General features: G+C 39.5%; 8 protein-coding genes and 1 long non-coding RNA gene across 59 annotated transcripts; 4 read left to right on the top strand and 5 right to left on the bottom strand.

The window, feature by feature from the left end:
* Positions 1-60,103: 60,103 nt before the first annotated feature.
* On the top strand, positions 60,104-62,310 carry LOC111946968 (uncharacterized). Its single transcript, XM_023952669.2, has 3 exons — positions 60,104-60,805; positions 60,994-61,111; positions 61,383-62,310. Exons 1-3 carry the CDS (start codon positions 60,216-60,218, stop codon positions 62,142-62,144), a joined length of 1,470 nt encoding a protein of 489 aa, XP_023808437.1. The 5' UTR covers positions 60,104-60,215; the 3' UTR covers positions 62,145-62,310.
* An 81-nt stretch (positions 62,311-62,391) lies between these two features.
* On the bottom strand, positions 62,392-63,868 carry LOC144991182 (uncharacterized). Its single transcript, XR_013655143.1, has 2 exons — positions 63,642-63,868; positions 62,392-62,918 (listed from the first exon to the last, which is right to left on the bottom strand). It is a non-coding gene; the product is annotated as an uncharacterized LOC144991182 (long non-coding RNA).
* A 13,134-nt stretch (positions 63,869-77,002) lies between these two features.
* kcna4 (potassium voltage-gated channel, shaker-related subfamily, member 4) lies at positions 77,003-80,903 on the bottom strand. Of its 2 annotated transcripts, XM_078945084.1 has the most exons (3): positions 80,350-80,877; positions 77,864-80,172; positions 77,519-77,763 (listed from the first exon to the last, which is right to left on the bottom strand). In XM_078945084.1, exons 2-3 carry the CDS (start codon positions 79,563-79,565, stop codon positions 77,684-77,686), a joined length of 1,782 nt encoding a protein of 593 aa, XP_078801210.1. In that variant the 5' UTR covers positions 79,566-80,172; positions 80,350-80,877; the 3' UTR covers positions 77,519-77,683. The 2 variants fall into 2 exon arrangements, with proteins under 2 accessions (XP_020567661.1, XP_078801210.1); XM_020712002.3 differs by having other exon boundaries at positions 77,003-80,172; positions 80,350-80,903.
* An 11,306-nt stretch (positions 80,904-92,209) lies between these two features.
* Positions 92,210-94,181, top strand: fshb (follicle stimulating hormone subunit beta). The gene is given in 3 exon segments (NM_001309017.1): positions 92,210-92,280; positions 92,732-92,915; positions 93,909-94,181. Coding segments are annotated over 2 exon segments (354 nt in total). The 5' UTR covers positions 92,210-92,280; positions 92,732-92,756; the 3' UTR covers positions 94,104-94,181.
* Positions 94,182-104,375: 10,194 nt separating this feature from the next.
* arl14ep (ADP-ribosylation factor-like 14 effector protein) lies at positions 104,376-109,362 on the bottom strand. Its single transcript, XM_023952643.2, has 5 exons — positions 109,131-109,362; positions 107,823-108,018; positions 107,613-107,738; positions 105,959-105,999; positions 104,376-105,091 (listed from the first exon to the last, which is right to left on the bottom strand). The coding sequence occupies exons 1-5, from the start codon at positions 109,199-109,201 to the stop codon at positions 104,863-104,865; spliced, it is 663 nt and encodes a 220-aa protein (XP_023808411.1). The 5' UTR covers positions 109,202-109,362; the 3' UTR covers positions 104,376-104,862.
* Positions 109,363-110,675: 1,313 nt separating this feature from the next.
* Positions 110,676-129,055, top strand: nr1h3 (nuclear receptor subfamily 1, group H, member 3). Its single transcript, XM_023952638.2, has 11 exons — positions 110,676-110,860; positions 114,972-115,160; positions 117,231-117,313; positions 117,592-117,828; positions 120,472-120,738; positions 120,816-121,021; positions 121,123-121,302; positions 122,399-122,498; positions 122,696-122,809; positions 122,920-123,014; positions 125,017-129,055. The coding sequence occupies exons 3-11, from the start codon at positions 117,271-117,273 to the stop codon at positions 125,161-125,163; spliced, it is 1,389 nt and encodes a 462-aa protein (XP_023808406.1). The 5' UTR covers positions 110,676-110,860; positions 114,972-115,160; positions 117,231-117,270; the 3' UTR covers positions 125,164-129,055.
* A 1,943-nt stretch (positions 129,056-130,998) lies between these two features.
* On the top strand, positions 130,999-196,688 carry madd (MAP-kinase activating death domain). Of its 50 annotated transcripts, none has more exons than XM_078945030.1 (38): positions 130,999-131,424; positions 140,230-140,421; positions 140,581-141,222; positions 144,020-144,323; positions 145,812-145,943; positions 146,065-146,178; positions 146,848-146,928; positions 149,692-149,748; positions 151,667-151,839; positions 151,944-152,179; positions 152,257-152,413; positions 152,502-152,605; positions 152,686-152,882; positions 153,244-153,497; positions 153,675-153,814; positions 154,970-155,071; positions 155,812-155,829; positions 156,809-156,868; positions 163,101-163,209; positions 165,398-165,584; positions 166,556-166,706; positions 167,025-167,228; positions 168,486-168,536; positions 170,105-170,208; positions 172,663-172,743; positions 172,866-173,024; positions 173,925-174,045; positions 174,827-174,889; positions 176,221-176,341; positions 176,419-176,524; positions 176,604-176,714; positions 176,788-176,895; positions 176,983-177,147; positions 177,230-177,302; positions 177,455-177,561; positions 189,789-189,858; positions 191,541-191,587; positions 194,788-196,688. In XM_078945030.1, exons 2-38 carry the CDS (start codon positions 140,363-140,365, stop codon positions 194,899-194,901), a joined length of 5,082 nt encoding a protein of 1,693 aa, XP_078801156.1. In that variant the 5' UTR covers positions 130,999-131,424; positions 140,230-140,362; the 3' UTR covers positions 194,902-196,688. The 50 variants fall into 50 exon arrangements, with proteins under 50 accessions (XP_078801156.1, XP_078801155.1, XP_078801157.1 ...); XM_078945029.1 differs by having other exon boundaries at positions 172,663-172,746; XM_078945031.1 differs by lacking the exon at positions 156,809-156,868 and having other exon boundaries at positions 172,663-172,746.
* A 200-nt stretch (positions 196,689-196,888) lies between these two features.
* Positions 196,889-226,787, bottom strand: bbox1 (butyrobetaine (gamma), 2-oxoglutarate dioxygenase (gamma-butyrobetaine hydroxylase) 1). Its single transcript, XM_004066938.5, has 8 exons — positions 226,590-226,787; positions 224,283-224,724; positions 220,901-221,015; positions 201,457-201,655; positions 200,864-200,969; positions 200,533-200,729; positions 200,099-200,265; positions 196,889-198,125 (listed from the first exon to the last, which is right to left on the bottom strand). Exons 2-8 carry the CDS (start codon positions 224,685-224,687, stop codon positions 197,965-197,967), a joined length of 1,350 nt encoding a protein of 449 aa, XP_004066986.1. The 5' UTR covers positions 224,688-224,724; positions 226,590-226,787; the 3' UTR covers positions 196,889-197,964.
* Positions 226,788-232,914: 6,127 nt separating this feature from the next.
* fibinb (fin bud initiation factor b) lies at positions 232,915-235,585 on the bottom strand. Its single transcript, XM_011487635.4, has one exon. The coding sequence runs from the start codon at positions 235,182-235,184 to the stop codon at positions 234,561-234,563; it is 624 nt and encodes a 207-aa protein (XP_011485937.1). The 5' UTR covers positions 235,185-235,585; the 3' UTR covers positions 232,915-234,560.
* Positions 235,586-288,358: the final 52,773 nt, after the last annotated feature.

The raw sequence follows: 288,358 nt of genomic DNA, 5'->3' as shown, positions 1-288,358 counted from the left end.
GCCAAAAGTGACAAGACACATTATGTCACCTATCAAGCCCCCCCAGAGCATTCAGAGCCGTGCATGATCCAAAAAGAATTCTGGTGTTTTCTTTTGGGATGGCAACTCCTGCTTGTTTCTGCTAACTTAGTAAATAAATTTATGATGATTTAGCCAGTTAGAAAAATAATGTTATGACCCACAACTAAATAGTGTTTTTAACATGTTCTTATTGCATTTTTCTGATGATGGAGGACATATATAAAGAAAATTTAATCTTAATTTCTGAGTATTTCTTTATTCAAATCGCGTTGACTCAGGAAAAAATGCAGTGACATAGGACCTACATTGGCAAGCCACAAGCTCCCCACTCCACAACATTCCGATGCATCCACCTGCAGACAAATACACCCATGTCTGTTTTAATTTTCCTTGCCTGAGCCTGCATCTGGATCAAAACAATTGCATCGGTAAGCATTTCTTTTTAGTTGTGAGGAGCTGTAAGCTAACGTGTTTCCTGATGGATGATGGGAAGTGGAGGCAGGAGTCCTTCCTAAAACACAGAGGGGATTTTCTAATGAACTACTGTCGCTCTGCAGAAACTATGTTCTAGACATAGGTTTTTTGATTGTGGCTAAAAACAGCATCATCACAATTGGAAAAAAACACAAACAAACATTGGGAATGCTTTTAAAATAGAGCAAAAGATGATCGGAGTGGGACTTTAAATATAGCTTCATCAGATTTAGTTTTCTCTTTGCGTGAAGTTCCTGGTATTTGACACTTTGATAAAGGAGGGTTGACATAACATTTTCAAAGAGGTGGAAAAAGTTGGCAGTCAGCACTTGTTCATCCAGTCTTGTGCAATGGAAGGTGCTGTGAACACAAAATGTTTCTTATGGGTGTGTTGTTCGTTGCTTTAATGTTGTTGTTTTTTTCTTTTACCAACCACTCCCTGCACTTTGCCAACATAGTTCCATACTGCTAGTGGAATCTCATCATTGACCTCTCCCTAAAACACTCCACTCCTCTGTAATTCTCAGAGTAGCCCAAACATATTACGATCTTCCAAATTAATGCATTTTTTTAATTTTGCTATTATTTGAAAGACTTTCAATTATGATTTAAAAATAATGAAATCCATTGTAAGAAAAATGAACAAATAATGTTTTAATAAAAGCAGACGTAGACAGGATTGGTAGGAATGGGGACTGAAATATCACTGACAAAGTAATATTCGCAGTGTTCAGCGTCAGAGTGAATGTGTAGATAAATATTCCTTTACACAAATTCTATGCAGGAAAAATATTTCTGCAAGTGTCATCCCAACTTCTGTACCTTTTAACCGCTATTTTGGTTCACTCCTCATTGGTAAAATGCTCCTACTGTCTTGTGTTAGAAGGGTTTGTTATCCAAGCGGCACAGTTTAGCTCAGGAATGGGAAACTCCAGGCCTTGAGGCCTGCATTCATGCGTGTTTTCCAACACACCCTGCTATGCCCTGATGTGATTGGCTGGACAGACCCGAACCAGGTAATCAGTTATGTGTAGGGCTTGGATTCCTGGAAATCATACAGACACACCGGTACAGGTACTTCGAGGTCCAGAGTTTTCCATCCAGTTTGCCAGCACCGCCCATAAAATAACACGCACACACCCACTTTCACCTACTTCAACTTTACAAACCCTTACATCTTGTTCACTACAACCTGTTGGCTGCAGCATGCCCGTAGAAAGAGATGTGAATGAACATTATTGGTTTATGGGCCCACCAAGCGGTCTAGGATCTTGAAAATTTTGTTCGGACCACCTTCGTATCCTGTACAGGTTTGCCTATTTTTCCCCTACAGACAGCCCGTATCCACTCATAAGGGCATTCGTGACTAAGGCGTCAGTTTAATATGTTTCTGTGGTCAAATTAGTTTTTAACCTTTTCTGATGACCATCAGTTCAAAACCAATATCTGATTTTCAACAATTGATTTGATTACTGGTACATTTGCGCGTTTCTCGTTCCAGTGACTAGTGCAGGTTTTTCTCTCATCAATACAGGGGCGCCAAGATATTTGTCCACGTCTGCTCAAGTTTTGACGTCAAGTATTCAGTTTCATGCACAAAATAATCTTTTATTCAAGTACTAATACTGTTGTGAGGGACACAGATGGTGAAAATCCCCACCAAATCCAGTCAGGCACATAATATCACTCGCAAATAATAAATCAAAAATGCAAACTGCGTCACTGTCCAAGGGTTTTGCAGCTTTTCTCACACTGTACAGCTTTATAACGAGATTAGGACGATCCAAATGTCCCTGCTGTTCTTCAACACTGAGAATTTCACAACAAATACAAGATTTTAGTTTGTAATTACATCAAGTTAAATGCAGTCTGGCAGAAATAATCTAGCATTTCTCTGATTCTTTGGTCACACATTTTATTACTTGAATAGATGCAGTTTGTTACAACTTCAGATTTCTTAAAACTCTTTGTTTATTTTAACACAAATCTGAAAAAATTGAATTTCTGGAAAAGAGAATAACGTATCTTATCTGGATCTTATTTGTACCAATTGGTACAATATATAAGTAAAAGTCTGAAGTATATTTATTATACTACTGTATTTTCTCAAGCTTAGGTTAAGTTCGTTTTGAAATCACTTTTTAAACTTTTCTCTTTTCATCATCATTAAAACACAAATCCAACGATAAAACAAAATAAAAATGAAATGTTTCAGAAAACAAATAGTAATTTCCAAAAAGGAAAAGGAAAAGGTAGGTACTATGTATGTAGGTACGTTGATTGGATGACGGTGTTTGTCCATCATTTCTACCGAAGGTTACTTGGCATGAAGCGTAAATGGATATTCTCTGTACTAATTCCAACATTTTGTTAGTATGCAGACAAAAAACTCAAACATCAAAAATCAAACATCATCATCCAATCAGCAATGTCCCATTGTATCTACCTTTTCCAGTTTCCAGAGTTGTTAATGGGATTGGCACTTCAGGGCTACCATACAACCCAAATGCCTAACTAAAACTGCTGCAGATGGACTCACTTATTGTTTTATACTTGACTGATGCCCAGACAAAACGACTGCTAAGTTGTGAGCTGTAGAAAGGGGCTGATTTCAGCTTTCAATGAATATCTGTAGCACATTTCACAGGTAAAAACCTAAAACTGTTCTGGTGTTTTATTTTGAGTTTGGCTCATGACACTCCTTAGATGCATCTCTGAAGGATTTTATTCCGTGTATTTATTTGACCCAGCTCACAGCGCTGTTTTCTGTCTTGTTCTTTTTCGTTCACCCTCAGCGTGTACAGCCTTGACCTTTTTTTAGCCTCGTTCTTCTTTACATGGCCTTTTAATTGGTTCCTCCTGCTCCAGTGATTACAGCTGTCTCAGTGTCCTCCTCATAAATTATTTTAATGCATAGACTAAAGAAACTGTCTGGAGGTGTCCTGAAGTGTTCTCCTTGACTGGTCACAGTTCCTTCCAGTATCAGTTCTTAGGCGGTTGTAGTATCTGCTAACCCAGTGGCATGTTATCCTTTTCCACTGCATCTTTGAGGCTGACTAATTTGTCCCTCATTAACGTACAGCCGTGGCAGACTTCCAACCACCATTTAATGTCTGTATGATTAGTTCTGCAGCTACATCTCAGGTCTGTAAACACCCTGTGAGCTCATGTTCAGATTAAAGTCCCTGGGTCAAACTCCCCCCTCCGACTCGACAGCCCCCAGACTGATGAGGCCTCTGCTGATGGAGCGCTGCGAGCGTGGCACAGCTTGTGCTTCAGGCACGTAATCTGACAAGATCAGTGTAACAAAATCATTCCAGGGGATGTATTTTTTTCACACTGACTATGTTTTCCTTTAATCCACCACTGGAAAATATTGCTTGACGTGAGTATAATAACTTTCCTTTTTTTTGTATTCAAACTGCTACGTCAGTGGTGTGAATATGCAGTAATACGCTCAATAACAAACCGGTTTTAGCTCAGGAGCTGTAAATGGGGAAGTATTTGGCCTGGCTCTGTCTCAGCCTGCCAGCACATCTAAAACTCATCCATTAAGGGTGTTATATCTTGTTTTTGCAATCTGTGCACATTCAGAGGTGTAACGACAGGAAGTGGTGGGAAAACATTTGAACCTATCCAGCTTTGGATATTTTTATGTCTGGATAAACACCTTAGTTTTTCATATGGCTGCAGCTTAAACCTCATATTTGTTGTTGTATGAGTTTTTAACCAAGTTATCAGTAAAATATATCGGAATAGCATGTATTTGGCATTGACTATCATTTTTTCAACTTCCAACAACCTTCCTCAAGAAGCTCCTGACATCTATCCATCCATCCATCCATCCATCCATCCATCCATCCATCCATCTCCAGATCCCGCTGAATGCCTTTCGGGGTCACGGGTTGCTGGAGCCAACCCAGCTACTGTTGGGGACCCTGAACAAGTCCTCCTGACATCTATGCAAAGCTAAATATTGATCAGTAAACGTTGGACACTAAGGAAAAATTTGGAACACTGAAACATTTTTTTAGAAGAATACCATTTATGAGGTATTAAGGGAAGCAAATCATTAAAGAATGCCAACTTTGGATTTTCTCCAACACACATAGAAAAGAAAACTCTAGATTCAAGCCTTTAGGTGCTATTATAGCAAACAATGTAAATAGTGTTCTGAAAGTAAAATATTTAGGAAAATAAAACACCGTCTTCATAAAAATATAAGAGATCACTTACTACTACTGGCATGTCAGTCGACATTTCAAACATTTCATTGAAAGGAAACATAGCTGTTCTAATATATGTAATGCTACGTTCACACCAAGAATGTGACACGCATTCTAGAAAAGCGGGTTCTTGTTATACTAAACCCGCATTTATCATATGGTGTTTACAATTGACTATCGCTACTAGCGCATGTACCAACATTATTGCGAAATGCTGAAGCGGCGCAGATCTCGTGAATGTTTTTCTTTAACAGCTCTATTCGGATTAATGAAAACCCTGGTGTCGTAGAATTCCGGCAGGACACAAACCGCAGTTATTGATTTCTCCTACTTGATCAATTTTCAAACAGTTGGCACCTTTCGCCAATTAAAAAGGACGGCATCCATACTTCACTATGTACAATTGCAGCGCCTTTTGTACATGGAGCCAAAAACGATCTTAAAAATTTGGTTGCGAACGCGTGAATGCGAAAGCTTTAAACTCAGAAGCTAAAAATGCTCATCTGCGTATTTACACCGGATGTTTATTTAAAGTGGTTGGTTCACCGCGTGTTGCCAAGGTCGGTGTGAATGTAGCATAAGAAAAGTCCACGTTTCTCCAACAAGGCTGCGCAAACAACAGCAGCATTTTAGTTTCTGACAGAGCACAACAAACCAGATGGTAAAATTTTAACGGGGATTTAGAAATATGTAAAAAACAAAAAACAAAAACAACCAAACAAAAACAGGTAAAAGAAAATGACATTTCCAAAAACATGATGATCATGAGGAACGTCGGAGCAGCAGTCATAACAATAAGAACATGATTGTATCTGCGTGGACAAACCAAATACAGATCCTTATGGTTGATGGTTCTAACAGTCAAAGAAAGTAAAAAGTCTCAAATTACTCTATCTGAAACACATCTTCGGACGCACAAGTATAAATGTCTGATATTTACATTTTTTTCTCCCTATTCGATGTGCATCTATGTCACAACATTTTCCAGAAGTCCACAACTTACAATAAACTCAGGGTTTCACCTTTGGTTATGTAATTATCAAGGCTAGGTTTAAAAAAATATAGAACACACGTCCATGTTACTTTTGCATACAGGTAAATTTAGAGTGAAAACATATCAACAAAGCAGCTGGTCGGCTCTAAATTTGCATCTGTGGAAAAAAAACAATAACATTAAAAGTTCTTTCGTCTTTATGTTCCATTTTTGTCTGCCAGTTGTTTATGGTAGAGAGTGAAGGTGGCAGGTCTGTGTGATGGATGTTTATGTTCCTGACATCTTTGCTTAAGTGTAAGTGGATCGTAATGTAGGAGGAAACTATGTTCTTCATCTGAGAGCTGCATTAAACCAGAAAGGGTCCCCCAATCATTCATGCATTGTCTGAATAAGGATTTTTAGGTGCTATGATGGAGAATCAATGTGTTTTTTTTTTGCCAGCATTTGATTAAACAACAGAGGCCAGCCTTGGTGAGGCTGGAAGTATGAAACAAGGTAAAAAGTGCTGCATAAAAGCAGAGCAGCCTCACCGTTTAAGAACCAATGACACAAAGCCGACCCAACTAAAACATGTTGACAATACAACCAAACGTTATCTCTATCTTATTAAAATATTCACATCTGTTCCATACATAACACTTTTTTTCACATATAAAGAAAACATCTTTAAGTTCTTATAAGTCTCTCGATATTGTCGCTTCTTACGTCTGTATTTGTAGCAATTAAGGCAATCATTTTGGGGTCACAACTTACTCTCTGCCACCTCCAGTCTCAACACTTGTAGGTTTGTCCACTGAGACAGAACAGCAGCTTTGATCTCCTCACAAAAGTTTCCAAAGTCCCGTCCAGCTGACGCTTTGCAGAGTCCGCTTGCGCCGAAGTCGACTGGTCGCAATGTTTTGCTTGTTCTCTTCGGTTTCCAGAGACGTTGGGGGATGGGGGGTGGGGGGCGGGGTTCTTGTTCACTTCTTGTTACTGGCAGCACTGGAAAAAAAAGAGAGAAACAGGAAATAAATGATAATCATTAAACAAGCACACAATGATGTCTGTAAATCTTTTGGTGTCGTTTCAACAATGTAAAACTTGAAAAAAAAATGTTGGGTATGGTTGTTTTCTTTTTTGATGAAGGAAATGGTGATGTGTTTCGAAAACAAAAAAGTCAAATTGAAATAGCCCGTTCAGGGTATAAATCTACCTCTCCATTAATTCACCATTAAATCCTTGAGCCTAACGTCTTTCAGCAGATCTTACACAGCAGTGCTTACATTAAAGCAAAAAATTATTACAGAATTTCTAACATTAAGTAGCACTGGATAGTAAGTAATGGATTCAAAATTCAATTCAAAGAGAAAAAACACCTTTAACATCTATTCACAACTTTTTTTGTCATATAACTAATTGTTTTCTGCAACAACAAAAAAACTGCATTTCCGGCACTAGCAGGTAGTCTGGATTATGAGGCGCACCAGCAAATGGTCTAATTTCAAACTGCCATTTGTAAGGTGCACCAAACTATAAGATGCACAATCGAGACTAAAGAGATAAATCAAGGTCCGTCAGTCAGACTTTATTATTTACATTAACTCTAGAACTTGTTTTTAATATGCTACATGTTAACCACCATAGCATTTTCATTATACCTTTAACTCACAAACTTGTTTGCAACACGTAAAAAAAAAACTACTTATACAGCCAAAAATATGTCATTTGTAACACATAAAAAAAAAGAAAGACAGAGTCCGACATTGCTACACAGTAGCTGTGTTGGCTTTTTGTTTCGTCTCTGCACCGATATGCCACATATTACTAAAGTAAAGTGTTGCAAAAAAGCTTTGTACAGATATGCAACAACTATGTTAGTAACAACGCAAAACACCTTTTCTCTGCAACAGAACCAACTGATGGATTGTGTAAAAAACCACTAATGTTCAGTGTTGCATGTCAGCACAAGGCTGCTATTCTGTGCTTCAGAATCTGCAGAAAAGATATTATTGGGTAAATGGTTGAAGAGTTATGGTAGCCAAAAGAATGTTAACACTTAGAGCTAAAGCTTAAAGAGTCAAGCAAGACATATGGACAGTTTACATCTAGCAAAGTCAACAAAGTTTATCCATTTAGCACTTTTCCCCAAAAATAATAAAACAACAACATCATAAAAAAGGCTAAAACAAGAAGTGAAATGCATTAAAGATAAAAACATTAAATTATTGAAAAGACCTCTACACTTAAGCATCTTCTTAGTCTATATTCACACTGCAGGGCTTAATGCTCCATTCCGATTTTTTGAAAAGATCAGATTTTTTTGAAAGGCTGTTCACATTTCCAATTAAATACAAACTTTTGTGATCTCCTGTGTGAACGTGAAATTACCCAGAAGTGACCCGCATGCGCAGAAGAGTACTAAACGGTGAACAACGTCACTCGTTGTTTGCGGTAGTAGCTAACATTAACAATGGATGTCAACAACAGTGTTTCAAAAGCGGAGCTTTTTTTGCATTATTGAATTCATTTTGACAAAGAAGCCAGTACAATTACAATCTTCTCATTATAAGAAGGCATTGGAGCCAGGATCGTCTGTACCCACTGTTGTGGAATGGGGATGTGAATGTGCTGTGGCCGCGCGTGTGTGTGTGTGTGTGTAAGAGAGAGGAGAGAGCGCATGCAGCGCAGGAGGGAGTGAGAGGGACAGAGGAAGTGTGTTGGGGGCGCGCATTCATGTTGTGTGTTACTGAGGAAGGAGAACGATAATAAAAGAAGGCTTCCCCCAGAATAACTGCTATTGACTCTTTATTAACCCACTCTGGAGAATCTGAGGGTCCGAACGGGAAGTGAACCCCGAAGGAGGATCCGCTTTCAGTCTCCCGCGCTTCTGACCACGGTCGGAAAGGAAAAAAAGTCATAGCGGGAAATGTTCAGCACCACGCTCGGCCATTTCGCCTGAAATTTTTTCAAAAATCGCCCAGTTGCAAAAAGAGCCCTTGAGTTTGGCCTGAGTAGAGCTGTCACCCCAAATATTAATCAAATCGGTGACCTCACTTCCCTTCCGCTGACTGGTCTCGGCAGCATCGTCTGCCATGGTTGATGTTTCTGTTCTGTTCCTGCCTACTTCAATGCAGAATTATGAGGTTTGTAGTGTATCGATGACGTACCGGTCGGATACATGTGGCTTGGCCGTTCAGACGGAGGTCGCATTTCAAATGATCGGATAAGTATCGGATTCAGTACCACATACCCAAGTGCCGTGGGTCGCATTTGAAAAGATTGTCTCTGTGTTATTCAGACTGTCATGGAAAGATCAGATACAGGTCAGATACTACCGTATTTTCCGGACTATAAGTCGCACCGGAGTATAAGTCGCACCAGCCCAAAAATGCATTATAAAGTAGAAAAAAACACAGATAAGTCGAACTGGACTATAAGTCGCATTTTAACTTTCACAACCTTATATGACACAATCATAGCAGACTGTTTATCTAATAATTTCACAGTAATTTTTCCTCAAACTTATTTATTTATTCCTTTCATGAAGCATCATTGGCTAACTAATACTCTGTTTTCATCCTGTATTTGTAGAAACAGTTTTCACTTTTATTGCATTTCTGAATCTATGAAATCATTGGAAAATAAAATATTATGTTGTTAGCCTTCAAGATCTTACTGTAAAAAAAGGTTTGCTGATTCTCTGAGTCACTTAACATACTCTTAACACTTAACATACCTCATACATCAAATTGACCCAGAAACATCATCTCTGTTCCTCACAAATGAACATAACAGGAGGGTTAACAATGTATTTATTTCAATTTATTTCTAATATAAGTCGCTGCGGAGTATAAGTCGCACCCCTTGCCAAACTATGAAAAAAAGTGCGACTTATTGTCCGGAAAATACGGTAATTGAAATTGGGTCTTTCTATGAAGGTAAAAAAGTGTCTAAAAGAACGCACTTGTAGATTTGATGTGAGAACTTGTAATATAGAATGTGAAAACTTGTGCATCAAAAATCTGCATCTGTGTCAAAATTCTGTCACATTTGAACATTTATCAGAAGAGTTATTCAAGCAGGAAGTCCGAATCTGTGAATACTTTACCAAGTTCTCCGAGTCCTGCACTCTGATTGGTTGACTCCGCCTCCTCTAACCCCCCCCCTGTTCCATTATCGGACACAGATCAGTTAAGACACAAGTTTCTCGCAAGGAATGTGTCAGAATTCAGAGCGCAGTTGTAGTGCACCTGTGATTTGCGGCAGCAGATTCGAGCACACGCAGAAGCAAATTTGAGCAGTTGTAATCACAGATTGGAAGTTGTAACTCTAAATGAACACATGCAAATGGAAATTTGTCAGTTCACAGCAGAAGATTTTTACACACAGATGCAGATTTTTGATGCACAAGTTTTCACATTCTATTTTACAAGTTCTCACATCAAATCTACAAGTGCGTTCTTTTAGACACATTTTTACCTTCATACGTTTCAGCCTGCAGTGTGAACGTAGCCTTAGAATCATGAAAACTACTGTGACTGCTAAAACAGGGTACACTCATGGAATGGGAGCATGTCTGTGCAGGGCTGAGAGGAAAAGAAAAGATGAACCAGGGAAGTGTAACTACTGCTATATGAGTGCAGGATATACATCAAGCTGCATTTCTGCTGTTAATGAATAAACATAACTTAAATCATGAAGATTTGTGTTGCAGTTTCATGAAAACAGGGAAACAGTTGTGTATGAATGCAAATGCCTGAATCAGAAAACTCTTAACAAAACATGTTTTTGTAGGAAATCAGTCACACTGCTTCCTCTTAATCTCTTCTTTGCAAATGTTCTGTTTTTTGCATCACATTTCTTTCTTTCTTATAAATATTCCTGTCAACGAAAAATATTAAATACCTGGTTATGATTTAAAGGGCTGATGGGGTTTTATAAACAGTTGGATCTCTTTTTTAACGTTCACACTGGGAATGTGTCGCACGTTTAAGAACATACTGAACGCGAGTTCTTGAATGCACCCATGGTTTTACCCATGGTGTTCACGCTGGACTGTTGCTACCCAATACTACAACATGTTACAGTTGGATAATCTTCCTGTATTTGTATTTGTATTTGTGAAAATCTTCCAGGATTTTTCTTTAACAGTTCTACCCGTCATATGAAAGATTTAGTGTGATACAATTATACCTGGGCACAAATCGTAATTACTTATTTCTCTTCCATGATCAATGCTCAAACGGTTGGCACTTGAAAAGGGATGCCATCCTTACGTACTACCATATTGGTTCAAAGTTCAAGTTTAAATGCAAAGGCAGCGCCTTTTGTATGTAGAGCCCAAAAACAAACTTAAAAACTTGGGTGGTGATGGGTGAATGCAAGCGTTTTCAATGCAGAAACCCAAAATGCACGTTTACGTACTTCATTGGAAGTGGCTATTTGAGGATGCGATACAGAGGGCAGTGTGATTGTAGCTTTACACAGATAAGCAATCTGTGTAACCCTTTTTCTCTTGTGAACAAGAAGCAAAGTCAGGTTCGCTTTAGTTTTCATGGATTCAGTCCATCCATCCATTTTCTTATCTTATCCAAATACTATTACTAAAATTGGTAAAATGTAAAATCTAATAGGAAACTCCTGTCTGACTGCATTTAAGCAAATAGAACTGAAAAAGAAGTGTTTGTATTATTTTGGAGACCTGCTTCAGGGCAAAAGATTTAGCAGAATAACTGTTCTGTGTCACAGCTTTTGTGCTTATTAAGATGCACACTATTAGAGACAAGCATCCTATTTAAACAGAGCAGCTGTTGTATAATTCTCTACCTCAATAATTTAAGGATTTCTACATCGTCTCCAAGGAAATAAAGACATTCTATGTCCAATCATTGCTGCAGCAGGAAAAAGGCAATTACGGCAAACGTAGTGTGTGTTTTTATTTAACTCCCTTATTAAGGCTCTGCAGCTGAATTTGCACTTGTTTTGCATTTGTTGACTCTTGAATAAACAGCATCTGAAATGCTAAGTGAACCAATGTAATATCCAATATTCAAGTAATTATCAACAATTTACCGAATACAAAATTTGCTGTGTTGAATAACAGAGGAGTACACATTTTCTCTTCTGACAAGAATATGTCAGTCAGAGAGTGATGCACAAAAGATCCACATTTGTTTAGATTGAAATTTAAATATTTTATGATTTGTACACAATTTGAAGAAGGCACATTGCACCGGAACAAGGTCATATTTAAAACAGAACTTAAAGGGCCTAAATCATGCTATTCCTAAGCCTTACATAATAAACTATCTATGATAATCAATTATTTTTTAATTAAATATTAGTTATTTTTGCTGCTTATTTTCCCACCCAGAAGAAAGATGAATTGATCTCTGAGGCTCCGCCTTTTGCTCTGTGTGGGTGCCTTCCATTCCATAACCTCAACATAGAGCCGGCCTCATTTATACATATATATCTGTATCTATCTCTCTCTCTCTTTCTCTCTCTCTCTCTCTATATATATATATGTGTATATATATATATATATATATATATATATATATATATATATATATATATATATATATATATATATATATATATATATATATATATATACATATATATAGAGAGAGAGACAGAGAGATAAGGATATGTATACATATATATATATATATATATATATATATATATATATATAGCACCCAGAGACTGTATGCTAGGAAGGAGGCCGAGGACTAGTGAGCGTAGAACCCACAATCCAGGATGAAACATCCAAGATCCATGAGTACATCAAGCTCAAGGCCCCAACTGACAGTGTGCTCAGTGAATGTCTCAGGCAATGGAGAACAGAGGATACAGTGCTGGAGGACAGATCCTCATGGGAGGACAAACCCCTGCATGGGATGTACAACCGGACCATAACTGAAGTGGCTGATATCAAGAAGTCCTTACAATGGCTAGAAAGGGCTGGCCTACAGGACAGCACTGAAGCACCAGAGCGGTAGAGGCTCAGATCTACCACACCAGACAAGACCCAAGGTGTGGGCTGTGTAAAGAGGCGCCTGAAACAATCCAGCACATAACTGCAGGGTGTAAGATGTTTGCAGGGAAAGCATACATGGAGCGCCACAATCAAGTGGCTGGGATAATATACAGGAACATGTGTGCAGAATATGAACTAGAAACCCCAAGGTCAAAATGGGAAACACCTCCGAAGGTGGTAGAGAATGAGAGGGCAAAGATCCTGTGGGACTTCCAGATCCAGACTGATAAGATGGTAATGGCGAACCAACCAGACATTGTAGTGATGGATAAAGAACAGAGGAAAGCCGTTGTGGTGGATGTGGCAGTGCCAAGTGATGGGAACATCAGGTAGAAGGAACATTAGAAACTGGAGAAATACCAGGGATTCAGAGAAGAACTAGCGAAAGCATGGAAAGTGAAGGTGACAGTGGTGCCTGTGGTAATTGGAGCACTCGGGGCAGTAACCCCCAAGCTGGAGGAGTGGCCACAACAGATACCTGGAAAGACCCCAGACCTCTCAGTCCAGAAGAGCGCAGTGCTAGCAACAGCTAAGATACTGCGCAGGACCCTCAAGCTCCCAGGCCTCTGGTGGAGAACCCGAGCTTGGAGGAGAAACCACCCGCGGAGGGTGAGAGGGGCGTTTTTTTTTGTTATATATATATATAAAATTTTAATTTAATTTAAATATCATTTTTACGATTAGGCTCAAATACAGGAATTCATAATTAGTCTCCAAAAACGTATTTTTAGTTAGATCATGTTGCAGTAGTAGGAAAAGAAGATGTCAACTCGACTTGGTTGACCTTTTTATTAGTAAAGAATTTCTTCGCCAAGAGGCTTTCTATGGTGGCCCTGAAGAGCCAATCACACCAACAAATCACTCCGAACCAAAACATGTTAAGGATCACAACAACAATTAAAAAAGTCACATTAACAATAAAAAACAGCGTTAAATTTTAGAAATTTACAAAAATTCAATAAACCAAAACACAATTCCTAAAACATGAAACTAAATTACAAAAAGGGTTAATTCAAATATAAACCTAATGTGTCAAAAGATTCATAACCCCTGTTGTAAAAGTAACAGGCTTTCAGCTCTCAACTGTTTGCTCAGCTGCTGGACAGGACAAGTAAAAATTAATAAATAATAAAATATGGAACTAAATAAAAATGAAAAGTTTCAGAAAACAAAGGTATTTTCTAGAAATCCAAATGAAGTGTTATGAACCCTATAAGAAACTGGAAAATGTAGGTACCATGGGACATCAATGATTGGATGATGATGTTTGTCCATCATTTCAAAACAGAAACTGGATATCATCATCCAATCAGCAATGTCCCTTAGTACCCACCTTTTTCCGTTTCTTATTTGGTTTAGCTGTTTAATATTTTATTATGATTTCTGGAAATTTTTTGAAAAATCTTGCAATCTTTATTATGTTTTTCCGTTAATCGATTTATTGATGAGATTTGCTCTACAAGGCCACCGTAGCTTTCATAACTCTTGCTTTTCTTAGTTGACCATCCTTTTTTTTTTTATTACTTTCATGGAATCTACCTGGATGAATGAGAATCTACACAAACATCCTGATGATACTTATTTACATCTGGTAGTACATGTATTGCCTGTGGGAACAAACTCGATGCCTGAAGGAAACAGATTCTGAATGCAGGGCATTTCTGCACATGAGCTGGAAAGAGTGACAAGGGAAGTAGGTGACGGCAGGTTTACACGTGTACTTCACAGTGGGAGATTCTCCACATGAGACGTGTTCTCACTACTGGAAATACTGTGCCATGACACTCTGGAGGAGTGCAAGACATGAAGTCAGATGTTGACAGACTTGAGCTATTTTTGTACAGCAAATATCTATTTGATCATTGGTAGGAATGATTTTGTGTTGCTGTCAACACCTTGTGATTATGAGAAGGGTCAACGGACACGTAAAATTTATGATAGAATTCAACAAAAAAGGCCGTTCCACACGTAACTTCTGACACACAAGATCAACAACCCTCTGCACATGCACCACTTGGTCTGAGAAAGCAGAGAAGTCTGTGGCTTCTTCATTAAAGGTCGTGTCACACAGCCACTGCATACATATTGAGCACATTGCACGGAGGAAAATTGGTCATACATGAATAAACGTGCAAAAAATGGGAAAGGTTGTAGTCTTTAAGTGAAATTTTCCTAGATATATCACGAATGAATCAAGCTAAACCACGGAAGAAGTACGAATAAACCAAGTAAAGAACACGTAGATCAACGTAGAACTAGATTATTGCACTGTTTATATGCAATTCATTGGTGATTTGTGCAACACTTATGTAGTTCTAATGTAATATGGGCGCCTTATACGCGACATAAAAGTTATACATCGGTGGAACGTGCGTGAAAAGTCCATTAGACATACATGGAACAGTCGTGGAAAGCCAGCTAACTATATAGCAATAGAAATAGGAAGTTTTCACAAACTACAAATGTTTGCTATAGCATAAGCCAAAAGCACCACATTAAACCCGTTCAGACCATCAGAACCACAGATCTGCCATAAACTCCCCTGCATTCAGAAACCCAGCAGCTACAGGTCCCACATCATGAGATGAGATTTGTAGAGGTCCGAAGCATGAAGTTAATTGAACGAAGAAACCTGCAGGCGGTTGATGAAATTAATGAACCCAAATTTCTCACCTTCTCTTGAGTTTGGAAAGTCCTGTCAAGTTTTTAAGATAAACAGCTCTCTGATTGTTTTAGCAGAGGATCCAAGAATTTATTTTTAAAAAGTTTAAAACATACATCAGATGTATATACAGTAAAACTCTTCTGGTCTGATTCACATCTCTTATTTCTGCTTTTGGTCAAAAGGTGACAGTTTTACATCAACAGGCCCTTAAAGTTCATGACCGTTTCCATTATTTTACAACCCAAACACACAGTGTAAAGCAGAAACACACAAAAGATATTAAAATGTTCCAGAAAAGCCAAAATGACTCATAGCTGACAGAAAAAACGATCACATGGTTCATATTTAAGAAGCATGCGCACATGAAGTCATGTCAAAGCTACAGCCTTTTCAAATCCTTCAATCCCTTGTGCATAATCCTCTTTCTTAAACAAGAATGTGGTTAACATCAGTTTGAAGTTGGCTCCAAAAAAAAAGCTTCATCTAGTTTTACTTCATATTCATCTGCATATTAAGTGTGAAGTTCAGGTTCTGCAAACTCTGGTATCCAGGGAAGCTGGAGGATTCCAGTGGATCCAAGCTAATGAGCTGCTTGAATGTCAGATACACAAGTAAATGTTGGCTGCTCAGCACCAGTGTTAATGCACTGAAGTCGGCCTGATTTTAACATTAAAAGTGTTACTTACTCATTGTGTTCTGAAGCAATTTCACAATTGAGTGCTTTCCTTCTTGGTTTTCTCTTTTTTTTCAACCATCCTCATCTGAATTCATCCAGTTTGAGTTCAAATTTTGTATTTGTGCATGTTCACAGTGGATGTTGTGTTCAGAAATTGAGGCAGGCAGGTTTTCCACACGGACGGAACGCTAATCTCTGTAGCTCAGACTGGGAAAAACTTTTTAGGAGGGCAACTGGGTGAGGAGGGCATTGGCAGCAAGAGCTATTACAGCTAAATCAAGCAGGGAAATGAGACATAACAGCTTCCTATTACTTGTTACCTTCCTTCCACATCAAGCCTACAGGGTCTTGTTAACCCTAACTAAGAGTTTTTTAAAGAGACAGGTAAAAAATGACTGCTTTTATGCATGAAGTTTTATTTTTGGGCCTTGTGTATTTTGTAAGCAGAGTGTAGAAGGTCCTCGATTGCTTTTAAAGCATTAAAGCTGTCAGCAGCCCCTGGGGCTACTAATGAATTAAATTCAGTACAAATAACAGATGTTTTATTAGTGGCCACTTTGAGAATAATTTATCATGATCATAGCTCCTGTGAAAAATAAAAGCAAAAGCAGTTCACAAAAATTACACTAAAAAAGTGAGGGAAAAACTTTAGGATGTCACCACAGTATGGAGCCCTGGACAACACATTCGAAAATAGCAATTGACTGTTACATCAAAATAATCATTTGTGGCCATGAACAAGTACCCACAAATTAGCATTTTGTGGGCAAAAATGACTACTTTATGCAAAAATGAAAGCTGGTTTGTACAACCTCCCCTTCCTCTTCTTTATCAGACATAACAGCTCCAGCAGCGTTCTGTTTGCAGGCTGTTTCTGTGCCCTTCAGTAAAAAACTTAAAATGCTCATTTGTGTAATGCCAATTTCTAAGCAAAAAATGCAAATTTGTGAGAACAAAATGCAAATTTATGATCATTAAATGTTAATATCTACGACCCAAATGCAAATGTGTGCAAACAAAATGCTAAATTCTGTGTACAAAATGCTAATTTGTGGCCACAAAATACAAATTTGTGCAAACAAAATGTTAAATACTGCACACAAAATGCTAATTTATTGTGCACAAAATGCATATTTGTGACCGCATATTGCTAATTTTTTGACCACACGATACGAGCTTCTGTGCACAAAATGCTCATTTGTGCTAACAAAATGTTAAATACTGCGCACAAATGCAAATTTTTGAGCACAAAATGCAAGTTTGTGACCACAAAATGCTTATTTGTCTAAACAAAATGTTAAATACTACGCAAATAATGCTAATTTTTGAGCACAAAATGCTAATTTGTGACCACATAATACTGATTTGTGTACACAAAATGCTCATTTGTGCAAACAAAATGGTAAATACTGTGCACAAAATACTAATTGTGTAGTAGTACAAAAAATGTTAATTTGTGCAAAACAAATGTTAGAGTTCACGCAAAAAATGTTAATTTGTTTATACAAAATTCTAATTTGTGCCTAAAAAATATTTAATTGTTGCACAGAGAATACTAATTTATGCCCACAAAATAGTCATTTTATTTGAGCATTTTTGTACTCAAATTTGTATTTTTTGGGCATAAATTAGTATTCTGTGTTCAAAATGTTTAACATTTTGTTTGCAGAAATTTGCATTATGTCACAAATTGTTTTTGTTCACACTCCAATATTCTGGCCTGTGTTAAAAGCCAGAATATTGTTAAAGACACACGTCTTTTCAGATTTTTTCAAAGCTACTCTTATGCACAATTGCAACTTTGACTGCATTTTCTGGAGGGTTTAATCTTCTTTTTGTAATCAGGGCGATGTTTGTTTTGCTTCCGGAACAGGAAAATGTCAAATGATGAACAGCTATGACCCACAAAACCTGCTGGAGCTGCTCCCGCATGGATAAAAATAGGACACCAATATTTACAGGTGTGAAAATGAAAATAAAAAAGGGAGTCCAAAACGAGCCTTACTAAATGTATGAAATACATAACAGCCTTAAAAATTGTGGAAGGGTATTTTCAAAACCAGATTAAAGAAGTTGGAATGTCACCATTTGTGACTAAAATAAAGATTCTGTGAATGTAATCATTTAGATCCAGTTTAATAAGAAAACTTTAGTGCAAAATGTCCTTTTGAGAAGAAAGACAAGTACATTCATTGAGGTATGTTTTTGTAATTTACACAAAAATGCCTGCCTCAGTTAAAAACAAAATGATCAATTATTGGTTTTGAGAAAAATGCCTGAACCCATGCAGCCATGTCACTTCAGATTCACTGTGTTATGAAAACAGGCCTGAAGGTCACAAGCATCCGCTTGCTGTTCTGTATTTAATGCCAACGGTTCCCATATTTTCTGTATTTTTATTACAAACACAGAGGATTTGAAACAGTTATTTTAAATGTGTCCAGGTTCACTGCAATTGCTCATTACACCATGTAGAGACATTTTAATAATATCTGAAAACATTGCAGCGATGTGGGAAGGACAAAGTTAGTTCAGGGGTAGCCCAGGAGAGGCTTGAGCGTTATGTCACAAAATGAATGAAACAAACAAACGAAAATCCAGCGGGGTTTGACTTCAGGAGGATGCACACATGTAGCACTGCGCCCGACTTCCTGTTTGCTGACATTAATCCAAAGACAGCGGGGATTTTCTGCTTCTTGCTGCTTCTTGCCTCACACTCCTGCAGGGCTCTAAGATTCACACTAGCTCTCACAGTCGCAGACACACAAACATACACATCTGAACGCACAATAGACTATAAATATTCAGGCCAAGATTGGCACAACGTGTGCCGGCGATACAGTCCACGTGGCGTTCGTCTCAGCGCCACCACCGAGCTCAGCGCCGTTCTGTGGGGAGCAAACATTAGCACACATGCTTATGTGATGCCGTCCATTTAGGCAGACGTGTCTGTGGATGCACCCAGACGCGATTGGTGCCCTTATTGTGCTCATCAGATCTGCTGGCTGGCAAGCCCAGCTTCAGGTGATGTGGGTTTGTTTTCGGTCTCGGTTTGAGGGTGAGGGCTGCTGTTGGGAAAGCACATGTGCAGCACAATGCGTCACATTACACCATGACACTCTGTCACAGCCAGTTAAAGTTAGAGAACGCAAAAGAAGGCCGGGGTTGGGAGGATTCAACCTTTGTTCCGGTAGGTGACCAAAACAGCAGAGTGACACTTTGACTGGACGTCACAAACAACAAAACCTTCACAAAGTTCAAAAAGCCCCAACAGTCCTACGTACATTAAGGTTGCATAACCAACGTACGATTCATGTCTCTTGACACGATTTGGCAGAAGCAGCTTAAAACTAGGTTAGGACCAATTACTTTAATGCCGGCAGCCTAAAAATCTATAAGTTTGGATGTTTCCTTTTTCAGTGACATTGACACAATCTGACAGCAGCTCCTATCTGCGCTTTTACCCTCTGACAACTTGCTGTTAGAATGAAAAGTTTAGAGTCCAAACTGTTTCAATCAAAAACGTGTTTGTTCTACGGTGGCCCTGAAGTGCAAATGTTACGGCTGAGGCCGTTGGGGTATTTAATTTGTTCCTTTTACCTCCATGTTACATCCTTTTACGCGCCCCTACACAGGAGTGAAACAGCTAGATAGATGAAAGATCACAATTAAAAATGCTAAATAAATCATATAAAAAACAACATTAGGTTTTAGAATTCAAAACCCAAATTCAGAAACTAAAATATAATTTAAAAAATGATAAAATAAATACATAAAACATTTGGGAAAACCTAAGAATTCAAGAAATCAAAGAAGAAACTGGAAAAAGATAAGTACTATTGGACATCATTGCCTGGATGATATTTTGAGGAAACAATCGAGTTATTTTATTACATTTTTTTAACATTTCATTTTGATGTCTGGAAATAACTTTTGTTTTTAAAAATTTCATTTTTCATTTGTCTCGTTTTTTCTTTAATTTTTAAAATTAATTGGTGTTGGTTTTTTTTTTTTACTATTTTTTTTTTTTATTGTTGTTGTAATCCTTAAATAAGTTTTTGCATTAAACGATATGTTAGTTGTATTTGCACTTCCGAGCCACTGTAGGGTGCAATCTAAAGAATGTACACAAATAAAAAGTTTAATTCCCCTTATTTTTAACTTTTCACTTTGAAAATTGTTTTACCTATTAATGAAAGATTAACCACATAAACAGATTCAATATTCATATGCAGTTAGTAATGTTCTTTGAGTTCATTTTGAATTATTTCAAAATTCGCAATGTCATTACTTGGTTTAAAAAAAACAAACAACATATGGACCAATAGGACCCTAAATTTTCCTAAATATATTTATATTTTATTTTAACATTGTTTAACGTTAACATTTCAAAACACAAAAGAAAGTTAAAGATTTTTTTTTTATCTCTTCTCCCAAATCTTTGTAGATTTGTTCAATATTATCCAAATTACAGTGTTTTTTTTTAACTATACTTTGCTGCAGAGTCAAAGTTGCAGCAGCCAACATTGCATTTAAAAAATTGTATATAACTCGCACAGGAAGTCTCACTTTTTGGAAATATTAATTTCAGAAAATATGGGAACAAGAACGGGCATTTTATCTTTAAGGTAAATCACAATAACGCGTCTTCCTCTGCGCTGCTGTCAGTAGCAAATACTGATGCACACACCAACAGTGTCCTCTAGTGTTTTTTGTTGTTTATTTAGAAAAAAATCACATAAGTCGCACCCCCCGCCAAAAACAGCAATTTATACTCAAAAAATGTTCCAACAGTGCTGCAGGGTGGAGCAGTGCAGAGCTTTCGCCCACAGCAAGAGGTACCTGGTTCAAATCAAAAACGTAATGCGTTTTAATATTTGTTTTGCTTTTATAACTGTCGTTGTGATCCTTAAAAGGTTTTTATGTCGCGTGATTTGCACTTCAGAGCCACCTTACAATTGTCCCCAGGTGTGCATGACAGCCTGACTCTGCAGCTGACTGGTGACCTGGTCATGGTGCCATCGCCCAAGAGTAGCTGGGTTGGCTCCAAGCAGCCCTTTGACCCCAAAAGACATTAAAATGATCGACTGCCATGATCATTCTTGTCGTTGTGAAATTCCAATAGACTGAGGGTTCAGGGGCTGCTGGGGTCCAACACCACAGCTGAGGAGTGGACCCAGTTGCTGTCCGGTGTGGGTTTGCACTGTGGTGAGGCTGTGATCCTCACAGCAGAGCCGAGGCATACATCTCTTTTAGTCATCTTTTTGTGCCTGGATGCATTGTTTGTGTGGGTCATGGGATGTATCTGTGAATGAAGGGGAGGGGGAGGGCAAAGGGGTGGGTTGGTTTAATTTTTTTTCTCTTTTTTGTATTTATTTGTCTGTTTTTATTTGTGAAGCGCTTTGAGCTGTGATGCATGATAAGCGTTTTGTGGTTTTTTAAAATAAAGCTTGATTGATGATTTTTAGGCATCTAAGGCCTCTGTGGGACCCACACTGTAAATATGTTGAGTTTTTAAAATGTACACATAGTATACAGGGATGAAGTTGATCATCTACTCATGTCTAATCTGGGAGACAAATATGATTAGATTAGAGACCTTTTTCATCTCTGCATTACCAGAAGCCTCTCTGATTCACAGTGGAGCTAATTCCAAATGAAGGTGCTAAGGTTTGTTTTTGTTTTTTAAACTTTACTGCATTACTGTGTCTATGTATGCATTTAGCTGCAAGCGGCGCTACCCTTACATCCAGCCTGTCATAGCTACATTAACAGCAGCAGATGCCTGCTCCTATTAAGAGCCAAACCTCACTCTAAAGCAGAAATACGAAGAGCCCTGTCAAATACATTAAATGATAGCTGAGCGGGATCTTACATAACACTAAATATTATGTAAAAGTGAATTTCACAATAACATTCCCACACATGAGAAGAAGTAATGCATCCAACTGTATGAGCACATTCCAAATTGTTTGACTCTTGCAAAAATTTCAGATCTCCTTTTTAGGCATGTTAGATAAACGGCCATAACTACCTCTGGAGAGGTGGAGGTTTTCTCTGGAAAAGAGAGGAATAGAAATCAGCCGCAACAGGGCAGAGACTGTGTGTGGACATGAGAGGGACTGAAGTGAGGCTACAGGGAGCAGAAGGGAGCAAAAGAGTGATGGAAGGAGGTGAAGAGGCGTGTGCAAGCAGGTTGGAGGGCGTGGATGAGGGTCTCAGATGTGATGTGCGACAAGAGTGTCAGCTAGAGTGAAAGGAAAGGTGAGAGCAGTTATGTTATTGGCTCACAGACAGTGACTCTGAGGAGGAAGAGGTGGAGGTAGCAGAGATGAAGAAGTTGAGGTTCTCTCTAGAAGTGACCAGGATAGAAAAAGGTCAGGAATGAATACACTGACATGACGGAATGTAAATATTCGTTCTATTTTTTTGTGTCAACGCTACAGAGACGCACCACAGATGGACCAGTATAAATCAGGTCGTTCGATGTTTTGGAGCTAAATGCACGGAAGAAGATTAAGACGGTTTAGACATTCTGAAAGGAGGAACAGTGATGTTGGTAAAAGGATTAGGTTGGAGCTACCAGGAAGAGATCTAGATAAAGTTGTGGGATGTAGTGAGAGAAGACTTGATTATTGTTGGTTGGTGGATGTAGAACAGAGCAAAACATGGAGGTGGATGATTTGCTGTAGTGACTTCTAAAAGAAGCAGAAAATAGGAAAAACAACATAACCCACAGTGGATAGCCTTAACCACCATGGATTAAGATTGTTTTACCATTTTATCTTGCATACCTTGAACATTTATACCAGCTCAATGCCTGAAATAAAGATGATAAAAACGTCTGAAGTGAATATCCGTTTTTGCCCAAAATTGTTTGAACGTGAGCAAGAAGAAGGAAGTGGACAGCCAGGTTGTGTTTAAATTCCTTCACTATTCACCACAAAGTGAACTATAAAGATTAAATGTCACTATGTAAGGTGTGTTTTTCATTTTGTTGACCTGTCTCAACCTATAATTCTAAAATCCAATGCCCAAGAAATTTCCCAGAAGTCTCTACGAAAAACCTGTGTTCATCAATGTTCATTAGATTGGCAAATATAGATCACAATGCATTGTCTTTGAACAATATTTGTGAAAAATAATGTATTTAATATATTTTTTTTATTGTTTTAATCTTCAGAACACCATGGATTCAAATGGTATGGAAAATGCTCATTTTTACTTTGTGAAATCGGGGACGTCGTATTTGCCATTTAAAAAAAAAAAAGAAGAAAAAGTAGTGAGCAAGGTGTCCAATTTGCTTTTAAAATCCAGGACACTAGAAGGTCCCGCACTATAGAGCTTTTTAGTAGAGTAAGGGGGGAATTCAGACGCAGCTTGAGAGAGCAAAAGATGACTAAGTCACAAGTTAAGTCACAATTAAGATCAAGACAGTTCCAATACTTCTACAAATGACTAAGCAATACTTGTATTTTAGTATTTTGTATTTTCAGCAAATGCCTGAATCAGAAAACTCGTTACAGTCCCAGTCTTTTGATCTACAGTAAAAGTGTTTCCAGTGGTCTATTAATTATGATTAAGCCGTTTTTAGCCAAAAGAAAAGAAAAAACCCTGTCCTTTTCTGACATAGTCTCTGCAAAGCGGCAGGATTTCTTTAGGAATTCACCTTTGAGTTGTGGGCGGGACTATTGGTGCAGAAGCAAGCCTCCGCTGATATCCCATCATCCCTTTGTTGTTTTTTTGTTGACTCTCAGCATCAAGGGGGCTAACAATTTTGAACCCTGCTTTGTATTTTTGTGAAATTATTAGTTTCTGCAAGCAAAGTAATATTAATGTCGGCATTCACAATAGCTGTGTTAAAAATTCTTTGCTCTGTTTAAGTCCTCCCTTCTCTGCTGCTGATTGCCTGGATCGGGTGTGCTTAGCCAATAAGAAGATGTTGGACATGGGCCCTCAAGGCCTGGATTCTGATACTCCTAAAATAGGGGAATGTAAAATAGGAAAACTTTACAGTTCACTAAACGAAAGCACTTAAAGACCCTATGAAAATGGTGTTTTTGGTGTTTTGAACATGTACTTGTGGTATTTTGTTTATAGTGGAGGACATATGTTAAGAAAATTATGCTCAAATTTGCATTTCTGATTTTTTTTTTAAATCATTGTGAATCATGAAAAGAGGAAAAAATGTCATTTAAATTTTTTTTTTTGGCAAGATAAACACGGCAGCTAAATTCATGATATTTTCAAAAAAACATCTAAAAATGTATAATTTTACATTCATGGGTAACTTATCCTATTAAGAGGGTGAGTCAAACAAAATGACTTTTTCTTTGGATACGTTCCATTTGGATTTCAAAGCTAAACATGCTCATAGTTTTATTTTAAAAAAAAATTTAAAACTCCCTGAATGTCTTTGAAGTACTTCGAAAAAACGATTTTTCCAATCATGAAATATTTTTTTGCAAAACTGTGCAAGTACCACAGCCCAACCCTCCATATTTTTGGGTTTGTGAGTTACTTCTGTGCAACATTAAAAAAAAACACCCCCCTGAAAGAGTTTCGTCATGCAGTCCTGTTCCTGATGTTGGTCTCTTGCTTCAGTCGGCAGGACTGGATTTTTTTCACACTCTCTACCTCATTTCTCTGACGTGTGTTAGAGCGTTTGCTGAATTTAATTACTGCAGTGGGAGTTCATGCCTGGCACCTGCTATCTTTTTTTCTTTTCAAACATGTCCAAGCTGCACCCCCCCTTTCACCCACAGACATCAAAAATCCTACAGCTTTAAAAAAAAAGGCACTCAAGTGTAAACCTATTATTTTTAAGACCTGTGTAAGAAAAAAAACAACTTGTGTCCTGCCCTAAATCTACCTCAGGTATTGATCACAAACAGGAACCTCACAAAATGCCAACATTTCTGTCTTAGCAGTGAATATTGGTGACTCCTGACAGTCGGCTGGCTCCTTTTTATGTGTTTTGCTGTCAACATTTACAGACTAAATCAATGATAAATGCATATTTTTAACCCACCGTATGTTTTAATATATTTTGAGTATCAATACTTGCATTTTTATCAATAGTTTCCTGCTTTGACAAAACTTTGATCTTTGCAAACAAAAGTTTAGAAATGTATTCTTTTTAGGTCTCTAAACAATGTAATAATAATTATTATGTAATAATTATTGTTTGCCCCACTCATATGCAAATAAATTAAGAGGCCTACAAATTACTGTTAGGACTTCTAAAGGGAACAGATGAAAGGCAAAGAAGTACTGTGTAGTATTACTACAGTAAATCACAAGAAACTGCTTTTTTAAAAACTATTTTCATGAGGCTTTACATGGCATGCCCACCCATTTTTAAAGCTAAAAACATAAAAAACTAAAGTTATTTTAGTACGTAGGTGTCTTCAAAAACCGTCCTGAGGCCTTAACAAGTTTATTTAGTAGGACCACTGTAAGTAGTCTTCAAGGAAATCTTGGCAACTGCACTTTTAATTGATTGTGTGGTAACAAGGTTCTGTGGTTTGACCAAAAAAAAAAAAAGGAACAAATAAGTATTTGCTTTAGCTAAAGGAATCAGCTAGTGAGCATTCCCACAAAACCTGCAGCAGCAACAAAAAAAAGCTTTTCTCTTCAGGAGAGAGACAGTGCACACTGAGGAACAAAAATGAAAACTGGCCCCAAAGAGAAAATAATATGTTTGATATGACTGCATATAAATGGAAAAATCATGTGAAACATTCAAAACTCTATGTTCATACATAGCTACATACATTTTTTAAGACCATTTTCAGGCTCTACAAACAAAACGTGCAGCCATTGAGCCCACATTGAAAGTCGAGCAATAATTACATATGGTAGTGAGATATGGATGTCGTCCCTTTTCCTTCACTAAAGTACCAACCGTTGGTGGAGAAATTAATAATTGCTATTTGTGCCCTGCTGGAATTTTATGACAGCAAGTCTTTCATATATCGGAAAAGAGCTGTGAAAAAAAAGCCTGGAGCAAGACTCACAAAATTTGCACGGATTCAACATTTTTTCACCAAATCTCTTCCAACTGTAGATGGCGAACATTGGCTAGTAAATAGTAGATGAAGAAGAAGCCCTCAGATCATTCACTGTAAACACCATATGCTAAACATGCCCGATGTGAACTTAGCAATAGACTTCTCCCTATTTCCTAATGTTTGTGTGTGTGGAAAAAGAGTTTCCTTTGACTTTCATATCTGGGTCAACAGGTTGTTTCTCTCCTGCCTTTCTAATGGTCAAAAAATATAGATATATTGACTTCAGGCTTGAAATTCTAGTGATTCAACTTCCAGTTAATCTGATACTTTGTTTTACCTTTTGGAGACTCCTTTCAGCGGTCGCTACGACAAATCGTATGTCATTTGATCTCAGCTTCACAGCAGATGCCCTTTCTGACCCCGCCCCCTGCATTTATCCAGATTTTGGACTGCTACATGAAAACACTGGAAAGTGAAGTTTCAGTATTTCAAAGTGTCTGATAGTACCTGATAGCTTCTAATCTAAGGACAAACCAAACCCAACCCTGCTTGGGATCTGAGATCAGACAAGATTGGATGTGTTTAGAGTGGTACGGCTGTGATGCTTCTTAATTAGAACCTAACTTCAATAATTAATTCATGAAGACGAGAATCAGATTCGCATTTAATCGTGTCTTGTCCCTGGTTGGTCAATGTCACAGTTTTAAGCAATTAGTCAGAAAACTCCCACTGAACAGCATGAGTTATAGCAGATAATCAGACTGATCTGATCTGATTTGTTGGATTTATGAGTAATCTACGGTGGCCCTGAAGTACAAATCACTTAACGCAAAAACATATTAAAGATCAATTAAAAAAGTAAAATAAATAGCTAAAACAACTTTAAATTGTTTTATTAAAACAAAATACTAATAAACAAAACACTATTACAAAAGATGAAACAAAATAAAAATGTTAAAAAAATGAAACACTGCAAGAAACCAGAAAAGGTAGGAGACATCACTAAAAGGATGATGACGTTTCACATGGTTATTTGATATGATACTTGATGCTCCATACTAATCATAAAGCTTTGCTTAGTAAGTAAACATTGAAGACATGTTTGAAAAAACTCAAAATCTGAAAAATCAAATGTCATCATCCAGTCAGCCATTTCCCATAATACTTGCCTTTTTTCGGTTTCTTGTTGTTTTTCGCTCTTTAACATTTTACTTTGATTTCATGAAATAAAATAAATGTTTTCCTTTTATGTCATTACTATTGATTTCTAAAATGTAATGTTTTTTAATTATTAGTTTTGTAAGGGATAATGCCAGATGAAGTGTCCATTTGGACGATGTAGAAGCCTGAACCGCGGTGGACAGTTCAGGCTTCTACGTCGTCCTGTAATTTCTGACATTGGATACGACATTGGCCATTATCCCTTACTTGATTTTCGTTGTGTTCTTTGATCTGCTTTTGCATTGAGCGATAGGTTGGTGTGATTTCACTTCAGGGCCACTGTAGTAATCGTCAGTGTTCTGGTTCAGTCTTATGCTGACACTCTGTTTTCAATGGGAGTGTGAAGTAGTTGTGGAAGTTGTGATTGGCAAAAAAAATAAAGTCAGAGGCAATCATACTAATTAGAGTGCATTGAGATTACAGGAATTTAGGAAATTGTCGGCTTTTTACTGTAATAAATGTCCACCAAGTCAAGAATAAGTGGACATTTGACTCAAAAGCTTTATCAAAATATGTGTTACTCGTAGCTGAGCTGTTGTAACCGTAATCTTTTTTTGTTCACCTCAGGAGGCCCTAGAATGATTTTCCCTCTGGGTTATGAATGGCAGTCAATACCTGCATAAATGTAACAGATGTAACGCCAACCTTTCATGTACAAATGCCTCCAAACTTGTTTGTTAGAGTGATAAAAAAAAAGTCCTGGCTGATTACAGCAGGCTCCGGACACTAATGTGTAACTAAATATAGTAGTGGGAAAAATGGTTACCCACGTCTGACCTCTTTCCCATGAATTGCATCGCAGCCTCATAAATCTGAATCGAAGCGTGCATGCATACTAACCACATCTCCTCCCACAGTGGTTTTCTGCAGCAATAGCAATGTTTCACCTTTGTGTGTGTAGAACCGTATTTTATGCACTATAGGGTGTACCGGATTATAGGCTGGACCTTCACTGAATGGGCTATATTCAAACTTATGTCACATACAAGGACCACCAAACTATAGCTGCATTAAACAAGACTAAAGAGTCAGAGACAAGTCAGTCAGTCAGACTTTATCAACTGTGTTCACAATAATTCTAGAACTTATTTGTAACATGCTACACGTTAGCGCAATCACAATACCTGTAACTCCCAACCTTATTTGAAACACATACAAAGCAAGACTGATAAAGTAACAGTTAATGTGACTACGCTAACTCCCAACCTAGTCAGTAACATATAATAAAAACACAGCCCGACAGCACTACATGCTAGCCACATTAGCGTCCAAACAATACCTGTAAGTCCGGATCTAGCTTGCAACAAGTAAAAAAGACAACAACACTGATACCGCTAAGGCAACAGTTACTGTGACTATGCTAACTCCCAAACTTGCAAGTAACATAAAAAAACAGTCTGACGACGCACACATTAGCTAAGTTAGCATATTTACAATACCTGTAACTCCTAACTTTGTTTACAACACATAAAAAAACAGACCAATACTGTGACTATGCCAACTTCAAACCTTGTTAGTAACGCGTAAAAAATAAAAACACACACATCGACATCACTGCAGGTTAGTCGCTTGTTTGGAACTAGTACAAAAAACATTAACATTTACAGAGTGCCATATACCGCTTAAAATCGAAGATCATCGAAAACAAATAGGCACAACCAGAAAAAATCCATTTATAAGCCATTAAAAAAGACAAGATTTTTAAGTGCGCTTTTATGGTGCAGAAAATACGGTAGTCTTTCACTGTTCTGTTTACAAACATTTCATACGTTAGTTTTAACCAGTTTATAGTTGGTCAGGAATTTTTATCTGAAATCCTGTTATTTTAAATGTAACATAGACAATAGCATTTGAGTGGATTCTTTTGACTCAGCAAAACTGAGGCTGAGTATAGTTTAAAAAAGAAATAAACGTTGCTGCATTTATAACCCAATGGTGCTTTGTCTAATCACTCAATCTAATCTCAGGTGACCTTGAATCAAGCCTTCCTTTACATTGCTGTAAATATAAATTTATGGGGGTCGTTCTTTGCGCAGACTCTTTGTTCTCATATAGGGCGTAGAGTGGCCTTCTTCCTCATCCATAAATGGATGTAATGTCCTTATTCAACTGCCTTTATTTTGTCACAACAGTTGTATTGTTTTTTTGTTTTTTTATCTTTCTGACCTCAGGAAAGTTGGCAGATACCTCTACAGATTTAGTTTCCTTTGGTTAGAACTATTTAACCCTTGTGCCCAGCATACGTCACAAATACGATATTTTTTAAACTAATTTTTTCATCTGCTCCTGATTCACAACAATTTGAAAAAAGAAATACTCAGAAATGCAATTGTAAGCAAAATGTTCTTCGTTCGTGTCCTCTATCGTCAGACAAATGCTATAAGATCTTGTTAAAACACAATTTTCATTGGAGTGGATCTTTAAGCACTCAGAGGACTTCCACAACCAATTGATACAATTCAAAGCAGATGAAGCTCTGACTGCTTTTTTAGAAAACAAAATAAAGGTTGAGTCTACCTGATTACATATTCTGTCACCTCTCCTAGAGATCTTTTTCAGAAATCTTTATTCACCCTGCTTAAACAAGGAAATTCTTGTAAAATCAACATTTCTACTTTTTTATGAGAAGCAACATGTAGAATTCTGAACAGTTCATCTGAACTTCATGAGAGTTTCAAACAGATCTCTAAGGAGAGCAGAAATTATGTTCGAATGAAGCCACTTTTCAGCATTGGCCAAGTGGGCCCTATATGGTTTAAAGTGGGCAGACAATGTGGGCCCCAGATGGGTTTGTCCGCAGTTTCCATGGTAGCCCCCACCTGTGTTTGCCCACATTGTGGACTAGCCTATCTGGGGCCCACATTTCTACCCACTTTTTAACCATTTGGGGCCAACTTGGCCTTGCTGGCTTTTCCCACACTTCTAACTTTCAACACGCGTGTACATTTATTATAATTCAGAGTCATAAGTGCAGTGACTAACACTGTTAGCCTGTTCAGACTGACTCAGCTCATCAGTTCACTTAGCATAAATAACACAGCAGTGAAGCTCAAGAAGCCACAGTTCAGGGATGGCTAATGTTGCGGGCTAATAAGCACTTAGAGCTTTTTTGATTTTTTCCAAATTAGATTTTTTTTTCTGTAAATGAACATTTCAAGGAGATTTTTTATGTATCAAAGCTTTAAAGAAGAAAAAGGATAATAGTAAAGCAGGCCTTAACCTCAACTATCCAGAAAGAAGCTTGATTTTGCAGGAGACACTTTTGAACGGCTGCCTTAGAAGATACACTGCTGTAAGGGTCTGCAGTATGCCAGAAATACAGTTTCAGTCTGACGCTGTTACTTAAAACTTCCAAATGAAAAATCATTCACAGGTTCAGTCTGCCAAAACTAAAAGCCAAAGCCTCTATGGATTACAGTGGTTTGAACTGTAACGAATCTGCAAATTCCCTGACAGATTTGGATGAACTCCAGTAAATATTGACTTCCAACTAATCAAAACCACTAATCATAGTTTAAATACCAGTAAACAAAAGACCGTAGATTACATAAGATCCATTTTGATTCCAAATACAAATACTGAAGGTCAAAATTTGATTAAATAAACTCAAGCTCACTGTTCAAAGAAAGTAAAAAAGTTGGATTTAGCAGAAAAGGTGTATAATGCCAATATTTTCATTCCAAAACAATAAATTCTTAATGATATTGTCAGAATGATCTTCAGCTACAGTTTTGAAAAAATCAAAAAAATATGAGAAAACTGGTAAAAATTAATATACTATATTTTCCATGGTATAGGGCTCACAGTCAATGAAATGTCTATTTTCAAAATCATGTCATAAATAAGGTGCACCGAACTACACATTAAAAGTGTTACTGGCGTACTCACAATACCTGTAACTCCCAACCTTGTTTGCAACACATAGAAAACAGTTTGATACTGCTAAAACAAATGTTACTATGCTAACTCCCACCCTTGATAGTAATATTAAAAAAACAGTCCAACAATGCTACACATTAGCCGTGTTAGCGTATTTACAAGATACATTTATTTTTCGAAAAAATATACTTTGCATAATACCCTCTGTTTTCTCCTTCTGCATTAAGAGAAAAGAAAAATCCTGTTAATTGATAAAAATGTCTTCACCACGCAATACTGTGCGTTTACACAACAGAATATAGGCTCTACAAACAAAAAGTTGCATTGGTGCTCCTATCCTTTTTTCATGCTTTATTTTTTTTCCCTATGAATTATTACTAATCCTTCATCCTCCTTAGCCAGAAACTATTATTATTTTGGAACAAAGACTCCTGTTCTATCAATCTTGGCATAAATAAAGTCCTCAGCTAGACATCCTGAAGGGTGATGCTACAGTTGCAGTCTAGAGTACAGGAGACAACCCCACCTGTAGCCTGTAGCAGTGTTTTTCAACCTTTTTTGAGCCAGGGCACACTTTATCCTTGACAAAAATCCTGCCGCACACCAGAATCCAACAACTGAAAAAGGGGAAACTTATAGTCTGCATTGATGGACAGTCCCTCTGCAATCTCACGTGCATTTTTGTGATAATTGTGGCAGAAAAAGCTGGAATTGCAGCTGTTTTTTCTAAAAGTTGTTATAAAAGTTAAGTTAATTTTCAGCAATAATTTTCAACTAAATTAATTGACATTTTACCCTGGTAGTTGTTTTTCCCTTCTGTTTATTAACCTGCAATTTTACGTAAACTCACAAAAAAGCAAATGTATTCTTTCTACACAGTGATTTTTTTTTAAATTTATTTCAATGTTGGTGCAAAGGGAACAATTATATGATCACAATATGTTCGATAAAATTTACACAAAAAGACTAACATTATATTTATGTTTTCTGTAGCTTCACAAAAAATTAGCATGTAGAAGTTTTATTATTTTTTTCTCTTGTCCTGATCAAAGTCTTTGAAAACTTTAACAAAAATGTTTAATTTCTTTTTAGATGATTAACTTGTTTCAATTTAGTTTAATAGTGTCTGTTAGCCACTTCACCTTAATCCTGTTTCTTAAATGTTGTTATTACTTCTTCCTAAATTTAACATATAAATTATTCCAGACCTTATTAGAAAAGTGTTTCAGTTAGAAAGGTTACTTAGACCAAACTCTGGGATGTTTGGCTGTTAATAAACACAAACCTTGAAGGAGAACTAAACTGTTGACCTTAATCAAGGAGATTTAAAAACTGTTTGATGCGTGTTCGTTGTGGTTTCAAGACGTTTAACAGTGAGATGCTGTCACTTTAACCCTATGCATCATGGGAGATGTAGTGCTAAAAACTGCTGCAGATGGCAGACAGACTCGCTTCTCTGAGCTTCATTGTTTCGTTCACTTGTTCCACGGTCTGACGCCGTATTCTGCGGAAAACTACACAGCTAAAGACGAGCTTTAGCTGTTATTTTTGTTGGAACTGAGAGACTTTATGAGCAGAATCGGAACAAGGAAGTGAAGACTTTAACCACTTCTGAGTGTCTTTAATAGAATTAAATAAACACAGAAAAAAGTATTTTACAATCTTTCATATTCTTAACTACTCAGTGTTTTATCAGGGTCTATTTGGATGAACAAAGAGTGGAAATCCTGGAGATGGAAAATGTTTTTAGATCAGTAATTTCCCACAGCACACCTGACCATATCTCACTTCAAACTAGATTTAAGTCTGACTGTAATAGTGAAAGGTCCAACAGTCCGCTGGAATGATTTATGACAAACTGAATTCCTTTATTTCCTGATTTTTTTGGCCAGTGAACAAACTTTTGATCACATTTGTCTGTGGGGAAGCTTTTTACCTGTCCCTTTTTCATCATCTAAACCTCAGATTAAGATATACTTGTATTTTTTTTCTAGTGATGGCTTTCCTACTGTGTAGCTCACTCTGCTAAGTCAGCGAGGGTTAGCATGCTTGGCAAAGAAAGGCCTGTTTTCTAGTGCTCACCCAGCGAGGAATCATTGGTCATTAGATTTAATGCATGACTACATGGACGGGAAAGATACCAAAATAAACACTGACAAAATCATCAGGGTATCCAGAAGGTACAAATACTGCCACACAGTACCCAAGTATTTTCTACAATACATCTCTAGTCTTGTTGTATGAGTAAAAAAACATTTTTAAATATTAACCTGAAATCACGTCTAGAAAATCTGCCTTTTTTTTTTACTTCTCTCTTCTTTGTGTGGCAAACATTTAGGTTGCTTCGGAAACGGCGAAGAGACAGGACAAGCGCTGCATTCAAACAGACATGGTGTAACATTCACAGTATGATGCATAATTCAGTCCCGCGCTGTGGCTTAAATCCTGCTCCCCAGCTGTTACACAGAGCCACTTAAAAACACTGTACAGCCCAACAGCCGAAACCCTCTGCTGCCACTGATATCATGAGGCCCCTTTTACACTGTGTAGGCTGCTGAATTCCCAGAATGCACAGCAATTTTAGTTGCACGAGAGAGGCACTCGTATATTTATGTGAAGGCCATGTGATCTGTCTGGAACGACACATTTTTCTGTCTTGTCTTTCTCTATGCACTTAAACAACCCAAACACATGGCACTCAAACACTCAGACAAAAAGCCTCTATAAAAGATTCCAGTCCTTGTTGTTATGACAATAATTACATTAATCCAAGCACAAGCTTTGTAGTTATGACTTATGATGCCCTCCTTTGGGATAACATTTTCAATGTTATGTATGGCAATGCGACAATGGAATATTACGTGGAGCTAATTGATCACATTTGAGGGTGAGTCCCTGGTGCGTGAATGAGGGATGATGGGACAAGAAGTTAGAAAGTGTCTGCTAACGATGTAGCCCAGTCACATACAGATGGACCCAAGCAGATGAAAATGGAGTTTTCTGTGTTTTTAACATGTTTTTGTGGCATTTTAATGATGATGGGGGACATATAAAGAAAATTTAGCTTAAAACTTTATTTCTGAGTATTTCTTTATTCAAATTGTTGTGAATTAGGAGCGGATGAAAAATTATGTTTGAAAAAGAGCCGATTTTTTTCATAGAAAATACACTGGGCGGCCCACAGGCTACCTTCTCAAACAGATCCATGTACATCTTTGTTTTCTTAATATCAGAGTTGCACTGGGTAATCTAAAAGAAAAATGGGAAAGGATTTAAAACCTTTAACATATTTTTGTGCTGCATTTGAAAGAAAAAAAACATCATACAACTAACTCTTTAACTTTTATTTGTTATAATCTAGAATTTAACTGGAATGTTTTATTTTTTTATTCAAGTGATAGAGTTTACTTTTTTACCACTGATTGATTAGACAAAAATTGTACAATGTACAGATAAAAAACAAAATATCCATGTTTTATATTCAGAAACTAACAGAGATAAAGAAAGTGTCTTTATGGTTTAAAAGGTATTTAAATATTTGAAAATGAGAAAAATAAAACCTGTCTAACTGATAACTGAAGGATATTTAAATTTTAGCATCAACTTTTTTGAAAAACAACACAAAATCAAATCACTTTTTACTCCAAAAAAAATCAATTAGAAATAAACAATTAAAATTTCAAAGAAAAGTCCCCCTGAATTCTGCGGTAGCTTGGAGTGGAGACTGTTTTTTTTATTGGAGGACCTGAAGAAAACCAGAGCGTGCACAAACAGTACGAGCTGAAGCTCGGGTCAGTAAGGACAGGTCGTCCTCATTGTATTTGGTCCATTTAAACCACTGACAGATTACAGCAAAGGGTTTTTCGGTGTAATCCCTGAACTGAGCAAGCAACTGAGCAACAGTGGAGAAGAAAACTTCCCATTAATGGAAGAAAAAGAAGAAACCTCCAGCAGAACCTGGTTTGGTAGTGACGACCATTTACAGTGATCGATTGGTGTCAGAGAGGACACTGAGGTAAACACAGAAAGAGTGGAATAACTGTTTCTAGGTAAAGAAAGGTAATGATGCAGAAATAAGAAAAGACGCAGAAACACACACAAAAAATGTGTTATTATGACCAAGAATTTACATTTGAAAGAAGAAAAAGTTGGTTGAAAAAATGAAGGAAACTGTAGAGCCCAAAACCTTAATGGAAAATTTCCAGTTAATCTTCACTTTTGGATTCTGGGGGGAAAGCAGAACACCTGAGGAAAAACCCACACAGGAAAAAACATGCAAACTCTACCATGCAGCCCTTTTTATTTATTTGTTTTTTACATGGTTTTGCCTCGTTCAAATGATTGTTTTTTTATCAACACATTTTTTATTCCTAGTTTTTTTGCCCCAGTCTTTCTTTCTGATCCGTTTTTGAGATAAGGCCCCTACTGGTGATGTCCAGTGTTGGGCAAATTACTTCTAAAAAGTAATTGATTACTTTACTTAGTTGCTGGATCAAAATTAATTAAATGAGTAAAGTAATTAAATCTTTTTACTCATTACCTCTTTGAAAAAGGAATTCACTGTTACTTTATTTTTTTTCTTCTCATGTACAGATTATCAAGGGAAAAACAGTTTGAACAAACTACATCTGTTTTTAGTAATGACTTTGTGCAAAGTATGATCCTAGTTTAAGACATAACCTGGCTTCATTAGAATTTAGACAACAGTTTGAAAAATGACACAAAGATAAGTTACAACACGTGTGGTCTATGCCATTGCTCAAAGTGAGATGAACCTGTAACCCCTACAGTATATTCATATCTATCAAATCTGAAATTAAGCCTCTCTCTTGAAAACACAAATAACTATTTAATGCCTCCATGTTCATTTTCGCTGACTCTAGGCTTTCCATTATAATGAATTGCACCTTTCTCTCTACGTCTGCCTTTTGTCCACAATTCTGCCCTGCTGCAAGTCTACCATACTACCCCCCACCCCCTCTGCGGAGCGCATTGAACGCTAACTCATACTGACCAGAGACACAGTCTGTTACGACCCCTCTGCTTGTTTTGGGTATGTGTGTGTGTGTATATGTGTTTAAGTTTCAGCTCCTGCAGAAGTCTAGCTCCTGCACAGCTGCTGACTCCGCCCCCTCTGCAGAGCTGATTGAGGCTGCTTCCAATCCCCTGGCTTGGAGGGAAGCTTTAAAAGCTCCCAGGATCTTCTGCTACAGTTGCGGCTGCATTGCAGAGTGGGAATTTCTTCTTCAGCCTGCCCCTGCTGTCTGCCTGGCCTTGGCTTGAGAAAGCCTGTGGTTTCCCCCTTTGTTTGATTCTGGTTTTGTCCTTTTGGTAAATTTGCTCTTGTGGTCTATTGTTGCATATTTTTGTGTTTTGCTATAAAGCCTGAGAATTTAAGTTTTACCATTATTTATCCCCCCTTTGAGGGATTATTTTCCTTTAGTTTCCTTTAAGTTTTTATGTGTTACCGAATAAACTGCTGTGTGGCCAACGTTAACCGGTTATTATAATTTTCTTTATGTTGCACATTTCTCCCTCCTCCCTGAAGAGGGACGTAACACAGTCACATGCAGCTAAGAGAGAAACTTAAAGTAAGAAAGGGTGAAATACTTTAGAAAAAATAAAAAAGAGTTGGCTCTTGTCCTCCACACCAAAGAGCCGACTTTAGAGTCATTTCATTTGCAACCGCCACATCACTCACTTGGGGCGGGTCTCTGCTCTGCTCCTCACCTGCTGCTCCTCAGGGAGGAGAGAACTCCTTTTTTGTCTCATCTTTGAGCAAGTTTGGAAAGCAACGTGACTGCAGTCATTTTTAAATCTCGTTCACGATTGGAACATATACCAACCTTAATTTTTTTATTGTTTTTGTAGTGATCAGCTTATTTATTATATTCTGTACAACTTTCTGTTTTTATATCCTCCTTTTGTTTTTGTTTTTTTCCTTTTTCATTTTCCTGGGAATTTTTTGCTGCAGTGTTTGCAGATCTTTCTCCATTTTGTCAGTCTTGGTCATACATTAAATCTCTCCCACATTCAGTTTCCCATCAGTTTCTTCTATGACCAGCTCATTTTTTTCTCCTTGTTTCCCTCTTTTCCTCTGTTAACATAATTTTCTCCACATCCAGACTTTCACTTTTTTCCTCTTTTGTTTTCCTTGTCAGCTGCTGCTAACTCCAATTCTTCATTCATGAACTTCTCTCTCATCTATTTATTCTTTAGTTTCTCCAATGATCTGCTCAGTTTCTTCTCCACCTTCTACTTTCCCTTGTTCTCATTTCTACAACACACCAACAGTTTGATCAATGTCCAGACATTTGTTACTTTCCACTCCGTTTTCCCTGCCTTACTGCTCTCATTCTGGAGATTTGTGTTTTCTGGCCCCTGAACCGTTTTCTCTTGCCCAGCTATGTCAGTCACCACAAAGTTTGATTTCCTGGCAATGTGCTGCTCCTTCAACGAGATCATGTAACCTTTAGTTTCTCTCTGAAGGATTGCGGTATTTCTTTCAGAATTTCTCTCCTCTTTCTCTAGACTCTAGATTTGTGTTCCCCAACCTTTATGTGACTGCGGTCCGGCGGAAGGGGGGGGGGTTGCAATGACAAACAAACAGTATACCGTAATTTCCGGACTACAAGCCGCTACTTTTTTCCTGCGCTCACAGCCCTGCGGCTTATTCTGTGACGCGGCTAATTTATGGATTTGATTGGCGGCCGCCATGTACGTACATTCGGGCTCGGTGAATGGTTTTGTATGCGCCATCCACCACCAAGCACAAGTCATTTTTTTTAACACACCTCTGAGCAGCCAAACAGCATGGACATCACTTCAGGTCTTAGACACTTCAGTCATGGTTCAACAAAAAGAAACACGCATGCCCGGCCGCATCCCAGAATCCTTTGGTGCCATTAGACCCAACGTGCACTTGATCGCCGCTACAATATGATAAAGCTTTCAAGTTAAAAGCAATCGTTAAAAGCAGCGTGAAAAAATCCCCCATCAGTAAATGGAAATGCCGGTCAGCTGCGTGACGGAGAGAACAGCGCATGCTCAGAAGTGTATTTACCTCTGAGTCATAGTGACTCGGCTGGCTGCACGTAAATATGTGTGAATAACATCAGCCTTTATTTTGTCGGGACACGACTGGAAACACAAATCCATTTGGTCGTTTTTACGGTTTCTGACTGAGCGGAATTTTGCATTGAAAAGCTCACAGCCACCATGTGAGCTTTTCGGATAGGAAGGGGGGACAAGGAGCCCGCTTGGCGAGCGCGGAGCGCAGAGGCGTCCGGGGAGCAACAAGTGTTTGTTGTGAAAGGAAGCTTCTGACGAACGCGCCGCGCTGAGGCGCGCGTATCGCGCTGAGGCGCGCGCTATTTTACTGATGTTTTTTAACCAGCCCCGTTAGTACCATAATGCTGCCGCGACACAAGTGGAAGGAGAGCTGTTCCTTTTCACCCCTCCATGCACTGCTGCTCCTTGCTCATTCTTAAACACGAACAACAGTGTGGCGAGCCGGGCGTTGGCCCCGCCTTTAGCCCCTAAGACTCATGGGAAATGGGGGATCGCGGATGTAAATTTCCTCATCATAACTGAGGGATGTAATGTTGATTATATGGTTACTGTTAGTAATTTTATGTATGATACCTAGTTTGTCAATAAGTTAAAAAAAATAAAAATAAAAATCAAATAAAAAAAACCCATAACTGAGGAACTTGTGAACAGAATAGAGGTCCATGCTGTTTCAGATGTGGGTGTAATCAGTTACATGAGCTTGAGACAAGGCCAGTACCTGCCCACAGTGTGGTGATGAGCCATGCACACTCTGGTAGTCAGGACGCGCTTTGTCGAGGCAGCGGCCTGTATACTGATGTGGCTTGTGTATGTACAAAAACATTTGAGCACGTTAAAATAGGTGGGTGCGGCTTGTAATCGGGTGCGCTTTATAACCCGGAATTTACGGTACTTGAATGCAAAAACCAAATGTTTGAATATTATTAATGAAAACAGATAATAACAGCAGTGGAACATAAATCTCAGGTAACATATTCCGCCAATGAATGTTATGAGTACTATGCAAATAGGCTCGTTGTGCAGGAATCACCTGTTGCAATAAAGCCAAATTTAAGTAGGAATCCTGGTAGCCTTTTTGTATTGAAGTCATGGCCTGTTCTTCCATCTGTTCTTCTGTTCCTCCACTTATCCCTTATCTATTTGCAAAGAAACGTTTCACATACGACTTTTCTCATGTTGCACGCCGTCGGATTATGCTGGACTATGTAACCGAGAGAATACTGTCGATTTTCAAATTAAAAGATTTTTCAAAATAATAGATTGTCGTGACTCAACAGAAAGAAAATAGGGGCATAATTGTTTCTTTTGCGAGTCCAGTGCCAATTGATCCGCAGACTGGTGGTTGGGGACCACTGATCTAGATCAGTCACCCGTTTCTCAGGCAGGTCTAGCAGAAATGTTTCTGGGAATTCTTTCACAACTTTGTTTTTTGAGAAAGAATATACTGTGGGCGGGGCTAAAGTTCCCTGCTTTGCTCCATTCCGACGCATTCACTTGCAGTTGACTAGATCCATGTAGATTTTTGTTTTCCACCCGGCACCTGGATCAAAGCTGTACAGCTGGATAACTCCAAAACTGCTTGCCATTTCTGTTGCACCGGTAATGTTAAGTTTGGTTGTGAGGGGCTGTAAGCTATTAGGAGAGAGTGTAAACAGATGAATGATGGGAACGGTCTCAGCCACAACTCAGATGGGAATTTTTATGAACTCCTGCCACTCTGCAGAAATAGACGCAATTTTTATTTTGGCAAGAAAAAGCATAATCATAATTAAAAGACCACTGGGAATGCTTTTAAAATAGATCATAAGACATTTAGAGCCAGACTTCAACTAGTTTGGAGATGATCTCTCTTTTATTTTCTTTCCTAATTTTTTTTTAATCTAACAATATTTTGCTCTAATATTACTAAGTCTAAAAACGAGACTTAAAATATTACTGTGAACAAATAGCACAAATCAACAAGAGTGAGTATTTATGTAAGCAGATAAACAAAGACTTCAATGTAATCCAATCATGGCTACAAATAGCATTATCAGTCTGTAAACTGTACGATCAGATCTGAAGTTACGTTCACGCTTCCAATATATAGTCTATGTAAACTAGTGTTTTGGGCTTCCGTGTTCAAAACTCTCACTTTTACGCGTAGCTATGAAAGCTACTACAACAACCATTTCTGGGCGTTTATTTACAAAAGGTGCAGCCATTGAACGTGTGTTGCAAGTTAAACTATGTTGAACTTTAAGCAATCGAGGCTCATATTTGGTAGTGATGTTTAGATGGCCTCTACCAACACTTTAGTAAACAATAGAAAAAGAAAGGCAAAAGAAGCCCCTCCCTGCTTGTCCAGTGTGAACTCCATGGGTTAAACGTTTAACACACGTCACACACTGCCCTTCGCTTGACAGTGGAAAGAAATGTGAAAATGTTCACTCTGTGCACCTTTTTCAAGAGTTTTTGCATGAATGCCGACTGCACATTTGTTATCAGCCTCGTGTCATCATAGTTTGAGAGATCTCCAGATTACTTTATTGAGTCTATTGACAGGTAATGATCTTTTGGCTGCACCCCTGTCTTTCAAAGGTTGTAGCAGCAAAGTGAATTGTACAGTTATTTGGCAAAGAATTTAAAAAGACCTGCAGGTTATGAACCGGGTACAGAGGCCTTTGCACATCACTTTTCTAAATCTGGAGTACACTGGAAAAAGTCCAAAAAAAAATAAAGACATGATGACAAATCCATTAGGATCCAGCTGTTTCCATCAAACATAGTAAATTCCACAACTGCTTTTTACTATAATGATTAATGATTCATGAAAAATAATAAAATATGTTTGTGTGTCTCAACAACTGTTAAAACAAGGGAAAAAATATTCTAAAGAAAGTATAAGGCCAAAATATGACATCAAGTGTGATGTCTGAGCTATGCTTTCATTTTTTAAGGATTGTTTGTGATCCTTCACCCCATTAAAATCAATCCAAAGAAGAACAATGAAGGAATGGAGGGCATCAGTTCAAAGGAGCAAATCAATCTGGGAGTAGGAATCAAATTTATACCTGCAGAGTATGAATGGGTCTTTCAGTGCTGGAAAAAAACCATTCAGTTCCTCTGAAGGTGCGTAGCTTTTTGTGTTTCTTTCTCACACATCTAAATGAATGCCCAGCGATGCCCCGCTTCACCAATCAAATTTATCCAATTACAACCTGTCAGTGAGAGAGGCCGGCTCTGTGTCTGTGCAGCAGAAACACAGGAGCCTGCAGCCGTTTAGCATCAGCATTCTAACTCCTTTTCTCTTCCTTGGTCTCTCATCACCCAGCTCCTTTCTCAATGACTGAAACCTAATGTATTCATCTTTGTCAGGTCGGTTTGCACTCACTGATAGATTTAGCGTGTTTTTTTTTAGCTTTCTCAAACTCCAAACATTTCTTTGTCTTTGGTTAATAGATGTCAAATATTATTCTAATTTTTTTTCCTAATAATATTTGATTGTTCCTACTTGTAACTGAGACTCCTATAACTGTGTTTTTCTTTCAACTACCACATTTTCAGCCCTATAAGGCGCACAGAAAAGGCTTCATTTCTTTTTCAAAAATATCAGTGCGCCGTATGATCTTGAGCAGCTCATTTATCGATTAATTTTGGTTACTGAAGTCTAATAAATTTTAAGCAGTTTATGATGCTCTGTCTAAATGTCGGTTGGATGTTATTGTAGATCTACTAACGCAGCTAACGTGTATAGCTGTGATGGACAATTAATGTAATTCCAGCGGATTCTGACACAAAGAGAAGCGTAAGACTCAGCTGATTTCTTCATGTCAGAATCAGCTGACTTACCTTGATTGCATAAGAACTTTATTGCAGTAAAGTGTTTCAGAATCTGCTGGCATGACATTAATTGCATGAATGGTTGAAGAGTTACGGTAATTCAAAGAATATCAACACAAGAGCTAAGGCTTCAGTGTAGTTCAGTAAATAATACAAGATTTGTTAAATTTTCTTCACATAAATACAGGAACCAATAAGGTACCAAGAACCATAAAAACTTCAAAGAAAAACTTTTGGTTTATACGTTATTTACTTCATTCTCTTCAAGAAACATCTTTTTGTTGCATTCACGCGCCACTGAGCACGCAGTAGTCAAATGTGAGGTTTGCAGTGTTGCCAAATGACTCTTCAGCAAATTTAGAAACTTCAGGTTTACTTAGCATCATTGTTCAGTAAGTCGCTCCTCGCCATTTTCATTGTCTTCTCCTTTCACACATCAACTTGTTTACCAGGCTGACTGCTGCTTTTCAGTCATGTTTTGTGGTGTTTTACACAACCTTTCTGTTTTGATGTCTTTCTATTTTCACTTTTTGATGCAGCAGCCGCCAAATGAAGGTGCATTTTCTGTGAGACAAAAACTGTCCCCGACAAGGCAGGAAATGCTCTTCCTATTTTTAACTGCAAACATACATTTTTTCAGCCGGGACACATGGGAGGGCTCCAATTAGCTCACAGGAAACCCACAGAGGCAAACACTGAGATAACTAATAATACCCTCCACCCCCTTACTCCATCCACCCCCTCCACCTCCTGCTGAGACACACTGAACCAAGAAAAAAAGAAAAGACAACACGCCTGGAAAGATTTCTGTTTAAGGAAAAATGTTTAGCTCTATCTACAAGATATTTAATGAGTGTTTAGCCAGCCACTGGCCAGGATTTAACAACAGAGATTTCTCAAGGAAAATACATTTATGTGTTTATTTTTGGAAACCCATATAGTATTTTTTGTGTAGTTTTATAAGTATCCTACATCAGAAACTTTAACCCTTGGATGCCAGAGATGTCACCGACAACACCTGAAGCTATGTTCACACTGCCACTGGCACCTGGCTGCTTTCATCTTTGCTGATCAGCTCTCTTTCAATTTATCTAAAATCTCAAAGGATTGTTAACATTCTTCGATCTAATTCATTTTATCTTGTAAGGCTTGATGTGACATCTAGTAGCTCTGTACTTATTGTGCAATCTGAAATATCTTGAAAGATTTTGTAGGAAAATTGAGGCCTAATGGAGGCCCATAATCATATTACACAAAAAATGGTTAAAAACTAGATAGATAGATAGATAGATAGATAGATAGATAGATAGATAGATAGATAGATAGATAGATAGATAGATAGATAGATAGATAGATAGATAGATAGATAGATAGATAGATAGATAGATAGATAGATAGATAGATAGATAGATAGATAGATAGATAGATAGATAGATAGATAGATAGATAGATAGATAGATAGATATCTTGTCTTCAGCAGCAAAAAGAAGACATCCACAAATACAAACAGCAAAAAAAGGTGGTATTTACAGAGGATAAAGTGATAAAGGGAATTTAAACAAATATAAATAAGTAAAAATACACAGTAAAAGCAACCGTTAAAGAACAACAAAACAACTGAGAAACAACAGCTGCAACAGTTTGTAAATAAATAAGTAAATAAATGAATGAATTGAGTGAGTGAATTAAAAACTTAGCAAAGTAAATGGAAGAACTAAGACAATTCCAAAACTTTATGTCAGGAGAAAAAAGGAAAGTGGTGGAGCAGCAGAATGAATGAAGTAAAACCACTGAGAAAGGTGACTGAAGAAGAAAATTAAAGACCTGGAAAACAAAGTGGAACAACTGCAGCAATACACCAGAATGGAGAATGTGGTGATATCTGGACTGGAGAGCAAACATTGTTCCTCCACCAGGGTCACTGGGGAGGACGCTTACAAACAACATTATCATAATTAAAAGACCACTAAGATTTAAAACAGATCAAAAGTGAGTGATACTTATTATACTTATTTTAAAGAGTGATAAACATTAATGCTGAATCTATTGTCCTAAAACTCCTTTAAATCTGTCTGTCAGTGATAATTGCCTCTTTTCAGATTACAGATTTGGGAGGTTTTTTCCCCCCCGGTTTTTATCTGGATTATAAGGCGCACCGTCAATGAATGGTCTACTTTTTATCTGGTGAAAATTGCACATCCAATATTCTCCACATTCCCCATTTTCCACATTTGCAAAAACATCCCTGACGTATGTTTGAAATTTCTGAAGGCCTTTTTACCAGGTACAAGAAAAAACAAAAAACAAAGAGACTTTGTGTCTTAAGGAAAACACAAACAGCCATAAATTATGAGGAAAAATTCATCAAATGGAATTTTCCATGACTGCTGCAGTGACCATTCAACTCTGCCAACTGCTGAATCTAATATCTTAGCACAGAGGCAGAAAAAATGCCTACATTAAACTAGAAGTTGGCTGGAGGCAAACAGGATTCACTGTTAGTGGCTGGAGAAGTAGAAACAAAACTCCTAAAAGAAGAAATTGTGGTCTCCCAGCATGAGCCAACAGACGTCAGTCAGCAAGAGCAATCCAAAATAGCAGCGTGGAGCTGGCCCAAGAAAAACCAAACTGCAAAGTTTCTTCAACATAAAAACATTTTTCAGCCTGAAAAAGTACGAGTGAAGCCAAAACTGGTGAAGTCTGCTGGGATTTGTTTTTTCCACATTATGTTATCATCAACATTTGACAGTATTCGTAAGACACAGAGCTTTTCTTGTGTGTTAACATTTTATAAAACTGTTGATATAAACTATATAGAAACTACTACCCTTTCCAGGGAAAAATGACCAAACAAACAGATTTTTATGTAAAGGTTTCTTTTGATTTTAGAACTAAATATTACCCATTAGCTTACAGGCCTTCATAGCCCCAAAATAACATTAGCGGTGCAACAACAATGGCGAGCTATAGTGGAGCTATCCAGCCATACAGTTTTGAGTCAGATGCCAGCTCGAACAACGAAAAGTTTTACATAGATCTATTTTTCTTCAAGTGAATGCTTCAGAATGGAGCAGAGCAGGGAGCTAGTGGCCTGCTGATTGTAATTTGTACATAACAACTACAAGCTTTTTTAAACAGCATTTTTTCTACTGCTCCTAAGTCACTACTATTTGAATAAATAAATACGAACTTATATATACTTACGTATAATTTTCTTTATATGTCCTCCATCATCAGAAAAATGTCACAAGAACATGTTAAAAGCACCAAAAACACAATTTTCATTTTCATTCAATAATTGTAAAACACAGCAATAAAGTGTCAGTTCAATATTCGCTTTTCTCCGGTGTCCCTGAAGTCAAAATCACACCAACGAATCACTCTACTCAAAAACATATAATGAGCGAAAAAAAAGTACATTTTCGAAATCAAAACTAAATTCCAGGAACCAAAACCCAAATCCAAAAAATTAAAACCAAATAAGAATAAAACGTTTCGGAAAACAAAAATAAATTTCCAAAAATTAAATTGAATGTTGAAATGTTTTTATTTATTTGATTTAACCTGTATTTAACCAGGAAGTCCCTTGAGATAAAATGTTTTTGCCATGCCAAGAGGCATTGGCACACACACGCACACAAATGAAAAGAAAAACATAAAAAATAAAACAAGTTTAAAATCAGTTCAAGAATAACATGTATGCTGTTCGGTTACAGACTCAAAAAGCCTTGTTTTAGACTACAGTCACATGTCCCAAAATGCCACCGCTCGGCTACCTAAATGCTTGTTTTTTAGCAAATCAGCAGGTAGCCCTTTGTAACAGGGAGACTGCAGTCGCATTTTTACAGGCCGCATGGTGGCTGCGAAGGTTTTGAGAAAAAGTTACAATTTTATGACGACAAGACGTTTTTCAACATTCAACACATAATTTAATCTGGAAATTACATTTGTTTTCCAAAATCTTTCATTTTTAATTCATTACTTTTTCTGGAATTGTGTTTTGGTTTCTGAACTGTAATGTTGTTTTTGTTTTGTTTTTTTTGCTTTTTTGATTGTTGTGATCATTACTATGTTTGTACCTTGAGTGATTTGTTGGCGGGATTTGCACTTCAGGGCCACCGTACTTTTCCCCTTCAAAAAGGCCACTGAGAACCCACACACAGAAACTGTTTGCATCATTAAAAGTACAGAGCGGCAAGGCAGGGTAACAAAGTTTCAGCGAAAAAGCTGAAACAGCATAAATAAATAAAAATTTCCTGCAGTAAGAAGAATCAAAAGAAGAAGAGAAACTGTGCGGCAGTGGGAGGATGTGTGTGCCGTGTGTACGAGTGTGTGTGATCAAAGAGGAGCATAGGGAGCGAGGCTGGGAGGCTCTGCAGCTCCACTGAGGAAAACAGTCAAGCAGCTTTTTTTTTAATCACAGTCTAGAGTTTACATTCAACAGATATCTGCAGAGGATGGAAGCAGTAATTATTTAAGCAGACGTGGCAGCTAATGTGAAATTTCCTCCTGCACCAAAGACGGTCACAAACACAAGTACCAGAGTTAGTCACATTACAGAAAACTGTACAATTAAGTACCAAGTCACACGTGAATGATTAAAACAATGACCAAGCGTGTTAAATCAGAGTACAACCAGAAAATGAGCAGTCAGCCAGCACAGTCAGCTCCACTTTGGTCTTCCTGTAGGCTTCTAGAGACCCCTTTACCAGAATAATTACTGTGTGCACTATCCCTGCTCATTTTCATCTCAGTCTGGCTTTTATGGCTTTATCCACAAATAATTCCTTCTGATTCACTCCTGGTTATCATTCCCAAAGTGAACTTTGACACCCTCATTTCTTTTTTCCTTTTTCCCTCTTGAATACTGCAGGTTTTTTGGCAAGGCCAGAGCATGGGCACAAATGCCATGACTGCCCCCGCCAAACGTGATGGCCCACAAAAATGCACAATTGACTGAAGGAATAAAAATGACAAAAAAAACACCCCCCATAAAAACCAAAAATAAATAAATAAAACCCTGTGCAGGTTCTGTGCCCCGGATAAAATACAGACTTGTGTCAGTAAGGACACAAGGGGTTGCCACAGGAAACAGCTCTTCACTGATTCGCAGGTGGATTTTTACACCCGATGTCCTTCTTGACACAACTCTTTATTTTATCTGGGCTGGGGAGACACAGTCTTGGGCCCCTTGTAGCTACATAGTTAGACAGTAGCATGAAAGTTCTTGCCACATTGGATGAAGTTCATCACTTCTCCTGGGAATCAAACCCTGATTTCCCATGTCCCAGTAGTCCACTTGACTGACTGAGCTATCATAGTGGGGATGGCTAAATCTGGGCCTGCTCTACGGGCTGGATTAAAACAAATCTGTGAACAGGGAATGCATTTTTTAAGGGCCACACATGCAAGAGGAGGCAGTCAAAAACACATTCTTCTTACATGATGTTAGGCTCCCCTTCAAACCTTTAAATTTATGTTAGGAAACATCCCACTCATCCATTTTCTGAACCTGCTGAATCCATTTCCGGGTCACAGGGCTACTGAAAGTAGTACACCCTGAGCAAATCGCCAGTCAGGACCACACATTCACACCTCGGGACAATTTAGATACACCAATCAACCACTGAAGCATGTTTTTGGACTGTGAGAGAAAGCCGTAGTTTCCAGAGAAAAACCAGGCGTACAGAAAGCTGTCAGCCAGGATTTGAACCAGAGCCTTCTCGCTCTGAGGCGAGAGCGCCAAGCCACCGTGCAGCCCCCATATTAAAACACATAAACAGATTTTAAAACAAGTATGACGATTTTTGAAGAACACAAAACACAAATTCCCATGGTGCATCTGGCCTTGCAGTTTATATATGAGGAGTAGGGTTGGAGGACTGTTGAGTCCTTGCAAAATGGCGAAATACATTTAATATAGCCACTACATTAAATGTAGTTAATGGCTCTGCATCCTGACTGTATTCCAACCAGGTCTGCTCTCCAGAGTCCTGTTCACAGACACAACGGTCTGTGACCACAACATGTAGGATGTGTCCCGGAACTTTATCAATGGCAACATAATTGTGCAGCAGCAGTCCCCAGAATCCATCTTAAAACGATGTCCAGTGTCTGTGGCCCTTGATACATCCTCCTGCCGAACAACCCAGGTACACATGTGGTAAATATGGTTCTGCCACACTATGTTTCCATACATTTCCTTTCCTTCTTCGTGACACTTTTTCATCACACATCCCATCAGACCCTAATCCCCAACCGTTGCTCATAACTGTATATGAGAACTGGACTGAGTGGCCCCTCCCCTGTCATGTTCCAAACAGGAAGTACCCACTAGCTCCAAGAATCCAAAATCCCACAGACTTTTTTTTTTTTGAGAAATAAGCAGCTATGGCTTAGTCATTATATTTGTCAGAGTAACAATTTTTAACAAGTTCTTGCTAATCCTAATTTTTTTCATGATATTGCTTCTGTATTGCAAGTTATAAACTAGCCAATCAGATGCCTCAGCAAAAGTGTGTGGTTTCATGTCAAACGTTTGAAACACTTGATTGAACACTTGACGAAGCCCATCGAGACGATTGCTGTTGTGAATTTGGGCTATACAAATTGAATTGAATTGACAAATCTTTTTCACTGTCTTCTTTTCTACATCTTACATCTTCCACTTGAGCCCCTCTCATTCATGAAATGAATAATGAAGGCAGATAATTTGGCCACTAAGTTGATGGACGCTGGGTTCGATGATTTTGTTCAGTTCAGAACACCGTTCCTTCCTAATGAGTGCTTTCCTATGACAGTCCTCTTCATTAGCACAGGATAAAAATAAATATTGCTAATGTGAAGTGGCGTGGTTCGTTCAACTTCATGGGCTTCTAAAAGATCTAATAATAGCATATCACTGTAAGGTCCAGGATCATCTTGAACTGACTCTACTGGATCATTGAGATCTGATTTTAAATTCCTCATAGATATCTTGAATTGAAAATCATTAAACTCGTCTAGGACTTGTCAATTGTGGTCTTTTTGCACAAAGATAAAAGATGTATAAGCTAACTTTCATTAAACCTAAACAGAGGAATAAGAGGCATGTTTTACACTTGACATTTTGCAATTTTTCATTCTAGTATTTAAATATTTTTAAAGCTTGAAATAAATAAATAAAAACTATTTGAAAAAATACTTCAAACACCATTATATTTTGAAAGCACAATTATCATTCAGTAGAAAAGTTAGTGCTTTTCAGCATTTATTATTTCAATATTTCTTTTGATCAAAGATTGACTACAGCAAATTTTCCTTTTAACCTTTTTGCTGTTAGATGACCCCACCCTTACATTGAGGTGTTCTCCCTCCCATGACAAAGATGGATAAAGGTGGAAAGATTTTATGAAATCCATGGACACCAGTGAAGATCACAAATCATTGAAGAAAAAAGGTTCAGCGCACTGTCTAGTGGGTCTAGATGACCCAACTCCCAATGTTAAAGTGCCTAGGATAGCACAAGGGGTTAAGTAATACACAAGGCTGCACTGACGAACATGTCCCACAAAACTACAGATATTAAAGTCCCACTCAGGTCGTCTCTTGATCTATTTTGAAATCAATCCCAGTACCAATCCCCTTTTAATCATGATTATGCCATTTTTAGCCATAATTAAAAAACCTGTGCCATTTTCTAGTTTTTGTATTTCATTAGAAAAGTTGCATCTGATTTGTGGATGGGACTGTTGGCGCAAAGTAACCCTGCCCCCACCTCCCGTCATCCATCTGTTCACGTGCTCTCCTGCTAGTTTAAAGCCCCTGGCAACCCCAGCCTAACATTGGTAAATGTTGTATACTTGTATAGGGCTTTCTACTTTCATCAAAGGCCCAAAGCGCTTTACAGTCACAAACCCATTCACCCATTCACACACACATTCACTGGTGGTGGGTCCGCTGCCGAATACTGACGGGCAAGGCGGGAATCAAACCTGCAATCCTCTGATCATAGGTCGACCGCTGCAACACGGCTGCTGTTAGCAGTAACAAAAACGGCGAGAAATATTGAACCTATGAAGCCATACAGTTTTGAGCCAGATGCAAGCTCAGATGAGAAAAATAAATATGCTGCAGCAAATCTACTTTTTGTTGGTGACTGCACAGAATATTTCTTGCATTTTAAGTTGTTGTCATTTGTTGTTGTCAAGTAGTCATTTTAAGTTGTTTTTAAGTTGTTTAAAATTAGTATATACTCTTGATTTGAGAAGAAATACAAGTAGTGATTAGAGAGTTTTTAAGGCCTCTTGTGTGTACTGAGGTTATACAGGAAAATGAAATCAGATTAATATTTTTTATTTTCTCTTATGAGATTTACACATTAGAGTGGAATTAAGATCATGGTAAATATGGGTACTATACCTATGCTATTAAACGGATAAAAAATGTAAATATGTACATTCACATGTACAGTACTATTGTGACTACCCTTCTTGGTTTGTGAATTGCTTCACTCATGATCCCGCTTAAATTTTACATATTAAAGCGATGAGAAAGAGATGACATAATAATATTTTCTGTCCTGTGCTGCCATATTCACACTCATCCAAATTCACCTTCATATCCAAATTCATGGAGTCTGACTGGGGTTTTGTCTTTCGTCTTGACAAGCTTCAGCGCCAGTGTTGACATTTTTTCGAGTATCGTAACTCTTGAACTGTTTACTCAAATAATGTTACTCTTGCAGATTCTGAAGCTGACAAAAGCGGCTTTTCACCGCTTAATGGTGGTCGGACATGGGAGAGGGGGGAAATGCCCCATAAAGGCCATGATTCCCCCCTAAATGTGTCGGCACGCGAATATCAACAATTAACGAAAGAATCAAAAATTACAACAACAAAAATAAGATGTAATGTAAAGATGGACTGACAGTCAGATGAACAAATAGACAGGAAAACATAGTAAGAAAAATAATGATAAAGGCAGCCTCAACAGGGTACAAACTAGTGTCCTGTTTGTGCTGGTTCCAAGCCCGGTAAACGCAGAGGGTAGTGTCAGGAACAGCATTCAAGATAAAACTTACAAGACATCAAATGGATTGTTTTCTAGACATTTTAGGTGCTCGGACGAATATGACACCCAGAATTCTTTGCACACCCAGACCTTTACCCTATAGTGGGGTTGGCTAATCCAGGCCTGAATCAGAATCGGCAGATTTTTGTTGATTGCTTAAATGGTCATAGATCTACGGTATGTCAAAGTTGGTGTGTTATACAGGTGTCGCCAATGGCGTTTCCAGGTTTAAAGGGTTAAGATATCAGAGCATGTGTCACAGCAACAACAGCCAAAATCAGTGTAGTTCACATAACTATATTGTACATTCTTACCGCTGTGTATGAGTTTATCAGAAAATGCTGTGTTCAAACCACTCAGTTGATGAGATTCTGCTGTGGACCAACATCCACATCGGAAGTTTTAGTTCTATCTCCTAAACTTTAAACCTTTGTTTGATTAAAAACTCAAACATGAGTCCCTTTAAGGTAAAAAGACTGATAAAAATATAACTGAAAGTAAACAAAGGAGAAACCACATAAGTAGTGTGCAGACAGGCTGAAAGAGAGGACTAAAGAAAGTTGACTGGAGATGAAGTCTGAAATAAACGTGAATGTGTGAATTTTTAAAATTGATTTGATCGATTTTTTTTTGGCCCAGATGGTGTTTGATATTAACTTTGGTCTAAAACGCTTTCAGCACTCAATTTGTATGTCTTCTTTAACCTAAGCGAAAAATTAATAAAAGGCAAAGCAAAATCTCTAATGCAGCATGGAAATCAGTGTAGAAGAGCCTGACATGCCCAATAATGTAATGTCAGGGGAACAAGGCGTTATCACACAAAGTTTCTAACTCTGAAGACGTCTCCTAGGCAAAACTCGTCTCTTATTTATTATGTATGGTCTGTGGAATAAAAGTGTGCTGTCCCAGCCCACAGCACTAACTCCGAGTAGGGTGACTAGTAGCACGACTGAGTCATCAACCACAGTGCATTTTGGGGCTGAAGGTTTCTATGTTCTATTGCTGTGGTGACACTGCAGCAGAGGTGACAGCATGCATCCAATCAGTCAAAACTGACTGACTAACATTTACAACGTTGTTTTACGCTCTCTGACTCATTGGAATCAAAACTGAAAGCACTTTAAAATAGTTTAGAAATGGCTTCTCTGATGCTGAGAGCCATGAAAGGATATTGAGAAGTAGAGCACATGCTCTAAGACACTTTGGAGATCACGCATGAATTTCCAATCCTAATTTGTCTCAAACTGCCCCCTGATATCAAAGAGGAAATAATTCAATTCATTAAAAAAAACATCCTTGATTTAAATGAAAAAAAGTTTGTTGTATTTTGAAAAATTCCACCCTGTACTGAAGCACATTACAAAAAGAGTAAAAGCCTTGAGCCGCATTGTATGCCCCACCTCCCCGGCCCATGCTACCCTCACTGTCCCTACCACCCTGGTCACAGCTGCATATTAATTTTAAAATATAAAAAACTTTTTTTTCATCATGGAAGCTTTTGTTCTGTTGGTTTTATTCTGTTTATTTTATTTTTTGCTCACATCGGGTCGGCAAACAGGTCTGTGTAATATTTAAAAGAATTGGCAAAAGTAAATGTTAGGATTTCTTTGGCAACTGGGGTTTTTGTTCCCCTGCCCATATTCCTAATTTGTTCATATCATATGTCATATCATGTTGTTTAATTTGAGCCAACGACTCATGTATTAAGTTTTCACAATGTCCCAGTCAAAAAATGTGCAAGCAACATGGAAACGGTACTTTTGCTATCACTACACTAATGCTGTTTTAAAATCTGCAAACTTTGTTTCCAACATTTTTTCACAAGTAGATTTCCAACAATGCTCGAGGAGTTAGGAGGCGAAATCCCCAGGTAGGTTTTTTAAATTTGTTTCTGGTATTTAGGGTGTTTTTTTTTCTGGAAAATTCTAGATGGCAGTTAAAGTTCAACAAAACTTTGTTGGTGATTTTTAACTAAAGCTGGCACCATGGTTGTGAAATTTTGTGAAGATCCCTCAAACGAAGGTTTTTGTTGTCCTGTATTGGGTTAAAATGTCAAAATCGAAGAATTTAACACTTTTTCACAAAATAACCGCCAAACCATAGGTCTGGTGGCCATCCCATAATAATTTCAGAGCTTCATTTGGCTTTCCTCATTTTTTGAACGCCATAAGAGATTTTGCCCTCATTCTTTTTTTTTTTTTTTTTTTTGACGGTTTCGCATGGTGTGATGTCATCATTTCTTTGGAGGGGGAGGGGTTTTTCACCTTACCCAAAACTCAATTTTACCCATACTATGTGTGCAAATTTTGGTGAGCTTTTGAGTGGGTCTATGTGGCAGGGGTGAAATTTTTGCTCAAATGCGCAGTAAGAATATGGTCAGATCGATGCTAATGCAAAAGAAAAAAGATAACATTTATGTATGACATGTAAATATGTTGTGCAGAAGCACTAAAGTTGACTCTTCAGATGGCAAAAAAAATTTGCTGTTTTGTGAATCATTGTAAAAATACGAGGAAATATATTTTTTAAATGTTTACATAAGATTTAGAGGTTTTTTTGGGTGAAGCCAAACTTAATTGTGTTGCATTTTTGGACCTTTCTAATACCTTTAACATTCATAAAGGAAGGAATAATGACAGTGTAAAAATAATAAAAAATGATAAAATAATAATAAAGTAAAATTATACAAAAGAATAACTGCAGTGTTTGCATTTTAAACAGTGACAATTATCAAGTTGTCAAGTCCCTGAATTTGTTCAAACCCAAAAGTGGTATATTAAGATTCCTTAACAAGCTTTGTTAACACATTAACAAGCTTTATAATAGAATTTTTATGGTGTTAGTAAGACATTTATTAGTACAATAAGTCTACTAAGGTTAATTAAATTACTTAGTTAACACATTTACAAGCATTACTATTAGGATCTTTTTAAGATGCTAATGATATGTTTATTGGCATTATAGATGCCTAACAAATTTGTTAGTGTAAATAAGCTTAATAAATTTTATTAAATAACTTAACAAATTAATAGGCTTTATTAATATATAAGATGCTAGTAAGATATTTATTAGCATTATAGATGTCTAGCAAACACCTGAAAGTGTTAATAAGATTCATTAACATCTAAAGTCAGACAATTGTCTTCAAAATCCATATTACTAAACTGCTTATAAACTTAACAAATGTATTAATAATCTACTTTTTAACAGTTTATTAAATGTTTTGCAGCACCATTTATCTAAAGTCTGGGATGTTTCACAACCAACAACCACAAAGCATAAAGCTTGTAGAAAGAACTTTATAACATTAAAACAGACTAAGCATACAAAAATGTGTTAACTAATTAATTTAATTAACCTTATTAGACTTATTGTACTAATACATTTCTTGCTAACACCCTAAAAATTCAATTATAATGTTTGTTAATGCGTTAACAAAGTTTGTGAAGGAATCTTAATATTAAGTTTTACCCAAAAAGTTTTATGTCTCTCTGCTTGGTGCTCTTTCTGCAGACTTTTTTTTACTCTCAATTTGTTTTAAAAATGATCAAACGTGTCGGAAATGATAGATGTTGTGATTACCCAGCATAAATAAACAGACGAAGGTCACAGGGAGACACTATAGCCATCTTGAAATGAAAAACGCCCCTTGAACATAAAGACATATTTTTCTATTTTTCTCCTCTAGGGCAGAAGATAAACCAAAACTGGCAACAGTCAGCTGCTGGGAAAAGCATTTCCCTAGCATGATATGAAAAACATGTCCCAGTGTTTGTGAAATTAAAAACCACACATGTACTTGGCAAAATTCAGACTTTTCAAATAGATTCCTTTTTTTGTGTTAAATACCCACATGAAAATTGTTTTTTGTGCTGTTACTGAATGAAAATTAATGTTTATTAGCTCTTTTAACTTTGTTTTTTTTGTTCCTCTCACATTTTGTTTTCTGTCCTCAATGTACAGTTCCGGAATTTTAGTTTTCATGGCTGATCCTGTGTCCCTATGTGGGGGAGTGGAGCTTTGGATATTCAACGAAAACCGCTGCGCAAAAAGTCAGCAATAAAAACGGAAATTCTGAATTGAAACTGTATATTGGGGACTGAAAGTTTGGAATGATTTTTGTGCCATAATTCCAAGCACATCCACTGTTAAAAATCATGTGTGCTCAAAAAATTATTTTTCATTTAAAACAGAATAATTGACTTGAAACTCAAACATTCATGCAAAACTATTTTACTCTTGAAACTGAAAAATATGCTGAGTCTTACTTTGTTTCAAGCGAAGATAGAATTGCTCTCGAGCTGAAATAGTTTAAATTACATGTATTTTTAAGTTTCAAGAGTTAAATTGTTTGGATTTCACATAATTTTCTGTTTTAAATATTTTTTGAGCACACAACTTTTTTTAAAGTTTACCCTCAAAACAGTGAGTCTTGGGCTTGAAATGTCGACACAAAAATTATTCCATATAAAAGCAAAGCGTGGGTGAAATGGAAAAACAAGTAAAAAACAAAACAAAACTGCAGCTATTACAAATAAACTTTTTATTTCCTCACAGTTTCAGTTTTATATATTTTTTAACTTTAAGAATTAAATTAGCTTTTTTCAATATTTTCTTTAAAAAAAATCTAAATATTTTTATAATTTACAATAATATATTTCCCATGTCAATATTTCTTTCAAGTTTTGGTTTTAAATCTGTTCTAAGAATTTACTTTTTTTTTTACCCAAGTATACAATGTCTATTTTTATATTCACTGTCTGATTTTAATTCAGTTCAAGCTATTCCTGATTTGACCCCATAGAGTCGAGTTGTGAAGTTGACATGATTATTCACTGCTAGATCGCCCAGAGAAGTTAGGACCAAGTTCATAAACTTTCAAAATGCAAACTGAAGAGATTCATTTTTTTTTCAACAAACCTTGAATAATAATAATAGTACTCCTGCATGTCTTCTGATGATTTCTGATATTGGGACTAATGTTTTCACATCCATAAATAATCTGTTTTATCTTTGAGGTGGCTTATCTGGTATTACTATAGCTCTAATTGAATAATCCTGTTTACACAACTGTGTCATATTGGAGATGTGAGTTTATTTGGAATAAGACTGTAATATGAGCCGGCAACTAAACATGATTCAATCTTTGGATTTAGCCAGAAACCTTCATTCACTTGTACATGGCATAACTGATTGATTTATTAGTAATACTGTACTCTGTACACGTTCAGTAACACTTTTATCTAAGCATACTTGTCAGTCTACATGTATTTGTTCAAAGCGCATATTAATCATCACAAAAAGCAGCAGGTAGGTTTTATTTTCTGACACAGGTTAGTCACTTTGAACTTTATTGAGTTTCCCTTCGATGACTGAACCCGTTTTTCATTCAGGCTAATACTCACTGGCCACTTTATTAGGCACACCGGTCCAACCACTCATTAATGCACATTTTCTAATCAGCCAATTGGCAGCAACTCAATGCATTTAGACAGCCAGACATGGTAAGGACGATCTGCTGCAGTTCAAACCGAGCTTTAGAACGAGGAAGAAAGATGATTGAAGTGACTTTGAACGTGGCATGGTTGTTGGTGCCAGACGGGTTGATCTAAGCATTTCGGAAACTGCTTATCTACTGGGATTTTCACCCACAACCATCTCTAGGGTTTACAGAGAATGGTCTGAAAGAGAGAAAACATCCAGTAATAAAAAAAACTACATAAAACCACTTTTTGTTGTATTTTGATCTTTTGCTACAATGTCAAATGAAAACAACACAAAATGAGGCTTTCACAGCAATTATTAGGTTTGATTAAAAACAGGTTATTAGATTATTAAAATAATTAATCGCTTAGAAAAAATAACTGCATGACAGCACTAAAACAAATACAAGTCAAAAAAGTCATTTACTTTTAAAATCAATACAACTTATACATAATAGAATAAAAAAAGGAAAGGTTTGGAACATATCAAATTCAATTTTCATGATGGTTGAGGCACAGATAATAGTAAACACAAAATGATTCATCACCTGGAATAACAAGTGGGAACAGAGTGAATTTGTGGTGCTCTGCATCTAAGAATATGCCAAAGCCCACAGTGAATGTTATAGTTTGTGGCACTCTGAACTCATCAGTCTCACCTCCAACCTCCTCCTCTTCCTTTCTGGAACTCTCATCCCACTGCCCTTACATGCACATGAATTGGTGCAATGGTACGCTCCAGCATTATGGACCCCAGTACTCATCCTGCAAATTTGCAAACCAAACCATTTTTATGGATGGAGATGAAGTGTAAGTGTGTGTGTGGTGTGTGCGGGTGGGGGAGATCTTCGTGGACCATGAAAGTGACTCATCTTCATGTAAGCAAGTCAAGCCCTGGTATGTTGATTGGCTTTGTACGGTATTCACGCACGCACACATAAATGCACAAACTTCCACACATGCACATCCAGTGAGATCTACCCCAGGCCCTTTAGAGCAAGCATTAGTCACTCCACATAAAAGCATCTAGTCACTCCATAGCAGAAGAGCAGAGAACGAGTGGGAGACGAGCTCTGCGGAGGTCCGGCCGAAGCAGCCATTTTCCATCACGCACAAATGATTTTTGGGGAGAATGAGAACTGAGAAGGCCATGATACTGAAGAGCCCGGCTCAAGGTTACGTAACAAAGATCAATGTGAGACACCCCCGATCCAGGCCCAAGCTAGACGGACCACAGGGTGAAACTTGAGGCTGTCTGAACATAATTGATGATGACTGCACATGTGACACTTACATAACTGCATATTACCTATTAGCGTTTCACATTAATGGGTTGTCAGGCGATCCAGAACTAGTGGGGAAGCCATGAGACGAAGAGATGTGCGCTCATCTGTACTTCAATTTGATCTCAATTCATGCCTCAGTTTCTTTGTTCAAAAGCACTACAAAAGCCTAATATGGCATGAACTTGAATGAACCACTCACTGACATTCTTTAATATGGAAATAATTAATCACTTGGAATGTCGTGTAGCATGTCGGGAAATGCACAGACACCCAGAAGGTTTTTGGGGATTAGGATCTTGTCAGTTTTTTTTTTTTTTTTTTTTTTTCTTTTGAGGACTGTGTTGTATTTTTAGAAAAGATCCATCAGTAAACAGGTCAGTTCAATGAGCTTTTTGTCCACTGATGGCTAGACAATAACCCAATCCTGTACAAGAAATTGGCATTTTTAACTGCTGGATTCAACCAGGCACCAGTTAAAAATGAATCTGAGTGAGGTGACTTTTTTCCAATAATAATAATAATTAATAAGCTGGCAGCTCGATAAGCCTGTCGATGACATTTCACAATGACGTTCCCCTCTTTGTTCTATGAAATGATTATAAATAATTTCATCTAATTAAGCCAAAAGGTACAAAAAAAAAGTTGTTTGTGGTCATTTCTCACAGTAACTGATACATTACCCCAGTTTTCACCTTCCCTCCTGAAAGCTCCCCTCATGTTATAACTCATAAACTTCGATCATGAAATCATCTTCAACCAAAAAATCTGTTTCTGGAGAAAAAAAAACGTACATTATGTGCCGCATAAATGAAAAACCCTGCTGTCCCTCAATATCAGCTGAGTGGGGCACAATAACGAAGTGCAGTTCTACATTACTACCTCTGGGGGTGGAAGTGTGCCAGTAAATTTGCTTCTTTGTTAAAAAGTCAAAGAAAGAAGCGAGAAGCTGTGCAGGTTATAAGTGGATAGTTTGAAAACATCGAAATATAGTCACTTTTCCTAAACTTTTTTCAATGAATTTGTATTGTTTTGTTGTTGATCACAATCAACAAGATCCTCTTTAACTTTATTTGTTAAGTGTTTCAAAGTAAATACAATTGTTCTTTAAATTTGGTTAAAGCACATACTCCACCTTATAGATAACTGTAAAACATCAGGTAAAAACTAAATGATAAGTTAAATTACTTTTTTTCCTAGTCCAATAGAAAAAAAGTCTAGTGTTGTTTTACTAATAAGCATTTTTACTTAAGAAGTACAATAGCTCTTTGTGTTATTTATTCATAATGTGAATTTTGCAAGGAGTACTGTATAACATTAGTACAGTTACAACAGGAGGAGCTAATATTTTATGTAAAAACTTCAATATAGCCGAAATGTTTGTTGTATTCTGTCAAAAGTTAACATTTAAACTTAAATCCATCAAAATGCTTCATCTTTAGTGAATGAGCTAAATGAGTAATGTTTGAATTCTACAGGAAAAATACTCTTACCTGAATCAAATAAACAAAAGATTGACAGTGAGACAGTAAAATCTGATCACAGTGCTCTTTTGTTATTTTTATCCTGTGAGCAGTGCACAAACTGTACCTACAGGCTGAGCCAGAGGAGGGACGAGGGCAAACAAAAAAAGGAATGAAAAGCACAAGCAGAAGACAAAGTCTGCAGTAAAAAAGACTACACATAGCCAGTGGGCTATAACTAATAATTCATGGCTACAACTTTTCTACGAGTCTGTATGGAGTCTGTAGTTTTTTTTCTAACTTGCTAATGCAGCACACACACACACACACACACACACACACACACACACACACACACACACACACCCACACACACACATTATATTAAACACATTGACTTTCTAACTAAATATTAATTCATCTTCTAAACCCATTTTGTTCCTTTCGGGGTCACGGGGCTGGCAGAGCCTATCCTAGCCACTTGAGGGTGAAGGCAGGGAACACCCTGGACAGGTCGCCAGTCTGTCGCAGGGCCACAATCACACACCCATGCACACTCACATTCACACCTAGGGTCAATTTACAGAAAGCAATTAACTTATGAAGCATGTTTTTGGACGGTGGGAGTCCCCGGAGAAAACCCACGCATGCACGGGGAAAAGGTTCCAACTCCACACAAACCCCCGAAAATATACAAAGTTTTTGTTTATTTTGCTAGCTTTGGGTTCCAATAGGCTATATGCACACGGAGGTGATGACGTACTTCCGCTAAAATCTCAGCCTGCTAAGCCATTTCCGCTCGCGCTGAGGCGATTGTTTACAAAGCGATATAACAGCAACTACAATATGACTAGTAAGAAAACGTTCAAATTTCAGCGAACCATCTATAGTACAGCCGAGCATTGCTGTGTGCCTCTGTGTCAAGCTTCGAGCAAGTACAACAGTTTACTTAGTTTTCATACATTTCCATCTGACGCGGAAATCAGGCGAAAATGGCTTGTAGCTATCCGGAGGGACAAATTCACAGTTACTCCCCATACCCGAGTATGTAGCCGACATTTTAACAAGGATGATGTTCGTGAGCCCTTATCAGAGACGGGGAGGCGGCTATTAAACAAGGGAGCTGTCCCAGCACTGTTTGAGTGGAACAATTTCACCCTTCCCACTTCACGACCGGGGGTGTGGGAGAGGAGAGAGCGTCCGCCTCCGATGACGGAGGATGACGGCGACGCAGGCGAGAAAGCTGATATCCCTATGGACCACGACTACGCTTCGGCTTCAGATCCTGCAGTTGTTGATTTAGCCCTTGATGACAACATGTCTCTCAGAGATGAGATTCTCAAGCTGAGGGAACATGTCGAGAAGCTGACAATGAATCAGCGCTTTGGAATTCATCGTTTTGCTGCCTCAGACAAGGACATACGTTTTTTCACAAGGTAAGATATCAGATTGTTCTGTAGTAACGTTACTTTTGCAACAACAGATATAGTTGTTTGTGTGTGTGTGAGAGAGAGAGGGAGAGAGGAAGGCTAACAGAGTTGTATATTTGAAATGCTTCCAAGTAATATCATAGTATACACTGATATAATATTTAAATGATTATATCTGAATTGTATTTATTTAGATTTGCATCCTATGACCTGCTGATGAGATTCTGGGCCTTAATAGAGCCATCACTGCCAAATATGGTCAGTGTGACACAAGCACAGAGAGGCACCTTAACAGAGCCAAGTTCCACTGTAGTAAGTAGTTATTTACATGGCCCATACAATAAAACTTAAAGGGATAGTTCACTTCAAAATTAAAATTCTGTCATCGTATACTCACCCTCAAGTTGTTTCAAACCTGTATGAATTTCTTTCTTCTGCTGAACACAAAGGAAGATATTTTGAAGAAAGAAAGAAATTCACTGAGTATATGATTTTCATTTTGAAGTGAACTATCCCTTTAACAAAGATCAGGGCTAATAGAGGTTGAGAGAAACATAACGCAAATTGTTTTTCTTTTGAACAGACTCGTTTCCTGCAGCCCATTGATGAGATGTTCATGTTTCTCAATTACCTGGCACTGGGTTCAAAACAGCGTGATCTTGCTGACCGGTATGGAGTCCACCAGTCCACAGTCAGTCGGATCATTACAACATGGAGCAACTTTCTGTACACTGTGCTAGGGTCTGTGAGGATCTGGATACCAGAGGAGAAAATAAGGGCACATCTGCCAGCTGAGTTTAAGGACTATGCAGACACTACAGTCATCCTGGACTGCACAGAGCTAAGGTGCCAGTGCCCTTCATCACCTCTTCTCCAAAGTGAAATGTTCTCAGCATACAAGTCCCACTGTACTCTCAAAGGGCTGCTTGGAGTGGCTCCTCATGGGGCGGTCACATTTATTTCTCAACTGTACGCTGGTTCCATCAGTGACAAACAGATCACGCGTGAGTCTGGAATTCTCTCCCTTTTGAGACCTGGAATGGCCATCATGGTCGACCGAGGTTTTCTGGTTGATGACCTTGTACCTTGCAAGATTTATAGGCCAGCATTTCTCTCTGGAAGATCCCAGATGTCTGCCTGTGAGGTCAGGGAGACCCAAGCAATTGCACGCCTCAGGGTGCATGTTGAGCGCCTCATACGGCGTGTTAAGGAACACAAGTTCTTTGACACAGAGATTCCACTTCGGCTTTTTGGCAACATTAATCAGCTGTATACTGTTGCATGTCTTCTGACGAACTATGAAAACGGGCCTCTTGTTAAGGCTTGGGCAAAGAAGCCAGAGTAGCAGCAGTAGAAAAAAATAAAAATGAATAACCTATGACCATTTGTATAACTACTTTCTTTAAATGTACCTTTGTAAATTACTTTGTATAAATTGAATTTTATAATTAATGTTATGTATGCACTGCTGTACATTGCACATACTCTTTGAATAAAGAACTACTGAATTATTTGCATGTTATATGTACTTTACCTCACCAATGCTTTTAAGCCATCTGTAATATAAGAATAATACTTTCATGCACAGTGAATTATTTACTGAATAACATTTATTTAGGGCTCCCAATTTACAAACAACAGTTATAAAATACTATTTTTAGGTAACCAATTATCAAAAAAATTAATCGGAAGAACATGTAACATGTAATTTAATAATAGATTAGTATTAATACAACAAGAAACATAGTAATACAATTAAGAAAAAATATAAAAACTTGAATCAATATATATGTACAAATATTTTGAAATGGATTGAACTAATAAGAGTTACTGCCAGTAAGAGAAATGGAGAAAAGAGAAATTAACAGCACTCTATAAAGAAGTGTGACAGGCAATCAGAATCTAATTATTTAGGGAAGCAAAGAGGTAACAATAAAAATAAAAAAAATCAATTTTTACTTTCATTGTTTTGGTGATTTCATTGTCTCTGGGAATCCTCTGAATAAACATGTCCTCCTGTGTGTAGACAACAAAGTCACACCAGTCTAAACCAGAAATCAACATCTGGCCCTGGATTTGCCAAAAGTAGCTGCACAGGACGGGCATCCCCAAGCACAATCTGAAAATACACAAATCTGTTATAATAGAATAAAAGTGCAGTTTTTTAAAAAGAGAATACATGAGTACAGTGAGAATGTTTAACAAAACAAACAAATTTGAACCATCGACATATAATTATTAACTACTAAAACAATTAATAACTACTAAACAATTTGTATGAGCTAAAATTGTAGCCACAATATTATTTATATTATTATTTATCTCACTTTACTCATCATCCCCAACAGTGGACACAGAACGTGTGTCAATGCAGTGACAAAACGGAACTCAGTTTCTGTGAATCCCAGTGATTAGCGTACATATTTAAATATCGATAAATATTCCAACACACCAGTGTTATTTATGGTATGGTAAATGAAATTTGTCTTTAAAATAACCTTTAGCATTATTAGATGCAATGATTCACAGAAACTTTGATCTGCCAAACGTAACCTGTCTCATGAACCATGAACCAATCTGCGCTGAACCTGCAGTATAACTTTCTCTTACGCTTAAGCTGTGAGGCTTTTGGCTTTTCCTCATAGATCTGTAGCACTCAGCCCTAATCGTTACCTCTCCTGTGCTTGAATCCTTGTTTGAAACTGACATTGACAAAGGCGTTAGGAAAATTGGCTGTGATTGACACATAATAGTAAACATAGCCTACGCTGCACCTGCTGCGCTAGCACTAGATAGCATGCATGCTATGGGCATGTAAACACAGAACACGTCCAGATCTTACCTTCAAAATTGTGGATGTAGCTTGACACATACAATTTGAAGCCCTTCTCTTTCTTGGTTGTCGAAGTGTGACATAACTTTTGTATGATTCGACTCACGTCGTTGACCGTTACCTTTGGGACATCTTGAAGGGACCGAGTGAAAAATGCCATAGTTGTTATTGACGCTATGTGCGCCGTCGACGCCGGATGTAACCTGGCTGGCCGACTTGGAATGCGGAAGTGAGTGTGCATATAGCCTATTAAGCAGTCGGTGCAGCCGGTTTAAGAAAGTAGCGGATGGATATTTGACACATGACTAAGCAACTTGACAGTCATCGAGTTGTATGTGAAAGGGATAATCCAACATTCATTCTTGTTTTTTTCATTCATTCATCTTCTTCCATTTATTCCCTTTCGGGGTCATGGGGCCCCCAGAGCCTATCCCGTGACCCCGAAAGGGAATTAATGGCTTGTGGGCGAAGGCTGGGGGCACCCTGGACAGGTCGCCAGTCTGTCGCAGGGCAGAGTGTCCACAATCACACACTCTTACATTCATACCTAGGGACAATTTAGATCAACCTATTACCCTATGAAGCATGTTTTTGGACGGTGGGAGTCCCGGAGTCCCAGGAGAAAACCCATGCAGCACGGAACATGCAAACTTCACACAGAAAGGTCCCCCAGCCTGGTTTAGGTCCCCCAGCCTGGTTTAGGTCCCCAAACCGGGACTTGAACCGTGGGCCTTCTTGCTGTGAAGCAAGAGCGCTTACCAGGAATCTTAATTCCTTAAGAATCAGATTAAAAAGGAAAAATTTTATGCAGACAGTATTTCATGACAGTTTAAAATAAAACTGAATGGGAGGTTGGTTGGACAAATTAAAAATCTTTACTATCTGCTTTTCAATGCAATCTTCCACCTGTAGCAAACACTCTAAGAGTCACATATGCTCTTGTCCCTGACCTTTAAAAGGCTCTCAGGTTCAATGAATGAATTATGGAATGCATAATAAATCATGGATGTATTATTCTCATGGTCTGGTAAGGGTCCAGACATTGTTCAGAGCCCCTGAAACCTTCTGAATTACACTGTGATTCAAACGCAGAATGTCTCAAAAACACCAATTTTGACTGAAATGTCAGAAAAGTCAACATGAATCTGATGCTACACCAGACATTCGTTTAGCCCATGGTGTTCACAATGGACAGGCTGGCAAGGGCTTTTTTTTCTTTTTCTACAGTTTATGAGTGCGTGTTCACCACCTACAGTTGAAAGAGGCTTGGAGTGAAATGTCAAGGCGGGGCAAATCTCCCCAATCTTCCTCCAGGCTTTTTCTTTCACAACTCTATTATGATATTATGATATACAGTAAGAAAGACTTGGTGTCATAGAATTCTGTCCGGGCTCAAACCACAATTACTGTATAAATTTCTTGTCCGTGATCAATTTTTAAACGGTTGGTACTTCCTGGAACTAAAGGGGATGTCATCCATACTTCACAACCTAATCTGAGTCCGTGATTGATCAAGGTTCAACCTGGTTTAATGTTTAATGTTTTGCATGTTAAGCTTGAAAACGGTTGTGGAAATTTCTGTAGCGACACATTAATGCGAGATTATTGAACGCAGAAGCGTTTGCATTGACTTTTCATCGGATGTTGATCCTTGAACGCACGTTGCTGAGGGCAATGCAAATGTAGCCTAAAGCTTAAAATATCCTGTAGTGGTGTCTCCCGAAGGACAGTTTATTGTGTTTATCCTTTTTCCAACATAATCTGATTATTAGTCTTTTTAGTCATTTGATAACCACCATCTACATGAAATAAAAAGTTTACAAGGCTATTAGAGAGTTCGTCCTCTGCTCACTGGCTCATCTTCGGCGAGGGGCAGGAGGGAAAACTCTTCACAGCTGAGCAGCTGCTCCATTTAATCAAATCTCAAGCCTGCTCATAGAAAGTGGCTGTGCTGTGGGGTTTTAGTTTGCACTCTGGAAAATGAGGGGTAAAAATCCTCAACTTGGTGTGACAAATCTTTGAAATGCTTACCTTCCCCAATGCCACAACAAATCTGTAATCCTCTGTTGCCCCAGATTGTCTGTGCGTGACAGCATACCTAATCGACGTTTTGATCCCTCAGTGAATGCCACAGGTATAAGACTGTTAAAAAAGATCAGTCCTTAATTTTTCTGACCCTTGTTTCAAAACCAACTAAAACCCCATCAGTGTCTCTGTTTCTGAAGCTTTTGTTTCTGAAATAGTCACGACACACAAGTAGATGTTTTGTTTGTGGGTGGACAGATGTAACACTGTGGTGTATTAAACTTTACGTGTAATTAGTGGCACAATCCAGACACTGAAAATAAAGAAAGATGCCAAAGCCTGAGACGCTGCTATATTAATGCAGCCAATTGGAAAGAATCATGTTGCTACCTGTCAACAGAGGTGCGTTATGTAGCTGCTGTTCGGTTTGAATTTACGGCACAGGTGTGCTTTATCACTTGTAATTTAGGGCTGTAGACAGTTAGTTTTTGTGGAAAATTAAGCTTTGAACAGTGGCTAATTGCACTACATTTCATTCATATGTTGACTTATTCTGTTGAAAAAGTTTTATAAATTGTTAAAATACAGCAAATAGTTCAAAAAGCCCTATGTATAGAATTTCTTCAACAAGTTTGCATAGTGTTTTTCATAATCCAGCATGACTGGACTTTTGGGTTTTATCATGTAAAGCTCTTAATTCTGTAACCTCAGTCACAATCACTGGTAAACAAACCTTTGTGAACAAACTAAAAACTGAAAGTGAAAGTTCCTCCATTTTTTTTCTCTGTTATTAGGTTTTATCAGATTTGCTTTTTAAGCTTTTGCGGATTGTTTTTTCCTTGGAAAATTGACACACCAAGTTTGTGACTGTTTTTATTATACCTGCTCTGACAACTTTCCACCGTCTTCACTCCACTGTCATTTCTGTTCAGTCCAGACCATTGACTGTTTATGAGAACTAGACAGACTGACCCCTCCCCCCTCATGTTCCAAACACGCTGGTTCCAGGAAGCCAAAATCCCATAGACTTCTATAGAGAAATTTACAGCTTTTACTCTGTCATTATACAGTGTCATACATTCTTGCTCTGCTTCTTTTTTAACATGTTCTTGCTAATCCTATTTTTTTTAAATATTTTTTCTGTAGTGCAAGTTATTCAAGCTGTAAATGGACCAATCAGATGCCTCAATGAACGTATGCGGTCGTTGAACATTTGAATTGTTTGATTGACAGATTCTCCAGAGCCTGCTTTCAAAAGGTAGGGGTGTGGCCTTCCAACAAACTCACTCCTGATTGGTAAACGTGGTTGCCATATAAATGTTGTCTCAGACCAACTCACACCAATAACTGCTTACTGACAACGTTTGGCTCCAACATGGCAGCATCCGTGTTGGAAAATAGTGACTGAATTGACTTTATTTGGTTGGAGACAGAAAAAGCCATTGTCTATAGGTGATGTCACACTTACTCAGTCCAGTTCTCTTGTACAGTCAATGGTTGACAAAGAAATCTATCCGATTCCAGATTGAAGATCATGTGAAAAACAAAAAGAAGTCAGGAGCAGTTTACCAAATGACCATTAGAAGCATGTGATCCAAATTCATTCTATGCTAAAATTATTCATATATATATATAGAGAGAGAGAGAGAGAGAGAGACACACATACATTTATATTTATATTGGGGGGTGGGTATAAAGAAACTTCCTAAAGTTACATAATAAAACTAAAAGCAAGACAGAAATGTTTGAATGTTTATCTACGTGCTCTAACATACATTGTCATACAAAAAAGTTGCAAAGAAGTTGCAGAATGGTAGGCATTTACCTTGGCCCACATTAAAAAGAAGAAAAAAATCATGTCTACATTGGAAAGCACATCTTTTTTAATAGGTGTCAACGAAACAAATTTAGTCGTCTTACTTTTTCAAAGACAATTACCATAAACACATGATGACATCTGGGACTGTCTGTTGCGTGTGTTGGCAGCAGAGCCATCTTCAAGGCCTGATTTACGCTCTAACAAAACCCGTGAAAGGAAAGGCATTCCTCCCTCATGAAATTTCATCTCATTTCATAGCTGTTATCCTTCCTGCTTTGATTACTTCCAAGCATCCTGATTTTATCAGTGAAGCATAATGGCTCATATGACTGGATTACTCACAATCAGTACTTAAAACAAAACTTTTTCTTTCTTTTTTTTCCAAATACACCAGCAAAAATATGTTTTTCCAAGCTATGGTATTTTGCTTGATTAATGACTTTTCCACTTATTAATTTTTTGGGGAAAAAAAGAGTCTATCTTGGCCCGTGGGTAAACAGTTGGAACAACATTCCTGAACAACTTAGTAACCTATTTGCTGTGCTGTAAGTCATCTTCATGAACTTCACTCTATTTAAATAGTCTGGTTTCTTCTATCAAAACAAACACATTCTAGATACAAAAGATAAAGTTTTAAAAACTGAGCACGAGATGGTCTGAAGCATGCATTGTGCTTTAACCAAGCATTTATCTGCAATGATCTCAAAAAAGTCAGTTTATCGGTACACCGACCTGAAAAGGCTTAGGAGGCCATTCTGGAACAGTTGGGAATTATTCATCCTACAGTAGCAAGATCGTTCGTTTGTACTCTGAACTGTTCCCAATCTTCCACACAGTAATGTCAGTCTAACCAAGCAATGCTCAGCGAAGATTTGAAACCCTCCAGCTCAGCATCTTAACTCTTAAAGATTTGCAATAGAATGAGACCACAAACACAGCCATGAAATCTAATCAGAGAACTTGTCACACGTGTGAACAATGTGCACGTGAATCCCTAATAACAGTGATCCCTAACCTTTTCTAGGTCATAGACCGGTGTAATGTCATACAATCTTTTCATGGACCGGCCTGTATGAGGCCGGTCAGTCTGCATCTGATTTTAGTTTCTAGGTTCCCTTAACGTTTGAGGGTAAAGTTTGTCTTCATCCTCTGGAAAATATCTGTAGCAGCTTTAAAGGGGCTATATCATGCAAAATCAACTTTAAGTGTATTATAGTGTTGTTTCCTCACAAAAACAACCCCAAAGCGGTATTTTTGATCCATTCAAGCATTTCTGAGTATTCCTCTAAAAACCTGCGCCCTGAGCACCAGCCCCTCCCAATCCACAAAAACACAATGTTCTCACAACGTGACGTCACAAAGTGAGAACAGCCCCTTCCAGGAAGGTCATGGGCAAAACACTTTCCTTTTATATGCACAATATGCACATCCATCTTTGCAAAAGTTCGGATGTTGTTCGTGGAAGAAATGCAGATACGCTGTCGAGGCCGACGTCATGTAATGGGCGGCGCCCACAAGGAGAGAAAGGCGGAGCCTCAGAAATCAAGTCATCTTAAATGAGCTGCAAAAAAACTAAAATTTAAATTAAAAAAAACTGTTCTTTAGTGTGCCAAAGGTAATATATATTTTCATATATATGGACATAGCAACGTATGATATAAGTCCTTTAAACCTGAACTCTAGATTTAATGTAGGAACCAGTAAAATGTGATTTAGATTTTTTCTGAACCCATAACTGTCAAAATGGAACTTGAAACATCAGATACCAACTTCAGCCTCATCTGACTTTTACAATGCAACACATAAACACACACACACACAAAAATTGAATGTGGTGGGGAGAATCCAGTAGTTTTCCAAAATAAAACTCCCTTCAAAATCAGGTTATATGGAAAACACCCCAGTACTGGCCCACAGCCTGGGGGTTGGGGACCACTGCCTGATAACAGCAGTTCATGAACAGGTGACCAAAGCCTCGTTTTGTAGTGGAATATAGAGACGAACTTCAGGAGCAAAGACAAATCAGATTCTGACTTGCCCTTTTCTAAAAACACACAGGGGCCAAACGAGTGGCAGATGGAGGGGTGCACCCATCCTGCTAAATGTGTAATCTGCAGGGAGCAAAACATTTTTTACAATTTAATTTCTTTTAAAATGTTCTATTACACCAGTTTTGACCATTTTACCATCTCACCTTCTGTTTATTAAATTATCCTTTGTGTTTTTAAAGTCGTGCTTTGAGCTGTGATTAAAAGAATTCTTCTGGTATTTGTCATGTCTGCCTTACATCTCTCACATTTAGCGCCATTTAACCAAATTCAATACCAAAAAGGACAATTTATTGATATAAAAATTGTTAAATATCATCCAAAAATAAAGTTGTTTAACTTCATTTTAGTCAATATCAGAAGGTTTATTAGGTCACAGAAATTGAAACTGCTGGGATTTTACCATCTGCTTTTCACAGATTTTAAAGAGATAGTTAGGAAACTGAGAAAAGTTAACATTTACACTTTGTGCTCTGTAGTTACAATATAATAACCAATGCAAAGCTTTTAGCTTGCAGTAATGTTTTAAAAAGTTTTTGAAAAATCAGGTTGAACCACAAAGCTGCTAAGATATTGTTATAAGTCCAGAGTGTTTTCCAACAATAAAATATCTAAACTGCTGGAAAAACAGCAGAGATAGTGGCTCCATGTATTTAGTGTTGCACTGCTAAGCATCTGGACATGAGCTTTTTTTAAATCCCTTTAAAACTACATAAAAGCTAAGGTGGCCCACAGTAAGATGTTCCTTTTTCTTACCGCAGTGAGATGTTCATCTTGGTGATGAATGGGCTTACTTAGCTGAGCAACTCATTGAATTGCGGCGAAGATAGAAAAGTCACAAGGCAACACTTTGTCTTCTTCACACGAGTGTGATGTCACGCCTGTTGTCTGATTTTCTGATGAACTACAACAAAAGAGATGAGTAGAACATTATCCATGCAAAATATCGGTAGTTGCCACTATCAACCTGTCATTTATTTTCACACTATGTGTCAAAAAAATCTAAATCATAGTATCTTGACTTTGCAGTCTACATAGAAGTAAAGCTTCACCAACATACATCCCAAAGCATCATTTGCCTCTTCATGCTATAGGTCACTAATTTGTAACATACCATTAAATCCACTTAATTCCACTTAATTTAGCATAATCTTGAAAAAAAATCACTGAAGACTATAGTTTTTACACCATATTTTCAGCATTAAAAGTCGCACCGTCAATGAATTAATGTCATATGTAAGGTGCACATACTATAAGGCACACAACACCATGGTCGGGGGGGGGGGTACAGGATTCTGATTGGCTGCTGGGTGTGCCTAAAGAAGTGATAATCTACAGTGATAATGCACGGCTAAAAAAGGAGTTCCAGTCACATAGCTTAATTGTTCCATATCACTGCTCTGGCTTCTCTGAAACAAACTTTTGCTTCATCAAATGGACAAAAACAAGCAGTGAGAGGTGAACTTTCTCTCTGAACTGATGCTTTGTTTGACCTATCGTGACAATCGGCATATATATCGCTTTCCATTGCTGCTGCAGTTGCGGTCGGAGTCGGCTCAGCCATTTTTACATTAACGTGCCGCACCATGTATCAAATACTCCGGTTTTTGTGAATAAGAAGTAAGAGCTCTTTCTGGTCACCGGCGGGAGCCGTCTCTAGAGTTCTAGCCACACTTCAGCTCCCAGCAACCCCAGCACACACTTCCTGGAAGCCGCACACCTGACTCATTCATTCAATCAACCACAGCATCCGTAAGCTCTGAGTGAAGCTCAGTGTAAGGTGCCGTTTGTGCCACTCTGCCTTCATTACCAAGCGCTCTATTTGGACCTGATCTTCTGTCTCCTGACCCTGTCTCTGTTCGTCTGCTCTGACTCTCGCCTTGATCCTACCTACCCCCTTCTCTTCTCTGATGATCTCATGCCTGTTGTCAACCCCTTCTTCCCTGACTCTGATTTGGCTTTGTGGACTTTTAGCTGAGCTAAGAAACCTGCTGCAATTGGAACCAGACATCTGCCTGTTCTTGTGACAGCGATTTAAACCCAAAATATAAAAGAATAAAGTACTAAAAAATGTTTGAATATTTATATATTTTGTAAGTGACCACAACCACGGTATAAGCGGGATGATGCCCTTCAAAGTGTGCGTTATCAGAAATGAAAGCACTTCGCAGAAGCAACCGTCAAAGTGGAGGATGGTTCAGGCTTTCACGGCGTGCTTCATGTCACATTTATAGCCAGAGTTGAACATGTCAATGTTCTGCCTCAGTATCAGTTGAGAAATTCAAAAAGAAAGCCCATTTTAAGCTGCTGTGTCATCATCACCTCACGCCGAAAATTTGAATTTTATATTTATTATGAGTAAGATTTAGTCTGGGAGTGATTGTTACACTGAGGTGTCCATTAACCTTTAAAGTCACAGGTTAATGATATTGATGACATGTTCTATAATGGAGTGCTGTCTGTGTTGTAATTGCAGAGTGTCTTGATGCACATCTGCACACAACATAAGAAAATGATCCTATCAGTGAGTTGTCGTGCCACTAAAGCAACCTCCTTGTGTTTTTGTAGGATTTACACTGCTGACATGTAACCAGTTTTAGATGCATCTGCTTTAGACTACGGCCAGCTTGTTTTGGTGTCTTCAGGGATGGGACCAGCTTTTGGTGACCCTGCGCACGTACCCACAGATGTAGAAGATGGATGAACGTCTGTGCTTCAGGTGAGACTCATTTTCTGAAAAGCCAAATGGGCCATTTTTCAGCAGGGTCAGCTGTGACTTTGACCTATGGTTGTCAGCACAATTTGCCGTCTGCTATGCAGAGCAGGTTGTTTCAGTCTGAAGGAGTCACCAAACGGAGGACTCTAGACTGCTGGAAGTTTAAGTAGGTGGCGTGCAAACTTTTTTAAGGTATTTGTTCTTGTTAATGACTTTGACATGTTAGTTTGTGCAAGCTGTATGTAGTTTTACCTCTTTAGGCCTTGGGTTCTTTAGGGAATTCCCTCCCTTACAGTAAAGGTTGTGCACTAAAGCTCAAAAATACTAAAATATATTAATATACCTTAATCCAGGACATAAATATAACTAAGTTATTTAGATCCCCAAGGCTGCTACTTAATAACATGTGATAATTAAAACCTTCCCTAACCTCTGCTTGTGTACCTCTCTATGTCAGTGAGTCATACTTATGTGACTGGTGTGCTGTATTTTATGTCAGTCTCCCAATTTAAATCTGAACTTTTAAAAGTAATTCCAAAGCCTTTGGGGTCTTCATATAGAACATATGTGACCTCTAGACTTCAGTCTGTGGTCTCAGTGGAGCAAAAGTAAAATGCTGTAGATCAAAGGTCTGAAAATATGACTTTTATTTTTTTCAAACCAATGACTATTGTTATGAAAATAACCTAGCCAGTGACCTTTAGAGGATTTTTTTTGTTCAATATGTTTGGCTGTTTTTTTCTTTGGTCTGATAATTTATGGCTTTTCGTTAAGAACAATTTCAGATCAAAGCCAAAAAATGTTATTTTTTTAAGATTAATATGGTTTAAAAAAGAAAAGCAAAAACATTTATTATAAACCTGTAACCATTGCGCTGTCTTAGATGACCCCACCCTTACATTGACGTGTTCGCCCTACCATGACAAAGGTGGATAAAGGTGGAAAGATTTCATGTAATCCATGGACACCAGTGAGGTTCACAAATCATTGAAGAAAAAAGGTTCAGCGCACTGTCTAGTGGGTCTAGATGACCCAACTCCCAATGTTAAAGTGCCTAGGATAGCACAAGGGTTAAAAAGACCCACTCCGATGAAAATTGTGTTGATGGCGTTTTTGGTGATTATCTTGTGGCATTTTTCTGACGATCGAGGACATATATAAAGAGAATTAAGCTCGAAATTGCATTTCTGAGTACACAACTGAGAGGCAAACTTCACATGAGCTATACTGCCACTCTGCAGAAACTATGTCCTAGAAAACCTTTGGCTAAAAAGGGCATAAACATATTTAAAGGATCGCTAGGAAGGAACGGTTTTAAAGGACCTTAAAAGATGATCAAAGTGGGACTTTTATAGAGTTGTTAGCGGTGGCTGACAAGGCTTTCCTATTTAACTTTTCTAGCATCTAGTGTGTTTTAGTGTTTTATTTCCTTTATCTTGGGGGGAAAAAACGTGAAATAAAAGGTTAGATAAGATGAAGCTTCAGTCTGTTTTAAAACTATTTTCATTTTTTGATATTGAATATTTTCCTTAGTTTTGTTTTCCTAACAAACTGTAAAGTCAAAGATTCTTCAATGGGCAGCATGGCAACATGATCCCCTACAGTCCAACTTCTTATTCTACATACACACCAGGGATGTGATGCCCTTTTAGCACATGGTGTTCAGACTGGACTGTCGCTACCCAATAGTAGTGCAAGTGTTTCAATTCTCGTAACTCTTCCAGGTGTTTTCTTTCACAGCTCTATTTCCATAAATGATCTTAGAATTCTGACTGGACACAAACCGCAATTATTATTTCTCTCGTAAATTAACATGAACTCCAGTCATACGTCATTACCAAATCTGAGTCCCTGAATGGTCAAAGTTTGGCCTGGTTTAACTTTCAACACACATTAGACACACTTTTTGTACTTACAACCAAAAACTGTCTGAGAAACTTGTGTAGCGACTTGTTAACGTAAACGTTTGGAAAGCAGAAGCCCGAAACGAAGCTTTAAACGTGATTACATAGACTTTTCATTGAAAGTAGTCGGCTGAACATGCATTTCCAAAGGAGGTATGAACATAGTATCTGTATTTTTACTATAGTGCAGGGAAAATTAATCAGATCTAGCTAAATAGTCATTGGGTTTTTCTTTTTGCCTAAAACATAAAGTAAATATATTTTTTATCTTACTTTTTTTAAAGAAGTTTAACTTTTTTATTGCTGCTCAGTGAAACTATTTTCTGTGACACAGAAAAAATAATTGGTGGCAAATTTTTACAATAAGAAAAGCTCAGTCCAGGTTTTTATTTGGCAAAAAAATACACTTGAAAGTATTTTATGGCCTTCATTTTTTACAACAAAATTTATTCTCATATTTGTCCCACCCGGCTTCTTTTTTTCTCCTCCCTTTCTCTGTGTCCTTGAACGGACACTGAATACCTTTGCGTGAAATAACCCTAAATAACTCTCACTTTGTCGCGCGGCTCAGCCATATGTTTTAAATTTACACTGCAAAGACTGAGCCTGCACGTGACAACGGAACGCCATGAGCAGTCAGAATCATCCAGTGCCTGTGGCTGAAGATGATACAGGCTGTGTTCACAGTCCAGTCAGCAGCCACAAGCCTCACAAAGCATCTAACCCGCATACTGATTAAAGAACACTTTCAACTGTATTTCTTCCTATGAGGCACACACACTCTCAGCGCTCACTGTGAGGTTTAAGCGGGAGATCCTGGTTCGTGTGAGGTTCAGGTATGGGCGGGAATGAAAAAATACCTTACACAAACAAAATACACAAACACTCATCGCTATAAATGAGTACATGCTGATGCTTTGACTGACGCAGTGATGGATGCACAGAACCATTTTACTGGAAGGAACGTTCTGGCTGCTGACATTACAGAGCCTTTTGGCATCAAAGAACAGCAAAGTTCTACAGGACCTTTGCTTACCTTTTTCAACTTTTTGACAGTAACAAATGCTTCTCCACTTTTTTGCAACTTGCAGTATAAATCATTGCTGCACTTTTCCAAAATGAGCATCTTGCCTACTTGCATATTTGAAACCAGGTGGTAAATTTCTATTTATTCTTTTGTTTTTGTTGAACTTTTGAGGTAAAGCTCAACACGTCTGGTATTATTTTTGCAGTAGCTTCCCAAAACTAACCTTCCTTCATTTCTTTGAGAGATGCAGTAAAGTTTTAGAGTACGATCGCATGAAATAACCCTCCTTTATCTCATTCAGAATCCATTATGTTGTAAATTTTTCCTTGTTTAAAGCTTCTCTTATTTTACTGTTCAAGGATGAAGAGCGCTAAGAGTTTTGACGTTTTAACTGAGTACAGGATATATATTTGACCACAAAGCCACAAACTTGTCATGCAGCCTTTGCTCATGTGAACTCTTCTTTGGCTGAAGCTCAAAGAGAAACGTTCCTGCTTCAGCAGATGGTTGTAAAAACATCCTACTTGTGCCAAATTCTGCAAACACACACACACATAGTCTCTCCCCTCTTTTCTCACACACAAAGTAAGTTATCTAGTAAAGTTAATAAGAAGCTAAAGCAAGAATTCTGTTGGAAGACAACCCTGATATGATTCTTTTTCCTCTTTTCTCTTTCCTTTTATTTTGGAGGTTTAAAATACTTTCATCAAGCAAAAACAAAATCTCATTAAATTACAGTGTTTGTGTTACTTTAGACAGAAATGCAGCTGGGATTCTGCAAAACCTCTTATCAACAGCCAAGAGTATAAAAACGGTGTCAGTGATTACTCTGAGTGATGTTTTTTTTTTTTTTTTTTTTTTTAAATGAAGATAAAAAATGGGGTTCAGATTGTGTATTAATGAGCTTCAGAATTATGAGGTGTTGCTTTTTTTTTTTACAAAAGTTTAAGTACAATTCCCCTGAAGTTGACCTGATGTCATCATGGATGAAATAATTGCCCCCGTTATTAATGAAAAACGCTGTGATATTGTTGCAAATGAGGTCTGAGGGTAGCTGTAAAGTTGCACAGGAGAAACATTAACTGATGTTGGCAGGAATGTGCGTCATAGTCGTCCAGCGTTCATATCGTGTTTTACACACGGTTACGCACGCGCATCCATGCATCTTTTTCTTCTTTTTCTTTTTTTTTTGGGGGGGGGGGGGGGGGTCTAAGAGATTACCAAGGTAGTGGAGATACATCCAAGGGCGAGAAAATAACAAATGCATTGCATGGATTTTCTTCAAGTGGTTCCTGTTTTTAGAGGCTTTGTTTGTGTGTTTTGTGTCAATTAAAAAGGAGTAAAAGTCACATACCTTGGAAGACATCCTTATTCCGCTGGTTTTCTGAGCCATGTACGCTTGTGCATTGACTTGAGAAAAAAAATTGCGCGTAAACTCTCCTTGAAGAATTTTCCACAACAGTCGTTTTTGCTATAATCTTCCATCTTGTAAAGGGATACTGTCACTTTGAGGTGGTTTGAATGAAAGTGGAGGAAAATGTAAAAAAAAAAAAGGTGGGGAGGGGTTTGTCTCAAGGCTCCAAAAATGTCCAGATGACCTGCAACGAGTCATTTCTCCAGCCATAAATGATGATGAATGTGCTTAACTCTTGTCATGGTGATGATTTACTTTAGTTTAGGATAGGAAGGGGATTTTTTTTTTAAACTACGTATCTCAATGTAGCCCTGACTCATTTAAAATAAAGCCTCTTTAGAAAGATATATAACAATTATGGATATATATTCATATTTTAAGTGTTGGAACAGAGATAAAGGTAGTTCTTCTGTCTTATTTTCTTCTTCAATGGAGTACAGTTTGGTAGGGTTTAAACGCTGTTGTTTTCTATGTTACTTTGCTTTTTTAGAAGTTTCTCTAACATTTTTCCGTAAAGTTATTCCTAAAATGTTGCCAGCATGGCCTACAGTTTTCTGTCTCTACAGGAACTTGCCCCAAACCCAGCGCAGATACTAATTTAGTGCAAACAAATGATAACTTTATTGCATAACAGCAAAATGATCGTCCCTACCCCTCGGATGTGACAAAAAAACTCATAAAGTGCGAATGCATAGCCTGTCTCTTCTGTGGAACTGGACTTAGATGTTAGAGTTGGAAGCCCGCAGCTCAGATGATACAATATGGTTCTGAAGTTGGTGTTGAGGAAAAAAGAAAAAGAATGGAGCATTTTCCTGCCACTGTGAAAGGGGTGGATGAGTGCGTAAGAGGGGTTGAATGGAGCGTAAAAGTTGAGGGGTAGTCACCTGATGCTGGGCAAAAAATGTCTTTTCAGAAAAAATCACACGTCTGTCTGAATAGATTTAGAGTTAGTGCTGTTTTTTCTGCTTATGTCTGTGCCGTTTCCTTTACTGGGGCTCTTGTCCAACCCGCATAGCGATTCCGTCAGCCCTTCCTCCATCTCCATGTACTCCGCTTTATCCCCCAGCGAGGAGCCCGAGGGCGAGCCTTTGAATTTCCTTAGAAAGTCGGGGAAATACGGACATCCTGGAGGCATGCTCTCCACCACAGGTGTCTGGTCCTCGTTGTTGTCGGTCTCCCTGTGGTAGAAGTAATTGAAGTTGGACACTATGACAGGCACCGGGAGCGCGATGGTTAACACACCCGCAATCGCGCAGAGGGAGCCCACTATCTTCCCACCTACGGTGATGGGCTTCATGTCTCCGTAGCCCACCGTCGTCATGGTGACCACGGCCCACCAGAACGCGTCGGGGATGCTCGTGAACTGAGAGGTGGGCTCGTCCGCCTCGGCGAAGTACACCGCGCTGGAGAAAAGAATGACACCTATAACTAGGAAGAAGATGAGAAGGGCCAGCTCCCTCATACTGGCGCGCAGGGTGTGACCCAGGATCTGCAGCCCCTTGGAGTGCCTGGACAGTTTGAAGATGCGAAACACCCGGACGAGGCGAATTATTCTCAGAATAGCGAAACTCATCGCCTGCTGGCCGTTGCCCTGGTGCTGCGCCAGATCCGTGCCTAGGGTGATGAAGTAAGGCAAAATGGAGACAATATCTATGGAGTTCATGATGTTTTTAAAGAAAGCGGTCTTGCTGGGACTCGCAAAGAAGCGAACTATAAACTCAAAGGAGAACCAGATGATGCAAACGGTTTCCACGATGAAAAAGGGGTCGTTGAAGGGCGTAAATCCGTGGTCGGGCTCAGAGGAGTTGTCCCGCGGCTGCAGATACTCCTTCTCATCCCTGAACTCTGGCAGCGTCTCCAGGCAGAAAATGACTATGGAGATGACGATGACCAGCACGGACACCACGGCGATCCCCCGGGCAGGGCTGGAGCTCTCCGGGTACTCGAACAGCAGCCAGATCTGACGCTTGAACTCGTCCTCCGGCAGAGGCTTCTCCTCCTCCTTCACGAAGCCCTCATCCTCCCGAAACTTCAGGATCGCCTCCTCTCCGAGTTCGTAGAACTTCACCTCCTCGGAGAAGATGTCAAACGGGACGTTGGCGGGTCTTTTTAGTCTCCCCCCTGACTGGTAATAGTAAAGAATGGCGTCAAAACTCGGCCGGTTCCGGTCGAAGAAGTACTCGTTCCTGAGCGGGTCGAAGTATCGGATGCGCTTGTCGGGATCTCCCAACAGCGTGTCCGGGAACTGAGAGAGAGTCTTAAGCTGAGTTTCAAACTTCAGACCCGACACGTTGATGACGACCCTCTCGCAGCAGCCGCACTCACTGTAGGCGTTCTCGTACCCGGACTGGGGCCGCCTGTCCGTGATCGACACGGTCTCCTCATCCTCGTCCATGTTGCACAGAAAGCTGGACCTCTTGTCTCCCCGGCCCCCCTGCTGCTCCTTTTCCTCCTCCTCTGCTCCCTCAGCCTCCTCCTCCTCCTCCTCCTCCTCCTCTATCATGATGTCCTCCTCCGATCCGAGCAGCGCCAGCTCCGAGTGGCGCAGGTCTCCGCCGAGAGTCCCCCGGTTGCGTCTCCACCGTCCGACGCCGCGCTGCTTTTTCCGCTCTCTGAGAACTCTCTGCTGCTGCTGCTCGGGATCCTGCTGGTGCCAGGAGGAGGAGGAGGGGCGCGAGGCGGCGCCGCTGCTGATGTTGGCGCTCGTTGAGGAGGAGGCGGCGCGAGACTGATGCTGGCGGTTGTTAAGGAGATGAGCGCTCGAGGAGGTGGTGGTGGAGATGGACCCCCCTCCATGGCCGCCTCCTCCTCCTCCCTCCGCAGCAGGGCCCCCGTCGGTCGCCGCCGCAGCAGCCGCCGCTCTGGACTGAGCAGCCTGACGCTCCCTCTCGCGCTCCCTCTCACGCGCCCGTGCTTGGGCATATCCGTACGGCAGGTGACTGTTGCACCCGCCATCCGCGCCCACCATAGCAAACTCCATTTTAAGTCTGTCTGAGCGCTATATAAAACGCCTCAAGGTGATGTGGACGCACAGCAGAGGAGAAAAGTTGGAGCCCGGCGCGCGCAGGGAGGGTGAATAAGGCATGAACCGTTCTGATCAATCAGATGGTCAGGTCAAGAAACATCTGTCTGCTTCAGGTTCAGTGAAGCTACTCACATAATGGGGGTTATGAAGCCCCATCTTCTCATGTTGGTACAAACACTCTAGGATTGCATGACATCATTAGCATCACAAAAAAAAAAATCCAGAGGCCGGTGGAATAGCCTGTTACGCAGACGCTCTGACAAAAGTTGCAGCCCCCCCTCCTCTATATGCACAGCATTATAAATCACCGAGTCAACAAGCTACACCAAAGCAGTCTGTCCGCGGCTTCTCCGGAGCCCATCAGGTGGTTATTTTCCCAGAGATCGGCGCCTAAATGCGTCCTTGGCTCTGCCGTGGTCACCCGATGATGCCATTCTCATGTGCTGGGATCCAAAAATAAGAGGAAAAGCAAAAGAAAAAATGGTACAAAAAATATTGTCTGCCGTATTGTAGACTCCCGGTTAAGCAGAATTACTTTTATTCCTCATGTTTACAGCAGATCCTGCAAGAATAAGGAAGAGGGAGGTGTAAATATTATAGCAAGAAAACTACATACATCATGCAGATTATAAAACTTCATTAATAATATCATTAGACTGCTAATATCGAATAGAAAAACGTCAAAACGAACATTACGCACAGGGTTTCCACATACAAGTGTCCTTTCATCCATACTTACATTTGAAAAGGTGCCAAATCAAACCGCCTCAACACCCAAAACAAATCCGCTGGAGGAGGAGGAGAAGAAATAGGAGGCGAGGATGCACATGTTTCCTCAAATTCCTGTTAGAATTTCTGGACGTTAAAATACCCAAATCCTTCGTCGTGTCCAACCAGCGACCAAAATCCACATCCAGTATATACATCCGTGCTCTGACGCACTCTGGAGATGACACTTTTTTTTTGGCTGCGTCTCGACGTCTTGTCTCAATTCAACAGGATCTATTGGCACTTCGGCCCCCGTTCCTGCAGCATCGCTCACTGTATAGAGGCAACATTCGGCTTTTAGGGGGGGAAATAGGAGGGAGGAGTAGAATAAGGTGTGCGATTAGGGAGTTGGCATTACTGACTGCTCCGCGCAATCCCGGTCAAAAAGAACCAAGGGTGGGGGAAAGTTTAGCAAGGCATTGATGAGGGGGTAAATGTCCCCACGGCTAAGTGTGAGCATCACGCCTCTGTCTGTCTGCCTCTGTATCCCTACCTATGCTCCTGTATCCCTCCCATTGTATGAGTGATGATGGAGAATCTCGGTGAGAAAGTGGTTCCTGCGTCGCAGCGCGCGCAGGCGGTGCTCGGTCCTCCCCCAGTGGATGCAGCGCGTCACTGCGCGCCGTGCTGCAGTCTCAATGCTGAGGCCCCTCTCCCGCTTTACCATCGCTTCTCTCCCCGAAAATAACTATGGCAGCGCTGTCTTTTCATTCACAAAACCACGTGATTAGACCAGAGCGCATGCTTCCTCACGAAATTAGAATTGTACCTTTACTGTTTACCATGTTGGCTCAGAGGAAGCGGCGGGAGGAATCTATTCTTTTTGATGCAGAATTGAAATGAAATGACGGGAACTTTAAAGTAGATGCAAATATCAGGTTTGATATTTTTAAAGCCCGCCAATATCAAGTTTTCCTTCTGAAATTTACACCTTCATTAATCCTTAAGTGTATGTTTATTAGTTTCCTTCATGAGGAAACATCAAAAACCATTAAGGCTCCCTTTGTCTGCTTTCCTCTGAGGTTCAATTAGGGGAAAAAAGAACACCATCTGGTATGGGAGTGAAATTAATTATCATATTATGAGATTGAACATATTGGAGAGTAAATCATGAAATAGACGCAGACAGAGTCAACAGGTAAAACCAATTATGTGAAACAGGAAAATTACTGGCCAAGCATCGTCATTTCTGAAGGTTTGGATTAAGCGATGAATGGACGGAGAGTCTAGTGGAGATTTTATGGACCACCATGGTTCTGGATCCAGAATGACATCTGAGGTTCTCCTACAGTTGGGAGAATGTCTTCTCCAAATAGGCAGCATTACCTGTTTTGTAGAGCTGCAAACATGCAGTTCAGAGGTTAAATGCAGTTGGGCGCATTTCAAAGATTTTTGAAAGAGAAAACAGTAGAAACCAGGGCGACTTTGTGCCACTCCTGATGTTTTTTCAGACTGTGTGATGTACCAAGAGCATTTTAAAGCTTTCCACCGCAAGCATCTGGCCCTCATTGTATGTCTCGCTGAATCTTTGGAAGAAATATGAGTCCATTGCCTTTATGGTGGCCCTGAAGTGGAAATTACACCAACAAATCATTCAATGCAAAAATAAATTAAAGATCCCAACCACAATTTAAAAAGGAAAACAAATAAGAAAAAAAACATTACATTTTAGAAATCCAAAAGAATTTCCACAAACCAAACAAAATAAGAAAAAAAAAGGAAACAAAATAAAAGTGAAATATTTTGGAAAACAAAAGTAATTTCCAAAAATCAAAATTAAATGTTTAAAAAAAAAAACAGAATATGAACCTGGAAAAGGTAGGGACTATGGGACATTGCTGATTGGATGATGACATTCGTTCATCGTTTCGACCAAAAGTTATTTGGCATGAAGCGATACTGGATCTGTTCCGTACTAATCATACAACTTTGATTAGAATGAGGACATTGAAGACGTATTTGAAAAACATAATCACTATCTGGGAATGAAAAAAGTCCTTTTTTGACAGCAATGTAAGTGAAAGGTGCAAGTGTGCAAAGCTGGGCCAAGGTATAATGAAAACTTCATATATGTAAGCAATGCAGTAATCACAGTATTGTGTTTTAACTCTCACATGTGTGTTTTGGAACTCCTCAACTATTTTTCTTACAAAATAAGCCATTAAAAACCCACATTTCACTTTTTCCTAAGCAAGCCTCAATTCAAATTTTGTCACTTTACCTTCTGAAGATTGAACAAAAATAATTTTTGAGTTCTAAATTATGCACTAAGCTTGTTTCTTTTTCATGTCTTAACAGTTTTATGTTATTTTTTCACTCAGAAAATTTAAAACTCTTCAAAATTTCCGTTTCCAGCTCACCAAAGCTACAAACATCCCTGACATTCATTATGCGTTTAGCCTATGGTATCACACTGGGCAAGCAGGGAGGGGCTTCTTCCTCTTTTTTTTTTTTTTTTTTTTTTTACTGTTTGCTAGCTACTTTTGCATGTTCGCCACCTACAGTTGGAAGAGGCTTGGCGCAAAATGTCAAAGCGGAGCAAATCTTGCGATTTGGGTACTAAACGGTTCGGTTCTTGTTAGCGTCCTTGCATTGGAAGTAGATCCCCCTCTTGTCCGGAGAGTAGTATTGGTTTGTCTTTATTTGAAAAAATAACACATTCGTGGCCAGGCTTGTCGCCATGTCTGGGTTCACCAGATAAACCAACTGGCACCAATGGCCATGAGTTTTGCATGTAAAGCTGGAAAATGGTTGGACAACCTTGTGTAGCAATGCATGAACGCTAGGAATTGGAATATGGATGCCCAAAACGCGCATTTACGCACGTGTACTTTTCCTTGGATGTGGCCGCTTTAATACATGTTGCCGAAAGTGATGTGAACATAGATTCAGAGATACTGCTAAAAATCGTATTCTCGACCAAATATGTCTAATTTTTGTACCACAAAGCCCTGCCGAAATAACACCACTTAAAACGCTTGACTTTTAGGATTATTTTTGTTTTTTAAGATCACTTATTCTTCTTATTTCTCATTTTGGTCACATGTGCTCTTATTTTAGTTATTTTAATGGAAACGGTACAGTAGAAGAAGGTCACTGGGAAAACATGCATCACTGCATTTCTCTCAGCGTAGGCAGCCTTTTTGCACAGATACTAATACGATTTTAAAGGCAGGCAGAGGAGCAACTGATCAGATAACTGTTGAGTCCCCGTTAATGATCATCCACCCAGTTGCCACCTTAGATTTATTTGGATAGAGGAAAACGCCTGCATACATGGTACCTTTCCAACCTCCCAGGTTGAATTTCATTGTGCAAATAATTAGTTTTTCTGCAGATCCCCTGCAGGCCCGGTGGGATCCACAAGAATCAGCAGCCGCAGCCATTTCACTTTAATCTCTTTCATTCAAGTATACATTTGAATCAAAAGCTCTAATTAGGACAGAACAGCCTGTTGTTCTAGATCCAATATCCCTCTAAGGAATGCTAATCATCTTCCAGGGTTTTTCACCAAATCTCTGGCTGTAAATTTCCTCCAGAGGGTTTCTTATGGTTGCTTCTGCCACCCCTTTCTATAATGCATTAAACTTTTCTGTGCCCCCTTTAATCCAAAAAAGGAATTGTGATTCACACGCTTTGTCTGAACCTCAGAAATGATGAGTGCTGCGGCGCAAACAATAATAATGCTTGCTGCCGCCACAGCTGTCCTCCAACCTTTTTTTTTTTAAAACACCAGAGGAGCTCTCCCTGTGAGCATGTGCAGCCGCACATTCATCACCCGCGCATCTCATTGAGCATGCTCCTCAGCCAGCACCAGGGGGAGTTGTGAGGTCAGTAATAATAAAAGGTGATGAAGTTACAATGCTGTGATGGACTAGCAGCCTGTGCGAGGGGTGCAGTCCGCTGACTACCGAACGACAGCTGGGACGCATGCCGGTCCCTCTATGGCCGTGAAACAGGTGAAGCTAATACAGAGAAAGGAAGTGGCAATGTGATGTTTCAGTGTTAGACACTAATGCAACTTGTGGAGTCATGTTAAAACTGATTTTTCAAAGTTGTCATTTGTGTAGATGCTGTTTGTGTCATTAATGAATAATAAAGACAAGATAAAAGTAAGAATACACAAAAAAAGATTTTTTGTCTAAAAAACAAATTCATTTTAGTATTGACTCATGCTCTAAAGTACCATTTTTTAATTTATTTATTTTAAAAACGATTACAACAATACAATTTATTGTCCAGGAAAGTCACGTTATACATTTACAAAATAATTAATTTCAGGAATATTTTTTTATTTTGTTGTCCATTCATTTATTTGTTTATCACAAAACAATATTAAAAATATTAATTTATTGTTGAGGAAAGTAACATTTTAGACTTACAAAAAAAATTCATTTCAGTACTATCTTGGCTGATATTCAATTTTTTATTTTTTGTTGTTCTTTTTACACACAGCGGTTACAAAAACAAAACAATACAACACATAACCCTTCTTTTTGACAATGAAAGGGGAACAGAAAGAAGAAAACTGTTCTGTTTTGAAAAAAATAGACAAATGTTCTGAAAAAATTAGAACAGGTAGTAAACACCAACAAAAGTGGATTCAATTGAGTAAACTTGAAATATAACTAAAATATAGTCAAAACAACCTCAAATTCTTGTTTAAATTTTTGGAAAATTACATTTTTAACATCTGTTGATTTACCTTTTTTGACTTGTGGATGAAGATCATTCTATAAACTGATTTCCTGTATTGATACACATTTTTCTTTACCTGTAGTTCCAAAGTGAGGTGTCTTAAAGATTGCACATACTTTTAAATTGTAACTTTTAAATGGTCTCTGATGTATATTATATATTATGGGATAAACATTGATGACATATTTTATGCATTAATTTTAAAATAAAATATTTGACCAAATCTGTGAATTTTAGTATCATTAATTAAAAAACAAGGGAGAAGATGGGTCCCTGGATTTACTTCCTGTTAGACATATTGCTTTTTTAAACGTTTTATTTTTTGAAAAATTAAAATTGAATATTCTATAGTTTTCCAAACTTCAATAAAATCGATCAGGTATAGATTACAAAGGAGTTATGTAATAAATATTTGACTGTTTTACATCTAAAATGGGTTTATTTATATGGTTGTGGTTCTAAAAGAACCACAGTTTGAACTAACCACCAGTTAGAATCAAACCTGAGTGGCACAGATGCTATGCAGTATATGACTCACTCTTGTCACTGCACTGTGCTGCACTTGAGCAAGGCATTTGTTCACAGTTGCTCCAGTGGAGCAGCTTATTGGCCACAGTTGGGTCGGCTAATCTTAAAAAAAAAAAAACAGGGTTGTAGTTTCACAAAAGACTTGCATTGATTTTTCCATTCCTAAGGTATTCATGTTTTTCTCTGACACTTTGCAGTCAAACCAAATCTTCCTTTTTCCAGAAGTAGTCATGACAAAGATTTCCCTGCAAATTTCTTCCCATAATGCAGCATTGCAGGAGAAGGTCTTTTTTTTTTACCATTGCTGTGGGAAAGAAAAGTTTTGTTTTCAACTCCAGCAGAGAAAATCGATTTTCTTAATACTGTAATATTGGCAAAAATGTATAAGTCTTATGTTGCTTTTCCAGATTTAGGAGAAATCTCAATAAGGTATGCATGTAGCAATAATACCAATGCAGTGCATGCATGCAAGTTTTAGCTCCATAATCATTATATTGATTTCTTTGAGCTCAGTTCAATTGGAACTGCCAGCTGCTATGTCAAAAAATGCCAAACGACTTGTTCTACCCTAAATACAAGACTAACCAGCTAAGACTTAAGTTCATTAGGGACAGAATGCATGCTAACAATGATGTATTTCACCTGACATTTCACACCTCAGAGAAGGAAGCGCCTGCAGCAGATTTCCTGCAGTCTTGATAAACGGGTGTGGCAGTTCAGCAGGATGCAGGAATGGGGGTCCCGAGAGGCTGCGAGGGCAGACAGGGAGGTCATAGATGCTTCATGGCTGCTGCCCAGGTAAAGCTTTTCTATCACTGCAGACTCACTGCACTGCAAATGCAACAGGAGTATTGAAAAAGATTCTTCCACAGCATAAAGGAAAGCTGCTGTATTGATCGGCAAGTGTTGACATTTCTTAGCAATGCCTCATGTTTTTGTTTCCCACGCATGATTGTTTATCTAAATGGCATTTATAAACCTCCTGGATTGATTTTTTTCAACTTTTTTGTTTTTGTTTTTAATCAGATTTAAACAAAATCATTGACCTCTTAAGCTAAGGACACACCAGCCGTGTGACTTGCCTTTGCCACCCCCCCTAAACGTGCTAAACATTCCAAACACGGGTTCTTGAACGTGCTTTCCGCTATATAGTGTTCACAATGGACAATCAGGGAGGGCCTTTTTCTACATTTTTTTCCATTGTTTACCAGCGCATGTCCGCCACCTACAGTTGGCAGAGGCTTGGTGCACATGTTGAAATGGTGCAAATCTTGTGAAGCTTGTTCCAAGCTTTGTCTTTCACAGCTCTATTCCGACATCAAGGATTGGTCAAAGTTCAACCTGGTTTAAATTTCAACGTGGGTTCAAGCACCGAGTGCTTTCTGTGTAGAGCCCGAAAACAGTCCTAGAAACTTGTGTAGCTATGTTGCGTAGCTATTTATGAGAGTTTTGAACATGGAAGCCCAAAATGCACATTTACGCGCATTTACATGACTTTTCATTGAGAGTGGCTGCTTGTACACGGGTTACCCAGAGCAGTTTGAGCATAGCTTCAGGAGTTTTTTTCATTCTACATTTCTGATTAAAGTCCCAAACCAACTATATTTTCATCTATTGTAAAATTGTTCCCAGTGGTCTATTAAGTATAATCATCCAGTGTTTTGCAAAAAAAAAAAAAACTGTGTCGTTTAAGACATATTTTCTGCAGAGCAGCAGAAGCTCATTAGAAATTTGCCTTTGGGTTGTGGGCAAGACTGTTGGGGTGGAAGTAACCCTGCGTTAATATGCCATCATGCTTTTGTTTACAGTCTCTCCTGTTAGCTCACAGTTCCTCACAATCCTAAGCTAACATTAGTGTAGCAAAAAAATGCAGGGCAATATCGGCATTATGCAGTCGTTCCAGTTTTGAGCCAGATGGCAGCTCAGACGATAAAAATGAAGACATTCATGGATCTATTTTTTTTTCAAGTGGACAGATTCTCATCTGCTCCTGACCCATCACGATTTGAAATAAAACATACTGTTTTAGCCCTAAATTATTGACCTCCATCACGAGAAAAATGCTACAAGAACAAGATAAAAATACCAAAACCACAATTTTTATTGAAGTGGGTCTTTAAAGAGAAACGGGTGCTTTTATTTAGTTTCTAATCAACTGAACTTTTTTTTGTGATTATACTTTATAAACTTTTCAACAAAAGAACACAACACAAACCAGCACAGCACAGCAGATATCCAATAGTAAAAGGTGCACACATATAGGTTACAATAACATGTTGGGGTGTTTTCTTGAAACAGTTACTAAATACTTAGAAATAAAAAATGTGAGCCTCCTTTACAAAGTATATCAGACAAATCTCGAGGAAGGTGATCCAGATAAGGCTGCCACATCTTGATGAAAATGTCGGAGTTCCCCTTTAACAGAGCACTGAGGCGTTCCATTGGAAAAACTTTAAAAGTCTCTCTGTACCACTGTGCAACAGATGGAGGTTTTATTTGTATCCATTGTAGAAGTATACATCTCCTAGCCAGGAGTAAAAGTTTTTGGAGCAACCTCATCTGTTCAGGTAACAAAGGCAACCTCCCTGACTGGCCTAAAAGAAACAAAATAGGGTCCAGGGAAATAGATCTATGAAAAATTGAGCTGAGCTCCGTAGCAACGTTTTGCCAAAATTTGGAGATGAACTGACACTGCCAAACACAGTGGTAGTCAGATCCAACAGCTTTTTTACATTTTATACAGAGAGGTGGTTGAATCTTATGTAAAACCTCTGGAGTATATTGAATCCTGTGTAAAATTGAATATTGGTTTTCTCTAAGTTTGTTGCATCTCTGAGGTGTTTGCAGATATCCTTAAACCTAAATATGAAAACCTTTCATATGACCACCTAAAAGGAAAATTTGTAGGAGGGTCCCTTCCCAACCTGTGACTCCCCAGTGTTAAGGTTTCAGATTTGTCAAAATTAATTTTGTACCCAGGAATTTGGCTGAATTGCTTAATAATATGAAGTAGAATTCAACTGAACTTTTAACTCGTGGATTGAAAGTGATGCAAAAAAAAACTTGGAGATTTTAAAGAATTATTCATGAGGACAGAGTATTTCAAGCTGAGGTTCCAACAGTCCAACGCAAGATTTCTGCTTTCATTTACTGATCAAAATAAGAAACTCTAAGCCAGGGGTGTCAAACATATCCGTATCCGGTCCGCCAGATGGTTCAATCCGGCCCAGTCATGAAGAGTAAAAATTATAAGAATGTTTAAAAAAACAAGCACGTTTCTAGTCCATTCCTGTGGCAAGTTGTGATTTTTTTTAAAGAAATAACCGAAATGCGCAATTCCGCCACTAGGGGTAGCAAAGGCTGAGCAAAACAGGTGAAAATGCATATCTTTGCACCTGCCAAAAGTGAAGCCTAATGGCTCTGTGTCTGAATAAGATGTAGTTTGGTTCCCTGCAAGCCCCACTGCTGTTACATTGTTATAAGAATGATCAGTAGTGACACTCTAATGACCAAAATGTTGTCAAAAAGAAAAAAAGGGTTGAAGTGAAGTGCTGAGTTTCACAGGAAAAATGGACAAAGTTTTATTTGTTTACGGAGTTGAAAGCAAAACCTGCGTGCTTGTTATGTCATCAACAGGTAGCAGTGCTCAAGGAATATAACATTCAGTAATACTACGAGACAATGAGACAATGAGGAAAATTTCATCATTTGCAATAAAGAAAAGAGAGGATTTACCAACTAAAAGCTGGACTGAAAAAAACCCGTCTGCATTTACTGCAGCGTGACGTCAGTGATGGAGCAGTGACAGACACCTGATTGCAGACAAGTTGGAGCAAACATCCAAACCATTTTCAGATGCTGAACCTATTGAAAAATACTGAAGGCTGCAGAAGTCTTGTTCCCAAAAAGCAGTCTGTCAAGGATTATGATTACAGATCCAACATCTCTGAGGAGACTTGGGGGCCATATTAAGGAATCCAAGGCAGAAACCAGGAAAATATTCTTGGACATTTTATTGTGTCTTGCACACTTGAATTACAGTAAATATGTTTCTGCACAGGATCGATATGAAGCCCATCGAGACGACTGTTGTTGTGAATTTGGGCTATACAAATAAAATTGAATTGATATGAATCCTGATATTGATGGCTGGCTGAAGTTTGGGGAGAGACAGGAGGTTAACTCCAAATTCTTGTTATGTTCACAAATGTTTACAAGTTTAATTTAGTTTAATTATTCATTGATTTGCACATTTACATTTTAGGCAGGTGTTTCATTTTTTTCCGTAGATTCAGTATCAGATGTAAAATATTCAGTCTGATTATAAATTAATAAAAAAACAATTTTTTAAGTGAAATGCATTTTATTTTACATCCATTGGCCTCTGTAAATGAATGTGTAATAATAAATTATTAGGCTGCCATGTTGGCTGAGGCTTTTTTTCCAACTCAGTAAAAAAAAAAAAGAAAACAGTTTTTTGCTTTTATGTCACTGGTCCGGCCCACTTGGGATCAGACGCCTTGAATGCCAAAATGAGTTTGACACCCCTGCTGTAAGCAATCCTTCAAATTGTTATATGAAAATGTAATGCTGGGTTGATCGTATGAAAGAATCGTGTGTAATATTAGTTTTAGTTTCCAAGCTATTTAACTTTGTGCATCGGCTGTCTGTATTTTTCTACTCACTCAGCTTGGCTGCTCGGGCTGCTGAAATCTGAAGAAGGGAGAAACTGTAACAACAGAGACAAATAGACTCATGAACTGTATGGGAAAGGTGGGCGGATTCACTGAAGCACAGACAAAAAGCCAGCCAGTCAGAGACAGCCCCACAAATGCCCATCCGCCCCCTCCTCTCAATGCATCTCAAGCTCGATTAAAGAGAGTTCTGCCACAACGTTTGGTGTTGTGTTGCAATCACTCCATCTAACCAGTACAGTCTTTGAAATTGTTTGTGTATTTATATTTCTAGTCACAATAAAAGCGTGCCCACTGATTTATCAGCACATTATGTATAAAAAAATATTCAACGACAAATCCAAGATATTGTGTCTTAACCCTTGTGCTATCCTATGGGGTCCAGTTGACCCGATCCTTACATGGACATGTTATTCCTACCATGACAAAGGTTGGATAAAGGTGGAAAGATTTTATGTAATCCATGGACACCAGTGAAGATCACAAATCATTAAAGAAAAGAGGTTCAGAGCACTGTCTAGTGGGTCTAGATGACCCAACTCCCAATGTTAAAGTGCCTAGGATAGTACAAGGGTTACATTCTCTTGGCTTATCTGTAGAAAGTTTTAATTTTGTCTTCTTTTTTAAACGTTTTGAAAATTACTTCTCAAATATGTCACAGAGCGACGCGGTTCATATGGTTTAAAAAAAAGCTTTTATTTTTTTTCCTAATTTTTTTTATCTAAATATATTTTGCTCTAATATTACTAAATCTAAAAAAAAGATTTAAAATATTACTGTGAACAAATAGCACAAATCAACAAGAGTGAGTATTTATGTAAGCCCATTGTTAAAGTGCCTAGGATAGCACAAGGGTTAAAGGCCCACTCTTATTATCTTTTTATCTATTGTAAAAATGTCCCCAGAGGTCTTTTAACTATGATAAATAAAGATAAGATTCAGTCAAAATAGTTAAAACATCTTTAAAATGTGACACACATTGCTTCTCAGACTGTTTTCCCGATAATCTACATATCATAAACACTCAGCGTCTCCTCATCACTGCAGTTGCTAGCATCCTCTGAGTTAAAGCGCACTCGGCATGTCTACTTGCCAGTAACCCCCGTGCAGCAAGCCTCCGCCGTACCACAGTAACAACAATGACTGAAGAGATCTTTAGTCACATGGTTTTGTTTCCAAGCCTTGGTCTGGATCAGAATAGGCCGCTTGACAGCAATCTGAATACAGGCCAAACGGCAAGGTTCTGAACTCGATCCAGGAAAAACTTGAGTGGACTTGGCAATTGGACCCTGATCTCTTAGAAAAAAAAAAAAAGAACAACATTTCTGGTCACCATCACTTTCCAAAAGGGCGGTGAGTGTGGCAACAATGAGCCCAACAGAATGATGCATAATAACAATGACTTCAAGTGAGCCAGGAAAAAAGACACATTTTCACATGTTTTATACAAATACAGCCAAATAAAACATCCTGGAGGATTCAGAAATGAATGATTGCATATAAAGGCAGCATTGTGCCTCAGCTCCAGGTATACATGTGACCCCCTCCCCCCCCCCCCCCCCCATACAAAGCAGGGGAGGTGGAGCACACTAAATTAATTACTGTCTCTCATATCAGTGTTTTCCATCTCACTGTGGGGGCAGACTTATTTTTAAGTTTCTCTGCTCCATCTGAGCCTTTCACTCATGTAATCTAAGCGAGATTTTTGAAGATACCTCGCCCCCCTCCCTCCTCGTGTGTAGGAGGAAAGGCCTTGAGCTGGAAGCCATCCCCTGAACCTCTGGTGGGGGGAAAACCACAGATTTGCAAGAAGTATAAAAAGGTAGGAGAACCAGAACCAAGCCAAGGCCAAGCAGATTAACGGGATTACCAGCAGCACTATATAAACTGCAGCGGCATGGGCGGCTAACTGATGCATCTTAGAGAAGAGCAGAGGAAGCAACACTTTCAGCCGAGCTCGCAGTGACGCTGGAGATCTACAGGTAGGATTTGTGCCAAACTACAGGAAATGTGTCCATTGGTTATTTGTTGACAAAAGGAAATTATGTCTCTGTCCACTTTTGCAACTCACTTTATACTTTACTGCCCAAGTGTTCAGCGTTAAAAGGGATTTGAAAATGCATAATGTCTTTTTGTTGCAAATTTTTGCTCTCAAAGTTTCAAAAATGAAATGCTAAATTATACTTCTTTTGCTTCTGATTGGCTTTTCTTTCCTCAGGTTGTGTTTTCAAGCTCATGTTCTAAAGTGATGTTTTCTTTGTAAGAAATTTGTTGATATTAAAAAAAAGTAATTTATACATTTTTTCCTCTACATTTTCTAAATTCTTTTTGGAATATTATCCCCCAACCGCCTCAACCTTAATGAAGCTGTGGGACCTTCTTGCAGAGTTTTTGGGTTCACCACATGTTAGCTCTGGCTTCCTCCTGTGGTAGGTGTCGGTACTGCACCAGGCAGAGGATGCAGCTGGTTGTCATGGCAGCTGCGTTGGTGCTGGCGGAAGTGGGGCAGGTCTCCAGCTTTTCCTGTCATCCCAAAAACGTCAGCATCCCTGTGGAGAGCTGTGGCATCAGCGGGTGCGTCCACACCACCATATGCGAAGGACGGTGCTACCATGAGGTGACGGATGACTCAGACTGTCGGCTCATGACGTAACATGTTTTCTGTCTCAGGAAAGTTGTGAATGTCTGTTCATTTGATCTGCGTCCAAGAAGTTAAGCTATGTCAACACTGGTGCTCCAAAGTTTCCCTTTTGTTACTGTTTTTAAGCACTTTGAATGCTCTCCGGCTGAAGAAGTCTGTCAACTAAGAATTGTTCCCAGTGAAAGCTATCAGCTGTCAAGTCTGCAATTTTTCAAATATTTTTATTTTTTGTGGTAAAACATATAATAATAATAATAATAAACTTTATTTGTATAGCACCTTTCCAGATAAAAATCACAAAGTGCTTCACAGTACAACACGATAAAACAACAGTAAAACACAGTAAAAACACATGTTAAAAAGAAATTAAGAAAAAGCTATTTTAAAAAGATATGTTTTTAGCTGCTTTTTAAAAGAAAACACTGAGTCCACAGATCTGAGGCTGAGAGGAAGAGAGTTCCAGAGGGATGGGGCCACCGTGGCAAAGGCTCTGTCTCCTTTAGTCTTTAAACGGGTTCTCTTAACAGCCAGCAGACCCTGGTCACATGACCTCAGTGACCTGCTGGGAGTGTATGGCTGCACCAGGTCTTTTATGTAGACTGGTGCTTGGTCATTAAGAGCTCTGTATGTTAAGACCAGGATTTTAAAATGCACTCTGTAGTGGATGGGGAGCCAGTGCAGCTGCATTAACAACGGGGTGATGTGTGAGAACTTGGATGACTTGGTTAAAAGCCTAGCAGCAGCGTTCTGGACAACCTGGAGCCGTTCTAGAGATTTTTTACTTAAACATGTGAAGATGGAGTTGCAATAGTCGAGACGGGAGGATATAAAACTGTGAATGAGCATCTCCATCTCAGAACGGGACACGACTGTACTCAATTTTGCAATGTTTTTTAGATGATAAAAACAAGACACAAATGTGTAACAATGCTTAAAATATGTGTGATTTTTTTTCTTAACTCTTGGCAGGATCCCAACTACATCAGCTATGAAGACCACCCTAAAGAAAAGATCTGCAGTGGGGACTGGTCCTACGAAGTTAAATTCATTGAGGGATGTCCAGTGGGTTTCAAATATCCTGTGGCCAAAAGCTGCGAGTGCACTACATGCAACACAAGAACCACATACTGCGGCCGACTTTCTGCAGACATGCCGAGCTGTTAAAGTGACCTTTTGTTTGCTTCATGTGGTTAAATTACCCTAATGTCTTCAGCACTGAAATAAAGAAACTGTGCCCCCCCTTAGGTTTTGTGTTAATCCCTTTTTCAATTCAATTCAATTTCAATTCAATTTTCTTTATTTCAAACACAAATGAAAATAAACACATTAGTTTAAAAAAGACAGATAAAACAAGACAGTGTGCTTGAAAAGGGGTGGGTTGAAGAGAAATCTTGTGTGATCCCACCCCCTTTTTTTTTTTTTTACAAAACCTGATGATCTACGTATTTCTATTTACAATTTTGTACATGTGATACATTCACAATTACATTCTGCGTAGCAACTATGCAGAAGTCTTTAGTTGTTGTGCTTTTTTGACTACCAAGATATTTAAGCTTTATTGAGCACCCAGTCTTCAACTCAAATTAGTCTTCAACTCCCCCCTTTGAGGTGTAACCGCTGGCTTAGAGGGTGTTACACGTCTCTCACTGTTCCCTTCTACCTCGTCACCCTGGCCAGAGTTGCAAATGACAGGTTCATTAAAAAAAACAAAAACAAAAAAACTTTTTTCAAAAAAGACGGATTTTCTGTTGGTTTTACCTCCATAGCAACCATTTTAGGTTTTGTTTGCCTAGGGGTGAAAAATATTTCTATGTGATTTTTACAAGAATCAGCAAACATAAACTCTTGAATTTCCTTGGCAACAGATGTTTTTTTGTTAACTTTCTAACAATTCATTTGTATGTCTTATCATTTGGTTCAAGTTGAGCCAGCGATTCATGTATTACATTTTTACAATATTTTGCTAAAAATTGTCAGAGCAAGAAGAAAATTCTACCTACACTAACGCCATTCAAAATCTACAAGGTTTAAAACAAACATTTTTCCCAAATAGCTTCCCAATTATGTTTGAGGAGTTAGAAGGCAATAAATAAAAATCCCTAGGAGGAGTTTTATTGTGTTTTCAGACTGGTTCATTTTTAGAGAAACTAAATGTGTCCAGAGTTCGTTTCACCTAATAATCCAGAACAGATTATCAGTCTGAATGCACCCAAGTGGACACTGGTCCGGAACCAGGGACCGCTCTCGGATCTTTGGAGGTGATCTCGGTTTGTTTTCAATCTGAATATGCTCCATACTCAGAGCGGAACAACTGAACCAAAAGAGATTTTGGCCCAATTTATTTTCTTGACATATTTGCTTGTTGTGGTGTCATCTTTTCCTCTTTTCTTTTTTAGTATCTGCCACCTAGTGCATTAAAATTTGGGTGAGTTATTGACTTTGTGGCGGGGACGAAATTTTCAAATGTGCACTAAAAAAGAAAAACGTTGAAAACAATCTGCTCCTTGCAGTCCAGGACTGCTGTGGGCTAGAACTATGAGCCATTTTCCTATAACAGAACTAGTCTGTCTAAACCACAGGAAAACCGTGATGTCAGCAGGTTAATTGTAAATAAAAGACTAACAAAAAAGATCAAAAGTCCAGGTGATAATTCCCCTTTTTTGTCCTGACCAGAGTAACTGACCCACAAAGGGCAGTAATACTGTGAATCAGCTCCTCAGTCCAAGAGCAGGAGGTCAGATGAGCCAAACGCAAGACCAGATCCCCTTTCTGTCAAGTCTAAATGAAAATAAAGGTATTGCAGTGTATCTAAAAACTAAAATCCTTCAGTACATAACTGTTGATCAGTGCAGTTTTTCGCTTCAGAAAATGCAGAAACAGCTCAGCAAATGTCAGAGGAATTATGATTTATATGATTGTTATTTTTATTTCAAACTCAGCATGACTTTGGTGACTTTTCCTTTACTTCTTTCAGCAACTAAATACAAAAACTTGAAATCAGGCATTAAATACTTTTTTAAAGGTACTGCAGCAGATTCCAGGCAGAAGGAAGGAGCTCACTTCCTTCCATTGGATTCGATGTTCGCTTTCACCAGAAATAGTTTTGTTCCTAACTTTATTATGTGTCCATGTTTTAGGCTGATCAATTGCAGGCTGTGTCAACCATGTTCCTTTCTCTTTTCCATTATTGTATTCTCTCAAAAAGAACAGATGAATTTGGAAAAATTAAGACTCCATGGAGGACAGTACTAATTGTCAGAATTCCATTAAAAAAGATTAAACTTTCATAGAATATAGGTTCAGGTTCCACTGATTTCAAGTATTTATTTGTTTATTCTTTTACATAAATTGGGGTTCCAGTTTATGAAACCCACAAAACAGGATTGCAGAAAATTATAATCTATATATATTATAAAAATGTATCTTTTTAATGAATTTTGGAAATGAATACTCTTTTGATGATCTAATATTTTGGAAAGGGTCTGGACTTCCACCTTTATCCAGGGGCTTGTGAAACTGCCAAGTGGCTCCCAACAAACTGACTTTTTCACCTGTTTAACTTCTTGCACTGGAATGACAGAATTTATAATTCAGAGGGCAGCAGCATCTTCTGATTCTAAATACTGTTCTTGGAAAGCTTATTTACATCACATTGGTTATTGGTCAAATATGAGACTTTGATAGTTTCCTGTAAAGCTTGAGGCATACAGTGTGTAGCCGCCTGCAAGTGGATGCATCGCAATGGGGTGGAGCTTGTGGCCCGTCGAGTTTATTTTATACTAAACAAACAAGATCTTTTTTAAATTGGATTTTTTCTTCACAACAATTTGAATGAAGAAATACTTAGAAATGCAATTTTAAGCTTCATTTTCTTTATAAATATCATCCATCATCACAAAAATGCCACAAGAACATGTTAAAAACACCAAAAACACAGACTGGTCTTTGAAGAAGAAGAAAATCACTGGCAAAGGCTTGGACTTTCTGACAGTTTGTTGGGCTGAAGAGTTTTAATATGCCAGGAGGAACATAGCGTGCAAGAGAACAAACACTCTGAAACTGCAGTAAAAGTCTTTTCAAAGTTGTAGCTCAAGACAGTTACAAAACTTTCCAGAGTGGAAATTTGTGTGTTATTGCGTGTAATAATTAAAAAATAAATCAAGTTTTACATGGAGACTCTACAACCATCAGTGCACAATAAACAGTAATAAAAAAAGCCCTTAAAGCTCTAAACTAACTCATGTCGATCCACAGTGCCAGACTGTTGTAAATGTTTGATCCAGTAAAGAGAGGCATCAGGAGTGTGAAGAATAAAGATTTATCTGTGATACAAAAATGCGCATGAAATAGTCCACAGTCCTTTGGCGGTTAGCCTCTGGACAGATGACGTCTTTACTCTGGCGGGATAAACTCGGACCATACATGGATAAACCCCAGAGCTTAGACGCTGATTGTGGTTGAGGCCAGTCCATGACATACGGTCCAGGTGGAGAATGGGGAGGAGAAGGGCTGGCAAAACCGTAGAAGAGGGGTGCCCAAAGCCAGGCCTTCAGAGCCGACCTCCAGCTAGTTTTCCAGAAACCCTGTATTATCAACTGTTTACCTGGATCAGGTGTGTTTATAAGGAGTTTCAATGGCAGAATGGTTGGAAAACATGTAAGACATCGGCCCTCGAAGCCTGGATATGGATACCCCTGATCTACAATGTAGAGAGATAAACTTCCATAAATTCAATAGCAGAAATTTGATTGATTGAGAAAAGAAGGCGGGGAATTTAGCCATTGGTCTAGAGTGAAGGCTTAATTAATGTGAGTGACACAAGAACCCAGCTGTCCCAGAGGGAGGTAGATCTTTACCTTTGAAATTGCACCAAAGCATCATTGTTATACCTCACCAACTTCAATAACCTGAATGTTTTAATACACATTTTGTGAAGTTTCATTCATTATTTATGATTCAAGTGTTTGGCTGTTTTTTGTACTTAAAAAACCCACTCCGATTAAATTGTGCTTTTGGTGTTTTTAACATGTTCTTGTGGCATTTCTCTGATGGTGGGAGGACATATATTAAGACAATTAAGCTTAAAATTGCATTTATGAGTATATATGTATTCAATTTGTTGTAAATCACGAGCAGACGAGAAAATACTGTTTAAAAAATATTGTTTTTGTGATGTAGAAAATACGCGGGTCGGGCCACAAGCTCCCTGCCATTCTAATGCATCCACTTGTAGACAAATAGATCCATGTGCATCTTTGTTTTCCTCGTCTGAGCTGGCATCTGCCTCAAAACTGTAAAGTTAGATAGCTCCAATATTGCTCTCGCCTTTTTGTTGCATTGTTGGAGGTGTGAGAGGCTGAAAGCTAGCAGGAGACCATGAAAACAGTGAGCTCTCAGTAACAGGGAGGGGAAAGGGGGTGGGGTGTACACATGCCAATGGTCCTGCACATTACACAGGCAAATTTCTAATGAGCTACTGCAGCTCTGTAGGCAGGTCTGAGTGTGTCTCTGTGGATTCTCCAAGTGGCTTTCTCCATTCTGAAACACAGCAACAAAAGACCCAGTTTATTTGCTTCCAGAAAAAAGGTGTTTAAGACACAAATCACTCTTTAGGGGTTAATTCAGAAAATAAAAAAAGCTATTTGGGAAAATACAAGTATCCAATACACAGGAGCTTGTAAAAAAATGTCATCATAGATCAATTTGATTTGTTAAAAGGTGTCCAAATGAATTTAGGTCACCTTTGCAGTTTGTGTTCATCCAAATTGTCTTAAAAATGCAAATTTGCTTGTCAGCTTTCTTTGTTCTTCATGTTTACCGTGTTGGTCAATTTCTACTATTTGTATTTTTTCCACAAAGCACACTTTTATTGTAAAAAGTTGGGTTGTCTAGATAAAAGTTTCCCTGTTGTTTCAGCACCATTGATTTTTCGATGAGAATCTGGCTGCTCATTGGGTACATCACTGTAGCATCAGTGACAGCCCCAGTGATTCATGCTCTCTGAAGATCCACAAAGACCTTCTTGGTAACCTTGAAGTCCATAGATTTAGTTCCAGCCTTTAACGGGCGGACCCCTCCCTCTCAACTCCTGCCCAGAGTCAATACAACAGGCTGAATATCTGCTGACAGTTCCATCCGTTCAGGTCATCACTGCCTTGTGATACTGGCTTGTTTTTATCCCTGGAGCTTTGTGCTCACTGCTCTCCTCCTGATGACTTCTTTAGCCAATATTTAAAGAGACGTTTTGTCAACGTTGTTGTCTGGTCTGCCGCTCTGCTTCCTCTGCCTGAGGGAGGAACTGGACACCATGACGTAAGCAGAGTTTGGTGAACTACCTAAAGTTTCTAACAACCTGGATAAGTGTTTAAACCTGTAAAGCCCACTACAAATTAAAAAAAAAACTGCAATTTTTTTTTATTGTACGGAGCCTTTAAAGGGCCATTGCAGGACAGATAATTTGGAAGTAAAAAAAAAAGAAAAAAATTAAGTAAACAAAAATTTAAGTAAAAAAAAAAACTAACAGGTGCGCACCCATTTGTATCGGGTACCTGTTAGCTTCTTTTTTTTACTTCCAAATTATCTATCCTGCAATGGCCCTTTAAGGGCTCCATATATTTGAGATGAGACCCTTTGACTAAATCCACAATATCTTTTAAATTAGATTTAGAAAGTATGATACTTTGGGTGATTTGGTGAGATTTCGTTCACAACAATGTTGTTTAAGATCTAAAAATATTGACACAAGTTTTTTGAGAAATAAACAACAGCCTAGATACCCACTGTCTCAAATTTCATTGAGACATTTCTAACATGATTTATACCGTGGTCCGGGTAAATACTGAATTCTAATTGGCTGCTGAGTGAGTATTAAAATTTGTACTATGGTCCGGTTGAAAACTTGATTCTGATGTTTTTCTTTTGTAAGTTACCACGGTATAAGTGGGTTAACGGCCTTCGAATTGTGCATTGTTAGAAACTAACGCAATGCACGTCAGATGGTTCAGGCTTCCACAGCGTGCGTTCATTTCTGACGATGCACACTTCGTCGGCCATTATCCCTTACGTAAATGTTAGGGATGATGCGTGACGAAGTGTGCATTATGAGAAATTAATGGACGACTGCACATTTCGAAAATGTTGCTTATACCATGGTCACTAACAAAACGAATAAGTGTTCAATCAATTGTTCATATTTTCATCTTGTAATTTTATAGGTTTGAACTGCTTTTTTACAAAAAGAAGACTATTTGATATGTGTTTCGATGAATTGTCATGGTAACTTAGTAGCAGCAAAAGAAAGAGGTTTGCTATCCCCCATACAGTTAATGTTCAGCTGCTACGATGCCCACATGGCGTCTAGATCAGCACAATGATTTAGGGCATTTGGGGTATGTGAGCAAAACTTCTTTTGTAGGTATTCATTATTAATGTCACCCTGTAGCCAGTCAGCATTGAGTATTCACCAGGAACAGGTATTAAAAGTAAGGCAAGGCAAGGCAAGGCAAGGCAAGGCAAGGCAAGGCAAGGCAAGGCAAGGCAAGTTTATTTGTATAGCACAATTCGTACACAAAGTAATTCAAGGTGCTTCACAAAACAGAAAAATGCATTAAAATCACAATAAATCATAGAAATAATCAACGTAAAATTTACTTTAAAAGAAAAGAAGGAAGAAAGGAAAGAAAAGTGCAGATAGGACCTTTCAGTCATATAAACGGCTAAACAGAAATGTTTTAAGTCCAGATTTGAACATGAACACAGAAGAGGCCTGTCTTACGACTTCAGGGAGGCTGTTCCAGATTTTAGCTGCAGAATATTGAAACGCTGATTCCCCTTGTTTAGTTCTGACTCTGGGAATCATCAGGAGGCCGGCCCCTGAGGTCCTCAGAGTACGAGATGGTTCATATGGCACTAACATGTCAGAGATGTACTTTGGTGCTCGGCCATGGAGAGACTTGTACACAAGCAGAGCTGCTTTGAAGTCTATTCTTTCAGGTACAGGGAGCCAGTGCAGAGACCTGAGCACAGGACTAATGTGATCATACTTCCTGGTTCTGGTCAGGACTCGAGCAGCAGCATTCTGGATGTACTGAAGCTGTTTTACAGCTCGTTTGGAGAGGCCGGTGAGCAGGCCGTTACAGTAGTCTAACCTACTGGAGACAAATGCATGAATAAGTATCTCCAAGTATCAGGAACATAGTCAACAAATTGTGCATTCTTTCACTAGAGCAGATTCAGCAACAGTCATTTTAAACAATTAATTACAGATAAGTTACTCTCCCCGTAAAGTTAAAAAAACTAGTAAAACTTTTCCCATCAAATATTTTAGAGATTTCACTGAAGCAGCCATTTTGAAATGAGCAGGAAAAGCCCTTCTACTGCCCCTAGTGGAATAATGATGAACTACAGGACAGAAAACATGGACCTTGTTATATATACACTATGGGCTTTTAAAGAACGTTTGGATTAACCTAATGAAATAGGGAGTCTCGGAAATGCATGTATCAAATATGATACGAGTGGTTATTGGGTTAAGGTAAAACTTCACTGTGAACGTGTATATGAAAACAATTATACAACTTTGAGGAAGGATGCTTTAAAAGGCTTCTGAACAGGTTTCCAGCTTCATGTCCCTGGAGATCATTTGGGGTGTGAGTGATGGAGCAGCTTAAAGGCATCAAGAAAATGTTCAAAATATTATGAAAAAAATGCACAAAAGTTGATGCAAAGCTCTGTATGAGAATGAACTCGAAAGGTCAGCCTGAAACTGTATCTGACGTGGCCAAAGTTTGACCGCGTCTTGATGTAAACAGGTCATTATTATGGTGACTCACCTGTAGCTTTGTAGGCTCATGGTGGAGTGTCTGCCCTGAGATTGGAAGGTTAAAGGTTCAAATCCATGTCATATAAAATACTTGCTTGGCAACAGAAGGTTGGAATAACCAAAAAATGCTTCACACTATTGTGTGACAACTTGAGAGGCTTTTCTTTTTCACTTTGTAAAGAAAATCTGACAGCAATCCCTTCAAAAGTCGTCATTCTGTTTTTAAAATGTGTTGCATTCGATGCATCACACAACATCTGATCGCATCTATTGAACACATTCTGAAACAAATGTTTCAACCTTTTAACAATTCCTAAGACAGAGCATCTTGTCCTCGTGTTACCCTTTAAGTACACATTCAGTGGAGGTTCTATAGTATTGCTCAATAATAGCGGCTGGGGAGGCTGTAACCTGACTTCAGATCAGATGTCTGCAAGCTGAGCCTCGAGCCACATGCAGCTCCTCTATTCCTCCATTGTGGCGCTTTAGCCTTAAAGAAAAAATGCTAATCAATAATGGGTTTATAGTTTTGGTTTATTTTTTTTAGTTTTTCAAGTTTTAGCATTTATTTTTGGATTTTTACCATGTCAGATAATTGAAAAATGGTAAAAGGTTTAAATCTGTTGTGATTCAAATAGATATGTAGCCCATATTCTTCTGTTCCCAAACAGTGTCTTGTAGTTGCTATTCTTTGATTATTTACATTTAGTCTATACATTTACATGTATAGATTTAATTCTAATTTAATTCTACATCGAAGCTGTTAAATGTTTAATAATAAAAGCCAAAAAGGGACGATGGTGCACCAAAGTCATAAAATAATAAATTTAAAAGTTAATTTAAGATAAATTGTTTTATATATATATATATATATATATATATATATATATAAACTCTAACACAGTTACAATTTTGTTATTGTGATTATTTAAAAGCCACATTTAATAAATGAATGGTTGAACAGCCACAAAACAAAAAGAAAGCATTTTTTCCTAAACCTTTGAGTGGAACTTTTCCGCTCTGTGGGTTTTGGTCTGTGAGAAACTGGACCAAATGGCTCTTTTTGCATTAAAGGTTGCAGATCCCTGGTTTATTCTATTCCCAGGTTTTCTGTCTGCATCTCAAGCTGCGCCATTGGGGACGTATTGTAAGCCGTGAATAATTCTTGAGTGTATCTGCTCCTCTGATAAACGACTTGTTCGCATCCACTCGCCCAGAGCCTTTTATAAATATTAATAGGCTTAATTTAATGGCACACCTTTTACCAATGAGCTATGAAATGCAGTTGGCCATGAGAGGCAGCAGGGAACCAAAAAGCCCACATTTAATCAAACTACCTACACTGGTTTTGTGAAACACCTGCACACATTCCGATTCAGGCAAGTTAAGATTTGACCAGAACGTGACTTTCATGGCCTGACAAAGGTGCATGAGTTTTATGAGGCGCAGCTTCCTGGAGCTGGGCAATTCTTCATCTCGGGTTGCATGACCTCAGAATGTGGATAAATGAGACATTTCCTCCCCGAGGAGTTCAGCGACTCTTTTGTCTTTTAGCAGTGTGAGGAACTGCTGTGTCATGCAGGGTGAACGCCGCCGGACGTCACAATGCGGAAAAGATTCAATTATTCATGCTTAGCTTTTGCAAATTAGAAATAAAAAACTAAATATGTGATTACCACTAAGGTAAGGAATTAGAAATTACAGGGAAGTTTGATTCTTTTAAGAGTAAAAGAAAAGAAAAGGGAGGGTGGCAGACTTTTAAATAGTAGATCATCTGGAAATCCTTGGAAATCATGTCAGTCCTCTACAAAAGCGAGGGGCCTGCATCTTTAACCCCTCCATGGTGGCTCTCTACTTTTAAAAAAAACGTCATTTTAAAAAGTAACTGTAGAGTAAAAATTAATAAATAGTAAAGTAAAAAAAATGAACTCACTTTATTCAAGTCATTCGTAAACAATAAGTCAAACTAAAAACATTTAGATAGATTTCTGAGCGCCGTGTACCACAGAAAATCAATTGGAGGTCAGTAAGCGCAGCCAGAATTAAGCTGCACCAGATTAAAAGGCGGATTTTCTATTTTGCTTCAAACTCAAAGTAACTAAAAAAAACCTCTTAATTAGCTTAGATTTAAATCTTGTTAGTTAGAATAACACATTTTTTACTGAGATGCACCACAAATGGTCAAATAAACTGCTTTTTTCAAACCACTGCTGACATTACACCACCTACTAATACATTTGCTGCATTGAAATGATCATATGTGACACAGTCTTTTATTTTGAAAGGAAGTCATATGAATCTCTGTCAAAAGGGATGAACTATTTCCTGATTAAAAAAAAGGCCATTTTTGATTTTATGTTTATATGTTCTATATTATGCAAAATCATGTTGCGTTATATTTATTATTACAGTAACAATGAGATAAATACAAATAATTCTATTTTTTTTAAGAAGAGAAAAATGACAACGGGTTTTGGTCGGTGAGAAATTGACCTGAATGGCTCGGGGAAAGATTGTTGAAGGCTGCAGACCCCTGACCTCAGCAATTTCCAGAAGTCCACAACTTCGCTTTTAGATGTTTTCAGGGTTCACTAATTCACAAGTAACTACAGGACTTTTGATTTCCCAAAGCAACATTTTATTTTGAAGTTTCACACCTGTTGCTGTCAAGACCAAACCTAAGACAAGCACGATGTGGAAAAACAGCTTTAAGAACTTTGTGAGAAAATCTTTAGTCTCAACTTTTTTCACACAGAACGACCAAATAAAAGCTTGAACATATTTTATTAACAAAGGAAACACATTTTAATATCAACCTATGTTGTAAGATTCTCTCATATTTGTTTGTCTTCTGCAATAACTCAAGAACTGGGTGGGTTTACTGGAGTCTTTGGAGCAATTATAGTTCAGTTTTTGCTCATTAATGTGCGTCTGTAAAGCATATTAGTAGTAGAAATGTAAAAAACCAAAGTATCGATCAAAAATGCAGAAAATGTATATCTATTTTACAAACCTTCAGGGTTCTGAAACCGCTCACCAGATTTCAGGAGGAGGAAAAACTTCCCGCCTTCACAAACAGTCTGGAACGAAAACCAAAAGTCTCTAGACGGCAAACTTGTTCCGAATGATTTCTCCTCCTTCCACCTCCACCTGCTCGTAAAGCCACTTCCTGTCGCAGCGGCACTCAACGCCACATTTGCGCGATCCGCACTCGGGGCAAGGGTAGAAGCAGCCCATGCAGTCCACGTCCAGACAGTCGCACACGTCCTTGCCGTTGGAGAGCAGCCGGCCTTTGCTGTCGTACACTTTGCTCTTGGCCGCAGCACTCGGCCTGCGTGGTGAAAATTTCAAAGTGACACATTGTGGCGTGCTTTCTCCCTGATGCAACCATTTTTAGACCTTTTATCCCCTCAGAGATTTTCCTAAAATGAGTTTGTCTTATTTACACCTCACATTAGGACAGTGTAAAGTGAACCCAGCGAGCATTACATGACACATTCTGGCAAAGTCGACTAATTCTGCACTACAGAAGACAGTGGAAACCTCGGGACAGCTTTGCCTTTCATTTAATTAGAAAGATTAAATATGAGGTGAAATGTAACTTTCAAGGTCTCAAAGGAGAATCCAAACTTCTAATGATCTGTGACAGGAGAATAATTTTTTTTCTCCATCATATTTTTGGGAAGACAGTAAAGAAAATGGTTCAGAAGAATAAAATCCCACTTAGATCCTCTTTTGATCCATTGTAAAAGTGTTCCCAGTGGTGCATTTGTTATCATTTTACAGTTTTAAGTAAAAAAAAAACAACCTGTGCCATTTTCTAGAACATAGTTTCTGCAGGGCAGCATCAAAATTATGCCTCTGAGTTGATTCATGACGATTTGCACAAAGAAATAGTCAAAAATGCTATTCTAAGCTTAATTTTTGTATTTCTATGTCCTCCATCAGTCAAATTGACACAAGAACGAGTTAAAAACAACACAATTTTCAACAGAGTGGGTCTTTAAAGTGTAAAGAATAGTGAGAATGGCGGCTCTAGAGAAGAAACGCACCGTCCTCCAGAGAATCATGTATTTAACATAAAACCCAGATGTCAGAGTAAGAGACCTTTCATCTGCATGACTGTAAGGACTGATCAGCCTTACTGGTAAAAGCAGAAAAATGACATTCTGACATGGGTGTAGTACGAGGGTCTCACCTGTCGGACATCTGCTTGGCTCCTCGGCCTCCTCGACCTCCCTGAAACCACAGCAGCACGTTCATCTGACTCCTGCTGTCACTGACACACATTTCAAATGGCAGCTCTTTTCTCTGTTTCGTTTCGTCTGTCCCATGATTTAATTAGTAAGTCTTTTAGGCTGTAACTGGGGTTAATGATGCTTTTGATGGGTGTATTAATAAACTACGTTAATATGCAAAAACATAGGACTGTGAATTTTATAGATATCTAGTCTAATTTCTTATATATTTCCTCCAACGTCACAAATTCACAGCAGCAACATTTCAATAACCTTAATTAAAGTGCCGACATCGTTTTCCTAAAAGGCTGGATATAAATGCACCGAATAACTAACATCAAAATTGTAATCATTAGAAAAAAATCTAATTTGTAAAACAAAATTGTCTTTAAAGTATTGTATTTTTTTCTTTTAATTAGTCCTTAATATAAGAAATTATAATTAATATATTAAAAATTCCTTTTCTGTTTGCGTACATGACTGGTTGTGCGTTTTCATAGATGTATACAAAATACAAAATTAAAATGTAAAAGTAAAGGGAAACTGAATCAAATCCTTAAGAAAAATGGAATCGCAACCGTTTTTATCCTTAAATAAACTTTACTTTCAACACTTTATGATCCTTTAATTGATTTTATTGATGTATTTCAACCATTAAAAAACAATACTGCAAGGAAAAAGTACAAAACACAGATCTATCAAACTCATTGTAGATATCAAGCAATACGTGGATAACAATGTCAAGAAAGGTTAAGGCTGTAACGATTCGTTTTCTCCATTCGATTCATATCAGAACTTGTGGTTTCTGATCTGATTCATGTTTGATATTTGTTTATTTTGATCTGATTCAATTACCTAAAATCAATCCAGGACATCTTAAGCCAAAACTTCAACCAGTGTGACTCAGAGAGAAATATCTGGTACTGAACAGTGCAGCTGAAGTTTTCCACATTCCTTGTATTTCTTTATGGTAATCAAGTGTAAATTAAATATGTTTACAAATTTTAGTTTCCTAAAGTTCAGCTCACTGTTGTTCTTCCACATCAAAATGATTCAAAGGGAAAATTAGTTGAACACTCTCACAAAGTGCTTCCACACATTAGACTGGAATAATCATTTTTTACTGACATCACTGTTGTCCTTGTCATGCAGCTGCTTGTTTTTACGTTTTAGTCAAATGAATCTACTGTACCTCAATCCAAACGGCATTTTCCAAGATCGATAGAATCAATTTATTTCATTTTGATATGATTTTTTTAATGTTATAGGTCCATTTGATGAACAAGCGGCCCCAGGCAAATCGATCTGGCTGGATAGTAGAATATAAATCGATTCATTGATTAATCGTTACACCCCTAAAAAAAATAATCAAAGATGAGAAAAGAAGATGAAATCTTCTTGATAGTGTAAATACTCTGCATCATGGACAGTTTTTGCAGTAATGCATTGCAGTCCACACAAATGTCACATTAGTTTCATTAAAGTGATAGTCAATAAAAGTCAGGCAGAGTTTTGATTTGTGTGGGAAAAAGCGAACAACATTTACTCAACATTCAAGTTGCAGATGTTAAAAAGTGATTACAACAGGTGTATATATCCAACACAAAGACTCACCCTGAATCCTCCCCTTTTTTCCCGCCGCATGGCGCTCTCTCTTGCCCTCTCTCTCTCTGCTTGTGTGGTCATCTGATTTGGTGTGTTTGACTCTTTCGGCACGACCGCTCTTTTCCGCAGTTCGATCTGCAGAGTGAAGACGTGTGGTTTTAAAACGGGGCCACTCAGTTCAAAACACACACATTGCTTTGGACTCGATGGAAAGCCCACCTTTGACGAGTCCTGCCCCTGGGTGAATATGGTGGGTACGGCGTCTTCCCGTAGAAACTGCTTGCCATTATAATCCCTGAAGCAGTCATTTCGAAAATGCTCCGAGCAGAGGCAGGTGTTGGAAGTGGGGATGAAATTCTTCATTCCAAGGCTCTGCACCCATTTGCTGGCAAGTTGAGGTTTACTCAGAGGAAACCTGAAAAAGGGAAGAAAGATGGCGGACACGTAAAAGCTGCAGCTTCATAGCAGCTAACAAAGTCCAGGAGACGTCACTTTAGTGAACTCTGGGGCAATTTTGATGAGAAAGATCCATCTTAGCTCCTCTTTGGTGTGGATTTTCATTATTATTCATTTTTCCGTGTACATTTGTTTATTCAAAACCTAAAAGACTTTTAGGCCAGATGTGATTTAAATATTTAAATTAGCCTACAATGTATGTTTTTATAGATAGCATAAATATGACACACTGCTACTGCAAAAAAAAAAAAAAAGAAGAAGAAAAAAAAAGAAAAAATCAACAGGTTCACTTAAATATTCCACTGGTCTATAAAAGCAACTTTAGTGGGAATTTGTATTAATAAGTCCCACTTCACCGTTTAGAAAAACACTAACGATGTTTTGTGGCCTTTTAGCCAAAATAAAGCTTTTAAATATTAAGATTATTTGATTATACCAGTCTTATGTTGTTACTTGTATTTGTTGACAGAAGTAAATACTAATTCCTTTAAAAATAAAACACCCGGTGCCAAATAAGATCCTCCTGCTGCAGCAGATTTATGTGAATTAAAAATGCAAGATGGCCAACTCCAACGCAAAAATGTCAGTGCAGAATATAAAATGAAAACATACATGTGAATGCAGTTATGTGCATTAAGGACTTTGCCTCAGAGCAGCAACTACACACTCACTGCTGTGCCAAAGAAGCCTATATTCTGACTGCAGTTTACACCTTTTCCCAACACTTTTATCTACTTTCTGACATTTTAAAAATCTAACCACAAAACTCACGACCATAGCTTTTTACTTCAAACCAAAAGAGCCAACAGAGGGATAAGGCGGCCGCGTGCCGTGTGGCTCCTTTGCCTCGGGTTGCTTGCAGAGCCCTGCTCTACACCGCAGCATCATGTGAGTCCTTCTAATATATCACAATAAACTTAAAGAACTGTAATGTGAGGAGAAAACCTCATTTAATGTGTCCTTATTGTTGTATTTTTTATGCCGAAAAGATGTTTAAAACGAAGTCGTCTGTGGATACAAACACAAACAAGCTTAATGTTTTGAAGAAAAAGAATAGTTAAAAAAACGTACCTATAAAATCGTATTTCCGATCCCTTGACGAATTTATTGTTGCATCCTGCTGCTGCGCAAATGACAGGCATTTTTTCCTTTAGATGAAAGCTATACAAACATTTAAATCTATGAATTGACCACAACCGCAATAGTTAACAGAGAAGGAAAACGGGAAAAAAAAAAAAATTGTCTTCTTCTTCTGTGGCGGAAGTCAACTTTCTGAACTTCCTATGGTGTGCACAAGTGTTGGAGTGAGAGTCCGCCCTCTAGCGGCGGTTTACACACAACTGTGAGGGCGCATGCGTCCTCTCATTCTTACTCAACATAGTATTCTTTTACGCCTTAATCAATGCCTTTTAATTGTAACTTTTTAAAACTAAAGTACAAATTTTAAGTAAACTAGGATTATTATTGTTTTGTGTTGATTTGTAAAACGTTTTTTTTTTTACCCAAAACACTTCATCGTGCTTTATTTCCATGTTGCCTAACAGGCCTACATAAATAAAATAAAATAAAATAAAATAAAATAAAATAAAATAAAATAAAATAAAATAAAATAAAATAAAATAAAATAAAATAAAATAAAATAAAATAAAATAAAACTGAGAAAGCTAAACAAAACTTTGGTCAGGTTAGGAAACACCAGGCCATGTGTGTTGCAGAATTTTAGTTTCTAAAATGTAAAAGTATAACATTGTCAACATTAAGCGCTTTAGAGGTTATGACTGTAGTATTTCATATTTAGTTGGTATGACCCAAGTTGCTTTGTCTTTAAGAGTTTTTTTTCTTCCTGCAACAACAGTGACTTTTGGTTGTGTCGAAACATATTGTTGACAACGTAATTGAAGTAGTGGGTTAAATTAAACACACAAGCTTTTTTTATTTTAACTATGCATTTCATAATATCTGTAATAAGTGTGATAAATCTGAGTACATTCTTTATTGCTTTGACTACAATGCTTGAAATCTATCAATCAACCAACCAACCAATCAATCCATAATAACCAAAAACAATTATTATGTTTTATTTTTATTTTTTTATCTAACTCTTACTTTGATGGAATATTCTTGGGTGGCTGATCATTTAAGAAGACTTTGATAACCTGAAATAAAAATCCTCTTGTGGAAAACATTTTATTTTTGTCTTTTTATCGTTATACATTTCTTCATAAAACAATATTCAGCAGTGCAACAGCTTTGTATGATGTTGCTACAAGTAACTTCACCATAAATGTTTTACAAATCCTTTTTAATTTTTTTTGCTCCTTTTTTTTAAATTAACATTGTAAAGAAGACAAAGTATTTTTAATTTCAATTTATTTTCGAAAAACTGTTTACAAATCCAATTTAACCCTTTTTGGGGATATTAAAATAATTCCCAAAAGCCATTACAAATAAAAAAAAAGAAGAAGCAAAAGCTGTATAGACAGTTATTCTTTTAAAAAGCAGTTAAAATCCATCCAGAAGCGCCACTAGAGGCCAGTAGTGTGATTGATGGATTCTTTAGCATCGGTGTTAATAAAGTTTTTTTTTTTTTAAAGAGCTGTGGTTAGTAAACCTGCCACTAGAAGTGCCAGAGCGACTTGCTGTTCCACTGTCTGTATCACATGATGAAACCAAGCTGAGTAGCAGCGAGCTATTATGCTAGCTGGTGTTGTCAAAGCCGCTTTGAGGAACCACGTATCGAGGGACAGCAGTTTACCCCAACTCTCTGATAAGCAGTCACGAAGCCGTCGAGTCATTCACAAGTAAAAAACTACGTTTTTTGTGCCGAACATATTTTTAGGATTTGTATTGTTTGTGGCTATGGCTGAGCTCATTCCAAGCTGAACTTGTTAACGGGGAGTTTCTGTGTTATGCTAGCGCTAATAATGGCCTCCGGAAGCTAATATCACCATATCCTTGTTTATATTTCAGTGAAGTTTTTACTGATGAAATTATTAATTTTTAAAAGCCGCTTAAAGAAAATAGTTCCTTAACTAAATGCTGTTTTTATATAAATTACAAAGACATTTATTACCCCGTAGTTTGTGTTTTACGTCAAATGTAAACATTCAAGTTATTTGGCTAGCATCAGCTAAGCCTGTGGTCACAAATGCTTTGAATGTAACTGCAACTAGTTACTGTTTCAACTAAACATTGAGGTAGTAATTATTGGTATAAGTTAGTACTCGTTAGTAACAGTCGAACTCTTGTAATTAACTAGTTCAGTTTGTCAGAAGTTAGAAAGTTTGTTAGCTAATGTTCAATGCTAACATGATTGATTGAGGTAAAAAATCACAAATACTTCAAAAGTGTGGGCTCTCACTGTAAATAAAAAGGAGATCGTACCTTTTATTACATTAAATACTTATTCTCTCTTTGTTAGTTTTCCTCCTGTTTTTCTGGCTACCATGCTTTTGGGAATTGTAGTTTTTGTGTATTTAATTATAACATTTTGACTGGGCAACATTTTTTTCTCTGGTAGTCAGGAGGATACAAATACTAAACCTAAATCTGGACAATATTTGGAAAACATGTTAATTGAATAAATAAGTTTATAAGCAAATATGATCGTCTAAAATTGGACTTTTAAACTCAATGGTAATACAATACTCAGCAGTATCATTGCTATGTAGCTGTATCAATCTGTGTGTTAATTTGAAGTGACAGCTTCCAAATCATTCCCAGAAAAGCTTTAAAGTGTTTTTTTTAAATGTTTTGGGCTTGATGACCAACTCGGTGGGCTTGAGGTAGAGTGTCTGCCCTGAGACTGGTAGGTTGTGAGCTGAAATCCATGGTCGAGTCATACCAGAACTAAAAATGAGACCAGGTTCCGCCCTGCTTGACACTTGGCACTAAAGGGGTGGATTTGGGGGTTAAATGGTTCGTGTCTGCAGCTTTCCGCTCCCCCAGGGGATGGGTCAAATGCAGAGAATACATTTCACACAACTAGATGAGCGACAACTAATGAGACTTTCACTCAACTCAGTCTAAACCTTCTGGATGTCAGGGAATGCTGGAGATCCAGGTAAAGTGAACAGAGATGGAGACCCCCTTCTTGAGTCTGTGATGTCCCAAAGAGGCTGCATTAACATGCCAGCCCTTTAATACAGCATTGTTGCTGAATATGTTCTTTCAGAACAGCTGCCATTTATGGATTCATTTTTAGTGACTTCATTAAAATCGTTTTGCAGGATGTGATGGTTTAAATTTTGCATCCAGACAATTTGCAGAGAGCTTCTAGGGCGTTTATTAATAAAAAAAATAGGATTTGCTTATGTGAGTTTTTAAGATTTGAAAAATGGCCATATATATTTCATACAGAGAGCTCGTCCTTTAGCAACCTTTACAAAAGTCCTTGCATGCATTGGAAAACATCCAAAAAACAGCAGTTCTTTTAGAGAGGACTTTCTGCATACAGTATAAGGTGGGAGGGTTACTCAGCATTTTTTAAGACGGCGCCCTTTTTGCATCATTTTCACGTGTTTTGCAAATTTTTAACTAAAGTTTTTCATCAAATTGCTGGTTGTATGCTTTTTTTTTTTTTTACTTTTTACGTTACGTGTTGTGATTTTTGGTGTGTGCAGAGGTGATGTCTTATGGTCAGCACCACCCCACCCAGGGCTATTCTCGGAATATTTCTTTAGCCTTAAAAAGTGGATCTGCAGATTCAGAATAGAGCACTTCTGCTTCCCGTGTGTGACCTGCTGGGAAAATTCCTCTGAAGGTGGAAGCTGCGATGCCTGAAATGACTGAGTTCTTACTTTCACACCAAGCTGCTGCTGAATGGCCTTTTTGTTTTTGCTTGACTGGTTGGAGTTGCATCCGTTGTAGCTCTGCGACTCGCAGAGAGCAACATTTCCCATTCATTTTATGCTGACAGCTATTTAACTTGATGCTTGACTGTCACTGGATTAAAAAAAAAAAAAAGAAAACGCTTCTTTTGAGCTGTTACAAAACATCAGACAACACAGAATTACAGAAACCTGAAATGAGAAGCTGATGAAATTAATTGTGACTGATCAACAGAAAGAATACAGAGATGTTTATTGGAGGGCAGACTGAGGGTTCAAGCAGATGTGAAGGAGAATATTGTATCTTTTAAAGTCCCACTGCGATCATCCTTTGATCCACTGTGAAAGTGTTCCCAGTGGTCTTTTAATTACGATGATGCCGTTTTTTTGCCCAAATCCAAACAACTGTTGTTTTCTAGGACATAGTTCCTGAATGGGCATTTATGCCATGGTGCTCACACAGGACTAGCATGGAGGGTCTTCATCGTCGTTTTCATTTCCTACTGGTTACTAGCGCATGTCCACCACCTACTGTTGGAAGAGGCTTGGTGTCAAATGTTAAATTTGTGCAAATCTCACTAATTTTGCTCCAGGCTTTTTCTTTGACAGCTCTATTCCGATAAATGAATGACTCTGTGTCATAAAAATCCAGCCGGACACGAACCGTAATTAATCATTTCTCCTCCATGATCAATTTTCAAACAGTTGGTACTTGGGTGATTTAAAGGGGCGTCATCCACACATCACTACCAAATCCGAATCCCTGATTGGTCAAAGTTTGACCTGGTTTAATATTCAACGTGTGTTCAAAGTCTGCATGTTTTTTCATAGAAAAGCTTTGGATACAGAGGTGGAAATGTGTGTTTACATAGACTTGTCACTGGATGTAGGCGCTGGAAGGCGCGGTGCTGAGGGCGGCGTGAATGTACGCTAGCTTGAATCTCAGGCAGGACGGTTTGCGCTGCCCCTCCTTTTTTTTCTGAGAGCTCCCTGTTTACACACTCCCACACTAGCTTACAGCCTGTCACAACTCCAACCCAACATTAGCGGTGCAACAAACATAGATGTGCAATATTGGAGCTATTCAGATGTCCAGTCTTAACTTAGATGTCAGCTCAGATGAGGAAAACAAAGACGTGCATGGATGTAGTCGTCTACAAGTGGAGGAAAACTGCATTTTTTTCATCTGCTCCTGATTCACAACAATTTGAATAATGAAATACTCAGAAATGCTTTTTTTAGCTTAATTTTCTTTATATTATTATCTGAGAAATTCCACAAGAACATGTTAAGAACACCAAAAACCCCATCTCCATTGGACTGGGTCTTTCATTTTTAGTTTGAGTTTCAGGACTTGCGGTTTAATCTGCTCTCTAAAACAACCGCATATGAGTGTTTAGTGGCGCTGTCATGTGCATGCTAAAAGGTACAAAAATTACATAACTAGTCAGAGTCTGGTGAAGAAAAAGAAAGTATGGATTTTTGTTAGCACTTCCATTCCCAGCAGCCAGTGAAAACAGGCTCATGGACAAAGGTGACTGACTGATAAAAACAGGGAACATTGGACTCTAACAGTGAGATCAGGGTGGGGTTGACCGCGGGGGTCACCCACGAAGCTCAGAGGTTTTACAACTTGAAGAGTGAGAGTTGTCCGTTTCTCCCACTTCCTGATTTGTAACCACACTCGAAAAACCTTTTAGGGTTTGTTTTTAATCAACTTTTGAGTGATTTTGTTGTTTTTTTTAGTTTTTGTTTTAGTTTGTTTGGAGGCAAAATGCTCTCGTGTCTGCCTGTTGTAGGTTTCTTCTGTAACGTTATTTTAGAATGATTCTTGGGACTCTGAGAAATGTTTGGTTTGCTTTGTAAGCAGTTCAACTTTTCATGATTTGGCAAAAGAGAGGGGAGTTGAGGACAGCCTCTGCTTTCCCTGATTGGTTCCCACTGGCTTTCACCAAAAGTTACTCAAAGTTTAAAAGGCCAAAGCTGCCACAATGCGGCTAAGAGGAGCACAGGAATGACCAACAGTAACCTTTCTGGCTCTGCCTCTCCCTCCCTCTCCTGTTTTTTTTCCAATCTCCTGTAGGGCGCTGTAAAGTAAAAAAATAAAGAGGGGACTTCTGTCATATTCACACTCAAGATTTCAAGCCTTGAAAACGTCTGTAAATCGAGTCCCAGCAGATTGGAAAGCTGATTAGAAAAGGCTTTGTTTGGTCCGGCGGGGCAGAGCCATCGACAGACTGAGGCACAATGGAGAAGCCATAAACCATCACAGGTGAGTTAGTCCCTGCTGCACCTGTCACACCTGCTCTGCGAGACGCAGACATGGCTCTGTTTGTCACAGATCTGAAGGTTGTCAGTGCAGTGCTCTGCTGCACCACATGGCACAACCTACTCCACATCTGCTGTGGAGAGGTTCAGTTGTTAAGTTTCACTTTGAAACTTTTAGCCGTTATGTTTCAAACTCTGATATTCAACAAGGAGGTCAGAGGAGGAATTCTGGCTAAACGGAAATTAATTTAGTTCAGTATTTTTATGATTATGTAACACAAATACTCAACATCACAAGCTAGATTAACCAAGATTACCACACATTTACATTGAAAAGCAGCTAAAAACACATTAAAGCAAAAGAACTTCTATCTTTATTGAAGGACAACAGTTATTAGCATCAAAATGTTCTTTTCACTTATTTATACAGGGAGATCACACACCAGCATTCAATTATTTATATATGCATTCAATACAAGTAAAGGATTAAATCTAGGGATGCCCACAATTTGGTTTAAATCTCAATTTTTGGGTCACGGTTTTGTTTCGGTTTGATATAATAATAAACAGCAAAAAATTCAGAAAAATTCTCATTTCATTTGTAAGTAAATAAAATTGAAAAGAAAAATGATCAGTTGGCTTTTACTATGCCTAGTAAAAAGTATTAAGACAATAAACACTAAATCCTTCAATTCAGCACTTTCAATGTAAACGTACTGGTATGCAGTAAAGATGCAGCCTTTCCATTTTCCCTCCATTGGGTTCAATAAGGTCACATGGTTCTGCTTTTAACCAAGAATTGTGGCATTACTAATAAATAGGTATTTATATAGATTTACACATGCTAAAATAGCAGTATTGTTGTTATTAATAACTATCCTAATTATGATCACACTCATGCAAAACCGTAGCATACGTGGTGACACAGCTGGCTGTAATTACTGCAGCTGCATCACTATCATCACCGTCACACCTGATATCATTATCATTACTGGAATGATTGTCATTGTTTTTACCAACAATTATGTTCATAACAGCCATTTATATTCCATTTAGAGCTGAATTATTTATTCAAATTGCGCTTCTCTATGAGAAGAACACTCTTGCCAACATATATGCCAAATTACTCCACCACACTATTGTACATTATTTATTTATTTTTATTTTTTTAACCATGAAATGTTTTGATAATGTTTGCGCTGATCTGCTCATTGATGCAAATATGCATCAAACCACTTTGGCTCCAAAATGACCATAACTGACTACTTGAAAGTTAAAACAGGTCATTTATTTTCATAGCTGGAAATAAATCCTGGAGTCAGACCTGGTTTGTGCTGGAGGGGTTGCTGGTTCCCTTTTCAGATGACAAAACCAATATTTGACTAAGGAATTCTGCAGTAAAAAAAACATTTGTGTCCAATCCACAGCGTTGATTGTTGCAAATCCAGTCTTTACTCTGCAAGTAAGAAAGAATGCATTTGCATTAGTACTTAAGTACATAGACAAATAAAAGTCAGGCTTAAGGAAACCTGATAGCAGGCAGGCAGATTATTGCTGCTTTAAGCAACTGAATGACTTTTTCTGTCCTCTGTTTAGCTTCAATATTGATTTTTTTTAATTTTATTTATCACCTTTAGATAAACAGTCTACATATCTGATATGTATTATGCTGTCTAGTAATATATGATGTGTTGCTTTATGATCCATCATCTAAAGGTTTATTATCAGTTATTAGTTTATCTGGAAAAGTTTGAGTTTGGGGTTTGTTGCTTCAGCCCTCGTGCTTCAAAATTGTGTATTGTTTCCTGCAGACTGACTAAGAATAGCCGAGCATCATGCTTTTGTATCTGCTGAGTCAGGTTCCTGAAAAAAAGCACATGACAGGTTTTCGTTTCTGCTTTTAAAAAAAAAAAAAATCTTCTGGGCTCTGCTGTGCTCACCTTTTTGTGAAAGCAGAAAATGCTCTTATTGAAATGCTGGATGAGAAGCTTCAGGCGGAAAACAGTGAGCCTTTTCTTGTGGAAGTGATGCAATCCTCTGTCGTAAATGATTGCTTGTTTATTTGATTGCACAGGTGCATGTTGGTTTCGTAATGACAAGCTGCTGTGCAGAAGATGTCCACGCTGTCTGTGACTGATATCCCAGATGTTGGTCATGGTAAGACGAACTGTTTTCTTCATTTCTACTGACATAAAAGTGTAAAGTAGGAGTTTGCTGCTTTCTCGTTTTACTGTTTTTGAAAGGTAATACATCCTTTGGGATGTATTATTTAAAAATCTTTTTTGTAAACGACTTAACCAGGATGTCTTGTTCTCAAATCTTCCCGGTATTCTTGCTGCATTTAAAATGCTTGCGTGAATGGTATAGATTTATAAAAGCAGGAGTATGCGCCATGTTACAGACTGCTTTGAATTCATTGACTGGTCTTCCGTCAGAGGAGAGAAAGGGGTTTGATGGGACGTCTGAGCTGCAGCTGGACTGCATGGTTGAGGAGAGCAGTGGCGGCATGAGCGTGAAGCCCGATGACCTCCAGTCACTGACTGAGCTCCCCCAGCCGGACGACTTCCCCGTTCCCGCTCGAAACGGCCCGTCTAAAATGAGCAGCGCCCTGCTGGTGGAACCAAACGATATCAAGCTGGATCCAGCTGCAGGAGACACGTCTGTCAGCATAGGTATGGGGGGGTGGGGGTGTTCTCTGAGAATAAAGAGTTAATCCTTTGTTTTTCTAAATGTCACTAAATGAGTCATCCCTTTAGAAAGGCAGCTGACCGGTTGGACAGCAGCTGCAGGCCAGTTATTTTCCATGACAATTTTGAAAAATGAGCATCAGGCTGGTCATATTTTGGAACTGTAGCCGCAGTCCAGACTGAACTTAGTTGTTCATCCACATGTGCTCTGATCAGCAGGAGGCTCCTTTTATCTGCTGCTCTCTTACAAATAGAGACACTCAGCAGTGGGTTCTGGGTCAGCCACATTTGAGGCGGGATATGATGCAATCCAGCACGCTGCGGACATCTGTTGGGGTTTTATATATAGTAGCTGTGTTTATATGTGTTTTTTTTCCGTTAGTAAAGCGGGTCTGTAAAGAGCAAAAGAGGGAAAAAGTGACAATTTACTGATAGAATATAGTCTGCATGCAGCCATGCACAACTCCTGAGGATTTTTCCATCATCTGGAATGTACCTTAAAGACCCCCTCTGATGAAAATGGTGTTTTTAACAAGTTCTCTGGCATTTTTCTGAGGATGGAGGACCCTTATAAAGAAAATTTACCTCAAAATTGCAATTTCTGAGAACTTTTTTATTCAAATTGTTGTGAATAAGACAACGATTGGAAAAGATTGTATTTGTGACGTAGAAAATACGCTGGGCGGGCCACTAGCTCCCCCCCACTCTGAGCTGTCAGCAAAGGGGGGGGGGGGTGTCCAGGCCGCAACTCAGAGGTGAATTTCTAATGAGCTGCCGCCGCTCTGCAGAGACTATGTTCTTGTAAACGCTGCAGATTTTTTTTTTCAATTTTGGTTAAAAACAGCCTAATCATAATTGAAAGATCAGTGGGAACACTTTTACAACAGATCAAAGGATAATCAGGGTGGGACTTTAAACAGACAGGGTCAGAGCAGAAGAGCTGAGAGAAAGTGTTTGACCTCCACATGTCAGCTGGTGTAGTTTTTGTTCTTCAGACGATCAAAGTGGTGGTCAGAGGCTTCATGAGGGACCTATGGGGTCCAACAGTTCTGCAAATGGAGAGAAGCTGTTGTTGTGTTTTGCTGCCACTTAGAGGAAGATTGAGATATTTGGGGGGGGGGGGGGGGGTAATGGAATTTGTTTTTTTGCAGTAGAAGAAGAGTCTAGAATGTGCATCATGTTCTAAGAATGTTGTGATGCCTTTAACGCTGGGGGGGGGGGGGGGGGGGGGGGGGGGTTGCACACAGAGGGAAAACAACTAGGAGCTGCAGAGGATGTGAACAGGTAGAGGGGCGGGGCTTAGACTCACTGCTTATGATTCCAGACCCGCAACAAACTAACAGCTGCTTTCTAATAAAAAATAGTTGTCATCCATTAAATTAATAAAATTTATTGGGTTCACTGGATTTAAAAAAAAATAGGAAGGAGTCTGCATCGCTGTGCTTTCATTTCTGTGGGAAACTGATCCAAATGGCTCTTTGAGCGGGACAGGTGACCGACCCCTGGCCCAGAGCATCAACTAATTTACCAGTTGTTTTCCATGAGATCGGCTAATCATCAGATGGTTTATATCAGCCAATTATCACGCTGGTCCTTCCTGCCACCGTGCGACCTCCAAATGAGCCCGGACATCCACTGACCGGTGTCCAAAAATCACCTGGTTGCTGTTTGATTTGAACTTTTCTTAAAACCTCGGTGGCCGCCGCAAAACCATCTGCCAGATTTCCTGTTGGGTTTGTGACTGTAGTCTAAATATGAGCCTTGCATGGTTAAAAACCCCTAATGTCACAAAAAAGTATTTAGGATTTTAGGTTACAATTTCAAAAGTCAAAGTTCGTTTTTGTTGTCGTTTTTGTTTTGTCGTTTTCACGACACTCCGGAGCAGAATATAACAGGAAAGGCAGAGAAGCATTCAATGCAGAAGTCACATGTCAGACTGCAGCACTTTTATATTCTATGCATTTTTGCTGCTGTCTGCTAACGCAATGAAAGCAAAGATTTCTCTGCCGGCGGTGTTCATGGAAACAACAGCCTGCCTTACAATCGGCAAGGGAAAAGTTGAGCACAGATAAAGAGACTTGGAGCTGCTGAGAAGGACTGTCTGGGTTTTCAGTATTAAAGATCAGCTTTATCAACCAACTTCCAATCAAAAACACAGCATTCATATTTCCTGCTGGGATGCTTCTGTGTAGTTCTGAAATTTTCTCCGGATATTCGAAGCAGCTTGTGAAAATGCAAATGTCTAACTTTGCAGCTGAAATGAATTCAGATAGGAGGTTTATTGCCTGTTTATCGTCTGCAGAAAGGAAGCAGCCCAGTCCTTTCTCATCAATTCAACTTCATATGAAAATATTTGATAGCAGGAATCAACAGAATTTACATCAATTTAAAAACTTTCATGGCTGCAGTGCATATGTGGGGGTAAAAAAAGATCTGTTTCATTTAACCCTTTAACACTGGAGATGACTTGCCTTCTTTGAACAATCGTAAAGCTTCCCACTTCAGAATCAGTTGGAATTCTTTTCATTACAATCAAAAAGTTGCGATAATTCAAAGAGCGTCAACACTGGGCGCTAAATTAAGCTGAAGTTATTCAAGCAGGTCTATTGTTGCTTTCTGAATGTGTAGATGGTCAGCCTGTGAAGAGGAAGAAGGGCCCCGCTCCAAAGATGCTGGGAAACGAGGTGTGCAGCGTCTGTGGGGACAAAGCCTCTGGTTTCCACTACAACGTGTTGAGCTGCGAGGGCTGCAAGGGCTTCTTTCGCCGCAGCGTCATCAAAAGCGCCCAGTACTCCTGCAAGAACAACGGCCGCTGTGAAATGGACATGTACATGCGCCGCAAGTGCCAGCAGTGCCGCCTGCGCAAGTGCCGGGAGGCCGGCATGCTGGAGCAATGTGAGTTTCAAGGCATTATAGAGCTGCTTGTTTGTTTCAGTTTTAGTTAAAAGTGTGTGAACCACCGTGCCCTCTAGGTGTGCTTTCTGAAGAACAAATCAGACGGAAAAAGATGAAAAAGCAGCAGGAAGAGGAAACGGCTCGCACGTCCACTGTGGTCACTCCCACGCCTCCACAGGAAGCAGCAACGCTTGATCCCCAGCAGCAGGAGATGATTGAGAAGCTGGTGGCCATGCAGAAGCAGTGCAACAAAAGGTCTTTCCTGGATCGGCCAAAAGTGACGGTAAAAGGAACTCAGAACACATTCATTAAAAACAGAAATCTCTCACCTACCTTCAGACAGTTCAAAAAATGAACTCCTATCTTTTTTTATTATTATTGCAGCCTTGGCCACAAAGTCAGGACCCCCAAAACCGAGATGTGCGCCAGCAGCGATTTGCCCACTTCACTGAGCTCGCCATCATGTCAGTTCAAGAGATTGTGGATTTTGCGAAGCAGCTCCCCGGTTTCCTGGAACTCACGAGAGAAGATCAGATCGCGCTGCTAAAGACATCCACTATAGAGGTTTGTTGTTGATCTGCAGTGGTGACAGCTGTCACTAGCTGTGTCTTTTTACAACCAACACTAGTAAAGTGAATATTTAATGAAGACTGTGACATCACAGCACCTGCCTGAACGCCCTCTCGCCATTTTGGGAGTCAGATTGTTGGGGTCTAACGACAGCCGATGATGTTGTGTCGATCTTTTGTTGTTAATTCGACTGTCTGCCTTTGTCAGTTCCTTCCGTGTTGTCGGCCAGACAAAATAAAGGGCTGAAAGGTCTGCTACAGATCAGAATTCTTACGGAGCCCCTCCCCCTACTGCAGCGAGGCCGCGAGGAAGAGGTCGCAGTGTGCTCATCAAAGGACTGGGTTACATATAATAATGATATAGTCCTATAGATTGACAAAATACAAAAAAAACACTCATATACCAACAAGTCAATAAGCATCAGCAGCTTAATGTTGCAATTATATTTTATCCACATGGTTCGGGTGAGGATGACGAAGACTGACAGAGAATCAAACAGCTCAGGAACATTCAGGCTCTGCAGGAACATGTGGTGCTGCTTCCTCACATTTGTATGTTTTTGGGGAAAATTTGTTTTTTTTCTTTAAAAACAAAGAAAATACCGGATGTCACTGGATAAACCCAAACAGAACCCATCCCTAAATGTGTATCACTTTGAAGACAAATTAAATGTGTAACCATAGGAATATCACGCACAAAATGTTCATTCTGCTGGCGTCCTCAGGCTGCCACTCTTTCCGTTTGACCATGGCGATCCATCGTTTTCAGGCGTCCGTAAAAAGAGACGCTTGAACTTGGAGTTTTTCTGTAGTTGTGATAACCAACAGCAACGCTCTTGGACCATGATCTATTTCTCTACACCAAAGTCACAGATTTTACCCGTCTTGTGTATCAAAACAATGCGTGCTTGACTCCCAAAATGGCGGAAAATGGCGTGCAAATCACCATTTACCATCATTTACTATGATGCAGAACGAGTTGGTAAAATCTTCTTTTCTTTGCAGCTAGTAAAAGCTTTCAGTAACTGTGAAAGTTGTGTGTTTTTGTCTGGTGTCTGTGTTTCACACTGTTATATCTTGGTCTTCCTCAGATTATGCTGCTGGAAACGTCTCGGCGATACAATCCTGCAATCGAGAGCATCACATTTTTGAAGGACTTTAGTTATAATAAAGAGGACTTTGCAAAAGCAGGTGCAGTTGCTGAATTTTTGATATGTTCAGTGAACTTTGTTGTGTCATGTGAAACTGGTTTGTTTCCTTGTTTCCAAGACATTTGTTCTTGAAAGTCATTTGATTTTTTTTCCTAAAGAAACAGAAACTCTCATTCTGGAGCTGCGTCATATTCCTTTCAGTAAAGAAGGTTCTCTCTTGCTTTCTCTTTTTGCTAGGACTTCAGTTTGAGTTCATAAATCCTATATTTGAGTTTTCAAAAGGAATGAACGACCTGCACCTGGATGAGGCCGAATATGCCCTACTCATCGCCATCAACATCTTTTCTGCAGGTTTGCATCTCATTTCTCTGTAGTTTGACTGAAATGGAAGCACAGGCTGGATGGAGTAACGCGTCCTGCCAAACGTCTGCCGTAACCTTTGTGCTCGTTTTGTTGATCAGACCGGCCGAATGTGCAGGACCACGACCTGGTGGAGAGACTGCAGCAGCCGTACGTGGACGCCCTGCGCTCTTACATTATGATAAAGAGACAAAATGCAAGTATCCACATCTACTGCTGCTGTCATAATAAGCAGAATTGTTTTGATTGGTTGAGATGTCCCACTCCGAGTCATTAGATGTTTAGAATCTGCCGACTCAGATTGTCCCAGAATTTTAGTTTATTAACCTTCTTTTATCATTTAACTCCTAAACACAGCACTTCTGTGAAGTAGCTTGAATAATCAAGCAAAATAGTTTAACTATCAGCTAGAAAAAATAGTTAAGTATTAACTAGTAAAAATGGGTGATGATTAGTCATGTGACTAACTTTTGTATCTTCAGAGCTATGGAATATTTTTGGTCAGATATAATTTATATTTGCATTCAAAATTAATAACTTACTTTTTAGATTGTTGCTGTAGCATGAATATGATGATGAGTTTTCATGACTGGATCATATCAGTGGAAGCATTTATTACTTTTGGTTGCTTTTCAGAGATTCGGGATTTCTTGACCACCTTTTCCCGGAGCTTTCCCTTTAGTGACGGTCCCTTAGCAGCTGTCCCACTGCTGTCTCTCCATTTAATTCTCATTGGAAAAAAAATGCCTTAGGAAATTATGGAAGCATAGTTGACTCATATTTCAAAATAGAAGTCAATATCGGAAATGCTTTATCATTTTCACAATACAGCCGAAAGGTTGACTCAAAACTAAAATGAAAAATCAATCTGCCAAATGGCTTTTTCTTCTTCTTTTTTTCTAACTTATTCTGTCCAACAACTGAGCAACCAGCCTTTTGTGCTGGACAGGGTTTACTTTGGTTATGTGTCTTCTGAAAAACCAGGGTGTATATTTGTATAAACCCCTTTTTGTTGTGTTTTTTTTAAACTTTTTTTTCTATTTATCTGTTACATTTTATGTTTTAAATATATATTTTCTTATTTTTTAAACAGAGGGAAGAGAGAGGGAAAAATGTGAAAAAGGGGGGCGGATAAAAAAAGAGAGAGAGGGGGGTAGAGAGTAAGGGGATACAAGTGCCAAGTTACTAATTTGAGAAGGTTATGATTTTAAGCTTCGTAATATTTATGATAGATCTGCAGAAAGGCAGATCCAAGGGGGAAATTCTGACACTAAGCTGAGCGGCAGGTATCTGGAGGAGGGATGAAGCAGACAGGGAGCAGTGTGACGGTTTGCACGTGTAGGTGGAGCTACATGCACGTTGCCAAAGCGAGCCATGTGGTCATTTGGGGAACCAGGTCCTCCCCAGCCCGACCAGCCAGATCAGGAGAGGGGGGGACAAAAGTGAAAAAGCATTTCCGTTATTGACTTATTTTAAACAAATGAGACAGATGTGCTTCCATAGGAAATGACGCTGTTTGCATTAAGACAAAGCGATAAAGAGACTTACTGTCAGTTTTAAACGTTCACTAAAAGGATTTTTGAGCCCGGAAGGCTGAATCTGTGAACATCATGCTAACTTTATGGGATTGTTTTTGTGCGCCTCCTGCTGAAACTAGTGCCGCATTTTCCTTTGTTTTACCGCAGTAAAAGGTCGAGATCCGTTCATGATACGCATGAGGGTCGATCTGTAATAATACGCTTGAAATATACAGCACTGATCATAATGAGAATGACATACATATCGGATCCTTGATCGGGATGCAACATCTGAATCTGATCAAGTCTGAAACCACACGATTGAGCCAGATTTCCCATCAAGTGATCAGATTAGGACGTTCCTACTTTAAACCCACTGAGGTCATTTGAAATCTTTCTTTTACACTTGAGGGGTTTCAGAAACTGTAAATATGCAGATACTTTATGTTGAGTAGTTAGATTCCTGGAATCAGACTAAAGTCCCTCTCCAAAAGTATTATCTGCTTTAAAAAGCAGCATAAAACAGTTATTGTAATCCTGCATTCCTTTTTCTTCTGAATCTTTGGAGATATCTGGGCAGGAAATCGGATCATTTATTCTTTGCACTTTTGTTGAAACGTTTCCCATCATACCGACGTGATGATCATCATAAATTTTGTTTCCGGGTTTTTCTTTTTTCAGGATCACTTGATGTTTCCCCGTATGCTAATGAAACTGGTGAGCCTTCGCACATTAAGTAGCGTTCACTCGGAGCAGGTTTTCGCCCTTCGCCTTCAGGACAAGAAGCTTCCCCCACTGCTGTCGGAAATCTGGGACGTCAATGAGTGACTGCAGATCAGTTGGCCTCCTTTGAACTTTATGAACGCTGACATGGACATCCCACCCAGCCACCGCACTACTGACTCATTCTTGTTGAGGGTCGGTCATTGATTTGAGGTTTATTTTTAATTTTTTTCATTCTTTTGTGAAGGAGAAGAGCATCTTTACCTCCTGGATCTCTGAGAGATTCCTCACAAAACTTTATGTTTGGGATAAACTGAAGAAAATGTGATCATCCGGCTTTTCCGCTGCTGCTCTCTCTGAGTTTGAAATTCCTCACAAACTGGTCTGTACCCTTCCTCCCACAATTAAAATCCGAAATCACTGAGCTAAGACTGTCACGAACAGCGTTAGGGAGTCACCTCGACCACAAAGGATCGGTTACTGCAGGAGGAGGATTCTGAATAATTCAAGTGGACTTTTACCTGCTGCTGGCTTTGGTGGCAAGAAAGCTGTGCAGCTGCTGAGTTCTTGGAATTAGAGTCAAAAGTTGGATCTTCAGAGCATCCCACTTTGACTTTAAAATAATTTTTTTCGTGATTGCTTATCAAGGTTTTACAAATACACCACAAAAGAAAAGAAAAAACCAAACGACTACTTATATCAATATTCTAAATTCCTCATAAGTTCCACAAAGCAGAAAGAATGAATGAATGAATGTGTGTTCTTCATCCATCTCCTGGTGGATGAGATGGACCGAAGCCTCGACACCAGCATGTTGGATTACTCATTGATGCAGTAGATATATAAAGCTTTGCCGTTTTTAAAGTGTTCTTTTTCTTTTTATTATTCATGCTCCGCATGAATAAATGCTTTTAAGTCACTAAATCTGTTTAGGAAAGTTCATATTCGTAAAGATCCGGAGTGTTTATTTTTAGAAAAGATAATGTTTCCCATTCTAAAGCTGCGGGTAGTTTAAGCCTCTTGGAAAGGCTCCTAACTTACAAAAAAAACACATCTTAATTGCAGAACAGCAGTACATGTAAAATGTACTGCTTGAAAAACAGCAGTTTAGTTACAGCCGCAATGTAATATTGTGGATGAGAGTGAAAAACTGAAACTCAAGCAAACAACTCTTAATGCTACTTAAGCATGTTCATATTTATTTATTGTGTTAAATTCAGTTTTCTGTGGGTAGTTTTTTTTTTTTTTTAATTAAAACTACACTGTTTGTTCATCAGAAATGCCCAAAGAAAACTGCGGTAATTTCAGATTGTGTTTTCAAGTCCCACTCCGATCATCTTTTGATCGAGTTCAAGTCTTCTTAGTGGTCTTTTATGCCGTTTTCGACCAAAACTGGAAAAAAAACGGTGTAATTTTCTGGGAAATAGTTTCTGCAGAGCGGCAGGAGTTCATTCAAAATTCACCTCTGAGTTGTGGACGGGCCTGTTGGTGTAGAGTAAGCCTGCTCCCCTTCCCATCATCCATCTGTTTACACTCTCTCCCACTAGCTTACTGCTCCTCACACCCTCAACCTAACTTGACTTGTCCAACAAATATGGCGAGAAATATTGGAGCTATCCAGCCGTACAGTTTCAAGCTAAATGCCAGCTCACGTGAGCCAATAAGGCTCGTGGCTCGCCCATAGTCGTTTCTACATTACAACCACAAGTTTTTTCTAACTGCTTTTTTTTCATCTGCTCCTGAATCACGCTGATTCGAATAAAGAAATACTTAGAAATGCCATTTTAAGCTTTATTTTCTTTATATGTATATGTCCTCCATCATCAGAAAAACTCTGAAAACAGAAAAACATGTTAAAAATACCAAAAATGACGACTTTTGTCGGAGTGGGTCTTCAAAACAGCCAATCCAGCTCTGTTAGGTGAGAAAAGTGAGTCCCACTGTCGGTGCAATCGTGAGAGGTAAACAAAAGCAACTCCCTAACCTGCTATTATATGATTTAGTCTTTCTCTTAAATACACAAGGGACCTTTTTTTGGGTGAGTTTATATTTACCTATTCCTCTTTTTCATGTATGCTGTGTATTTATCTTTACGCAAGAAACGAACAGGAAAAAAATTTGCAAGAGTTTATAATTGCACGTGAATGCATACAATAATGAAACCCTATTTTTCAAACCCAGATGTGAATAAACCACTTCAGTGCACTGATACAGGGAAGTAGGTGCTACGAAATGTATTTTTAACACTTCATAATGAGATGAACAAATCACCATCAGTCAAACTCTACGTGAGATCCCTCCTTAAAAATGAAAAACATTTTCTTTACCTGGATTCACACAGAAAATGAAAGAAATGAATCCTTTATCCATTTCTCTGTGACTTAATTGTGCCTCACAAACATAATTTATTATGAATGAAATGGAACACTTTACTGCAAATTATTTTTAACTGGCCAAAAAAATAAAAAAATCTGTTTATTAGTTGAAGAAGGATGATTAGCAGCTTTGAATGGTTAAAAAAAAGTATTCTTATAGAGAGCAGAAGACTCAGTATGAAGTCAGGATAGCTTAATGGTTTGGCTCCATTTCTGGGTAAAGCATAGATTTTTGTTTTTACAATTGTCAAGAATTATTTTAGTTTTGACATACTTGAAACAATTTAATGTTAATAATATATATTTTAAAACTATTTAACTTCAGTATCAGGGGTAAATGTTTCAGCTTTTCAACGAATTCAGATACCTTTAACCGATAACACAGGCACAAAAATATTTGTCTTTAATCCTGATTATTTTTTTAATATGACTTTAGTTGTGACCTGAGCACAAACTAGAGTGATATTTTCTTTTCTACCTGCATGTCACGGGGTGTTATGTACTTTTTAACCAATTCATGATGTCTAGAACTTGGGCCATTTCATCATGACCATCTAATTGTACATAATTGACTTTTTCACTTTGGTTTAATCTTCCTGTTTTTCTCTGTAGCTGTGTGAGCACTCATTAAATTCTTTGTTTTTTAACATGCACCTTACAGACATGAAGAGTGGATGTGGGAGAAACCCACTGAGCTCCTTTCACAACCATTCATTAATGGTCTACTTTAGGCTGCAGAGTAATCCAACAATATTTCTCTTTTTTTATTTCTTTTTTATATATAAAATTTCTTCTTGTTTTTCCTTAAAGCACCTTCAGCACAGACAACAATGCAGTATTTCCTCACCACTGGAGGCAGTCGCTGTAGTTCAACATCACAGCTGCTGCTTCAGTTTGTTGCATTGCTAATTCAAAAACTGCTTGAAAACCATAGAAGTGAATTTTGCATAGAAAGGTTCAAAACGGACGCATCAACACTGATAAATCAGCTGCATCATGTCATGTTCTACATAGGCCGCACTGAACCTCTTGCCTTTCTTCGTAAACTTAAGTTTAACATGCGTTTGTCCTTGACGTAACACGTTAATACTTTTATTTTGGTGGAAAAATTAGATTAACAATGCCATTCTAAAATTGTGATTTTTCTACATGTATTCTCTTAATTTGTTTTCAGAGTTTAATTTTTGTATCCCCTCTTAAGGAGAATGTGGGGTTTGCTTTTTGGTTGTTGGTTTTTTGTTTGTTTTTTGGCAAGGTTACTGGCCAAACACTAACCAGTTAACTTCTATTCGAGACTTTGAGAGTGAATTATTCACCCTGGTTTCATCTGATTTCCACTGACAAAAGAAAAACAGTAGATCTGAAAGTGTAAATGTGCTTTATGACTAACAGCAAAAAAGACAAATCTGTCATTGACTCTTAAAGGTTTGTGTTAATTCTGTAGGTTTCAAAGGTAATTGTACTGTATATACTGTAATTGTGACTTCTGATCTCATGTCTTTGATGGGTGATGCTGTAAACATTGATATATAAATAGAGATTCAAGACTATTTTAATACTTGTAACCTCTGAAGAACTTGTTTTTGTATGTACAGTATAAATTAAAACTGCTGTAATGCTGATATGTTTGGGTTGACTTCTTTATGTGTTTCACACGTGGTCCTCAGACAGAAGAAAATACAGTTAAGACAGGATTCAAACTTTAAAAACGTCTCATTTTGACTCAACTTGGTTTTGCTTTATTGGTTTATTTCTAACAATAAAGGAAAAAAAAGACAAAAATAAAAAAGCTAGGCACATCAAACCTAGTTAAAATATTAAGTCATACATTGATTGTAAAATAAATAAACAAAAATAAGAGGATGGTGTCCTCTTTATAATATGGTATCTCCTAACTATTAATAGACATCTTTGCACTGATATATACTGCACACACCATACTGAATCCTTTAGATATCCTTTTTTTACATGATTGCCATAATCCAGTTCTTAATATCTGTTCATTGTCATTGATACTTTATCAGCCCAAGTGCAGATTATCTATTAAGTAACAGAAGAAGGGATTATTGATACATGATAAGAAAAGAATATTACACAATTCCAGAAAACCTTTTTACAGTAGGGTGTACAGCCACAACCTACATTTTGCAAATATTGCACTGATGAAAATTGGTCATACATGAATATACGTGGAAAAACTGTGTAAAGTTGTGGTCTTTCACATTAAATTTTAACAAATGTTGCACAAATGAACTCTGTTAAAACCACAGAAAAAGTTCTAATAAACCACGCAAAGAACACACAAATCAATGAGTTTGGATTTTTGTTTTCCATAAATGATCTGTTTCATGTCTTTTACTAAATGATAATTAAAGAGGTTTTTACTAAACAGACATCCTCTATATTTTTCTGATTTGACCTTTCCTGACCACTGAATGATAGAAATGTTTCCCGTCTAAAACAGGTCACATGCATTTTTAGTTAAATTTAACATGAGATTAAGATTACACAGCAGAATATTGGCAACAACATAAAAGAAGAAATAAATAAACAAATATATAAGAAAAAAGCTATAAATGTATGCTTCAACAAGTTGTAATTGACAAGCAAAAGGTAATGCTTTTTGAAAGAAGAATGGAATAGAATAGAATACAATGCTTTATCGTCATCATACAAGGAGCACACCAAATTTAAAAGCTGCCATCATGTTAAGGTACGTCTGGAATCCTAAGAATAATCTATTCAATTTAATTTTATTTGTATAGCCCAAATTCCCAACAGCAGTTGTCTCAATGGAAACAGTAATTTAAAAAGTAAAACATAAAATAAAAAGGATCATTTACCTCATGGTAAGGAAAAACTCCTAAAAAAAACGGATTCCGGAAAAAATGAAGAAACCTCAGGGGTGTCCACATGAAGGAGGGATCCTCCCCCAGGACGGACAGGGGATGTACCAGAACTCATAGAGAAGAATGAACTTATCTAACTCTACAACTACAAGTTTAAAGTCCAGCAGATGAGCTTCATCCAGACAGAGTTGGGGGGACTGCCGGGGGCGCGAGACGAGCCAGAGGCATAGCCAGAATCCACAGCCAAGAATAAAAGATAATTAAAAAAAAAAAAGAATCTGTGCTTTAATGTCACATTTAGCTTTTAAAATGTTTCAACAATACAATCAAACTTTACCTGTAAAAGATATCTTGCAGAAAATTCTGACAAATGTCGGAAGGACTTCTCAAGAATGTTGCTGAATCTGTTTTACTTTTTTAGTTCATAAATGTGCTATATGTTATAATGTTACATTAAATTAATTCTTTAAAAAGCATGTATTTTTCCAATTAAAATAACTTTTTTTCTTATGACTTATGATTTTGCATTGATTCTTTTGTTTCATTTTTTCATTTCGTTCATTTCTTTGACTATTTTTGTTTAAGAATAATAATAATAATGAAAAAATTAATTAATTAAAAAGTTTTTTACTTGTATTTTTAACTTGTTACAGGATCGGTTGCTAATTTAAACAGTAGAAAAAACCGAACCCATTATTGAAGCAAAGAGGAAAAACAGACAGTTTTAGTCTAGTTTAATTGTTCATCTTTTCGGTCGATCAGTTTCTCAGTATGCGGAACTCCCCACAGACTCACGATGAGAAGGAAGGAGGAGAGGAGGAGGAGGAGGAGGAAGAGGAGGAGGATGTTGTGAAGGCAGGTTGGTTGTAACTGACCGAACCACTTGCTCTCCGTGCAGTAGTAGGCGGCGCACATCCCGCATCATTTTACGTTGCTCCGAGCTAGTCAGACTAACTAGTACGCCCCGTCGTTTCCCCCTCCGTCAGAACAGCCAAATGCTCAACAGTAACTTAAATTTAAAATTCAATTCAACAAGACAGCCTCTCCCTTCTGTCACCGAAGAGGACAACTAGAACTCAGGCCGTCTTTCTTTGGCAGCTGGCTTCTCGGCGAACGTTAGCCGCTAAAGCTAACGCAAGCAGGTAGGAGTGTCCTTATGCAATGTGTTTAAGGTTTAAACTCAACTTGTTCGTGTATGCTTTTTTTATTTTATTTTAACGCCTTTTCTTTCTCGTGTGACAACCGCATGCCATGTGACGTTTTAGACTTAAATAAGGTAACTGTAAAATCAGCCAAGCTACTCCTAGCTACTTAGCTTGCTAGCTAATCCATCCGTGACGTAGGAGAGCATAAGTCTGGCAGAGAGAAGGTGAGAGGATGCTTCTTTGACATCAACACCGAGCACGACATATATATATGCTCACGGCTCAACACAGATATAAAAAGTGTGGCTGTACCCAAACGCCATATGGCCGTTTGTCTGGATTTTAGAGGCGTTGACACTGCCTTATCCCGTTTTTGGCAGATGCCCTTGCCTCATTATCTGGAGGTAGCGCGTGCAAATTGTTATACTACACTTCGTATCCAGTTATTCAAGGAGACTTGTGCTGTGGAGTCGACGCGCACGACGACGCGTTTGCTTTTTTGTTTTCGGTCATTGTAAATTCTCTAGTAGGAACGTCTAGTGGGTCGTTTTGTCCTGTCACACTTTCAGACAGGCCTCAAGAACAAAAACGGTTGTTACTGAATTTGTAAATGCTTTACATGACTGGGACGTCAATCAAAAATAATGCACAAAAACAGAGAAAATACGTTATTGAATGCAGTAGACAGCCATGAACTTCAACAAAAAACCCGTCCTTCCTCATTCTAATAGATTTTCATGTGCTAGTACATCATGGTACCATTAATCCACTTAGTCTAAAATGTTCCTTAGTTTAATATAAAGAGTATGGCTGTCAGGGGATTAATATTTTTGAGCTATTGGTGAATCAATCTAGTTTGTTTCAAACCTAATAATCGGCATGAAAAGCCTTATTTTGAGGTATTTTCTTTTCAACTTCTGGCTTTGTGGCACAGTAAAAGGTCGAAAAACAAGGTAAATGGTGAATTTATGAAGCTTTTAATAAAAAAAAACATAACAGATGTTTAACCTTTACTTTTACACCACAAAGGGGGATTTTTTTTTCAATGTCATAATAAATAAATAAATAAATCAGGTCCAAAGTGTTCTAATTGAACCCCCCAGTAAGAACACCTTATGTAGCAATCAAAAACATTCAACCATGGACTTCTAGGTAATACCATAACACAGATGTTGATAGGTGTATTCAACAGTTTATTACAATAGCAATACAATAAAATAGCCATGAATGATTGTATTTATTTTTTGAACCTGTTTGGTGAATATGATCATTTTGAATACCGTGATGCTTCTGAAGAAAAAGAGAGAAAAAAATATAAGAAGATGACACCAGAGGAGCCGACACTGGAGGAAATGTCCTATTAAGACTTTGGTCTTTGACTTTCTTTGTTGTGACTGGACAAAAACAAGCGGATAGAAGGGAACCTTAGAAACAACGCTTTGTTTAACTTATCATGATGTTTAGCATGTATACCACTTTCCTCCGATGCTGCAGAGCCAGTTCGGTGCAGGCTCTGTAGCTGCACACCGCCTATCAAATATTCCTTTTTGTTTTTTTGAAAACTTATTTAAATCTAAATTAAATAACAAGATTAAAGTACTAATAAATGATGGAATTTTTATGTCTTTTGTCAGTGTCCATGGTATAAACAGGATAATGGCTGAGAAGGAGTCTATTATCAGAAATTAATGCACTTTACGGAAGCTATCGTCCTTTGCTTTGCATCTGACGGTTCAGGCCTCCGCTTTATTCATTAGTTATGAGAACAGAAACCTCGTCGGACATTATCTTTTACATGGTTGTAGGTGAAAAATGAGATTAACGCAATTAAAAGAAGAAGAAAGAACGAGGTAATTTGTTCGTAATTAACTAATTGCGATTAATGTCATAATTTGACACCCCTAATACATTTGTTAATGGACACACTTTTATTTTTAATAAAATGAACAAGGCAGCTGCTGCTTTGTTTCTTTTTCAGCCTTCAAATGACTTCAGATTGAAATAAAACTGCAAACATGTTGAAATATTTCATTTTTTTATTTTTATTTACTTGTTTGTCCTTGCCCTGAGATGACCTCTTGTAAATTGGTGTTGCTAAGTGAATTTAATGCAACTGCAGCTCATTGAAAATGAATGAAGTTTTGATTTGTTTTTCAAAGTCTGCACAAAATGCATCAACGCGGCATTATAACATAGAAGCAGATGGCCAGCATCATCTGCTGTTCAGTCAAAGTCTCTTAGTTGTGGTTTAAGTCTTCATGGTTATTATGGTGAGAAATAAGGGAGGGGATAACCCAAATGTTTTGGATTTGGCTGTTTGCCGTTTGTTTTGCTGTCTTTCCAAATAAATCTAGCAGATGCAGCGTTTCAGCAATGACTTAAGGTAATCTATACACCTTGGCAAAAGCCTTGACTTAAAAGATCTTCAAATTTAATAATGTATTTTGTCAAACTCTTCTTTTTGTATTAGAAAATAGTTTACAGAATTCCCTGCTATGCACATTTTCTTTTACATTTTTACAAAAGAAACCTGAGGAACAACTTTGTTTTAGAATTTTCATGCAACCTCATTTTTAATGAATATTATGCTGCTATGATGTTTTTTGCTGCCAGTTTCAGTCTAAACTTTAAATTGGCGCCTTGTGTTTTTACAATGGACTAAATAATGAATGAAAACTCAGTTATCTTTTTTCAAATAACAAAGTAGGGCTTCAAGATATGAGCAAAACCTGCAATGTGCGACATAAATTTAAACACAGACACAAATGGCAAAACAACTAATGCTTCATTTCCATTTCACTGCAACCACTTTAAAACTCAACATAACTTAAATTATGCATCTACATAGGAGGCGGGCATCGAACATAAACGTTTCCCATCCAATTGGCCAAAGGTTTAAAGGGCTCATTTTGATTCGTTACATACTTGAAGCTGCCATGGGATTGTTTTAGCACGTGTGTAAACATTTAAAGTAAGCATTTATCACAGTTTACGCCGTGTTTTGCGATGTGCGTCTTGCACAGGCTGGTATTGGGAAAACGTTAAATTTGAGATGTATTGTGCAGGCCTATAACAAGTCAAAAATGAAACCTTCTTGGACTCACTCCGCTCTTTCCTGTCTGCTCATACTAAGCTAAACCCAGTTGGTAAGTCTTCGACCGCTATCACGGACAAAACTGCTGTCCATGTTGTGAGCATGTGAATAATATGTTTCTGCTGCAGCCTTACATAAGCAATGCCTGCTGCTTTTCCCTTCACTCTGAGGAGATGCATCTGTTGTGCAAACTGAATCATTATCTTTTCTTCGAAGATTAAACTGTTTCGTTAGATTTTTTTTTTAAGTGGGCGAAAAAGATGAGCTTATTTCAATGGAAAGAGTGGAGGTGGAACAGTTTGTTCATCCATACCTAAACATGATATTGGTCTTCTTTGTTATTGCTCTGACAGAGCTCTTTTGTTTCATAGAACAGTCATTTTGGCTTCAGATCAGAAGGTTTTCCCATTTCTAGTCTTGTGTTTAGATTCAATTTCTGGATTATTAGTAAGATAAACTGGTTTAGATTAGAAGATTTAAATGTTTAATAGTTATTTTCTCAGTAAGAAACTGGAAGATTTAGCTTCCGGATATTTTAGTTCCTGTGTTCTTGCTATTTTTGGTACCAAGTTGTAAAAATGGTTCAGTGTCATGAATTTATTTTAGTCTGTCCTACTATAAAAGTTTTACCAGTTGAAATATCTGATATTTTTATCACATTTGAACAATTTTACGAGATGTTAAAAAGTACAATATACAGTACTTTCTTTTATACATGTTATTTTTCTAAAGCAAGCATGCTCTAGCAGGTTCCGTGATTATTAGTCAAGTATGAACAAGCTTGTTCTAAAATAAAGGCATTATAAACACTACTTTAAAGAATGTTTGTACTTTATACTGCTATCTGAGACTTCTGAGGAATTTTCTTTGATGGCTATAAAAGGATTAACATTTAGACTTATTTTGACATTCGGAAACCCCAAGGTTAGCCTATTTCACATAGATCCCAGAATAGCTGCTCTACTCCAAAGCAGTTATTAGAAGTAATTGTCCCCATAATGCATCTGAGCCTTTTGTGATAAAGTCCCTCTTAACGTCCTCTGGACACAGCTGCGTTTTACACGAGTTCTGCTGAAGCCGCTGTGGGTAATGACAGCTCTTATGAAGATTTGCTGCTGAAGAGTCACGCTTCAGATTATATTAATACCCATTTATCCTTGAGATCTTTTTTTATTTGTGGTTATTTCTGCCAGAAAAAGCCACATCTACAAAAAGTGCAACTGGTTGCACAAATATGTTTTGTAGTGCTGTGTGTAAAGAATCACCAAATTGCGCATAAGGAGTTTATAAGTTTTATTTAACAGAGAAGATTTCAGAGAAACTTGGTATTTTTTTTTAAGTAATGACCAATTTTCTTTCATTTTATGTATTTGAGCATGCTTCAAAAATGCAATTGATGAAAATAAGATTGATTTAAAAATAAAACCCATAACATAAACGGCCGTCTAAAATGCTGATGGAGCTTGTTGAGGGAAAGTACCTTCTTAGTTGTTTCTGTGAATGGAAGAAAAGCTGCCAGATGCTCCTAATCAGATTCTGTTGATTAATTGATTATCGGCAGGTATGGGATAACGGAGCATCAAGAAAGAAAGGAGAGATCTTTGAGAAGCAGCTGCTGCTGTCTGTACAATTCTAAGCAAAATCTCATAGTGTAGGATTTCTAACTAATATTTTGACAACTATCTGATCATCAGACAGTCACACAAAGAAAGGTAGGCACATCATGAAATATTGTTTTTGTTCAGAGGAAAAATAAATCTAATTTATTCTGTTCAGACCCATTTTAAAAATTGTTTTCAGTTAATCTCAGTGTCTAAGCGGAAGATTATTTTTGTCTTTCAAGGATGTAGTGGTGCATTGTTGTTGTAAAATTTAAGTGGGCATGAGGATTACTACAGACAGCAGAACTGTGCATGGGTACGTTCTAAACAGCTTGATTAGACTTGGATTAAGTGGACGAGGTCTGTATTGATTCATTTTTTTATTGAAACATCTAAGCCTATAATAACGACTCTTTGTTCTCTTTTGCTTTGACATATTTTTGTCCTTATGGTCCATCAGTCCAAAAAGTAGCATTTCAGCCGTTGCTGTCATTATATTATACATTATATCTATACCACATTATATATTTTTTTTTTGTTCAGGATCATAATCCTATTCATATGGAAATGAGCTGTGCTTTGTTGTAGATTCATCAGCAACACAAATCTCTGGGTACTTACAGTTTGTAATGTGGTCTCTGGCCCTCATCACTTCTGAGCAGTCACTGCGAAGAACAGATTTTCTGTTTATCTCTGCCATTTGCCAAATTGCTCACGAAAAAAACATTTTGATGGTGGAGTTTGAATTAAGAGCTTCATTCTTAACTGAAGATGAGGGTTTATAAGAATGTACAATAACAACATACTAAGGGAGAAAAGCAGAAAAGCAAACATTCAAAACTATTATGTCTAAAATAAGAAAGTAAAGGAATAAAGACAAAAAGACGAAGTTGGCTATATGTAAAGGAGGATGTTAGCAACCACTGTACTTCCAGGACAAACTCATTCGTGCATATAAAAGCAGAATGGGTGTGTCTGACTTTAATTCAAATTGCTTTGTGAAAATCAAGCAAAGCATATCAGGACAAACATCTTGTAACAGCTGTAATGACATTGTGCAGGCACTAAGTCAATAAAGAACTCTGTTCTATACTACTGTCTAACGTCAAACGACAGGCTTCCTGTCAGAATAAAAGATTGGCCAAAATTGACTTCAAGGCATTATAATAAGTATCACAAGAATGACAAGAAAGTTCAAAGTTGAAAAAGGAATTCTATGTACTCTTGAGTTTTTCTACTTTTTTTCTATTTACTTAAGTCAGATTGGACAGTTTTATGATGATCAGCGTGGGTGCCTCATAAAATGAAGTTCTGTCTTTTTTTTTTAAGTGTTCCAGTTCTGCCCGTATATTACCGGTGTGTCTGATTTGTCTTGGGAGACTTATCTGCGATGGTTCATTAACCTGTATCTGTGTTTGATGGATGATCCTATGCTGGAGTGAGTCTGTGTGTTTTTGTATGTCTATTAAAGAGAGGACAGGTGAAATTCCTTTATTCGAGATTAGGGAGATTTACTATGTTCACACCGGGCATGTGACGAGCGTTTAGCGTATGGGGGTTCACACTTTACCGTCGCTAGCCAATATTAGCCCGTGTCCACCACATACAGTTGGAAGAGGCTTGGTGTGAAATGTCGAACTTGGGCAAATCTCGCAAATCTTGCTCCAGGCTTTTTCTTTCACAGCTCTATTCTGATATATGACTGACTTGGTGTCATAAAATTCTGGCCAGCCACGAACCACAACTATTAATTTTTCCTCCGTGATTTATTTTCAAACAATTGGCACTTCCGTGACTTAAAAGGGACATCAACGTCTTTCAACGCGTGTTCAATGGGCACGCTTTTTTTTACATCGTAGAGCCTGAAGATGGTCATAGAAACTTGCGTATCGATGCATGAACATAAGAGTTTTGAATGCGGAAGCCTGAAGCATATAGACCAGGGGTGTCCAAATCCAGGCCTAAAGGGCTGGTTTAATGCTAGTTTTCCAGAAATCCAGCCTTATCTGCTGTTGGTTACCTGGATCAGGTGTGTTTAGCCAATTACAGGATGGTTGAAAAACATGTAGGACACCGGCCCTCGAGGCATGGATTAGGGCATCCCTGATATTGACTTTTCTTTGGAAGTGTCTGTCTGAATTTCCTCTATTTGTGTTACAGGGTGGAGTTTCTGGTTTGAACTAAAAGATCTCGGTGTTATGCACTTTCGTCAAAACTTATCTGTCGGAGAAACTGTTAAACAAAAATGGTTTTGTGGATCAAGGCTAGACCATGAGTTAGCTTTGATGTATAACTGATAAACACTTTCTTTGGTTTCAGATGCTTCTGTGTTTAGATTCAATTTCTGGATTTTTAGCCTCTGATTTAGTCATTCATTCTCCAGAAGAAATTTTGGAAGCCAAGTGTTTTGACAGAGCTGTCTTTTTTCAATGTTTGGAAAGCAGCTCTTAAGGAAAAAACAGTTGCTGTTATAGAGATACTTTCCATTGTTTGCTTTTACCAAGCAAAAGTTCACAGTCTAATTTTTCAGTTGATCACAATTAAGTATTTCTTTTAGAATAATTTTATGTAAAACATATTTTTGAATGTAACTGCATTATATGTATTATATATTATATGTAAAACCTACTTTTGGATGTAACTGAGAATGAGGGCAGATGTCAACATATTATTTAAAAGCGCCTATATCATGCAAACTCAATTGATATGAGCCTTTAAGTGTATTGTAAAATTCATTCCTCACTATAAACAACCCCAAAGCGATATTTTGATCCATTCACGCATTTCATGAGCATTCCTCTAAAAACGAGCACATCCACCTTTGCAAAAGTGCCGGTGTTCTTTGTTTTCCTGGGTGAAACGCAGACATGCTGCCGAGGCCGATTGTAGGTTAACGCCACGAAATGGGCGGCACCCACAAGGAGCGAAAGGCGGTTCCCTTAGAGATCGAGTCGTATTTCCAGATTGAAAAAGAGCTCAGAAAAAAAACTAATGCAGTAATAATAAAAATAGATAATAAAAAAATGTGTTTTTTTGTGTCCAATAGGTAATGTATATAACATATATATCAGGGCAACAGACTACATTTTTGCACCGGTTAATGAACCCTTGCAGCTCTGCAGAAACTATGTACAAGTAAACGAGACATGGCTAGAAACAGCATAATTATAATTAAAAGAAAACTAGGAATGCTTCGAAAATAAATGCAAATATACTTAGAGTGAGACTTTAAATTGGTTCACTTAGCTGTAATTTAAGTTAAAAAAATAAAATAAATAAAACTTATAAAAGTTTTGTGATTTTGTACAGAGCATATCCAGAATCTTTTCATATGTCCTGAATTAAAAATATTCTTTGTTTGGGTCTACAGTAACTTTAATATCTTTGGTTTGAGGCGGTTTATACCAAATAATAACTGTCAATAATAACTGTCTGTCAAAATGATGGACAGACGTCATCATCCAATCAGTGACGTCACAAAATGCCTTCTTTTTCCAATTACTTCTTTGTTATTTTTAACATTTCATTTTGATTTCTGAAATTATTTGTTTTCTGAAACGTTTCATTTTGTTATTTTGTCATTCTGTGTTTTGTTCTTTTTCTCTCCTTTTTTTGCTTTTGTTTTTTGGAATAGTTATAGTTTCAGGAATTTTGCCTTTTTAATTGTTGTGATCTTTCTGATGTTCTATTAGATCTTTCTTCACTGCCTCCACTTAAGAGACAAATAGTTTTAATGTCTGTAGAACAAGCTGCCAGTGGTACTCAATCCCCCCAGACTCCTAAGCAGCTTACTACACCAACAAGAGATTTGTTGTTGTTCAATAAGACCACAGGTCTGGTGCCATTTGCCAAAGAAAGTGGTCTGCTGTTTTCAAAGGAAATTTTTGACTCAATGCAGTCGGCCCGCTTAGGAACCTGGTTAAAGCAATTTTGGACAATATAACCAAAAAGATTGAAGTTTTTAGTGAGTTTGAAAAACAGATATCACAATGATTCATTTGTTTATACATTCTTTGCTCTAATTTTGGCCAATGAGTTCAGTATTACTAATGAATATATGGGTAATGCATATGTGCTTTATTTGTAATCACTGTAATGGTCTTGCAGGTTGGTCTCTTGTCACTGCCATCATGATATGTGAAGATCTCGGTTTCAACTATACACCTGCTATGGGAAGACATCACTAAGCCTACAGTGAACAACTTTCCTGGATGCTTTGACATACGGGACGCGTTCAAAGATGGAGAAGAAGAAAATGTGCCCACGCCTTCTTGACTACTTGGTAGTGGTTGGAGCAAGGTAAGTCTAATTTTTCGGTTTGTACTTTCTTGAATTAACAAAGGAAGTCATTGAGGGTGCTTTTTCAGTTCAGTATTTCTTTTGTAGAATAAAGTAAAGTTGAAAAATTGTCTTACTCCTTTTTAAATCATAAAGTACATTTGTTTACATCCATTTTAGGCAACCAAGTAGTGACAGCGTGGCCCAGACACCTCAGCTTCTTCGCCGTTACCCACTGGAAGACCATCCAGACTTCCCCCTCCCACCGGATGTGGTGTTCTTCTGCCAACCCGAGGGCTGTCTGAGCATAAGACAGCGCAGAGTTAGTCTGCGTGACGACTCCTCGTTTGTCTTCATGCTAACTGACAAGGACTCAAGCACCACCCGCTATGGAATCTGCGTCAACTTTTACCGATCTTTTCAACGCGGACATCACCGTCCTCGAGGAGACAAGAGTGGTCACACAGAGACGCCGTCGAAGGCTGCTGAAACCACCGGCGAAGTGTCAGATGGCAGCAGTGGAGCGTCATCCACTGTGTTACCTGCACCTACTAGCACTGAATCTGTGCCTCCGCCTGCCTCTGCAGAACAGAGTGAGCAGGCAGGTGACGAGCTAAACTCTGGAAGGTCTCCACAGCACAGACGGAACGCTGCCAAGGTGGCAGCTAGAAATCGCAACAGCACCCTGACCTCCCTGTGCATACTCAGCCACTACCCATTCTTCTCCACCTTTAGGGAGTGCTTAAATATCCTTAAAAGGCTAGTGGACTGTTGCAGTCAAAGGTTAACTCAGAGAGCGGGCCTTCCACGTGCCACCCAAAGGTAAGGTTTCAGATGTTATCTACTTGTTTGTTAACACAAAAGCTCTTTCTTCTGAAGTCTCATTTAATACTTTTTAAGTTCTGCTAAACATTGATTCACCAGATTTTATTCGTCAACATTTGTACTATTCAGTTTGAGGTCGGCTCTTTTACAGAATTTTTAAAGACCCACTCTGATGGGAAATCGTGTTGTCAACATGTTCTTGGGCAGTTTTCTCATGATGAAGAAAATTAAGCTCAAAGTTGCATTTTTGAGTATTTCTTTAGTTAAATCGCTGTGAATCAGCAGCAGACATAAAGAAACATTTGGAAAAAAGGGAAGTGAGGCGGGGTTGCTTCCTCCCAACAGCCCTGATCACAGCTCAGAGGCGAATTTCTAATGATCCACTTCAGCTCTGCAGAAAATATGCTCTAGAGAACAGCACAGGTTTTTGGCTAAAAAGGTATAATAATTAAAAGACCACTGGGAATCATTTTACTAAAGATCAAAAGAGAGAGTGAGACTTTATTTACTAAAAACTACATTTACTTGCCATTAGCTTTAACAGTCGGTACAATGTTGAATTAGAGTTTAGCATTAGTAAGTAATCTGTTTTTTATGAATGAAAAGATATACAAAGTTTAAAGAAATATATGAATGTTTGTTGGCACCATGTTTTTAGAAGTTGAATAGGAGCTTTTGTAAAGCTTTGTAGATTTAGCTTCATGCAATTTTTTTCGGCCATCTGCGGCCTCTGTTGTTTTCATAGTCAGCTTTATCGTCACACCACATCTCCATGACGAGTTACCCAAACCAAAACATACATAGTAAATTTAATCAGCTCTGTTTAGACAGATGCTTCTGACACTAAATGTTGTTTAATCCAGCCTCATACTTCAGGTCACGCACATGGACAGTTAACCATGTAGGATCTGGACTGTTGATTTGAAACATGAAGCCAAAACAAATAAATCATCTCAATGTTTGCTCTTAAAATGGCTTCATTTTAAATGTCCAATGAGTTAATACATTTAAAATTATTTTGACTGATTTTACTTTTAGTTTAGATTTTCTTAAAGCAGAATTGTGTTTCTGCCCAGCATGAATTTGAAGAATAAAAGTCTGATTTACTAGAAGCAGGAAACGGATCTAGGTTTTTTTCTGGTATCTTTACTGACTTTGTTTGAAAGCAAAAAAAGAGGTTTAAGGAAGATAAAGGCCAAGACTGCAATAGAGCTGTTTTTTTTTTTTTTTTTTTTTTAAATTAAGGCTCTTGATTTTTGTGCTTATTGACTTATAAAGAGAACTGGACTGAACCAATATGACGTCACCTATAGAAAATGGTTTACTTCCGGTTCCAGTGAAATGAGACCAATTCGGTCGTCATTTTTCCGTAATACGGATGTTGCCATTCTGGAACCAGACGACAGTTGGTCTGAGTCAACGTTTCTGTGGCAACTATTGTTGACAATCAGAGGTAAACTTGTTCCAAGTTCACACCCCTACCACTGAAAGCGGGCTTGGGAGAATCTGTCAATCCAATGCTTCAGGTTGAGACCAGGGGAGTTTGGCTTCTTGGAGCCAGCGTCACTACCTGTTTGGAAGGGGAAGGGATTGCTCAGCCCAGTTCTCTTAATACACTCAATGGTTTTGCTACTGATATAAAGCTTACATTTATATCAAATTAATGTTTGCATGTCAAAAGGGCTGTGTTTTGTTTTGATAGAGACATATCAAATGAATTTCTTCATATTTCATTTGGGTTATGAGTTTTTGTTGTGTTGCTTGTTCTTTGCTATCTGGATTTTAATTGGTTGTCAGAAATGCAACCGATTGTAGGACACTATTATTTAAGATTAGATTTGATTTTGGCTTTGTGCCATTATTCCTTGTAGCTTTTAAATAGCTGTTTTTTTCACTTAGTCATTGTAAGCCATTGATTGTTTAAACTACCATGGTGCTTGGCTTTATGCTTATAATTCAAGGTTATTTTTTGGGTAAAATGCTTTAATTAATTAACCAGCCTTAAAAAACTCCTGATGCGAATACGGTAACCTAATAATGCTTTGAAAATCAGAAGATGAACTGGTCTAAATGGTTTTATTTTTAACCCTGTGCAGGCAGTGACTTGTGAAAAGTGAGTCCGATGGTAAAGGAAGAGGAGGGCGATTGCATAATAGCTGCTAATGTTTTGTGCGATGGCAATTCTGACAGATTGAGGTCTCCTGCTGCCTTTGGGCAGCAACTTCTGTTGCTATGAGGAAGCAGAATGACCGAATTACCTAAACGCCACGTCAAAACATGCCAAAAAAGCATACATTTTAAGTGTGCTAATCATACCCAATGGGGGTTGAGGAATTTAACATCTGTTTCACAATCATTACCTGTGAGATTAGGGATTTCATAGGGTGCTTGCTCAAGTTTCCTGGTGGTTGAAAACACCAGAATAATCTGGCATCAATATGTTTTGACCTTCACTACTTTGCTAGACTATGAATAATAAATGAAAGTTAAAAAATTGCACATTGTATACTTTTTTTAAGTTAAAGTTTAAAAAAAACAACACAAACATGGAATATATTTTTCTATTCGGTGTTCTGGCAGTTTAGACTTCATAGTTGCCTAATGTGTTGCTGCAAACTGTGGCGGCTGTAATCACACTACGTCAGAGAGGTTTTTTTGGGTTGTGCAGAAAGTCTCAGTCTTGGTTTTAAACCATCAAATATCATACTTGATTGTTAAAAAATAAAAAATGAAAGTTGATTCTTGCATAGTAGGAAAAGACATGAGGAGGTGCCACTCTTTTATGTTTATGCAGAGACACCATGTGGCGAGTGTTTACTGGAGCCTTGTCAGTGGAAGAAAAAGGCAGTCAGCTGCTCGCTGATCTTCGGGACATCGAGTCCTGGGTGTACAGGCTACTGCGCTCACCTGTGCCGGTGGCGAGTCAGAGGCGTGTGGATGTGGAGGTGCTGCCCCATGAACTGAAGCGAGCACTCACCTTTGCTTTGCCTGACAACTCTCGCTTCACTTTGGTGGACTTTCCCCTCCACCTGCCCCTGGAACTGCTGGGTGTGGACGCCTGTCTCCAGGTCCTCAGCTGTGTTCTGTTGGAGCACAAGGTAAGGGAAACCACAAAAGCAGCTGAAAGATGTCTTTGCTATTGCTTTTGGCCAAACATAAAACTAAACAAGAAAATGGTAATCAGAAATTTAGAAATACATTTGTCAACAGAGACATTTTTATGATGACATGTTGTATTTAAAATAGACAGACATTTAGTATTCAAAATTCCATATTATAACATATTTTAATAGATTTTTTTTATTTTTTTTTAACTATCTTGTTTTTAGTTATCTTATCAACAAATCCTGATGGCACCATTGTTTGTGCTAAAAAGACTACTAGTAGTTATGTACTGGTACATAACTACAATTTAGCATAAATGAAATGAAATGGAAAAGGAAGACTAACTGTTCAGGAAGAGTGAAAACATGTCAGGAGAAACAAAGCTATAATAAAGAAGAAAATAATCAAAGCTTGAAGCTTTTCATTATGTTTTTTAATGATTTAGTTAAACAACAAATATCTGATTTTCACTGGTCGAGTATTAGTAAAAAGGAATATTTTTGTCAGTATCAAAACACTGTCATGTCTGTTGTTGGTTTTTCTTTCATCAACAGTGGCTAGGAGCATTTTGTCCATGTGTGAAGATGATTCAGAAGTATTTGTGAATACAGTGGTGCCTCGCTGCATCACAGTTTGCGACTGTTTTGTAGATTTTTAGACGTTTTTTGTTTTGTCTTGTTCTAATACTGTTCGGCGTAGTCATTAACTGTTGACCTTGTCAAGCAATTTCCTCCGTGGCGTGTCTTATATACAGAATGTGTTTACTTTGCCAAATCCGCATAAATCTTTCATCACCAGCAGATCTTTGTTTGATTCTATAGAACTACCGGTAGATGTATTTTTCTATGAAGGCTTAAACTTTAGGGTTTAAAGACAAGAGAAAAGTCAAAAAATGTTAATATCTGTCTGAGAAAAGTGTATAAAGAGTGTAGTGAGGAGTTTTACAGCCTAAAACGTCTATAATCCTACTTTGTGGATTTTTAGAACATAACCCCTGCGATGAATGAGGGAACGCTGTGTTTAATACATTATGCTATAGATTAAATTTCTACCAAAGCAATCTTTGTTTGCATATTATTGTTGCATAGTCTTCGCCTTCATGTTTTCCCAGCAGTTTGTGCTCACTCTAATTTCCCTTTGAAGTACAAATGTGGGCAAAAGAAAAGAAGGAAAAATTCACTCAAGCTGAACAAAGTGCTGTATAAAAGCTTTCATAATAAGACTGTCTCCATTTCAACACACTATCTTTTCCCTGTGTTTGTGTTAAAGTGAAGTTTAACATTGCTGTTACTGACATGTCCAAGCAGAAAAGAAAGTCACACTTTAGATTTGTCAAAAACATGTTGAGTTTGGTTTTATTATTCTGTGATGAACTCCTGACAGACATGCCTAAATTTACACCACATCTGCATTACGGTGTATGTAAAAATAAGTGTGTGTGTTGTTTTATTTAATGTAATGGTCACTTTTTTATGTTAAAGGTTATTCTTCAGTCTCGGGATTACAATGCTTTGTCAATGAGTGTCATGGCTTTTGTGGCTATGATCTATCCTCTGGAGTACATGTTTCCTGTCATCCCCTTACTGCCAACATGTATGGCGTCTGCAGAACAAGTAAGACTACCTTTTGATAATCCATAGTTGCTTACAGCCTGCTTTAACAAACTGTTTCTTTTAAAGACATTTGGATGTAAAAAAGGCTGAAATTGTGCCTTATATTTCTTTGTCCTCACAGCTCCTTCTTGCTCCAACCCCTTACATTATTGGTGTGCCAGCCAGCTTCTTCCTTTATAAATTGGATTTCAAAATACCAGATGATGTTTGGCTTGTTGACCTTGACAGCAGCAAGGTTTGTATGTTATCATGTTAGAAACCTGTCTAATCAGGTTTTTTCCAGTCCTAATTATGTTTATTTTCAACAGAGATGCTGATTGTCTTTATTGTTTGCACACTTTTTATTCATTGTTGGTGGGGGTTTGGCTATATCACAAACAAGACAGGTCAGACGTTATTGTTTGTATAAGTGCTCAGATGGATGGATAGATTTTAAAATGCCTTTAATAGCCAAACATGAACAAACAAATTTGATATTTGCATAAAAAAAATAATTCTAGTTATGTAGCTCAAAAAATGTGTACTTAAGAACAAAAACATTTAGCAATAATATTAGGCTGGAAAAACTAAACTCCACTTTAAAATGAGCAGCATAAAGTTTTGAATAAAAACCCAAATGTCACTGATCCTTGATTCTTCCTCGTTTTCCACACAGCCAGTGTAGCCTTCCAAAATGAAAAATTCATTGTAGTGTGCACCCCTTTTTTTCTTGGCCACATTTTTTGGAACTGTTCCTCCAACTTCTGAAACAATAAACAAACAAAAGAAATATAGATGGAAAGAATATTACACTGCTGCTAAAAGTTGACTGTTCTGCTATTAAGGGGCATGTTGATGGTTTTCCTATATTTTTTTGTGTTGCATTTCAAAATATTTTTCTTCTGTCGTTTTCTGATCTTTGCAGGTTATAGCCCCCACAAATGCAGAGTCTTTACCACCTCTACCAGAACCCGAAGCAAGCGAGCTTAAGAAACATCTGAAACAGGTATTGTGCGTGTGAGCTTTTTTGTTTTAAAGGTTTGTTTTGTTCTGTGCTGATTCAGTCAGGGTTCAGCTCTGATCTTTTGTTAAACATGAGTCTTTTGTAAAGGGATTTCTTCTTTGTACTCTTTTATTTTTCTGTGATTTGATCGTGCTGTCACATTACTGTAAATGAAAAAAATCTCTTTCAGCATTTTCACGAGTATGTGACTCCCCAACTGCAAAGTTGTATGTATTATAGATGAGTGCAAGAGCATTGGATATGTGTTTTGTAGTGCATTAACATTTCCTATTTTTTGTTCTTGTTTTTTGTAACTTTCTTTTTTCTTTCTGCATGCATTTAGCTCTTGGAGGTAACTTTGATGATTGAAATCGACCTAAACCTTTAGTATTAGCAACTTATTTACCCCCTCTAACCTGATTAGCTACTCCCGAACGGTTCTGATTCTTGGAAATGTTTTCAAACTTTAAAAAACTAGTCTTAATATTGCACAAAAACACACAAAGAAGTGAAAAATTGTAATTTTGTCATAAAATCTCTGTTACATTTAACCCAGCTTAAAACCTTTTGTTATGAACTACCAATCTGTCAACAACAAAATTCTAATGATTTCTTTTTTTAATCACAACACTAAAACATTTTAAGCGTCTGGTTATCTTAAACATTTACTTTAGCTATTAAACAAGCCAAAAGGACATGGCTGCAGGCATCAACTTCCAGAACCGGAAGTCCTTTACTGGTACTGGAAGTTCCAGTATTTTAACTGGCAACCCTAACATTCACGGTTTTTCTAGTTTCAAACGTGAATAAAATTATTTTTGTACAATTCTCAACACTTTTGAGTTAGGGTAAGTTTAATGACTTGCTGCATTATTCCGAGGAGGGAAAAAATAAAAACAAAAATAAAATTAGAGGATCTTTTTATTATTGTCTCAAGACAAATAGGAAAAATGTCACAAAGTTCAGAACAGCATCGATCAGAATTTCCTGCATGCCGGTTTTGCACTACACCCACTGATCCTGTCAACATGTCAAGGGCAAAAGCTAAGTCCCTGATTGGTTGACGCTGCCAAAATTCAGGAACTTTGAAGGCGCCGCAGCACACAAATTGCACTGCGGCGCCCAAAACACGCTGCGGCCAGACCGCTGTGCCACAGGACCTCTGATTGTGTCTATACATCGACTTTACATTGAGGCGGTAATTGCATTCGATGTGAACGCAGCTTTAGAATATGTTCATTGTTTTTCTGGTGAAATTTTTTTTCTTCTTTGTGAAAGCATGACTTTTTTATACCTTGAATCAGAACCTAGGTTTTAGCTGTGTGTGATCAACAGCTCCTCCACCTGTGTGACTGAGAGGCGGTGGAAGTGTGCAAAGCCTCCGCTGGTGTTTATTTAGAAACAAATTCACAATATTCATGGGTGAAAGATGAAGATGGTTTAAGGGAATTTTGTCTTTGCTTCTTTTCAAGGCTATTTAACTGCAACAGAATGTGTCTTGTGTGACAGCCTGAAGACATTTGTGCTCAAATTAATTCCAGTAATTGATTGCTTACTTGTGCAAATTTCAAGTCTTTAAGAAAACCAACTTGTAGACTTTAATTTGGGTTTTTGAAAAGATGTGCTGTTTGTATCTTGTCTGTCATCATCACTCCATCGTAACCACTTGCTTTTCCAAGTTGGTCACCATGGAGGGTTGCCATGTGTCTTACAAAGACCAGATTCTCGAGGTGAAGTCTGGTTTTTGGTTGTCAACGCCTTGTAAGTGTTGATTCATTGTTGGTCCTCTACATAGAATCATCTCCACCTGTTCATCTATGCTTTTCTCTTTGTCTTATCAGTTTTTCCTCACTTTGCTCAGGCTGGCAAATTCTCTGCCTTTTCTGGCTGTTTTTAAAATGAATACTGAATTTGTTCATCTTCTTTCCATTCTAAATTTCAATATTTTAGTCGAATAACATTGACTGTATATAGAACTGGACAGAGCAGCTGTGATCGAACAGGCCTTACCTCTGGCTCCGGCGATATGAAGCGATTCAATCTCATATTTTCTGTGATATGGGCGCCGCCATTTGGAGCCGGTCGACAATGATCGCTTAAAGTTGGTCTGAGTCAACGTTTCAGGGCAAATACTGTTGCCAGTCATGAGTAAGCCTGTTTGAACTCCACACCTCCTTGCGCTGAAAGCGGCTCGGGAGAATCTGTCAGTCAAATGCTCAAGGTGGGGGCCAGCGGGCACTATATGCTTTAGCTGATTGGCCAGTTATAACTGGCGATATAAAATATTAATAGAAAAAATTAGGATTAGCAAGATGTTCAGAAAAACGTAGCAGAGCATGAAGGGTTATTCCGACAAATAGAATTGGTAATGGCTGTTTATTTCTCAATAGAAGTCTATGGGGTTTTGGCTTCTTTTAGCCAGCTGGTACTGCCTATTTGGAATGCAAGGGGGAGGGGTCACTTTGTCCAATTCTCTATACGCAGTCAATGCCTAATAATGAAGAGAGATATTTAATTTGACAAACTGATGTGAAGAGGCACTGATCTTCAGTAACATTGATCTTTTTGTCATTTATTGGCTAACAAATGAGTTTTTCAATAAATGACAAAACAACTTTGGGGAGGAAAAAAGTGAGACAAAGAAAAGAAAAGGGAAAGGGCCTCGGTTGTGCTGCTTTCTTGATGTGATGTTTCACTGTCCGTCGCAAAGTTTTCATTCCAGACCTTCATGTGACTCTCCTGGCATCTCTCTTATCCCCTTCCTAGTGTCTGGTTAGGTTGACCGTGATCACCCAAAAGCAGATCTTCTCCTCTGAACATAAGGTTACCTATTTCTCCTCATGTGGAATGTGTAATGCCCCTGCACGGATATCCTCTCTCACACCATTTTGCTTGTCTCACTACTACTTGTCTTCTCCAGACATGAACAACATGCATAACATCCCAGAATGTTGAAAACTGGGTTTTTTTGTTGTTGTTTTTTTTAGAATACGGCTTAGCTCTGGCTTGAGCATGACTGAATGTGCGTGCATCTATTTCAGCATCAGTGGTTGTCCTCGTAACCAAACGTAACAAAGACAAAGCTTTTCTCTTATCCCTTTGATCCATCCAGACCCAGCAACTTAATATTCCATCATGCCAAGCTAAACATTTACCTCAGAGATTGCAGCAGTTCCCTCAAACCATACATAGTGACTTACTTTCCTGTGCTCCTTTCCAAGACGACACCCCCACTGCAGGCATCAACATGTGTTAAACTGATCCTTTGTTTTGCCGGAAATGAGAAATAAAGCACAATTGTGACCTACTGAGAACATGTGATTTGGGGCTTCAGTTATGAGATACTTCTAGGACATTTTTTTTCAAAGAGATTATCTATTGCAGTGGTTCCTAATCCCCAGGCTGCGGACCGGTACCGGTCCGTGGGTCATTTGGTACCGGGCCGCACAGAAAGATTAAACAACTGACATTACTTCCATTTCATTTTTATTTTGGAATCTGAAAGATTTTGAAAAATTGCTCGATTCGCTGTTACATCCGTCTAAGTCACTCTTGACGCAGGTCAAGGTGCTCTTCTCGGTCACTTGATAGGTTACCGCTAAAATAAAACCCAGGAGCTAGCAAAATGAGTAAAAAACAAACGTCTTTGGAAAGTTTCTTTGCCAAGGGGAAAACGCCCAGCCAGGAGACAAAAGAGGAGCCTTCCACTTCCAAAAAAAGACAGCTACATTTAATAGACAGTAGTTCTTTTTTGCACCATGAGTGTTGGAATGGGAGAGGATGATGACCCCGGTGTGATGTACAAAGTTATGCGTATCAAAATAAAAGCTCAGAGTTCGTCTTGTCATGTTTCTGGTCCGCCGTCATCTTAGTAATGCACAGTAATCTCCCGCCTACATCTTAAAGACCGATGCGTGAAAATTTTGTGTGACGTTATACCGGTTCGTGGCGTTGGAAAGGTTGGAGATTCCTGATGTACTGGACAGTAAATACTCGGCCACAGAGAATATAAAACACCGCTAAATTAAAGCTCCCAAGCTAGCAAAGTTAACAAAAACAAACGTATTTATGAAGTTTGTTTTCGCAGAAAAGAGTCAGTAACGAATAGAAATCTGAATTTAACAGACCAAAGCCACCAGTCTTTACTATGTCTATATGTGACAGTTGTTCCCATACACAATAATAATATTCAGAAATTTGCTTTCTAATGTTACAAGGATGCTGCTAATATAGTTGCTCGGTGATTTAACATTTATTACTCTATTACTTTTTGTATTTGTCGAACCTTAAAAGGCGGATGAGGTTGAGGTTGGCATCATATTTTTCTTAGCTTCCACTTTGACAGTTGTGGGTTTTATGGGAAAATCTGTATCACATTTAAATGGTATCTACACTAACCTAGGGAACAAATATAATTTAAACCAATTGCAGATATTTTACAGAAGATGAAGATAAACTTTATCCTCATAATTTAAGGGAAACTGGAAGCTAGAAAAAAAAAATCGGACGCCCAGTTCACCAATCTGTGAAAATATTCTCTAACATTAAACTGGTCTGTGGCCTGAAAAGGGTTGGGGACCACTGACCAATCAGATGAATCCATACTAGGGATTTTTTTAAATGTAAATTATATCTGTTTACATAATGTTGATGCCAATAGTGGGGGTGGTAACTCGCATTGCTCTTTTTTGACTGGAAATCCTCTGCTACGTTTGTCATTTGTGGCCTTTGTGCCTTGTAGGCCTTGGCCAGCATGAGCTTGAACACGCAACCTATTCTGAACTTGGAGAAGTTCCAGGAAGGACAAGACCTGTCCCTGCTCCCGCCTGGACGAGACAAGGCTTCGCCTTCTTCTACGGAATTCAACCCTCTCATTTATGGCAATGACGTTGATTCTGTGGATGTAGCCACCAGGTGAGTTGGAACAGTCAGTGTAATGGGTCGACACGTTTTATATCTATTTTTGACAATATTGAGTTTAACGTGAATAAAATTAAATAAAAACATTGTATTTTCAGGGTTGCCATGGTGCGGTTCTTCAATTCACCAAACGTTCTCCAGGGCTTCCAGATGCACACTCGCACCTTACGTCTTTTCCCTCGACCGGTGGTCGCTTTTCAGTCCACGTCTTTTCTTGCTTCTCGGCCGAGGCGCTCTCCCTTTGCAGAAAAACTTTCTCACACCCAGGCAGTGGAGTTCTATGGGGAGTGGGCTCTTAGTCCCACCAACCTGGCATTTCAGAGGATACATAACAGTAAGACACATTTGAGAGAGCAGTAAAGGAATTTTCATGTGCTGTCTCTAAATGTACATTTGTTTCCTCTGTTGTAGATGTTTTTGATCCCTCTTTAATTGGAGACAAGCCAAAGTGGTATGCTCACCAACTGCAGTCTGTAGTATACAGAGTCTATGATGGGGGCTCCCAGCTAGTCGAGGCAATGGCCGCTCCCTTGGAGGAGGAAGCCAACGATTCTGACCCCACAGACAGGTAATGGCTGTGGTGTCATTTTCTGATAATTTTTGCACAAAGATGCTTTGTTGGTGCTTGATGGTAAGATGAATTCGATGTGTCACAGTGGTAGTGATAGTGATGGATATGATGGCTCCAGCTCTTCCTATTCCTCACTTGGAGACCTGGTGAGTGAGATGATTCAAGGGGACATCCAGGGAGACACACCAAGTAAGTTTTTTTTCTTTTTTCTAGCAAATTTTTTACTACCACTTTTTTGGGCAGAATATCATATAATTATCATCTCCAAGACTTAGATCCACCCACCCATGCTGCACTGGGAGATGCCAGCGAGGTTGAGTTTCAAGACTTGAGAGATGGTCGTACCACTGAAGGTCTACTTGGTGGAGATGGAGCTGCCGAGCCATCTGATGGACAACCCCTTCGCTCAAGCTCAAGCACAACTGCAAGCTCAAGTCCTAGCACAATCATCCAGGGAGTCAACCATGTTAGTAAAATTTCAAATAATGCTCCAAAAATAAAAAGCGAAAAATGTTTTGTTGGTCTAACCCAAGGGTTTTGCAACCTGGCTCATTTATTCCCATTCCCTGGCTCATTGTGTTAATTTTCTGATGGGTAAAAAAAGAATGTTGTGGCTCCAACTGCCTTGTACTCAGTGAGAGATTAACGCAAATGACTTAGGCTGGTCTCCAAATGTTGAAGGTTGCAGATCCCTGGTCTAAAAGCATGTTTTATGCCTAGCTTGATAAGAGGTCTTAGTTTTTGGGAATTGACCTCAGATATTATTCTGTTTGATCATTGGACACATCTACACAGTTCTTGTCCATCACATGTTGTCATTCTATCAGGAACTTGGGGAGGTACCTGAAATCGAAGCATCTGCAACTGCAGCTGTACAGAACCCCGTCCCTGGACTGAGTGGGGAGCAGTTCGTCCGACCTGTGGCAGATGCTGGTCTGATCGACTCGGCCAACAAAAAGCAAGAGTATGATAACCCCTACTTTGAGCCTCAGTACGGATTCCCATCGGAAGATGATCCTGATGCAGAGGAGCAAGTAGAATCCTACACCCCTCGATTTGTCCAGAACCTTAATGGCAACAAGTATGGAAAACTTAATCAAACCATAAAATTGTCATATTTGCTCTCTGATCGGTCATTGGAGTTTGCAGTAACATGCGTCTTGTGTGGTGCAGTGACAGCACATGCCTAATATAGAAATGTTTTTTTTTTTTTCTTTTGTTATGAATCTTCTGACTTTGGCCTCTTTTACGTTTGAAGGGCACAGCGACCTTTACGTCCCAGTAGCCTGAGGCTTCCTGGAGAGTCAGACGGAGAGGGAGACTCGCACAACAGCTCACCAAACTCCACCATTTCCAACAGCAGCAATGATGGATTTGGAGGACTTATGTCGTTTGCCAGTAAGACTTGTTTCTTTCTAATTATCAGCCATTTAAAAAAAGTCCCAGGTATGTGAATATCAAAGTTACTGCACCAGTTTGTGTAGAATATAACTTTAGTGCACTCTGCAACACGATGGATTCACACTTTTAAAAGTAAATTATTTTTTTTTAGGTTTGTTCATATAACAAACAATTGTCTCACGGGGTAACGAGTTAATCAAGTTAAGTCCAAAAGATTAGACTTTTAGAAAGAAAGAATGTTAACTAAAAAATTGACAGTTGATGATCCAAAAAACAGTAATTGCATGCACATTGTGCATAGTTAAGAAAACAGCTGTTTGATGGCAGCCTTACCAACATTATACAGGCAGGTGTCCACTGGACTCCAAATGAAAAGATCATTATTTCATGAAATCAAATGCAAACATCACATTTAGGGCCCGAGCACGTAGTGCAAGGACCCTATTGTATCTGTTAGGTTTATTATTAGGGCCCGAGCATGTAGTGCAGTCACTGCTACTAGCTTTACTAATGGTACTTTCTTCTGCACGAAAAATTCCTTCACAGTGTTATAAATTTCAACTTCTCTTGTAGTTGTCTGTAAGGGCAGATGTTTCAGCAGTTCTTCTCTTGTGGAAACCAAAAGCTATGCTGTACTGCTGCTGTCCACAGACTTGTCACACTGGATGCTAAACCACCTGCACTATGCAAAATCCTGGTCCAGCTAATTGGCCAAGTTATCAGACATAGCTGACACTTGTCTAGACATTGTAGTGGAAATTTGATGAGTTCAATTTTTCTCATCCTTAGGGACAGTGATGGCAATTATCATCATTGCTTGTTTCTCAATCTGAAAATGCCTTCTTCTTCTTGATGAGAAAATGAGCAGGTCTAAACGAGGCTTCAGTTTAAGATTTTTTTTTCATAATATATGCAGAGGTCTCTGTCCTTAACGCCAACAGATTATACCCCCCACAGGCTGCTGTCATTTTAACAGTAGCTTGCAGCTCTAGAATGGACAAGAAAGAGCGACAACAAACGGCTCGAGCGGGGCGTTGCTCGCGGGGTGGTTGCCCGTGCCAGGCAGTCGCACATGCTCGGGCCCGCTAAATGCTACGTGTAGCTTTAATGTCTTGTGTATCTTTATTAAAGGTAACAAAATCCCTTTAACAGGCAATCTATACAAGAACCACGGCACCAGTTTCAGCCTGTCTAATCTTGCCCTTCCCAACAAGGGAGCGAGGGAGAAGGCAACACCCTTCCCCAGTCTGAAAGGTAGGGAAAACAGCTAATCTGTTCACTCTCCACATGTTTTTGTTTATGAAATTTATTTTTTCCATGTCAGTGGAAAAATTCTTCCTGCTTGTATAAAAAAATACCATCTGTTTATCATGTTCTTTCTTTTAATTCTATTTGAATAAATCCCATTCTATGCTTTTCAATTAATAATTTTTAAAAATAGATTTATAAAACTATTTTGGTCAGCAAGACTTTTTGAACATATGCTATTTATACTAAATTTACTGTTTTATTCTTTTCTACTTTCTTTCACTTTTTGTTTATGTTATAAATACATTTTTGGCGTGTAATAGAATACTTTCATTTTGATGTTGAGGAAGAAATGGAACACGCAGGTTTGTAGAACAGTTTTTTTTTACAACTTGACTTACCTTCCTCTTGATTGCCAGTAATATATGGCACTATTTAAAGAAGAATTATTGAGAATGTCACTTTAACTCTCCAGATTTAACAGGAAAATCCACCTTTAAAAAAACAGAAAAAGTTCAAAACGTTTAGAGGTTTTTTTCTTAGACATGTATCTGCTTTTCTTTACTTGTACATTTTTAGCAAATAATTGAGTTTTATTGAGGTTGGATTTTCATTTGCACTAAGAAAGAAAAGATAAAGAAATTGAAGCATTGTGGACCAGCTCAATAGCTCTTTTCCAGTGGAATAGGTGCCATAGAACATGTTCTGTTTCTCTGAATAAGATCTGTTCTGTCTTTGTTGTCCAGATTCCCCTGACAGCCCGGGTATGTTTCATCTGGTGTGGTAGTTGGTTTTTGTCCCTGCCTGTTGAAGTGGCCTGTGCCTGGATAGCACTTAGTTTCTTATCGTAGCACTAAATTAGAGGATACACATTTCATGTTCATGTGTATCTTCTTTTAACCCCTGTGTCTTTTAGCTGTCCCAATATGTGTGTTTGGGAGTCTTTTTGCTGCACGTGTTCATATTCAAGATTTCTTCTGTGAACACCCCGTAATTTGGGGTAGAGAGATGTTAAAAGTCTCACTTATTGATGCTCACAGAAAAATCTCCTCTTAGTGTTTGGAATAATCCCCCTTTTGTTTCCTCACTCTCACCTTTTGCCGTGTTTATTTAGAGGTTCCTCTAACTACGCAAGTGTTTAAGTCAATTTTCAGGCTCTACGTACAAAACGTGCTGCCATTAAACGCGCATTGAAAGTTAAACCAAGTTGAACTTTGACCAATCAGGAACTCTGTTTTGGTAGTGATGAATAGATGGTGTCTCTTTCAAGTCCCAACCATTTGAAAATTGATCATGGAGGAGAAATTAGTAATTGTGGTTTGTTCCCGGGCCGAATCGTACGACAATAAGTCTTTCATATATTGGAGTAGAGCTGTGAAAGAAAAAGCCTGGAGCAGCATTCATGAGACATGCGCCGCTTGGACATTTCACACCAAGGCTCTTCCAAATATAGATGCACAGTATCGGGTAGCAGCCTGTTGTGAACACAACATTCAATAACGCGCGTTCAAGAACTCGCTAAAATTGCGTTCTTGAACGCCCATCACACAGTGCCTGGTGTGAACGTAGCATTGCAGGTTCTGTTACCTTCATCGAAACAATTTTTTGTCTACTCTCTGCCTTTATTCTACATTTCCAACTGTCTTTCATTTTGGTTTTGCACCGTCTGTCTCGAGTGTGCATGGCTGTTTTTGTTTTTTTGGGTTGATGTTCAGACTGGTTATGTTTGGGTTTTGTGTGCAGTGTTTGGTCTAAATTCTCTAATGGAGATAATTACAGAGGCCGGGCCGGGCAGCGGAGAAGGTGGGTTCTGCCCCTTTTATTGAGTGAGCTGCATGCTTCTCCAAGCCAGTCAATTACATCTCCCAGCATCTCCTTTGTCTGTCTTTGGTTATGTCCTTTTGTCTGCCGTCTAAGATCCAGTGGAACATTTTGCCATTACATCTCATTTTTGTAATCAGTGGCCATTCTCCTTCCTTCTTTTTTGACTTTAAGTTTTTAATTTTATTGTATTACATTTATGATTCATACATAATACTGTATGCTCTCTCTATATAGTATACATATAATGGCAATTCTAGGAAAAATAAACTGTGGAAAACACTGAATCACTTCAATGTGAGGACATTGGTAAAGCAGTAAACTAAGAATTGTAAAATGCAGAGTACAAAAGAAAAAGACTGAACCAATCTACTTGCATGCTTTTTGCATCTTTCAATTTCTGACATGGTACAAAATGAGGTTTGATAATATTGTATATCTGTGCGGTAAACAATGAGCAGTGACTGCAGGCAATAAAACACCATTTAAACACGAAGATTGGAAATATCCTCAATTATGACATTTTCAGTGGTTTGTACTGATCACCTTTTCTGAAAATGCTATTATTTGGATCTTGTCTTCAAGATTTACATTCCAGAGAAGAGTTTGAGAACTGTGGCCATTACTGATAACTAAACATTTTTCATGATGTTTTTTGTGGATGTATATGGACATCATGAAGTACCGATAGTGTTTTCTCCACAGACGTAAATGTCAAAGCTGTTTTGTTTGTTCGGTCAACACCAAGGAACTGTACACCTCTCAGGACCCCGACTGGGTTTCTATTGCTTTTTTCAACCACCTCCACATAGTTCTTTTGGCTTCCACTGAACTCTGTGGGTGTAAGTGACACCCAAGTATTTTGTCTCTGACTTTATTCCCTGAAGGAGAGGAAGGAGGAACTAGGCATATAATAGAAAATATTTTGTCTTGGCTGAAGACACTTCTATTCACACCTTATGGCACATAACATGTGATGGCAAGGAGGTAATCCCACTGCCAATTACCTAGGTCATTGCAGTGCAACAAATTTGGGAGTTTGGTTTGTTTTAACGGCTTCTTGTAGTGAACATTATCCTTTATTTTCTAGCAGCTATTGGACACTTCCAAAGTACCTAGATTAAGAGGAAAGAACAGCTTGTGGCTGTAGGGCAGGAGTTTTGCAGAGAGAGAGAAATGGAAGTTAAACTTCTTCTCCATGAGTCATATTTGGGAATATAACTGATCCTAATAAAATGGATACGCTTTGAACACTGACAAGACCCAGCCAGAACATTGGGAATACAGCCAGGGCAGAAAATAATCCGGTCTGGTCCTGTACGAGTGTCTTATTATCTCTACACAATGGAGTTCAATGCACATTGTTCCTCTTTCCCCTATAGATTTCCAGCTTGACACTTACTTTTCGAGACAGCATCAATTTTTATTTATTTTTTTATTTTAACTCTCAGTAGTGATTCGAGTAGACTGTAAATGACGTGACCGATGGAAACGAGGACTCACTTGTCAAGCACATTGACAGTCTGTCACTGGTCGAGCTGTTTGATGTACGATTTGAACAGAATAGGTGCAGCACTTTACCCAGGCTTTATAAACAGTCCCAACATTGTTGCCATTGTGGGTTCATTGTTGTTAAAATCCCGGCTCTTCTTAGAGATTGGCTGTTTCGGATTGGCTCACTAAGAAGAGCCTCTTTCGCGCTCCTAAACAGCTGTTTAGGTTTTTTTGTTGCTTTATTAAATTTATTATCAACAATAATATTAGGCACAAAACGAATAATGTAAAAAATTTGTTTTTATTCATATAAGTGTATAATATGTATGTTGCTATTTATTCCTTCAAGATAAAATGTAAAAAATAAATGATAAAACCAAACCAGCTGTTTACAATTCAACTTTTAACTATGTACAGTTTTATATTTCTCCCTTTAAACTACGTAATTTGAAGCGAATCAACACCAAACACTGGAACCACAATCCGGAGTAAGAATTTAAATGTGCAAGCCAAAAAAGTTTGGCATTTAGAAATATCAAATGTCTCAACTTTGAGGAGCTGATCTGGTTTCTTCTGTATTGATCTGCCCTGTTCTGGAGAAGATTCTCTTAGGTGTCTGTACAGGTTTGTTGTGGAGCTCGTTTTATATGGAATTATTTTCCTGTAATTATTTTCCTTCTTTTACTACCAAAATAAGTCAAATGGTTCCATATTTTGCTTCTTTTCTCAGTACTGCCACTCATTTTCTTTACTTTTTGTTGTTGTGTTGCTGTAGTTTCTAACCATTATTCAGATAAAATGGTGACAGTCTGAATACAGATCAAACACAAGACTCAGGACTGGATCCAGAACTAAGGATTTCCCCAGTCTGAATACACCCTTAGTTATTAGCAGCACAGGTGCACCACAGGAGTCTGAACTCCTACCCCCCCTTTTCACCACCTCTCACTACATTCACACCGCCCTCGGCATAGTGTCTTAAACGTACTTTCTTGAACGTGCGCTTAGCCCATGGTATTCATACTGGACAAGCAGAGAGGAGCTTCTTCCTGTTGATCTTTTTCTACTACTACTGCAGTTGGAAGAGGCCTGGTGTAAAATGTAGAAGTGGTGCAAGTTTTGTGAATTTTGCTTCATGCTTTTTCTCTCACAGCTCTGTTCCAATATATACAAGACATTGTGTCAAATAATTCTCGCCGAGCAAACAGCACAATTATTAATTTCTCCTTCATGATCAATTTACGGTTGGCACTTCTGTGAATGAAAAGGGCCATCATTTATACCATTCAAAATTTGACCTGGTTTAACTTTCTACGCGCGTTTAATGGCTGCATGTTTTGTGTGTTGAGGTTGAAAATGGTAGGCTTAGCTGCAGATGAATACAAGAGTTATGAATGCGGAAGCCCGAAACTTGCATTTACTCACATATACGTAGACTTGGGTGCTTTAATGTGTATTAAACGAGGACAGTGTGTACGTAGCCTCAGACTTTCAGGACAACCAGAGTTGTTGGGTCTATCAGAGATGAACAACAAACTGAGTGGACAACTTTTTCATCTGATGTAAAAATAATGATTTAAACTATAATAAACATATTCATCTTTGCTCATAATTTACTTTTTCTGCGAGACCTGTGTCAAACTTCAAGGGCTTCTGGAGGAATTCCCATTGTATTCCTTCCCATTACAAGTTGGGTGCGTATGTGACCGCCCGCCGGAGAATTTTGTGTTTGGGGTGGGGGGGTGTCGCAGAAGTTCAGACACCGCGACTCATGCTGCTTCATCACCGCGGTGATCAAAAATCCCACACCGTCACAGCTCTACTCCAGAGCGGGTTAATAATAATAATAATAAAGAATCAATAACCGTTCTTCTGGGGGAAACCTTCTTTTATTACTGTTCTCCTTCACTCTGTAACACCAAACATGAACACACACCCCCAACACTTTTGCACTGCACGCGCTCCTCCTTCCTCCTACACACGCAGGGCGCTGACACACTGGTTTCAGCACATACTCATTCTACAATACCTATATAGTTAGTTAGTTAGTTGTTACTTTTATTTGCTAATAAAGAATACTGTGTTGTAATTATTCATTTCTATTGTATTCATCTGCGACGCGGCCGCCGGGGAATTTTGTGTTCGGCAGTGCGACACCGCGATTACTGATGATTCACCGCGGTGATTAAAAATCCCACACCGTCACAGCTCTAGCTGCAACACATCAAACCCATTTCATATTTCATGGGAGAAAAAAAGGATGAGGAAGGGAAATGTATACAAAAGACCCAACAGTAATGTTTTCAAAAAGAGTCAAAGCAGATTGTATTTCTTAAGGAAAATTTGATTTTGTTTTTTGCAGTAATAAAAAAAAATTACAGATGTGTTTTAGACAATGGAATCCACCCTACAGTTTTATTTTGGGTCAGCAGCATCAAAGCAAAGAAGAAAAGAATTGCTTCTGTTTTTATCAAGGGAACGAGAATGTTTTCCTACTTGCACAAGAAAATATTTAAATTTAAAACTGAGGTCTAATTTGTCTAAAAGCAGTTGTTTTATTTTCCAATCAAAACCTGAATCTGCATCCAGAAGGGAGCTGGAGTTTGTGTTAAATGTTCATTTGATTGAAAGCAGAAATGTAGAGTTGATATTCCTTCGCCTCTGTCTAGATAATTCCGAGCCATGTTGTTGTTTAACAAAATTGACTGTCAGGGATATCAGCTCCTTGGAACGACTCACTGTTTTTCCATATTTTTTCTTTTTAAATGGGTCAAAACCCCTTTAAAAATTTTAATAACCATCTGTTTTACAGTCATTGTTCACATTTTTTACTTTTAAAATGATATACACAGGACTGAAACAAAATGGCAAAGTATGCTTTTTTAAGAGATGGAAACTATTCCCTCTTTGTAACTTTATATCTCATGAAAACATGCAAAAATGCATTTATATTTTCGCATACTGATATTTCATTATCTCTTAATATCAAGATTTTACATGTTAACCACGTGTTGTTGTTTTTTCTCTGTAGTTGTCATTATAATCTTACAGTCCAGTACAAACATCGTCATTCTTTTGATGTTGTTTTTGTAATACAGCGTTCTCTCGTTTATGGCGATAGTAGGATTATGGCTATTTTAAGGTTGTAAAACTCGATACACACTTTATACTCTTTTTCTCAGACAGATATGAGATATACTGTACTTCATGCTGATCACGGCATGTATGTGTTTAAGGAGGTTGCAGTCACTAATAAACATTGAGGCAGGACTGCCCAATTCTGATCCTTGAGATCTACCACCTTTCCTGTTTCTCAGTTTTCTTTGCATTGCATTATGCATGATGATTATTGGCTGCACTGTGGCGCAGTGGTTAGCGCTGAGAAGGCCCCCAGTTCAAGTCCCGGCTGGGGGACCTGAACCAGAACATCGATAGGGGACCTTTCTGTGTGGAGTTTGCATGTTCCGTGCATGCGTGAGTTTTCTCCGGGGACTCCGGCTTCCTCCCACTTTCCACAAACATGCTTCATAGGTTAATTGGTTCATCTAAATTGTCCCTTGGTGTGAATGTGAGAGTGTGTGGGGGTGTGATTGTGGACACTCTAGCCTGCGACAGACTGGCGACCTGTCCAGGGTGACCCCCTCTCTTCCCCCACAAGTGGCCAGGATTGGCTCTGGCAGCCCCGTGACCCAGAAATGGACAAACGGAAGGAGATGAATGAATGAATTATGATTATTAGCTGACATGAGTGTCTCCTTATTTGGGTTGATTGAACACGCCTGATCCAGGTGACCAACTACAAGATGAACTGGAAAACATGCAAGGTGGTAGATCTTGAGGACCTAAGTTGGGTAGCCCTTCTTTAGACTACAAAATGTGCAACTTCAAATTGAAGCTTCACATGACTCACCAATTTCCCCCCCTAAAAGCAGACTATTTTCTAACACGGACTGATGAAACCATTTGATGAAACAAACCTGATGTGCTGATGATTTTTTCTTTTGCCTAAAGCAGGTCTAGGAAGTTTAGTTTCATGGAGACTTCAAGTTACCAAACTCCAAATGTAAAATACATTGGCTTATGAGCCTGATGAGAAAATAAACCTGCCCACACACATTAGAAATGTTAATATCATAGCTTTTTAAAGATTAAGCTAACCTCAAGCACCATTGGAGTTTCTAAAGAAAATCTTCTCACTTCATTGTTACAACACTTTTGTGCAAAGCATCCATCCACTCGATTGTTTTTGTCACGCATGGTGTCATTGATGTAGTGCTGTTTGCATTATCCTTCTGACCTTTTCCATACCACTAATGTGTAACGCCATTGCTAAAAGAACCGTTCAGACTCCTCTGTGTGTGTCTCTAAGTCTGTGTGAGCAAAGGGGGCCTCTTAGTTTGTTCTTCAGCTCCTGTATTGCAACAATAAATAGTTGCTGCTTCAGTTATTTGTTTGGTTGGCACTAGATAACCTTTAACCGATTGAATACAACATCTGTCCCCTCCACAGAGATCCTTTCTTTCCTATTTGTGTCGTGGTTTAAAAAAAGGCAGCATTTTCAAAATAGTTTCTCCTCCTGAGTTACAGCTCCTGTGAACCAATTTCCCTTTTTATTGGATAATCCACTCCGCTTATACTGTTGTTTGCTGTTTTTGTTGGTGAGTTCATAGTTTTGTTTTATCTTTTGGGTTCAGAAACAGTATTTTGTCAGTTCCTCCAGGTGCACGTGCTCCCCGAGCGCTTGTGGACCAGAAATCTTCAGTGATTAAACACAGTCCAACAGTGAAGAGAGAATCACCATCGCCTCAGGGTCGAGTCAACAACACAAGGTAGAGAATGTCTTAAAATGCACAGTTTTTGTCTCGGAATATGAAAAGTTACAGTATTATTTGGACTATAAGTTGCTCTGGAGTATAACGGCAAATCCATGAGTTTGATTTTCCTAAAGTTCAGCCCAGTGCTGTTTTTCCACTTCAAAATAATCCAACAAGAACATTATTAGCACATTCAACCACACTGTATGGTCACAATTAAGGGCAATTACATTTTTGGATTTAGTTGATCTTATTACTGGAATTTTTATTTTTAAAGTTAAAAAACAATGTGTACCTGCCAAAATACTAAATGTGTTTGAAATAAAAGTTAATAATTATGATTTTCGGGGTAAAGATATGTTTGAAAAGAAAGTTGTCAGAATGCATTAAGGAATAGTATTTTTGTTCAGGGGGTCAACATGTGAAATTTATTATCTAACGATCTGAAGAATGCAAGCTCCATATTTCAGTTTAAGAAAATGTATAAATTTAAAATATATCAAAAATACCTTCTGGACTGAGAAACTCTGGTGGTTGTGAGGTAATTTTGAGAAGTGTTTGTTTTGTTTCTTGTTTTCTCCTCTTCCTTTTTCTTTTCTTATTTAAGGTTCTAACAATTTGTAGGTAGATGTGATGTTTGTATTCAGGGTTGGGGAAATAAGCCTTGGCTTCACCCAACACCTTTTTCGGTTAATTTTGTTTAATGTTTTGTTTTTTTTCAATGTTTATGTTGACATTGTTCAGTGTCAATGCTTATGTTGATGTTTTTTTTTTTAAGTTTGTTTGTTTAACATAACCAAAATAAATATCTCTAACATGTCTGCGAAATTCAAACACACATTGGACTGGATTGATGGGACTAATCATTTTTTACTGACATCACGTTTTTTCCAATGTGATGCACTTGTTCGTTTGTAGGTTATACTAAAATAAACCTACCGTGCCTCGATCCAAAAGGTATTTTTAAATATTGATGTAATTAATTGATTCTATTTTGAAATGATTTTATAATAGATTAGGCCAATAAAGCTACAGTCACAAATACAACTGCCACCACCCATTGGGGGGGCATTGACACTGCCCGATCTTTTAAATACCTCTTTGCCTGGTCATGAATGTAGATGGCGGGAGTCAGGCGCATTACGACGAAATCCATGGTTCAGGATCAGCTCTGATAGAACAATGTGTAAATGTCTCTGGACGGCGGCCATTCATATCGCCGCCTGGTTGCCCGGGTGTATATAAAAAGCGGCACACATTGTAACTTCTGGACACCATGCCTCCCAAGAAACCCAGCAAGGGGAAAGCCCCAGTGCCCAAAACGGGAGTTCAATGATTTTGGGGCCCTCAAAGACCCTCTCATGAATTATCTGCCTTCCTGCAATCCATCCACCTGTCGCTGGCAGACCAGTGACAGGCAGATGGATGACGGGTGAGGGCTTACTCCACCCCAACAGTCCTGTCACTAGACTGCCACCGAGCTTCCTCCAGTCACCATAAAATGTCAACTTTTTCTTTCCCAATCACAAATCTTGCCACAGCGCCACCTGCCAAATTTTCTAAAAAACTAGAGTCTAAGTCGCTGCGTGGTGGCATTTTCAGATATGTGTCAGTAATATAACTTGCCTCATACAGATTGATCTGGTTTGATCGTAGGAATATAAATTAAATAATCCATTAATCGATCAATTATTACACCCTAATTATTTAGCTCTATGAAACATGGAAGGAGTCTAGTGTATTAGCACAACATTATTCAGATAACCCCGCATAGCATAAAGATGATGCTAACAAGTCAACTAAACTCTTTATACCTCTGTAAATGACTTAATCTATTGAATTCTTCATCCTCTATTTCACTTAGGAACAATTCCACCAAGCCCGGCGTACGACTGAGCGACACTTCTTCCGCTGCATTACTGTCAATAACAAATACTGATCCCACACGTACAGTGACCTGTAGCAGTTGTTGCTGTGTGTTTCTTTTCCTTAAAGCGCATAAGTTGCAACTGAGTAGAAGTCACACCACCAGTCACACCAGTCAACCAAACTATGAAAAACAAAAACCCAGAAAATGCAACTTATACTCTGAAAAATATGGGGGTAACTTTTGTGTTTTATTTGTAAGTTATGATGTTGATCAAAGTATAATATATTTACCCGACACTTCACTGTTGAATCAAAATGTGTTATTGTGATTCAGTGAGAACCAGCAGTTCCTAAAGGAAGTGGTACAGAGTGTCCTTGACGGTCAGGGCGTTGGCTGGCTCAACATGAAGAAAGTGCGTCGATTGTTGGAGAACGAGCAGCTCCGTGTCTTTGTTCTAAGTAAACTCAACCGAGCTGTGCAGTCAGAAGAAGACGCCCGGCAGGAGATCATACGTGACGTGGTAAGGCTTTATTTGTTTGGTAACAAAATTGTCAATATTGACAATTTGAATTGGAATCAAAATGTTGTCTAGATGGTTTCTTCATTGGCAAAGGCTGTCCAAATGATGCATTCCAGTGTTTAAATACCCACGCAGTAAAAAGTGTGTTTTGTTTTTACCATGTTTAAGCTAATCTCAAGCATGTTAACATTTTTCTGATGATTGAGGACATTTTAAAAAATTAAGCTTAAAATTACAATGCTAAGTATTTCTCTATTCAAATCGTTGCAATTTAGAAGCAGATAAAAAAAAAGTTGTTTGAAAAAGGTGTGACATAGAAAATACAAAAAAAAAAATACAATGGGCGGGCCACAAGCTCCCGGCTCTTCTCCATTCTGATGCATCCACTTGCAGACAAATACACCCGTCTGAGCTGACATCTGGCTCAAAACTGTAAACTAGCAGAACAGACTTTAAACAGATGGATGACAGGAAGTGGGTTAGGGCTTACTCCACCCCAACGGTCCTGGCAACAGCTCTGCCGCTCTGCAGAAACTGTCCTAGAAAACGACACAGGCATTTTTGTTTTGGCTAAGATTGGTATAATCATAGTTAAGACCACTGGGAACACTTTTTAATTAGATCAAAAGACGATCGGAGCGGGACTTTAACCCTTTAAAGGCGGAGCTCTCACCTAAAAAACACATGGAGGAAAAAGTTACAGTAGTCGAAAGAATGTCAACCCTGGAGCTAAAGCTTCGGTGTTAAAGGGTTTACTGAACATGTTCTGCAGTGAATCAGGACGGTTAAAGCAGCTGTCTGCTGTTTAGAAGGTAGTCGAAAGAATGTCAACCCTGGAGCTAAAGCTTCGGTGTTAAAGGGTTTACTGAACATGTTCTGCAGTGAATCAGGACGGTTAAAGCAGCTGTCTGCTGTTTAGAAGGTATGATAAAGTCATGTCATGGAAGCTTACAGCCGTGTTTTATTCCCAGGAGGTGAGCAGAAAGGTCTACAAGGGGATGCTGGACATCTTGAAGTGCACAGTTTCCAGTTTGGAACAATCCTACACCAACGCAGGCCTTGGAGGAATGGCCAGTGTTTTCAGCCTTCTAGAAATAGCGCGCACACATTATCAAACCAAAGGTAAAGCTATACATCGATGGACAATGTTCTTGTTTCAATCAGTTGATTTTATTCTGAAGGGGAATTTTAGACGTTTAGCTGGAAAACCTTAGAACTGTTGCTGTTGGGCTAACACTTGTCTGTGTCTTTGCATTGTTTTCATTATTAGTTGTGCTGCATGTTAGATCTTGACTCCCTAAACTAATAGCTAAATCTGGAATTCGCTTTGCCTGATTTTATTAATCCTCCTTCTGTATGAATCTCCAACCATATATTTTTTTTTGTCTGTAATTCTGATGAACTGTGTGTTTGGCCGCTTAATTTTTGGGAACTTGATAGACCCAGAAAAGCGCAAGCGAAGCCCCACAGACAGTGCTGGCAGCCCGGGAAGTAAAGAGAGTCCTTCTGGTCGTATGGAGACGGCCAGACCTCAGGGCCTCCTGAACATTCCCCACCTGCAGCTGCCTCACCACACAACGGTCAAAGGAGCCCGCCATTTTGATACGCGGAGTCTGAACGAGGAGAACTTTATTGCCTCTATTGGTGTGTACACCACTCCGGTCCGGTTGCATGTGCTCTGAATGCCCCCCCCCCCCCCCCCTCCCTCCCTCTATAAGCTTATTGACTTTCAACTAGCAACCTTCTTCCAGTCGTCTCAAAGAAAACCCTTCACCTGTCCTTAACAGATTTGCACAGATGCTGTTATATTCCACACACTTTAAGTAAAAATGCTGTCTTTTATTTCTCAAAACTGAAAAACATATTGAAGTTAAAAAAATCCAACCAATTTCCTTTTAAATTGGCTATGAATAAAGTGTATGGAATATAACTCTGCCCCTCAGCCTGGATTGCGCGTTTGTGTCCCTTCAGCATTTGTCAGGTTGCCTCTTGTTGTCGGCCTCTTAGCACCTTGAATGCATGTCTTTGTTTTGTTCTTCCAACGTAAAAATCTGCTGTAGTGGACAAAGGAAACCCGAGGTATGCGCATCGATGGTCAGATCGGTGTACGTCTGTGCCTTCGCTGCAGGTTTCTGCAAGAAAATGGCAGCTCCTTTTGCTCTCAGCATGGAGGGTGGAAGCACCACTCCCCAGTAAACAGTCCCAGCAAAGAAACATGTTTCTCCCTGCAAAGTTTGTACTTTTGCCGGTGATTTCTAAAGAACTGGCTTGAGCAGAAAATCTGTAATCCTGTCGTTACTAATCTTCCATAAATTGTTCTGGGTCTGTTTACAGGGGACCGCCTAAATAAGACCGCCCTCACACCTCTCCTACCTGCACCCTTCAATCTACCTGTTAAAAGTTGCACCTTCAATTCTACAGAATGCTTTAAAAAACTTGCATCCTGGCTTCTGCAATAGCTCAATTTCACTCACTGGCCAATTTCTTTTGGCCTTTCAACCCCATCTCATGCTTTTTTCCATATCAGCTCTCTCTTTTTGCCAGTTCTGGAGAGCCAGACAAACATAAGCCATGGAATGGTTTGCCCGATTCAAAAGAAGCTTATTCGGACACTATTGTGTGGTTCTCCAGGACTCAGAACCAGGAGCGCTTGGTGTGTTGTAATGTTACCTTAGTAGCTGTTACTCAAACCTGGATCCAATAGAGGTGTTTTGTTCAGGCTCAAAGCAAAGCTACATGCAAGCATTACAAACCACCCTTTTTGAGTAATGACAGTTTTCTCAGTGTTTCTTTTGGCTTTGTTTTGATTTTAATGCTCACCCACCCCATACATGCTTTTTCAACCAGCTCTCTGATTCTTTCTCTGTCTTTCTCTCCTTGCTTGCAATGCATCTTGGGTAGAATTGTGGAGCAAGCACCAGGATAAGCAAAAAGCTATGGAAAAACCACAGAGTAAGAGACTGCACACACCAGAAAAAGAGAGAAACAGAAGATTTCTTGGGGTGTTAACCTGCTGACCTTTTTTTCCACCCCCTTAATCTCTTTGTCCTTTCAAACCTGATTCCATATTTATGCAGAAAACAAAACAATTGTCCTAAAAAGCTTATATACTCAAGTCCGAGTCCATATCTGACATTTATAAACAATAATCTGATTTCAACTACAAGCAATATGTGAAATATTTATGCTGGTTAGAGCCACAACTGTTTCCTCAGATAAGCATATGAAGCTGCTTACCAGACATGATCCCTACATAATAAATAGACTGAAATGTGTTTATTTTGGTATAACTTTGGACTGTGAATTGGACACTCATAAAGATACACTTTAAAGACCCACTTCGATGAAAATTGTGTTCTGGGTGTTTTTAACATGTTCTTGTGGCATTTTTCGCATGATGGAGAACATAGATAAAGCAAATTTGGTTCAAAATTGCATTTCTAAGTATTTCTTTATTCAAATTGTTGTAAATCAGTAGCAGATTTTCATCTGAAAAATAGCTTTTGTGTGATCTAAAAAATACACTCCACTCTATTGGTCCCACCCACAACTCAAGAGGTGAATTTTGAATAAATTACTGATTTAGGCTAAAAAAAGGCATAGTCATATTTAAAGTTCAGTAGGAACCCCGATGTGATGATCGGTGTGGGTCTTAAATGTAAAGGTTTTGTTTTTAGTTGTCATAAGAATAAATTTAGCATCCTTTTTCACACATTGATAACACATAACTTAATTGCAATGAGGTGTTTTGGACAGGGAACTTAAAAAATGTAAACTTTCATTCCCTTGCACCCTTGTATTGAAATGAGCTGAAATGTACCCCTGCTGCCTTGTCGCCGTTTAAAAAAAAAAACTTTTTTCCCTCCAGATTTTAAAGGGACTTACTTATTTTTTAAATGTATTTATTTTTTTGCCAAAGGTAAATGCCACAAAAAATGAAACATGCATATATATATATATGCGTCACCACGTTTCCACCTAGAGAGGTGATGAAGAACAGTTCCCACTCAAAAGAGAAAATGTCTCCTTTACCGTCCATCACTTTGTGTGCATGCCTAACTGCCTGTGTCTGTTTTGTCATTCTTTGTGTAACTTGAGCCACATTTGCAGCACTGACTTGAGATTTACTGCTGCGCCCCTGCAGTTTTGCTTTGATTTTGTAATGTTTTCCAGTTTTGCTGCACTGTGCTTGCCTCTTGATATTTTCTGTAAAAAAGAAAAAAACTGTCAACACATGTCATAGAAATAGTGTTCTTGTTTGCAAAAATAACAAAGGTAGTATTGTTCCTGTACTTTGAGCTAATGGTGCTAGAGTCTTTGACATCCAAATGATTTCCCAAACATCTCTAAGCTACTTATTCACAGTGTGCTTTGCTTTGATCAGGCTTAATTCACTGTTAAAGGATTATATTCTTACTGTCTGTGCTTCTGTGATGTGCTGGTTCAGGGGCAGCTCTAAGGTAAGAAGGTTAAGTGTGGATTTTCATAAAAACAGGCTGAGAATGAGGCTTATTTTTTAGGGGCAGAAGGAGCAAAGCAGCACCGTCCACAGGCGGCTGATGCAGAGGAGAAGAAATCCCAGATCAGTGCAGACAGTGGACTCAGTGTCGCGTCAGGATCCCAGGTTTGTGGATGGGTTATCATCTCATTATCTCGGTTCTGTTGTCATGTGAAAAAAAATTATATTTATCTAAAACCTAAAACTTTCTGTTTCAAGATTTAATACAAAGTCATGCAGATGACACAGCAAGATAGATTTAAAGTTTTCAGGCATAAAGGCAGAATAAAAAAGGATTATATGAAACATGTTTTGATAATTATTAGATTTGATCATTAATATTAGACAGAATGTATAGAAACATGCTGTCTTATATCCTTCATCCTTATAATCCTTCAGGAGTGGATCATCCTGTTCATCTAAAGTCTAAACCAGAGCTGGCTAAATTACTTCTAAAAATCACTAAATTACTTCACATAGTTACTGGATCAAAATTAAAATACTTTACTTATTTAAAAAGTATCTCACTACTCGTTACTTTACTTTTTCTCCTCTTACATACAGATTATCAAGGGAAAAACAGTTTGCATAAACTAAATCCTCTTGTCTTTTATTTAACTTTATTTTTAAAGTAATGACCTCGTGCAAAGTAGAAACCTGGTTTCAGACACAACCTGGCTTCATTAGAATTCAGAAGTTTCAACACATTTTTCAAAGTGAGATGAACTTGTTCCGCCAATATTCATCACATCTGAAATGAAGCCTTTCTCTTGAAAACACAAAGAACTATTTATTGCCTCAATGTTAATTTTCTCTGACTTTGGTTTTTCTATTACAATTAGTTTCACATTTCTATCTACGTCTGCATTTTGTCCACAATTCTGCACTGCTGTGAGTCTACCAAACTACCCCCCACCCCCCCTGCGGAGCGCATGGAATGCTAACTCATATTGACCAGAGATGCAGTCATATGCAGCTTAGAGAGAAAAACAAAGTAAGAAAGGGTTCATTATTTTAGAAAATGACGACTCCCAGGAAAGAGTTGGCTCTTGTCTTTCACACCAAAGAGCCGACTTTAGAGTCGTTTCATTCACAACTAACGCATCAGTACTGGGGGCGGGTCTCTGCTCTGCTGCTCACCTGCTGCTCCTCAGGGAGGAGAGGAGTCCTTGCAGCATCTCTTTTTGTCTCATCTTTGAGCCAGTTTGGAAAGCAACGTGACTGCAGCAGTGAGGGCATGTCTGTACTTTAACCGATCCCCAAACCTGAGCGCACGTGTTTGCACCAGTAATTCCATTTTTTTAAATTAACTTTCGTTTCATTTAACCAAGAGAAAATGTCGGAGCCCACAAAACCTAAGTGAGAGTTTCTATAGTCCAGTAATCGTAACTAATTACTGAAATGTGAACTGTTATTTGTTACGTTCTTGTGTTACTAACAAAAGTAATTAAATAACAGTAATACGTTACTTTTTAATCCGAAACCACAGAAATGACAAATAAGGGATGTAGAAACTACACCTCAATCTCTATGTTTACATGTTAAAAGTTGAAGTTCATGACAGTGGAGCCAAAAGGAGTCTGAGCTTGTTTGGAAATATTTTTCAGGAAAAACTTAAAAAACGGTTCACAGTTTGATGGGAGCTACTTATTAGAAGATATAAAGCTGCTTTCACACTGAATGCGATTCACGCGTCAGGGCCATCCAGTTTCAATGGTAAGTCAATGTTCAGACGCAATCTGGCAGCAGTGTGTTTTGGGCGTAGAGGCCTGTCCAGCGTTCAAGTATCTGAACTTGGCAAGGAAGATGCATTGCATCAACCAATCAGTGACCCAGCTTTGGTTCATATTCAATGATGCCATCAGCGGGTGGAGTCCAAAACCATCTTGAGAGAGAATCTAATAATTGTCTTGATGATACCTTTCTTTTCTCTTTTAAACACAAAAATAATCAAAGTTCCTTTAACTTTATCATTATTTTATTTTTTCCCTCATCGGACTAATGCGGGAGAGCAAGTCTGGGTCTCAATGTAACGGCAGTACTTCTAAAAGCGCCGTCATACAGATGCTGCTCCTGTAGTAGATGGTGAACCTCACCATACTGAGAGTTTCTGAGTGAGCTCATAAACTCAAACGTGAGATGTGGGAGATGTGATTACCAATGCTTTTGTAGAGCTCTTCCAAATAGACAAACCTGATCTCTCAACATCATCCGTGTCTTCTTCTTTTTAGCCTCATTGCTGAAGACAATGAGGCTAAAAACTTTTGACTGTAGCTCCTCCCACACACGTCAGGAATGTCAAGTTCATGAACACATTTATAGACGAGCATAAGCAGCAAATTTGACGCAGATGAAAAGAAAGGCGGCAGATGCAAATTTGACACGCGTATCAAATTTGGTGGGAACACAACACAAGTCTCAATCTGATCTCCAGCGTCTGGCTTTGTGTGGCTTCAGTTGTTTGTATTTAGGCTGCAGCTGTTGATTCTTCTTGTAGTGACAGTATCAAGGGTTTGGTTTTGTTGTCCCCTACCGATGCGCTCCTTTGACGTTTGTCTCCCCCTTTCTTTGGCTTTACAGAAGAGTGACACAGAATCAGTAACCAGCTCAGAACCGCCAATCCTGACGAGAAGCACCAGCCAGGACTCAGAGGCTAGCACAGTGGTAGGGCACGACCAACCCGGACGGCCTGTTTGAACAAATTATAATCTGTGTCATGTCTGTTGTAGACGTGTCAAACGTCCCCCTGTCTGTTGTTCTTACCCTGATTGTTTCATTTGCAGATAAGCAACAGCTCTGGAGAGACTCTGGGAGCTGACAGTGACCTGAGCAGCACAGCCGGAGACGGGCTCGGAGGAAGAACCGCTCCTCATTTGGCTCAGTCTAGGGGGACGCTGTCTGACAGTGAGATTGAAACCAATCCAGCCACGAGCTCTGTGTTTGTAAGTTATCCCTTCTGAAAAGTTTTGGGGTCACCCACAGGGGCTTGAAAGTAAAACCGCTTCAAATCAATGCTGATATCACCACAGTAGGGGTAAGCAACCTATAAGAAATGCAATAAATTAGGCTGGAATAGATGAGAATTGAATAACAAACCAATCAGGCCATTCTTCAAGCGTGTGTCCATCAGCTCAGGCACACATGCAAACTTTTCTGCTTTTTCTTCACACTTTGTAGTGTAGACTTACCTCGTGAGTAGATGGTTATCAAAAACTATGAAACAAACTTCTTTGCAAATATTGTTGAAAAATCAGGTGAACATGACTCAATCATAAAATGAGTCTGTAATTTTTCTATGTTGATAAATGCCACAGATATCGAAAGATCTCTTTCTAGGTTCTCTTCATCTTTCTTCTTGTTCAACATAAAAGGGCGTTAAGGACAGAGGCACCTTCAACCCCCTGTCCATTTTCTTATTCTGTTTTTTTTTGTTCCACCCTTCCAGACCCATTCAGCCTTTCAGAATGAGCAGCCTGGTTCTGTTACATTGGACTCACAACATTTAAAAATAAAAGAGAAAGAAATCTTATTAGGATGCCACTTAATGGTTCAGACCACCAGAAAGTATCCTGCTGGTATCTAAAAACAATTTGGAGCTCATAACTTTAGAGAGGGGAGATTTATGTTCCTAAATTCTGCCATTTTAGTTTTGTCAAAAAAGAAAATCTTGTGAAGAAAAACAAACCGTCTGGGTTTTGGAGATAATGGGGCAAAAAAAACACTTTTAAAATCCTGAATCTCCTCCATGGCCGGTATTGTCTTTTCCTTAACAGCTCCAGGCATATTTGTAATCCTTGGTTCAAGCTGTTGAAGTGCAAACAGGCTTTGCTCTGATTCCACAGGGAAGGACCCACACTCTGAAACCTGGTGCTAAAGACCACGGGCCTGCGGTGGTTAAAGGGCCACCAACACAACCCATGGAGGACATCAGCATGAGGATTTACCTTTGTGAAGGCCTGCTGGGTAGGCACCGCTCCGTCCTTCCAAACCCCTTTGCATAGTCAGACGGCGCCCGTGTGTTCTGCAAAACACCTACTTCTTCTGTCTCTGTCAATGATCTGCTTTGCTTTACTCACACTGACGGTTGTTGGAATGAGAAAAAAAACCTTATAACCTAATTGATCTTGCATTTGAAAAGTATCACCAGGTTTGTTGGATTTATGATGATACAAACTACACTTTTAGATAATCATAAAAAAAAGTGCAATCAGACGTGTAGTGAGCTATGACTCAGAAAATGAGTTCATCTAGTCAGAAGCTAAGGTTCATGTATGTTTACTCTGACTTGAACGCACTTAAAGGTCGTATTCATCACTGTGTAGAAGAGGTTTGGCAAAATACAAGAATTAAATGTAATTAAGGCAGATGAGAGTTAAAGAGTAGAACAGGCATGGAGCTGAACTGGAATGCATTTGAAAGTTATGGTTGTATAAAAAAATGGTTGTCATTATGCATTATGCCCCAATGCTGTTTATATTTAGCAAGAAGTAAAATAAAAATATGAAGAAACTTCCTTCCCTCTCCACACTAAACTAAAACTGTTTACTTGGAACTGATGAGGCTAAAACGATGTTCATGTTTTACTAAATTGATTGAGTCTTGCTGTTTGTTGGTGTCTGTGTGCCTCTGGGCTCGCCCTGTTCTTGTTTTGTTCCATAAAACCCACGTGCCTCTTTGCCTAACCCCCCCCCTGCTCTTGCTGCTTTTCTTTCCTCCTGCTGCTCTTCATGGGGAACTATTCCAGGGCGGGATAAGAGCTCCGTCTGGGATCAACTAGAGGATGCTGCAATGGAAACCTTTTCTCTAAGTAGGGCTGACCTTTGGCCTTTTTGACCTGTGTGCATTGGTGTTTGTTCAGCTCAGCTGGCTCTCTGTTGAAATTCTGTGGTTTTATTTTTGTAAATAGGGATGCAACAATTCACTTTCCCCACAATTCAGTTCAAACCTTGATCTTTGGGTCACAGTTTTGTTTTGGTTTGATATGAGTTATGTATTACGAAACAACAACAAACTAGAAACGCAGAAAAATCCTTTTTTGAATAAGCGAATAAGCAAGGAACAATAAAGAAAAGACTTATACTTACCCAGCTGTAATATAATAAAACAATAAATACTAAATCAATTATTTGACCATTTCAACATGAACATAATGGAATGCAGTAGTCATGGAATGATACACTTTCCCCACAATTTGGTTCAATGGAATAACATTCAGGTCAGTTTTAAACTGAGAATTGTAGCATCCCTTTTACCAAACTACCTTGTTTAATTCCATACTCACACTTTAAGAAATTTCCTATCAACTAAATTTTGGTCCTGCTTATATCTTTCATTTCTCTGTGAGGTATATGTTTGTCTGTTATTGGAGACTTTGAAACTGCCTGCAGCTTCATTTTTATCACATACCGGGTATTTAATGTGCCTTCAGCCCATGGTGTTCACACTGGACAAGCAGGGAGGGCTGCTTCTTTTTTTTTCTTTTTTCTACTGTTTACTAGCACATGTCCGCCACCTACTGCTGGAAGAGAGTGGTGCAAAATGTCAAAGTGTCAAAGGTCACAAATTTTGCACCAGACTTTTTCTTTCACAGCTCTATTCCAATATATAAAAGACTTGGTGTCATAAAATTCCAGCCAGACACAAACCATCTTCTCCATGATCAATTTACAAACAGTTGGCACTTCCTTGAACTGATAGGGACACAATCCACTCGTCACTACCAAATCCGAGCACCCGATTGGTCAAAGTTTAACTTGGTTTAACTTGCAACGTTAGTTCGATGGCCACGCATTTTGAATATAGAGCCTGAAAACAGTCATAGAAACTTACGTAACTACATGTGAACAAGAGAGTTCGGAACGCGTAAGTCTGAAATGTGCGTTCACGCACGTTTACACGGACATTGGAAGTGGCTTCTTGAAGGCACGTGACCCAGGGCGGTGTGAACGTAGTTTAAGAGAAATGAGAAAATCAACCATTAGTGCTGTTGTCTCCCCTTTATCCTTTTAGTTCAGTTATTTGTCCATAAATGTGTTCATTAATTTATCTCTTTGATGAATTTTCAAATCAGCTGGGATAGGAGGAGCTGAAATGGTGCTGCTGTTGCTGAGCTCTTTGTTGTTTCTCATGGGGTTTCAGGTAAGGAGCGCTCCACCCTCTGGGACCAGATGCAGTTCTGGGAGGATGCCTACTTAGATGCTGTGATGTTGGAGCGTGAAGGCATGGGGATGGACCAGGGGCCACAGGAGATGATCGAAAGGTTTGACACATCTGAAGCACGCCACTGTTTCATAAAACCCGTCCAGATTCTTAGCACCGTCTTGTGTTTCTGCACAGATACTTGTCGCTCGGAGAGCATGACCGCAAGCGCCTGGAGGATGACGAAGATAGGCTTCTTGCAACGCTGCTGCACAACATGATCGCCTACATGTTAATGCTGAAAGTAAGAGAGTTTTAGTTTCACATGAAACCGAATAGCCTTCTTGTTTCTGACCTCACCTGAATGGATTCACTGTTTTTAGGTGAATAAAAATGACATCAGAAAGAAGGTGAGGCGATTGATGGGCAAGTCACACATAGGCCTCACATACAGCCAAGAGATCAACGAAATACTGGACAAACTGGCCAACATGGTAAATATTTGATTACATTTTTAATGCATCATTCGTACATTTAGTTTAGTCATTTATCATTTTGTGTGTGTAGAACGGCCGTGAGCTGTCTACCAGGCCCAGTGGAAGCCGCCACATCAAGAAGCAAACCTTTGTTGTCCATGCTGGCACCGACACCACAGGAGACATATTTTTTATGGAGGTGTGAACCATCTCAAAACCCCTTTTTTTTTATTACTAGAAGGGGCTGCAGGGGCGATCATGTTTCCATTTTGCGTTCTGCCTTCAGGTCTGCGACGACTGCATCGTCCTGCGCAGCAACATCGGCACCGTTTACGAGCGCTGGTGGTACGAGAAGCTCATCAACATGACCTACTGTCCCAAGACCAAGGTGCTGTGTCTGTGGAGACGCAACGGCCAAGAGACCCAGCTCAACAAGTTTTACACCAAAAAGGTGAGACCCTATGCATGCTGGGACTTTTGTCAGACTTGAGGGAGATGTTTCTATTACAAATTTGTCTGTTTTTTTCTTGCAGTGTCGTGAACTTTACTACTGTGTGAAGGACAGCATGGAAAGAGCTGCAGCAAGGCAACAAAGCATTAAACCAGGTGGGATCTTTGCATACAAAGCTTATCCTTTGCATTTATTATATATATGCCTATATGTTATTATATTAATGCTGGGTAAAAAGTCAAAAATACATTTCTTATCAATCTAAAAGTTGTTGGAGGGGACAAATTTGAAGCTTTTCTTCCATCAGGTCCAGAACTGGGCGGCGAGTTCCCCGTCCAGGACATGAAGACCGGGGAAGGTGGACTTCTTCAAGTCACGCTGGAGGGAATCAACCTCAAATTCATGCACAGCCAGGTGAGAGGCCAGTACTTTAGCAGAGAAACTGGCACTCATCCCACAAAAGGGCATGATAATCTGTCCACCCATGATGGTTCAGACCTCATCCTGTCCTCTTTTTTCCACCCGTTTGCTCCTTTCGTTTTATTATTTTTAAATATTTTTTGCCTTTCTAGCATTTCTTTAGATTGAGAAATGTCTTCCTCTAATGTTGTGAAACATCAGATGATATTTAATGTATCAATTGTTTACAAAAAGCACAAACTCGTCTAGCATTTATTCAAAAAGATTCTGCTTTAGAGGAAGAATCCTTATTTGTGCATTTGCTTTTTTATTCTTTTTGTTTTGCTGTTTTGTTGTTGTCGTCGTTCCGGTTTATGTGTTTTTGTCACGCATGCTTATTTTTTTTTTCTTTTCCAAAAATGATGACACATCCTGCCACACAAGTGTTTCTCTGACATCTGTGGTGCTCAGACTTCATGTTCATGTACTGTGTGGGAGGAGGAGATGTGTCGATCTGTGTGTGTGTAACAGACGGTGGCTTGAAGCAAAGACTTTTCATTAATAATTGACAAAAGAAAATCAACTTTTCATCTAAACCCGGACCCTTTTCATCGTCGTCGTTTGTTGTCCTTGCTTCTGCGCAGGCAGTGATAGCCGGAGTTCATCTATTTCTTTTGGTTGATTGATTATCTTATTGAATTATAAGATCTTTCAAAAGTTAGTTTTACTAATAATAATCTACATTCTCAGAGTTTACTTGCAATTTTTTTCCTGGATTTTTTGTTTGTCAAGAAAAAAATCTTGTAGAAAAAAAATACAAATTTTTTAAACTTTAATATTATTTAATATTATGTATTATTATAAATTTTGTTTTCGCTTGCTCTAAAACGTGACTCTAAGTCCCACTCCGATCTATTGTAAAAGCGTTCCCTGTGGTCTTTTAACTATGATTTTGCCGTTTTTAACCCAAATCAAAAATAACTGTTGTTTTCTGAGACATTGTTCCTGCAGAGCAGCAGGAGTTGGCACTGAGCAACCCCACCCCCCTTCCCCTCCCCGTTGCTGAGAGCTCTCCCCGCTAGCTTACAGCCCCTCACACACCCAACATAACATAATATTACTAGTGCAACAAAAGTGGCGAGCAATATTTTGAGCCAGATTCTGGCTCAGAGGAGGGGGGGTTCTTTTTCTTCTTCTACTATTTACTTAGTCATGCCCACCACTCACAGTTGAAAGGGGCGTGGCACGTCTGTGACATCCATACGTCACTACCAAATCTGAGTCCCTGATTGGTCAAAATTCAACCTGGTTTAACTTCTAAGGCCTGATAACAGTCGTAGTAACGGTCGTAGCGCCTTTACAGAGACGTGGTCGCTTGAACGTACACGCTTATGGCGGTGTGAATGAGGCTGAAAACAAAGACGAAGACGAATCGAGTCGTCTACAAGTGGATGCATCTTCTGCTACTGATTCACAATGATTTAAATAAAACATACTTATAAATGTAAATTTCCTAATATGGCCCTCCATCAACAGAAAAGTCCCATAAGAACACGTTAAAAAACACATTTTTTATTGGAGTGGGTCTTTAATGTGTTTTAGAAAAGCGAGTGCAAAGAATTTAAGTTGTTAATCTTTAAAAAGTTTTCTAGCGTGTAATTTATCGTTTTATGTTGCAAATTCAGGTTTTATGCACTTTAGTCAATAGTTTTGTAGCAGACAAATGAAACTCTAGATACAGATTTTAGACTTCATTTGTATATTGTGTTTTGTATGCAACCAGTGAAGTAGTAAAATAAGAGTTATATTGACTTATTATTAGTTTAGTATTAGTAGTAGTATTCGTTAGCTTAGTATTCGTTATTTTAGGTAAAGCACAGAGTAAAAAGTATTATTTACTTTAAAATCTGTTGTAATCTCTGCAGTGAACTGGGATCCATGGAGCCTCTATTAACTTAAAGACTATTTATACTATACTAAGACTATTATTATACTAAGACTATTATATTACTCTGATAAAAGGACTCTGTGTAAGAGTTAGATAGATAGATAGATAGATAGATAGATAGATAGATAGATAGATAGATAGATAGATAGATAGATAGATAGATAGATAGATGATTTTATTAATCCCACAATGGCGAAATTTCATTTATCTGTGGCAGCAACACGACATTCAGAAATAATCTATATAATATAACATCAATAAAGGACATCACAAATTACATTTATATTAGATAATTAAAAATATTACTAAAATTATTATGAAAAATTATTATCAAAAATGAGATTCTTATTGAATAAAGAAATAAATATTAAATAAATACAACTGCAAAAGTGTAAAAAACATGCGGTCTGCAAAACATGTAAACTGTAAAAAAACATTCCAAGTTCCACCCACATGTAAAAACGGGAGTCTTAGAAATACATAAACACACTCCTGCAGAAACTGTCTACACTCTGCTGGTTATAAATCAATTATTATTGAAGGCCGACAGCAGCAGACAATTTTTCTGGATAAAGTATCACATTTGAGGCATTTCAGCCTGAACTGATCCAATGTGGAATGGGTGGATCACATGGGCTCCGTCCTGCCTCTTTGCTGGCTTTGGGGCGCTCACAGAGGCAAACTGAGGGGTGGGCTGACCGATGAACCACAGTAGTTTACCACAGTATCGCTGTAAACTAAAGAGGCTTCTGTCAGTTTAAGTGTCTGTGAGGCAGCGCGTAATTATGAATGGTTTCAGTCAATGACGTCTTAATAATTTTCTTCTTTGGTTTGTTTTGGGTTGTTTTGATAACCTCTGGGTCAAAATGACAACCCAGAATTCAGTTCAGCCTCACAGTTTAGAACCCAGAATTCAGTTCAGCCTCACAGTTTAGGTGTTTGTGGCCATGCAGACCACATTGTAGCTCTCAAAAACAACAAAACAAGCTCACAGTGGAGAGTTTGTACAAGTATTTTTCTCTAAAACAATCACTGAATTGCCCTTTTTTGTGTTTAAAAATGTTAAAATGGCCGTAGATCAGATCCTGAAGTAACGATCCTGTGTTGTCTGTTCCAACCATTGACTGTATTTTAGAACTGGACTAAGTGAGTGTGGGGGCACCTGAAGAAATCGACTTCAATTAAACGAAGTCGATTCTATTGCCATATTTGTGTCATGTTAGAGCCAGACGACATCAGTAAGCAGCGATTGGTCCTAGTCAACATTTCTATGGCAACCATTCTCTCCAATCAGCTCGTGACCTCCCACTTCAAATCTTGAGAATCTGTGAGATGTTTTGAACGTTTGACGTGAGAGCACATACTTTTATTGAATAAATTTATAACCTGAATAATTTGGGCTACAGAAAAAATCTGAAAAAAAATTAGGATTATCAAAAATCTCTTTATAAAAAAACAACAACTGAGTAATAGCCAATGAGTTATATCGCTAGAGGAGACACGCCCGCTTTAGAAGCCTGGCCGACGGTGGCAGAGCGCGACGCCATCTTGGTGAGGTCGACGACGCCCACATGACAATGATTTCTATTGCTTTTAGTGGTGTCTAAGTAGCTTTTATAAACTATATATGTTCTCTTTCAACATTCGTTTCGGTATCTCACTATGGGACACGCCCCCTGCGCTGTCCCCCAGAAGCTCTTTTTCATTACGCCAGTCTTGACTGGCAGACAGAAGATGACGTCTGCTCTCAGGAGGCGGGACTTCCTCCTGCTATAAGAGCCGGACGCCATCTTCTCTCCTCAGTCTAACACCTCTTCTCGCTCCCAGAAGCATCCTCAGACGGCAGGTGTAGTATCCGAAGCTAGCTTAACTGTTCCTAGAGCGAGCTAACAACTCGGTCGCTGAACGCTAGTCGGTGTTACATAGCTTGTCTGGGTCACGCGGTTGGTCTGTCTCCAAACAGCACCCGTTAGAACTAGTCACCATACTAGTAATTTTCGCGCTTCGCTCTCAACCGGAGTCGACGAAGTCGTCATGGAGCCTGAACCTTTCCTCGCCATGGAAACGGTCAGACCTCTGCCTAGAGCCTGCTCATGCGGCAGCAAAATCGCCGGGGCAGACACCCATTCTGCCTGTGCTGCATGTCTGGGGCTGCAACATGCCCAGGACGCGTTAGCATCTCCGGCTAGCTGCGAGCATTGTGCGCGCCTCTCCCTCAAGACCCTGAGACGCAGACTAGCGCGCCAAGCTAGTCTGTCCAAGGCGGACCCGGTCTTGGGGGTAACCAGCCCCCCACTACCAGAGGAGTCTACGCAGGGAGAGGTGGCAGGCATGAGCTGGGGCGACCAACTGGATACGGTCGCGCCACTCGAGGGCATGGATGAGCAGGAGGCCGCGCCCCCGGAGTTTCAGGACACTGTGCCCGACTCCGGAGACGAGTCCATCAGCCTCGGCTCTGAGGAGGACGAGGAGGACAGCGAGCCTTTCCTTCTGCCATTGGCTGCAAAGCCGCTGGCTGCGGGCGACGCGTGCGGCGGCTTCCCAAACCCGACCGCCGCGATGGACCTGCATGATGTCTGCAGAAGAGCAGCTGAAAAGCTGGGCATTAAGTGGCCTGAAGCCCTCACCGAGGCCACCACGTCTCGCTATGAGGGAAAAAGACTGCCTAAAGCCAAGTCTTCCAGCAGACAGCTGCTGCCAGTGTTCCCTGAGTGCTTGGAGGAAGCGACCAGGACCTGGAGCACCCCCTTTTCAGCCAAAAGCCCCGTCCTGGGAGGCTCGGCTTTGGATTGGGCCAACATGGAGGAGAACGGATTCTCGCAGATCCTTCCAGTCGAACCGCTGCTGGCTTCCCACCTGCACCCAACACAGAAGTCCACCATGACTTCCGCGGGCCCCGCCCTGCCCTCGAAAGCTGACTGCTTCCAGTCAACTCTCACCGAAAAGGGCTACAAGGCAGTTGCCGCATCGGTGAAAGCCCTGAATGCATCTTCTCTGCTCCTAGCCTACCAGGCAGAGCTGCAGGAACAGATGTCAAGCACTCCAACCCCAGACTTGTGGAACGAGCTATGCGTGGTCACAGACCTTTGTCTGCGTCTCCACAGGTCCGCAGTCCAAGCCTCTGGGCGAGCCATGGCCCTCATGGTTGTCCAGGAAAGAGCCCGGTGGCTGAACTTATCCAGTCTCTCTCAGAAGGAGAAGACTCAACTCCTCGATGTGCCGGTGGACCCAAAGAGCCTATTTGGGCCAGCAATGGCCACAATGCAAAGGCGCTGTGAGGAGAAGAAACGGGAAGGTGAAGCACTGCAGCTGTGTCTGCCCAGGAAGGTACCCCCTCCTACCCCAGCTGCACCGCGTCTTTCCTTCGCTCAAGCGGTAGCTAGACCAGCTTACCGCACTCCGAAACGCCAGCCTCAGCCAGGTGACCGGAGCCACGGAAAGCCTGCTGAGGCCAGAGGGGCCTGGGCCAAGAAACCGTCTGCTCCCAACGTGACAACGTCAGCCCAGCCAGCGCCTCCTGTCGCTCAGAGCGCAAAGAAAAAGAGGCGTGCCACCTAGGGCGCAACCAACAGGGATGGAGAGCGGGCAAAACCAGAAGCCTGCTTCCCCCCTTCCACGACACGTTCCGTTCCTGTCGTTTTTCTCCAGGGCATGTTCCAGCCCGACCAAAAGGCGTGCAGAGGCACAGGTGGCCCTCACTGTTCACAGCCAGTTGAAAAGGAGAAAAGAGGGACCCACAGAGAGCTCAGTGGAGCCACAGTTGGGTCCCAGAAAGTGTTTGAAAAGGTTTTTAAAACCAACACAAATAAAAAATCCCCGAGGCGCGCAACCAGGCCCCGAGCCAAGGGCGCAGCCTCAACACAAAAAGACAAAACAAAAAACAAAACACATACAAATGACGGGAAGCCGAGTGGGAGCTGCGCAGCTGCACATGAGGCCACAGGAGGGAGCTGTTGCTCCGCCAGTGGCACAGCAGCCCAGCACCGTGGTAGCAACGAGCCCTGCGCCAGCGCAGCTCGTGTTGGCCACGCCCACCAGTGTCTCAGCGCGGATGTCGCTCGGCCCGCTCTCGGACAAATCACAGCAATGGCGGCACTGCGGGGCGCCAGACTGGGTTATAAGCACTGTTACCAAGGGTTACAGACTCCAGTTTGCATTTACCCCTCCCCTTTTCAATGGTATACTGCAGTCGCAGGCCAGGGGGCAAAATGCACGAATTTTGCAGGAAGAGATCAAAACACTGCAGGGCAAAAGAGCCTTTCAGCTAGTGCCACCGGAGCAGGCTCACAGCGGGTTCTACTCCAGATACTTCCTGGTCCCGAAACGGGGTGGAGGCCTGCGTCCGATTCTAGACCTGCGAGCACTGAACAAATACTTGAGGAAGTACAAATTCAGAATGCTAACACACGCAGGTCTGGTACGGTTTGTGCGTCCAGGAGACTGGTTCGTCTCCATAGATTTGAAAGACGCATATTTTCACGTCCCAATATACCCCCCTCACAGAAAGTATCTCAGATTTTCCTTTCAAGGGAAGGTTTACGAGTTTCTAGTGCTCCCCTTCGGCCTCTCACTGAGTCCGCGGGTGTTTGTGAAATGCACGGAGGCCGCCGTCGCACCCATGAGACAGATGGGCGTTCGGCTGGCCATGTATATAGATGACTGGCTGCTCGCAGCGCAGTCTCCCGAAGAACTCAGGAGGCAGGCCGGGTTGCTCACATCGCACCTAACTGCACTGGGCTTCACAGTAAACTGGGGAAAGTGCGTATTGACACCAGTTCAAACGATCACTTTCATCGGCTTATCCCTGAATTCGGTCGAGTTCAGAGCGCGACTCTCAGCGGAGAGAGTGACAGCCTTCCGGGCGTGTCTGTCACAGTTCCGCAGGGGGGCGTGGATAACATTCAGACTGTGCCTCAAACTCCTCGGGCTGATGGCATCGGCGCTGTCCGTCATCCCTTTTGGCCGCTTACACATGCGTCCTTTTCAGCGGTGGGTGGCGTCGCTCAATCTAAGCCCCGCCCGCCATGGTCACCGACGAGTGCTTGCTTCGGTTACGTGCATTCTCGCCCTACACAAGTGGAGGGACATCTCCTTCCTCACCACGGGTGTTGTCATGGGAACCGTGCAAACAAGACAGGTGATCACCACAGACGCCTCGCTGACAGGCTGGGGAGCCACTCACGAGGGCAGGACAGTGAACGGTCTGTGGGGCTCCCACATGCGATCAGTTCACATAAACTGCTTGGAACTCCTGGCGGTGTCTCTTGCACTGAAACATTTCTTACCCTTTCTGAAAGGGCGCCATGTTTTAGTCAGGACCGACAATACCACAGTGGTGGCGTATATCAACAGACAAGGAGGGCTGCGCTCATTTCAGTTGCACACGCTAGCACACAGACTGATTATGTGGAGCAGCTCCCGTCTTCTGTCGCTGCGGGCCATCCATGTACCGGGGATAATGAACCGGGGAGCCGACCTGCTCTCCAGAGGGAACCCGCGTTACAGGGAATGGAAGCTCCACAGCCAGGTGGTAGCCCAGATGTGGAGCATTTACGGTCAAGCAGAGGTCGATCTCTTTGCGTCAGCGGAGAACGCCCAGTGTCAAATGTTCTACTCTCTGACGGACCAGAGCGCCCCCCTGGGGGTGGACGCTCTAGCGCACGAGTGGCCGTGCCGACTTCTGTATGCGTTCCCACCGTTGGAGTTGATTGCCCCTACCCTCACCAGGGTTCGGGAGGGGAAACACTCTCTCATCCTCGTAGCCCCTCGGTGGCCCGGGAAACACTGGCTAGCGGACATCATTCAGATACTGCACAGCCAACCGTGGCCCCTGCCTTTACGCAGGGACCTCCTGTCGCAGGCCCGCGGGGAAATTTTTCATCCTCATCCGGAGTGCCTGGCTCTGTGGGCCTGGCCCGTGAGAGGCTGAATCTCATGGCAGCGGGACTCCCGCAGAACGTCGTGGACACGATCCAGAGTGCCAGAGCGCGGTCCACCCGCTCCGCCTATGGCGCCAAATGGCGCGTTTTTGAGGACTGGTGCGTAAAAATGGCCGTATTGCCTTTCCAGAGCCCAGTCCCAGTCATTCTATCGTTCCTTCAGGAACTGATTGAAAAAGGTTTGTCCTTTTCCACCATTAAAGTGTATCTGGCGGCCATATCCGCCTGTCACATAGGTGTTAATGACAAAACAGTGGGCCAGCATCCGCTTATTTGTCAGTTTATGAGGGGCGCACGTCGGCTCCGACCGGTGTCGAAAAGCCTTGTTGCTCCTTGGGATTTACCGGTGGTGCTGGACGCACTGTCGTGCGCACCGTTTGAGCCACTGAGGCAAGTCAGCCTCAAAGCGCTCTCTTTTAAAACAGCTCTGCTTATTTCACTAGCTTCTGCTAAACGAGTGAGCGACATCCATGCGTTGTCAGTTCACCCGTCCTGTTTGCAGTTCTCCAGAGGGGATTCTAAGGTTTTGTTGAGACCGAATCCGGCATTTATGCCCAAGGTTTTCAACCCTACCATACCTTGCCACCCCATTGAGTTTTTGGAATTCAATCCGCCTCCCTTTTCCTCTACGGAGCAAGAGAGGCTTCACACATTGTGCCCTGTGCGGGCGCTGCGCATGTATGTGGAGAGGACGGCTGGCTTCAGAAAATCTGAGCAGCTGTTTGTGTCGTGGGCTTCTCCTCACACAGGAAAGCCTATAACCAAACAACGCCTGTCACACTGGGTTGTGGGCGCTATATCCATGGCTTATAACAGCAAGGGGTTAACACCCCCGGCGGGCCTGCGCGCTCATTCCACTCGCGGCATGGCATCATCATGGGCAGTTTTTCAGGGCATCTCTCTGGATGATGTGTGCACGGCTGCCAGTTGGGCAACGCCTCACACTTTCATCAGATTTTATAGACTGGATGTCACTAGACCAGGGCTGCCTCACGCAGTGCTAGGTGTGGGGTCCACACCTTCACCTGTATGATCAGCCTGGTTGTTCTCTGTTGGTCTTCGGAGTAAGCTTATCTGGCAATAAGGGAGTCTCTACATCCCATAGTGAGATACCGAAACGAATGTTGAAAGAGAACTTTAGGTTAAGAACTTAACCCCGGTTCTCTGAAACATGAGTGAGGTATCTCACCAGATCACCCTCCTTGCCTGGAGCGAGAAGAGGTGTGCTTACTTAGACTGAGGAGAGAAGATGGCGTCCGGCTCTTATAGCAGGAGGAAGTCCCGCCTCCTGAGAGCAGACGTCATCTTCTGTCTGCCAGTCAAGACTGGCGTAATGAAAAAGAGCTTCTGGGGGACAGCGCAGGGGGCGTGTCCCATAGTGAGATACCTCACTCATGTTTCAGAGAACCGGGGTTAAGTTCTTAACCTAAAGTTTTTACAATTTATGTATATTTATACATATATGTAAATATATTATATTTATATATATAATATATATATAGATACATCATTTGTTGTTGTTAAATAAGAGAAACAGTCAGCCTTAAAAGCTCAAACTTTAATGAAAATGCATTGTTGCAGGACTTCTTACAAATAAAAAAATTATTATAAAGAATTTTTAAAAAATAATTTATAAACATTTAGGAGTTTTAGACCTCTTTGACATGTAATTTAAATTATTTAGAAAAACCCAACAATAAGTCAATAATAATAATAATAATAAATCAATAGTAAGTCAATACAAACAATAAATAATAGCAATACATACATAATAAGTCAATAAATAATAAAATATAAGTCTATTATTATTATTATTAGTATTATTATTATTATTAATAATAATAATAATAATAATAATAATAATAATAAAATAAATATTCAAAAGAAGTCCAAAAGTGAACAGTAAATTTACCCTAAAATAACAACAACAAAGAAAAATTTAAGATTTATACTGATTCATGTGAGTGATCAATTATTGTAACACAGATGGTATGGTGTCGGGTTTCAAGCTAACAGTCTGGCCTCTTATCTAAATGTGTTTCCACAAATGTTTTGAACAGTCAGACTGTATTACTAGTTGGTACCACAGTGATCCATCTGGGTTAACTCTTTTGATAGCCAAGATCCACTTTTTCCTGAAGTCTGAATAGTGAATAGTGAAAAGTTCAGTCACTGAGTCAGAAATGTATAAATCTATATTACCATAATAGCCTAGTATGCTGTATACAGGTTTAGCAAAATAAAATGTACATTTATGTTGACAGCAAATTCTCCGTACATCATGCAGCATGTTGATAATAACTCTGCAGCATCATACATGTCAACATGTGTTCTATTAATAAAGCCCCTGCAGCATTAAAAGAAAAAATTATAATACTTACCTGTGAAATGATATACTTCCTCCTTCATGGACTCAGTTCTCTGATTTTGGCAGTTGAAACACAAACAATGAACTGGTATTATGCAAAAAATGTATTCAAATGCATTCACTGCAGCAGTAACTTGACCTCACCAAGATGGCGGTGCTCTCCTCCCATGAGGAACCACGTGATGTTTCCTCTAGTGATATAACTCATTGGTAATAGCTGTTCATTTCTTAATAGAAGTTTATGGAAATTTGGCTTCTTGGAGCCAGTTGGTACTTCCTGGTTGAAACACCAGGGGGGAGGGGTCACTCAGTCCAGGTGTCAAGTCAATTGACAGTCAAATGTTCCAAGCCGGCTTTATTGGTTTTCAGGGCTTCCTTTAACAATATTTGGTATTTATGCTTTCGTGATTTTTTGACTGAAGCCCTTTTAGTCTTGAGATGCTGAGCTGCACATTGACCTGTTTCACCTAAAACTCCAGTTTAAAGCAATCATTTTCACAACAATTTCAGAATAAGAGCTGGATACGTTAGACGTCTGAATCGTCAAGACGTGTGGCTGCAACAGGTCTCTGTACGTTTTCAGTAACTCTTAAAAATAAAACCCCATCAGCTGACGTAAAGACCCAAAAAGAGATTGTGGTGTTTTTACCAATTGGATCTCATATTTGTACTATAATATTTTAAGATCAAACCAACATGGTCTGTTAGTTGAGGCATGGCATGAAGTTGGAATAAAGCATCAGTGACAAAAATCCGATTCTGTTTAGTCTGCTCTAAACTGATGGTCCTATTATCTACTGTAACAACAACTAGTTTTCAGCCACGCTGTTGGTATTCATTCTTCTTATGGACGCCGCCTCTCAGTTTGACTTTTGCCTCGGCCCCTTCATCATGATGGAGGCTGAACACTGCAGTCCTCAGAGATTTGTCGGTCAGACTGTTGCATTTTGAGTGAAAACATGCTGCTGCAGGAATGCTGCTGAAGCGGTTAGCGTCGGCTCATTGCTGGGAGCGGCATGCATCATCCTCACAAGTGGCAAACGTGGCGTCGGGTGGCGCCGCCGTGAACGTCCCTTCTGTCCATCAGTGACTTTCATACTTGCGTTGGTGCCAGCCCTCGTTGCTGGAGGAGGAGGCATGGAGGTTCTCTGGGGGACTCAGAGGGGTAAAGTCCAGGCAAATACAGACTCATCCAGTTGTCCAAACCTCTCGTCCTCTTTTTTTCTTTTTTTTTGGAGGGGGGCTGGTTCTTCTTATGATGTGGACTTTTTCATTATTGGCTGTGCTAAGCTGTCCGATTCCTGATGGGATCTGTGCGAGGCCCCTGTGGGTAGCGTCCTCTTGGGAGTGTCGATGAGTGTTTGTGCTCTTCTGTCCGATAATAATCCAAACCATTTCTCTCCCATGCTTTCTCCCCCTGCAAGGAGCGGAAGGTACACAACCTCTGCTGTGTTTGCTTTTTAGCAGTTACATCTTGTTGGGTTCCTTTTCTTTTTACCTTTTGCCTCCCCCCCCCTTCTTTTGTTTTTTTCAAACGTTGTAGATGTACGCCAAGTCTAATTTTGTGTCCTTGTCTTCATTTTGTGTGGAACTTCCATGTGTGCGTTATGTGGGCCATTTTGCATCCATTCACACTTGAATCTTCTTCTAATCCAACCTTTTGCTGTTCACAGCTAATCATTGTAATTTCCTACTTTTTCCACACAATGAAAGTAGTCATGTTGAGGTTTAAGCTGCCCCTCCCCATTGCCCATGTATGCGCTTTACTCATGGAAACTTCTCATAGTTTGCTTTTCTTTTCTTTGGTTAGAGCTTGCATCCCATGTTAGCCCTTATCATGTTTTTAATTTGTTTTTTAACCTCCAACTGAAATCAACAAAGTAAACATGGTTACATTTTGATCTGAAGTGTTTTTGCTCCTCATCCGGTGTTAAGTTTAATAATGTTCTGTCTTGTTTTGTTTGTGTTTTTTTGTTTGTTTTTTTAGGTTTTCATAGAGCTGAGTCACATTAAAAAGTGCAATACAGTGAAGGGGGTCTTTGTCCTGGAGGAATTTGGTAAATACACCATCTGTTGATTCTAAGCCTGTACTCGGCACGGCAGTAACTCAGTTTTGTGGTCAGCCTTTATTTTGGATGCTGATGCAGAACCATGGGGTTGCTGATAGAACCAAGACAGATTGAGTTCACCTGTCCATTTGGCAGAAGAACTGGGATCACTTAGGTGAGGCATCCAAGAAGTCCTGCAAGAAGTTGGGCGTTGCTCTTTAAAAGTTGAATTACAGAAAATAAAAATAGCACAGTTCTTCTAGCTTTCTTAAAAAATGCAAAATCCATCTATCCATTTCTAAATCTGTAGTCATTTTTTTTAATGAAAATTCCACTTTTGTTCCATTTAACTTATAGTTATGTCAAAACCCTTTTTCTCAACTTGACATAAGTGAAATTAGAAAAAAATACTTCAGTGTTTGATCCAATTAGATGTACCAGCAGTGATTCCCAGCCGTGCGAACAAAACCAAAAAATAAAAATATGTTCAGTATAAAATAGGGTTTGTTCCTATGGATATGCGTTTTGTACCAAGAGCCTGAAAGCAGTGGTAGTAACTCGCATAGCTCTGGAAGCCCAAAACGCACGTTCACATAGACTTTTCATTGGAAGTGGCTGTTTGAAGGTGCGTTGCTGAGGGCAGTGTGAGCTTTAGATGTGTAACTGTTGACACAACCATTCCACAGAGTTGTGTTCATGAATGGAGCTTCAGTCGATGAAACAGTGAGGCCCTTTGGTTGTACAGCGTTTGCATGGATAGAAGCTTTTATTTTGGTGTCAGCTGTGGGTTACACTCAACCAAATCAGGGAGAGGAGTAGCAGAAGTTTTTGGAAAAGTTCATGAAGGAGCGGAAGCTCCGCTGAGAATGTCAGAGCAGGTCACACGTTGAGCTGTGTTACTGTCGTGCCTCTGTGCTGCTTTTGTAATGTTGCCCTCATCTTTGCCACTATGAAAACCTTCATTCTCCAGCAGGTAAAGTGTTGTCACCTTTCTTCTTCAAAGTCAAACTGTACAGATATTTTCCTCGCTCCATCGCTCCTTTTTCTCCTTTTTGCGTTTTCGTCTGCTTCTTTCCTACACCGTTTGTTTTTCCCCTCGGAGATCATTCTAGACCTTTTTCTTTTTCTGATGGTCCAGCTTTGTATCAGAGCCGGTGGATTTCTGGGGTGGGACAGCTGGTTAGTGGGAGTTAAGCAGAGGGGTTTAACGTTTCCCACGCTCCTTCATCTGTCCTCCAAGCCTCTCCATCACTGCTTTGGGTTCACAGTTACTAATGAAAAGTCTCCCTGTCTCTCTGGACAGAGACAGCCTTAAGTTCTCCTCCTGTTTCTGTCATTTCACTGGTGAAACATGGGGGTCCAGCTGTAGAAGAGTTGCAGCCTCTTGTGATCACATTTGCTGCATTTATTTGTCTTATTTTGTGAGCCACGAATGTGTCATCAGCAGGGTTTCCTGTTTGAACACAACCCCCCCTACAGGCCCTTTAATGTACTACACTGATTTGATCAAATTCTCCGTGGAAAGTGGATCCTGTGCTGATGTCTCATGAAGGCCATTCTTGGCCCACACTGTATTCACATGTTATGTTGTTTTTTTTGAGAAGCCCACTCCTCCCAAAGCCTTCAAACGTGAACTCATGAAAGTTTCTGCTGCCTTTGAATTCTGTGTTTTGTCTCTTGCGCTGGCATAGTTCCTGAAACTAAAGAAGTGGTGATCCATAAGTACAAGACCCCCATGGTGAGTCCTCCTGTCCCTGCTTTCCATCAGTTTGTGCTTTTAGGAATGTTTCTTACTTTATTTAGTGCAACAGATGCTAAAGTTTTACATGTTTTAACAGCCAGAAAGAACTTCTAGCCTAAAATAAACTTAAAGACCCACTTGGATCATTTTTGATCGGTTGTAAAAGTGTCCCAGTGCTCTTTTAATTATGATTATGCTGTTTTTAGCCCTATTCAAAAAATGTTTTTTTATCTAGTGCTCTGGATTTTAAAAGCAATTCAGACACCATGCTTTCTTTTTTCTTTTTTTAAATGGCAAGTGATCAATTTCCTCAAATAAAAACCTAATAAATACGAACATTTTACGAAGACAATTTATGAATCCACTGTGTTCTGATGATAAAAACGTTGGTTTTCAGACACAATGCATTGTGGTCTTTATTTGCCAATCCGGTACCAATCCACTGGTTTTTCTCAAATACTTCTGGGAAATTTCTAGGCACTGGATTTTTGGAAAAGTGGATTCGGACAGCACTAGAAAATGATAAACACTAAGTAGAGCACCAAGTATTGAAAGAATTGGAACACAACCAGAGCGCCAGTAGTTTGTTTGAAATGTCCCTCTGGCAGGACTTTTAGGGTGGATCTTTTTGCTTTGTTCTGTTCAAATGCAGCTTATTAAACCTCCAAACCATCAGAAGCACTAAACCATCAGACTCCATCTTAAGGGTTTACCCATCGACTGTATATAAGAACTGGACGGAGTGTGACGACACCCATAGAAAACTGGTTACTTCCAGCTCCGACTATATAAAGTCAGTTCAGTGGCCATTTTTTCATGGCTTATAATTTGAATAACTTGCAATAAAGAAAACAAATTTCATGAGAATACATTTAGATTAGTAAGAACATATTAAGGGTATCAGAGCAAGAATGGTTATTCTGATAAAAGACTGCGTAATATCTGATTATTTCTCTATGGAAGTCAATAGGATTTTGTCTTCTTGGAACCAGCAGGGACTTCCTGTCTGGAACACCAGGGGAGAGGGGTCAGTCACTCAGTCCAGTTCTCATATACAGTCAATGATGGAGCCTCATGGACACGGCTGTTGGTTTGCATAGCATGAGATCCTCCATGAGCTTGTTGACCTGCTGCACCAAAGACTTGATCTGTGCTCAGATCTAATCTTCCTTAGTAAATCTGCTTTCAGCGGGAGCTTTAGTTTCACAGTCCACCTGCTGATCATCACGATTCTAAATGCTTGAAAGTCACCAGGCAGAGTACTTTAGTTCATTTGGGTCAGTAATGTTCTATGAAGGAGCTGCAGAACTCAGCTGCTTTAGTGTTCATTCCTGCAAACACATGTATGTCCAATAACTATGTCCGCTTTAGCGCATGCTTCCAGAAACATCCTCATGCTACGTTCACAGCAGGCGTGTGAATGCACTAAACATGTTCATTATACGCACTGTTTACACTGGACAGCTGCTACTCAATACTAGCACATGTCTGCCACCTACAGTGTGACCCAAATGATTATGCAAGTTATATGGAAGTGTCAAAAAGATCAAACGTTTTGTTTTTTATTAAACCCAGCAAACTAATTATCCCAATTAAAGCAAAAACGGCGAAAGTTCCACATTATGGAGCAGACCAACATTTTCAAACAATATGGGAAAGAAAAATGATCCCTCTGCTGCTGAAAAATGTGAAAAAATAAAATGCCTAAATATGATCATCGTACTATTAAGAGATTTGTGGCTGTTTCAGAGAACACAGCGGTTTGTGGAGATAAAGGCAGAAGGAGGAAGGTCTCTGCCAGACAAAGACATCTGATTAAGAGAGCAGCTGCTAAAATACCATCACGAAGCAGCAAGCGCATGTTTGAAGCTGCTGGGGTCTCTGAAGTCCCACCAACATCAAGCTGTAGGATCCGCCAGAGGCTTGCAGTTTTACATAAACCTTCTATTTGTCCAACCCTAAACAAGACGCTCAAGCGGCTGCAGTGGGCCCAGAAATGCGTGAAGAGTCATTTTCAAACAGTCTTGTTCACTGATGAGTGAACCCTGAATGGTCCAGATGGGTGGAGTAGTAGCTGGTTGGCTGATCGCCACCATGTCAGCAAGAAGGAGGCAGAGTCTTGTTTTGGGCCAGAATCACTGGGAGGAAGCTGGTCGGCCCCTTAAGGGTCCCAGAAGGTGTGAAATGACCTCTGAAAAGTTTGAGTTTCTGACTGACCACTTTCTTCCGTGGCACAAAAAGAAGAACCACGCTTTCCATAACAAAATCATCTGACCATCTCATGCTGCAAAGAATACCTCTGGATGATTGGCTGCTATGGGGAAAAAACTAGATAAACTGATGGTGGGGTCCCATCCTCCCCTGACCTCAACCCTACTGAGAACCTTTGGAGCATCCTAAAGCCAAATATCTATAAGGGTGGGAGGCAGTTCGCATCCAAACAGCAGCTCTGTGAGGCTATTCTGACATCCTGCAAAGTCAAGCAGAAACTTTCCAAAAACTCACAAGTTCCATGGATGCAAGAAATGTGAAGCTGCTACAAAATAAGAGGTTCCACGTTCAAATATAACTTGACCTACTAAGATGCTTTTGATTGGATTAACTTTTGATTTCAGTAAATATGCAGCAAATTCAACAAACGACCATTTTCAGTTCTTTGGAATCTATAAAATGCAATTTTTGAAATGACTGTTTTCTAGGTTTGTTCAATAACATTTAATATACAAAGTGACTTGAAAATGATGCTGATCATATCATTTGCATAATAATTTGGAACACTTGGAAGAAGCTTGGTGTGAAAAGTCAAAGCGCTGTAAATCTGGTGAATCCAGGCTTTTCCTTTCATATCTTTATCCCAAATTACGAAAGACTTTGTCTCCTAGAATTCCAGCCGGGCACAAACCGCAATAATTTTGTCCTTCATGATCAATTTTTAAACGGTTGGCTCTTCTGTGAATCAAAACATCCCTACCAAAGCCGAGCCCCCGATGGGTCAAAGTTCGGCCTGGTTTAACTTTAATGTAGAGCCCCAAAGTGGTCGTGGAAACCTGTGTAGCGCCGTCACGCCCGTTGGCTAGGCTGGCGTGAACGTAGCTTTAGATGGGTTGATTATTGTACGGTCCTGATCATGCAGATATGGTGGAGGTCGTCTCCGGCTCCGCCTGTCCTCACGCTCCTCCTGTGTTCTCCTCCCGCAGGCGCATCAGATCTGTTACTCCGTCCTGTGTCTGTTCTCGTACGTGGCTGCAGTGAAGGGGAAAGACGCCGACGGAAAACCCAAGATGCTCTCTCCGAGGCCTCTCCCTAGTTAGTCCCCGCCCCCCGCGCTGCACCTCCCGCTCCGTCCGTCTCCCTCAACGTGCCTCTCTACTTGAAATGGCATCTCAGACTTTTGACAATCCCCAACTTAAGTAAGCACACGCCCCTCCCCGTCGTCCCGTGTACGTACCACCGTGTAGATGCAGCTGTGTAAACACGTGATGTCATGTAAATAATCTCATCCTGTCGTTCACGCCCGACCACTGAAGCACTCGCCCGCTCCTTCCACTCCTCATCTTTCTTCTTGTTTTGTCTGCTGCCAAGAACTACAGTGAGGGCTTCCCCTCAGAGTGCATGCAGGACCTGTGCACAGCCTTGATGTGAACCACAGCGCCCCCGCCCCCGTCCCCATTCAGCTGTGTTATTCTGTGATGTGTGGTTATTGTAAAGTTCCAGTCTGTCCAAGTATAAACTGGTGAAACATCCAGAAGCCCTCCTACAGCGTGGAGACCCCCGACCCCCGCACACTGGACCACAGCCACGCATGTAAAGGCTCCTCCACGGTGTTTGAACCCTGAAAACTGTGAGTGTCCCGCCTCTAGATTTCCCCTTAGATCTCTCGTCTGTGCTCTGCTCTTGTTCCCTGCATGTGACTATAGGAAAATAAATATTATATATATATTTCTATATATAGTATTTATTTAATATATACATTTTCTGACTGTACATTGATCTGAAAAAAAATGTTACAAAAATGTTTATTTGCTAGATGTGCAATACTTCAGTAGTTAGCCATTGCCGGGTGTTTGGAGTGACCCGGCGCTCACAGGGTGAGGAATGTAAGAGATTTTCTTTTCTATCGGTGCGTTTCGGTCAGAGATTTTAGTGCGGCGTGTTTGTTCGGTGTCTTTAAAGATTTAACGTCGATCAATCGATTGCACCAGGCAGAAAACTGCTTTTTTTCTTCTCTTTTTAGGAGGAAGGCTTGTTTGTCAGCAGGTGCTGAAGAGTAAAGAGGTCATGTCGCAGTTTGACAGAAGACCAGAGGGGGGAGCTCTGCTCCTGTCCTCCTCTGCACCCCACGGGTCCTAAAATCTGCTTCTAGAAACGGTCTTTAGAAATCATCGCATACTAATGAACACAAAGTTTGGTTGTATTTGTTTCATAAATTGGAAAACAGTCCAAGTAAGCAGGAGTAGATTATTCCAACAACCTGTGTAAGATGCCAAGTCTTAAAAGGTTACTGCATTTTTGTGAAAAAACACTTCACACCTGCTGACAGAAGGCTCCGCCCTCACCTGCCTTTAAACAGATTTCATTGTTTTTCCTGTGAATTGTCAAAAAGGTTGGTAGAGTTATGTGTACGTAAACTGATTGAAGAAACAAGGTTTCCAGGAAAATCAAGAGTCTGTTTTTGAATTGATCAGGAAAGCAGTTTGCTGCTCTGTGATCGACTTGTCATGCCTGCAGCTGAACTGATCGGCTCCTCCAGGAAGTAATAAAAGTCCCTCCATCGCTAATTTCTCTCACGGTTTAAGCGTGCGTGTGTGTGTGTGTGTGTGTGTATGCAGTTTCTCCAGATCAGCAATATATTGGAAGAGGTTTTATTTTGATCCTGATGTGCTTGTATTTTCATAGGTTTACTGTGCAAAGGAAAGGTATAATAAACAAAACTCCATTTCAAAATAAGATGTGGGAGTTTGTTTGTTTTTTTTGCTTTATATGAACATTTCAGTTTTATCTGTCAGTTGCTCCAAAAACATTCAAATGATACTGGAAGTATTCTGGTATGAATGGATAATGTGCAGCTTTGGTTATAAATAAAGTTGTTCTAAATGAAGTTCGTAGCTCGTTTGTTGCCCTGGAAGTTCCCGCTCAACTTTATCATAAAACGGCTCAGCTGTGACAAAATGCACCAACACTGGAGCTGAATCATGTTTGTTTTTGGGAAGTAAAGAAACGCCATGACGGCGCCGAACAGCCGTGACATCAGTGCAGAGAGAAGGGAAGCATCCGTCTATAAAGACGACACCAGACGGCTGAAAACATCAAAACTTTATTTATAGCAGCTTCGTAAATCAATTGAGGAATTTTTACAACTTTCCTTACAAAAATAAAATGGTGTTGACATTTTTTTGTTTTTATTTAAAAAAAAAAAAGCTTCCCTAGAAAACAACGGGCGCTTGTGTGGACTGTAAAGGCATCGTGCTGGAACACTGCAAAGATCAGGCTAAATTGTGGAATCTGTTATTAAAAGAATGTGGCGGTACAAGCACCAAATATGGCATGATGGTAGCTGATGGCTCCTGTTTCAGAGAAACACGTTTGTCTTGAAGATCCAAAATGTTTAAAAACAGTATTTTCCACACTAGAGAAGGCATTTCAAAGCCTCCATTAAAAAAAGTCTTAAATCTGGATTCATCCTGGTTGTTTGTTGATGTTGAAGCGATTTTGAGAGAAACACGGCGCTCTGTTACGATGCCAGGTTGGGTGTTTTTGAAAGTGGAGATCCTAAGACATTCATTGAACATTGAATTTAGTTTTTGTGCCACTAAATCCACCGTTTGTCTGAAATGTCAACACAACCTGCTCAGCTAAAATGCTGTCGGAATGACTTTTTTCTGCCAGATTAATTTAGTTCATGTGCTGAAAATGTTCCAAACAGATCCACTCTCTTTGTGATTTCTTTTCTGACTAATCCCAGCATGTTCATGAGAGAACTGGATCACCTTTCTCTCACTTAAGGCAGTTTTGAATTTATCCATAAACGTACAGAAAAGCTCAAGTCGACACTAGACGGCAACAAAAAGTTAGTTTCCTTCTTCTGAAAGTCATGGGACCCTCACCCAAGTCATCGTAGATGAAAGGATTTCTTCTTTTCTTTAATTATTTTAGAAAAATAAACTGGACATTCAAATGTAAAACATAGTTTAAGCTACAAAATATCCAGAAAGCTTTGGGGTGATTCTGTTCACCTTTGCATTGTTGCGTTGCACTAAACTGAAGAGTTTAAATCGTTGCATCTTCGTTATAAGAACATCTTTTTGAACTACTGTCTCACGTTTGCCTTGCTCAAGAGCACCTGGGTTTTTGCCAACATGTTCTCAGAGTGGCGCTCACAGCTCCCCGTGGACGGCTTTGCGGAGGATCCGGAGGCGGGACATCACCTCGTCCCAGTCCAGGTAAGCGCCTTCCAGGTGTCGCAGCCGGTCCGGTCGGCTGATGTAGCTCCTCCTCCCGTGCAGCAAGCGCCAGTTGTCGAAGGTCACGATGTCGCCTGGAGACCGAATCAGAAAAGGAGAAGAAAGAAATGAGCGGAGGGCTCCACTAAAGCACAGACGCCACATTTAAACAGACGTTTGCTGCATTTGTTAGACCAGATTGTATTTGCAGTTCTTTCACCGCACGCACAGGAACTCACCGAAACTGGAACGCGTTTAGGACCCACAGAACAGGAATTTTTTGGGGGGGGGGCATCACGGTGGGTGAAACTCAAAAAATTGCTTATGGGGCTAAAAAATAAAGTCCTTCAACAAAACCCAAATACGTGTCGGAGGTGTCCGTGGAAAGTTTGAAATTATTTTGGGATGGGAACAGGACTTACGGCTTGGAGGCCAAGTTTTTGGCGTAGCTCGCACATTTTTTTTTACCAGAACGTAGTCAGAATATAATGCATGAATCACTGACAAGCTGAACAAAACGATAGAACTCATGCTATGAATATATTAGGTTAACAAAACCTCTGTTGACATGGAAATCCAAAAATTTACTTTTGCCAATTCTAATAAAAATTACAGAGTCCTGTTTGTTGCCCCCAGGTGACCAGAACATAAAATGGTTGCTATGGAGATAAAACCAACAGAAAAGCCACCATTTGGAAAAAAGTATTTTCTTTCAGGAATTTGTCACTTGTAGCTATGAAAGGGTGGCAGAGGGGGAGAGAGAGGGGCGTGCAGCACCTTAACCAATGAGAGGGCAGATGTTACGGAGGGGGCGGGTAGCACCTGTGCAGCTTTAAGGCCCGTACACACCGGGACGAATATTCGCCAGGCGTTATTCGCCAGCGTTTTTCGCCACGTTTTTTGTGTTCACACCCAGGCGATTTTCGCTGACGATGAGTGGAGTGAACATGCAATTTCATTCCCTGACATTAGATGGCGCTTAATGTAAAACAGAAATACTCCTGTACACAAGGTGGCGCTGCGCAACTTTACGCTTCTTAAAGTCGCTTTTCACTCAGAAGAAGAGAGCAAGTATTTACGCGCTTGTCAGAATCAAACAAAGAAAACATGAATATTTCAAGCACCAGTAGCTCCAACTGGTGCTTGGTTCGGGGATATTTTAGAATGTCCGTCATTATTTCTTCGCAGCAGTGTAGACGCTACTTGGCGTCTATCTTCTTCGCTGGTATGTGTGCTCAGCAAGGCAGTTTTGTGTTTGAGCGCCCCCAAGTTGTGTTTTACTGTAACTTCAGAAGCTCCAGACACGTGAGCAAAAGCGCCATTCTCATTGGTCGTATAGATTTCGACGCGACGCGTCGAAAAAAAAAAACGAACCCGAGGCGTTTTTTTTTTTTTGACGCTTTAACGCGTGGCGTTTTTTCGCGTCGGTGTGCACACTCTCGTTGGTGCCCTTTGTTTAGTCACGAGGCGTTAAACGAAATTCGTCACGGTGTGAACGGGCCTTTAGTCAACCTTTTCACTGCAAAAGCTGTGACAAAATGGATTTCAAATAATCTGCAGTGTAGCTGTGAATGGTAACCCTTGTGCTATTCTAAACACTTTAACATTGGGAATTGGGTCATCTAGACCCATTATGTGCTCTGAACCTTTTTTCTTCAATGATTTGTGATCTTCACTGGTGTCCATGGATTACATGAAATCTTTCCACCTTTATCCACCTTTGTCATGGTAGGGAGAACATGTTAATGCAAGGGTGGGGTCATGTAAGATAGCACAAGGGTTAAGATGGCCTAGCTGAAAAGGTTAGGGAGAGGAAAGCTAACAAACAATTAAACATATTTAAAAAGTTTCTTTGTGGAGGACAGAGCCAGTGGGGAAACTAAAGCAGAACCAGATCTTTGCCTTCATTAAGTCAGAGGACCAAGACGAATGTGGGGAACAGAATCCGGTAGTTTTTTCAAAATAAAACTTCTTTCAGGATCAAAAAAGAAACCGAACTGAAATAATCTATTTTTTTCTGTCTGTGGCCCGGTACCAAGTGACCCAAAATAAAAAACCCGGTTCTGACCTGGCTCCATTTTATAGGTGACCACGTTCTCCAGTCGGTTCATGATGTTCACGTAGGCCTTCAGGGCTCTGTAGAACGGCTGGACCCGATGTACGGGAAGGTCCAGCACCGAGTCTCTGGTGGCGTTGTTGTAATTTATCCTCACGACTCGACCCTCGGCGTCGACACTGGAACACCGAAGGAGAACGGTGAGAGACGCGAGGGTTTGTATTTTCCACTTTAATGAGTTCAAAGCTCTCAGGATCAATGGAGATGCTAACATTCAAACCCAAACGTGTCCTTTAAACTCAGATTTTGGAGGTCATGCAGTGTGAGAGTGGAGGTACTGGTTGTGGCCAGCAGATGGCAGTGTGAGACTTCAAATGACAGCCCTGCGTGGATGAGCTTCATCACTGCGGCGGGGCTCTGACGGTGTCTGTGGGGTGAACTCTTACTCGATGATGCGTTTCTTGGACTGCAGCATGAAATCGCAGTAGTCGGTGCCGGTGTCTGTGAAGTCCACGCGCACCGAGGTCAGCGTCCTGAAGGCCTCCGGGTCTTCTCTCTGCAGCTTCTTGGCCATGTGGAAGCCGTCCACCACCTCGCTCTCCCCCCCCTTCACAGCCTGGTTGATGCAGTGCAGAAACTGCACCTTTGAACACACAAACACACACACACACACGTTGCCTTTAAAACCCCGCCATCCTGCAGGAGAAATGCCCGTCGGGGCTCAGCAGCAGTTGGAATTCCTGTGAAATTCAACGAGCAGAGCAGACATCGGCTCACCCCAGGTGCAAAGTGCAGAGCGGGGTAGTCGGTATGCAGGCTGAGCTTCCCGGAAGTGTAGGCCACGTTGTTCGCCATGGCTTTGTCCTGGACCTGCCACGTGTGCCTGAGAACAAAGACGGCATTCATGAAGGAAGCCCCGCTTGAACCTCTACGCGTTTGCTTGCAGAAGATCAGCGGCGACAATTAATCGGCGTTTGCTGAAAAGCTGGGAGGGATCACTGAGGGGGGAGCGTGGGCAGAGTCCTCGGACTATAGACTCTTAAGTCTGTAACACTCTACAGTTACAGCTACGACTCTTCATTGAGATGCAGCAGCAGACGAGCACTAATGAGTCATCGTCTGTTGGCAGGGATGTGTTGTTAAGCAGCGCCTCTGATGGCGGACCTTCGTCCGCTTTGTGTTCTGGCCGAGTGGGTCTTGGTTTGGAATGCTTTCAGGTTGTTTCCCTTCATCTTCATCCTCAAATTATCTCCGCTGCAAAAACCCAAAGTGATGCACTCTGGCGGATGAAAGGCCAAACCGACTCGCTGATGTGAAGCTGAACACCAGGATGGGGGGGGGTCTTGGATTTAAATTTGACTTGGTCTTACCCGTAGAACGTCAGCCTCAGATAGCCAATCCTGTCCGCCAGTCTGGCCACTTGGCCCTCTTCTGCTGGCGCCCCCTTCAGGTAGACGATGCCAACGCGGCGCAGGGCCAGGAGCCACGCGAGGGCCGCCTTATCATCATGGAGCACCTCCTGGTAATCGGCTGTGGGGATGCGCAGTTTGGAGTCCCAGTAATAACGCTCTGAAACGAGACGGAACATCAGAGGAGGCTTTGTTCTGGGGCAGCCGAGTGGAACAGAGACACAAATGTGCTCCTGTAAGAACGCCGTCTGTGAAAGCGGCTTCCTCTCCGCATTGTTCCACCTCTTATCTTCCAGTTGCACCGACGCCTGTTTGCTCCTTCCAAATGGACATCAAACAAATAGATCTCCACTTTGGTTCTGTTCGGCTGAATGGCACGGATGGACACCAGTCAGGACTAATCCGTTGAAGCCGTGTCGTCCCAGAAACCCTTTTTTTTACTAAAATGGATCCAAATCTTCCAAATGTGCTGAAAAATTCAACTATAAACATCTTTTTTATTTATTTTCCTAGTTCGCTGTTCTTCAAAAACTGCAAATTCTTCTGTTTTTAGGTAATTTCCCCTCTGATTCAATTACAGTTGAATCTATTCTCTTTTTTCCCCCACTAATTTAAAATTTAGAGTAATTACCGTATTTTCCGGACTATAAGTCGCACCAGCCCAAAAATGCATTATAAAGTAGAAAAAAACACAGATAAGTCGCACTGGACTATAAGTCGCATTTTAACTTTCACAACCTTATATGACACAATCATAGCAGACTGTTTATCTAATAATTTCACAGTAATTCTTTCTCATACTTATTTATTTATTCCTTTCATGAAGCATCATTGGCCAACTAATACTCTGTTTTCATCCTGTATTTGTAGAAACAGTTGTCATTTTTATTGCATTTCTGAATCTATGAAATCATTGGAAAATAGAATATTGTGTTGTTAGCCTTCAAGATCTTAAAAAAAAGTTTGCTGATTCTCTGAGTCACTTAACATCCTCTTAACACTTAACATACCTCAAACATCAAATTGACCCAGGAACATCATCTCTGTTCCTCACAAATGAACATAACAGGAGGGTTAACAATGTATTTATTTCCATTTATTTCTAATATAAGTCGCTGCGGAGTATAAGTCGCACCCTTTGCCAAACTATGAAAAAAAGGGCGACTTATAGTCCGGAAAATACGGTAGAAAAAGTGGTTTGAATTAAAGCTGTGGTGTCTGGACCACAGGCACTGCTTGCCCCCTTTCAGAGCTGCATGTGATGAATTCATGGAAGAAAAAAAAAGAACTTCTTTTAAAATGGCAGCTTTTTTTATTGGTTCCATCTCCATAGCAACCATTTCATTTCTTAGCCGCCTTGGGGGGACGAACACGGCTATATAATTTTTAGAAAAATGAGCAAAAGTAAAGCTTTCAATTTCCTTGGCAACGTAGGTTTATTGTTAACCAGGTCTATACCTACCTATCTTCCTATCTACCGCCTACCTAATATGTTCATATTATTGAATTCAGCCAGGGATTCCTGTTTTCCATTTTCACAATATTCCGGTAAAAAGAAAACACAAACAAGAAGGGAACGCAAATTTTTCTGAGCTTGCTACACTACAGCTGTTCAAAATCTACAACATTTTCCCCCAAACAGCTTCCCAATGATGCTCGAGGAGTTAGGAGGCAATAAACTGAAATCTCTAGGAGGAATTTAAATTTGTAGCTGGTGCCAAAGCAGTTTTTTTCTTTTTTTATTCTAGTTGGTGGCTTCTTGCTAAGGTTAAAGGTCAACGAATTGTCAGTTGTGGTTGTAGACTTAACCTGGTGGCTGATGCTGGTGTGTACATTTTTTCTTAACCAAAAGGTTTTTTTTCCCATCTTGTCCGAAAACGTCAAAATTGCTACATTTTAAAATGGCCACCATACCTTAAGTCCTGTGGCCATCTCATAATAATTTCAAAACTTTGTTTTGGAAATCCCTTACACGTGTATTTTGGTTTTATTAGTGGATTTGAAAAGATTTTTTTGAGCTCCGTTTGAGATATTTTACTGTTTTTCTCGCTGTGATGTTATTATTTTTTTGTGTCTGGGTCAAATTTTTGCAAAAATAAACTATTTTCCCTTCAGTCCAGGACTGCTGCGGGACATAATGAGCTAAAGGTTTGTTAATCAGCTAAAAATGAATCTTTTTTTTAAATCAAAATAAGAGCATAAAGTGCTCCTAACCAAAGTTTGTTTTGGAGCCTTCACTACTGCAGTAACGCTGCAGAGTGCATCCTTCATGACGAACGGCTGAGAGAAAAACTACACGTCTCCATCAGACCCACTGGAAAAAAAAACCTCCACCCAGCTGTCTCCACTCCTTTTTCCAAGCCGTCTCTCTCCAGTCGCTTCCAAAGAAACAGCTGCAAAGTACATCTGCAGGAGTAGCGGGAAAAGGAAGCCTGATTATGTCTCTTCAGTATTTATCAGCCTAAAAAAACCTTTCAAACATCCTTGATTAGATGCAGATTAGAGAAAAAGCAGAAGACGTCAGCGAATGAGGTCGGATTTTAACCCCTCACTTTTTTCTAAACTGGGGGGGGGGGGGGGGGGGGGCAAAACAGAGGCTGCACGGGTTGCTACAATCGGTTTCTGGTTTATCAATTCAAACCTGTGGAAGCTCGTTATGGTGGAGGACGACAGGCCAGGTCAGAGGTCAGAGGTCCAGCCAGAACGCCACTATTACTAATGAAGGGAGGGTGAGTGTGTGGTAGCGGCGCCGCGGTGTACGGTGTGACAGGAACATCACGGCTCTGGCTGCATGTGGATCAGGTGCAGGTCAAGAAATATGCCCGGAGCTCAGGGGTGAACTACGAACACAGCAGGCGTTTGACGCTGGTTCTTGAAGGCACCTGTAGTGCAGCCCATCGTGTTCACACTGGACAGGCAGGGAGGGGCTTCCTCTTCTTTCTTTCTTTCACACATTCCATTATTTAATACTTGGTGTCATATAATTCCATCCAGGCACAAACCGCAACTATTCATTTCTCCTCAATGATCAATTTTTCAACGGTTGACACTCCAGTTCCATAAGGGGGACGTCATCCATGCGTCACAATCTCTGGTTGGTCAAAGTTCAGCCTGGTTAGACTGTTAACGCACATTTAACGGCTCGTGGGAACACGAGAGATTTGAAAAAACACACATTTAACTTAGACTTTTTACTGTAAGAGGCTGCTTGAGCGTGCGTTGCCGAGGGCGACGTGAACGTAGCCTGAGAAGATGATGATGAAAGCCAACAGCTGTTCGTGACTCATCAAGCTGCGTTTGGTCCAAAAACACGTCTTCAGTCTACTGTCATTGTTGACACGGATTTGGTCTTTTAATAACATCATTTTTAATTATTTGTACTTTTGGTCCAGATGGTTTTTTTTAAGAATTAATACACTCCATCAGAATAACTGAATCTTCTCCAAAGCTCCAACAGAAGTGGAGTTTTTTCCCCTGACATAATAAAGGAAAAGGCTCAAACTGCAGTCTAGCTTTAGTTTGACTTCACTCAGGAACATCAAGGCCACGGTTTTTATTGGTTTTCAAAGGCGCAGCTCGGCTCTGCCCTTCCACGTGTGGTGATGAAGAGCCTGAGGCGGCCAGAGCTGCAGCACAGACGCCTCAGGCTCCGCTGACAACAGATATGACGATGAAGTCACACAGTCTCAGAGTGAGGAGCTCGGGGGGTGTAGTCAGAACAAAACTAAAAAAAAAAAAAAAGCAGGCGAACTGGAGCGGCTTAAGGACCACACACTGATGTGGCGGGAAGCCAGGTTGAGTCTTTCTTCATCATTGCGAAGGAAATAATGACCATTTTAGTTTCATGTTTTGGGATATTTTGCTGTTTTGGATAATCCCGTAGTTTAGTTGGAGTAATTGTGCTCCGATCAAAGGGAAGGCAAACACAAAAGGATCCAAATCACCACCAAATTCAAAGCTCCCAGACCTGCTGCATGAACAAACAAGTCTAAAGACGCAGAGAGTCTGAAACTGCGTTCACACCCCCCCTCTGCAACGTGCGTCCAAGTGACCACTTTCAATGAAAACGCGCACACATGCACATTTCAGGCTTCTGTGCTATCCTATGTACTTTAACGTTGGGAGTTGGGTCATCTAGACCCACTAGACAGTGCTCTGAACCTTTTTTCTTCAATGATTTGTGATCTTCACTGGTGTCCATGGATTACATGAAATCTTTCCACCTTTGTCCACCTTTGTCATGGTAGGGAGAACACGTCAATGTAAGGGTGGGGTCATCTTGACCCCATAGGATAGCACAAGGGCTATCATCATTTCCTACATGACAAGAGTTCAGGTGTTTGAGCAGGACAGGGGTGGATTGGTGGTTCGATCTAGAACCGTGACGGTGTGGGATTTTTGATCACCGCTGTGATGAAGCAGCAGGAGTCGTGGTTAACCGCCCCCCGTACAAAAGTAAATAAATAATTACCAGTTATATTCTATTCAAGAAAAGAAAAATGCAGTCTCAATACAGAGCTAAATAAATGTAACTTTCTGAATTTGATTCAGAATTGTGTCCAGAGTTTATTGTGAACCTTAACTGAGGCGGTCCTGACATGGCGCATTTTTTCAATTTGGATGAGAGATAGCATAGCATTGTCACTGTAAAGTGGGGAGACGCTGTAGATTTCAACTCTCGCAGAATTTGTCTTTTTCCAGTCATCAACCCTAGTTCTAGTGGTTGCTGCATTACGTAAAATCTAACTTTCAGCGGCTGGGTAGCTTGGTTGGTAAGGTGGAAGGCTACCACGCAGGAATCCAGGGTTCAATTCCCGGAGAGGAATGAACAATGGTAGTGGGGTAGTGGGGAAATTACCAAAGCAATGGTGAGCAATTAACATTTCTCATTGAGGGTCCTTGGGCAAGACCTTTAACGCTGCGGGATGGGTCAAATGTGGAAATTTTGCACACCTAGGTGTGTGACAGATAGTGGGACTTTCTTACTTTATTATTAAAAATGGCAAACTCTGCATCCGGTGGACTAAAGCAGCCATAGGCTTTGGAATACCAGTCAAATTTTCTGTCCCAAAAGCCAGTCAAGACCAAAAAGCATGAGCCAGTCAGATATTTTACATTTGTCATAAATGGGAGTAATTGAAAGATACATTTTGTGGAATTGTACTTTAGAGAAGTGGAGCCGATGGATGATTTTACATTTTTTCAGCTGGTGTCTGCCGTTAACAGAACAAGAGTGAATCTTGGATAAACACTTTTCCCACTTTGATTCTGATATTTCTATGCCCAACTCCTCGCTCCAAGTTTTTGTTGATTTCACCCTGGAGCTATCATTATATAAATGCACTATTCTAGAAACCAAATGTCTGGAGGCAGGGGGACTTTTGAGAAAGTCTTAAAGATCATGTTCAGCTGGAAGATCTTGAAATTGTTTCATTTTGGGCAGTGTGAAATCATAGTTGACTATTTTTTAATAGAAGTCTACAGGATTTTAGCTTTTTGTGGCCAGCAGATCCTGCATTGGAAAAATGCCACACAAACATGTTAAAAACAACAACCTGCACAAACACTGCAAAACCTGCATCTTAAAAAAGTGAAAACATGTCTTGGTTACTAGAATTATTTTCCTAAAATTTAAAGGTGATGGTAAGACCATTTTTGTTCCCCATTGGTAGATATTTTTGCCAATGAAAAAACAAATCTGCCAATGGGGTGAGAATCTTTTCTTTCTTTCTAAGGGGCCCGTTTTTGCAGTATAACTTGAATGTGAGTATAAGTATGTAGAGCTTCAGGAAGCTCTAAACCTTTGCTGAGAGGACTGGTCACAGCTCACAGTGTACCAGCAGACCATGAAGTCCACATCCCAGCAACCCTGAAGCATCCGTGTCATCCTTACACACAAACAAGCGTGTTTGTATTTTAAAAGGTGCTGGTTTTTGTCAGGAGCAGCCTAGCCTCCCTCCGCTCACATAGTTTCCACTTAAACACATGTATGGTGTCAGGATGCCGGCGCATGCACGTGTGTTTTTTACTAAATGTGCGCATGAGTACGAGCCCCCTGCCAGTTTTGGGCTGCGTGTTGATTCGTTTGAAATTTCTTTGGTCAGGACACCTCTGACAACCTGACGGGATGGTGCAGGAGCGGAATCCGCTCCTCCCGCTGCAGCAGCTTTTTCCGGACGAGGACGTGTGAGGCTGCGGCTCCTGCGGCTGTCGAGCAGCTCCTGGCAGTTTGGCTCCCCCCTCCGTGCGCCGTTAAAAGCTGAAAGGCCTGCGTTGGCGTCTGGAGCGTCTGGGAGTCCTTCAAAGCTCTGCTTGAATCCCTGCTTTTGTTTAGCGGCGTGCTTGTGTTGCATCTCAGACCTCAGATCAGCCGCACTTCAGCAGTCTGCCTCAGGATTCCTCCGTTTCAGAGCCAGATGGGCAGTTAATTACAGAATAAAAGAAGGGGGGGGGGGGGCTCCTGCTTTTATTACAGCTTCAAACTGTGGAGATTTTATGGAGATTCTTCTGAAAATGATTCTGTCGCTCCAGTTGATGTGACACTGACAGCAATCAAAATTAAACATTTACCTAGACTCCTTCTGATAAAAATGGTGTTTTTAACGTGTTCTTGCAGCATTTTTCTGATGATGGAGGACATATTTCTGGAAAATTAGGCATTTCAACATTAAATTAGCAGTTAAAATCAACTAAAAGCTAAATTAAAAAGGTGGGTCTTGAGCCTCTTTACTCAAATTGTTGTGAATCCGGAGCAAATGGGAAAAAAACGCAGTTTGAAAAAGATCATATTTGCGATGTAGAAAATCTGCTGGGTGTGGCCACAAGGACAGAAACATTATAAAATAATAACAAAACATTCCAAAGGATAAAAAAAACAAAATATTCATTTTTGTACAGATATTTTCAATCTTCCTCAACAGTAAAAGTTCATGTTATAATCATTTGAAATTACCATACAAAGTCAATAGACTTATCTTTTATGGTTTATATGTTTTCTAGGAATTTTACGTTACAATTTCATTTCCATTTATTGCACTAAAAATGAGCTCCATTTGTGGATTTATAGATTATTACCTTTGTACAGGTATCAGTTCAACTATGATAAAACATTCAAAATTATTCCATCGATCAGCTGTTTTGAACACAACAGTCCAAGCGCCAATGTTCCTGGGTCACTTCAATCCCCACCACCACCCACCCACCCACCCACAGTGAGCTAAACACTTAAAGGCACCAAAACCAAGAAAGAGATTTTTCAGCTTTTTTTGGTTTGTTTTTATGGAATAATGCTAAGCTGCAACATCTCCACCTGCTTCGGGTCAACCTGACCCACAGACCCCATTATGTCTTTGGGTCAACCTGACCCACAGACCTAATGGGGTCTGTGGGGGGCTTTTGCCATCATGTCCTTCACGTTTTTGTCATCAACCTGCAGTCAGCGTTGTTTCAAATCCCAAACCGGGCATCAGTTCCGCAAATTAGGTCTGTGGGTCAGGTTGACCCACAGACCCCATTATGTCAGGTTGACCCACAGACATAATGGGGTCTGTGGGGGGCTGTCCTTCACTTTTTTGTCATCAACCTGCAGTCAGCGTTGTCTCAAATCCCAAACCGGGCATCAGTTCCGCCAAACAAACGACAAACCCAATTATATGAATCATTCAGCTTCCTGGGCGGTCTGGTTTAAAGGTGCTGACACCTCAAAAGAGGTGACAAAGCAGGGGGGGTTAACCCAGATTTAGCTCCAGTGTGAAAGGATTACAGGAACACACAGTGATGGATCAGCGCAGCATGTGGGAGAAAAATGGTGAAATGACTGAAAATGCTTCTTTTTTTACGTTTCCAGAGAATTGGCTTTATTTCCAAAGGTCTGGCTGACCTCCAGCACGTCTGACGTTCTTCACTCGAGCTGCTAAAATCATCAGGAGCCCATTACAACACACCACGCCGAAGTAAAAGCTAACGTGACAAATGGCAAATACCCACGAGCCCAGCGGAGATTCTCCCTGTTCTGTTAAAAACACGGCGCGTCGTACATACATCTACGCCGCACTGTTTGTTTGGAGAACTTTTATTTCCTGAACCGTAAATTGTTTATGGAAAAAAAAAAATATTCCACTGCTGGACGGACCTCCTGTGAGGATAAAGAGGAAAAAAGTGGCGAGCAAACAGCAGAAGAGCAGCTGACTGAATGTGCTGCTGTCTGGCCAAGTTTCTGAACCTTGACTTAATGGAGCGAAAGCCAAACTCATGAGAGTGTTTATGGGTGGGGGTCCAATCCATCATTGGGTTTACAGTAAACGTCCATTCCACTTAAAGACTAATTGATGACAAATGAAGGAGCTCGAAGCAAAATAAAGGACCCGTCAAAACTTTAGAACACGGGCAGATTACTGCAGAAGAACATTCTGGCTCAGGTCGGTCTGAAAGATTTGCTCTGGATTGATGGGATTTTCTCTGCTTTTTAGTTTCAACATTATTGTAACACTTTCTGTTAATCTGAGGTCTGGGTTCCACCGGTTGGAAGAGAACTCTCGGGTGGAGCAGCACCTTGACGGTGATGAGAGCTGCTCGTTTACAGCGTCTTCTCTGCAGCATCATCTATAATCTATTAAAGGACACTCCTGATGCTGGGAAAAGGTTAAACCCATCACAACAAAACAAGAGGTAAGAGGTTTGCACTGAAAGGAGCAGTTACACACTCTGGTATATTTGATTCAAACAGAAACCTCAACAAAAAAGAAAATGTCTTAAATTTGAGTCATGACCTTTGGACTTCAAGGTCGTGTTACACAACCACTGCGCACATTTTGCGCATATTGCATGGAGGAAAATTGGTCATTTGTGAATATATGTGAAAGAAGTGAGAAAAATTGTGGTCTTCACATGAAATTTTCACACATGTAGCACAAATGAACCACGTTAAAACTGGCTTGCCAAGTGTTTTTTGTTATTATGTAAAATGAGGTATAAACTTGAGCATGAAAGGAAAAAAAGTGAAAATAAACTATGCAAAGAACACATTTGATGTGCCTGTTGTTATATTTATAAAATCCAGTTTTTATAAATGTTCTCTGAATTAATTTTGTAGCATTTATCCACCACGTCTTATAGTCTGCTCTGTGAAGATATAGCCTGACTTTTTAACCGGATCGTGATCACATGTAGACGACACAAAGCTCGTTAGCATAGCATCATAGGATGTTAGCATAGCATCAGTTTGTAACGACACCGCCGTCTCCAAATCAACCATTTTCATGAAACTTTCTGTTGCTGCTTTAAGTCCAACACGTTTATCCTCCAGTTCTTAATCCTCATAGAAGTAACTCCTTTCTTTTTTAGCTGCTCTTTTAACATCTGCACTTAGCGAGAGACTGGCGGACTAACTTAACTCCAAACGGTAGCGCAAGAAGGCAAATGATATCTCGATTTTCCCTAAAAATAAATTGTCTAAAACAACAAATTCAAATTAATCGATTCATTGCCGAGTCTCCTCAAAACTCAAATTCACGTAAAGACCCGTCGGCCAAAACCCTGACGGACATTTGCGTACATCAGTGAATGACGAATGCAAGAAACACCCATGAATTACGTAAATCACGCATGTATCACCAAAGACCCACATTGCATACGTGGAAAATGAACATAGTGGCAGTTTGACACGGCCTTCAGGTCTTCATCAGTTCTGATGAAGCCACTTGGATTAGTGGTAAAACATTTCATGAAAGAAGACTTTGAAGACCCACTTCCCCTTTGGAAAACCAAACCATATTTGGGAGAGTATAGAATATAAAACCTTTAAGATCAAAATAGTTAAAATGTGTATAAATTGGTCTGAGTGACACCTGTCTCTATGTTGCATAAGCATAATGGCGTTTAGCTCTTACTTTGTGTATTAGAAAAGTCATTTATACTTCAGTATTATTGTGGAAGTTTCATAAAAAAGTAAACAATACTATTAATGTCATATTTATCATGAATGAGATTTTAAAGATGGAGCCAACAGAAAACCACTGAACAAACTGAAGGACAGATAGAGACTGTTTTAGACAGAAGAAATGCTTCAATTCTGCTGCCCCACTGTTTTCTGCAGACAGAAAAGAAGAAAACAAAAACACAATCCAATCCCTCCCCAGGGGTTCGTTTTTTATCAGACAAACCAGAACAAACCTTGACTGAAATACTGTTCAAAACACTTCTTAATTTAAGAAGAAGCAGAATCATAAATAGAGTTAATTGAAAAGAACCAAAGAATCACAACAAACAAAGAGAGTGACATGTCTTTTAATTAATGGGCGGCCGTGGTGCAGCGGTAGGGCGGTCGACCCATGATCTTAATATTGCGGGTTCGATTCCCACCTTGCACAACCAAGTGTCAAAGTGTCCTTGGGCAAGACACTAAACCCCAACCTGCCTTTGGTGGTAGGTTGGGGCCAGTGTTCAGCAGCGGAGCCGTCACCTGTGTGTGACTGGGTGAATGGGACTGTGACTGTAAAGTGCTTTGGGCCTTTGAAGAAGGTAAAAAAGCTCTATATAAGTATACGCCATTTAATTGTGCCCTGGCCCCCAAGTGTTTTTTTGTTATTATGTAAAATGAGTTATAAACTTGAGCATGAAAGGAAAAAAAGTGAAAATCTTTGTCCTTGTCTGTCCACAACAAAATTGTCTTTAAAAGACAGGTGAGTCAAAAATAAACCAAGCTGGGACATTTATTTCTACTAGACAAACAATACACAACTAATCTGCTCTTAACTAATGACTAAAGTCATGATGTAACCAGAATACTACCAAAATCATCCTTTGTAGTGAATACGGTGCATTGTGGCCTCTGGGCCTGAAGAATGACAACATTTACAACAGATCAATCAGTGGTTCAATTTGAAACCTATGCAACCGGTTTTGTATCAGGTGGTTAAATAGCAGTGACAGAAAATGATTCATGATTTCCGCCCTGACTAAACAAACATGACAAGCATAGAATGGGAGGCCTGAGATGATGACACGGGTATAGAGCTGAAAGCATCTGGCAGGCGCTGAGTGAATAGCTGACAGACTCATTGGTGAAATGAGGAGTCGTTTAAGATAACTGCGCTGTGAGTGACAGAAGCTTCTGCTGCTCCCAGGAACTCCCTCCACCAGGACTCTCCTTTAGGTAAAACCAATGATCTCAATCATTGAATGCCATGTGGGGAAACAAAGGTTGTAAACCACACCCCCTGATAATGGTTCAGTCCAGCATATTAAAAACTTTAAAGCAGAAAGAGCTTCCATGATATTTCTTGGATGCAAGTTATGAAGTTATGAAGCCAGATTAGAAAAGAATGATGCGACTTGATCCAGGTTAGCTCTCTAAAGAACTTGAAGGACTTGTTCCAGCACCGAGTTGGTCTCTATTCCTTCTAATGAACTATCCATCCATCTTCTGAACCCCCTGAATCCAGTGACGTGCGGTGAGATTAACGGCTGGTGAGGCACTGACGTCATCAGTCAGATTTACAAACATATGAACCATACTGAAAAACTTCCCTGAATCAGTTCTTCATCTTTTATACTTTTGTAAATTTTCCCGTGAATTTTGGAACCAATTAGAATGCTTTGTAAACAGCAAATTAAACTGTAACATTGTTTTAAATTTGAAACAAATAGTCGCATATTTTAATTCGGATGTTAAAAAAGTAGAAAAAAGTATTAATTTGTTACTTCTCGATTCCAAATTTTACATTCATAAGTGCAGAATAAAAAAAAAAAACAACTCCCAATTTCACCATATTTAAGATCGAGTTGCTCCAGTTTTACGACTATATAAAAAAAAATTAACACACCCAAAACAAGTAAGACTGAAACAATTTGTGCTTTTTTGTTTGATAAGTAATCCCCTCTAAGAAAACTTTGTATTGTAAATATTATTATTATCTTGTAATCCCCTTTTATATATTTTAAGATACTTTATTTGTCTATCAGCAAATTCTATTTTGGATATATTTCTGATAATTTTATTTTATATTTTTTACTTGAGATGATTCAATAAGTTTGGATTGATGACATTGACTACCACTGCTGATGCTATCTGATTCATTCATTGATGCTGGATTTTGTATGTTAATACTTTGTTCAATAAAGTTGGAAAAAAAACATACTGAGTAACTTATTCACCATTTGATTGACAACAGTTAACGTGTTTTGTTTAAAATATCATTTCAACATGTTTTTTTTTCATATACAAACTGCAGCATAGAAAAAGCACAAACCTTATTATCATCTTACCTTTACTTGTAAATAAAACCATATGCCGCTCCTTCTGAAGAAAATGACTTGCCTCTTGCACTTCACTCATCATCACTTCTTCTATTATTTTTTAGCGTCCTACTCTCAGGGCTCACCGGCGCCCCCTAACTTGAGGCACGGGAACTTCTGGCCTCACCCAGCGGCGTTTTTGCCGGCGTTTAGCGCTCAGCACAAGAAACACGTCCCTCACATACAGTTATTTATAAAAACAAACACTGTACATCATATACATCTGCTAAATTATGTAAACTCAGCTCATATAGTACAAGTGACTGAACCGACACACAGAGAGACAGCAGTACCGTCTGACTGCATAGGTATTGCGCAATCCAAGGTGAGGCTCAGCGGGCTGGTGCCTCATCGCACGTCACTTAGTATCTGAACGGCAAATGCGGATATTCAGCGATTTTCAAAAGAAAAAACACCCAAAAATGTTACATTTAAATGCAAAATGACTGCAAAGCACAAATTACTGATTAAATATAATAATTGAATTTATTTTTTCTCTTTTCTTCCCATAATGACAGGTGAGGCACAGCCTCACCTGCCTCTCCTGACTGCACGTCACTGCCTGAATCCCATTCAGGGTCATGGGGTTGCTTAGGCCTATTCCCGCTAGTGTTGGGCTAAGACGGGGTACAGCCTGGATAGGACGCCACTCTCTCACAGGGCCACACACTCGCAAAGATTCACACATAGGGACAATTTAGAATCTCCAACTGCTGTATTTTGCGTACTATAGGATGTACTAGATCACAGGTGTCTAGCTCCAGGCCTCAAGGGCCGGTGTCCAACATGTTTTCTAACCAACCTGCCATTAAAGCTCCTTATTGGTTAAACACACCTGATACAGGTAATCAACAGCAGATGAGGCAGGATTTCTGAAAAACGGGCAGGAGGTCGGCCCTCGAGGCCTGGAGTTTGACGCCCCTGTTTGATTATAAGGCCACTGTCAATGAATGGTCTATTTTTTTAACTTATGTCATATAAGGCACATTAAGCAGGACAAAACACTTAGTTAATAAAGTCTGACTGGATGGCGGACTTATTTCTGTGTTCACAGTAACTCTAGAACTTGTTTGTAACATGCTACACGTTAGCAACGTTAGAGGCGTTAGTTGTGTTAGGGTATTCATAATGGCTGTAACGCCCAGCCATGTTTGCGACATGTAAAAACAACAACAAACAGTTAACATTAAAACAAACATTACTGTGTCTACGCTAACTACCAACTTTCTTAGTAACACATAAAAAAACAGTACGACAACGCTACACGTTAGCCACACTAGCGTATTCTAAATAATTTCCAACCTTGATGGTAACTTGTAAGGAAAAATAAAAAAACACTGTGTGCCTCTGGAAATCGCTTCGACATCAGTAAATACGACCACAATTAATCCATTCCAGATTATAAAGTGCACTGCTGTTTGTCGAAAAAATTAAGGCTTTAAGTTCGCCTTATAGTGTGGAAAATACGGTATCCTATGAAGCGTGTTTAAAGACTGTGGGAGGAAGCCGAGTGCACAGAGAAAACCTCCACATGAACATGCAAACTCATGTGATGCAACCTTACAGGAAGAAGCCGCTTTTCTCTGCGTGTTAGAGTTACAGTAGGTCAAAGAGCATGTGTTATTTAGAGGGTTAAACAGGTCTTTGTTTTTTTTAAAGGCCAGAATTTTGTCAGGTGAACAGCTGAAATAGTTAGTGGCTGTTCATAGGGTGGATGTTCTAAAAAAATGTCAGGACTTCACTTTAGTATTTCTTTTCTGCTGGTAGTTTGTTTTTTGTGTTTTTTTAATCCGGTCAAATTGTCTTTCTGAGGGAGTGTTAAAAGTAGAGACCAAGTATTTACGGAAAACTCTATGCAACGTTTTAAATGAACAACATTTAAACACTACAAAAATGGGCCCCCTAAAAAAGTAAAAAAATCTTAGAATTTGAAAAAAAGATTTGTTCAAATAGTCAAAGAAATCTGCCAATGGGGTAAGCAAAATGGTCTTAGCAAGATTTCTTTTTTTAAGAAAAAATAATAAGGCATTTTTTCTGGAATTAAGGGTTTTTTACTTTCTTAATTTTCAGTTTTTGCAGTGAATTAACTGATCACAGGTTTTTTTTCATGTAATACATAAAAGTGTTGATGCATCTTCTGTTAAATCAAAAGGCCAGTGTAAAGTATATTACCGGTATGTTTAAATAATCTCTTTCGAGAGTCGAAACACCAAACAGCAAGACACAGAGAGTGTGTCTCCATGTCAAGGAAAAGTGTGTTTGTCCGCTTCTGCCGGGCAGGCAGCATAAGTTTGACTCCCTGGTTACACGGATCTGCAGGCTCAGGGATCTGCTCTTTCCCAGGAAAGGTAATACTGCCAACTCTAATTCTGGATTTCGTAAGAACATGCAGCTATTTTCTTGACCCCCCCCCCTCCGTTTCCTCTAAATCCGTTTTCCATATGGCAGAGACAGATGGAGGTCTGAACGAGCATCTCACCGTTATGCAAACGTCAGCGATTTTACTGCTCCTCTGCTTTTCGTCAGTGTCACATTCGACCTCTTTGTTCAGGTTTTTCTGGAAACACCTCAAATAGGTGTGTTTGTAAAAATAAAAAATAAAAACTAAGATTTTTTTTTTTAATGACCCATCAGCAGGATCTGGAACATTTAGTCCAAGGAAACGGTTACTTCGAAATGTAAGCAAAACCCGAAATTTAAGTCCGAATACTTTACTGCCATTACCTTGCGGCTTAGTGAAACTGTGTTTTCTAATGGCGATCATTTCCATGTCTCAGCGGTGAACTCTACACACTTGTTTGGATGTACAACTCCATGGTAACAGTAAAAGCAAAGTGGAAAAACATTGACTCAAAGAGAAAAACAGAAGGTACAGTGCAGTCTGATTTATAACCCCAAAGCTCCAATTATCATATTGACCTCTGCGATCCCTGTGCGCTTGAATTTCACCGCTGAAAACACTAAAACAGGAAAACCCGGGTCTGTAAAAATCTGGGTGTGCTGCATGAAAGCGTGAACTCAAACTGGGGACTATGCTAATGTGACCAAAAGAAAGAAGCTCCTCGGGGAGAATTCTGGAAATCATTTATCCTGCGGGAATCTGGACTTTACTGGTGTTTGCTCATGGAATTTCAGTCAAGCACTCAGGATGAAATAATCAAACGCAGAGTGAGGACGTGCACGTCCTCCTCTGGAGTGCGGAGGAGCATCAGCTCAGCCTCGTCTTCCAGGAGAGCTCCCGGCTCCGAGAATGGAGAAAGATGGAGTACAGATCATCCCAAACTGCTTATTATGAGGAGGGGGATTTGTTTACACTCCAACGTGAATGGAGGCAAGCACACACACACAAACACACAAAACCTTAATCAGTGTGGAACAGACTGAGAGCCGCGCAGCCCTGTGGGTCCTTCAGGACCACATGTGTGTGTACACAAAACGACTTGAGTCCAGCCCCCCCTCCACTCGAGTGCAGCTACCTTGTTCCACAGCCGAACCCTCTCTGCTGTCTGGCAGACTGTAAATCTGCAGGAAAGTTAGCCGTCCTGCTGTCCTGGATTTAAAAAAATAAAAAACAACAAGAAACAGCCACCCTCACATTTTGGTAACGTCACTAACGGAAAAAAAAAAAAACTTAACAGAAGGACAATTCTTTTACTTCTGAGAAAAGACAAACAGAGAGGGGGCACTAATGGTCTTTTCACAGCTGGAACGAGCACTTTCTTCACAACAAAACCTTTCACATTTATCTCAGCAGCAGTTTATGTTTACCTATATTTATAATTCAAATGTACATTCCTTTTACAAGCTGTAACACGCTGTTGTATTATTATTTTAGGCATCAGTTTTGATGAATAGCAAAAGAGTGGCAATGAAAAAATTAGTAAAATGTTGACATGTGGAGGCATTGCAACATTTTGGCTTCCTGATTGAAGCTTGGTTAAAAACAAAAGTAACCATAGCCAGGTGCAGTTCACCAATAAACCACTAGTAGCTTTGTACACAAGTAAATCTGTCCCCATTCACTCCAATGTAAAACTTAGACTCGTTTTTGGCTCTGTAACTAATTTATGTGACAATTGCGATGGAGATCCATTTTTTTTTTTTGTGTAACCTCTTAAGACCCAACCTAATATTGGAGCTAACCCTCTATATGCACAGTCACAGGGCTCCATTGAAGCAGAATGAACTACTGTAGTTATGTAACCTGAATAGGATGTCCACACAGGCGGCCTCTGGTCATAAGTTCAGTTTGACCCCATTATAACAGTGGCTGTTTCTTTTTAAATTATTATTAAAGGTGATCCTCCAATCTTCAGCTCTATGAAAACCCCACTGGACCAAAAATAAAAATGATGTGGTTTACCCCTATAAAATATACAAGAGTAATAAATCCAGATACAGAAGGGGAAACGTGTTTTCAAGCCAGCCTGAAAGTTTGTTTCCGGCCGAAGCAGAACTATTTTACATTAAAAAAGTAATGATTGACCTGTTGGCATAACAAGCCATTTAGTGGTCGCAATGTCCTTGGGCTCAGATAGACTGCTGAGCAACGGCCAACGCTCAAAACGTATGACAGGACCTCTAATTATGTCTGTACATTGACTTAACATTAAAACTAGGTTTCTTTGAAGACAAATGCAACAAAACAAACTTATAGCTCAACAACAAATGAACTAAAGCAGGTACAAAATGACCAAAAGACCGTCAATAATTGAATCATTCTATTTGTTATAATAATGAGACTTTTTAATTAATTTATTTATCCCACAGCCGAACCGCACTCAGGAAGAGGCAGTAGCATTAAGAGTCCTACCCAAGAACCCTCACTGGGTGATGTTAATTGCCCCCAGTGCCATTGTTCATTCCCCTCCGGGAGTGGAACCCTGGATTCCTGCATGGTAGCCTTTCACCTTACCAACCGAGCTACCCAGCCGCCACTTAATCATAAAAATTAACATAATAGGGGTGGGAATATACTCATTTCCCACTCTTTAACCCTTGTGTTATCTTAGGTGACCCCACCCTTACATTGACATGTTCTCCCTACCATGACAAAGGTGGATAAAAGTAGAAAGATTTCAAGTAATCCATGGACACCAGTGAAGATCACAAATCATTGAAGAAAAAAGGTTCAGAGCACTGTCTAGTGGGTCTAGATGATCCTACTCCCAACGTTAAAGTGCCTAGGATAGCACAAGGGTTACTCAACAATTGAACTGTTGTTGACAAACTTCAAATGTAATAGGTTCAATATGTATTGTATGTATGAGCACAAATATGCCTATTTATGAAAAACAATTACTTATGTGGATGTATATATAGGGATAAGTATCTATTTTACTTTTAGTTTTTTATTTTCCAATCAAATAATGACTTATATTAAGTTTTATTTATTTATGTCTGAATGTAAATCTCTTTTTGTCTTCTGTAAATGTTTTGGTCTTGATTGCTTGAAAAGTAAAGTAAAACCATATAAAGAGTGAAATTTGTCATACATGTCAAACTTCAGAGCAAACATTGTATAACTTGTTGTTTTTCTTGAAGCTGTGATCACTACATTTACACCAAAGTTCTACTGTCAGCTTTGATCTCCATTATGTGGCTTCACGTAATAAGGCAGGATGTCTAACCAGTTTAAGTGGACTTGCTTGTTTCTACTTAACTCCAAACAGGAAACACCTGCTGAATGATGGCCATGGAAACAGAGCAATTCAACATTGTTCCCTCCTCTTTCTAATTGTGAGACAGCTGGGAAGTGATGGAGAAGTGTTTTTCTTCCATCACATCCACCACAATCACAAAGTAATTGCTAGTCTCAGTCAAACGATTCTCTGAAGTTTTTTATTTTCCAGCAGTTTAATTGTTTGTGAAATATTTGAAAGCTTATCGTTGCAATACCTTCACCTACCCAACGAAATGGTGTGATACATGAACATTTGGGAAGAGAAGAAACTTTCCTTAACACTTTAAATTAATCCTCCGGCTTCAGAGAGCCCACAGGAGAAAAAAGCAGGTGGCACTGTGTGGATCATGTTTGTTGATTTCCCCTGTGAACGTAACTCCGTTCGTCTTGAACTGCTCGGAGAAGCTCCAGAAAGCACAGCGGGAAGCAGCCACGTCTGCCTGGATTATTGACTTACTGTCAAACGCAACACAGTGGGCGACACCGACAGCCTGTGAGTCTGCGCGGGCGGCCGGCAGCACGGGTCCCTGCAGGAGGTGGAGCTCGCACAGTTTCTTTTCTATTTATACACCTCAGACTTGCGGGAGAAATTGGGAGTCCTGTCATCTCCACAGCTCCTCAGAAGAAGACTGTGCTGGGGTTTTCATGGCGGACAGCAGGCCAAGCACAGAAGGAGAACAATCATCCCGACTTCAACATGGGCAGGCTAAAGGCCATCAAAATAAACTTTAAACTGGCTTATCTTGCAGGACCACAATGCATTTATTAAAATGTACCATTTCATGGCTTCAGTTTGGGTTAAATTGACTGAACTTGGCATACAAACAAATCCTAAATGAAAAATGATAACAATCAGATACAACCATTCAGGATATTCCCATAAATATGAGCACAAGAGGCTCCATGGAGGTTAATGCTTACATTCATGTTTGCAAAGGTCTTTACTGGTTACTTTATTGCATCTACTCCATACGGAGGAAATGCCACATCTTAGGAGGAGCGCAGGTGTGTCTTGCAGTTCCCTTAATGCCCGTGCAGCCTCAAGGGAACTGCTTTGACATCCCTTAAGGTGCAGCCACCTTAAGGGATGATTTTATAGTTGGAACATGGAACCTACCATTGTCATGTCTGGTAAGTGTGTTGTGTGGGACCATATCATTTAAAGGCCATGTCACACAGCCACTACATACATTTTGCGCATATTGCACAGATTAATATTGGTCACATGTGAATATTCGTTTGAAAAGTTGTGGTCTTTACGTGAGATTTTTCATTATAACTGTAACAAACAAAATATCTATTTCAACCCATCAAAAAACATCATGGTTTATAAAAGATCTTATCAAAAATAGACGTACACGTTTATCAAGAGGAACAAAGGTTTTACAAATTGAGCTCTTAAGGAAAAATGTAAAAGCCAACACTCACCATTGAGGAAGAGCTCCTCCTGCATAGCCTGCCTGGCAGCAGCAGAGAAGCAGTGCTTCTTTAGCCAGTCTCCATCAAACACACTCATGTGTTGGTCGGGCCACACAATGGACACCTAAAAAATACAAGCAAAGGCTGTTGACATTTCTTTACCTCACGACACAGTGGGGCAAAAAAGCATTTAGTCAGCCACCAATTATACAGAAAAAAAATCCAGAAAATCACATTGTCTGCTCTTTAAAGAATTTATCTGTAAATTACGGCGGAATATAATACTTTGTTTTGTACCCTTTGTTGGCAATGACAGCAGTCAAATGTTTTTTGTAAGTCTTCACAAGGTTTTCACACACTATTACTGGTATTTTGGCCCATTCCACCATGCAGATCTCCTCTAGAGCAGTGATGTTTTTGGGCTGTCGCTGGGCAACACAGACTTTCAACTCCCTCCAAAGAATTTTGATGGGGTTGAGATCTGAAGACTGGCTGAGCCACTCCAGGACTTTGAAATGCTTCTTACGAAGCCACTCCTTCATTACCTATTTCTCATAATTGAGATATACCAATGATGAAAATTAAAGGCTTTATCTATCTTAGAAGTGGGAGATCTCACACTATTGGTGGCTGACTAAATACTTTCTTGCCCCACTGCACATATGATTAGCTTTTTTCTATTTAACCTTTGCAATATCAAGCAACAAAATCTTTTTTTATCTTAAAATTATATACTGTTTTGGATGAATCTCAAGTAAATGTATTTTTAGAAGTAGTATTTACTTTCTTTTATTCGTGCGCTTTAAATATTTGAGGTTTTCTGCCTGCAGGGAGTAATCTCTAATGAGAAACCAAGGACAAGCATTTTACTAGAGTGCTCCATCAATAAAGTCTGTTTACAGGAAGCAGGAGATGAAAAAAACAAAGTAACGCTTTTCCTTTTTCATCAGCACAAAACAAACAGTATTTCCAAAAAGGCGGCCAACCGGAGTCTAAAGGCTCACAGTTACCTGGAAGGACAGCCACAATAAAGGAATTTGAATGTAGCCGACTACAAGGAAAGTCTTCAGACAGAAAAAGACGGGTCCCGCATGCAGAGGCCTCAAAGGTCAGGCTAAGCATGCGCCTCCGCCGTAATTAGATTCTCTTCCCTCTATGACGTCCAGTTTATCACAGAGAGGTCGCTTTCCAAGTGTGAGATATTGTCTTTTTTTTTTTTTTTTTTAAAGAAGTATGTTCTGTCATGTCTGACTAATGAGTTATTATACTGGGATGAAAAAGAAAATCTTTAATAGGAGCAGAATTTTGAAGAAAACCTTTTTATTTAGTCACTTTCTTTCCTGTGCAGACTCTTGGGGTTGCTGGAGCTACCCAGCTAGTGTCGGGCGAAGGTGGGGTACACCCTGAACAGGCATGTCACAGAGCAACACAACCACACACACACAATCACATCTAAGGGACAATTTGAGGCCACCGTTTAACCAATGGCGTGTTTTTGGAATGCAGGAGGAAACTGGAATGCTGGAGAAAACCCACACATGAACCAGGAGACCATGCACACTGACACACAGAAAAGAACCAGCCAGGATTTGAACCAGGCCCTTCTTAAGGCCCGTACACACCGGGACGAATATTCGCCAGGCGTTATTCGCCAGCGTTTTTCGCCACGTTTTTTGTGTTCACACCCAGGCGATTTTCGCTGACGATGAGCCGAGCGAACATGCAATTTCATTCCCTGACATTAGATGGCGCTTAATGTAAACAGAAATACTCCTGTACACAAGGTGGCGCTGCGCAACTTTACGCTTCTTAAAGTCGCTTTTCACTCAGAAGAAGAGAGCAAGTATTTACGCGCTTGTCAGAATAATACAAAGAAAACATGAATATTTCAAGCACCAGTAGCTCCAACTGGTGCTTGGTTCGGGGATATTTTAGAATGTCCGTCATTATTTCTTCGCAGCAGTGTAGACGCTACTTGACGTCTATCTTCTTCGCTGGTATGTGTGCTCAGAAAGGCAGTTTTGTGTTTGAGCGCCCCCAAGTTGTGTTTTACTGTAACTTCAGAAGCTCCAGACACGTGTGCAAAAGCGCCATTCTCATTGGTCGAATAGATTTCGACGCGACGCGTCGAAAAAAAAAAAACGAACCAGAGGCGTTTTTTTTTTACGCTTTGACGCGTGGCGTTTTTTCGCGTCGGTGTGCACACTCTCATTGGTGCCCTTTGTTTAGTCACGAGGCGTTAAACGTCGGCGAAAATCGCCGGTGAAATTCGCCCCGGTGTGAACGGGCCTTTATAGTGACGCTACATTCCCACCGTCCTCTGCAACGTGTGTTCTTTGATAAAAAAAATGTAAACGTGCGCTCAAAACTCTTGTGTTCATGCATCGCTACACAAGTTTTAATGATTTTTTTGGGCTCTATGTACAAAATGTGCAGCTATTGAATGAGCGTTAAAAGTCAAACCAGGTTGAACTTTGACCAATCAGGGACTTTGATTTAGTAGTGATGTATGGATGGCGTTGCTTTGAAATCCAAGAAGTACCAACTGTTTGAAAATTGATCATGGAGGAGAAACTAAAAATTGCGGTTTGTGCCCGACCGGAATGATATGACACCAAGTCTTACATATATTGGAAAAGAGGAGTTAAAGAAAAAGATTTACAAGATTTGGACCACTTTAACTTTTCGCAACAAGCCTGATTCAACTGTAGGTACATGCGCTCGTATCACCGTTAGCTAGCAATAGTCCAATGTGAACGTAGCATGACATGGAAATCGTGTTTGGTGTGAACGTAGCTTTACAGTCAAGTGAGAGTCTATTTGGTTTATTGTAGGGATAAAAACTATAAAATCAAAAGTGTCAAATTACATTGTTTTGGTCAAATTTAATCTTTATCTAGAAGTAAACATGGGCCAGGAGTTTGAGCCTCTTTAGCGTAAAAGGTAAGGTGGATAAATGGAGACAACGCTACAAAAGTCAACCTGATGATTTATCTGTTCCACTGAGGTAACCATGAACTCTTCTATGCATGTTAGAGATCATGGAGACTTTTATTTGACAGTTTTCAAAGCTTGTGTCCTGAAAACATTTATGAAAAGAAATCTCATTAAAAGTTGCTAAAAAATAAGAAAAACTGTGTATTGTTATTGCCTAGATAAAGTTCACACCCCAGGAACTCAAAACAACTTAAAATCTCTTTTAATTTTTTACTTTAAAACTATTTTTTTATGTTTTTACAAGAGAGTTGAATTACTAAATCTAAGGTGGGAACTTTTTCTAAAGAATTTCACTTTTTTTTTTTTGAGTTATTTTGTGATGAAAAGCAAATTTTAAAGAAATCAAAGCGGAATAAAGGGAAAGTGGGAGGAAAAAAAGGGTGAAACAACCCACCTTGTTGTCATTTGTGACCTCCACCACATCCACTCCTGTGTGGATGTCAAGGTCAGACAGCGAGAGCAGGCGGGCCTGAGCGGACTCCAGCGTGCAGCGCGGACACTGGCAGTTGTCCCGCAGCCAGGTGAACGGGTACAGACTCTGCCCTCCATCCTCCCACTCCACCTCAACCACCCGCTCCTCGTCCAGGGCCCGGACATGCCTCACTGACTGGCGAGCAAAAGGTATGGAGGCAGACCCAAGGGTCTGGTGTCCACAAATGTGCGCCGGGCCAATGAAAGGGGGCCGCAGAGCTGCAGTTGGCCTCAGCTGACGACAAGCCCTAAGTGCCAGACAGGCCGAGGCTGAGGTGGTCCTTTGCAGGCCGGGCAGAGCAAAACGTGCAAAAGTGCTCATCCACATGTCGAGCTGTTCCCTCAAGGCTACTTTATGTGCAAATCTAGGAGGGAAAAGAACAAAAAAAGAAGAAATTGAATCGACCAATCAGTTTATATAACAAGTCAGAAAACACTAGATCATCAGCAAACATTCACGTTTGGGGTTGATAGCATCTAAAGCTAATGTTAAAAAAAATAAAAAAGTACTTACCAATGTCAAATATGATCAAAAAATACTTTTTAAGATATATTATGTTCAGCTTTGACATGTTAAAATTAGAATAATCTTTTATATCACTTATCAAAAATCAATTAACAAAGACTTTTGAAGTTCCCTTCAAAATAAAGTGATAATTACAGAGACTTCTCACATCGTCCTAAAGAATTTAATCATTAGGTAATGCTTATACAAACTGCAAATTTCTTTTTTTCATTCTTTTTTTTAAATAAAAATATTAAAAAACATATCACAGTTAAAGAGCAAGTGACCAGTCTGTACAGAAAGAGAATCCCATCCATAATCATGAGCACCATTGTCAGCGTTCATACTGGCTGAAATGAACAAATGGAGGTAAAAGTAAGGAACCCTAGCAACAGAAAAACAAATCAACATTATTACAATGTTCTAAGAATGATCCTTTTGGATTATTTTCATGTGGAAAACAGTGGGCTGAACTGAAACTAAAATGATGTTTACTTGTTTGTTTGTACACATATATAATTTACACTTGATTACAGTGGGGCAAAAAAGTACGTCATTGCACTGTCACTGGGAAAACTTTCTTGCCCCACTACTGTATGTTGCAAGATTTACAAGGAATGTTGAAAACTTCACCTGCACTGATCAATATCCAGGTATTTATCTCTGAGTCACACTGATTGAATTTTTAGCTAAAGATTGATTTTAGGTCAGTGACTCAGTTCGTTCAGAATTAACTAATGTTCACTATGAATCGGATCAGCAACAACAATCATTATATGAATGGGATTGTTGTTAAAATGAATGGTTACAACGCCAAAAATGTGAGAGAACAGGTTTGGATCTCATTTCATAGTTTCCACTAATTTCTACAAAAAACGGAAGGTAGGAGTGAGGAAGGCTGACAGCAGAAAAACAAATCAAGTGTTGCTATTTCCTGGTTTTTATTGATCATGAACCTATTTAGAAACATTACATAACCCACTCAGTTACAGAGGAATAAGAAAGACAGTTAGTTTCTTAGCTTACCCAAAACAGTCTGGTTTTCTTTTTTGTTGATTCTTTTAGTTGCTGGTTTAAATGAAATTAAAATGTTTTGTTTGACTTTAAGCAGAACAATAGAACAACCTATAGCCTAGTTGCTACACGCATACCACACCCAGAAACAACATTTTGAACCAAACTGGCTGTTTGCTTGACAATGGTTAGGTAACACTGAATTAAAATCCTTAATGATCAAAGGTAAGATGTTTAATCTGCAAGCTGTTAGACATGGTGGACATTACTTGGTAGGTTTTTTCTTAGCAATGTAACCTACATCCCTATATCTGCTGGTCACCCCACAAATGTTTGTTCAGGCAGTGTGTGCGTGTTAGGGGTGTGAAATTCTGATGGGTTTAGCACCCTAAAGCCACCACCTTAACATAACCCCTCCTAATTCAAATGCTGCTTCTTTTGTGTTGTTAAAAACATTAAGTATTGTCTCTTTAGCAGCTAACTTCACTACATTAGCCTAAATACAAGCCCAAAAGGTAAACCCAGGCCTTTATAATGCATAAAGAACACCCAAGCTAGCTTTATTTACGTTTGATGACAGCAGCGTCAAAAGCAGCTAAAAGCTAATTAAAACTAGTTTCTGAGTCCAGTTTAAAACCTACCAGTCGAACCCACTGTCCTCACCTGTGTGGATAAAAATCACGCAAACATCAGCCACTAATACGACATTACCTGCTGCGGTGCTTGTCCCCCCGAGCGCGGCTGCTGACAACACTAGCTGCTCCTGTCAGCTGGAAAAGGGAAAGTAGGGGAAAGGTCGGGCGTGCGACGGAGCCGGGAGCCCTTTCACGATGACATCATCGCTGCGAGCTTGTCAACTTTGCCCTAGTTTTCTGTTCCCAGCCACGCGCCTCTATCACAGCTTCCGCCGCTGTCAGGAGCACACGCGCGCGCGCTTTAATGACGACGTACCTCCAAGCTAAACAGGTTCACTCCACGTAGTTTGAAGAGTTTGTCTTATCAATTAAATTTTGTAAAAGGTATAACGGTTAAGTCTTCTTGACTTCTAGTCTCTTGCTGCTTCCAAATAGGAAACTTGTTGGTATCACTGCCTTTTGTATCCACATAAGTTTTTATTTCTATTTACACTTTGAGTTGTGTTCATCATGTGTTATTGTATGTCTTGTTCTGTTGGGTGGGTAGGATTGATTGGATTCTGTGTTTTATGAGTAAATTGTTTTGAATCTGTAAAGCACTTTATAAATAAAATTTGAATTTCAATTTGAATTTTGGAGTGTTAAAGGGCCTATATCATGCAAAATCAACTTTTTTGAGTTTTTATTTGTATTGTAATGTTAATTTATTTATTTTGATCCATGCATTTCTGGGGGATTTTCCACAAAGCATGTTTAAACTACCCTGACTTAAACCCTTAAACTCTGGCTGAAATCCGCCTGAACTTGCTTACCGACGCTGGGGATGTCGGTTCCAAAAGACCAGATATGAGTTAGCGTAATTGCGCTCGACTTGGTAACCCTGGGTTTGCACAGCAGTTGTATAAAGACATTCTCAATGGATCGCCGATTTCCGGAGTCACCATGGAAACACGTGGAGAAAAAAGAGAGCGCTAAACTGCAGTGAGACGGAGTCGGAGATTTTAATGACGGCGTATGAAGACTAAATCAAAAAAGTAATACGGCTGCATCAGCAAAAGAAAGAGTTTCTGCTTGGAGAAAAAAAAAACGGACAAAGGAAACGAAAGAGTTTCTGATCTTATTTTCATTGTGACGCATATATGTATAACTTATCCAAATTAAATTAATTCAATTGGTAACAAGTAATTGAATTAAATTTATTCAACCTAATTTCTTACGTCTTACACAATATTTTTTTACAACTAAAATTCACATATTTATCTAACTAAATGTAATATTACTCCAATTCAATTAAAGTTTTTCCATCTTAATTTATTGTAATTCTTGAACTCTCATATGTCTGAATTTGAGCCTGCAGATATACTCATTTTTATATCAATAAAATGAATAAAACAAAACAATTTTATATAAGGTAGCCATGTACCATATCTATAAATATAACATTACATACAAACACAGTAGGGGTGCTATATAAACTCATCATTCTCTCCCTCCCTCTCACACATGGTGCAGAAAGAATTAAATATAACAGTACAAATAACTCGGCAAAACACAGTAAAACAGCTAAACAACTAAACACATTTGGTCAAAAACCCACACTTAAACCCAAATCCGTCCAGACAGGCAAAGCGAATGGTATCCCACAATTCCTTGCGGTGCTTATCTAACAGCAGCACCAAAGTTACACCTACTTAGTTTAATTAATTTAAATAAAAGTAAAATAAATGTCTGATAACTACATGTTATCTTTAAGCTGACTTAACTAAAAAGAATTGATTTATCTTAATTAAAGCAAATAATTAAGTTAGATCAAAGTAAAAAGGTTTATCTTTCCAACATCCATATGTGGTCTTATCACCCTCTCATGATGGAAAAATTATTGTCTGAGCTTCTTCATCCACTAAATCGTTTTCAAATGGACACGCCATGCTGCTTTACCTCTCTGAAAACAAACTAACCTTCAACTAAACCTGCTCCAGACCAGGGGCTTCATTTATAAACGTTGCGTACGCACAAAAATAGGCGAACGCCACTCTATAAGCAATAATTGATATTTATAAAAAGCAAACTTGACGGGAAAATGTGTGGTCCTTCACGCAAGCTCTGACCCAGGTGTATGCACAAAAACGGGTGAAATGAGAAATGGCGACACCGTCTGCAGATGGAAGAAACACGTGAAAGTGAAAATGACAATACTGCCTCTCATAAATAACATGAAGACTTCACAAAGCAAGTCTTACAATTAACAGCCTACACAAACGAAAATTACAACAGAAATTCATATGAACACATATTTGCAAAAAGAAAAGTGAAATATGTTCTGCAATATTGGCATGTTGTGCAATTCATCCTCATAAATAATATAGTTAACAGAACGAAATAATATGCAAAACTGATATTCTCGTCAGTGTGTCCGTCTGACGGAGCAGATATAGGTGCAGATAGATAGACAGACAGATGTATTAATTGTCCACTGGGGAAAGTTGTTTACATAGTAAAACATTTCTTCATAAGCTATGGAATTATGGTATTCATGCATATGCCTTTACTTTGTTTTATTTTTGATAAAACAATGTATGGCGTATGTCTCAACCATTCAGAAAGCAACAAGAAATTACATTTGCGCTGAACAATTTCCCATTTCCACATCGATTATTACCGACATCTGTAGCTTGTCAGATGTAATTAAATGGAAGGAAATAAAATGCCCCATCACAATGCGTAATGACGCACAATGGCTGATCTTGCGCTCTTAGAAGATGTGGCAAATGGAAGAATTCGGAGTGAACGCATCTTTAGACAGCGAGAAGACTTGATGGCAAACGAGGACGAGTGGCTTATGAGCCGGTTCCGACTTCCTCGAGCCGTCCTCTTGGACATCTGCGGGCTTTTGGGCCCGGCGTTACAGAGGAGCACTCAGAGTCAGAGGAACCACGCCGTGCCAGTCCCACTTCAAGTCCTAACAACACTAGGATTTTGATGTCCGACCATTTCTTTTTTATTTCGGCCACGGTCCGAGATTGTGAGGCTATAGCATTTACGGCGTCTGCCACCGTTTGCCACTCACGTGCCTTTTTGGCATTAGTAATGCCCACACTGTGCCCTCCAAACAACATTTTTCTCCTCTTTTCCACCTTGCCAACGATAATTTCTACTTCACATTGAGTGAAGTTACGTTTTTTTCATTTCCTCTCTGTATTTGCCATGATTTCGCAATCAATGAATATTGACTTGTGGCCGTTTCACGGACTAATTATGGGCAACTATTGGCGTGTCATGAAGCCGCAAAAGCTGCGCTACATTTAGAATTGATTGTGATTTATTAAGGGAAAAATCCGTAGGATGTGCGTGCGCACGGTTTCATAAATCCGAATATTTCTGTGCGTACGCACGTCCTATGTTTCATCCGTACGCCACTTCTGACGCAAATCCTACGCAAAGTTTTATAAATGAAGCCCCAGGTTATGTTCAGAGCTTGAGTTGCTATGGCAACTTGACATACCCTGAAACATACTTCTGTTTTTGGAACCGAAAGCAGTGGTTGTACACTTAAGCCTCAAACTTACTGTGGGAGCTAGCATAACCTGTTTTCTGGAATACCCCCATGAGCATTCCTCTAAAAACTGCCCTTTGAGCACCAGCACCTTCCAATCCACAAAACGAGCGGGTTGGTTGTGTCCGAATTCCCGCCCTAACCCTTAACTACTAAAAAACGATGTCGTGCCATGAATTTTAAAAGCAATTCAGACACCATGCCGATATGACGTCATTGATTTCACAAAGTTCAGATCTAATTAATATGAGCGTTTTGCAACGATTCTTTATGAGTCTAAAGATGAAAACGTTGATGTTTTGTTAAAAAAATGCATTTAAAAACTTTTTTTTTTTGGCAAAATTGTTCCAATGCAATGCATTGTGGTCTATATTCGCCGATCTAGTGGGCATCGATGCACACTGGTTTTTCGCAGAGACTTCTGGGAAATTTCAAGGGCACTCGACTTGGGAATTGTAGATTCAGACAGCACTACAAAATGGCGAACGCACTATAGGGATTAGGGTGGGAATTCTGACATAGCCATTGTGATGTATGAAAGTCAGGAACCGCCCCTTCCAGGAAGAGTCTGCTGCCAGCACCGCCCCCCAGGCTAACGGACCACTCCATGGTGGCGAGTGAGGGTTGTGAAAATAACAAACATTTAATTTAGGAATCGTTCTTTAGTGTGCAAAAAGAGTTTTGCCAATCACTGCTAGCTCAGTAAAGAACGTGTGTGTGTGTGTGTTAGGCTGTGAGAACCTGCTCGTTTTTGTGAATTGGGAGGGACTGGTGCTCAGAGCGCAGGTTCTTAGAGGAATACTCAGAAATGCATGGATCAAAATACAGCTTTGGGGTTTGTTTTTTTGTGAGGAATGAACATTATAATACATTTAAAAGCTGAAAAAAGTAGATTTTGCATGGTACAGTAACAAGTGATGGAAACATCAAGGAGGAAGGAACATGAGAAACTGGAGAAATAGCAGGGACTTAGTGAAAAACTAGAGGAAGCTTGGAAGGTGAAGGTGACAGTGGTGCCCGTGGTGACTGGAATTAGGAATTATTGCAAGTAGGGCAATGACCCCTAAACTGGAGGAGGGGCTACAGCAGATCCCTATAGAGACCTCAGGCATCTCAGTCCAGAAAATCGCTGCGCTAGGAACAGCCCAGATACTGCGCAGGACCCTCAAGCTCCCAGGCTACTGGTGGAGGTACCGAGCTTGGGTGAGAAACCCCCCCCCCCCCCCCCCCCCAGAGGGTGAGGATGTTTTATAAAGAATTATTGTACCATTTCATCAGGTGACTTTTTCTGAGAATATTAATCTCAGATTTACCAAAAAAACAGCCTTATTCTGTAGTTCAAATTAACCCTTGTGCTATCTTGTGGGGTCCAGATGACCCTACCCTTACATTGACATGTCTTCCCTACCATGACAAAGGTGGATAAAGGTGGAGAGGATTTCATGTAATCCATGGACACCAGTGAAGATCACAAATCATTGGAGAAAAAAGGTTCAGGACAGGTTCATGTCTGTTTTTCACGTCATCCTGACAGCGTGGATGTTGTCACTTTCGGCATGTTGGTTCAGGTTCAGGTCAGTCCTAGGCACTTTAACATTGGGAGTTGGATCCAGGTGACCCCAGCCCCAATGTTAAAGTGCCTAGGATAGCACAAGGGTTACGGACCCACTTAAATGGAAATTGTGTTTTTGCCGTTTTTAACATGTTCTTGTGGCTTTTTTCTAACGAAGAAAGGCTATAAATACAGAAAACTAAGGTTAAAATTACATGTCTGAGTATTTCTTTATTCAAATCCCTGTTAATCAGGAGCAGATGAAAAAAAGCAACTGTTTCAAAAAGATTCTATTTGTGACGTAGAAAATGACTGTGCAGGCCACAAGCTCCCTGGGTGTGTGTGGGGGCTATAAAATGAGAGTGTGCAAACTGAGCTCTCAGCAACATGGACGGGAAGGGGCGGCGGGGTTGCTCTGGAGCAACAGCCCCCCACCTCCTTAACTCAGAGGGGAATTTTTAATGAATTCCTGCCGCTCTGCAGAAACTATGTCCCAGAAAACAATTTGGATTATGGCTAAAAATGGCATAATCATAAGTAAAAGACCACCAGGAATGCTTTTAAAATATAACAGAAGATGATCGGAGTGGGACTTTATATATACAGTATGGGGTGTTTTACAGTTATGAAACTTATTACAGATTCATACAAAGTTTTTTTTTACGAGCAAAGCATGATTTTTTTGCTTCTCCTGCAAAAACACAAGGCAACCCACTGCCACCTTTGCTGTCTGCACTTAGTACACTGTGTATAAGGTTATGAACTCTAACTGGGCTACAAGTCACTTGAAAGTTTTGCAATGTTACACAATTTACAACCAGTAGATATTTGACCGTTCTAGCAGTGCCACATTGTTTACTGAATGTTACCATGGATCTTTAAAACATGACGAATCGTCACTCAGAGCTGTTTGCAGCTTAACAGTAGTTGAACATTGCTTTTAGGGTCCTCTACACCACTTTAAACACACACACACTCACACACACTCATCCTTCCATCTCGGCTCCTCATAAATACCAACCGGCAGCTTCTTCCTTCAAATTACTTATAATTAGGCGACTGAAACCCGTGGGTACAATTTACAGCAGACTTCAAAAGCTCCTTAAGCAAACACGTTGGGGAAGCTTGTAATTTTCATGGAAATATATGTTTCAAATTATAATCGTTCTCACCACATTGCGGGAAAGCCACAACTCTAAAGGGGAGGTTGAGTGAACATTCTTGAAAAACAGTAGCCTTAGAGTATTGTGTTGACAAAAAACACAAAGATTGAAGAATAAAAATTCTCAGATTCCATTTTCAACCCAAGTACTTTATTTGAGAAGACGCCTGACGATCCATCATACAAATCAGAATTTACTGAGTGCTCTCTGCAGTCTTATCCATCAAAGCAAGTCATGCACAAGATAAATACAATGTCTTTGGTTTCAAAGCTTTCCATACGCAACTAGGAATGATGTTGGCGTTCAGAGTCCAAGAAAAAAAAGCATTGGCACTTTGTTTTTATCTACATTTTATGAGAGGATTCCGTCTGTGCAGCCGCCACAAACACTTTGCATTTAAATTCATGTCCCGATCTATAGAACCAGAACAGTGAAGGAATGTGCAAAGTCTGCAAGCCTATAAAATCAAAGGAAAAGGGATACATTATTTAGACATTCTTACACTTATATACATATATATGAGCTGTCAGAGAAATGCACAGCTTTTTTTTTGGGCAGCATTTTAATACATTATCCAAATGCTGTATTTTAGGTCAAAAACGCAGCGTTCAGGATAGAAATACAGACACTGACACATAAACTGACTCACCACGTGTACAGATTTTAAGCCCGTCCCAGAATCCTCCAGCCCTCCACAAAATCTGCTCTGTTCTCAGTCAGAGAAGCGAGGTGTGGAAACTTTCTTTTGGAACGTTACAGCGTTCCCTTCTTCAGCTGGCTGGCTGTATAAAAGCAGTTGTTTTACAAGCATGCATTAACACTGAAGTGAGAATTTATTTATTTACTGAAGTAATTTTTGCTAATATCACTGACTGTATATGAAAACTGGACTGAGCACGTGTGAAAATGGCTAATTTCTGGCTCCGGTGAAATAAAGTCGTTTCAATAATTTTTTCGCGATATGGACGTCGCCATGTTGGAGTCGCAAGTCGTCAGTGATTGGTCAATCATATAAGTCGAACAGTCAATAAACATATAGGGACCAGTACTTTAATTGAGGCATCTGATTGGTCAGCGTATAATTTAAATGGGCCAAATACTGCAATATTGAAAAAATTTCATGAAAAAAGAAAAAAAAAATAGGGAACATGTTAAAAAAAAGGCAGCAGAGCAAGAATGTAAAAACCCAAAGAGGTTTCTGTCACACACCATCACATCATTTCATATTCTATTAATCTTAATAAACAAGAATATATTTTTTTAAATATTTAAATCAAATAAAATCAACTTGTCACTTGTGACTTTGACAAATGTAATGACAGAGTCGTCTAAATAGCTGTTCATTTCTTAATAGAAATCTATGGGATTTTGGAGCCAGCAGCTACTTCCTGTTTGAAGCGCGACGGAGGAGGGGTCACTCCATCCAGTTCTCATATAAAGGTCAATGGTTAATATTTACCATTCTTTACATCACAGTTTTGTATATGCACACAATCAGACCATGTCACACACGGCATTATCAAATGAAAAGATGCCAACAACTGTTCTAAATCAGATTTGAAGCTAAGTTTCGTTGATCTGGTGTATGATTCACGTAGATTTAAGTCATTTTGGGGGGTGTTAATGTTGGGAAACTTAAGATATTGGCAACTGTGTCCAAGACTAACACAACAAAACAAAACGTGGATTGAGTCTTCTGTTTTGACTGGATGTCCCTGAATTTTTACTCACGCCACCCAAAACTAGAGGTGGTGTGATGAGCGAAAGTGTTTTCCACCATCAGAACTTCAGGTACTCGTTCTTCAGCCTGCTCAGTCTCGACCCGTGGCTCCGGATGATCAGAGACAGCAGCTCATGTCTGTCCTTCAGGCCCAGAGAGATGTCCAGTGTCTCCTTCAGGACGTCTCGTGTGTGCAGAACCATGTTGACAAAGTCATCACTGAGCCGGCTCTCCTCCTTCAGGTCGCTCTCTTGACTCTGCTTGAACTTCACCTCCAGCTCCAGCAGGGATTTTTCCGAGTTTGTAAACGCCTCACTGATTTGCCCCGTCTCCCTGCGCAGGTACGTCCCGTAGCTGTCCTCTCCGTCCAGGTCGAAGGAGATGCTTTTGGCGATGCCCTCCAGCACCCGGGCCGAGTCCTCGATCTGCCGCTTGACGATGGTGAAGTCATCCCTGATGACGAAGTCCTGGTCCTCGGCCAGACTGCACTTTCGCTCGTCGGTCATTTTGAAAAGCATCTGGCATTTTTCCGGGTCGTCGTTGTCCTCGTAGTCTCCGTCCGGGACAAAATAGTGATGAAAAGTCCCGTTTGACATCTCCGGATGTAACGGTCCCCGGTAAAACGCCCCACGTGCCGAAAGTGACAACATCCACGCAGTCAGGATGACGTGAAAAACAGACATGATACCCCCTCAATCCACACACACTGGTGAAAAGTTCGAGATTAAATCGTAACAAACTCCTATTGATAGATGGATAGATAGACTACTTCATTCTAGTGCGCACACATTCAAAAGTTCAAACTGGACAGCTATAAAGTCTTTGAAGTAGTTTAAAGTCCACTAGAATTTCGTTTTTCCCCTCTAAAAACACATTTGGGAGGATTTAAAAGCGCGATTCCGTCAGACAGACTCGAAAGAGACGAATAAAAGTTAAGTCTCGCAGCCGAGAGGCAACAGTCCCGACTTCTCCCGGTGCCTCAAACGCAACATCTGGATGTCTGGAGTACCGCGCTCGGGTTTGGGTTAATAACACCTCTCCTCTAATCTCAAATTACAGCCCCTCCGTCATTTAGAAAGGGCTGCTTTCAGCGTGGGTCAAACACGGAGAACCAGAAAAGACCACGCTTGAGTTTTTCTCTCTTCTCTCCCTACACAAGCTGGCACACATGACTCAATGCTGAGAGATACAAGTGACCACCTTAAAAACTGGAAACACAATCCAGCCAGGCTGCCATGCTCTTGTAATCTGATGAAACATGCAGTCTTTCACATCTTGTTCTTTTTTATTGTACAGAATGCACAAGCAAACTCTGATCTGAACAAAAATTAACAATAAAAAAAAGCATTAAATTTAGATTTACAAAACACACCTCTTCATAGGAATGCATCACATTTTTAACCCTGTAAAGATCACTAAATAATTGATAGAAAATTTAACATTTTTATTTAAAACCACAAAGGCTCATGTTTTCCATAGATCCACTCCAAAATAAATTGTGTTTTTGATGTTTTTATGTTCTTGTGGCATTTTTCTCACGAAGAAAATTAGGTTTAAAATGGCATCTGAGGATTTCAGAATATTTCTTCATTCAAATCCATGTAAATCAGGAGCAGACCATTGACTGTATAAGAGAACTGGACTGAGCGAGTGTGACGTCACCCACTGAAAACGGCTTACTAGAATGAAATACAACAAAATGAAGCCATTTGGTTGTCTTACAGACACCGCTATTTGGAGCCAGATGAGGTTAGTAAGGAGTGATTGGTCTGAGTCGGTCTGAATCAACATTTGTATGACAACTACTGTCGCCATAGGGGGGAGCTTGTCTGAGCGCCACACCTCTTTCCACTGAAAAGAGGGCTCAGGAGAATCTGTCAATCAAACATGTCTAACAGTCGAGGTGGGGGCAGCGTTTTTTTTCGTCTTTTGTGTTGGTGAGTTTTTTTGTTTGGTGTTTCTATTTAGTTTGGGTTATTAACAAAGATTAGTGTGTTTTATAGTTTTTTAAGTCTTAGACTGATGTTTCCAGTTGGCTTCAAATCCTTTCCAATTCAGTGGCTATAGGCCGGAAAGTGTGAGAAAAATTAGATCTCTTTCAGAGGGGTTGGCAATTTAAGATGAATTTTGGATAAAAGTAGCCACAATGAAGATTTTAACATTCCAGCTAAGCAAATATCACACGATCCGAATGTGAAAACCAGGTAAGTTTTACCCCAAATATTGTGCAATGTTCCTGCAACACCAATTAAATCTTAATCAAAGAGAAAATGATCTTTTTTTACATTTTTTTTCATGCAGTTTATGCGTGAAACCCAAGATTTAAAGTGTTTATGGAAATGCTTTCACCTGAATGAGAGAGTATGTGCAAATCTTACTGCAAAAATCGAAGCATGTACATTGAAAAAAATAGGACCCCTTATTTCATGTTTTTGGTTCAAAAACAGTACAATATGTCAGTGAAGTGTTGAGTAAAATGAAAGAAAAGTACAGATCAGGTCTACAGTTTATCTAAATATTTACTCCCCAGTGCACAGAGGCTCTTACTTGAATCAATAGAGAGTATAAATCATAGGCGAAAAATGTTCCGGTGTTGAAACAGATGCTGGAGTTGAAGGCTGAAATACAAGAGATGCCATTCAGGGGAGAGCGGTAATGTCTTTTTCCAGTCACAGAAGCAATGCCCCCAGAGCCCCCGCATAATGAGTGATCAAAATGTTTAAACCCACAATGTCAGTCAGTGTGCGCTTAACCCTCCAGCGGAAACACCACTTATGTGATTGCCCTCCTTTGACGAACCCTTCTTTGAGTTTTCCGCAGCGGCTGTGATTATTCCGGGTTGTGACCAGCATGAGTCACGCTTGAGAAATCAACATTCAAGCAAACTGCTTGAAAGATGTCTTCATAATGTGTGTTATGGTTTCCAAAGATAGTGGGAGAACATTGAATATGAGAAGGTAAATGCTTACATCCAAATAAAAGTTTAAATTCTACTGTGGGGACTGAAAGTTTGGGCAGCCCAGGAAAAACTTTATATTATTATGCATACAGGAGTCAAGGAAAAATCTTCAAAAGGCATCAGATTACAGATGAAACATTCTTGTGATATTTAAAAATATATATATATTATTTCCATTATTTACCCTTTTAAAATGACAGAGAACAAATAGTGGCGTGTGCAAAAGTTTGGGCAACCTACAGATATATAGCATGTATCGCCCCCTTTAGAAAAGCTGAGATTGTTCACAATCATTGTTTGCAAAGCCGGTTGAATTAAATCTACAGTACAGTTTTGATCCAGCTTCCAGCTCAGACGTGCGTGGATCTATTTGTCTGCAAGTGGATGCAGCAGAAAGGGGCGGAGCTGGGAGCTTGTCCTAAAAGTCAAGGAAGTCAAGCTGATTACAATCTGCCCGCTGATTGTTTCTTGTACATCACAACTATAACCTTTTTCAAATGGCCTTTTTTCAGTCTGCACCTAATTCACAACAATCAATGCAAAGAAATATTCAGAAATGCAATTTTGAGCTTAATTTAATTTGTACACGAAAATATATGAGTACATTTACACCAAACTAATCATCATCAGAAAAATGCCACAAGAACATGTTAAAAACACCAAAAACACAATTTTACATCAGAGTTGGTTGTTAAAGAGGCTTTTGTCTGCTACTGGATTTTCTATGTATTTAGTAATTCAGTTCACTGACAATATCATAGAAACAGACTTTTAATACAAATGACTTGAATTGCCCTTGTTTTGGAAATATCTCAACTCTAGTTTGTTTTGAAAAACCCCTTGGAAACATGTCTCTACTGTATGTTGGGTTTAAGTCATTTCACTTTTAAGATATGTATCCAGAATGCATAACTTCTTCAGAGAAGCTTGCAGCTGCATAATGCATCACTTCTTGACTAATAGTTTAAAAAGGTGGCCCTGCTCAAACACAAGGCTGCTTTCAGCCCGATGGGATGCACACTAATCCCACCAATAATCTTTATGAAGAAGATGGATGGGTTTGGGGTTTTGGGTTACTATTTAAATGTGTTACTCCATGATGGCGCTGTAAAGAAAGAAAAATGTTTGGATTACTTTAGTGAAAATTTGATACCTCTTTTTTAGACTGAGGCCAGTTTTGATATGTGTGTGTGTGTGTTTGTATGTGTGTGTGTTCATTTCCTAAATTTAAAGTTGTTGAATCTGCAGTCTGGTTTTCATGATAACTTGTGAGATTTTTCTAACTTGGAACAACTGGAAAAACCCTTTCGAGGAAAGAGCTTATGGAATTCACCCTGAGAAGAACACAGGTGTTAGCAGTTCTGCTTTTTAGCTGCAATAAACCAGCAGACTTGTCTTGGGGAGGTTCATTCAGAGATCACTGGCAAATGATACACGGAGCCTTTCTGTAATAGTAATTATGTCACAAATAGTGTATCTTTGTCTCTAAAGACCCGCTCCGATCATCATTAGATCTGTTTCAAAAGCGTTCCCAGTGGTCTTTTTATTATGATTATACCGTTTTTAGCCACAATCCAAAAACCTCTGTTGTTTTCTAGGACATAGATTCTGCAGAGGGACAGTACTTCTTCAAGAATTTCCCTCCGAGTTGTGTGCGGAATCGTCAGCCCTTCCCCTCCCCGTTGCTGAGAGCTCGCACCAGGAAGCTAGTGGCTACATTTCTTCATCTGCTCCTGATTCACAACAATTTGAACCAAGAAATATTCAGAAATGCAATTTTAAGCTTATTTTCTTTATGTCCTTCATCATGAGAAAAAAAAACATGTTAAAAACAGCGGAAACATGATTTTAATTGGGGCGTGTCTTTTAAGGCTCTGGAATTGAAGCAAGATGAACAATCTTGGAGTTTGCAATAACTCCTGTTAACAGTACTGTTGACTGGATTTTACCTACTATAGATGTTTAAAATCATAATTTGCCTCCAGAATCAAATTTATTTTTTCTGTTGGCAGGGTACACCTTTTTGACCCATTTAAAATGTTCATTCTGCTAAATATACGACTAAACTTTCTTTTTCCCTTGGTGTTTTCTCCACGATCAAGCTCTTTATGCCAAATGGATTTTCTTTTTCTTTATTCTCAGTCATCTTAATGTTGAAAATCGTTGAAAATATAGGAAAACAGTTACACCAGCTACCTGTTCGCTTAATAGACCACTAAAAAAAAGGCAGAAAGACAATCCTACAGTAAACTATCAGTGCATTCTGATATGCTGAGGGTTAAGAATCAGAATCAGAAACTTCCTCAATATCTGAGAAAAAGATAAAATACCAAATGACATGGGTGTGAATGTGAGTGTGCATGGGTGTGTAATTGTGACCCTGAGAGAGACTGGCGACATGTCCAGGGTGCCTCCAGCCTTTGCCCGCAAGTGGCTGGGCTAGGCTCCGGCAACCCCGTGACCCCGAAAGGGAATTCAGGGATTAGAAAATGAATAAATGAATGATACGGGCAGCATGGTGGTGCAGTGATTAATGCTCTCGCCTCACAGCAGGAAGGCCATAGTATGAATCCCAGCAGGGTCCTTTCTGTGTGGAGTTTGCATGATCTCTTTGTTTTTTCCGGGCACTCCAGCTTCCTCCCTCAGTCCAAAAACATGCTTCCTAGGTTAATTGGTGACTCTTAATTAAGTGTGTTCCTGCAACAGACCTTTACCCCGCTTTCGCCCAACAGTAGCTGTGTTGGCCCCAGCAACCCCCTGACCCCAAAAGTCATTTAGCGCGTTCTGAAGATGGATGGATGGATCAAATGACACTCCCTGGGTGAAAATGGTAAAGTACTAACTCATTACAAGAAAATATGAAAAAAAAAACAACCTCAACACATAAGAAAGATTAAAGGTCACAGCAGTAGATCACACAGTGTGAGATCTGTAAGCATAGATGCTGTATGACTTGCTCATACACAGAAGGTCGAAAAGGTTGACCTGTAAATAATTTTGTTATGGCTCATTTACTGGACATTAAGTCATTTTGCACATTCAGAATAATAGACATCTTAAGTTTAACTGAAACAAACTCATAAAAACCGATGGCAATAACCTAAATATGACCACACGTGGCGTTGTATCATTCTGTCCCAGACTCAGTTTGAAAGGTAGCAGCTCCATCCGTTCACGTGTCCATTAGCTGGCGTCATGTAACCCACTCACACGCAGACACATTCCTCTGTCTCCAGCTACAAAAAAACAAATCCATCCTGTAAATTTAAAGTAATCCCCCCCAGTACAACGTCTGCACACTTTTTTGGCCCACATAATTACACACAATGTCTAACAGGCATCAATTACAGAACTATAATTGCAGTCAAACTTACAGAAAAAGTTTTTTTTTAATGTGAACCCTGTCTTTAAAAACCCCCACAAAAACAAAAAAACTGTTAGGCAGAGTTAAGATGTTGTAGAATTTACTTGCTTTTAATTTAAATGATAAAAGAAAAGTGCAATTGGAACATAAGGAGACCACCTCCACGCTCAAAATACAATCTGTATTAAAGTTTGTTCTTCTCTACACTGTGGGGAAAAGACAGAACAACCCAGTTTGAACAGGCACATGTACAACATCGGTGGAAAGTGATTGACAGTTACATAACCATTACATAAACGGGGTCTGCAATGTGCATCAGTGTGCATCCTGTGCAGAACCCCCACATTCCTCCATCCGTCACGTCTGTATCTAAATGAAATAACAGGAGAAGCATTTAGAATGGAGTCTGACAGTTTCCTTGGATTCCCTTTCATAGCTTTTACCCACAGAAATAAAGTGTGACAGTCCCAGACTGCCAGCACTCCTGCTTGTGTGGATTTCTGTTTGGGGTCGCTCACAGACACAAACAGGCTTAACTCAGTCTGACTCTGCCACTATCCTGCAAATTGCTTTTGTTTTTTCTGAAAATGTAAATTTAAAGAATACAGTGTTCGCTCCCGCCGTTGTTCATTTTGCATTCGTATAGAAACCTGAACATCTGGCACAGTTAAAAATGAATACTGTCAGGCACACAGACAGGTTTAACACCATCAGTAAATATACATTACTCCACAGTGGTGTCTAAAAACACAAAAGAAAATAGTTAAGACATGAAAACATTTAAAAAGGCTTGGATGTATTTGTGTACATAAAACCTTTTGTCTATAAAAAGGTTCATGTAAAAACACAAGATATAAAGAACATCTCAATAAAGCCTGGGCGGACCTCCATTTAGTGCAGAAACACTGAAAAACAAAAGAAATTAGCTTTAGTATTATTAGATCCCAGATTTAAAGTGTCACTCCCACGAAAATTGTGTTTTTAACATGTGCTTGTGGCATTTTTCTATGGAAGCAATTCTGTAGCATTAATAAAAAGCAAAGTCAAAACCAGAAATGCTTTTTCATTTTCAAAATGAAGCTGCATTTTTTGACTCAAAAATAAAATGAAGAAGCAATCCACCAAAATGCTTTTTCTTTTCCTTCCTCAACACAGCTTATTCTGTCACTTAATTAAAATTAAAATTAAAATGGTATTTGACATTTCATTTTCAAGACGTTCCATGGTAAATGTGTAGCATAATTCATTTAGAAATGTTTAATTTGACATTTAAAATGGATTAATAGAAATGCTTTTTAATTTTCAAAATGAAGCTGCATTTTTTGACTCAAAATTAAAAAGAAAAAGCAATACTTCAAAATGCTTTATCATTTCCTTCCTCAACACTGCTTATTCTGTCACTTAATTAAAATGATAAAGAAAATGGTATTTGACATTTCATTTTAAGAAAGGTCCATGGTAAATGTGTAGCAAAATTCATTTAGAAATGTCTAATTTGACAATTAAAATGGATTAACAGAAATACTTTTTAATTTTCTAAATGAAGCTGCATCAAATGCCTCAAAATTCACATGGAAAAGCAATATTTCAAAATGCTTTTTCATTTTATACTTAAAACCGCTTATTCTGTGTCATAATTAAAACGAAAATGCAAAGAAGGGATTGCATTTGCATTTTAACATCCACCCTGCAAAACTTGGAGCAATATTCATTTAGAAAAAGCATTAGCAGAGGGGAGGCGGGGCGATGACGTCACTGCTTTCTCCGTGTGTCCGGCAGCTGTCGCTGAGAGACCTGGTATGTCTGTGTTTGCATTAAGATCACCTAAAACCGGGTCCTGTTCACAAACCGCTGGACCTGGACTGCTCAAACCTGGATTCCTGGATCTTAATGCGAAAAATGCAGCAGAATGTTCCTTTAGCTCCCTCGCGAATCAGAAGCTGTGAATCGCAACCAAACTTCTTCAGCGTCGTCTGACCGCACGGATTTAAAAACATATGATCGAGTAGAGCAGGTCCTTAATAATAATATTGACAGTAATAAAAGCACATTATGAAGATAGTCTCCTGCAGCTTCGCGCTGAGTGAGTGTTTTTGGTCCAACCAGCAACGTTTAGTACGGTGAAATCTGCTGTCTGTTGATGGGGCTCCAGATGTCATCAAACAGCAAATTCAGCGCGAAGCTGCAAATAAATGTGTAAATATGTGGAAATTACATGAGTCTTTATTTTTTTCTGGACACTACTGGAAACACAAATTCATTCGATGGTTTCTCAGATCGCAGCAGCATTTCCGCCTTCAGCGATCATCGGGAGCTTCGCGCTCCGCTCTGCGAAGGCAGCTGGCGGTCCGCAGAAAAAATCTTGTCCGCGGTGCGTCAGGAGGAGGACCGCAGAAGGCGGACATGCTGCTATGTAGTCCTGAGAAGCTGTGGAAACTCATCAGAAGTTCACAACCAACTCAAAGCCGTCTTCTCTGCCGCTAACACAGTCTGCTCCTGGTGCATGTGTGTGTGTGTGTCAGCGGCCGGACACACGGAGAAAGCAGTGACGTCATCGCCCCGCCTCCCCTCTGCTAATGCTTTTTCTAAATGAATATTGCTCCAAGTTTTGCAGGGTGGATTTGAAATTGCAAATGCAATCCCCTCTTTGCATTTTCGTTTGAATTATGACACAGAATAAGCGGTTTTAAGTATAAAATGAAAAAGCATTTTGAAATATTGCTTTTCCATGTGAATTTTGAGGCATTTGATGCAGCTACATTTTGAAAATTAAAAAGCATTTCTGTTAATCCATTTTAATTGTCAAATAAGACATTTCTAAATGAATTTTGCTACACATTTACCATGGACCTTTTTTAAAATGAAATGTCAAATACCATTTTCTTTGTCATTTTAATTAAGTGACAGAATAAGCAGTGTTGAGGAAGGAAATGATAAAGCATTTTGAAGTATTGCTTTTTCTTTTTAATTTTGAGTCAAAAAATGCAGCTTCATTTTGAAAATTAAAAAGCATTTCTATTAATCCATTTTAAATGTCAAATTAAACATTTCTAAATGAATTATGCTACACATTTACCATGGAACGTTTTGAAAATGAAATGTCAAATACCATTTTAATTTTAATTTTAATTAAGTGACAGAAAAAGCTGTGTTGAGGAAGGAAATGGAAAAGCATTTTGGTGGATTGCTTTTTCATTTTCTTTTTTAGTCAAAAAATGCAGCTTCATTTTGAAAATGAAAAAGCATTTCTGGTTTTGACTTTGCTTTTTATTAATGCTACAAAATCGCTTCCATATTTTTCTGGCGATGAAAGATATATATAAAGGAAATGATGCTTTCGTTCTAAGTATTTCTTAATTGAAGATAAGATAATATATTTTTTATTGATCCCACATTGGAGAAATTCAATTGTCACAGCAGTTCCAAAAAGCAGAGAAAAGTGACAGCAATGTGCAAAAGTGAGGGGTGTTCCAAAATGTGCAAGTATACAAATACAAAAATGTGCAAAAATAGAAAAAGTAAAAAGTAAGTAAGAACTTATGTACACTATTACGACATAACATATGTTATGCCTAATAATAAAATGAAATAAATAAAGTGAAAACACAGAATATACAGAATATACAGATATACAGAATATACAGAATCAGGAGCAGACAAAAAATGCAGATTAAAAAAGCCTGTAGTTGTGACATAAAGGTTACCGTTGGAAGTCCACAAGCTCTGCTCTGCTCTGTTGTGATGCATCCACTTGTAGACAAATAGATCCATGAATGTCTTCGTTTTGTAAGTATTTTATGAGCTTTCATATTCCTTACTACTCAGTTTTTTATCAGGGTCTGTTTTGGATGAACAAAGAGCTGATATCCCGAAGATGGTAAATGTTTTTAGATCAGTGAAAGGGTAATTTCCCCTTTCTCCCACGGCACACCTGACCGTCTCCCACGGCACACCTGACCGTCTCCCACGGCACACCTGACCGTCTCCCACGGCACACCTGACCGTCTCCCACGGCACACCTGACCATCTCCCACGGCACACCTGACCATCTCCCACGGCTGACTGGTTGAAAAACACTGCATTAGAGGACACAAGAATTTCAACATTAGGTCACAATATAGAGCCCCCATGTCTTCAAAATGAAGCAGGATGATGCATCAACACTTCCAGATGTTTTAGGAAAATTTGTAGTTAAAAATTATGCTAATTTTATTTAGTTCTGTTTTTTTTAACATCATTGCCTTTGTTTATGCTAGTTTCACAGCTGACTCTTATTAATACGTCTTTCTATTAGTCTCTGTCTTCAGCTAATGCTGAGGGAATTTTGTTTTTCCCATCAGATTATTTGCCTGGAAAGCTTTTGGGGTTTTTCTTTAATAAATAAATGTCTTTTATTTATTTATTTATTTTGCTTGAGAAAAAGGAAAAACTGGGCTAAAACCAAAGTCTCCTGGGTCAATCCCAGAAAAACTCGGAACATAGTGTAAACTATTTGCTCTGGACCTTTTCAGCAGCTGCTGCTAACAGGAGCACCTCACAGCCAGACATGTTCAGTCCAAGCCTATCCACTGAAAACAAGAGGTGAAGAGGGAGATGTGGGAGAGTATTTGTCCAGAGCACACAGCGGCTATAATTTATCTATGTTCTCTTAACTTGTTTATAACTTGGAATTGACCATAGGTTCTGGACTAGAACCCTACAAGTATTCCTAGTAGAGATTAACAGCAGGGATCTCTACTGTAACATGAGTACAACAAATATGCCCAACCCTTGTGCTATCATAGATGACCCCATCCTTACATTGACGTGTTCTCCCTACCATGACAAAGGTGGATAAAAGTGGAAAGATTGTAATCCATGGACACCAGTGAAGATCACAAATCATTGAAGAAAAAAGGTTTAGCACACTGTCAAGTGGGTCTAGATGACCCAACTCCCAATGTTAAAGTGCCTAGGATAGCACAGAAGCCTGAAATGGCTAATGGTGCCTAAATGGTGCCTAATCAATGCTACATTCACATGTGTCATACTTTCAAGAATGAATTAAACGTGTGGTCTTGACCGCGTTTTTAGCAAACGGTGCTCACACTCGACTGTCTCTGTCCGATTCTATTGGCATGTACCAACAGTTCAAAGAGGCTTGGTGCGAAATGTCAAAGTGGTGCAAATCTGTTTCCAGCCTTTTTCTTTCACAGCTTTACGATATACTTGGAGCTGTGAAAGAAAAAGAGCTTGATAATCGGACCTGACCGATTGATGGATTGACCCCCCCTAATTCTGATATATGAAGGACTTGGTGTCATAGAATTCTGTCCCGGTACAACCTGCAACTATTAATTTCTCCTTCTTGATCAATTTTAAAACGGCTGGTAATTTCGTAAATTAAAATGGTCATCATCCAATTGTCACTACCAAATTTGAGTCCCTGATTGGTCAAAGTTCAGCTGGTTTAACATTCAATGGTCACCCGTTTTGTACATAGAGCCCCAAAATGTACTTTAAAAAGTTCTTTATACAATGGTTTGGATCAATATTCGATTCTGATTGGCTGCTGAGTGTCCCTTACGTAGCAAACACGAGAGTTTTGAACGCAATAGCCCAATTGTTAAAAATGTTGGACTTATTTCACATCAGAAGAGATCAGCTCTTGGAGGCACTGGAAAAAATGTGACGTGAGAATTAGCTATGTACACCCACACACCGCTCTTCACTCACACACTCAGTATCCAGATGCACATTTAATAAAATTCAAACAGAACAAGTGAAAATCCTCCATGAAATTGTTTTAAGCTCCACATTACAACTTCCCTTTTTGAGCCTTTGTGATTTAAATTGTATCCAGACTCTATTTCTTTCAAAGGCTCCCCTAAAACCATGTGGCACGGCACTTCACAGTCATAAACCAAAGGGATTACAGCATGCATGGCATGCAGAGGGAATACGGGATGGTGAAAGTGACATCATACACAGCTTGGGCTTAAGAGTCAGTTTGTGCAGCTCGTAAAATATTACACAAAGAGAACTTCTGCTATTGAAACTTTCCATAATCGTTTGCTTCTGTGAGTTGATATGTATACCATTTAATTTAAACTGCAGAAACAACAAATCAGTTTGCCTATAGAGGCCAGAGCCAAAGCCAGAGTTAAATGTCCCATCAGTGAATCAGTTTTAAAATATTCCTGATGCTCATGCTTGAATTGAATGTTTTGAACTGTTTTTTAATGTCCAATCTGCAAAACAGGCTTATTGTGTAAAATGTTAGGCTGGTAAGAGTAATTAACTGAGAGCTATAATCTTTATTTTAGCACAAACGGATGAGTTCACATGAGAGGACTTTTGGGCTTTCTTCATGGCTATTGCACATTTATTGGTAAAGGGAGGGAGGAGGGTTGAGATGATCAGCAGTCTGCTAATGTCTGCTGCTGTGCATGCAGAGCACGCACCATGCTAATCTATCTACAAGCTCATCTAATTAAAACACTTCAACTGAGAACTTCCACTTCAGCAAAACCGCCACCTGTGTGGCTCTGTGGATTCATAGTGGAACTGGCACTGTGGACAAGAACGTAATACGACATGAAATATCTGCAGGCTTTCTTTATTTTTTTGTTCTCGAAAGCTTTGAGCATTCATTTTTTGTGTAATCAGGTCCTTACTTCATTTTAAGCCTTAAAGGCGTGTCACACAGCCACTATTTTACGCATATTGGACGGATGAAAATTGGTCATAAGTGAATATATGTGGAAAAAGTGAGAAAATTTGCGGTCCTTATGTGAAATTTTCACAGATGGATCACGAATGAACCACGTTAAAACCATGGAAGAAGTATGAATAAACCACACAAAGAACACGAAAATAAACATAGAAAATGAACAGTGCGTGATTATTGCACTGTTTATATGCAATTCATTAGTAATTTGTACATGATATGGGGGCCATAATCACGATATAAAAGTTATGTCGATGGTACATGCGTGAAAGGGCTGTTAGACGTATAAGGAACAGTCATGAAAAGCCACAAATTTGCATGTGCATCTTGCAGAAATCAAACACAATTGCACAAGATTTACCTCATGATTGTGTATAAACTATGTAAAATATGCGTACACTACGTAATTCTCAATTGACCAAAAGTTTTGAACGGCTTAAAAATGAACTCATGTAAAGATTCGTCAGCCGAAACCCTTGAAGGACATCTTTAACACTGCCTTTAATAACATGCAAATGCTATTTGTCAGTGTTTCATTCCATTTTCTATCTCATGCATTCTTGTTTGGATTATTTCAGCCTCCTGAGCATTAATAAATGAATAAATATGTTGTGTTTTTATCTTTTACATTTTTTTCTTTCATTTTTGACATCTATTAATCCTATTGATGTATTTGCTGCCCTATTTATGCTTAATTCAGCCTAATTCATTCGATTCCCATTCATTTCCCTCTTTCTTCCCTTCCTACTTTTTGGCTCGTTCCAGATTTTCTAATGAAGTTATTTCATTTCAGACTATGGCCCAGGGACACATCAGCTTCCCCTGCACACTTAGTGTCCATTTCACCCTAGAAAAGACATTTCAGAATGACTTATAATCTGGTTTTAGTGTGGAAAACTCGATTATATTTCCAATATATGCTTTGAATGTGAGCCTTTTGTGACCCTTTGCTCCTCAGTGCCGATATGGATCCACATCGGCTCTTTTCCTTGGAGGATTCTCAGCCCTCACCACACTGATAATGCTAAAATAACAGTAATGATGATGGTGGATCTAGAGCATTTTATATTAGGGGTGGAAGGTCGGCAGAAGACTTTGGAAGGGTGGCAAACAAGAAAAGCAGAGTGGAAGACCGTTACAAATGAAGGGATCCATAACAGAAACACGTACAGTGGATACCCCTGATGGGATGTGCCAAAAGGTGAACAACATAATTTAAGAAGGGGGACCTGGATGCAGACAAGATGGGGCCCAGACATCATTTGACAGACGCAGAAATCCCACAGGTTTTCAGAATTGTACTATCTTTCATTAAAACCTTTTAATGTGAATAAACTGTTTAGTGAACAAAATGATCTTAAAACAGGGCATACAACTATTATCATTTTATTCCTTTCAATATTGAAATGATTAAAAGTGTTCCTATTTGTAAAACTGTTAACTCTTTTACACCGGTACCTTAGCTCCAGCGCTTACATTCCTTTAACTAACGTAACTTTTTCACCCCTAATGCAATCAACTTAAATCAGCTTTTTCTGTCGCGAAGATAAGAGGCTTTGCGCCGGTAAGCAGCACATTATGTATTATATGTTGAATATCCTTAAAAAGCCACTTTAAGGTGTTGCATACCGGCTCAAAGCCGCTTTTCTCTGCGGATCAGCTGATTCACGTTGATCATGTAAGGAGTTACGGGATGTCAAAGGGCATGGCAGGTTTTGACAGAGACATCTCCGGCGTTAAAATGGAAAAAAAAACTGTTAGGCTCGCTAGTGAAATTAGTAGTTTTTGACAAATAAAAAGTATTTGGCGACCGAAAGGGAGAGGGGAACATGAACTTCAGGTTTAGGACTTCCTGTTCCTGCTGATGATGTCATGGTGCCATCTTGTTGTCTGCAGCCAGGTCCTCTTGAATTGAAAGGAGCTCAAGATTTCACTTAAAATATTGCTTTTGTTATTTTTGATTGCTTGTATTAAAAACAAAAATCTTTGACAATAGTATAAATATTGAATAAATAACTGGGGGGTAAGTGAGAGGAAAATAGCTTTTTGCTGGGAGGGTGGCTGCTCCTCCTTCCCCCCCGTAGCTCCGCCCCTGTGCACTGGGGCAGGTCTGCTTCACAAAATAATAATTACTCTTAGTGAGAAATGTAAATCATTTAAACGTCAATAGTAAGAGTTTTTTATTTTTTAGTTTACTTAAAAACAGTTGTGACTTTCTAACACAAGCAGTTGTTTGTTTAAAGATTAAACAGCTACTAAAATATTAATTCTAGTGACAACTTTTTTCTTATCCTGCATGAATAAAACCAAAAAATGGTCTTTATTCACTATATGATTCCTTTCAGATTCTTTTTTTTGTGTGTCCTTAAAAGTAATCCAACGAAAGTACAATTAAAGAAAATACAGCTCTAAATAACAGAAGGTAAATCACAGAGCTGGCACATTTGGGGTTTGAATCTTTCAAAAACAGCTAAACTCTGCGGCTGTTTCACAATCATTATTCTAAAGATTAATAAGAAACAATGGCGTTCCCATTTGAGCATTTTCAAAGATAGTTAAGTTTCTGTTTGGGGATATATAAAGCTGACTAGCAAAACCCTTAGATGCCAAAATATGATTCACCTCAAATAAAGCTGCAATAAAACTCTTTACTTTATGCTCCTTGAAAGCAATCACTTCACTTTGGACACAAATGCGCAGTTTGTTCGAGTGTGAAGCTTGGCCTTGAAACAAAACAATGTTTATGGCATCATGGAAAATGTTCCTTTTTGGGATGGTGGTGGTGATCAGACAATTGACTTCATAGGCAAACTACAAATAAGCTAGAGCTATAGCCACCATTGCGTCCCATTTGGAAGAGTAGAATTGATTGGAATTGAGTGATTTCCTGGTACTGGCAGCTCGAAGTTTCACTCAAAACTTTGCAAAAATCCCACCCATCCATCCTATTTGCATTGTGTGGCATGAGTGAGTGCCTGATGTAGTAGGATATTTGTTTTTAATAACCATCATTTAGGTAAAAATAAATCAAAATGATTGAATCCTTTAGGGGGTTTACATCCTCTCGGCCTTTTTCAGTGTCTGTTTGTTTTATGAAACTGAAGCCAAAAAGAACATAAAAAAGAGAAATATGTGGACAGTTTTAATGGGGGGGGGGGGGGGGGGGGGTGTCCACAGCTGTAGATCCACCTTCAGCAGCAAGATGAAGTAATAATTTCCTTTGTGACTATCAGCCTTTCACATCACCGTGAAAGAATTTTGGCTCGTTGTTCTGTAAGCTTTCTTTAACCCCTTCATGCCAGAATTTATTCTCAATTATATAAAAGCTAAATTCTTCAGGCTTTTTTCCGTTCGTAGCAGTGCTAAATTAAGAACAGCCCTGGATTAAATGTGAATAAGCGATATGCGCCGTAAAGAGGTTTATAATCTGAAGATCAATCTTGGGGTTTTCATAAACTTTCCTAACTGTAGCATATGACTACTTAAAAAAAAAAAAGTATTCTTCTTTAGTGCTCTTAATCCTGACCCCAATGGCAAGACATGAGTGAAAAAGAGAAAATTGAAAATATTCAAAAGGAAATAAGATGTGAAATAACCTTTCAGATAGATCAGGGGTCTGCAACCTTCAGCACTTAAAGAACCACTTGCGTAAATATCTCCTTGACAACAACCAAACAGGAGTCACAAGGTCTTATTTCAGCCGTTAGAAAAATAAGACACTGATTTGTTTTTATGTTATCAGTACTATTATGATAAATATACATGAACTACTGTTTTTGGGTGGAAATAAAACATAAACAAAAATAGAAAATAGCGTATTTTTATAAATAGTAAATGGTTTATACCTTTTAACAGATGTTCACATGATTTCCTTTCTTTTTTTCAAACTTGTCCTGTCCAGCAGCTGAGCAAAAGAAAAGAGCTGCAGGCCTCTTGTATGGAACAGATTTTACTGTTAGAACAGAGGGTTATGAATCTTATGACACACAAGGTGTATATTTGTATAAACCCTTTTGTATCTGAGCTTTATTTATAACAATTATGTGTATGTAATCCCTGTGGACCAGACGGAAAAGGAAAAAAAAGAAGAGAGAGGGCATGAGTGGGATGTCAGAGATGGGGGATAAGGGGTTAAGATGGGATAGTGGGCATGACTTCCTTTCAAAATTAAAAGCAGGATCAGCTCAATGCAGTAAATGTAGGAATAGTTTGATGTCGACAGTGATAAAAAAAACCTTTATATAAATATACAACTTTTTTTAATTATTGTTGGTGCATCTCAGACACAAATTTGTAAAATTAACTAAAATTACCTTAGAGCAAATTAAATGATCCTTTTTAAAAAATTTTTGGACCACATGGCACAATGAAAATCCTTGAATTTTCTTTGTTAAAGACAGTCCACCTTATAATCCGGGCGCCTTGAGTTTGAATTCTGGTTGCAATTACTGACCTCAAATGGATTTTCTGTGGTACACAAAAAAACTGCTCAGATGTTCGACTTTGGTAAAGTAAAAAGCCGCACCACTTGATGGATTGTCGGTGGATTATGGGAACCATAGACAGGAACTTGGCAGACTGATACATGCTGTACTTCAATTATTGAATAATGATTGACTTTTCTGACTGTTTTGTTTTCCTTAATGCACCTTGTAAGTCCGAAAAATAAATGACTATAATATATATATAGTATATATATATATAAATATATATATATATATATATATATATATATATATATATATATATATATATATATATATATATATATATATATATATATATATATATATATACACACATACATTTATATTATTCTTGAGCCACAAAGGAGGGTTCAAAGAGCCACATGTGGCTCTGGAACCTCAGATTCCAAACCCCTGAGTTATGTAAATAGGAGCCAATAGATGTGGGAACATCCTTTGAAAGGAAAAACAGTTACTTCTAGGTTATTTTACCTCCTTCTATGGATGGATTTGGGACAAACCCACATTGTTACATTTGGAAATTGATTCTTTTTTGTAGCCTTTGGTTTACTGGGTGGACCACCACTCATTGATTACCTGACAGGTTCACCAGTGCTTTCTGCTGTATTTCAATACCCATGTCTTCAATTTTTTAGAAGAAATTGTTGGAGTCACTTCTGCCTCGTTTCCACTGAGCGGTGTGGTACAGTCCGGTTTAGAATGGTCCAGGCAATTCAGACGAAAGTTTCAACTCAAAGTTGGACCTTCGCGGTGCATGCAAGGTGTAGACCAATTGCGTGGCTTTGAAGTGCGACTGCAGTAAAAGTGAAGCTATCAACAACAACAACCATGGAGGTCATGCAGCAGCTCATTGTCTTTCCGCTTTGCTTTTGGTACTTTATATGTACAAGTCATCTAATGTTATTTGAGAGAAGACTGCGTTGGGCGAAGAGGAATACGTCGGCGCTGGTTTAGCGCTTTCTTTTGTCGTAATGACCTTTCTCTAATCAACAGGCTTCATTGTGTAACTACAGTAGCTCTGCTCTAGCCATTCTGTTCAGTTTTTCTATGGTTTACTTGGCCTATTTTCTTAATAATAGCCCCTGAACTACACATTGGAGTTTAGTGTCCCTGTTATTACAGTATAACTCAGTGGCGGACCGTGCATTACACACCTGGGCCTTCAGTAGAACTACATCTGAATCACTCAACATCGAAATAATATTTATTATGATATTTACCATTTCAGTCATCAGAAATTCGGATTATTTGAAGACAAAATCCATCCTCCTCTTTCCTCAAAAACTGTTCGATCAACCTGTCATGTACATTATAGCGCTTCAGTTGCATGAGAAGAAGAAAAAGTCCTTTTCTATTCCATATAGGGCCGCTTCTGAGAGCCGAGTCTGTCCAGTTGTGTTTCTTCTTAGGTTTTAATTTGCTTTAGAGTCGAAAATGTCCGCTCTACAGATGCAGTGACACGGGGATAGTCAGCGCCAAACACACAAATCTGTACGTCTGCTTCATGATCTCACTCAGGTTTTTCTTGAAGGAAGTCAAGGAGGTCAGTGGGAGATTTTCCTGCTAAACCATCCATACATTACAGTCAGCTCTGTTTTTAACGGAGGCATATCAAAAAGTGCTCTATGGCTCTGTGTCAAGACAGCATGTGTCTTCCTGAAACTTCTGTCCAATTAGAAGGTCTGAATACTGTGACGTTGGCTAAGGCTGCTAGAAGGCCCTGATGACACAAACTCCACATCGGTATTCGATATTGGTTGAATAATGTTCAAATGTCCTAATGTTCTATCAAACTTTAGGCCGATCTCCAAGTTATCTATTCTTTCAAAAATTTCAGAGACGGTGGTTTACAACTGCAGGACCATCTAACAAATTACAATATTTTCGAGAAGTTTCAGTCTGGTTTTAAATCCTGCCACAGCACTGAAACGCCTCTCCTCAGGGTGTGTAATGACCTGCTTCTAGCTGCTGATTCTGGGGCCTCCACGGTTTTAATTCTTTTAGATCTCTCTGCAGCTTTTGACACAGTGGATCACAGTGTTTTATTATCCCGACTGGAGCAGTCTGTCGGTGTGAAGGGCACAGCACTCAGTTGGTTCAGTTCATATTTATGTGGCAGGAGTTTTTCTGTCCAACCAGGACAGTGTTCTTCTTCAGAGGCTCCGCTCAAATATGGTGTACCCCAGGGCTCAGTTTTAGGCCCACTTTTATTCTCACTTTATCTGCTGCCACTGGGGTCCATTTTTAGGAACTATAACGTGTCATTCCACTGCTACGCAGATGACATCCAGATCTATCTTCCCCTAAAATCTGGAGGTGCGGAGGGTCTCGACAGATTGCAGAACTGCTTAGCAGACATCAAGTCTTGGATGGAGCTTAACTTCCTCTGTCTGAATGAAAACAAGACAGAGGTGTTTGTTTTTGGAAAGTCTGACCTGCTGACATGCTTCTGTAGTGCTGTTGGCCCCCTGGACCCTTCATTAGAAATCTTGGGGTAAACCTTGACAGGCATTTTAAATTTGACAAACAGGTCAGTCTTGTAGTCCAGTCTAGTTTTTATCACTTGAGGCTAATTAGCAAAGTCAAGCCATATCATCCTCCTCACGCTTTGCAACAAATGATGCATGCTTTGATCTTTTCCAGACTGGACTACTGTAACTCTCTGTACAGTGGTATAGATCAGTCTCGGCCCGCCTGTTAACGGCCCGTTAACGGGGACCAGACGGTGTGAGCATATAACCCCGATATTACGCTCACTTCATTGGCTGCCTGTGTCTTTTAGAATTACTTTTAAGATTCTACTTTTGTTTTTTAAATAAGCGACTCGTCGCATTTCGGGCAGACACTCGGCAGAATTGCAGGTTACTCCCCTAGGGCGGGTCTGTTAATTAACCCACCTGCTTAGCGTCCTATTTAAGTCAGGTGTACAATTGTTCATTCTCTCTTACCTTCAGCGCTCATTCTTCGCCGGTCTCCGAGCCCGCGGGTCTCCTTCTCTTTCGGCGTCTTGCCGTGTTCCCCCGTCCTTGGGAAGGGTGATCCCCATCTTTCTGATGTGGGGTTTTGGTTTCGCCGCGTCTGCTCTCCTTAATTTCTCCTCCGATCCGCGGGCGGCTGACGATCCGCGGGCGGCTGACGGCGCACAGCGCGTTCGTTTCGCCGCGGTTGCGTGCATCTGCAGGGGGTGTGCTTTCCGCAATGTTCTGGATGTCCGTGCCCCCCGATCAGGAGTAGTCGGGTCTTCTCGTCTGCCGTGGTCACCCCAATTATCCACGGTGAGCGTCTTGCGGTACTTTTCCCGTGTAGTTTTCTATGGCTGCGTCTCACTTCCTGTTTACTTCGGTGACGTCACGCCCCTAAGGACCCTGGGTATTGTAGTTTTTTCCGGGTCCTTTATGATGCACTTCTGATTCTTTTTCTGCTGCGTAGTTCTGCGTCGTCCGGTTGTTTTTTTTTTTTTCAGGGGTTGTGGGGTCCTTTCTGTGGTTGTGAAGGCTGGCAGACCTCGTTTGGACAGGTTTCTCATGCTGGCTGAATTTATCGTGGCTTTTAGCATTTGTTTTCTATTGCTGTTTTGTTCTTTGGGAGCTGTGTGTAAATCTTGATTGTCTTTAATTTGATGCTGGCTTTATTATTATGGCGGTTCTTCTGTTTGTTTTCTTCGTTGTTGTAGCTGCTGGTTAGTTGGACTGTGAATCAGTGTCTCTTGGACCCGTCTCTGCTCTATGGACATTTTCCCTTATGATTGGTCTCTCTTATGCAGCGTCTATGGCTCATTTTATTCACTCAGCGATCCTAATTCATTGCCCCCGCACGTTCTGCTCCGCCTGTTTTTTCCCTGCTCTGTGTACCCCAGTGGGTCCTGCCCTGTCCTCAGGGACTTGCGTCGGCCGCATTAGTGAGTGTGTCGGTCTCGTCGCGGCCTTGTTTTCTCGGCTGGGGGTAGTTCGATCCTGGGCCGCGTGTTCCTGTTCTGGATTTTCGTGTTTTGCGTTTGATCTTTCCCTCTCTGTGCCTGGAGTGGTTTTGTGATGACTGTTGTGTCTTCAGGCTTCCTCCACTTGTTCTCCTGTGTCTGCGCCTTCTGGTTTGGGGGAAAAGGATTTAAGAAGAGTGGTTTGTGTTTGACCGGCCGCCAGAATCTACAGCTCTGATGGTTCTTAAAGGGTCGTCCGGTTATTTCATCCTTGGAGATTATATTAAGGCTGTTTCAATATTGAATGATAGTATTGTGTCATCGGTTGACTTGGTTAATTAACACTTTGAGCAACTTCTACCCTGACCATAGGAAATATATCACTTGCGCTCTCAAGCTTAGTTCAAGAGTTAAATCTTGTGTCCACAAGTCAGTCTTCGGTCTGCCTTTTCTAAGCAGATGGCACTCTGCTAGATGCATCCCCATTTGGAGGCTTGTTATACTCCGCCTCTGAATGCTTAAGGTTCAGTCTAGCAAAAATAATATCAAAACCATGATCCCTCATGGCTCTCAAGTTCTCTTTTGCAGTATCCAGTCGCCCTTGGCTAAATAAAAAATTTGAGAACCATTAATATCATATACAAGGCATCAAATCCAGCCGAGCTGTAATCCTCTGCTACGTGGGATGTTGACCTTCCTCATCTACAAATCTCCTTGGCTACTCTTCCCATCTACTACTCCTACTCCTCGATGGCCTCCTGAAGGTGCGTCCCTCTGAAACTGTCAAAGGTTACTTTTATCATTGGAATATATAAAACAAAAAAAAATTGGTGTTAAGATTCCGTGCAGGTCATATATTTCACTATTATTTCACTGTTGGAATTTGTAATTATGGTGGTTTCTAGGGTGCGATAAATCCACAATGGGTCTTTACCTTAACTATCTACTAAATTTCACTTTCTCAGATTTGTTTTTAAAAGCACTGTTATTTAATTTATCTCAATCATTTTGAAACTGATCAGTTTCTGGGTTATTTATATATTCTTGTCAAGACTAATACTGCTTTGTTTTTTATCTATGCATCGCATCCTGAGCCTGCGAACCCTCACGCCCCGATCAGCTTCTCCGTTTCCAGGAAATGATGTCACCCATGCATTCCCTGATCTGGTGCTGCAACGATGTCTGCTCAACGTTCCTATTGCTGCACTGAAAGTGAAGGGGTGGTGGACCTCCTCTGCGTTCCAAGGACACTTCTGGCTTGAATCAATCTATGTCAGCTGCAGAATGAGTGTGAAATTCTTGGATTATAAATGTTGAAAGAAAATTATTTGTCAGGTGGAAGCCTCAAAATTTAGGTTGCTCTAAGTTGTATCAATTCAATCATTTTGATTGGTATGCCAAATGGGAGAAAACTTTGTGGCCGTTAAGCTCGTTGTGGTATTGCCGTTGGAGTTCGTAATAATGGCAGTTATTAAGCCTGCGTGAGTAGCATGCATAATGTGTATATAATGGCGTCGAGCCCGTCATAGTGTGATGGCAGCTTAGAATAATGGATTTTACTAAGCTTGTGTGAATATTATGCCAGATGAAATGTTTCTGGCCGTTAACCCCGTCATAGTATGTGATGGAAGCTTCAAATATGGGGTTATTTCATTCATGGCATAGGATGTCATCGGGAGCATTGTATTGGATGTAAGTTTGTGTCATCCTAGGGTCGTCCATGGCGGCTAGAATTATAGTTCCGCCAGCGTTTTGCGGACGTGGGCTTTACGTTCTAGGATCAGGTAGGAGTACTTCTTATGTCGGCTCCCATTTCATTTCTTTCCCTCTCTCTTTGAGGTAGTATGCTCCCCTGGTGAATGGGAGCGGCCCAACGGTCAATGGTGCCGGGGTAAACACATAGCAGATGCACTAGATAGCATGTTCCCTTCGTAGAGTGGTTCTCGAACGGGAGCGGCCCAACGGTCAATGGTGCCGGGGTAAACACATAGCAGATACACTAGATAGCATGTTCCCTTCGTAGAGTGGTTCTCGAAGGGAGCGGCCAAACGGTCAATGGTGCCGGGTAAACACATAGCAGGTACACTAGATAGCATGTTCCCTTCGTAGAGTGGTTCTCGAAGGGAGCGGCCAAACGGTCAATGGTGCCGGGTAAACGCATAGCAGATACACTAGATAGCATGTTCCCTTCGTAGAGTGGTTCTCGAAGGGAGCGACCCAAACGGTCAATGGTGCCGGGTAAACACATAGCAGATACACTAGATAGCATGTTCCCTTCGTAGAGTGGTTCTCGCAGGGATCGGCCAAACGGTCAATGGTGCCGGGTAAACACATAGCAGATACACTAGATAGCATGTTCCCTTCGTAGAGTGGTTCTCGAAGGAAGCGGCCCAACGGTCAATGGTACCGGGTAAACACATAGCAGTCATACTGGAAAATGAAATGAAATGAAGTGAAAATGGAATGCAGCCGAAAACACACCTCATCTTATTTACACACTGATTATACATTCACATTTTCTTCTTCTGGATGATCTTGGCGTTGGGGGTTTTTGTTACCCTAAAGCGTAAGGAAAATAATTATCTTAAGAGAAGTCCTCCCTCAAGTAGAAGCCGCGAATGATGAGTATAAATGCATGGTGTTTAAATTGAATCAGGTTGTGTAATCTTGTTGGCTCCCCTCCAGTCTTCTTTTTCTCTCTCTCTCTTCAGATAGTATGCTCCCCTGGTGAACGGGAGCGGCCCAACGGTCAATGGTGCCGGGTAAACACATAGCAGATACACTAGATAGCATGTTCCCTTCGTAGAGTGGTTCTCGAAGGGAGCGGCCAAACGGTCAATGGTGCCGGGTAAACACATAGCAGATACACTAGATAGCATGTTCCCTTCGTAGAGTGGTTCTCGAAGGGAGCGGCCAAACGGTCAATGGTGCCGGGTAAACACATAGCAGATACACTAGATAGAATGTTCCCTTCGTAGAGTGGTTCTCGAAGGGAGCGGCCAAACGGTCAATGGTGCCGGGTAAACACATAGCAGATACACTAGATAGCATGTTCCCTTCGTAGAGTGGTTCTCGAAGGGAGCGGCCAAACGGTCAATGGTGCCGGGTAAACACATAGCAGATACACTAGATAGCATGTTCCCTTCGTAGAGTGGTTCTCGAAGGGAGCGGCCAAACGGTCAATGGTGCCGGGTAAACACATAGCAGATACACTAGATAGTATGTTCCCTTCGTAGAGTGGTTCTCGAAGGGAGCGGCCAAACGGTTAATGGTGCCGGGTAAACACATAGCAGATACACTAGATAGCATGTTCCCTTCGTAGAGTGGTTCTCGAAGGAAGCGGCCAAACGGTCAATGGTGCCGGGTAAACACATAGCAGTCATGCTGGAAAATGAAATGAAATGAAATGAAATGAAGTGAAAATGGAATGCTGCCGAAAACACACCTCATCTTATTTACACACTGATTATACATTATACATTCACATTTTCTTCTTCTTCTGGATGATCTTGGTGTTGGGGGTTGTTACCCGAAAGTGTATGGAAAAAATAATTGTCTCAAGGAATTGAACGGAGCCTTATGCCAAAACGAAGTTGTGAATCAAATTGTGAATGTCATCCTAAAGATGTTGTGAAAACCTAAAGATGTCGTGAAATAAATGTTCTTCTGCAAGAGTTGTCTGACTGAAATAAGCGACTCGTCGCATTTCGGGCAGACACTCGGCAGAATTGCAGGTTACTCCCCTAGGGCGGGTCTGTTAATTAACCCACCTGCTTAGCGTCCTATTTAAGTCAGGTGTACAATTGTTCATTCTCTCTTACCTTCAGCGCTCATTCTTTGCCCCTCCCTCCTCCCCGGCTTCCACCTGTGGGCTCCGTTACGGGGGTTGTTACCCGAAAGTGTATGGAAAAAATAATTGTCTCAAGGAATTGAACGGAGCCTTATGCCAAAACGAAGTTGTGAATCAAATTGTGAATGTCATCCTAAAGATGTTGTGAAAACCTAAAGATGTCGTGAAATAAATGTTCTTCTGCAAGAGTTGTCTGACTGAAATGTCTGAATGGTCTGGCACCTCAGTATCTTTCTGAGCTTTTGCATGTTTATCGTCCATGTCGAGTCCTAAGGTCTGAAGATCAAATGCTTTTAGCGGTTCCCAGGACTCGGCTTGTGACTCGGGGAGACAGAGCCTTTTCAGTTGCAGGTCCTAAACTCTGGAATGCTCTCCCCTATTCTGTGAGGTCTGCCAGAACTGTCAGTCAGTTTAAGACTCTTTTAAAAACACATCTTTTTACTTAGGCTTTTAACTCCAGTGAGCGTATCTAGTGGGACTTGTTCATTTTATTAATTTTATTCTTTTATTGCTTTTATTGTTTTACTGCTTTTATTGTTCAATTGATTTTATTGTTTCTTTATTGCATCATATTGTTTGTGATTTTATTGGATTTTATGTTAAGCACTTTGGTTGCCTTGGCTTTTATAAGTGTTATACAAAAAATAAATTGATTGATTGATTGAAAAGAAATGAATGACCGACATTGATTTTGCATTAGTCACAACTCATGGTTAAGGCCCTTACCCTGCCTGGCAACAAAGGACAGTTAAAATGGGATTGGTTAAATAATCAAATGTGAAATACATCTGTCTGGAGGAGCATAAAAATCAGAAACACAATAAAAGAGAATGGACAGACCATTTGGAATGATTTTAAGTTTATGCATGGACAAAATATAATCAACACATGTTTCAGAGAAGGCCTTGAAGGCCCTGACGACCCACCACTGCATTAACTAATGCCTTAGGCTACATTCTCTCACCTTCAGCAACACACATTCCAATGAAAAGTCTATATAAAGGCATGTAAACGCGCCATTTTGGCTTCCGTGCACAAAACTCCTGTGCGTAGCTACGCAAGATTCCACAACTGTTGTCAGGCTCTTCGTACAAAACACATAGCTGTCGAGTGTGTGTTTTGAGTTAAACCAGGCTGAACTTTAATTATGCGTTATCACATGGTGAACTTAACAGTAAATTAAGAGAAACCATCTGTATAAAAATATAATAAACCTCTGAAGGGTTTCTAAACATGGTTCTCTTTAAATCCTGCCTCTTCAGAAATATCTTCGGCCCCTTGATGTTATTATCAGGTTACGCCTTTTTACAGCAATGTATACAAATTACACTGTACCCCTGGAATGTCCACCAGTCCAAAAACAAAACCAATTTAAAACCAATTATAGAGCACATATTTTGTTTCTCATTTCCAGTTGCTTTTACGTGTAATGACCAATAATTAATGAATGTAATTTGCAATTAAACTACAACTCCAAGGAAAACATAAGCGGAGCAGCGTTCTCGGCGGCTGATGGCACAGGGCTGCTTATCTAATGATGTATGTAACCGAGAAAATTTGTTAAAATTAACTGGGGAGCAAACTGAGCGGAAACAAGTTACTTGATGGCTACAGCAGTGCAAAACAAACTGCATTATAAATTCACAAAGACAAGGTAATCTCACTTTTGGAGAAAATTCCTCAACAGTGCCATGGAGGAAATATTGTTTCATTGCAGAGACTTCACAAAGCTGTTGATTAACACCTCACTTGGCAGCCGGTAGGGCAGCCCTCCATCTGTCAACTCCTGTTTTAGGATCCAACACAAAATCTTCCTTGTATCTTTTTCCAGAGCTTACTTCAGCCATTTAACTAAGATTGCTTCTATAAAACAAATTAAGGCGACCAGTATTCACTTTTATAATTTTTTGCATAGAAAAAAACAAGATTCACCAACCAAAGATTCAAGATTGAGTCTGTTAACCTCTTCAGAGCCGAGCTCTTGTTTGATATGCCTATTTTTATTTCGTAGTCACAGGGCCCCAGATAATCTAAATTAGCTACAGTAGTAACAAAACCCACAATGTGACGTCATCGTATGTGGACGCCAGGTCTCAAAAGGACAGAAAAGATAAATATGTGTAATCCATTTACCTTAGATGAGTGCCCACATGTAATTTTCTTACAGAACACAAAAAACAGTTAAGATTAGGCTAAATGAAAAATATATATATATAATTTTGGATGTGTTTTTCATGTCGGAATGAGGCCTGGAGTGGGGACATTGACTATATATGAGAGCTGGACTGAGTGACCCGCTTAGGTTCCAAATAGGAAGAACCCGCTGGTTCGAAGAAGCCAAAATCCCATAGACTTCTATTGAGAAATCATATCATACTTTATGTATTATTTATCTATCTATCTATCTATCTATCTATCTATCTATCTATCTATCTATCTATCTATCTATCTATCTATCTATCTATCTATCTATCTATCTATCTATCTATCTATCTATCTATCTATCTATCTATCTATCTATCTATCTATCTATCTATTTATTATATATCATAGATCGTGCAGCTTGCAGTGCTTTACAATCAAAAATAGAAACAGAAATTAAAATAAATACCCAGTGACTTGAATGTAAAAACAAGAATTTTTATAAAAATCATAAAATGGCAATGAGACCAGGGTCGGGGTTATATGCTTGAACTTCTTAGCACCACAGGTAAATCTAGCCGCTGCGTCCTAAACCAGCTGAAGCCTCGCCACTGAAGCTTTAGGCAACCCAGCATATGAGGAGCTGCAACAATTCAGACTGGACATAACAAAAGCATGTGTTACAATTTCAGGATTTGGCTTTGATAGGAAAGACTTGCTTAAAAAAGCATGACCTGATTACGGCCTTTATTTGGAGGTCCAGTTTCAAGGCAGCATCCAGTCTCAAGATTTGTGACTACCGACCGCTAAGATGGGGTAAGAGAGAGGAGCCCAAGACCATGGTTCCTATAACCATCAGGGGAAATAACAATTACTTTAGTCTTGCTCATTAAGACCAAAAAAGTTAGCAGACATCCAAAGTCTAATGTCAGCAAGGCAGTCAGTTATTGTTTTAATCGTGTGGTCAGACCCTTTAGGTATAGGGAAATACATACAGTATACATACAGTCGACAGCATGTAACAAACACTACTTTATTTTAAATAATGTTTGTAATTAAGACTTTTGAGTTCTTCAAATAATGTTTTAACCGAATTAAATAACAATCCAAAACAAAAGAAACCCACTTCTTCATCTTTTTCTAAACATACATTTCATTTTCTTAAATCTCAAGTTTCTTTTCCTCTCTTTTTTCCCCAACCGTGCGCTCATGTCCAAAGTAAGCGCTTATTGCGGATATGTCCAAAATGGCCTCAGTCCAGTCATCTAAACTAAACGTCCCCCAATAAATAAACTGGTATACCAGTAAAAATATAAATTTGGGTACCCAAGAAGAAGAAAAAAAAAAGTTTCGATCTCACCAGATGGTCGCTTCTATCAGTTAGTTTGGGTGTTTGGTGGGATTATTCCAGCAGGCATGGACCGATGAATATTTGAGGAGTCTTTGTCATGGGAGAAGAGCACCACAGTCGCTGTCGGTGCGTCTTCCACCTTCCTTCTTTTCTCCTTTGCGCACCTGTTCCGACCCCATTTAATAACCTTTGGGCATTTCTGCCATGCGTCAGGTAAACATTCCACAACATAATTAAACACGTAAAAATGATAAAAAGACCACATCTAGTCTAATATGGATGACATGTTCATTACCCACAGAAAACACGTTACTCCCCTAATACCTTAACACAGGTAGGACTAATGTGGTTTTTTTTTTCATAGTCATAAAGTGACGCCGTCACAAGCATAAAGATGAAAATTCACCTTATGCTTTCAGTGAAGCATTCCCAAAGACCCGTCGGCTGAAACCTTCGATGGACAACTGTGAACATCGACAAATGACGAACGCAAGAAACACTTGAATGAATTATGCATATCATGAAAGACAGAAATTTCATACGTGGAAAATGAGCAGAATGTAAATAGTGGTTATGTGACACGACCTTTAATTCAATTCAATTTTATTTATATAGCCCAAAATCACAACAACAGTTGTCTCAATGGGCTTTGCACTGGTAATTGTAAAGTGAACATGAAATCATAAGGATGACGAATACATAGAATTCAATAGAAAAATTCTTAATTGAACTAACTAAACAGACTAAACTAAACTGGGCATCCCTGCCCTTAGACCCTCCTTCGCGGTAAGGAAAAACTCCTAAAAAAACGGATTCCGAAAAAAAAGGAGAAACCTCAGAGGTGTCCACATCAAGGAGGGATCCTCCCCCAGGACGGACAGGGGATGTACCAGTACTCTTAGAGAGAATTAGCTAATCTAACCCTACAACTATCACAGACTTTAGTAACAAAACTTCACTGATCATTTGAGGAAATGCCAAATTTGGTATTTCTTGAATGGTTTTGACTTTCAAAACAGGAGATGGCAGCTTGTGTAACACACAATCAGACTTATCAAACATTAAACTTGTTACAGTTGCTGTTATGCATTGATGTTCAGTAATTACCTTTTGCACAAGGAGTTGTAGTCTGCTGGAGGTACTGAACCTCAAAAAGCTGTAGAAAGTGAACCTTTTCAGCTTGTGTACATTTTTTGAAATGCCAGTAGCAAACATGAATTAACAAATGAACTGCACGGTTGTGTAGTGGCTAGGACTCTTGTCTCACAGCAAGAAATCCTTGGTTTAAGATCCCAGCTGGGTCCTTTCTGTGTTGAGTGTGCATGTTGTCCTTGTGTATATGTGGGTTTTCTCCAGGCACTGAAGCTTTCTCCCACAGTCCAAAAACATGTTTCATAGGTTAATTAAATGGTGTAGGTGTAGCTCACCTTCACCCAACAATGGCTGGATGGACTCCTGTGACCCTGCACAGCGTAAGTGGGAGTAAAAACGGATGGATGGGAGTCATCACATATTCATTGTTGCAATATTTCTGCTTCCAAATGAGTTAAGTACTGATATGAAACAGGTCATGGTAATTAAAGCTGACATTAATTGCTTCTTTCAATCTCTCCCTTTAGTTCCAATGTCACATTATTCACTTGGATTTTAATTTTCAGCAGCTGACTCACGCTCCTCCACTCTACCCCGTCTCTCCAGACCTTTCGATCTCATCAAATGTTCCTCTTATTTTGACTCCCACATATACTTCTTATTTCTCTCCCCTACTGAAGACCTTTTGGTGCCTCTCTCCTTAATATCTGTATTTCCATTAAGTCAGCTTTCATTTTGGGCTTGGAGCTCTCCATAACCAAAGCAATAATGCCCAAACTCCAAATTCCACTCCTGCAGCTGCAAGCATTATCAAATGCAAAATTATACTGAGTTAATCACCTGCAAATCATAAAGTAATTTATTTCACAATATTATGCATGGACTTTAGGGATCTAAGTAAATAAGGGTATTGGAGTGAATGTTGCGGTACAACCCCAGCACAACAACTGATGCTTTTGTTTTTAAGTGAATCTGCAAGCTACACAGGTCCAGTTTGTATGACTTCAGCAGTGGTTCTGAAATAGTCGAAAGACGACAAAATACTAAAAGTTTAATGATTCACTTTAACAACAATTTAATTCATATCATCATTTGTGGTTGAAAATACAAATCATAGACCGTTTTGGTTCTGAATGATCTTCAACCAGTGTGACTCAGAGATAAATACTTGGTTCCAGCAGTGACGTGCAGTCAGGAGAGGCAGGTGAGGCTGTGCCTCACCTGTCATTATGGGATGAAAAGAGAACAAATAAATTCAATTATTATATTTAATCAGTAATTTGTGCTTTGCAGTCATTTTGCATTTAAATGTACCATTTTTGGGTGTTTTTTCTTTTCAAAATCGCTGAATTTCCGCATTTGCCATTCAGATACTAAGAAGTGACGTGCGATGAGGCACCAGCCCGCTGAGCCTCACCTTGGATTGCGCAATACCTATGCAGTCAGACGGTACTGTTGTCTCTCTGTATGTCGGTTCAATCACTTGTACTATATGAGCTGAGTTTACATAATTTAGCAGATGTATATGATGTACAGTGTTTGTTCTTATAAATAACTGTATGTGAGGGACGTGTTTCTTGTGCTGAGCGCTGAACGCCGGCGAAAAAGCCGCTGGGTGAGGCCAGCAGTTCTCGTGCCCCATGTTAGGGGGCGCCAGTGAGCCCTGAGATTATGACACTAAAAAATAATAGAAGAAGTGATAGCAAGCGGCAAGTCATTTTCTTCAGAAGGAGCGGCGTATGGACTTTAATTACAAGTAAAGGTAAGACGATAATAAGGTTTGTGCTTTTTTCTATGCTGCAGTTTGTATATGAAAAAAACACATGTAGAAATGATATTTTAAACAAAACACGTTAACCGTTGTCAATTAAATGGTGAATAAGTTACTCAGTATGGTTCATATGTTTGTAAATCTGACTGATGACGTCAGTGCCTCACCAGCCATTAACCTCACCGCACGTCACTGGGTTCCAGATTATGTGTATTTCTTGGAAGATAATTAAGTGTAAATTAAATGTGTACAAACAAACAGGTACACAAGAATAAATGGCAAATCCATTCACATTTTAGTTTAAAAAAGTTCAGCCAACTGTTGTTCCACATCTAAATAATCCAAAGGGAACATTGTTAGCCCTTGGAGCCGCCATCAGTGTGTGAATGTGTGTGTGAATGTGTGTATGCAAATTGCATTTTTATCATATCAAAATAATCGATTAATTTCATTTAGAAACAGTTTTACAATGGTATAGGTCGATTGGATTAACAACTTGCCTGAGACAGATCAATCTGGTGGGATTGTAGGAATATAAAGTGATTCAATAAATCTTCGATTATTCTTTGTTTAAACTTACATTTTGTTTTTTTACTTATTCTGGCCAACAGCTGAGCAAACAGATGAATGCTGAAGGCCTCTTGTGTTGGACATATTTTAGTTTTACAACATGGGGTTATGAGTCATCTGACAAACAGGGTGTGTATTTGAATAAACCCCTTTTGTAATTTAGCCAGAAATTCATATTGATTATTTTTGTAACAGTTTTTTGTTGGACCGGACGGAAAAGAAAAATAAGGAAGAAGAAAGAGGGATACAACCATAAAGCAACAAGTTGCTGGATGTTTATGATCATTATGGTCAGGTTTAGATGTATAAGAAATCTCAAAGGGGCGGGGCCTGCCCACACACTCAAATGTTACAAACACACCTTTTGGCACCAATAATGTTCACAAACAAACAAGTAAACATGGACATAAAACAACTAACATTCACACACGTATACTTGTGCATTCAGACTAACAGGTGAAACATTTCATTCAGTCACGCAAACTATTTGTGCAAAGGTGAGCTCACACCTGTGCTCGAGTGAGTGTTTATGTTCTTCTAAGGTGGATGATGGAATGTAAAACAAAAGAGGGAGAGTGCCCAGTCATCCTCACACAAAGACACCGCTGTAGCAGCAGTGGTAGGCAGGACCCCCCCCCCCCACCCCCCCCAACACCCATACATTAGCAGCCGCCGGGCAATCACACCCAGGCCAGGCCCAGCAGGATCCCCACAGGGGCCCCCAACGCCAGAGAGCAGGGATGCACAGGGGGGACAGAGAGTGCAAGCTCCAGCCCAACCAGAAGAGCAGCCCCTCCGCCGCACCGGGAGGGCACAACGCGGGGCAGAGATCACCCCAGCCCCAGACGAGCATCCCACCACCACCCAGGAGTCCTGAGCATCCCCCTACCTCAATCTTAGGCACGAACCAGGCCCCCCCAAGGGAGACTCGCCCCACACTCCAGGCAGCCACCCACCCAGCCCATGGATGGTCCAGGAGAGAGCAAGGCAGGGGCCGTCCATCCCCACCCAGGAGGAGGACGCCCAAGGAGTGTTGCAAACATGGCCCAACCAGGCTCACCCATAGTTGGAATTTTGGAGAAGGCCGGTGCTCAAGGGCAAGGACCAGAACCCACACCACAGGGACACGGACACCCCCAGGCTCAGATGGGATTTGATCCCCGGCTCTTAGTCTTGCCAGAGAACTCAGGGATCCCTCTCCCTGCGGGGAGAGAGGGCCACCGGGCCCAGGAAGCCAGCACCCAAGGGACACGGCCCATTTGCCGAGGGCCTGGTTCCCCCCACCAGGGACGGGGTAGGGGACAGAAGATCAGAGGGCCCTCCTTCCTTGTGAAATTTATGTGTGCTTGTGAGCGTGTATGTGTGTGCATGCATGTGTGTGTGTGTTGGAGTACATTTCCTTGTGGGGTAAAGGGCGCGTGTACTAAAGGGTGCAGTTAAAATTGTCTGAGAGGACATCTGCTGCTCGCTGGTAGTGATGTCCAAGCTACCCCCCTTCTAGGGGTCCTATATGTCTAAGGTGCAATTCAAACCGAGAGGGGAGAGGGCCGTTTCCATACAGCAACCATGGGAGGGGGACCACTGCCAATAAGCCCCCCCCCACCCCCCCCACCCCCACCCCCCCACACACACTTTTCGATTATTCAATAACACCCCTACAATGGCCTCCAGCAATGACACGAAAGGGCACAACAATGTTGTATCAGCAGGCACAGCAACAACCCGAGCTGTGACTGTTCTCTTTCTTCAACAGTTTGACTGCTGAGTTTGACTGTCTTCAACTATGATCATAAAATAATAGGGAGTTGTGCATGAGCAAACAGCTAGAATGACATTGATAAAAAATAAGTTCAGGGACATGAAAACAGGAAAAATAAATAAAGCACATCTTAGTGAAATGTCACAGAAATCTAACCTGTTAAACAGAAAGCAGCAGGCTTACTGTGCTCAACTTAACTTTGTGATGAAGAGCTGATAAAAACAACAAAACTCAAGTATTAGGGCGAGAGGACACAGTTTTGATTTCATTTTTGGTTTAACTCTGAGGCGATGAGAGTTCTTTGGGTTGACATTGACAGATGTTTAGAAAGACAGCAATTACATGGTTTGGCTTTGGGTTGAGCAGTTTGATTGGTTTGTCTGTCACAGACGGATGATATATTTCAATGATTAAAATAGTTGTACATCTGAAAGCATCCTACTCATCAATGAGGGGGGGATCCATGGCGCCGGCAGAGATTTAGAGAAAGAAATAAACACAGTAATGAATATCACTTTAAATATTATCAAGAGTTCACTGAAATAATACTACTACACACCTTTTAAGCTGTCATTTTAGACAGAAACCAAAACGGTTGAGGGCAAGGTGGAAACTTTGGCAAGCTTCAAACTGGCAAAGGAACACGTGTGTCCAGTCCAAGCTGTTAGTGGTGTAGACCTTCTGGTTCTCTGTCTAATGTGATGTTTAGGTTGGCTGCATGCGCTCAGCTTCACGTCCTTTAGATGGAACCGTCTGCCAGGTTTCTCTCAAATGGAAACAGGGTGCAGATTAAATTGATGCTTCAGTACTTTTAAACTCAAAGTAATTGTCAAATAACAGTGCTTCACTTTGGTGAAGCACATTCACGCATTTAAAGAGGAAAAACAAAAAAATGCCAGCTTTTCTTTCATGTAAATGTTGATGAATGGGTTTAGGCTGAAAGATGACGACAATTAAAAACCACACATTTCACTACTGTAGAAGCTTAGTACCAGGATGTTTCCTATAGTTATTATGGTATTTTGTTTTTAACCAGTAGGCCAGTTGCTGTTTTTTAACCCTTTTACAGCAGTTTTAATTCCGCTACTGTAGCTCCTCAAGTCTTTACACAATTCCAGCTGATTTTGATTGACACATAGAAAAGTAGCTAGTTTTTCTCCACATCAGAATCATTCAGGCTATGGAGCGGGTAGCTCCTTACACGTGGGAGCGGCTACGGATGAAGCAATTTTGGGAAATCATGGTTGGTGATTTTACAGAGGAGATGTGGATCCTACTATTCTGCCTAACACGCTCAACTTTTGATGAACTGTGTGATGCTGTGGCACCTCCTGTGACGCCGGCTGTGCAGTGCACAAGGCAGTCAGTTCCTACCAAGAAGCGCGTTGCCATCCAGTTGTTGGTCACGTGACCCATTTCATTTGAAAAAATGGTTTCCATTGCAGTTTATTCCAATTTTGTACGCCTCTAAAAGCAACCTTCTCAAAGGGCAAAAACCTTTTTTCGATAAATGCGAGTTTTTTTTTTAAATTGTCATGTTTCCATTAGCCGAATTTATTACTGAAATTCATTCTGCACAATTTGATAGTAAATGGAAACACAGCCTCAGATGTGAATTTTATTGAACCACCACTCTGCAGAAACTATGTCCTAGAAAACGACAGGATTTTTTTTTATTTTGGCAAAAAAATGCATTAATTATAATTTAAAAAATCACTGGAAACACTTTTAGAATAAATCAGGAGATGATCAGAGTGGGACTTCAGTCTTTGATAACAGTAGGGATGTGAAGAATTTGGAACATTATCTGAGTTTGTATAAAATCAGTATATAGAAATAAGACTATTTGATAAAAAACTGGTTCCATGACTGACGAGTATCTTATATAATGTTAGTTTAAAGGTCTCAGGTGATTGACTAAACTACCCCAACAGAGAAAAACAAGTGCCCTGATTTGCTTTGTGTGGGAGTTTTCAGCTGCTAAGACTGCAGTGTTAGGAGAGCTGTCTTTTTCCTGAAAGTGAGAAATATGACAAACACAATCAACTATAAGCCTTTGTTTTGCTCTTGTTTCAACACCGAGAGGTCACACAACTAGAATCAGGAGGAATCTGCAGAGCTGTCGACACATCAGTGTTGACAAACTGCCTTTTCTTACTGTGTAAAGAAGTCTGGATAATTATGAAGCAACTTAAGCAAACTGTCGCTTTTAGCTTAAGCCCTCCCCAAAAACCATACAGATTAAAAACTACAGGAAATTTGCCCTATTATTCCCACCAGATTGTGGATTTTGGGTAAAAATGAAAGGTGACTAATAGAAGCGAGCCGGATTTTGACAGAGAATTGAGGGAAAAAACTGATGTTCCTGAAACTGAACCAATTTGTCAGTTTCTTCTTGGAGGTGATTTGAACCATGAAATCCATCAGACGCACAAAGGAAATGGTCATCCTCCCTGATAGGAAGAGACACATCGATCTGTAACTAACACTTGATGAACGATGGCAAATCAAATTAAACTCAGATTGCTTTTGATTAAGGCTTGGCTGAAAAAAAAAAAAGGATTTTCTTCATTCTTTTCAAAAACATTTGTAAAAACGGGTTTATCAAAGTAAAAAAACCAAAGCAAAGACAGGCGATTGGACTGGAGGATGCATCAATGTCAAGTCCAGCGTGCAACTGGACAGCTGTGACTGTAGCATGGAACTACTGCGCTATGCATCAGCTTCTGTGTAAATGCTGCCGGATGAGAAGATGAATGGTAAATGACGAATACACTACATTCTTAGAAGTCCCAAGTAATGTGGGGTTCAGTGCCTTGCCCAAGGACTCTTCGACACATGGGTGGGCGGTAACCAAACCTGTGATCTTCCAATCAGAACTCGACCACTACCTCTGCACCACGGCCACCAGATGAACATTCGCTCTAATCAAAATAGCCCCCAGTGAATGGAGATCCAAGGTATAGTGGCAGAGTGGTACAGTGTCTGTCTGGGGACTTTAAGACTCTGGGTTTAAATCCTTCGTTGGCTGTTGACTTTAGTTGCCTGCTTCCTCAGACAATGTAACAAATGCAGGAATAAGTTATTATTTTTTCTTAATGTACCTATCAGCCCACTTAGTTTCAAAATGTTGTCTATATATTAGTCAAAAACATAAATCTACAACTAAAATCAGAGGAAATGTGCTTTATTTTGCACCTTAGAGAATAAGCACATAGCTCTGGATCAACCTTAAAAATCTTGTCCAAAAATAACATGGCTTTAGATTATTTTATGAATTACAACGTGCCTTTTTGAAGTAGATGGTGTAAAAAAACACAACCATGTTTGATCAAATTAGGCCACACATGTACAACTTCTTTAACGTTTAGTTAAAGACCCACTCCAATCATCTTTTGGTCTATTGTAAAAGCATTCTCAGTGGTCTTTTAATTATGATTGTCATTTTTAGGAAAAATAAAAAAGCCTGTCTTTTTCTAGGACATAGTTTCTGCAGAGCGACAGCAGTTTTGGAAACCTGCTTCTGAGTTGTGGGCGGGGCTGTTGGCGGGGAGTAACCCTGCCCTAATTTCCTGTCACTTGTCTGTTTATAACTCCTCTACTAGATTACAGCCCCAACCTAACATTACCTAAGCAACAAAAATGGCGAGCAATATTGGATCTATCCATTAGCAGGGAGCTTGTGTCTTGCCTATTGTATTTACTACACCACAATTGCAATCCTTATTAAACTGCATTCTTTCCTCTGCTCCAATGATTTGAATAAAGAAATACTCTTAAATGCAATTTAAGCTTAAATTTGTTTATATATGTCCTCCATTATCAGACAGATGCCACAAAAACATGCTAAAAACACCCAAAACACAATTTTTCATTAAAGTGGGTCTTTAAGAAACATAAGCCTTTGTGGTTTTAAAAAAAAGATTGAACACTTTTACACAAAACCTATCAGGGCACCATGTAGTGCACTTCTGTTTATTTAATTAAGTTCTAACTCAATCCTTTTGGGAGTCCTGGTACGACAAAGCATCAGCAGTGGGCACATGTCAGGCAAATGTGCATCAGGCATTGTCTCCCTTCTGTTGTGGGAGTGCAGCTTTTTTAACAGAGGAGGCCCAAAGTGCCCCAAAAGGACAAAAAAAGGAGAAAGATGACAAAATGACTCCTTGGAGTTTATTTAGCCACGAAGTTTTAGCCACAATGGAGGAATTTTGTTAATTTGTGTTAAAGTGACGTCAGAACAGAATGGAAAAATAGACCGTGAATGAGGAGTGTCAGACGGATTGGGAGCGCTGTCCTCTGTGGGAGAGGAGTTTCCCCTCTTTTGGGCTTTGTAACTGCAGACTGGACAGTCTGGAAAAACTCAATAAACAGTTTATAAACTTGTCTTGTTGTGCAATCTGCACAGATTCATTTTTTTAAACTCTGTACTACACCATTCTCTCTTGGGCGATTTACTTTATACATTTCACTAAAACACTTTTCCATCCATGCCTTCATTCTCTTAACCTGCTTCATTCCTTTTGGGGTCACTGGGCTGCCAGAACCTAGCTACTGTTGGGCGAAGGCGTGGTACATCCTGGACAGGTCACCCGACTGTTGCAGGGCCACACAATTACACACTCATGCACATCCCTTTAAAGTAACTCAATATCTTATATATATCTTGTATTTTTGAATGCAACGTTCATGCTCTTCATGTGACATGCTAAAACGTGCTTAGCATTTAACCCATGGAGTTCACACTGGACGGGCCGGGAGGGGCTTCTTCTTCTTTTTCTACTGTTTACCAGCGCATCCTACCTACATTTGGAAGAGGCTTGGTGTGGAATGTCAAAGCGGTGTAAATCTCATCTCATTAAAGTTTTTCTTTCACAGCTCTATTCCAATATATTAAAGACTTGGTGTTGTAGAATTCCAGCAGAACACAACCTGCAATTATTAATTTTTCCTCCATAATCAATTTTCAAACAAACTACCAAGAGGTCAAAGTTCAACCTGGTTTCACTTTGAACGCTGATTTATTGGCCGAGCATTTTGTACGTAGAGCCCAAAATGTACTTAAAAACTTGGATAGCGATACGTGAAAGCACGTGTTTTAAAGCCAGAAACATGCATCTACGTGCGTTTAACCCTTGTGCTATCCTATGACCCCACCCTTACATTGACGTGTTCTCCCTACCATGACAAAGGTGGATACAGGTGCAGAGGATTTCATGTATCCATGGACACCAGTGAAGATCACAAATCATTGAAGAAAAAAGGTTCAGCACACTGTCTAGTGGGTCTAGATGACCCAACTCCCAATGTTAAAGTGCCTAGGATAGCACAAGGGTTACATTGGAAGTGGTTGCCTTAACGCGCATTGCTGAGGGCGGTGTAAACGGAGCTTGACTTTTGCTTCTGTTGTCACACCATTATTCTCTCTGTCGTTGTACAAAAATGATTAAAAACAGAAGTTACTGCATCTTTAAATGATTAACTAGTTTAAGCAGACAGATTTTGCCTCATTTTGTACCAAAACAGGTTTTTAAAGATAAAGAAAGAATAAAAAACAGCTTTAAGAGCTGACTACTGCACAGACAAGAAGGCTTTTGTTATGAAGTCAATTTTCTTTACTTTTGAAACCCCTGTAACTGCAGCACTGATCGATTATTCAGCTCCCCTGCTGCACACATATGAATTCCTCATCATTACTCAGGTCCATGTCAGTGTGTTTCCACTGAGCCTACATGGTGGGAGACCCAAACTGAACAATGTCAACTTGGCATTTGCTAACCTCCTAAACCGAGAGCCTTTTTTTTTTTTTTTTACCTTGGAGAGGTCTTTTTCTCCTTGTTCAGTCGATGCTTGATGCTGCTCTGCTCTGACAGGGATTGTACCTGACTCTGTCCTCCTTACTTCAGGCGCTGACCTCACTGAATGCTGTCTCTGTTGAGCTTTAATGGGTTATGTACAGCCATGCTGAGAGGTCTGGGGGCCAACATGTGTTGAACTGTGCGGCCTGGCCTCTTTTTTATTATTTTTTTTTCTCCGTTTCTATGCGAAACCTTTTCATTTTTTTATGCTCTCATGTCCTAAAAGAACTCATTCAAAAATAGTCTTGTTTTTTGAGGCACACAGATTTATATCTATAGGCCAACATTAAGACGGGGAAATATTACATGAAAGGAAAATACCTTTCCAGTAACCATCCAGTATTTGGATCCCATGTTGGCAAAGTAACAATGAGAAATATGCACAAACATTAATGATTGTGCTGCAGTCTCATTGATCATTCTAGTCTTTGAAGGCCGAGTCGCACAGCCATGACGTACATTTTGCGCATTTTGCACAGATGAAAATTAGTCAAATGTGAATATATGTGGAAATAGTGACAGAAGTTGGGATCTTTACTCGACATTTTTACAGATGTAACATGAATGAACCACGCAAAAACCACGGAAGAAGTACAAATAAACCACACAAACAACACGCAAAACAATGTAGAGCATGAACCGTGTGTCATTATTGCACTTTTTATATGCATTCATTAGTGATTTTGGGTCAATTATATAATTTTAACGTAATAAGTGTTAACGCAATATAAAAGTTATACTACATGCGTGAAAGGTCTGTTAGACATAAGTGGAAGGTCGTGGAAAGTCACACATTTCTGTATGCATCTTACAAAAACCACGCACAATTGCGTAAGATATACGTAATAATTGTATATAAACTACATTAAATATGCGCAAACTGCATAATTATCAACCGACCAAACATGTTGAGCAGTTTAAAATCAATTTTACATAATAAATCCATCGACGGACATCTGCGCACATCAACGAATCATGAACACAAGAAACATTTGTGAATAATGTATATCACGAATGTGTCACTAAAGACCGAAATTTCATACGTGGAAAATCCACAAAATGTACATAGTCTGACACGGTCTTGAGTCAATCAACTGAGACAACAACCTACAGTATTTATACAGTAACATGCTGAGCTCCAAGTCTACTGATTGCATTTGTTGATGCAAATTTTGTTAGTAATATAGTACAGAGGCAGGAAATGACAGTTTGGGTTTCAAATATTTTTCTTTGGTAAATTACAATTGGTTTTATTACCACAGACAGAGTATCTGCTTCCAGCACTGACAGGGAGAAGATAACTGTATGTACAGACCACGTCAGTCATTTCCCGAGGTAAACAAAACTAAACCCCTTGACAAAACCTGAAAAGTTCTGTTTCAGTTTTGCAGTGTGTAATTTTGTATCTTCTTTCCTGGTGAGGAACAAACTGAAGTCACAGAAGACAAGTGAATGGTGATGACTGATGACACGCAGGTGTGGATGATGTAGGCAAAAAGCAGGTGTGATAACAGGTGCAGAACAAACACAGGAACCAATTAATGCAAATGATGTAAACAGCCTTCAAAATAAAACTGAACAAAAAAGAAAACAAAAGAAAGCTGACCAATCTAGAGTTAATAACAATGCAGTGATAGGCAAAGAACATAAAAAAATGATTCATACACATACGTGTCGCAGAGCAGGAAGTTTGTAGTCTACCCATTGAATTTTCTACATCACATAGAAGCTCTTTTGCCAACAGCATTTTTATTCTTCTGCTCCTGATTTACAACGATTTGAATAAAGGAACACAAAATGAAACAAATTTTCTTCATATATGTCCTCTGTCATGGGAAGAACATATTAAAAACACTATTTTCATTTTTGGAGTGGGTCTTTAAGTCCTAGTTTCAGGAGAAAATTTTAGTAAATATTGACCTCGTTTTAAATTAAGCAGAAGACCCTAAACTTACTTAATAATGTGTGTGTAAAGAAGCAAACCTAAAAATCTTTTTAGTGGGTCATGTGTCTTGATTTAATTATTCTGCAAAGGTTTGTGTCTTTTTCTTACCCTGAATAGATTAAAACCTTTTTTTTTTAAATATAGCTTTTAAATTTGGTAAATTGTGTCCTTCTGAGGGATCTTACATTTTAAAAAGGTTTCTTGATTTGCATTGGACAAAAAATATGACAAGATATTGATAGCTTTGATTAAGGAAAAGGTAAAGTGACACCAACACTCCAAAGGCTAATCAGAAAAATGATGCTGGTGTGCCAATGGTTTATAGTGGCACACCTCAACTATCAAACTTTGTTCTAAGTGGCCCTTTTTTGGAACAAGTCCTTGCTTGTGAGCACATGTCATAAAAGCCAAGTGTCTGATCCTAAATTCATCATCTCCTCTTTCACAGCACACAATGTGTGGTTGGAATATTTCTTCTGCACCCTGTGTGCTAATGCAGTAACGTCACGTGTTATTTCCCAGCGTGAAAGACTTTACTGTTACAGCTGTCCAAAAGTGTTCACTCAAACGTGGCGGTTGCCACTGCTGCTGACAGTGATGGGGCTCATTCAGCCTCTCTGGAGCAGCAGGCACTGCATCAGCTGGCCGCTGTGAAAGCATCGGCATGCTTTCCCACATCCAAAGACAAAGCACGGCTCGTTTAACATGAAGAACGTGTTCAGTGTTGTACACACCGGATTTTCTGTTTCATAAAAACTGACATGCCATCTGATGTTTTGCTTAAAAGGCTAGTATTTGATCAGTTAAAAACCTTGAGAATGTCCAACTTGTGTCTGGTAGACAAAGTTAGCCATTCTAAGTAGACATCAGAAATTCTATCATATCCAAAAAAAAAACATTGACTGTCTTTACTGGTAGTGGGCGTAGGGATGCCACAATTCTCAGTTTAAACCAAATCCTATGTTGCACCATTTAACTGAATGTGGAAAGTCTATCGCTGAATCCCTCCTCCATACGTTTGCATATGTTTAGTTTCGAACTGTGCTAAATTTGATACATTTATAATTGTTTTATTATATTACACCACGGCTAGATGGCCCATTTGGTTAAGTGACTGGCACATGGGAAGTCAGGGTTCGATTCCCAGGGGGCGGGCTGATCTTTGACCCAGTGTGGGTCCTTATACAGGACTTTTCACTGCCCAACCATGTAGCCACAAAGGGGCCCGGGTCTGGGTCTCCCTGTGCCGGCCCTCAGCCCGGATGACATACAGAGTCATTGAGGGGGTCCGGTGCAAAAGTGTGTGCGAATCAAAGAAAGCTGATTTGTTGTGGCGAACTCAATGTTTGTTGATTAAAAATGTATTTTTCTAAATATTTAATGTTTTGTTGTTGTTTTGTAATGCACATGTAATAAATTGAACTGAAACAAACCCCCCCAGAAAAATCGAGTTTTGAATCGAATCGTGGGGACGGTGAATTGTTGCCTACTTAGTAGGGGCCAGCATTTGGTTGTAGAGTGGTCGATGCTACACTGCGGGTGCTTCTTCATGTCTGAATGCTGACGGATGTCAGTTACATTTTTTTCACATCTCAAAAAGCTTAAATTCCCTTTTTATGATCTCTTGATAATTCAATTGTCTTATTCAAGAATGAGAATGTAACTTTTGTGGAACCACTGTTGTGGTTGCTGCGTGCGTTGCACATGCAATACTTTACGAGGTCATTAATGATGGCAGTTTGGCACAATATTGTATTTGTTCAACTGACGGTTTCAAACTGACCAAATTACCATACACTAAAGAAAAAACTCTCTTTAACGATAAAGAAACTGTGAAAAGTGACACTATTTTGGTTCCAAATCAGCACTTTTTGAACAATGTGTGGAATGAGAAAACAAATGTGTGCACCAAACCCCGCTGTTTGATAAAATTATACACCAAAAAGAACTCTGCTAAGTCCATGAAAAATGCTTTGAATGACATTTTTATTTAGGCAACATTGCAGCATTGGCCGTGGCACATGCAGGTTGTTAAATTCACTTGCATAGGAAATAAAAAAAAATGCCAGAAAGAAAGTGACTATTCGCACATAATTTTCCAGATACGTGCGGCCAGCGCTGAACTTTTTTCTTGGCCGCACATAACCAGAGGGAAGGGTTATATGAGGTTCCATTTGTGCCAAAAATATCAAAATGTGTTTTTGCGTCTACTGTTATGTCTTTGGTCCATTGTCTATGTCCACTGATCGTGTTTTTGCGTCCACTGTCTATGCTTTGGGCTCATTGTCTATGTCTATTGAACGAGTTCATTTTACATTGGTTCATGTCTATGTATTACTAAGCAATATCTTCTGCATGCCCATGATTCTTTGATTATTACTTTGTATTAACTTTGTGATGTATATGCTTGCTTTATCCTTAAACTTTATCTTTGTCATTGTCCTTATCCCATGTCGTCTAACTACGGCGTCAGGAAGATCCTTAGCAACCGTTGCTAGTGTCGTTTGCTACGTCGTCTCGCCATGTCGTCAGGAAGATCCTTAGCAACCGTTGCTAGTGTCGTCTGCTACGTCGTTTCACGTGTCGTCAGGAAGATCCTTAGCAACCGTTGCTAGTGTCGTTTGCTACGTTCTTTCACCATGTCGTGTCCTTAGATCTTGCTGTATTTCAAATTTTGCAAAGGTCGTCAGAGAAGTCTTTTGTACGGTCGATAAATTTTTTCCCGTATTATCACGGAACAAAACACTTTAAAAAAAAAAAAAACCTTTATTGACAATCCTGCAAACGCGCACTGCCAGAAAGGGGGGGGGGGGGTGCAGCGTACAACGGTTTCACGTTCCCGTTTAAAGTTATTTAGAGTATGGCTTTAATTTAATCTTGTGATGAAACTATTATTTCAAATTATTTTGAAAAATGACTGATCTTTATAAAATATGTTGTTACAAATCTGATGGATAAACGAGGATCAGACGGGCTAATAAGAGCCTTATGTGGTCCCGAGTGCGCCATCTCATGGTCACATAAATAGATTAAAAAGAAAAGCTCAAAAACCAGTCAGTTTTCGACTGTTATATTCATAATTAGTGACTCGACCCACTAAAATTTGAGAAGGTAACTCATCAAAGATATTTTAAAGGCCTCCTTGCAAGGCCCCCGTAAATCGTTCAGCGGCAAAAAAATAAATATTGCCATGGACTAATGACTTGAGGGTTTATTTCTGAACAAATACATTAAATCAACACCAATGTGTTTGTAATTTTATTATTAATAAATCAACCACGTTTTTCATGATCAGAACACAGCACATTCAAAAATAGTCTTCGTAAAATGTTCATATTTATTATGTGTCATTCTCCGCGTTAAATAGAAGTAGTTCGCCTCCAGATCAGGTGGTGGCGGTAATGCGCCACTTTGTTTTCGTTTCAAGCGTTGTATGCATGCCCCCCCCCCCCCTTTCTGGCAATACGCGTTTGAGGGAATATCAAAATAAAGTTCATCTTAAAAACGTGTTGTCATGGTTAACCCTGACGTCTGCTTTGATAAACATTTCTTTTTCGTTCCGTGGTAGTACAGGAAAAAATTTACCGGCCTTACAAAGGACTTTTCTGACGACTTTGGCAAAATTTGAAAAACGAGAACATCTAACGACAAAACACGGGGAAACGTCGTAGCTAACGACAGCAGCAAACACCCTAGCTAACGACAGTAGCTAACGACAATAGCTATCGACAGTAGCTATCGACAGTAGCTATCGACAGTAGCAACGGTTGCTAAGTCCTGACGACAAAGTGAGACGACCAAAGACATAGACAGTGGACACAAAAACAGATTTTTGGCACAAATGGAACCTCATAGGGTTACGGTAAGTTTAGGTTTAACATAGGACGCAAAGGGGATCAGTTTCAGTGTTACGTCAATGGTACAGATCTTCCACTTTCGGCTTCTCCCATCAGGGGTCGCCACAGCGAACAAGTCGCATGGTAAATTTGGCAAATGTTTTACGCCGGATGCCCTTCCTGACGCAACCTTCTCAAACCGGGCTTGGAACCGGCAGAGGTACAGAAGGGAACAGGGAGCAGCCCAGAGTTGAACCCTGGTTTCACGGACGGAAGGCGCCGCAAACCAGCACGAGCTAAACCGGCTCCCTACGTCAATGGTACAGATGCGATCTGAGATCCAGCAGTGCGATTTGAGCGGCTGGCCCGGTGTGATGGTCCATAAACAGCTCGTCACAGTGCAATTTGGTACCCGTCTGAACTGTGTGAACCAAATTGCCCAATAGCACTCGTCCTGGTTACTGTTGGGCGAAGGCAGGTTCACCTTGGACAGTGTGTCGCATGGCCCATGGAGCCGGAGGGATCCAGATCACTATGCCGGCTCCCGGGAGGGGAGCTGGCGGCCAGAGAGCCGCTGCGGGATGAACTTCATGATATTTTATGATATTTTTCTTATTTTCAGCAAGGCAATAGTAAAAAGGTCACCTGAATCATTCTTGTTTCTATTTTTTACCCTCTCTGGTTAACCCTTGTGCTATCCTAGGCACTTTAACATTGGGAGTTGGGTCATCTAGACCCACTAGATGTACCTGAACGCTGAACCTTTTTTTCTTCCATGATTTGAGATCTTCACTGGTGTCCATGGATTGCATGAAATCTTTCCACCTTTATCCACCTATGTCATGGTAGGAATAACACGTCAATGTAAGGGTGGGGTCATAGGATACCACAAGGGTTAATGCAGGACAGCAAGCCTTCAAACTCAGTCAAGAGAACACAGATGTGGAGAACACATTTGGGACTTAAGTTTAAGTTCAACTACGTGCACATCACAATGGCTTATTCATTCAAACCTTTGTGACAGTCTGACAGCGATTTAAAAGGAGAAAAACCCAGAATTGCAAAAATGAAATGATTTTTTATTACATTTGTTCTCTTTCGTAAGAAAAATGCCACAAGTACATGCCAAAAACTCCGAAAACTGGATTTTTTTATCAGAGGGGGACTTTAAGGACCTCCTGTAACTTTGCATCATGGACACTCACAGTAACGTGGGTGCATGCTTTCCACATGCTGTAAGGCAATTTGTGTGGTAGTTGGCAAGCCAACAGAAACAGTGCGGTAATCTCTGGATCGTTCTGCAACATGAATGGAGGCTTAGGCTCTGTGAGGAGTCTGACTGTGCGCCTGAGTGCCAGGCCACTGGAATGAGCCCATCCCCACCCCTGTCTGCCTCTGAATGAAACCATTAACAGCCTCTTTTTTTTTCACACTTCAGAGCATCAGCTTTTTTACAAGGAAAATATATTATACTTGATGGCCGGACCTTTTCTTCCAGACCCCACTGAGGAACATCGACACAGACAAATTAGCACAAAGCGGCAAAATTATTTATCAGATTCAGGAAAAATAAAGACAACAAAAGTTTTTTTTACTATCATAAAGTTTTGCTTAACCCTATATAACTATTTGCAGTGAAACACTGATTTCTGAGATCCCTATCTCATTAACATGATCAAAACGTTCCTTAAAAAGCCATTGTATATACCGTAACTTGGTCCATGTTTTCTGTCTTGTAGTTCATTATCATTCCACTAGGGGCAGTAGAAGAGTTTTTTTTTTTATAGTCATTTTAAAAATGTCTGCTTCCACGAAATCTTAAAAACACTTTTGGTGGGAAAAGTTTTGGTAATTCTCAAATTAACTTATCTGTGGTTATTTATTGCTAAATGACTACTTGCTGTACTGAAAGAATACAAAGTTTGTTGACAATTAATTATTTATAATACAGTTACACCACCTTAAAAATGTGTGAATCAAATCTGAGATGGAGGGTAAAAAAAAGGCACTCTTACGTCAAAATATTTGCATCTTAAAATAACGTTATTGTGAGCAAAAACTTACCAAATCACCCATCTATACTTCATGAAAAATGACATAGCAAATTTTTTGATGTGGATTTTAGTAGAGGGTTTAAAAAATATCTTACTTAAAAAAAAACATAATTATCTGTCAATGTCTTGATGTGTTGGGTTTTTCTTTTTCCCCCCCAGAATCCATTTCTTTCAGGAGTTTTCCTTTAACCGAGAAGGAGGGTCCAAGGCAGGGGTTCTCGAAGTAACCCTTTGTAGCGGAGGGCCAAATGAGGAACTCAGACTGGCGCCAATTTTGTTGAAAAAAATGGATAAACAGAAAAATGTTGTTTTTAATAACTTTAATGACCAAGTGTATAGTTAACCAGGCCCTCCAGATGTTTTCCCAGATGCTTTCGGAGGTTGGTCCCCAGATCTTCTACTTGTCTAGTAATTGTATTATTTGACAGACTTATTTCAAGATTTTTCTGTTGCTCTGGACAAACAATGTCAGCTACTTTCAGCATACAAACTCTCCCTGCTATGCCGGGCCATTTCCAAAGCCACAACGTAGCTAGCTAGCTTCAGTCACAGCTTCTCTGGATTTAGCCATTTTTATAAACATTATCTGCTGTGCAGCATAGCATAGTTGTAGTTGTTGTTGCGCTCATTACCGATAAATTTGTCATATTTTTTTTTATAAATTGTAACATAGTGACGATTTATTATGAATTTTTTGAGCATTGTATTGACCTGCTTGCAAATAAGGCACATGACTTTATTCAGCCCATGAGGTACGACAAAGTAAACATTTGTCCACTTAGCTTGAAAGCGCCTTTTCTCCTCGCCAACACGTTTTATCCTCAAAGGAACCTCTCTCCGAATCCCGCTCATCCCCCCGCTCTGACTCCATTTCTACTCCCGTCGTCATGGTCCCTCATCGAAAATGTTGTCTGCCCTCTTGTGGTGAAAGTAATACACTGTAACATTGACACCCGGGTGTAATTACCTTTCGTTCCTGCAGATGTCGCCAGAAATCATGAAACAATATTTTTCCAAGCAATGTTCAGCTGATTTGATAACAATCATTTAGGATTTTGAGGGCCACAAAAACTCGCTTTGAGAACCCCTGGTCTAAGGGCAGGTAGGCCCAGTAAGTTTAGTCTGTTTAGTCTAGCAATTATTATTGTATTTTATGTCTGATTTCATTTTCCTATACAATAACCGGTAGGAAGCCCATGGAGACGACTATTTGTCGTAATATTTGGCTATAGAAATAAAACTGAATTGAATTACAGGTTTAAATTGTCTCAAAAATTCATGGGAAAAATTGAAAGGTCCCATGTGTGGCCCCTGCAGCATCTGTATCAGTCCCTCTAAATGGTTGTGTACATCCTTCACCATTAAGGTAAGATCCAGTAAAGTCATCATAGTCTGTTTACATAAGTTTCATTTGGAAAGCCAGAGGAACAATCAAAAATGACAAAAAAGTAGATGTTGGCTGCAAAATCCTAACAGTACATTGTGGTTGTTTATATAAACAATGCTGTATCAAATGTAAAGAGCTGCAGAAGTCGTTGATTACCTTCCATAATTTCACATGTTTGCCAGGAAAACGGTTTCCACACAGTGATGTGGATGTGATAAATTCTCTTCTGGCCTTTTCACCCATTTATGACACATGCAGGAAAGATGAACATGTTTGTTTTAGCTTGCCATAAATATATCTTTTCAGTTTCTCCTGCCTCCATGCAGCCAGAGGGTTCAAATGTCGGGGTAATTTACTGACACACTGGCCGTCTCCATTCCAGAGGCTGCACCTTCTGAAGAGCAGAGCACTCTTTCTTACACATGCAAAACAGGAGAAATGTTTGACATTATCAACAAAAAATAGCTTTTACCTGCAAAATATTCGTTTCACTTTTTATAACCACACGCAGGGGCGGAGCTGAGGGGGGAAGGCAAAGGGGGTCAGCTGCCCTCCAGCAAGAAGCTTTACCACCCATAATTCTTTAGTCAATATTTGTATTATTAATGTAAAAGATTAAGAAATCATCACTGCAAGCCTCAAAGTATTAGAAACAGCACTTGAGCTAAAAAAAAATTGCTGTTTTTATATTAATAGGAGTAATTTTTGATCCTGTCATCTGCCTTTCTGCTGCTCTAATTGGCCACGCTTTCGAGGTCGTCTGCCCCCTCATATAGAAGGTTCTGGCTCTGCCCCTTGCTACATAAGATAAGATATAATTGAATAAGATAGGACTGTATTGATCTCGGAGGGAAATGTATTTTTTGCAGCATGTTTAATTTCTTTAAACAAACCAAGCAAATGAAGACTTTAGTTTCTTTTTCTCTGCTCTGCCATTCGTGAAAAGCTCCAACGTGTTGGTCAGGAAAAGAATCTTTTGTCAACACACGTCAATGTGCATCCTAACAAATTCTGATTGAGCGCTTTCACATAATGTTGCATCAGCTTCCTTTGAAACATTAAAAAAACAAACATTACACAGCTTGAGTCTACTTTGTTCTTCATTTAAAACATAATGACTTTCCCTCTGAAGGTGCATTAGTCACTGATTCCATTGGATTTCCATAAAATGCACAAATTAGCAGAGAAGCTGTTGACTGAGGGAGGTCTGTATGAGTCCCTTTAAACCTAAATACAGAGAGAAAATAAAAGCTTTGTCATTATGAAACTCAAGGGGAGTTTGTGGATTTATAATGATGCAAAACAATATTTAATGGCTGGTGCTGTTGATGACCTGGAGCACAGAAAACATGTTATTCTCATACAAAAACCAGGTCAACCTGACCAGATCCTTGTCAGTAACACATAGAAAAAAACAGTTCGAGATGCTACACATTAGCCGGATTAGCATAACCCCAATACTTTCAACCTTTTTTGCAACAAAAAAAACAAAACAATAAAAAAACAGACTGATAACTCTAAAACCAACGTGATTGTGACTACGCTAACTTCTTACCTTGTTAGTTACATGTAAAATATATGGTCTGACACCCCTACACGTTAGCGTATTCTCAATACTCATAATTTGCAACCTTGTTCGCAACACGTAAAAACAGACGGATACCACTAAATGTTACTGTGACTAAGCTAACTAACTAAGCTGACATGTAAAAAACTACAGTACGAAACAGCTAAAGATTGCCAGATTAGCATATTAACAATACCTATAACTTACAACCTTTCTTGCAACACAAAAAGACCAGAGTGATACGGCCAAAACAAAATTTACCGCGACTACGCCAATTCCTTACCTCGACACAACAGTCCAACACCGCTACATGTTAGCCGCGTAAGTAGATTGACAAGAACACTCAACCTTCTTTGCAACAGTAAAACCAGTGAGACTCCAGAGAAAAAGCCACATTGTAGTTTTTTGAAAACAATCTAAAACTTTTAAATGTGCCTTATAACACAAAATTGTGGGCGGGGCCTCCAGTTTAGGCAGTAGGAGAAGAGGAGGAGCCAAGAGTTTTTGTTGGCCTTAAATATGAAAATTTTGAGCCATCACTGCTGACATAAAGATGTACATAGCCTACCATTAAAGTGCCTTTACCATTCTATTTTTATGCCTTTTATAGCAAACAATATCCATGTATAAGATAATACATTACATTTGGCACACAGAATAATAATGAAATATTAGTTATTTTCTTGAGCTTTTCTCAAACCTGGAAGTAAGATGAGTCGATCTCTGAGGCTCCGCCTTTCTCTCCTTGTGGGTGCCGCCTATTTCACGATCAACCTAGAGTCTTTTTAGACGAATACTTAGAAATTGAATGGATCAAAATACCACTTTTGGGTTTCTTGTTATTATAATACACTTAAAAGCTAAAAAAAAAGAGTGAGATTTTTCATGGTATAGGCCCTTTAAAATAGGTTTACTGTAAAACAACAAAACATGGTCTCACAACATTTTAGTATTTGAACGGTTAACTTCTCACAAAAGAAAAAAACTTAATTGGAAAAAGAAAAAAGAAAAAAAAAAGCCCCTGCAAAGCCAAGTTGATAATTGTGGAAAAAAAGGCACAGCAACCTATAAGTCTGAAGTAACTGGTGACCTTTTCAAAGTAGAATAGTTGGAAGAATGTCGGAAGAAAACACGGCTCTTATGTATCTAATTTGGTGCAATAAAATTGAGAATAGATCACATTTATTATTTTCCTTTAGGCAAGAACTCAACATTTGTTTGGTGCATTTTTCCCTCACATCTTTTCTTTAGGTGCTGCATAAACCTTGAAGTCATGTAAGTAAGAACATTGTTTTGTGTGGAGGATGTTTGAAAAAGTGATCTAAAAAGTGGTAATCAAAGTCTAAACTGGTATGTTACTTCGATTTTAGCATTCATTTCCTTTGATTCTATGATGTGTTCCTCAGTCACAGTGGCGGGGACTTTATCCTCGAACACTCCTCTAATAAATATCCTAAATCTTTTGAAAGGGCCAAAAAATTCAACAAAATGGCAAAACTTTTTCATCTTTAGAAGCAACTTTTTTTTAATCACAGAGGATCTTTTATCCAGTAAAGTTTGGTTACTGTTTGTTTCATAATCAATTATTTATTCAGTTTATTGTCATAAAGATTCGCTTTTGTGTTATTTCCCACATCTAGGCGTTTGGCCATCCCATATTAAACGACCACATCTGTGTTGTAGCTCCCTGGAGTTTAGTCAGAACTCACTTTTCAATAAACTCATTTTTACTGAGTGGTCACGCAGTCACTTTATTCTGGGCTTCAGGTTAACTTTTTATGTGTTAGAGTGGTTTATTGAAAGTGTGGTTTGTGCTTTTGGTCCACTTGTTTCCAATAAACTTTGACATAATTCTGCAATAAACTTCTTTTTATAATTTCCACAGAACCAGCGAGGACTTCATTTAAAAGATGATTTTGTCATGTCTGTAAACAGTTTCCGACCCAGACATCCTTGCTGTTTGTTGTCCTTTTGTTGTGAGCTGTAGTGTTGTTGCCACCAGCATATGAGGTAACTATTGTGGTTTTGGTGTCATAAAACAAAGATTTCCAGTTTCAGTTAAGTGAACCAGAAGAGGTGCCACTTTGAAGAAAAAAGAAATTGTGAGTAAAATAGATTCTTAAACAAAACGGAGCTTTAGAGATATTTTGAAGACACATTCGGTTACAGCAGGGGATGTCAAAAAGACATAAAACGAGGCCGATCCAATCTACAGGCCTATCTTGCTTAAAGTGAACACTGAGGTTCAGTGGAGGAAGATCAAATACAGCAGTGAGGTTAGCCAATGGCCTTTTTGTTCCACATCACAGTAAATCTACAAAATCTGGCGACATAAAGCCCTCACGCTGGTTTATAGCGCTCTTAAAAAATGGGACGTTGGCTCAAACCCACAAAAGTTCTGGATATCAAATACGCTGCTTGGAGGAAAATAACACGTTTTGTCAAATACTCATGAAAAGAGCTGCAGTACACTTCATCAGTCTTACATAATATGGGTTTTAATGAAAAAAAAAAAAACTGCTCGGATTCTCCTTCGCTCGGAAAAAGATGTGTCTTGGAGCAGAAGAAAAAAATGCAGTAAATTGATGATCTTTTTGTTCACCTTTGGTCCCACGATAGCTTTCTGTGATGTATTCCTTAGTTTTGTAAATGTTACCATATAGCGCGAATAATTCTAAAGAGAGGTGTCCAACACAAATTTGACGCGTGGATTGCGTTCGGTATCAATGCAGCATTACGCCCAAAAGTGCGAGTTATGATGTACATAACACATATATATACCTTTTTCTTTTTTTAGTATGCATTTTTCGGCTGCTGTGACTTGTACTCCAGAGCTACTTATATTGCAGTACAAACAGTACTCCTGTCAGTGCTGCCCAGATGTTTCATTCAAAAGGGACTTTATTTCGTATCCCAAATGGTCAGTTCAAAACGACCACGACTGTCCAGGGAAAAGGCTTGTGACCAGACACGTGTGTCTGATTTTACAGTCCTCTGTAAATCAGGTAGAGGTGCTACAGCTTCCTGATGTAGGGAGTCTAAAACAACACAATGACGATGGCATCTATCCCGGAATAACCAGAAGAAATAAAAGCCAGAAAGAGAGTGGGTTTTTTTTCATTCTTAACTGCCCAGTTTTGTAGTTCTAAATTGAAAGCATCCCAAACTGCAGTTTTAGTGACTCACTCTATTGTCAATCCCAGAGATGAGGGATCCCTGTGACTCCTTAGCTTAAGGTTT

The sequence above is a fragment of the Oryzias latipes genome, chromosome 3, assembly GCF_053564925.1.
Source record: "Oryzias latipes strain Hd-rR chromosome 3, Olatipes_Hd-rR_3.1".
Lineage (NCBI taxonomy): Eukaryota > Metazoa > Chordata > Actinopteri > Beloniformes > Adrianichthyidae > Oryzias > Oryzias latipes.
Note: the sequence above shows the minus strand (reverse complement) of the source record. Positions and strands in the feature narration are given on the sequence as shown.

Coding starts and splice junctions, on each gene's coding strand:
- kcna4 (XM_020712002.3), bottom strand. CDS start 79,565: ATGGAGTTTGCTATGGTGGGCGCGGATGGCGGGTGCAACAGTCACCTG.
- madd (XM_078945029.1), top strand. CDS start 140,363: ATGGAGAAGAAGAAAATGTGCCCACGCCTTCTTGACTACTTGGTAGTG. Junction 168,537..170,104: donor AGCTATGGAAAAACCACAGA/GTAAGAGACTGC, acceptor CTTATTTTTTAG/GGGCAGAAGGAGCAAAGCAG. Junction 174,046..174,826: donor CCTTTGTGAAGGCCTGCTGG/GTAGGCACCGCT, acceptor GAACTATTCCAG/GGCGGGATAAGAGCTCCGTC.
- LOC111946968 (XM_023952669.2), top strand. CDS start 60,216: ATGACTAGTAAGAAAACGTTCAAATTTCAGCGAACCATCTATAGTACA. Junction 60,806..60,993: donor GACATACGTTTTTTCACAAG/GTAAGATATCAG, acceptor GTATTTATTTAG/ATTTGCATCCTATGACCTGC. Junction 61,112..61,382: donor CAGAGCCAAGTTCCACTGTA/GTAAGTAGTTAT, acceptor TCTTTTGAACAG/ACTCGTTTCCTGCAGCCCAT.
- bbox1 (XM_004066938.5), bottom strand. CDS start 224,687: ATGTGGATGAGCACTTTTGCACGTTTTGCTCTGCCCGGCCTGCAAAGG. Junction 201,656..220,900: donor GGAGGAGCTCTTCCTCAATG/GTGAGTGTTGGC, acceptor GTCTCGTTTCAG/AGCGTTATTACTGGGACTCC. Junction 200,730..200,863: donor CTCTGCACTTTGCACCTGGG/GTGAGCCGATGT, acceptor GTGTGTTCAAAG/GTGCAGTTTCTGCACTGCAT.
- arl14ep (XM_023952643.2), bottom strand. CDS start 109,201: ATGCCTGTCATTTGCGCAGCAGCAGGATGCAACAATAAATTCGTCAAG. Junction 106,000..107,612: donor AAAAAAGGGGAGGATTCAGG/GTGAGTCTTTGT, acceptor CTGTGGTTTCAG/GGAGGTCGAGGAGGCCGAGG. Junction 105,092..105,958: donor GCCAAGCAGATGTCCGACAG/GTGAGACCCTCG, acceptor TTCACCACGCAG/GCCGAGTGCTGCGGCCAAGA.
- fibinb (XM_011487635.4), bottom strand. CDS start 235,184: ATGTCTGTTTTTCACGTCATCCTGACTGCGTGGATGTTGTCACTTTCG.
- nr1h3 (XM_023952638.2), top strand. CDS start 117,271: ATGTCCACGCTGTCTGTGACTGATATCCCAGATGTTGGTCATG. Junction 117,829..120,471: donor AGACACGTCTGTCAGCATAG/GTATGGGGGGGT, acceptor CTGAATGTGTAG/ATGGTCAGCCTGTGAAGAGG. Junction 121,303..122,398: donor TAAAGACATCCACTATAGAG/GTTTGTTGTTGA, acceptor GGTCTTCCTCAG/ATTATGCTGCTGGAAACGTC.